The sequence below is a fragment of the Dicentrarchus labrax genome, unplaced genomic scaffold (assembly GCF_905237075.1).
Source record: "Dicentrarchus labrax unplaced genomic scaffold, dlabrax2021, whole genome shotgun sequence".
Classification (NCBI taxonomy): domain Eukaryota; kingdom Metazoa; phylum Chordata; class Actinopteri; family Moronidae; genus Dicentrarchus; species Dicentrarchus labrax.
Window position 1 is genome coordinate 866584 of NW_026136717.1, and position 288358 is coordinate 1154941.

General features: G+C 40.3%; 15 protein-coding genes, 2 long non-coding RNA genes and 3 other non-coding genes across 26 annotated transcripts in view; 17 read left to right on the forward strand and 3 right to left on the reverse strand.

The window, feature by feature from the left end:
• The first annotated feature begins 12891 nt into the window (after positions 1 to 12891).
• On the forward strand, positions 12892 to 12973 carry trnas-uga (transfer RNA serine (anticodon UGA)). The gene has a single exon. It is a non-coding gene; the product is annotated as a tRNA-Ser (tRNA).
• A 5072-nt stretch (positions 12974 to 18045) lies between these two features.
• Positions 18046 to 18119, reverse strand: trnat-agu (transfer RNA threonine (anticodon AGU)). Its single transcript has one exon. It is a non-coding gene; the product is annotated as a tRNA-Thr (tRNA).
• A 26522-nt stretch (positions 18120 to 44641) lies between these two features.
• serpine1 (serpin peptidase inhibitor, clade E (nexin, plasminogen activator inhibitor type 1), member 1) lies at positions 44642 to 50747 on the forward strand. The gene is made up of 9 exons (XM_051375234.1): positions 44642 to 44786; positions 47302 to 47540; positions 48347 to 48571; positions 48704 to 48898; positions 48987 to 49185; positions 49325 to 49425; positions 49611 to 49697; positions 50016 to 50099; positions 50210 to 50747. The coding sequence occupies exons 2-9, from the start codon at positions 47303 to 47305 to the stop codon at positions 50254 to 50256; spliced, it is 1176 nt and encodes a 391-aa protein (XP_051231194.1). The 5' UTR covers positions 44642 to 44786; position 47302; the 3' UTR covers positions 50257 to 50747.
• Positions 50748 to 54487: 3740 nt separating this feature from the next.
• On the forward strand, positions 54488 to 73198 carry ap1s1 (adaptor related protein complex 1 subunit sigma 1). 2 transcript variants are annotated; one of them, XM_051375262.1, is made up of 5 exons: positions 54488 to 54648; positions 61711 to 61889; positions 65500 to 65608; positions 65718 to 65855; positions 67321 to 73198. In XM_051375262.1, exons 1-5 carry the CDS (start codon positions 54646 to 54648, stop codon positions 67366 to 67368), a joined length of 477 nt encoding a protein of 158 aa, XP_051231222.1. In that variant the 5' UTR covers positions 54488 to 54645; the 3' UTR covers positions 67369 to 73198. The 2 variants fall into 2 exon arrangements, with proteins under 2 accessions (XP_051231222.1, XP_051231221.1); XM_051375261.1 differs by lacking the exon at positions 54488 to 54648 and adding an exon at positions 56134 to 56160.
• On the forward strand, positions 56167 to 60400 carry LOC127349488 (uncharacterized). Its single transcript, XR_007880302.1, has 2 exons — positions 56167 to 58666; positions 60132 to 60400. It is a non-coding gene; the product is annotated as an uncharacterized LOC127349488 (long non-coding RNA).
• Positions 73199 to 76357: 3159 nt separating the features above from the next.
• vgf (VGF nerve growth factor inducible) lies at positions 76358 to 86246 on the forward strand. Of its 2 annotated transcripts, none has more exons than XM_051429595.1 (2): positions 76358 to 76660; positions 80183 to 86246. In XM_051429595.1, exon 2 carries the CDS (start codon positions 80233 to 80235, stop codon positions 82432 to 82434), a length of 2202 nt encoding a protein of 733 aa, XP_051285555.1. In that variant the 5' UTR covers positions 76358 to 76660; positions 80183 to 80232; the 3' UTR covers positions 82435 to 86246. The 2 variants fall into 2 exon arrangements, with proteins under 2 accessions (XP_051285555.1, XP_051285556.1); XM_051429596.1 differs by lacking the exon at positions 76358 to 76660 and adding an exon at positions 78421 to 80081.
• A 4355-nt stretch (positions 86247 to 90601) lies between these two features.
• On the forward strand, positions 90602 to 90683 carry trnal-aag (transfer RNA leucine (anticodon AAG)). The gene has a single exon. It is a non-coding gene; the product is annotated as a tRNA-Leu (tRNA).
• Positions 90684 to 91920: 1237 nt separating this feature from the next.
• Positions 91921 to 103129, forward strand: snapc2 (small nuclear RNA activating complex, polypeptide 2). Its single transcript, XM_051375221.1, has 6 exons — positions 91921 to 92313; positions 92943 to 93116; positions 95497 to 95629; positions 97785 to 98477; positions 99896 to 99984; positions 102405 to 103129. Exons 1-6 carry the CDS (start codon positions 92101 to 92103, stop codon positions 102732 to 102734), a joined length of 1632 nt encoding a protein of 543 aa, XP_051231181.1. The 5' UTR covers positions 91921 to 92100; the 3' UTR covers positions 102735 to 103129.
• Positions 103130 to 107676: 4547 nt separating this feature from the next.
• LOC127349585 (mucin-5AC-like) lies at positions 107677 to 113193 on the forward strand. Its single transcript, XM_051375449.1, has 4 exons — positions 107677 to 107684; positions 107781 to 107846; positions 111297 to 113133; positions 113175 to 113193. Exons 2-4 carry the CDS (start codon positions 107783 to 107785, stop codon positions 113191 to 113193), a joined length of 1920 nt encoding a protein of 639 aa, XP_051231409.1. The 5' UTR covers positions 107677 to 107684; positions 107781 to 107782.
• Positions 113194 to 114151: 958 nt separating this feature from the next.
• On the forward strand, positions 114152 to 115297 carry LOC127349586 (uncharacterized; the record flags this gene model as incomplete). The annotated part of the gene is made up of 2 exons (XM_051375450.1): positions 114152 to 114173; positions 114249 to 115297. Coding segments are annotated over exons 1-2 (1071 nt in total), but the record flags the coding sequence as incomplete, so codon positions are not given.
• Positions 115298 to 120257: 4960 nt separating this feature from the next.
• Positions 120258 to 127915, forward strand: LOC127349587 (mucin-2-like). The gene is made up of 2 exons (XM_051375452.1): positions 120258 to 127623; positions 127857 to 127915. The coding sequence occupies exons 1-2, from the start codon at positions 120258 to 120260 to the stop codon at positions 127913 to 127915; spliced, it is 7425 nt and encodes a 2474-aa protein (XP_051231412.1).
• A 177-nt stretch (positions 127916 to 128092) lies between these two features.
• On the forward strand, positions 128093 to 131109 carry LOC127349588 (mucin-5AC-like). Its single transcript, XM_051375453.1, has 2 exons — positions 128093 to 130951; positions 131078 to 131109. Exons 1-2 carry the CDS (start codon positions 128203 to 128205, stop codon positions 131107 to 131109), a joined length of 2781 nt encoding a protein of 926 aa, XP_051231413.1. The 5' UTR covers positions 128093 to 128202.
• Positions 131110 to 133077: 1968 nt separating this feature from the next.
• On the forward strand, positions 133078 to 146150 carry muc3a (mucin 3A, cell surface associated). Its single transcript, XM_051375454.1, has 12 exons — positions 133078 to 136682; positions 136763 to 136878; positions 137386 to 137450; positions 137650 to 137692; positions 137781 to 137833; positions 138982 to 139103; positions 139290 to 139349; positions 141428 to 141599; positions 143348 to 143509; positions 143645 to 143739; positions 144260 to 144483; positions 144572 to 146150. Exons 1-12 carry the CDS (start codon positions 134252 to 134254, stop codon positions 144614 to 144616), a joined length of 3588 nt encoding a protein of 1195 aa, XP_051231414.1. The 5' UTR covers positions 133078 to 134251; the 3' UTR covers positions 144617 to 146150.
• Positions 146151 to 158029: 11879 nt separating this feature from the next.
• ache (acetylcholinesterase) lies at positions 158030 to 200973 on the forward strand. Of its 2 annotated transcripts, none has more exons than XM_051375211.1 (9): positions 158030 to 158306; positions 179524 to 180043; positions 182184 to 182407; positions 182499 to 182759; positions 186836 to 187058; positions 187321 to 187566; positions 188026 to 188218; positions 189916 to 190094; positions 194587 to 200973. In XM_051375211.1, exons 2-9 carry the CDS (start codon positions 179611 to 179613, stop codon positions 194706 to 194708), a joined length of 1881 nt encoding a protein of 626 aa, XP_051231171.1. In that variant the 5' UTR covers positions 158030 to 158306; positions 179524 to 179610; the 3' UTR covers positions 194709 to 200973. The 2 variants fall into 2 exon arrangements, with proteins under 2 accessions (XP_051231171.1, XP_051231172.1); XM_051375212.1 differs by having other exon boundaries at positions 158031 to 158306; positions 188029 to 188218.
• Positions 200974 to 208964: 7991 nt separating this feature from the next.
• Positions 208965 to 218978, forward strand: si:dkey-6n21.12 (schwannomin-interacting protein 1). Of its 2 annotated transcripts, none has more exons than XM_051375250.1 (7): positions 208965 to 209431; positions 210990 to 211285; positions 212135 to 212259; positions 213656 to 213752; positions 213896 to 214021; positions 214117 to 214234; positions 215819 to 218978. In XM_051375250.1, exons 2-7 carry the CDS (start codon positions 211028 to 211030, stop codon positions 215917 to 215919), a joined length of 825 nt encoding a protein of 274 aa, XP_051231210.1. In that variant the 5' UTR covers positions 208965 to 209431; positions 210990 to 211027; the 3' UTR covers positions 215920 to 218978. The 2 variants fall into 2 exon arrangements, with proteins under 2 accessions (XP_051231210.1, XP_051231209.1); XM_051375249.1 differs by having other exon boundaries at positions 208969 to 209431; positions 211026 to 211285.
• A 717-nt stretch (positions 218979 to 219695) lies between these two features.
• Positions 219696 to 231826, forward strand: LOC127349458 (P2Y purinoceptor 3-like). The gene is made up of 2 exons (XM_051375229.1): positions 219696 to 220163; positions 224641 to 231826. The coding sequence occupies exon 2, from the start codon at positions 224810 to 224812 to the stop codon at positions 226235 to 226237; it is 1428 nt and encodes a 475-aa protein (XP_051231189.1). The 5' UTR covers positions 219696 to 220163; positions 224641 to 224809; the 3' UTR covers positions 226238 to 231826.
• A 1138-nt stretch (positions 231827 to 232964) lies between these two features.
• On the forward strand, positions 232965 to 244638 carry LOC127349489 (uncharacterized). The gene is made up of 3 exons (XR_007880303.1): positions 232965 to 233315; positions 241357 to 241388; positions 241716 to 244638. It is a non-coding gene; the product is annotated as an uncharacterized LOC127349489 (long non-coding RNA).
• An 8296-nt stretch (positions 244639 to 252934) lies between these two features.
• On the reverse strand, positions 252935 to 261225 carry LOC127349480 (chromatin complexes subunit BAP18). Of its 2 annotated transcripts, none has more exons than XM_051375259.1 (5): positions 260934 to 261225; positions 259669 to 259763; positions 259088 to 259329; positions 256306 to 256413; positions 252935 to 253911 (listed from the first exon to the last, which is right to left on the reverse strand). In XM_051375259.1, exons 1-5 carry the CDS (start codon positions 260952 to 260954, stop codon positions 253847 to 253849), a joined length of 531 nt encoding a protein of 176 aa, XP_051231219.1. In that variant the 5' UTR covers positions 260955 to 261225; the 3' UTR covers positions 252935 to 253846. The 2 variants fall into 2 exon arrangements, with proteins under 2 accessions (XP_051231219.1, XP_051231220.1); XM_051375260.1 differs by having other exon boundaries at positions 259088 to 259311; positions 260934 to 261224.
• A 3085-nt stretch (positions 261226 to 264310) lies between these two features.
• On the forward strand, positions 264311 to 270412 carry LOC127349483 (ribonuclease kappa-A-like). Its single transcript, XM_051375265.1, has 4 exons — positions 264311 to 264478; positions 265885 to 265961; positions 266118 to 266244; positions 269755 to 270412. Exons 1-4 carry the CDS (start codon positions 264404 to 264406, stop codon positions 269770 to 269772), a joined length of 297 nt encoding a protein of 98 aa, XP_051231225.1. The 5' UTR covers positions 264311 to 264403; the 3' UTR covers positions 269773 to 270412.
• Positions 270413 to 270866: 454 nt separating this feature from the next.
• The window catches only part of alox12 (arachidonate 12-lipoxygenase), a 22984-nt gene continuing 5492 nt past the window's right edge, over positions 270867 to 288358 (reverse strand). The window contains exons 2-16 of one of the 2 annotated variants that reach the window (XM_051375205.1): positions 288122 to 288358; positions 285123 to 285269; positions 284335 to 284536; positions 283222 to 283303; positions 282998 to 283120; positions 282730 to 282836; positions 279459 to 279631; positions 279170 to 279313; positions 278623 to 278826; positions 276352 to 276438; positions 275744 to 275913; positions 275009 to 275130; positions 273585 to 273685; positions 273305 to 273475; positions 270867 to 272697 (exon numbers count right to left, since the gene is read on the reverse strand). The exon at positions 288122 to 288358 is cut by the window's right edge and continues 89 nt beyond it. In XM_051375205.1, coding sequence (XP_051231165.1) covers positions 272518 to 272697; positions 273305 to 273475; positions 273585 to 273685; positions 275009 to 275130; positions 275744 to 275913; positions 276352 to 276438; positions 278623 to 278826; positions 279170 to 279313; positions 279459 to 279631; positions 282730 to 282836; positions 282998 to 283120; positions 283222 to 283303; positions 284335 to 284536; positions 285123 to 285269 — 2013 coding nt within the window. In that variant the 5' untranslated portion in view covers positions 288122 to 288358 and the 3' untranslated portion in view covers positions 270867 to 272517. The remainder of the gene's footprint in view (positions 272698 to 273304; positions 273476 to 273584; positions 273686 to 275008; positions 275131 to 275743; positions 275914 to 276351; positions 276439 to 278622; positions 278827 to 279169; positions 279314 to 279458; positions 279632 to 282729; positions 282837 to 282997; positions 283121 to 283221; positions 283304 to 284334; positions 284537 to 285122; positions 285270 to 288121) is intronic. The other variant, XM_051375204.1, reaches the window with a different exon arrangement.

Here is a 288358-nt window from a genome sequence, read left to right on the forward strand (position 1 = left end):
CAGCAGTTCACATGGTGGGTGGGGATGCCCATCAAACACTATATTACAAAAAAGAAGAAAAAAGAACTGTACTGTAAGACATTATACAGATTATTGTGTAATAAACAGAATACTTTGACCACATAGACACACCTTTTCTACATGTACTGCTTATTTACACATATGTCAAATGCAGAGGACACATTTGGTTTCCATGTTAATGCTGAGAAATTACAATAAATGCTAACGGCTGAAGCTTTTATACATTATATATTGTTGATAAACTTTGTTTTCCATAGCAACCAGACTGACTAAGCTTTCCATGACTAATTTGCCCTCTGGTTCACTCCATCAACAATGACTCTCACACTGTTGAACTTTACCTTTGAAATGAGAAATTAGAGACAAATGCTCTAATCTGATCGCCATAAAAGTTCCATTGTGTAACATGTAGGCCTCTATTGGCAGAGATGTAATATAATACTATGTTTTCATTAGTGTATAATCACCTGAACATAGGAATTGCTATATTTTTGTTACTCTAGAACAGTGGTTCAGTTCAAACCAATGTAGTTTTATTTGTATAGTGCCAATTCATAGCAAAAGTTATCTCAGGACACTTTTCAAATAGAGCAGGTCTAGACCGAACTCCTTATAATATTATTTACAGACACCCAACATTTCCCAACAAAAAAACTTCCTTTTAAGAGGCAGAAACCTCAGATAGTTGGGGTTAGAGAGAGAGAGATGGAGAGAGAGGCACAGGGGGTTAGAGGGGTAAAGAGAGAGGGAAAGAGACAGAGACAAAGGTCCACAGCAACAACAGTAGCAAAACTAGAGGAAGAGAGGAGCTCAATGCATCATGGGATGTCCTCCGGCAGTCTAGGCCTATAGCAGCATAACTAAGGGACTATTCAGGACTCACCTGAGCCTAAGTAACAAATGCATCTCTGTGATATGTCTTTGTGATTTGTATTTTCAAATCGCTCTGCTCTTTTTGTCTTGATTTGATTATTTCCTACTTGACCTGGACCAAGATGGATCCACTTGAAGGGGTGAGGGGAGGTGAAGATAGTCAGTACCACCTCCAGCAATAGGTAGCCCAACCCGTCAAATGTGCTGTTTGAAATTCACTTGCCACTAGAGCAAAACCAGTCATTTTAGCTAGCTAGCTAATAGTAAAACACACTTCAAACTGGACAGAAACTAAATCAAACTAACCAAAACCATCTTTATTAGTATAACACTTCTTTGGTCGAAATAAACCTTTCATTCACCAGCTTACATGAGAAAATAGCTGAGAAACGGCTACTATGGCTGCCGTTTCAAAACTTCAAACTGAGTTGTTGTCAGTGGCGCAAACAACTCAGTTTGTTATTCTACATGTCAAAAGTCTCCATAGACACAAACAGTAGTTTTACCTTGTATATAATATTCATTCAGAGCTTTTGTAAAATTTGCAATGCACTTTTGCAATTCAATTAACTTCACTGACAATTTTTATTTGTACTCTCAAAAAACAAAAAAATAACATACCTAGTAAAACGTACTTAATCAAGAATGTTTTACTTATTGATTGAATTTTGTGTTACACTTCAAATTTTCGATGTAATTAATTAATTCAACAAGTTAACTACAACCATTTTGAGATATTATTAACATTGTTACATAACAAGTGATATAAGATCAGTTTATACTGGTTTTCAGTTTTCCATTAGTTCTCTACATTACTAGTGCATGGGATTCGTCTTTGTGTCAATAAGAAACCCATGTGGGACTGTTTGGCATGAGACAGCAATAGAAAAAAATATTGCTGCCTTTACATGCAATATATGAAGTTTTATAACTAAGTTTGCGAACAAAGACCACGCCCTGAAATCCTCTAATTTCTGCTCAAAACTTACTTAAGCACACCTTATACGTTCACTCCCTCCTTGACTCATTTTTCACATCCCTCCCCCCAAACCCTTTCTTTTATTTCTCTCTCTCTTATCCAAATACAGGAACCACTGGGGCTCTTTACAAGAGATACGAAGAGACAGCTTCGTGTCTCGCAACTCACTCGGTTCCCTCTTAAATTGTGCCGAACCCCTCCATCCATTCATCGATCAGCCAACCGACCTTCATTCCTCGACCCTACCCTCATCCCTTGACCCTTACCCCTCATCCCTTCATCCCTCATCCCTCAGTATACCATATCTGTTCACATTCGTTCATTATGTGCTATAACCTTTTCATATTTCATACATTTGATTGCTTGGTCGTTGTTAGTGATATATTCATTTTGATAATTTTGTATGAGGAACAACAATTAGTGACCAGAAAATCAGCGAACTGAGAGAGAAGCAAGAAGAATACACCCAAGCTGCTGGACCTGAAGCCTGAACAAATGGCACACAAGGAGCACATGGTCCCTCATTGCTTGCTGAGCACCCACGCAATGACAATTTCAACCTCAACAACAAATCTACAAACTGGTATGCAGGTATGTACAGGTGTAAGGTTTGGAGTTTGTGTACTTTAAGAACATTGATTGTTGAGCAAGAGGTGACATTGCCCACAAGATCAAGGATGGTTGTGTTGAGTACAGGAAATAGTTTCAAGGGAGAGGAGGTTGTTTTAATTGAAATGTATATTGGTGGTGTCCTGTGACTATGATTAAGACAGGACTCAACAATCAGCTATCTTCAAGCTACCAACCAAAAGTATCTTTCTCTCTTTCTCGGCTGTGATTGTTTTTTGTTCAGGCCCGGTGGATTCTTACAGATGCCATTAGGAGCACTAGGAGGAGCCAGAGGAACAGTATTTATTATCCATCTCATATACTTCTGTCAGGATATAGTGAAAGTTTCAGCAAATATGACAAAAAGTTATTTTTACAAAAGTTACCTACTGCAGCTTTAACTAGTGATGGTAATTGCCTGTAACATCCGCAACTATTTTAGAGATGGCTCTGGTACAGAAATGAGGCACCAAAATTAGCGTTTTGATTCGGTGGCCCTACCCATAATTCATGACTGGCTGAAATGCATCCAGTTATACAGGGTTAGATAGAAGGACAGTGGAGCAACAATTTGTCGAACTTTTGAAGGGAGTGGGACTGTGTTACTATGCTGTATGATCATCTTGCTTGTCAGATCATCTGAAAGCTCCTTCATCTCCTTTGTCATTAGGGAGATGGGGCAAGACTGTGTCTGCTAATGTTTGAAGTGAGACTGTTTGAATGAGCATTTTAAAAATCCATCATGCTGAGACTACAAAGACACACAAAGACACAGAACTCTTGGAGAGAAATCATGGAATAAATAAATATAGAAATCAAGATACAGCATGCTAGATTTGACAAGCGTCTGCGTGGTCGCCATATTGGGGAGGTCAATATCTACTACTGCTCTACAAAACTGTCTGTAACTAATTTAATTCTGAATGGAATTTCATGAAAATTCGTTTGTTATAAACATGAAAACATTGAACATGATACTGATTACTTGGGAATTAATTCAGTCACTGGGGGCTGATCTGAACAGTTAAGAGTCACTGCTTAGAAAAAGGCTGCAGGAATGTGCAGCTTTTGAATGAACAAACAGACGAAATATTCAAAGCAGCCACTGATAACAAGAAATAGCAAGGCAGACCAGCACTTATACAGACTGAAAACAATGAATTCATGTGTACTAGTGTGTGAACTGGTGCAGTATTAACACATGGAATCTAACCCATGAAACTGGCAAGAAAAGCTGTGTGGGTATAATAATTCACCTGTGGAATTATACACCGATCAGCCATGGCATAATGAGCACTGAAATGACTGGCGAAGTGAATTCCATGGCCCACCTGTCAGTGGGTGGGCTATATTAGGCAGCAAGTGAACCTTTAGTCCTCAGAGTTGATGTGTTAGAAGCAGGAAAAATGGGCAGTGTAAAGATTTGGGTGACTTTGACAAGGGCCAAATTGTGATAGCTAGCTGGGTCACAGCATCTCCAAAACGGCAGCACTTGTCAGTACCTCTCAGTGGTCAGTACCTATCAAAAGTGGTTCAGGGAAGGAAAAGGGGTGAACCGGAGACAAGGTCATGGGTGGCAAAGGCTCAATGATGCACGTGGGGAGTGAAGGCTGGTCTATGTGGTCTGATCCAACAGACGAGCTACTGGAGCTCACATTGCTGAACCAGTTCATACTGGTTCTGACCAAAAGGTGTCAGAACACAGTACATCACAGTTTGTTGCATATGGATCTGCATTATGCAACATTATGACCACCAGGGTGACCAGGTGCCATTAAACCTGGGTCTGGGGCGCTTACCTGGGGACTAAGTAGAGAACAGCCAGTGTTTGATTATAGGGTGTGTATAAAGAACTTTCTCCGTCTGACCCACTGCAGGAATGTTTGACTTTCTTTAAGTCACATGGGTGTAATCCAAGTCACACTGTGTTCTTTCTTATGTTTGAACATGTATTAGTGCAAAAGGCTTGATTAGTGCTGGATCTTTTCTACAGTGAAGTACAGTACAGTGTTTAAAGCGGTTTTATAATTAGCTCAGAATAATACTGTGCATCATTTTAAAATGGCTACCATCACTTGAATAATAAATATTTAAGCAGCATGTAAAAAAACGTGCCATATAAAGCACCTTTAACCTCAGGTGTTCTGTAGGTGGTGACTCGACTTGGATCATAAAAAGATATCATCATTGAGTCAGTTATGTGCGTGTGGAAGTCCCGGACTCATAAAGATACGGAGACAGGGGGAAACTCCTCCAAAGTGAGGACATTCATATTGCTTCTCATTATGACAGAGTGAATTATATGTATTGCTGAGGGGTGTGGTTTATTGGACTGTAGCTGCAGTCCAGTGTCAATTTGAAGGACTGAGGTTTATTTTAAATGTGGGGTTTGAGTATTATGCTAAGGGAAGTAAAAGTTGGCACCAAATTATATTTTAAGGAATTGTGTGTCTGTGTCTCTCACACACACAGGTGCACTAATGATGACAGGCCAAGTAGCTAATATAGCAGCAGCAGCATAGAGTAGGGGTACAACCACTACTTGGCAACTGGGCTATTAAGACCAATGCATAGGATTTAGTTTTCCTGGGTCCAGACCTTTTAATTTGCCTAGTCCACCGAGGTGAGAACTCTTGTTCTTAGGCTAGGGGGTTCCCAACTTGGTGGTCAGGATGCCCACTGTCGCCTTTAATGGTAAATTCAATTTCTTTGTTTCAGCCACTACAGATGCCCAACCTGCCCCTTCCTAACACAAGATACCAGGTCCTTTTGTGTTTTTTAAATTGTGATGTCTAGACTCAACTTTGCACCCAAAAACAAGATCCTGCAGCATACCTCAGATGTAAAACACACCAATGGGGGGTCAGCGCTGATACCTGCAATAGACAAAAGGGTGTGAAAACTCTTCCTGGAGGGGCCGACCCCTGCAGCAGACAAAGGGATGTGAAAGAGGTGTTCCTCAGGTATAAATGTTTAGGTCTCCCCATGCTCGGGGTCTTTCTTCATCTTTGACCGTGTTGATTGACCTTTTCTTTGCAAAGAAAATAAAACCTTGTCGGCTGGCAGAAGTTTTCTATTTCATTCTTCACCAGCAGCAGAGAAATTTCCACAACACGCCAAAGCTTCACAGGGCCTTGCAAGGCCTTCTTGATTTCCAGGTGTTTAATAAAACTATACAAGGTAGGCCTATACACCTTTTAGCCATAACATTATGACCACTGAAAGGTGAGGTTAATAACACTGATTATCTGGTTATCATGGGACCTGTCAGGGGGTGTGATATATCAGGCAGCAAATGAACATTTTGTCCTCAAAGTTAATGTATTAGAAGCAGGAAAAATGGGCAAGTGTAAGGATTTGGGCAACTTTGACAAGGGCCAAATTGTGATGGCTAAACGATTGGGTCACAGCACTTTTATCTCTGCCTGCTTTTTAAAGGTACAGTGTGTAGGATATAGCAGCATCCAGCGGTGTAATTGCAGATTACAACTCCCTCGCTTCACCATCCCCCTCTACACACAAGGAGAGAAACTACGGTGGCCACGAACCACACTAAAAACGTGAAAGGCCTATTGTTGAGGAATCTCTGTATTTCAAAAACTCATTCCTCGCGCGTTCGTTTAATGAAGCGATAGGAGAAGGATTTTGGAGTATAAAAATCAGCTTTATTTTAACACCAGTATATTGTACAAAAGTAACAGAGCTCTGGGTTCAACTACGATTAACCTGACATGCACAAGGTCTGCCAGTTCACAAAGTCTGAGCAACCTCCTGTTCTGGTCCAACCCTGTGGTCTGGTCCTGGACCACAGGGTTGTTGTGGTGCCATGCCTCTTCCCCGCCCTCCTGCTCTAAACCATCCCCTTTCCATCTGTCGTGGAGGTTGAGCATACATGTGCTGCACGGGCGGGTACGCCGGCGCAGGGGGAGCCATCGGCTGCTGCTGTACCTGACCCTGCTGTAACATTTGAGTGTTTGATTTTGTTATTTTTTTCGCTTACGGCGCTCATTCTCTAGTTGTTAGGGTTAGAGTTATACATAAATCCTAGCCATTTGTTAGCTGGCTGAATTTATCCATCCATTTGTGGCCTCTCTGTGGGGGCTGGCATTTTCTCTAAAATGCTATTCATGTCTGTGAATGACAATGGTTGATACACTATATTTCCATTGCTCTTGGTGATGAGTGACATTGCAAGTGATGGCAGTTGCACTACGCTTCCCTTTTTTTGACCAATTTTAACATGTTGGGATGGGTGCTTTTGTGTATGTGAGCGTGTGTTGTGTATCAAAGCCGACAGTATGGGTGATGGACCCCTATCGTATTCCTGTGAAGATGATATATCTTGCTCTGGCTGGTTGTGGTATATGACTAGCTGCCCTGACATCTGTGCCTCACATACTTGCTGGTATTGTTCATATTCCCCCTCTCCATATGTGCTCTCCTCCTCATCTGTTTCGCACCCACCCTTGCCACTCTCTCCTATTCTCCTGTCTATCTTTGCCTGGAATGGTCCTGCTGGGCTCCCTGTCTGATTTTTCTCACCCCCTCTGCGCTGCTTTTGCTCCCTGTGCTGCTCTGCGTAAGTCCTCACAGTACTTCTCCTATCTTCCTCTCTCTCACTCCCCCCCTTCTGGTGTTCCAGCTTCTCTGTAGGGAATGTATCCTCTATAACTGACACTGGGCATCTTATTATTGTGCCTTGAAAAGCACAATACTATTATCCCTCATACTTATTATTATTCTTCCGTACGTTTTTCGGCGCGCTTCTCCTCCCGCAGTTTTGGTCGCACATACACAAAAAAGGTATCAAAACGTTCGGCTCGGCCGGGAATGGTGTGCTATGACTTTTCTAAGCGTTTCGCCAAACAGTTTGCCGATAAATTGGCAAAAACCGGTCCAAAAAATTAATGGGTGTGTATTGCGAGAATGTTCAACCGCTAGAGTGTGTGACATCATCGCTAGAGTGTGGGGAGAGAGAAAAATTTGTTGAAAAATAAATTTGTAAACTCCTCTCAAGGCCACAAATGTCACTCTACAGAAATAATTTGTAGATAGAAACGTAGGTAAATTTGTTGGGGTTGCAGTGATACCACTGCTGAAGCTGTGAGACAAATAGTTTTGGTGGGAGACGCACTGATGCGCCAGCAACACCCTCTCACGGCCCCATCTACTCCCATGTTAAAATGTAGAGGACAAATCTTGAAAGGAGCTTGTTGAACCTCTCCTTTCTCAATCTCCCGAGGTCACATTTTTTAACTTTAGCCACTGAAACTCGGCAGTCCTATAGTCAACAAGATGACGACACTCACGGCCTTTTCGGTTTTCATTTCGGTCGTTCCTGGCCATGGGTTCGAGGGGATTCATTTTAAATGTTTCTGTCTCTCTCAAGAGTCTCAAGTGCTGTGGCCTCCCCTGGTTGCCACGACAACCAAAGCCTGCCTCTCTCTCACACACACACACATACACGCACACACATAGCTAGCTACAGAGGCTGACAAGGCATTAATAAGATAGCGCTAGCTAGCTGGCTAGCTAAAGATAATTAGAAGGTGGCTAACAAGCAAACAATTTAAAGCTGAATGATTTTAATATTAACACAAAATAAGTGCAATGTAGCTTAAATATTTTACCCTACAATGAGCTGTTCCTTAATTTACATTAGCACTCCTTCAGGAGCATAATACAATTAAACACACTAACCAAAGCTAGCGCTTAGCTAGCGATTAGCAGTTAGCTAGCGATTAGCGCACGGCTAGCGATTAGCGGTTAGCTGGCGATTAGCGGTTAGCTAGCGATTAGCGCACGGCTAGCGATTAGCGGTTAGTTAGCGATTAGCGGTTAGCTAGCGATTAGCGCGTAGCTAAGCGCTAGCTTTGGTTAATGTGTTTATGTGTGCTAGCTCTAGCTAGTTAGCTAAAGAGAATTACATGGTATTAATATGCTAGTGCTAGCATGCTAGAGAGCAAGACATGGTATTAACATATGGGCCAGAGCAAGGCACAATCAAAAATTCTTTAGGAATTTTCTAGTTTCTTCCTGTTCTTCAACCTTGTCTGCCCCTTTATTAGCTCCTGTAACTCCTCAAATTGTTCTGTTGTCCCTTCAAAGATGTTCCCCTCTAAATCTAATTGGCCTGAATTAATTTTGATTACTGGAGCCTGTATTGCTCCTGGACGGGTGTCTGTGTACGGCGGAGAGGCCATGGCATAAGGAGGGTTGTCGAGGTATGGGTATAAGGGCCATGGTCCCGGCTCCATAGGTGGAGCAGTCTTGGTCACAGTCGTGGTCACAGTCTTTGTCCGTGCTCCTATTGCTGCGCAGGCTAATGATATTGCGTGTACTGAAGCTCTCTTTCTGTCTATCTCCTCTGAAGTCTTCTTCCACTTTATCTTGGCCAGCCCTCTAGTGTCATGCTTTTCTAGCCCGTCTATTACAGTCTTCTCTGCGGCAGCTAAATATGGCAACAATTTCACCCTCTTCATGTTATCAGGTACATGTCCCTGCTCCTGGAGCCAAGTCCATGTATCATCATGTACTTTCATCATTTTATCTTGTTCATCTTTAGGAAATCCGCTAGTCATTTGCTCCCCGACTACTTCCCACTGCTCACCCACTGTGCTTACTGAAGCCTCCCCATTCTCCCTCTTTATTAAATTCCTTTTCCATTTTTAAAAACACAACCTGTAAAACGTGCTACAACACACTGATTGTAAAATCTTTAAAACACATACAGGGTTGGTGTGAATGACTCAGAGGTCAGTATTGTACAACTAATGCCCAGTGAGACAAGCTTCTAGGCTGAAATAATCTTTTCAGTCCGGTCTCACTCTGGGGGTCCTCTCCCAGGCTTTGTACACACTTTTTAGACACACTCCCTATATCAACCCAACCCCCCACAGGCAGAAGTCGGACGAGAGGAGTCTCACCAAAATATCCAACAACTGAAAAGCCACCCACACAATCCCCGATATGCCTTTTTAACAGAGTCACATTAAGAAACGCTCAGCTGTCATGTTCACATGTTTGCACAAGCAATATATCTGATGAACTCAGGTTAATCTGTACCGCCGACGCTAATTTTTCGCTAGGACAGATTGTTGACTTTTGTGCCGACTCTCACGGATTACAGGAGTTTCCCCCTATTGGCAAGTACCCAGTTTTCCCTACTGGCGTCCCCCACTTCTGGTACGTACCGGAACCAGACTCCTGGGGTGTCTCCGAAAGACCCCTTTTACCTTTGTCACACCCTCGGGTTAGCCTACTACTGCGCTTTCAAGAGTAGGTTCCCATTTTTGGCTTCCTCCTTAGTGGAGTATCCCTATGGTTGTACAGTACACTGGTTTAGACGATACTAGGACGGGAGACTTACAAGTGACTTCAAACTAATTTTGAGTGATCAATAGCCGTACTTTGTCCTAACAGGCGTCTGCTCACCTTGTTTTTGGAGGCGCCCCTTAAGTTTGCAGTCACTCGTATCTGCCCTTCCGTTGTTCTGTGAAGAAAAGTATGACTCCTCACTTCTCCGTCTCCATCACGTCGGGGTCACCAAATTGTTGAGGAATCTCTGTATTTCAAAAACTCATTCCTTGCGCGTTTGTTTAATGAAGCGATAGGAGAAGGATTTTGGAGTATAAAAATCAGCTTTATTTTAACACCAGTATATTGTACAAAAGTAACAGAGCTCTGGGTTCAACTACGATTAACCTAACATGCACAAGGTCTGCCAGTTCACGAAGTCTGAGCAACCTCTTGTTCCTAACATCAGTTCTTATATTTTTGAAGATAACACACATAGCACAAGATGGTATAATCTCCACCCCTTGTCCCCTTGGTATCTGGACTCCACGGATGGTGTTGATGGGGTCGCCACAACCTGGAACTCATCGAAGGGGGAAAACTGCCTCTTTTTCTGACATTCCATGACCTGTTACCTCAACCCATGCACATATCATTTAAACCTATGTATACAGTTCGTACTCTCTCTTCCAGATATGGAGTTATTCCGTCATGTGCTCCATCATTGTTTTTACGAGCTCATGATACTGACCTCGGAGGCCGTGTTTACCGCTATCTCTCCCAAAGAATGTCATGTTATATCTGTAACTACCTACACTCTTCTCCCTTATACTGTGTCTGCTATTCATATTCATTAGTAAGTTACAATTCTATAACACATCATACAAACATCTAATATTCATTACTTTATTTCTGTTATTAGTATTCCCTTAACAGCCCTTTATCAATGTAAGCATAATCAATGTAAGCACAAGTAAACATATTTCTATTCTAGTTAATAATCATACAGGTAAATATATAGAGTATAAATCGAAGAATATCGCAACACTATCCAGCGCCAGTGTTTGGTTTGTCTGTTCTGGGCTACTGTAGAAACATGGCAGTGGAACCATGAAAGGTGACCCGTGGTGTCTGTAGATATTAACAGCTCATTCTAAGGTAAACAAAACACAAGGATTCTTATTTTCAGGTGATTATACACTAATGAAAATATATACGTATAAATATTATATATATTGCATTTCTGCCAATAGATCCTCCTAGATGTAACACACCGGAACTTTCAAATCATAACACGACTGGGAAAACAAACTGAAGACGTATATTATGTCAAGCTGTGTGTCCAAACTGTGCACTGAGTTGTATTTAGTATTGGCAGGTCTATGTCGCCCTCTACTGGACAATACTGAAATGCAATACACCTCTAGACTTTGCTTTCTGTGTTGAAATATTTGAAATTTGATTTTCAATGTGGCATGGAAAATTCATGTCAAGAAATAACAATTCATGACAAATGTGTCATTTTACATGTTTTTCATTTAAATGACAGCAGCTGTTCAGTGAGATAAGATGAAGATCTGTGGATTAGATAAGTGGGATAGAAAGATGTTGAGTGATGGTAAATCAGTTAGATTATGATTAGTGGGTTCAGTGGGTTGAAAAGCAGCTGCTGGATAAAGTAGAAGCAAGCAGGTCCTTGATGTCTGACCTTCTAATCTTAGTGTGTGTGAAGAGGCAATGGATAAATTGAGCAGGTGACAAGGGGGGAGGTCCCCAGGAGGGGATTGAGCAGCTGGATATAGTAGAAATTTCTAGGTCACACTAATAGAAAAGTTAATTTAACTCAAAAAACTGTTGACACTGATTACATCACAATTTTGTAATTTTAAAAATCATTCTTGTTCAAGTAGCTTTAGTAATGGTAAGTGGCATTGGATTTGGTTTGTACTGTGCAAAAATACCTAGTAAATATTCCCTAATCAGGAATGTTTCTGTAACATACAAAACTAACTTGGTGTCACTGAAAAATACTAGTAAAAGCTACTTAATCAAGAATCTATTAAAATATTATTGATTGTTTTCAGTGGATGCTTTGAGTAATGAAGTGAATGTTGCTCTCTTATATTTTGCTTTTGTTGTGCAACACTCCTGAAGCGAAAAGAGGAAACTGTCAGAAATAAGATCTATCTTCCTAGTTCCTCTCAGTGCATGTGCTGCAGCATTCTGAATCAATTAGAGAGCAGTGGTGTCTCATTTGTGAATTAAACAATATCTTTTTTTCTGTCTTTTTAAAAAAAAAGTTAGTACAAGACAGAATAATAGTATGATCATGTAACAATCCAGAAATTTCTTTTGGAAGTTCTATATGAATAAAACGTTCAATAAAGATGTGTAATAGTGTTTGGTGTTTTTACGTAATTTAAGGTTTTTATACCACGCATAATGTAAAATTATGGTTAAATTTGAGCATAATTACACTTAATAATTTAAGTGATATCTATATCACTATATCATAGGTCAAAACATTGCTAGATACGGCTGCATTATAAAATCGAAAAGTGGCACTAAATGAAAGCCGTTTGGCAGCCTAGAAAACCACCTGAGCTGGGTAAAATAATCTGGTTCAATAAAGAGAGCGCACAACTCATTGATATGAGTTGTTCTCTACAGTAGTGATCTACTGTAGAGAACATAGCAGGCTGATGTTGAAACAAAATATTACAGGAAGTGTTAGAGCATCTCCACAACTGCAGGTCTTGTGGGGTGTTTCCGGTCTGCAGTGGTCAGTACCTACCTGATTCAAGGAAGAAAAAACGGTGAACCGGAGACAGGGTATGGGGGGGCCAAGGCTCGTTGATGCACGTGTGAAGGCTGGCCCGTGTGGTCCGATCCAACAGACGAGTTCCTGTAGCTGAATAAATTATTGATAGAAAGATGTCAGGACACTCTGAGCATCTCAGTCAATTTTTCCTCATACCACTTGAGGGAGTTGCATACCACCAGTTGTACACGTAGCTTACTATAGTTTGAGAACCATTGCGCTGATTAAAATCTCGTCACATACATATTTATCATCATTATGATGACACAGAGGGCACATTTGGGAGACTTTGGCTGCGATGGCCGAGTGGTTAAGGCGTTGGACTTGAAATCCAATGGGATCTTCCCGCGCAGGTTCGAACCCTGCTCGCAGCGATATTTTTTCTTTTTATGATTGTATCTGACCCGTATATTTGTAAAGACACTAAAACGGAAGTGACTTATATAAGCAATAGAAATAAAGACAGGAAAGTAATTTCCTGCGTTAAGTGTAATATAACTGAAGCCCAAAAGTACGGAAGCCCTAAAGGGCCATGCATTCATAGATTTTATTTCCTCCGTTTTCCAGTGATAAGTTGAGTTAATTTTCTCGAGATAATGACTGTGATATGGTAACTGCAGTCAAACCAGACGTTACTCCGATCTCCGTGGTGAATAAAAAACATACTTAATATCAAGCATTTCTACTGCACTGATGTGGAGAAATTCAATAATAAAAGTCCCATATTTATACCTCCAGATTCCATATTTTCTCATATTTGAGCTACTGTAAAAACACACTCTCAATAATTCCTGGCTATGGATGGTATATTTGACTTCTGCACATCTAATACTACAAGCATACTTAATATCAAGCATTTCTACTGCAACCAAAATATTTTGAAAACCGGAAGTGAATACGCTGTAAATTTAAGTGCGGCTGATTTGACCTCGGAGATCGGAGTAACGGCTGGCTTGACCGCAGTTATCATATCACAGTCGTTATCTCGAGATCTCTAATTAATTATATCGTTATCTCGGGAAAACAAAGTTTCGTTATCTCAAGATCTCGAGAAAATTAACTCGTTAATAAAATGTATGAATGCATGGCCCTTTAGGGCTTCCGTAGGGTATAATACAATGACCTAGCATTATATATTAAACAGCCGGTTTTGCTAAAGTCATGCCTAAGATTGCATTGTCCATTGTAAGAGTCCTCGTTCTTGTCAGTTGTGTCCAAGTGTGAACCTATCGTGACGTCACCCATTGGTTTGTAGAGAACTGTTTTGAAGCCTCAAGTTCCCAATACTATCCAGCTGCAGCCCCAGAGCAGAAGCCCCTGATGTGACACAAGCCCCTGGCATGACAGAAGTGACGTAGCATTTACGTAGCATACCGGAAGTTACTTTTTTCCGGAAGTGGCCTCTTTTTTCAAATTAAAATTAAAAACACTATTTCCCATTGTGATGAATGGTATAGTAAAACTGACAAGAGTAATTTCAGCGTGGTCTTTAAACTACCATTACCTCAAACATCTTAATCTTTCCTGTGTTCCTGTAGTCTGTGTACAGAGATGGATATTATAGCCTACACGTTTTCCTTTTATTACATAGATAACAAAAAAGTGTGTTCATTAGATCAGGTTTAGTCTACTTTTTAAAGATCTAGAAGATCATCAAGGGAACTGCACATCAGAGAATCAAATGAAGGAATTTTGTGTTAAATAAATTTACCCACCAGACATTGACCAAACAGAAATTTTGAGTCTAATTTCTCATGAAAATACAGATTTATAGGGAAAAAAGTCACAAATGGACCTGCATGCCCATGTATATCATTTCTATATATATATATATAAAAAGAAATGATAATATAAATAATGAAAGAACCAATTGTTTGGTCTATGCTATAAAACCCTCACTGACTCAGTCGAATGTGTCATTTCTCACAAAAATCCACATGCTGTGTAAGAACTGATCCCCCCTAAGAAAAATAAAACTATTTGAGACCAGAACTGCTCATCTTTATTAAATATCTATCGTTAAAAGGTACAGTAAGAACTTGCATTTAGCAACAACAACTAAAATTTACAATCACTTCAGAAATGTTTCTGATTGGAGGGCTTTTCTCATTTTTATTTCAAAGTCCTGAAGCCTTTTGGTGGCCTCTGTACTCAGATTTTTCTGGAGGCAGATTTGAAAGAGGTCCAACTCACTGTCAAAAGGAAGAAAATAGAGTCAATAAGCAAATAGTATATTCAATTACTATACACTTCATTATATATGTAAACATATATGTTTAATATCGTCAAACCTCTCTTGTCTTTATCTTTCATTGAAGCATTTTATTAGATAGTACAAGGGTTAAAGTGAAATCCGACAAGGCTGGCTTGTCTTTTCATCATTGTGGTGCTCGGGGTTTTCATTAGCGCTGGCAATTACAATAAGCCTTTAGCGGCCGACAAAAAAATCTCAATGCAGGAAAAACCCTTACACATCTCACAGGTTGCAAAAAACCTTTATCAAATGTTATCAAACTAGCAGAATGCTAGTTAGCTCGTAGTTAGCTAGGCAACATTATCGACGTAGCAAAGCTTACCTTGTTTTTAAATGTCGCCATTATTTGGCACGGAGTATTAGAGTGACAGCAGAGAATGTCTAATAAGGGGAGAAGTTCCACTCTCGGTCTACTTCCGGGTTCTGAACTGTTGCAGTTCCCCTCTGGCTCCATATGAGGGCGCTCACAGGATGAGTGCAGAATGAATGGCGGTCTATGGGGCTATACCCCTCAAAATCCACTTTTCTCAGGATATAATTTTTTGTCTAGTAATTTGAATGTTGCATTCGAAAGGGGATGCAAAGAAATTACACATTGCTGGGTGTTAGATTTTTTAGAGTCACTTATTTGCTTTAAAAAGTCTTTTAAAATGTCAATGACGTCATACACATCGTACGGCCAGAGATACTGCTTTACGGCAAGTCTCGAGTCACTTTGTGCTTCCGTGCTCGGCACTTCCTTTTCTCTCGAGGCATCGACAACACAGACATAACGATAGGCAAATAAAAGTACCAGCAACCCAAAAAAAAGTTGCTGTGTTAAAAAAAAAGAACTTGGGCGAAAAAATCCGCCTTAACATTCTGGTCCCGCTTCGGATGCCACGATGCCGTCAAGCGGGATCTCTGGTCGTAATCAGTCCTTCACTGACTAATCAGCGTTCATTAGCAGAATGCTAGCGTGTTATGGGCAACAACAACTCAACCTGTAAGAAATCGAAAGGACATAAGTACTCTTTCATTCAACTTTCAACCTATAACCCATGTTGAACTTGTAAAAACTACAATCAAATCTGAGATTTCTCAACGACAATCAGGTGAAAGAGACAAATTTAGCCGTCTAGCTCCATCTGCTCCCATTCATTCTGCACTCATGGGCGATTGCCCCCAGCGGAACTCTGGTGGAACTGCAACCAAAATTCGGTACAATGGGACTAGAGGGTGGACAGGCTCTCCGTAGACGGGCTCGTCTACGGAGAGCCTGGCCACTCTCTATTAAGTCCCTTTGAATTTTGGAAGAAAAGGAAGAAAAGGACTCGAGGCTTGCCGTAAAGCAGTATCTCTGGCCATACGATGTGTGTGACATAATTGACATTTTAGACATTTTGAGGGGTATAGCTCCATAGAGCTCCATTCATTCTGCACTCATCCTGTGAGCGCCCTCATATGGAACTAGAGGGGAACTGCAACAGTTCAGAACCCGGAAGTATACCGAAAGTGGAACTTCTCTCCTTATTAGCAGAGCCCGTCTATGGAGAGCCTGTCCACTCTCTATTAAGTCCCATTGTACCGAATTTTGGTTGCAGTTCCACCAGAGTTCCGCTGGGGGCGATCGCCCATGAGTGCAGAATGAATGGGAGCAGATGGAGCTAGACGGCTAAATTTGTCTCTTTCACCTGATTGTCGTTGAGAAATCTCAGATTTGATTGTAGTTTTTGCAAGTTCAACATGGGTTATAGGTTGAAAGTTGAATGAAAGAGTACTTATGTCCTTTCGATTTCTTACAGGTTGAGTTGTTGTTGCCCATAACACGCTAGCATTCTGCTAATGAACGCTGATTGGTCAGTGAAGGACTGATTACGACCAGAGATCCCGCTTGACGGCATCGTGGCATCCGAAGCGGGACCTGAATGTTAAGGCGGATTTTTTTTTTTAACACAGCAACTTTTATTTGGGTTTCTGGTACTTTTATCTGCCTATCGTTATGTCTGTGTTGTCGATGCCTCGAGAGAAAAGGAAGTGCCGAGCGCGGAAGCACAAAGTGACTCGAGACTTGTCGTAAAGCAGTATCTCTGGCCGTATGATGTGTATGACGTCATTGACATTTTAAAAGACTTTTTAAAGCAAATAAGTGACTCTAAAAAATCTAACACCCAGCAATGTGTCATTTCTTTGCATCCCCTTTCGAATGCAACATTCAAATTACTAGACAAAAAATTATATCCTGAGAAAAGTGGATTTTGAGGGGTATAGCCCCACAGACTGCCATTCATTCTGCACTCATCCTGTGAGCGCCCTCATATGGAGCCAGAGGGGAACTGCAACAGTTCAGAACCCGGAAGTAGACAGAGAGTGGAACTTCTCCCCTTATTAGACATTCTCTGAAAAAACGTAATTTCTGGTATTCTACGTCACTTCCACCATGCCACGGGCACTGAACGGAGCCTGCGCGAGCCAGCGGACGTGACGTACTACAAGTTGCTCTACGCTTATTGGCTGCGCAGTTTTCACTCGTCCGGAGACGGAAATGGCGGCTCGCCTGGTCACATACGATCTCGTATTACATGTTAACAATAGACTAATATATGTTTATGACACGATTTTAAGCGAGAAATAGGCAACACTGTAATAGAATCTGATGTGATCAGCGCTGCCTAGTTTGACAGTTTGATCTGAGTTTCGTGTGCTGCGGTAGACGGAATAAAAAGGTTGCCCCGCCCAAAAGCACACGTTGCTTTATCGTCTATTTTAAATTAAATTAGACTATAATTGATTTAATGAACATAATACTTTATTGAAGAAGATGTTAAACTAGCGACCGAGACTCGAAACTCATCAGGAAACTGAGCTCATAAAAGAAGCGTCAAGTCGGCTCATTCTCCGGGTTGGCTTCACTTTTCAGACCCGGAAGCTCTGTCCATCATTATATATACAGTCAATGGTTGTGTCTAAACACAGAGAGGCAGGCGAAAAACAAACAGAGACACTGCTGAAAAAGTTAATACTGGTTCTGATAGAAAGCTGTCAGAGCTCAGTTTATCACAGTGTGTGGCGTATGGGTCTACATAATGTTATGGCCAGGCTCGTGCGCGAATTGACGTATCACGGCACTTAACTAACTAAACGCAAACAGGGAAGGTACCATTGACCGTATCTATAAGGTACCGATATGTGACCTCTTCCTTCAATTACAAAAGGCACCGCTGGGATTCGAACCCAGGATCTCCTGTTTACTAGACAGGCGCTTTAACCAACTAAGCCACGGCGCCATCCGCTGACGATTTTGGACATAATTATTTATATATGAATGCTAGATGAATAGACAACACTTTACATAGTAAGTTGTAGATTTAGTTGTATATAATTATTTCAAAACCCTGGTTAGCACATCACAGCAAACAACTTGAAATAGATGGAATTGAGCTGACTGTCTCACAGTGGAAGTTCTGTAATAATTTAAAGGAACCACACAGCGACGCTAAGAAGCAGGACTCATACTGAAAAACAAAAGGAATTATTATTCCAGGTAGGCTATTTGTAACAGTGTTATATCCTCTGTCAATTAAATGATTATGTGGTATGTATACTATGTATTAACAATGATTTACATCTGGAATAATACAACTGGAATAAAATAGGTCAATTGGTCCCTGGCCCATTTTTACTTTTTAATATGTTGTTAATCACAGAGTTGCATAACTGTAGCATAAGTTGCATAATGTAAAAGAAAAACAAACAAAAAAAAAAACCTAATAATGTCTTTATATAGAGATCCAGCTAAGTCTCGAAAACAAAAATGCACTTCTGTGTCTGATATTTCTCTCTGTCTCTTATGCATAGGGCTACAGATTGGAATGGTCATACAGTCACTACATTGAGTTACAAGTGGTCAAAATATACTAAATTTAGAACATTTCTTATTGTTCTATAAATAGAACACACGCACACACACTTATTTTCTCCCATGTGTTCATTTTCCATGAGTCATTTCCTGTTACTAATAATCTCAACCACCAGGCCACCTCAGCTTCTTCCTCTCTATCCACACACACCATCTCTCTCTTATTGGTACACTCTCTGTTTGGAATTCATGCTGTGTTCACTCTCTGTTAGTGTCAAAGTCTGCACAGACATGAAAAATGCCAACTCAGCCTGACTCAACTTTATTATTCAATTCAATTCAATTCAATTTTATTTGTATAATGCCAATTCATACCAGAAGTTATATCAGGACACTTTTCAAATAGACCGAACTCCTTATAAAATGATTTACAGAGACCCAACAGTACAACCATGAGCAAGCATTTGGTGACGACAGCAAGGAAAAAATTAAGTTAATAAAGAAAGAAAATCTATATGATATAGTAAGTGAGTTGTAATATAGTAGCCCCTCTAAAAAAAGAAGACATTAAAACATAGGAGGCTAGCAACATGGTACACCCACCAAACCTTAAAGCAAAAAGTGTAAAAATTTGAAAGGAAATGGCATTCTACCAAGCTGAAAGAATCCCATTTAATCTGGCAAAATAGTCTTATAGAAAGGCTCTCCTTAATGCCAGAGCAGAATATTATTCAACATTCTTATTGTAGGTGATTTTAATATTCATGTGGATGTTGACAATGACAGCCTTAGTAATGCATTTATATCATTAATAGACTCAATTGGCTTCTGTCAGAGTGTAAATAAACCAACTCATTGTTTTAATCACACTCTTGACCTTGTTTTATCATATGGCATTGATATTGAACATTTAATAGTCTTCCCACATAATCCTTTCCTATCTGACCATTATGTAATAACTTTTGAATTTCTATTATTAGATTATAAGCCATTAGGCAAAACTTCCTACAGCAGATGTCTATCTGACAGTGCTGTAGCTAAATTTAAGGAGGAGATTCCTTCAGTGTTTAATTCAATGCCATGTCTGAATTTAACAGAGTCCTATAATGACTTTAGTCCCTCTGAAATTGATAATCTTGTCGATAGTGCTACAGGCTCACTACGATCAACATTAGACTCTATCGCTCCTATAAAAAGGAAATTATTAAAACATAGGAGACTAGCACCTTGGTATAACCACCAAACCCACCAGTTAAAACAAATAGCTAGAAAATCTGAAAGGAAATGGCGCTCTTCCAAATTATCAGAATATCGCTCAATTTGGCAAGATAATCTTAAAATGTATAGAAAGGCCCTCCGTAATGCCAGAGGAGCCTATTACTCAGCACTAATAGAAGAAAATAAGAACAACCCTAGGTTCCTCTTCAGCACTGTAGCCAGGCTGACAGAGAGTCACAGCTCTATTGAGCCACATATCCCCATAAACTTAAGTAGCAATGACTTCATGAGCTTCTTCTATAATAAAATTATTACTATTAGAGAAAAAATTAATCACCAACTGCCATCAACAGTTATCAATGGCTCTCCAAGTTCAGGGACTTCTGTCAATGTAAACTTAGATATATATTTAGACTGTTTTCCTGCTATCGATCTTCATCAGTTAACTTCAATCATTTCTTCATCGAAGCCATCAACCTGTCTATTAGACCCGATCCCAACTAGGCTGCTTAAAGAAGTTGTTCCCTTAATTGGCACTTCTTTACTGGATATGATTAATCTTTCTTTATTATCAGGATATGTACTACAGTCCTTTAAAGTAGCTGTTATTAAACCCCTTCTTAAAAAGTCCACTCTTGACCCAGGGGTTCTGGAGAAAGTAGTCGCCAAAGAGTTGTGTGACTTTCTACATAACAATAGTTTATTTGAGGATTTTCAGTCAGGATTTAGAGTTCATCATAGCACAGAGACAGCTCTGGTTAAAGTTAATAATGACCTTCTGACTGCTTCTGACAATGGACTTGTCTCTGTACTTGTATTATTAGATCTTAGTGCTGTATTTGACACCATTGACCATAATATTCTTTTGGGGAGACTTGAGCATCAAATTGGCATTAAAGGAACCGCACTAAGCTGGTTTAAGTCATATTTATCAGATCGCTCGCAGTTTGTACATGTTAACGATGAATCTTCAATAAATACTACAGTTAGTCATGGAGTTCCACAAGGTTCTGTACTTGGACCAATACTATTTCACTTTATATATGCTCCCTTTAGGCAACATTATTAGGAATCACTCCATTAACTTTCACTGTTATGCAGATGATACGCAGTTATATCTATCAATCAAACCCAATGAAATTAATCAATTATGTAAATTACAAACATGTCTTACAGACAATTTTCTGATGTTAAACTCAGAAAAAAACGAAATTCTTGTTCTTGGCCCCAAAAACCTTAGAGACTCATTGTTTAAAGATATAGTCACTCTAGATGGCATTAACTTGGCCTCTAGCACCACTGTCAGGAATCTTGGAGTTATCTTTGATCAGGATTTGTCATTTAACTCCCACATAAAGCAGACCTCTAGGACCGCCTTCTTTCATTTACGTAATATTAGAAAAATTAGACACATCCTATCACAGACAGATGCAGAAAAACTAATCCATGCATTTGTTACTTCAAGGCTGGATTACTGCAACTCTTTATTATCAGGTTGCCCCAATAAGTCCATTAAAACGCTCCAATTAATTCAGAACGCTGCAGCACGAGTACTGACAGGAACTAGAAAAAGAGATCACATCTCTCCTGTACTAGCTTCTCTGCATTGGCTCCCTGTAAAATGTAGAATTGAATTTAAAATCCTCCTCCTCACCTATAAAGCTCTTCATGGTCAGGCCCCTTCATATCTTAAACAGCTCATAGTACCCTATTACCCCACTAGAACACTACGTTCTCTGAATGGTGGGCTACTTGTGGTTCCTATAGTCTCTAAAAGTAGAACAGGAGCCAGAGCCTTCAGTTACCAAGCTCCTCTCCTATGGAACCAGCTTCCAGTTGTGGTTCGGGAGGCAGACACCCTCACCACATTCAAGAGTAGGCTTAAGACATTCCTCTTTGATAAAGCTTATAGTTAGGGCTGGATCAGGTGAGTCCTGAACCATCCCTTAGTTATGCTGCTATAGGCCTAGACTATCGGGGGATTTCCCATGGTGCACTGAGCTCCTCCCTTCCTCTCTCTTTATGCACTCATTCATGTCCCATTAATGCATGTTACTAACTTCACTTCTTCCCCGGAGTTCTTGTGCTTTCTCGTCTCGCAGGTTCTCATGGATCCTGGTGGAGCCTCCTGCCATGGTCCTGCTTGACTGCCATTGCCAATACTGTTGTTGCTGTGCACCTGTCTGTCTGTCTGTCTCTCGCTCTCTCTCTCTCTCTGCCTCTCTCTCTGCCTCCTCTCCTCTCTCTCTCTCTCTCTCTCTCTCTCTCTCTCTCTCTCTCTCTCTCACCCCAACTGGTCGAGACAGACGACCACCCACCTAGAGCCGGAGGATCTGTCCTAGGTTTCTGCCTTTTAACAGGCAGTTTTTCCTTGCCCTTGTCGCCAAGTGCTTGCTCATGGTGGTACTGTTGGGTCTCTGTAATTAATGTTAAAGAGTTCGGTCTAGACCTGCTCTATTTGAAAAGTGTCCTGAGATAACTTCTGTTATGAATTGGCGCTATACAAATAAAATTGAATTGAATTGAATTGAATTCTATCATATGGCATTGATATTGAACATTTATTAGTCTTCCCACATAATCCTTTTTTATCTGACCATTATTTAATAACTTTTAAATTCCTATTACTAGATTACAAGCCATTAGGCAAAACTTCTTACAGCAAATGTCTATCTGACAGTAGGTAAATTTAAGGAGGAGATTCTCTCAATGTTTAATTCAATGCCATGTCTGAATATAACAGAGGACTCCTATAATAAACTTAGTCCCTCCCAAAATTGATAACTCGTTGATAGTGCTGCAGGCTCACTGCGAACAACACTAGATTCTATTGCCCCTATAAAGAGGAAAATATTAAAACATAGGAGACTAGCACCGTGGTTCAACCACCAATTGCCAATCGCCAATTAAAACAATCTGAAAGGAAATGGCGTTCTTCCAAACTATTAGAATGACGTTCCGTCTGGCATGATAGTATTAAATTAAAAAAGGCCCTCCGTAATGCCAGAGCAGCTTATTATTCAACACTGATAGAAGAAAATAAGAACAACCCCAGGTTCTGCTCCAGCACTGTAGCCAGGCTGACAGAGAGTCATTGAGCCATGTATTCCTATAACCCTGAGTAGCAATGACTTAATTAGCTTCTTTAATGATAAAATTATTACTATTAGAGAAATAAATGAATCAACTACTGTCCTGAACAGGTACCGGTGTCTCTCTTCAAACACAGGATTCTTAACAACTGTAAACCCAGACATACACTAACCAGCCATAACATTATAGCCACCTGGGTACCCTGGTGGTTATAACGTTATGCAGCCCCATACACAACATACTGCGATGCACTGTGTGTTCTGACACCTTTCTATCAGAAACAGCATTAACTTTTTCACTGCTTCACCACTTTTCCTTTCTTGGACCGCTTTTGATAGGTGACCACTGCCGACTGGTAACAACCCACAAGAGCTGCAGTTTTTGGAGATGCTCTGACCCAGTCATAACCGTCACAATGTAGCCCTTGGCAAAGTCGCTCAAATCCTCACGCTGCCCGTTTTTCCTGCTTCTGACACATCAGCTTTGAGGATAAAATGTTTACTTGCTGCCTAATATATCCCACCCACTGCCATTATACCGAGATAATCAGTGTTATTCACTTCACCTGTCAGTGCTTAGAATGTTATGGCTGATCGGTGTATATTAAGACAGCTTTTCCGCAATCAATCTTCATCAATTAACTTTAATAATTTCTTCATCTAAACTAGGCCGTTTAAAGAAGTCTCTAAAGTAGAACGGGAGCCAGAGTCTTCAGTTACCAAGCTCCAGTTTAGGTTTGGGAGGCAGACACCTTCTCAACATTTAAGACATTGCTCTGTGAAAGTTTCTCATTATAATGATTTACAGAATTCCCTTTTTTCCCCATCACATTGGCAGAAATGGGCTTCCATATTTTTGGAAAAATAGGCCTATTTGTGGAAGAAAATATGTAATATTTGAGTTACATAAAAGCTTTGTATTTGTTTTCTTCCTAATTGTCCTTGAAATAGTGGTCAAGAACCCCCCCACCCCCAACACAAAATGGTTTGGCCACTGATCAAAATGTAATGTTGTCATTTGATTTGAAGTTCAGTAGGCTCAAAATATCCGGTCAGCACAAGTTCGGTGCTCAGAAAAGGAAAGAAAAGAGAAGAAGAAAATAGAGGCCTTAGAGATTTTCTAAACAAATATTTTAAAAAAGGTGGTGACGGTGAAGCTAGTGATGGCAGTGTGACACTGAAGCTTCGATGCGTGCTTCGAACCCTGAACTACAATTCCATAGAACCACTGCTTCAAAGCTTGCTTTGGTCCGAAAAAAATCACGTGACAAATGACGTCCGAAGCAGCAACTGTTTCGTTGCCTGAATGAATCAGCTGCCTGGTTCGTGGTCCAATCAGGTGATTCACTGCCCCGATTCCGACAGGTGACAGGTTGAAACAGTTTTGAATTTGAGCGCCATTAACACTTTATAAACGCTCTAAACAATGCACAATTTGTGGGTTGTTATCATAGTTGCAGAGTTATTGCGTTTGTATTGATTAATTGCGTTTGTATTGATTCATTGCGTTTGTATTGATTCATTGCGTTTGTATTGATTCATTGCGTTTGTATTGATTCATTATGTTTGTATTGATTCATGACTGTTCCCAATCCCCTCCTGTCATAGTTACACAAGCACACCCCAACCTATACAATATTTCCCCAGCATTCTCTCCTCAATAACATAATACACACATTCATCAATCTTTATTTGTAAATAGAACATGATATAGATACAAATTTTTAAAGCAAATACACTTTCAATCCAAGGGTGATCAAAGCAAACATGCTTCAGAACAAAAGGTGTTTTCTACAAAAACACTGCTCGCTAGATGTGTGCGTGTGCATGCATGCGAGTATGTAATTAAAAGCCTCATGTCCATCAACTAGCCTTCCTAATTTGGCTGCAGCCTTGCACTTTGCCAGTAGAGGTCACTGTAACTGAAGCTTCAAGTAGTGAACCCATTTTTGAAACAATTGGCTCAAGTGGTTCAGTGCTTCACAAAAGCTTCATTTGCCCATCACTAGGTGAAGCTGGAACTAGTAAAGTCAACGTAGAGCAAGGTAAGAAACAGCGCAGCCAACGTTTACCAGCTTTGTAACTAGATTGCCATTGCCAATACTGTTGTTGCTGTGCACCTGTCTGTCTGTCTCTCGCTCTCTCTCTCTCTCTGCCCTCTCTCTCTCTCTCTCTCTCTCTCTCTCTCTCTCTCTCTCACCCCAACTGGTCGAGACAGACGACCACCCACCTAGATCCGGAGGATCTGTCCTAGGTTTCTGCCTTTTAACAGGCAGTTTTTCCTTGCCCTTGTCGCCAAGGTCTTGCTCATGGTGGTACTGTTGGGTCTCTGTAAATAATGTTATAAAGAGTTCGGTCTAGACCTGCTCTATTTGAAAAGTGTCCTGAGATAACTTCTGTTATGAATTGGCGCTATACAAATAAAACTGAATGAAATTGAATTGAATTGTAACGTAACCTAACAGGCCAGCTCTAATGTTAACGTCCATTAGCTTGTATAAAAGCCTGACACAACACGTTATCTTTGACAGAAACAGTTGAGTTTGGTAGCTCCGTCAGAGAGGATGAGACAGAGAGGAGAGAGATCCAGCTGCAGGCAGGTGACAGAAAGAGTGATGCGGGAGGGGCCCGCTGCCCCGCAAATGGAGGGACAGAGTCAGGCTACCGGTGAGAGAGAGAGAGAGAGAGAGAGAGAGAGAGAGAGAGAGAGAGAGTCACAGTGATGCGGGAGGGGCCCGCTGCCCCGTCGGAGAGTCTGAGCAGGATGAATCAGAGACTGATCACACACTTAATTTCAGCGATCCTGCATTATGGCCAACTAATAATAATAATAATAATAATACATTTTATTTATAAGCGCTTTTCTAAATACTCAAAGACACTTGACATAAAAACATAAAAGCAGCAAAACAACATCAAATAGTAAAACATTAAAAACACATCAGACTAAGCTAAACATTAAAAGCAATTTTAAAAAGGTGTGTTTTTGTCAGTGATTTGAATGTTGGAAGGTCGGTACAGTCACGGATGTGTTTATGACTAGAATGACCGACTCTAATAGAGTGAACCTTGTACGTGTGATGGCAAAATGAACGCCTTTCTCAGAGAGGGCAAAGGAATTGCCAGCAGATGCAGAGGGCAGGGAATTCCCAAACTATTTGACATATTCCACATCCCACAATGGAAGGGAAAAAATCGATAGGGACTGGATATTATATAGCAGCTCAAAAAAGGCCTTATTTTGCCAATCATGCTTGCTGTTCTCCTTTGAAGTAGAGAAAAAGTCAACTAGTGCACTAAATTCCACAGATGGGATGAAAATATCGAATATAAAATAGAGAGGAAGAGCAGAGGAGAGGAGAGGAACAGGAGAGGAAGAGCAGTGGAGAGGAAGAGCAGGGAAAAGGAGAGATCTGGGCGCGGGGGGGCCCATCTAAGATTAGTCCTGGGCCCAGGCAAGACTGTCAGCTGTCCTGTCTCTGACAATACACTGGCTGGGCTTGATTAACACATTCCCTACAACCAGCAGGATCTGTGCTCCATTTATAAGAAACAACTCTGTTTCTCTCTCTGTTATTGTCATAAAGCTCTCACTTTACTGGAAGTGTGTGGTGTTTATTGAGCTCAACTGTGAATTGAGCAAATGGAAGAAGGTGCTCAGGGGTCTTGACTTGTACTGACAACAGTAAAGGATTGAACCTTCAACCACGAGGTTGAAGGGGGATGTTTGTCCTCATGCAGTGAATCAGAGTCTTTGCCCTTGTAGTTTTTTGTTTTTAAAGTGACCTCATGTATGAAGATGGAAAAAATAGCCATTTCCTCTTCCACAATGAACAAGTTCAGGTTAAAATTAAAATTAAGCATAGGGTCCTGTTCAAACATGAAAAAAATATTGTCTCTTGGTATTTAGGAAATCTACCAACTGATACATGTGACAACAGGGCCTCAGCCAGGAGCCCAAGTGTGATCTTATCGTGACATCGGCCATTCGTTTGTGGAGTAGGACCATTTTGAAGCCTCGAGTTTGCCGTTATGGTCGTCGCCATGACAGTTTGTTGGAGCCAGTGGAGGTGACGTTGAGCTGCTCTCACTGGCTGTGCAGTTTTTGACTAGAACATGGCAGAAAACAACAATGCTCAACAATGGTTGTTTTAGAAGGTTTCTTTTTTTGTTTTCTGCCAGAGATAAAGTTTCGTAGAAAAAAACTGTCACTGTTTTATTTAGTCATTTATGTATTTAAGGAAACTCATCTTTAAATTAAAGCTGCAAGAAGAAATGGTACGGCTTACTTCCTGTTTCCAGTAGTTGGCGCTATGAATATGACTGAATATTGACGTGTGTTAAAAAATACAGACAACACAACCTCTGTCCTCATTAGTAGCCACAGCCCTGTCTAACAGCTTGAGTCAGACTTGTGTCTCTACTAGCCACTGGCAAGAATCAGAAAATCTTATCAAGGTTCTAGGAGATGAGGGTGCATAACACTGTACATATAAACACTGACTCACAGGCCCTCATGGGTTGTGCAAAAATGTCCAAAAGAGACAGTGACTCACTCTCCTCTGCAGGTAGGAAGTGAGGGGTGGGGTTGAGGTAAGTCAGAACTTGATGTGCAAATAGCAACAACTGAAAAGAAGAATTGAAAATAGAGAGCAACAAAGCGTTTAGAGAGGAATGTACTGTTATTGTGTGTTGGGTTGAGTGCTGCCAAACCTGCACTCTGACCAACAATCAATACTGTGCCTGAACCACTGACAGTATAATGGATGCAGCTTCTGGGTCTATAAAGTGAAACTGACACAGAAGGGTCTAAAACATGCATTCTATGTAATGGCCAACAGGGAGTAGCTCTATTGGCTGCAATAAAAGGCCAATAGCATGAATCAAGATTTTTTGCCTAAAATCATTTCAGACACATATTTTATTGTATTGTTCATCTGTAATATGATAATGTGTGTGAACTGGTGAGCCACCATTGTTTCCTGCTATTGACGATCAAAGCTGTGCAGACAATAAGCACAGCTCAACTTGCAGTATGTCACCTCCGCTGGCTGTATAAAAACAACATGGCGTCAACCATAATGCCAAACTCGAGGCTTTGAAATAGTACTCCTATTGTGAAATCATCTGTGGGTTATAACATGCTGCTCAAGCTACGCCTCCCATGTAGAAGCTGTGTATGCTATACTATACTAACATGATAATAATGTTACATACTTAATGGTTATCATTTTAATGTAGCATGTTAGCCAACATTTTCTAGGCTGTATTTGGTCAAAGTATTGGACCTGCCACTCAGAGAGGCCATGCCCTTAACTATGCATAACTTTAAACCTTTTCATCATTTAAATGGGTGATTTATATAAAAATTCAGCCCTGACACTAAGAGACTGACAGCAGCTGATCATAGCTGGTGACTACCACTTTCTGCTACACTGAGCAGTCTATGGAGTCTGTTGTGAGCAATAGCAATATTTTGACTGTTATCAAAGAAACAAAACAAAACCTCTATCTCTGAAGGATATCCTTCCCATAACTAACTTGGTGAAATAAGGGTTTATTTCAACCAAGGCAGAGTTGGTGATTGTTGAAACAGTGCAAAGACTAACAAAGATGGCGTTTGGTGAGTTTTATTTTGTTTCTGTCCAGTTTAAAAGGATGATACATCGTGATGTTGTTAGACCACTTAGGCAGGAGGATTGTGATGGATCTTTGGCTGTAGAAAGTTTGTGACTTTGACACCAGGGACCACTGTTTGCATCTCATCTCCAGTCAACACTGGTTTATAACACTGATGCTTTTTCTGAGTTGGAGTTGCCTAAACCTAAACCAGACACAACCATGAAGGCATCAGATCAGAAAATACTTATATGCATCCTTTTTGCAATATGCCATTTATAAGAGATTTGGAAGACACTGACCTTGTGACAAGGGCACCACCCTTTGGTCAAGCTACAGCTGAATAATTTAGAGGCCAAGAAACTAACTAACTATTCAATGAAACTTCTTTAACTTATTTTTGTGTTACATCATCTGAAGAACCAATCCAGAGTCCAGAGCTCAGAAAGGCAAATGTTAGTAGTCTAAAATTCAATTCAATTCAATTCAATTCAATTTTATTTGTATAGCGCCAGTTCATAACAGAAGTTATCTCAGGAAACGTTTCAAATAGATCAGGTCTAGACCGAACTCGTCATAACATTTACAGAGACCCAACAGTACCACCATGAGCAAGCACTTGACGACGGGGGCAAGGAAAAACTTCCTGTTAAAAGGCAGAAACCTAGGACAGACCCTTCGGCTCTAGGTGGGTGGTCTTCTGCCTCGACCAGTTGGGGTGAGAGAGAGAGAGCGAGAGAGAGAGAGAGAGAGAGAGATATTAGCAATGGCAGTCAAGCATGACCATGGCAGGAGGCACCACCAGGATCCAAGAGAACCTGCGAGACGAGAAAGCACAAGAACTCCGGGGAAGAAGTATAGTTAGTAACATACATTAATGGGACATGAAAGAGTGCAGAAAGAGAGAGAGAGGAAGAGAGGAGCTCAGTGCACCATGGGAAATCACCAGATAGTCTAGGCCTACAGCAGCATAACTAAGGGATGGTTCAGGACTCACCTGATCCAGCCCTAACTATAAGCTTTATTAAAGAGGAATGTCTTAAGCCTACTCTTGAATGTGGAGAGGGTGTCTGTCTCCCGAACCACAACTGGAAGCTGGTTCCACAGGAGAGGAGCTTGGTAACTGAATGCTCTTGCTCCTGTTCTACTTTTAGAGACTATAGGAACCACAAGTAGCCCTGCATTCAGAGAACGCAGTGTTCTAGAGGGGTAATAGGGTACTATGAGCTCTTTAAGATATGAAGGGGCCTGATCATGAAGAGCTTTGTAGGTGAGTAGGAGGATTTTAAATTCTATTCTAAATTTTACAGGGAGCCAGTGCAGAGAAGCTAATACAGGAGAGATGTGATCTCTTTTCCTAGTTCCTGTCAGTACTCGTGCTGCAGCGTTTTGAAATAATTGGAGCGTCTTAGCGGACTTATTGGGGCAGCCTGATAATAAAGAGTTGCAGTAATCCAGCCTAGGAGTAACAAATGCATGGATTAGTTTTTCTGCATCTGTCTGTGACAGGATGTGTCTAATTTTTGTAATATTACGTAAATGAAAGAAGGCAGTCCTAGAGGTCTGCTTTATGTGGGAATTAAATGACAAATCCTGATCAAAGATAACTCCAAGATTCCTGACAGTGGTACTAGAGGCCAAGGTAATGCCATCTAGAGTAACTATATCTTTAGACAGTGAGTCTCTGAGGTTTTTGGGTCCAAGTACAAGAATTTCGTTTTTTTCTGAGTTTAACATCAGAAAATTGCAGCTCATCCAGGATTTTATGTCCTTAAGACATGTTTGTAATTTAGATAATTGATTAATTTCATCGAGCTTGATCGATAGATATAACTGCGTATCATCTGCATAGCAATGAAAGTTAATGGAGTGATTCCTAATAATGTTGCCTAAAGGGAGCATATATAAAGTGAAAGTGTATTGGTCCAAGTACAGAACCTTGTGGAACTCCATGACTAACTGTGGTATTTATGGAAGATTCATCGTTAACATATACAAACTGTGAACAATCTGATAAGTATGACTTAAACCAGCTTAGTGCGGTTCCTTTGATGCCAATTTCATGATCAAGTCTCTGTAAAAGAATATTATGGTCAGTGGTGTCAAATGCAGCACTAAGATCGAATAATACAAGTACAGAGACAAGTCCATTATCAGAAGCAATCAAAAGGTCATTATTTACTTTAACCAGAGCTGTCTCTAAATCCTGACTGAAAATCCTCAAATAAACTATTGTTATGTAAAAAGTCACACAACTCTTTGGCGACTACTTTCTCCAGAATCTTAGAGAGGAAGGGGAGATTAGAAATCGGTCTATAGTTTTCTAAAACCCCTGGGTCAAGAGTGGGCTTTTTAAGAAGGGGTTTAATTACAGCTACATTAAAGGACTGTGGTACATATCCTGACAATAAGGAAAGATTAATCATATCTAGTAAAGAAGTGCCAATTAAGGGTACGACTTCTTTAAGCAGCCTAGTTGGGATGGGGTCTAACAGACAGGTTGATGGCTTCGATGTAGAAATTATTGAAGTTAACTGATTAAGATTGATAGCAGAAAAACATTCCAAATATATATCTGAGTTTACATTAGTTAGTAAGTTCCTGAACTTGGAGAGCAAGTGATACCTGTTGATGGCATTTGGTGACTAATTTTCTTAGAAATAATTTTATTATAAAAGAAGCTCATGAAGTCAATGCTACTTAAGTTTATGGGGATATGTGGCTCAATAGAGCTGTGACTCTCTGTCAGCCTGGCTACAGTGCTGAAGAGGAACCTAGGGTTGTTCTTATTTTCTTCTATTGGTGCTGAATAATAGGCTCCTCTGGCGTTACAGAGGGCCTTTCTATAAGTTTTAAGATTATCATGCCAAATTGAGCGATATTCTAAAAATTTAGAAGAGCGCCATATCCTTTCTGACTTCCTTGTTTTTTGCTTTAATTGCAGGTTTGGTGGTTACTACGGTGCTAGTCTCCTATGTTTTAATATTTTCCTTTTTATAGGAGCGATAGAGTCTAATGTTGATTGTAGTGAGCCTGCAGCACTATCAACAAGATTATCAATTTCGGAGGGATTAAAGTTATTATAGGACTGTGTTATATTCAGACATGGCATTGAATTAAACACTGAAGGAATCTCCTCCTTATATTTAGCTACAGCACTGTCAGATAGACATCTGCTGTAGGAAGTTTTGCCTAATGGCTTATAATCTAATAATAGAAATTCAAAAGTTATTACATAATGGTCAGATAGAAAAGGATTATGTGGGAAGACTATTAAATGTTCAATATCAATGCCATATGATAGAACAAGGTCAAGAGTGTGATTAAAACAATGAGTTGGTTTATTTACACTCTGAAAGAAGCCAATTAAGTCTATTAATGATATAAATGCGTTACTAAGGCTGTCATTGTCAACATCCACATGAATATTAAAATCACCTACAATAATTACTTTATCTGATTTAAGGACTAAACTTGATAAAAACTCTGAGAATTCAGATATAAAATCAGAGTACGGTCCAGGAGCGCAGTACACTATAACAAACAGAACTGGCTGCAGTGTTTTCCAGTTTGAGTGAGAAAGACTAAGAACAAGGCTTTCAAATGAATTATAATTTAGTTTTGGTTTAGGGTCCATTAAAACGCTCGAATCATATATGGCTGCTACTCCACCTCCTTCGGCCAGTGCCTCGAGGAATGTGAGTATTAATATAACTGGGGGGTGGATTCATTTAGGCTAACATACTCCTTGTGAGACAACCAGGTCTCAGTAAGACAAAGTAAATTAATATCATAATCTGATATTAATTCATTAACTAGAACAGCTTTAGAGGACAGAGACCTGATATTTAACAGTCCACATTTCATTCTTTTATTTTGTGCTACTGAGGAGTTGGTTTTGATTTTTATTAGGTTTTTATGTTTAACTCTTGTTTTTATTTCTTTAAATAATTTAGGTGGTCGGGGGACAGACACAGGCTCTATGGGGTTTTGGGTGGGTGACTGTTCTAAAGAAAGCGCAGAGAAGTGTGTAAGACAGCAGCTCTGCTTCCTGGTCCCAACTCTGGACTGTCAGGTTTTAGAAATAAACTTGGCCATATTCCTAGATAAGAGAGCCACTCCATCCAACGTGGGATGGATGCCGTCTCTCCTAATTAGACCAGGTTTTCCCCAAAAAGGTTTATCTATGAAGCCCACATCGTTTTCTGGACACCGAGGTGGAATGACGACATGCGGCTATACATGTCATCACTGGTCACATTGGGCAGGGGTCCAGAGTAAACTACGGAGTCCGAGATTGTTTTTGCATAATTACACACCGACTCCACATTATTCTTAGTGACCTCCGATTGGCGTAATCAGGTGTCATTACCGCCGAACAACAATCTTATTATATTCATGTTTACCTTTAGCCAGCAGTTTTAAATAGGATTCAATATCGCCCGCTCTGGCCCCAGGAATACATTTAACTGTGGCCGCTGGCTTCGCTAACTTCACGTTTCTGACTATCGAGCTGCCAATAATCAGAGTTGTTTCCTCAGCGGGTGTGTCGCTGAGTGGGGAAAATGTATTGGAAAGGTGAATCGGTTGGTGGTGGACTGGGGGCTTCAGCGGTTTATCCTTCCTCCGTTCAGTCACCTACTCTCCCTTACTTCCCGGCTGCTCGGGATCTACCGGGGGACGGCTAACAGAAGCTACCTTTGGTAAAAGAGATCAAATGAAATGTATGCTTTTATAACTTATCTTTTGATATACATGGGTAATTCCAATTGTCAATGCCTCTACATCTCTTTTCTGTGATGCTGTCCAAGGAAACACTGCCAAGTCGAGACCCATGCCAGTTTTGGCATCTTGTACACTGGCATCTTGTGTTCAGAGCGTGTTATTTACAGTGTTGGAGAGCAGGTATGTGAAGTGTTCCAGACTCTTTGTGTTTGTGTGTGTTGTGGTTTTGGGAAGGCTCAGCAAGAACTGATCAAGTTATGTAACTGTGCATTTCCAGGTGTTTCATTAATGCAAGTGTCTTCATGAATGCAGTGTTTTAATCTTCTGTCTGTACATTTGGTCTCATTCACAATAACTTCACCCACTTAGTCACTCTAACCACATGCAGGTTAACACAGGCCAAACAGTAGAGTTTTCCATTCCTTTCCCCTTTTCACTCCTACTGTGTGGTTTACCACAAGAGATCATACTGTACATCCTGTTTCTTACACACTGAACTTTTTCAGCATGATTATGCTCAGAGCAATGGAAAGATTATATAACAAAGTCAGGTAAGATTGTAAGGTGTGTGGGAGACGAGTGTGTGTGTGGGAGACGATTTTCTGAATAAAAGAAAATATTGAACATCATTGTTTTACAATTCCTGCCACTTAACTTTTATTTTGGACAAAGTAAAATAAAATGGAGGATGGAGATTAAATGAGATTTTTAAGCTATCCATTTTATGCCAGTTGATAATGTTATATAGTTACAATTAAAATTGGAATTTCAATCTGTGCTCTTAGTCTTCAGTGCCATTTTCATGAATGAACTTCCTCGCCTATGGGGGAGGTTGTGTAGCCTCATATTGTATTATCGGGGTGTTAATTAAGCAAATTTTAAATTCTCACGAATGCACGCTTCATTATGCACAGGTGGCATTCATAATTTTTACGCAAGGTATTTACACAGAAATCTTAGGAATGTTTGCTGAACCTGGTGTAGCACACTTGTACGAGTCCACCATACAATAAAAGGAAGAGAAAGTTAAGAATATGAAAATGTTATTGCATAAGGCCCATTGTTTCATCATGAATATTTAGATCATGAACAAAAAATCTTGGGACCCATATATAGCACCCGCTGACAACAATGAAAACAATGAATTGTTGTAGGGCAGTATTATTTTGGTTATGACATAAATCTAATCTAATGTCATTTTCTAATGTCAGGTAACCCATTCCTACAGTTGAAATGACCCACCACTGACAACATGGATTGAAGTGGAGAAGAAGGGATTGGTGCAACTCTCTCAGTTATCCACATCCACTTTACACTGAATGAAAGCAGTACACAAAAAAGTGGAAATCAGGATTCACAAATAGGCCAAGAGCAACCATATGTCATTGGAAGTATGCCTAACTATGGTAATGCTGCTGTAATATGAGCAGTATACATTGCTATGGTTATGGTTATACATAAAAGGAGTACAAGTTCTTTTTCGTTTTTTTGATGGGGCTGAACATGAGGCAAAGGTAGTTGACAAGTACCACACGAATCTTACCGTCAGGAAGGGAGGAATGGTCATCATGCCTCAGTACCCATGGTTGGGGGCATCCACAGACAGCATACTGACATGCGACTGCCATGAGATGGGTGTGTTAGAGGTAAAGGCACCAGCAGCTTTCAGAGTAGCACTTTGATGGCAAAAAGTAAACAGAACAGCACATTTAGTCTCCCAGAGGTGGAAGGTAAACTTTCACTGCAGAAGTTAGTAGTGCTATCATGTGCACCCTTTTCTAACCCAACGGAACAATTGAGGGGGCTAAATTTGCTCAGCTTCACACATTTTAGTTCCAATTGTGCTTTAAAGTATAGTGTTTTCCGATTCCTTTCCATACCAATAACTTTAGTAAGTACTACTTACTTATTATATACTTCTTCCACCACTAACTGGCACTGGCAGTGGCACTATATATCATGTATAATTCATGTCTCTCTTCAAGATGAGAAAGGAAGGTTACTATCCAGGAAAAAAACCCAATAACCAATGCTTTTTGACATGTTGACTACTCTCAGGTCTTCATCTCATCACCAACTTTAAACAACCTGGCTCTCCCGCTTTGATATCCCTCCCTCTTATGCCAATCACAAAGGATGGGGACTGTAACCAATCATGTGTAGTAATACAATGACGACTGGGTCCGCCCACTTACTGCCAAAAGGAAAAACCACTTGTGATCGAGCAGGTTAAAGTTTTGCGATCAGCAGAGCAAGTGTTTGTACTTCTGATTCTGCGTGCACTCATAGTTTTCTTCTCACAGGCCACCGTATTGCTCTCGTGATCAAAGAAAAAAAGTAAAATGTGCGCTCAACTCCATAAATCCTGATTATATTTGCGCTAGCGCGAGATCTTGCGTTTTTTGGCCGTGATATGCCGCCAAAATAATTTTTTTTAAAATGTATTACTGTCAAATCAGAATTCTGTCGGAAAGTCTTGCCACACAGTGGGCTGTTGAGGTTTACTCAGCAGCATGAATAATGGAGTGCAAGAATTACATAAGTGCCCATGTAATTCTTGGTCATGGAAATTGCCGCTTATCAAGAATGAGTGTGTCCTTTTGATACATTCTTTTAGCGTGAAATGATGCATTTACCAGTTACAGCAGCAACCTTTCCCTTCTTGTCTGTGTTGTCATCAGCAACACATCCTCTACTTTTATTTCCCTTTCTCCTTTATAGAGAAATACTCTTCGTGATGACTGTGCTCCTTTGAAGACACAGGAATCACAGGAATCCCTTGACCTTTGACCTCTGGATATTTGAATTAGAATGAGTTCTGTGGGTGCCTTTACAAACATGATTATGCTTTCCCATGCAGTAAATGTGTTAGTGTTGCCTATTTAATTATGTCTGCATACTGGGTTCTATTAACAGTATTGGAATTGCATAAACTGGGTATAACTGGAAAGCTGAAACGCTTGTGGATTCAATGAACTGCATTCATGTGTGATGACGTCATTCCCCATACTAGCCATTTTTGTAGTGAGACCATTTTTGTACAAAATGAGCTATAGGGAGCTGTAATGATGATGACAGCCTCATTAAATTATACAACAACAAACTACAGACCAAGAGCATTCAGAGGATGGATGGCTTTCCTAGATATATTAATGCCACTGATTTCTCTCCATTTTAAACCATAAGCCAGCCAGAGATTGAAAAGAAGTTGACATAAATAAGTCCACTAGCATATTCCATCATCCAAAGTTAGGTGCCTCACACCTTTCTGATCGGTCCATCATTGTTTGTATTTCACACTACATTGTTTTATCCTCTGCATTTGAATGTCATGCTTTCATACTTTTCGTTTTTGGACATCCGTTCAGCTGCCAAATCATAGTCTGAAGATTAGGTGAAAACATCATACAGTATATTTAGAAAAAAGTGATGGTAGCATGAACAGAGATTATAAGGGTTGAATCCCTTGGAACTTGCAATACAGACCACCTCAGTTCCATTTAATCTGTCTTGTTTTTGCAAACATTCCACAGTCCTAAAAATGTGAGACAAATAAGATAAAAAAAAATTCTCAGTCATTGCTGGGGAGTCAGGAAGTGTGACTAGCCTTGATTCACTTCCTGTTTTTAACGAAGGTTGTTCCCGTACAGGCCCCGTTTTGGGAGGGGGGGCATACAGAATTGTACAAACACCTCTCTTGCAGAAACTAGCACCTTGCACATCAGAGCATCTTAAACACTTTCTGGGGCTTCAAACTGTGGAGGAACGTCACTGCAATGTACAATGTAAATGTACTGTATTAAGTGTTTACTCCTGTTGTTATGTCGCAGTGTCCATATGTGTTTTTCTCTGTTCTTCGTATCTATGTATGCATGTATAGACTGCGGTGACAAATTTCCTGTGAAGGACAATAAAGTATATATTAAAAACAGATGCAAGCAACAGTCAATTTTTTATTTTGGATTTTAAGAAAATAAAATCAAGTCATGCAAACCAAACAACAAAATGTGTTGTTTCTTTTTGCTTTTTGTGTTTTCTGGTCTACCATCTCTATCAGCAGGAGCTTCCCAAACAGTTACAATATTTTTGCAATAGCAATCCATACGGTTTCCTTATCTGCCAGCACTATGGTTACAGTTTGGTAAGGCACAAAAACTACTTGGCAGGCTTGGAGAGTAATGGATTACATGTAACCAAGTGATGTAATCTGGATATTAAAAAAGGTACTGTATTCTGTGGCAGTCGCAGATTTTTTTTTTTTATCAGATTACAGTTACATTAAGTAAAAATAGATATTATTTATAATAATAATCAACTTGTTTTTTACAGCACAGTTACAAAGTGCCTTACATGGCTGGAACCAGGAATAAAAACAATACAGGAGGCAAATCACACAAAATAAAATTAGACAGGTAAAATCATATAGAACTGAGGTAGAATAAAAACAATACAACACCAATTGCTAATAATATGATTTTCAATTGAATTCAATTCAATTCAATTTTATTTGTATAGCGTCAATTCATAACAGAAGTTTTTTCAGGACACTTTTCCCACTAGAGCAGGTCTAGACCGAACTCTTTAAAACATAATGAAAACAGTTTTAATAATAAAATAGATGAGACATAGACAGATTTATGAGGGTTCGTACAAGCCATTCATTCTGGCCCTCTCAACAACATACATTCTCCTTTCACATACCTATGTTTTCACTCTCACAAACATGCATATATGTATGTAAGTAGATTGATTTTAAATCTAAGATATAAAATGTATGTATGTGAGAATAAGGTATATGTTTAGAAAAGTTAGATCCCAACCCTAACCGAACCCTAAGAGTTAGAATGTATATATGAGAGTAGAGAATACCAATATGTATGTAAGTATGCGTAAATATATGTAAGGAAGAGTGAAAATGGATGTATTTATTGAAAAGTAACATGCATTTTGTGTGATCAGATGACAAGTGGACATCATTAAATACAGTGTAAACGACCACCAATACACATCGTGATCCAATTACTCAAACCACTTGCTGAGGTGGTCACGCTTATACTTCCTGGTCCACACTGCAGGGCCACCTACTCAATGCATGTCCTGTAAGTACACACAAGACACACTGTCTGATTGGTTCACTGTAATGCAAATGATGTGCTTGGGCTCTTTTACCTGCCAAGATGAGCAGCAGTTTGTGAACACAATGTTTGTTTAAACTGATTTCACCATTGAACCAACACAATATTGTCAGACGCCCTTAAAAAAATCCCACAATTTTGAGAGTTATTGAGCGAGGAGAAACAAAATCCATGGCACATTTTTCATTATTTTGTGGCATCTGGTAAATTCTACAAATGTTATACATTAATTGACTTATTATTTTCAAGACCACTATTGAGACTGCGAAATGATGATAGACTCACTCAGACATCTGGCTAAATGCACCTCAAATTGTCTACGAACATCTAGAGCAGGGGCACAATTTAGACGTCTTCATAAGACCACTTATGAGCATCAATGAATGTTCATAAGGCTAGATTTCAGATGTTAGAGACCTCTTCTAAACAGTCTTTTTTTTAAGACTTCTGAAAGTCAGCGGGCCTTCATGACAAGAACATTGAAGTTTAAAAGCCTGGTCAAGTCCTCTTCAGAACAAAAATGACCCTTCATAACATGACAGAAACTGTGAACATCAATCTGGGCCATACAAGCTATAACTCATTCTGGCCCTCTCACACACATATTCTTCTTTCACATAGAGTATAAACATACATCTCCACGTCACAAGTGGACAGCTTTATGTACGTCAGCTCACACCTGGCATTAGAATGCGTCTCCACATCCATTTCATTTCCTCGCTCAATAGACAGTATAGGGCCAGGGTCAGCAATGTCCATTATTACTGTCCTTTTGGCTGCTCAATACAAAGATTCATCCATTGGTTCCTTTATCAAAATATGGCTGGACCAAGAAGTCTCTGTTCTCTGTTCTCTATTCCTATCCCATTTTATCCTGTGTTCTCTGAAATTTGAAAAACTGCAAACAGGACTTTGCTGTTTGTCGTCTGATGATGTGGTCTGATGATCGAACCTGTAGTTTCCATGTCTCTTGAAACAATAATAGTAAGCTAGAAGAAACTAAAGCAACAAAAGATTTTGTTGCTGATACAAATCAAAACTCACCAGTTCAGACTGGTCTGATGAGACACTAATCACATGTTAAGTCTTTTTCTGTTTTACTGTATAGTGTGTTTTTCAGGTGTATCCTTATGGTTGGAAATTACACAGAAAACCACTTCTGGGCAGTAAAGCCTTAATAGGTGCATTAGTTTATTACAGGAGAAAGGACACACTTACCAATTTTGTGGAGAACAACAGAAAAGTGATATAACTAGCAGTGTAAGTAATTACTGCTGGCAGGGAGTCAAGTAAGTAAAGTAATGACATTAAACATTTTGAGTAGCTAGCCCAACACTGCAACATAACTCAAATATAGAAACATAGAAACCATTCAAATTTGCAATGTCATTCTGTCCAGTGCCAGTCAGCTAGGGGGAACAGGGAAGAAGAAAAAACATGGTTGCTAAGAATTTATAAGTAGTTGGCCTTTTGCGAGAGGTATTCCTCTACTAACCTTATGCAAGAGTATGCAAGAATAATTACGTACATCAGCACATTTGGTTCAGCACATGTTTTCTCATCACGTGAAATCAATCTGCAAAGGTATCTACAGTACATAAAAGCTAAATACAGGATTAGATGTCCTGTTTCTATGAACGTGCAAAAATACTCTGAAGCAAGTTTTCCAGCATTGGCAAAAAGCAAAGACTGGAAGCAGAATGACCATTACTAGCAATATTTTTGAGAGCTATTTTCAAGTCTGTTGGGGTATAAGTTAAAGACAAATCTCATCTTATTAGATACACGCCCAAGTCAAGTCTGGAGTCCATTCATTAAAAAAAGAACAACAAACAAAAGAGAAAACTGTTAAAAAAAACCTCATAATTTCATTAAAATTTAGTGAAGACTCAAACTTTTAAGGTCAAAACAAAAAAAGACTTTGAGTCTTAAAAACATACAGTTCTGCTTCTCTACAATACCACTCTCTCTCCCCCACTTCCTGTCTGTCTCTGTCCCTCAATCGTATCTAAATCTTGAAAAAAAGAACGTAAAGAAGTAAACCTCCACAATTACATATTTGTGGCTGGTGCACAGACCTGGCATGTTCCTCTTAAATTTTTAAACATTTCAATCTGGGGCTTGCCACCTTTGCCCTGGCCCATTTCCGACCCTCAAAATTATTATTCTTTTTTGTTGAATCTTAACAATTTAAACTACCACTTTATACACAATAAAAATAAAAATACAATTCCATTCAAAACATTTTTATTTGTTTCAGGTAAAAATGAATGGCCAAGGTCAAAGGTGCCTGCAAAGGGTTAATAAAAATAGAGCAGGTTTCAGGAATTCAGTTGTTGTTTGGCTGGGAAATACAGAGATGATAGAAATGTATTGAATGCTGTTTGAAGTTAGTAATGTAAATATTATTAGACTATTGTGTTATGTTGTAGTACTTGTAGTGGCCCTCCTATCTGATGACATTACCACCAGTGGCCAAGAAGAAGTGTACATGAGAAATGGACTGTACTTATATCGTACTTCTAGTTGGAAGACTAGAAAGTCTGCTGTCTGGTTTACAAGGTGGGCTTTCTAGTCTTCCTCTGACTAGAAAGGCGGACCACTGAAAGCACTTTTACACTACACATTGACCCATTCACACACATTCATACAGAGGCTCATCATAAACAGAAACTACGTAATTCATTCACATACCAATGCACAGCATTAGGAGCAATTTAGGGTTTAGTGTCAGTGCAGCAGGAGCAGCCAGGGATTGAACCACCAACCTTGTGGTTGGTGGATGGCCCGCTCTACCTCCTGAGCCACAGGCCCCATCATCACTGTCGTCACATGTAGCTTTTCCTGCCTTCATAGAAAAAGGCTGTCAGTGTGAAGTTAGTTCTAGATTGTATGTATGTGTGTTTGATCTCCTGTGTTGTCTTGGCAACAGTTGATTTGATGTTACTGCAGCCCCCACTGAGAACTGGGTGGGTGGTACAAGCCAAATTTCCCTTCACAACCATATGTGGAATGTACCAAAACCTCAGGGGTGGTGGGGGTTAGCCAAGTCACTTTTAAAGATGTTCTGTATATTTTAGGCGACACTGAGTAAACAAACAGCATGACTCGTACAGTAACAACAAAAAAGCCTTGAAACAAAAGTCTCCATAAATAACTCATGAGGTCACTGTCCCATCACTCACAGCTATTACTCTCTTCTCATTTGTGTGGCTGCATTTGTTCACACTGACATTTCAAGTTATTAGTGGTTACTGCAGCTTCTTAAGCTTTACAATAAAATATTTGTATTATGTGATTTAACAAGGCAATTAAAGTGCAACAACACTAAAACACAGCCAGCAAGACAGAACTAAAACCAGACAATTACAAAGACAGTGTAAATGGGCCTATAAATATTCCCCAGAGACACAGTTGTCTTAGCATGAAGAAAGATAAAAGGCAGAAGACAATAAGATCAGGACTTTGGTCCCTTTTAGATGTTTTTTTTTTTTTTTAAAAGACCTTTTTTATTCTTTTCTCCTTTTCTTATTTTTTTTTTAAAACTGCTTACCTTTTTTTGTTTCTAAGCTGTAGCACTTTGAGATCTTTTGATGAAAAGGGCATTATTAAAAAAATGTTATTATTATTATTAGGACAGCCTGGTCCCTAAACCTTGTCATCTGAGTTCATAGCATGGGTTTGTCCTTTTCTATGGTATTATAGTAAGACAGCAGGTGTGTCACCCTGAACACAGGAAGTCTGTTAGGTCTTTTTGAAGCATACTGAAGCCTTCAGACCAGTGGTTCACAAAATCTTTCCTTAAGTGACCCCTTTTGTATCATTGAGTAAACTGATGACCCCTGACCAAGTGACACATTTTATGGACATTTCTATGTGTTATGTTCAATGTATAACAATAACAACTGCAGGAAGTTTGTGTTAAGTAAGTCATTTGGATGATTTTTAAGCAGATTATTTCTTCTTAACCTCTAAGAAAATAAAGAAAACGAAAGGAAAGAGAGGCCTCATTCCAGATAAAGTTGGAGAAACTGTGTTAATTCCCATTCTGTGTTCTGTCTACCAGATGCTTGGTGAGTAGTGGGATAAGGAATGCTGGAACCCATTACCAAATATGGTGTTTCAATGTGTCAGCCCCCCAAAATGAGAGTCATCAGAGTGATTGTATAAAAGCTTGATTCCTGGTAAAAATAAATAAAGGAACAATAAAATATAAAAAGATTATCTTCTTGTGAGCATCACAGTGTGTAAACTGTCAATTTCAGTACACACGTAATGCTCAGTACATTTCCTGGCAGACTGAGCTATTTCGTGTGTAAAAGTGGCCTTGAGGGTGACCCTGAACAGAGGGGCAGGGGATTACCAAACACATAGGGATTTATCCACTGGGGATCACAATGTTGGTCAACAAGTGGGTGTTGTAGAGTAGTAGTGGCAGAGATTAGATTAGAGAGATCTAATGTAATTGCTTCCTTCCAGATACTGATTCCGATACCTGAACTTTACGTATGGGTTTGTATTGGTTGGGTTTAGGCATGAAGAGTGAGATTGGTTAAGGTAAGAATGTTATATTGTTAACGAACAAGGTGTTTAATTCCAGTAATTTACTTTTAACTAGGTAATCCCTTAGGTTTTTGTTCCTCATGTAGGCTGAGATTATTTTATAATCCTTGTGCATGTTTGTGTTTTGTATTTTCCTTCCTGATTTGCCTGAGGAAGGAACTGGAGTATCCCCTCGTTTTTAATGCCTTAAAGAGGATCTTAGTAGCCTCTTCAAAGTCTGTTATTTGTGTGCTGATTCTGTTGAATCTGAGTAGTTGAGATTTAATTATTTCTTTAAATGTGTGTTTGGGTGGAGGCTGTTTTTGTGTAGTAGTGCATGTGTGTTGGTGTCTTTTGAATAAACTTTAGTGTCTAATGTGTGTTTGAGTGAATGTAGGTCCTTTGTAGGTGGTGGTGTCCAAAAAGTCTATGTGTCTGTTATGTGTGGTGTATTTAACTGTGATTGAACTATGGTGAGTGTTTAGTATCTCTATAAATTGGTGGAATTCTCTAGGCTATGTGTCCATGTTCCCCATATATCATTATCTGTAGTAATGAGTCGGATGTTTTGGGCACTTCTCAAAAACAGTTTCCTCTCAGTGTGCCATGTAAATGTTGGCATAGGCTGAGGCAAATGTTTTGCCCATGGTCGTGCCTTTAATCTGTAAATAGAACTCCTTGTTAAACTCAAAGGATTTGATTTCTAGGAGTTACAAAAGTATTGTGTCTGGCCTGGTCGTTTTGACGGCCTGCAATCCTGTTCTAGTTTCTATGTTGGTGTATATACTATCTATATCGATGGGGAATAAAATGGCTCCCTCCGTCACCCTGGTGTTTTTTATTTTGTGTGTGAAATCATATGTTTCCTTGATGTAGGATTAGGCTTGGGGTTAAGAATATCAGGGCAAGCCAATCAGAGTCAGAGTAAGATGGATCATGACTTTGGGCTGATAAATTATGTGATATCGGATCAATGCATAGACTGGTTCACTTCATTTTAGGATGTATCGGAACAACTGTAGTGGGTAGTCGTACATAGTATCCACTGGGTACTTATTTATTTTTGGGGATTTGTAAACAAGATAACATACTTGTAAATGTGCATTAACTTTGTAAAATCTATGTTTCTTAAAACATGACATATTGGTCCTGTTTTACCAGTTGATGGGAAACAGTAAATCCTTGATTCAGGTTTGGTGTCCTCTGCACTTTAAATATGGAAAAGTTCCACTGTCAAAATATCTTTATCTTGAACAGAGTGAACCGAAGGCAAACATTGGAATAATATTGTCATGACTAAAAAACAAAACATTCTCCTCTGAGGACACTGTCATTCCTGTGCATGCCAGAGTGATGTGTGTCCATGTGTGTCCGGTGTGTGTGTGTGTGTGTGTGTGTGTGTGTGTGTGTGTGTGTGTGTGTGTGTTTAGGTATCTTTGAATGAGACAGGGAAAATACTTAAGTGACTTTCCATATGCTCTGTCATGCTTAGGGAAAAGGAGACAGACAGACAGGGTTAGAGAGGGGTGGGGGTGGATGTGTGTGTTCATGAAAGGAAGCCTGTCCAGACAGTGTCAGATGACATCATAGTCTCTAATAACTTCTGTCTGTGTGCGTAGGTGGGGGGTGGGGCTTCAGACCATGCAGCTCTACACTATAAAAAGATGGAAGCTCATTCAGACATTCAGACTCAAGCAGCAGCAGTGAAAGAGACTGACACAACAGAGACCAACTGCAGAACATCTGACACACTTCAATCAGAAGGTAAGGACTACAACTGGACTAAACATTTAGAGCTTTAGAAATTGGAATTATGACTCTAATATAAAAATACTGTCAGACTTTATTGGCATTAGAGTGCAATAACAGAATCAAATCTTCTACTTCTTCTTCAACAAAGTCAAGTTTCTTTCTTCTTGAATTTTATGTTATAGAAAAGTATTACTCTCAGTAATATGATTTATCAAAAACACAACATGGTTATCTAAACATATGCAAATGAGAGTGCCAAATAGGAACAGAGTTAGCATTAATTAATGGCTATAGCTAGGATTTAAGATATATAGCGGTCATGTCTCCCTGATTTACTAAAAATGCCCATTATTTCTACTAAGGTGGAGTAGGTGCCTATGATTTAGAATGTGTTTTATACTAGATTTAATACTAGCAGTGGTGTAAAGTAACTAATATTAACTAAAGTAAACGCAAGTTTTAGGTTATATAGTTGTTGGTTATTTTATATATTTTTTTAAGTTCACCTCCAGTCAAAAATCTGTTTTTCTACAGTGTGATGTATGTGCAGAGTTTGACACAAGTAGGATGTGATGTAGAAACTTGAAGCCACCAGTGCACATACACTGAGAATGGGCAGATAAGTAGGAGACGTCTTGTGCCCGCAGGAAATGAATAACATTTGCAAATTCATAGATGCTAGAATTTTTAATGAGGAGTAGATGACTTCTTTAGGATTTGAATGCAGAAATTTCAGGATATTTTTTCAAAAAAACACATCAGTCACACATTATTGTTTCAAGCAGACTATTTGTATGTATGTCTGAATTCATGTTTGGAGGATTCCATAGATTAAACTAACCAACAACAGGATATAAAGCAGTTACATATAACTCAGACACAGGAGACACAACCATCAGGATACAATCAATGTCAGTATAACAAGACAAGACAGTTTTATTTTAATGATTTTCTGTCAGATCAATTTGATTAAACACATAGAAATCAGTGTTGTGTAAACAGAGGCTAAATGTTATTTAACACTATTAAGTACAAAGTGTAGATACGTTGAACACTGGGTATAGTCATTATTATACAAATATAGGATTTATTACATCACTTAAGACTAGATTTATTCATCTGAAGAAGTCACACAGGTCTTCTCTGTGGTGATCAGCGAAGCATGTTTGTTCAGAGCTGGAAGGGATTGCTTATGCAAACAGAGGCTGAGGTCACAGAACTGACCTGGGACCCAGAGCCAGGTCTATGATGCTGCTGCAGCTATGGAGGGCTGTTGTACCTAGAGTGTGTGCACTATTGATGTCTGTTATGGAAAACCAATATGACTGACGCACACAGTGTTTCCAGTTAGCACACTGGTTCGAATATATACACATCCAGAGTGAGTCATACACACCGGCTACATTCTCACAGAATTTAAAGGGTTAGTCAGATTGGATCCTATATTAGAAACTAAGCATCTACATTTTTGGGAGGATGGAGTGGTTAATATTTAAAGTAAGACCTGGGCAGATGAAGGAATTATATAATAGAAGTGCAGCTCAGAGGAGTAGTAGATGGAACAGACTGAATGTTCAACTGAGGGATTAAATCAGCAATGGTTCACAACCTTTTTGACTTATGACCTATTAGAATATAGCAGCGATACCTTGTCACTGTTGCATACGACCAGTTTAACCACAAAGTAATTTTCCTGTTTCCTGTTACTATTTTTTATCTTAATTTTATTTTATTTTTGTTCAAACTTACACACTACATACCTTTCGCATAAAACTTGTTGGTGTTTTCTTGTAATTCAAATTATATATAAAGAAAGAAAAAATAGAAAACTTTGATTTTTTTAACTTTCACAGTCATGCCACTGAATCATTTCCTGTATCACTGAGTTTTCGTGCAATTTCACTTCTGGAAGCTAAAATATCCTTGGCTTTTTTCCTAACAGCCGATGTTTTATTGAAAACATCTGAGAGCTGTTAGAATTTCCCAAGTGTTGAGCAATACATTATACTCCTTGTTCCTTCTTAATAAGAAACAGAAACAAGGCACAATGTTGGGTGCATTGCTCCTAGCAGAAGCTGACGTCTTCTTTTCTGCATCTCAGAAAAACATATCAGGCAACATTTTGTCCTGATCCAACATAGTTTGCTCTCTTTTGTATGGAAGCCCACTGCCACCACTGGAAAAAAAATCTCATAATTATAAGATAAAAAGTCTAAATGAATTTAATTTAATTTAAAAAATCAAAATTATGACAGTTTGAAAGTCAAAACTTAAGAGAATAATTTGCCTAATTATGACTTTTTATCTGGTTTAAATGGCCTTCCTGACTTTTGGGATAAGGTGCTTTAAGTGTGCATTCAGTACAGCAAAAGGTGTTTGAGAAAACACTGTTTTGTTTCTTTCAATAAAATATAAAGAAAAGAAAAGGTTTTACTTTCAGGTGCCAATTCAAGTGTACTTGCTGCGCTAATCGGACCTTAAACTAACCACAATCAAACTTACACCTGTTCTCTTCTCTTGTTTCCAGGATGCTTTGCCTGTACATTTTCCTGTTGGGGACTCTGAGCAGAGTGGGGCTGGGCTCTCTACAGGATGATCAGACTGACTTTGGCCTGAAGGTCTTCTTGCAGCTGGCTCAGAACTCTGAAGGCAAGAATGTAGCCATGTCCCCGTATGGTGTGGCCTCTGTCCTGTCCATGGCTCAGCTTGGCGCTGCTGGAAACACCCGCAGGGCCTTCACTACTGCTATGGGCTTTTCTCTGCAAGGTGAGTGATACATACTGTAGAACAAAAAAATATTTTAGGGTTAACAATAACAATGCGCAGGGTGAAAATAGAAAAATGAAATATAATTAAGCATACCTCTATATCAAATACAATGCAACACAAAATCCTATGCAGCCATATATTAAACATGTATTCACTCAGGTCGGACTATCCATATAATAATGCCTTCTACAGGCCTTAAATGCATTCATTACAAAGTTATAAATAAAAGAAAAACACATGTTAATACAGTATAATCATGTTATACACACAACCACTTAAATCAAGTTGGTAATAATAATAATATATATTTTTTTATAATAATAAAAAACAATACTCTTTATTAAGTGATTGATATGGAAGTACTGAAAGGCAAGTGAAATAAATGTTCTTGTGATAATTTTTCAAATGTGAAAACAGTTAAATTTTTCAAGATAGAATTTCTCAATTTAAAATATGTCATGATAATTTTTCTAAGTTCAAAATATTTTTTCCACCTGCCTTCTTCATTTTACCTTACCTTTACATTATTAAGATGTATACAAATAGTCAGCTTAGAATAATAAAAAGACAATTTTGAGGGGGACTCAATATACAATATACAAATACAATACATAAGGGCTCACAAAATTCATGACAATGTTTACAAGATAAAGAAAGACTTCAAGCTTTCAAGGCAGTTTGTGAATGTGATGACAGAGGAAAAATCAATGGACTTATGGACAAAAAGATCTGTGAATTTGGTAGAATGGAGTATATTAGGAAGGTGCATTAGTGTAACAAGGGTTATTTCACCACTCCGGCAGAGCGAGGGATGTCTCGGCAACAGCGTAACCTGCAGCGCGACCTGTCCAGTGAGGAGGGGGTGGAGACAGCCAGCGGGGTTATGGTTGAGAGGAAAATGAGCCTGGAGAAGGGATACCGCCGGGCCCTGGCCAAGGCCTTCCAGACCCACCCTCACCAGGTGGACTTCACCAAGCCAGACCAGGCAGTCAGCATCATCAATGCATGGGTCTCAGACCACACTGCAGGTATTTACATCAGCCCGCTAATAACAGTCATCTGCAGGTTCTCCAAAGAACTCGTCTGCCACCACCATCAGCTTTGTTTTAAGTGGACTGCTTCCATCTTTTAAATCCTCTTTGTTGTGTTTTCCTCTGTAGGTGCCATCCCTGAGTTCCTGGCACCTGGATCTCTGACTGATGAGACCCGCCTGGTCCTGCTTAATGCTCTTCACTTCCAGGCTCTCTGGAAGGTTCCCTTTGATCCCAAACTGACACAAGAGAGGATGTTCCACTCTGCCAATGGCAGCACTGTGCCCGTGCATATGATGAGACTCACAAACCGCTTCAACTATGGTAAGTTTGACACATTGACCCTACAGTGCATGTCTTTATCTCTGTTTGACACCAGATATACATCCATCTCCTTCTCCTCAATCCTCAGGCGAGTTTGTGACTGCTGATGGAGTGGACTATGATGTTATTGAGGTCCCATACGAGGGTGACTCACTGAGCATGCTCCTGGTGTCACCCTTTGAGTCTGATGTTCCACTGAGCACGCTCAGTGCGGATCTGAACAGCCAGAAGATTCAGCAGTGGAGAACGCAGCTGAAGAATGTCAGGAGACAGCTAGCCATTCCTAGGTGAGGGTTACACAGTATGTGGGTTATTATATAAATAAGTCATTAAATTATTTTTAAAATAACTTCTCATAGACACAGTTGTTTGTTTCATATTGATTTGCACGTGGCAAACAGCCTTTAACAATGTGTGTTTTTGCAGGTTCACTCTGAACTCTGAGGTGAATTTAAAGACTCCTCTGCTTAACATGGGTCTGGGAGACATGTTCAACCTTGCTACTGCTGACTTCACGCGCATTACATGTAAGTTAACCTCCTGTAGTAAGTCTCAATCAATCTTTCCCTATTTGTACCCAGGGCTTCTTATTCTAATCTCTTTCTTTTTGCTTTAGTTCTAATATTTTCCATTCCTCACACCCATGTAACAACCGGTATCTGTGCATTCAGATTAACTGTGTATCTCATCTGTGTGTGTTTCTGTACTCCAGCTGATGAGAGGCTGTGTGTGTCGAAGGTTCTGCAGAGAGTGAAGATCGAGGTGAATGAGCGAGGAACCAAGGGAGCAGCAGCCACAGGTAAGCTCAATTGCAAATGTCTCAGAGGAACCAGATTTTTTTCACAGACTATCTGTTGCATGTACTACGGTCAGGATATTGTGAAAGTTTTAATAAATATGACAAAAGTTTTTAGTTTTTTTTTAAATGACCTGCTACAGCTTTAAGGCGGTGAAAATCGTCTAGTTTATGGCCCTGTCTTGTAAAGGGCCCTGTGTTAAATGTAGTTTTAAAACTTCTATTCCAGATAATATTATAATATTGTGGTACAATTATAAAATAAAATTACATGAAGGGAGTCCACAGATGCTGAAATCTTCTATTTGTTCCCTCTGTTAGCTGCTGTTATGTTTTCTCGTATGGCCGTGGAGGAGATTACTCTGGACCGACCCTTCCTCTTCCTCATCCAGCACAAACACACAGGTAAACACTCTTATTACATTTTCATCTGAAATCTCATTTTACAGTGCCATTCAGCTGAGCCGTCCAGGGGGAGTGAGTGGTGTGTCTAATGTTTTCCTTCCTGTGTCCAGGTGCTATTCTGTTCATGGGTCAGCTCAACGAGCCTCAACAACAATAAGCCACTCTGAATACCTGCCTTCATTCCACTGTGTCTGACTACTGCTGCTTGTGATGGCCACACACGATGACCACACCTGTCTTCTTTAGACCAATTCACTGAAAATGTTTATTTATAATTTGCTTAACAGAACAAGACCTGGGCAAAGTAACACACAGATTTAACAGGACAGACCTTGGGAACATGATTGTCTCACATATTCTTCGAAAAGAGTATATATGTTTGCTGTTAATTTATTTCTCTGAATATTTGTGGTTGATAAGAAAGAAAGAAATATGAAGGAAAGTTCATTAATGAAGCAGTTTACTGTTGCACTTCATCAATAGAGATGTTGCTGCAGACAGACTGATGGCTCTACAAGTACCAAGAAAAGATGTGTTTTTATTTTTTTTTACAATTTCGATAATAATGTCTATTTTTGTTGTTGCCTTGTGAAGTTACATTTGTATTTTGCTGTATTTCTATTTATTAAAGTACTATGTTTTTACAAATCTACAGTCTCTGTGATTACTAAGATTTCAAGACTGACCTCTGGTGTCCAAACTATGGAAGCCCATTTCGGCCAATGTGACGGGGAAAAAAAGGATTTTTCAAGTTATTATAAAAGAGAAACTTTCTCAGAATAATGAGATACTTTCTCAATATTTTGACTTAATATCTCATTATTTTTGACTTAGTATCTCATTATTTTGGAGGATGCAACCGGCTGTGGCTCAGAGGCAGAGCAGGTCATCCACTAGTCGGAAGGTTGTCCCTGGCTCCTCTCGGCACATGTCGAGGTATCCTTGAGCAAGATACTGAACCCCACATTGCTCCCGATGCTGTGCATCGGTGTGTGAATATGTATGAATGTGTTAGTTTCTGTTCGACTTTGCCATCTGTGTGCGAAAGGGTGAATGTGACACGTAGTGTAAAAGCGCTTCGAGTGGTGTAAAGACTAGAAAGGAACTATACAAGTACAGGTCCATTTACCATTTACCAAATGTTGGATGGCTGGGATCATAGCCGACAGAGAAACTGTGCCTCAATTGATGGGACTGGTGTTACAATATACCCACTTTCCAAAGTGGATATTCTCAGTACCGTAATCTAATGTGGACATCCATTGTTTTTGGTCACAGTGTCTTTAAAATAACCTTTCAGAATCAGAATCAGATTTATTGCCAGGTAGGTTTTTACACATACGAGGAATTTGTCTTGGTGCAATGGTGCATGAAATATACAATCACACAAAAATATACAAATCACACAAAAATCACACAAGAATAAAAGAATAAAAATACTTTTAAAATATAAATAAATAAAGATCAGAAAGATTAAAAAAACTGTACAGAAAACAGGAGTGCATTAATGTAATGTACAGGGTGGGTAAGAGTCAGTGTTAGTGGGGGTTCCAGGCCTTGTTAATGAGGCCACCTGCAGATGGAAAGAAACTGTTCTTGCGGTGTGAGGTTTTGGTCCTGATGGACCCTCTCCTGCCAGAGGGAAGGGTAACTTTCAAAGAATTTGTGTCCAGGGTGGGAGGGGTCAGCCACAATCTTGCCTGCACACCTCAGGGTCCTAGAGGCATACAGGTCCTGGTAGAATGGAAGATTGCAGCCGATCACCTTCTCAGCGGATCGAATGATACGCTGCAGTCTGCCCTTGTCCTTGGCAGTGGCAGCAGTGTACCAGATGGTGATGGAAGAGGTGAGGATGGACTTGATGATGGCGGTGTAGAAGTGCACCATCATCGTCTTTGGCAGGTTGAACTTCCTCAGCTGCCGCAGGAAGTACGTCCTCGGCTGGACTTTCTTGGTGAGGGAGCTGATGTTCAGCTCCCGCTTGACGTCCTGGGTAATGATGGTACCCAGGAAGCGGAAGGACTCTACAGAGTCAACTGGGGAGTCACACATGATGATGGGGGTGGGTGGGGTTGGGATCTTTCTGAAGTCCACAACCATCTCCACTGTTTTCAGAGCGTTTACCTCCAGGTTGTTCTGGCTGCACCAGGTCACCAGATAGTCAATCTCCCATCTGTAGGCGGACTCATCTCCACCAGAGATGAGCCCAATGAGGGTGGTGTCATCCGCGAACTTCAGGAGCCTGACGGACTGGTGACTGGAGGTGAAGCTGTTGGTGTACAGGGAGAAGAGCAGAGGAGAAAGAACTCAGCCTTGGGGGGATCTGGTGCAGATGGTCTGAGAGACAGAGAAATTTTTCCCCAGCTTCACGTGCTGTTTCCTGTCAGACAGGAAGTCTGTGATCCACCTGCAGGTGGAGTCAGGCACAGTGAGCTGGGAGAGCTTGTCCTGTAACAGAGCTGGGATGATGGTGTTGAAAGCAGAACTGAAGTCCACAAACAGGATCCTGGCATAGGTTCCTGGGAAGTCCAGATGCTGGAGGGTAAAGTGCAGGGCCATGTTTACTGCATCGTCTACAGACCTGTTGGCTCTGTAGGCGAACTGCAGGGGGTCCAGGAGTGGGTCCGTTATGGCTTTGAGGTGGGAAAGCACACAGTTGGTTTTTTGGGGACAGGGATGATGGTGGACATGCAATAATACGAGGGTCATTGTTGGTTTTGTATGCTTCCAGCCATATAATTTTTCTTGAGAAGCCATCTATGCTACCACTGATGTTTATATGTACACATACAAGAAAGCTCAACAAAAGAAACATAAACTACTATGTACAGATATTTATATAAACATAAACAACAACAATAACATTGTAGACAGTAAGACAATGAAACAATAGTGCAGTGGATGCTTTTTGTAGGTATTTTTATACACATGAGGTAGGTGGATATGACACTATATATATCCAATCCAATCCAATCCAACTTTATTTGTTAAGCACTTTAAAAACAACCAAAGTTGACCAAAGTGCTGTACAGGAGAATAAATAAGACATCATAAATGTAAACAGTGATGATGATGATGATGATGAAGACCACTGTGAGGAATATAGACAGTGATGGCGACAACACTCGAAAGTTCCCGTGGCAGATAACACGGACGAAGTCCGATGGCGACGAGCTTGATGTCCGGGCTGCAGACGCTCTTTCACACAGACGTGCCCGGCGTTACACCACCTGTTGTTTATGAGCACGGATAGTCCCCCTCCTTTCTTCATGCCGGTCGCGGTGGTGTCCCTGACGGCTCGAACCGTCTGGAAGCCAGGAATGGTGACGTTGGAGTCCGGTATCTGCTCGATGATTGCAGGGATGAAGAGTTTAAAGCTCCTCTTCTTCATCCTCCGTTTAACCCCCGCTCTGCAGCCTCACCGTCTCCTCAGCTCCTCCAGTATGGAGGGTCTCTCTCCGGTCAGGATGCTAGGGGGCCTCAGGGCGATCATCTGATCACGGGTGTAAACAATGCGACTCCCCGTCGCCATGGAGACCAGCATAAACAAAAAATCAAAAGTGCTCAAAAACGCCAAAAAAGTATTTAGGCGACATGAACAAAGTAGTAAGAAAGTAAGAAAGTAAGAAAAGAGTTCAAAATAGCAAAAACACACTGAAAACACACTAAAACTACAACAATGAAAAGGAGCTGCCATGACAGGCTGCCGTTGTCGCTGGCGCCATTCCATGGAGATGATGATATACAATATGAACAGCATGCTTACATGTGTTTGTAGTGATGAAATTTAAAAAGAATTTTAGCAATAATTTACAGGTGCAATGAATGTTAGAGTCACAGGGTTATTGTACAGGGATTGTTCCTATTTCCATTTCTATCCTAGTTCCTATTATTAGCATGCATATAAGAGGCATATTGGCTCTTTGTTAGTCATTATAAAGTCTTGCTCATTACTGATAGGCTTTGCTCAGTATGGGCCAAAGTCACAAGACTTTGTACTATAAAACCTGTTTTCAACATGAATTGATTATTTTTATTATTATTATCACAGTTTAAGTTTAAAGTCTTGCTTAGTTATGGAAAAAGCTCACTTTACATATGTAGTGTTACATAAAAATAGACCTTATTTATTAAGTGGTATTAAAGCTGCTGTAACTTTGTAGGTAGGCTATATGAAACTTTTATTAAAAAGTTGTAAGGAAAACAACGAAAGTCAAGTGACTAGATTAAGCCTAAAAATCATTTTTCAATTAATTTGATAGATTTTCATTAAATACGTAACTCGGGCATTCCAGAATTAACCAACTGACAAAAATCAGCCGTTACCTGACAGGCAAAACTCAGGGCAGATTATTAGGTGTTGTGCGCATGCTCACCAGAGGCGGAACTGCTCAGTGTAGCAGGGAATGGGTTCAGTGTATAGTACAGTGTCAGACAGACATGGGCTCTCAACGTTAGCTGGGGTGTGTTCGTTTACCTTGGACCGGACAGTGTAGACGTAGAGTTCGTTTGTAACGTCGCAGTATCTTAAAAAAATCCGACCAGAATGGTAAGTTACCGCTTCTCTTTCGCAAAAAAATAAATAAAAAAACAGGAGCTATGTGCCAAGCTAATGCTAGCAAGGTGTATGGTTTCAGGAAGTGTCCACCTGCGCTTCCTTCACCTGGTTGCCTGTAAGCTAACAGGCCGAATGACAGCAGGTGTAAAATAATCCTGTGTGTGTCACTGAAGGCCATCCAGTCAGCGTATTGCCCGTGTAATGTTCGCAGTGGCATCAAGTTTTGTTAAAACTCAGCCTGACAGGCAGTGATCATTTAAGATTTGAGAAATTGCCGAGCTCCCGCAGGTAATGAGTGCAGCCCCAGGTGTTACTCAGTATCAATAGAGGAGGTGGCAGTTGGATGGCTATTATTCAGCTGCCTTTTTTAACTGCCTACCAACCTACAGCTTGTAATATATTGTTAGGATTATAAGATTATAATGCACAGGAGGGATTCACCGATACTGATTATTAGTAATCGAGTGAAGTAATTGCTGATGTTTGGAACCGATGTACATTATTGAAAAAAGCTGCAATTTGTTTGATAAAGGTAAAATGTGTGACAAACAGCATTATAATGAAGTACTGTAAGAGACGCCCTGGTCTACAGATCAGATGTAAGAAAATATGTTTGTTTGGTACAGACCCCAAAATATTTCATTGTTTTTTTCCGTAAAAAATGTTGAGATTCAAAAATGATCATCACACACACACACCAAAAACACAAGAACACCTCTGTCTCTCTTTCTGTACACACATCGGCGTGCCTCGCCCTACCTCATCTGTTTCTTTCTCTCTGAAAGTCTGTTGACTTTCCCAGCACTTTTAGCTGTGTGTTCTATAAAAAAAAGTTCAGGAATCAGTTTCTGTCTCAGAACATCTCTATATAGTATTAAAGCTGCTGGAAGTAACTTTTATAAAAATAACTTTTTGTCATATTTACTGATGACTTACTGCCTCCAACTCCAAGGATCTTAATATCTTTCTTGGCTCTGATTGGTTGTTGTTGTTCACGCCCGGTAGATTCTTGCAAATGCCACTAGGAGCACTAGTAGGAGCCAGAGGAACCCGATTTGAGTGTCTCATGTTCTGCTGACAGTATATAGTGAACATTTCAGCAAATACGAACAAACATTATTTTGTATTATTTTTAGGTTACCTACTGCAGCTTTAATGCCCATGTTGTCAGAATCACACATTCAGCTATCACATATAGCTGTCTGCATACTTTTGGCTTTGTAATGTATCTTTATAGCCTGTTCTGTGGTACAAAGTCAAAACGGTAAAAAAACGGACTGTTAAACCAGTAGCTTTGGTTAGTCAGTTATACCACACTAAAGTTTTTTGCTCTAAACAAATAGACACGTTTTAAAACAGCCCCTCAGACAATATTTATATTTATATACTACATCCAAGTATCCTGTTGCTGCAAAACAAACAGGAACCACACCTCCCACACTGTCTCTTTGTCACATAGAGCAAAGCGAGCACAGGACTGATAGCAGGCAGATGCAAGTAAAGGTAACTAGTAGTTGGCAGATATGTGTATTGTTGTGAGTTTTATTAAACTGCAGTTATCCCACTGCTGTCACCGCGGTAAATGTCAATATTCATGGTTGCCTCAAGCATTTTCCTGTGAATAATATATCACACTAAACTTTATGTCAGATCAGATCATTTGTAATGAGCAGGTATTGGGTTTATCTTACTCAGCTATACTCAACAATGGGCTATAAAATAGAAAATCATGCGTTTATGTTATGTTTTTGATGCCAATGTATGGGAGACTCGATGTGTTGCAACATCCTGCAAGACAACAGTCATGTGATTAACGAAGACAGTCAAAGGTGTCATAGGCTGGTTTTCTGGAGGTTACTAGCTTGTCTGCTTGGACCGCAAAAGAAGGGAAACTGTGAAGATGTGCATAACACAGCTGTCCCTGAAAAAATATGAAGAGGAGATACTACAGGTGAATAAACAGGGTAAACGTTTAACTAATGGATATAAAACTTCCCCTGTTGATTACTTGATTTTAAGGTCCAGTGTGTAACATTTAGGAGGTTCTATTGTCAGAAATGGAATACAATAATCAAAGATATGTTTTAATTGGTGTATAATCACCTGAAAATAAGAATTCCCTTTTAATTTTTTTATATCTAAAGAGCAGATGCTGACAGATGCCACTATATCCTACATACTGTTCCTTTTAACGTTTCCTGTAATTCTGTGGGGTCTGTGTTTTTATTTTTTAAATACTCTTTATTGAGTTTAAACAAAAAAGCACAATACACAGTACCCTCTATCCCAGAGAGCAATACAGCGTAACCCAAAAAAGGAAAAAGAAATGTAAAAAATAGAGAAATAATTGAATAAGATTAAATAATGATGATGATAATAATAATAATAATAATAATAATAATAATATATTTATATGTTTGTGTTAAGAATATATGTTAATTAATTATATAAAATTAAATAAAGTTTTGTTTACAGTCCACTATATGTATGTGAGTTTTAGGGTAACCTAGAGGCCATATCATGTGGTGTGTCCCATAAATGGGCTTATGAGACAGGTCTTCCACTGCCCCTTAGAAGTCAGTTTTACAGGTCTGCAGGTAAACAATGTAGAATCTAGCGTGAATTCTGTGTTTAAATATGCAAATGATGCATCTAATTAAATATGCACTAATTTGCATACATTTCCAGAACAGAAATCAGAACATTGGATAAAGCCAAACTTAGTTATGTTTTTCATTTTGCTGACATAGAGGGGATTTTGGATAGACAAAGTGTAGTAAAATTGCGTTGTCTTTCTACTAGAATGAAAGAAGACATGTTATGAAAGTAAAGTAGTCCAATATCTCAAAATTTACCAGTTCATGAAACAACTATATTTTTGACTGTAGTGTCTCGTATTTAAGCTTTCTACAGCAAAGACAACCTGCTGTTAATCAACCTGTGAGAGAAACAGACTTGATTAATTTGTTGAATAATCATGCAAACATAACTTCCACAAAATCTAATTTTCAAAACCACATAAAAGATTTTCAGTGTGTTACAGTTATGTTATCATAACATTTTCCTCAGGTCCTTGGGTCTTTTCCAATTTCCAACTTCCAATAATAATTTCCTACTGAAATATGTCAGTTGAAACGTTTTGTTTTTTTCAGATAAAATCTCATAAAATACAGTCAACAGTGGTCAGTCAGTAGTCAACATGCATTCGATTAGCTCAGTAAGGGTAGTGCTGGCTCAGTTACCCCCACTGGTCATGTGACCCTTGTCTTGCAGGTTCCAGTGGTTCGTTGAGTCTCCCATGACAATATTGGACCAGGACTAAGCATTGACTGACCCTACAATTCGTAAATGACAATGACTAGAGATTAAAAATCTTTCAAAAGAAGCCACATTAAAGGGGACCTATTATGCACAACCAACTTTTTAATCGTTTGATTATGTACATTTGGGAATCTGGAGGGCCTATCAGCAGGCAAAGTGTGAAAAAAGATGACTCAGTCATGTTTTTGTGGGCTGCCACAGTCAAAATACAGGAGATAAAGCACTGAATTTCAGATTTTCACTATTTTTGACGTCCTTTCTGGGGGTTCATTAGCATATTCCAACCTTTCACCTGCATGTTGCCACCCACCTCAGTTTACTTCCTTGTTGACTAGTGGAGCTCCACCATTGTCACTATAAAAGAGCAAGCTAGCAGAGAACAAGCAAGCGAGCCCAGCCAGCAGCCTGCCAGCCTAATGTCTGGGCAAAGGCTTCAGCAGGCAAACTGTTCAGTCATTGGCTGCACAGCCCAACGCAAATCTCTACATATGTATGAGCACAGTGGATCTATTTTTATTTTTGATGGCAATGTCCAGCTAGAGTCGGAAAACCTGACTGTGTGTGTGTGAACCTTCGTGTCGGACTGTTTTCACAACCTCGGTCAGTACAACACTGGACTGGCTGAAAGACTGTTCCTGAAAGAGGGATTGTACCAACTGTCTGTGGAGAGACGGCAGAGGAAGTAACTGTAAGTATTTTTAAGAATTTATGCTTTGTTTTTCGTTGTTTGTGTAAAGCTAGCACAGTGACGCTAACGTAGTTATTGTTTGTTAAATATTTGTTAAATGTGTGCAAGATGAACATGAAACTTATAAGGCCAGCTGGTGCAGATGTCTCCATATTTTTCCCTTCTGCTGATATTTTTATAGAGATTCACACAAAGTTTATGCCGTGAATTACCAAGCTTCGTGCAGGAGGGACTCTGTAACTGTTGTGGGTTTTGTGACCGGGGGAAATTGGCTTTATGTTCGTCTGTACTTTGTTAAACGTGCTCAGTCAGTAATATGTTTGTGTCGCTGTTAGAGCAGAAAACCTCCGAGCTAACAAACTGTAGCCGCTCATCAGCTGTTAGCTCGTTGAGCTGCACTAGAACAGGGAAGATAACGTCAGTTAGGTTTAATTGTCTTTAACCTGGTGACTTACATATCTGCTGGGTAGCTCAGTATCTGTTCACCATGTGGATTAGTACAGCAGTGATCAGAAGACACCGTACTTGTACCATGTATAAATTCAGCAGCGGAGGTCATTTGTTTGGTAGCATTGTAGCTTTGATTAGCACACAGCAGCTCTGTGATTTCACTGTGTTACTATAGTAACTGAGTCTGTCGGACTTTATGTTGTAATACGAGGGGCAGTGTGATCGATAACCCTCGTTAGAAACTACCAAAATACAGGGAGTGAGTTATGGTGATTCTTTTCTGTTTGTGTAACTTGCTAACGTGCTAACCAGCTGGGGCTAGCTTCATGTTTTCCAGAGCCATACTTCTAGTCGGCTCCTGTGTGTGTGTGTGTGTGTGTGTGTGTGTGTGTGTGTGTGTGTGTGTGTTTTATGGTGTGTACATTAACTTGATCTACGTGCACCGGAGTTAACAATAGAGCTACTGTGAGAGAGAAATAGTCAAACTGCAGGGATTCATTAGTTGTGTGTGATACTGGTGTAACTTCGATGCTCTCTAGGCTGTTTTGTGGAGTCAAACCGCGACTAATAAAAGTTTTCTGATCCATATATTTAGCGTTACTGCAGTACTGGTATTACTGTCAATGTAAGTGCAGGTCCGGTGTAACATCTCATACTCATCATCTCCTATTGTATAATAAACAATAAACAACACAGAGGCTCACTGTTAAATGTCTGTTATTGCCCCGGGATGTCACAACATCAGCTACGGTCAGTAAATGTCCTGTGTGTGTGTATCTGCTGCCATTAGCTAGACATTTGTGTTGGTAACCTCAGACTGTTGTCAACAACACATCACTACAGTTAGCTGCAACAAGGAACCCACCAGAGACACTGCTTTATTGTTTTATTTTATAACTTAGGACTACTTTGAGCCACAATGAGCTGTTGTACTTGTATGTTAATATTACTGTATTATATTGTACAGTATTATATGCTGTCTTACAAGTAACACTGTATCTGCCATGTTTTACAGGTGACCTGATGAAGCTCAGGTGTTCCTGGACCCGATCAGAGGACAGAGACAGCTGCAGCATCAGGACAGTCTGGGTATCCAAAGGAAGACGCTTCAAGATGAACACTGACTGCAGAGCTCCATTACCAGCTCACACTTCAGTATACTAGAAACTATATACCTTGATGGAGGACACAATCTGCACAGTTTACATAAAAGTTTAGCTTTGTTACTGTAATATGTAACTGGAATATGAATGAAACATAAATAAAGTGTTTCATTTTTAAGAAGAGTTTTGGTCATTTTTAGATTCAGTAAGAAGTGTGGTTTTAGATCAATAACATGTTATTTCACAGAGGTTTTATGAAGATTTCCTGCATGTAGAAGAGTTGAAAACCTGGTTCGTGTAACATCTATCAATATGAAAATGTGAAATTTAAACCTGTAGTAAATGACTGTAAGCAATACATTACTGTCTCACATTCAAACTTTATTATGGTGACAGATAAATCATTGTACTATTACTCTGATTACTTTGGTACATTTACTGGCTGTTTCTTCACTAGAAGCAACTGCTTGACTAATGTTGTTAATATTATGTGATATATAATATGTTTAACTTCACTGGGCTCTGTAGACTGTAGGTCACTGCTGTACCTGTAAAGACGAGCATAAAACAGTGTTCTCATAGTTGATTCAATTCAATTAAATTTTATTTGTATAGCGCCAAGTCATAATAGAAGTTATCTCAGGACACTTTTCAAATAGAGTAGGTCTAGACTGAACTCTTTAAAACATTATTTACAGAGACCCAACACTACCAGAGATGCACAGCAACAACAGTATTGGCAATAGCAATCTAGCAGGACCATGGCATTTTCAAGCCCCACCTGCCCCCATTGCCCCAACACAATGCTAATGAAATACGCAACAAGCTTAAAATGTTCCAATTTATTGAAGTAACAAGTAGTATCAGTATAGTAACAAGTTGTATCTAAATACAATTCCTGTTACACTTGGTGTGCTCCCAATGGCATTTGCAAGAATCCACCGGGCCTGAACAAAAACAATCAAGAGCTGAAAAAATATGAAGACGCTTGAAGATAGATGATTGATGAGTCTCATTCCAATCCCAAAGCGTCTGTATTTAACACCATGGGAATGAGACTCAACAATCAACTATCTTCCTTGGCTCTGATTAGTTTTTCCGTTGAGGCCCTATGAATTCTCACAAATGCCATTAGGAGCACTAAGAGAAGCCAGAGGAACCTGATCTTTCACAGATTATCTGTCTCGTGTTCGACTGTCAGGATATAGTGAAAGTTGACAACAATGACCTACGGCAGCTGTAATATATAAAAAATTTTTTGTACTGCAGCTTCTTTATTAGCGACAAAGTGATCAGAAATAATTATTGATGTAGTATATTTGTATATACAAATTCATATTATTGTTTGAAATTACTTTAATTAACCAATAATACTGATTTTTCAGTTATTGGCAGATTCATCAATATTCTTAAATCCTTCTGTCATGAATGCTTTCCTGTCTCTGTTCTTTTTCCTTGTTTTGAATTGTTTTCATCCCTGTCTGTGTGTAGATGCGCTTCATGCTGCTGTTCAGCCGGCAGGGGAAGCTGCGGCTGCAGAAGTGGTACACAGCCACAGCGGAGCGCGACAAGAAGAAGATGGTCAGAGAGCTGATGCAGATAGTTCTTGCCCGCAAACCAAAGATGTGCAGCTTCCTAGAATGGAGGGACCTCAAGATTGTCTATAAAAGGTAGAAACAGTAAATCATTACAGTGTTTCCTCTAGGAACAAGTTTATTTACCGTTTTAATGTTTCCAGATGTTTGATATCAGGACGTTGAGCTGAGAACTGACACCGCGGTGACGTTTTTGGTGGAGCTGTTATATAATAGTCGACTTGGAAGAAGCGAACGTTTTGACAATAAGCTCCATCAACACAACAGTATGTAGAGTTAAACTGGACAGCCCCAATAACCTCTGAATAGTTCTACTTGTTGTTAAATTGCAATGTGAGCGGCAGCCAATGGGGGTGCATTATGTCGGCAGGATCATTTAAAAGACAACCGTGACTACATTGTGCGTCTGCCCCATTTCTAATACCGTGGCGGCAGAAATTTAACAGCGGCGGGCCGCCGCTCCAAAATCAACTTAGAGGAAACACTGCATTAACTGTTATAACTCATTTATGCTGGGTCGCTGGAAGTGTCTTCCTAAAGTGTCAGTGATTCTTTAATTAGATACCTATTTAATATAATTTTCACTTGAGTTTTCAGCATTTGGCCAAAAATGTATGTTTTTCCTGGAAATCTTTGTATTTTAGTCCCTCACTCAGGCCGCCTAAGTAAACCTAGGTGCATATTTTTGTTTTATTTTGTTCAATGTATGAGACTTCAAAGCAAGTTTACCAGATGCAAAGTGGAACCGACTTGCAGTGATCTTTTCAGCATCGAATCTATGCTTTCCAGAGCTGGGGGCAAATTCTCATATCTACATGCATACAGCATCAAATTTTTAGTTGTGGATGATAACTACATGCCACAGTGATGTTAATTGTACGTGCAATAAACACTTTAACTTTCTAGAAGATAAATTTTCTGTAAAATAAAATGGATTCTACTACATTTGAAGTACAGCCATATGACATTTTGTAGGCAAGTGCTGTCCTGTATTGTCAAGAAAAACTCCTGGAAAGGTCCTGGAAAATGATTTTATAAAAAGAATGGGACCCCTGAAATGTTATTAGATCTATGAACTCAAAGTTGGAAATATATGTAAACTGGTTAAATTGTTTTACATTTGTTCAAACTGAACATTTGCTTGTAGATTGTACAGTTTATTTGTGAACATCATGAATCATCTAATAATAATAATAATAATAATGATAATAATACATTTAATTTGTTGAGCGCATATACATTTTAAAGGTCCAGTGTGTAACATTAAGGAGGATCTATTGGCAGAAATGGAATTTAATATTCATAGGTGTGTTTTTATTGGTGTATAATCACCTGAAAATAAGTATCGTTATTTCTGATAACTTAGAATGAGCTCTTTTAATCCACAGAGGGAGTGGGTCCTTTTCACTGGAGGCCGCCATATTGAGCTGCCATGTTTCTACAGTTGCCCAGAACGGACAAACCGAAGACCTGTTCTAGATCAGTCAGAGCCAAGAAAGATATAAAGAGGCTTTGGGTTGGTGAAAATAGTTGTTTTTTGAGTCTCATTCCCAGAATGTCTGTATTTAATACCCTGTTAATGAGACTCAACAATCAACCATCTTGGCTGTGATTGGTTGTTTTCGTTCAGGCCCGGTAGATTCTTGCAAATGCCATTAGGAGCACTAGGAGGAGCCAGAAGAACCTGATTTCTGCACAGATTATCTCTCATGTACTACTGTCAGGATATAGTGAATGCTTCAGCTAATATGACAAAAGTTATTTTTTATAAAAATGACCTAATTGCAGCTTTAATGTCAGGCAAGAAGTCCTTAGCCAAGTCAAGTATATCTGTATTTTGAGTTCTAATTGTTTTTTTATTTATTTATATGGTTTTGATTTTAAATGTAACTGATTCCCAGATAGCAATAAAAAGTCTTCAATTTGACTTCAGTAAAGCAGCAGATTCTCTGGTTATAGTGTGTCTACTGTTTACTTTTGTACACCTCCCACAGAGCGATAAAAGTTCATGTCTGTTTGTATGTGGGCTGAGCAGCATTATATTTTAGGTGGGTGGAAAGGGTCAGACCCAGCATTCCACTCTCATTGACACACACACATACACAGAGCAGTGTGTGTCAGAGCTCATTACTGTGAGCAGAATGCAGATGTGGACAAACAAAACAAAGGAGAACCTATCAGCAAATGCCTGTGTGTGGGCAGGTGGATGGGTGATGAGTTCAGTGCAAAGGGATTTCCTGCAGTGGAAATGGACTGAGGGAACACTGCAACAGCTCTGCAGTCAGAAAACTATTGTTAAAGCTTGTTTTTTTTTTTTTAATGAAATGTGGACTAAGTTTAAGTGTAAACAGCTGGAACATTAGTCCATTAATCAATCAACACAGAATGAATCGGCCGCTATTTTTATAATTTATTAATCATCTTTAAGTTATTTTTCACTTCAACAAACCTCTTTCAGATGTGAGAATAAGCTGCATTTCTTGGTGAGTTAGTAAACGTACTATGTTTGGATGGTTGATTTGACAAAACGAGACATTTGATGAAGCCACTTGGGTGAGAGCCCAAGGTAGCTTGTGTCAATTGGAGACTGGACCTTACATGAACAATTGAAGGAATGAGCGACAATTGGTTTTCCTGCACCAATATTTAGGAGATTTAAGTTATCATCAAAACAAAGATGTTAGAAAAGAACACAAAGACACAATGATGGGTCTTATCATGTCCTTGGTATTTCAGTGAAGTCTCAACATCCCGCTGTTTAGTTGAACATAAAGTGTAGTTATAAATTGAATGAAACAAAGGTTCATGCATATAATGGCCTCTTGAACTGGTTATGTATAGTTTTATAATGACCAGGTCAAATAGTCATGTAAGTTCTTAAAAATGTCCATTACCAGTTTTAACAGAGTGAGTTTTGAGTCTGCACACAGACATGTAGAGTTTCTCCTGTCCTGATGTCAATGCGGAGCCAGGTAAAGCAAGCAGTTGTGATTTTGCTGAGCATTAGCTGGGCACCCCTCCAGAGGGAGTAGCAAGCCTGTGTGTAGTGGACAAGCTGGGGTGTAGGCTTTGACCGTGTCCTGATATAGGATGGGTCTGAATCATTTGCAACACGGTATGCAAACTCCAGCATCTTGAATTGGATTTGAGCAGCCACCAGTAGCCAGTGCAGGGGGAGTAACATAGTTACTTTATATAATGGTGAAGTTCAAGTAGACAAAATGTCAACTGATAGTTTACAGAATTAAGCTATTTCAGTATTTCAGAGTACTATTTATGTTAACGTCAAAGTGGGAAAATGAGTCCGCAGATAAAGCTGTAGGTTTGGTGTGTCAACAGAAACAGAAAAAGACTGTTTTGTGATGCAATCTGGGTAATTTAGTAATTGTTAGTTGGGGAGGTAAAAGCTCTTGGTCTAAACAGTCCAACAGAAGTACAGGTAAATGTCACTCAGCAGCGTCCAACAGTAAGGTCCATTAGCTGGGTTCCTTTTCCTTGGAGCCAGCATGTAGTGGCAGTTGAAGGAACTGCAATTGAACACTTTAACTTTGTGGACAGTGGTATTTACTTCATATATAAATGTTTTCACTTTGTTTTCAACACCTCAGAGAATAATTTAATATTTCAGGTATTTATACCATATTTTCTGTTAATTGTGTATGCGATTGTGTGTGTATTCATGCAGGTATGCCAGCCTATATTTCTGTTGTGCAATTGAAGAGCAGGACAATGAGCTGATCACACTGGAAGTCATCCACCGCTTCGTAGAGCTGCTGGATAAGTACTTTGGCAGTGTAAGTCTCTGTTGTTGATTTCACACCACTAAACTTAAGGTTTCAGAGTGAAGTGAGCATGTAAAAACTTCCACTGCTGTAGAAAGCACTGACTTGTTTGTTTGTGCAGGTGTGTGAGCTGGACATCATCTTTAACTTTGAGAAGGCCTACTTCATTCTAGATGAGTTCCTGATGGGAGGAGAGATTCAGGACACGTCTAAGAAGAGCGTTCTCAAAGCCATTGAACAAGCAGACCTGCTGCAGGAGGTAACCTGGGCTTCACCCACTACCTCCACCAAGGAGGGTTGGGTTTTCCATCCTGTTTATCTATCAGTTAGCAGGTCCTAACTAAAATGGATCATATTTCCGTGAAATCAAGTAGAAAGTTCTGCCATGGGCCTTTGGGAGACACCTGCTTTTGCAGACCTTTGTCCTGCTGGTGATTATCAAACTGACAGTGCCAGTGAGGTCTGTCTCTTCTCAAAAACTTTAACCATTATTAATTGTTCAAACTAACACAAATGCAACCAGCATTAGGCTATCCAAAAGTACACTGTGCCTGCACTTACAGTGTAATTAGCTCACCATTCATTTCTTTGAGAAATGTTTCACTGAAAGTCTACTGATGTTACTGGAGTCGTCCAGTAAAATGCACTGCCCTGCCAGCTAATATTTACTGCAGATGTGAACTAAAGTTTAAAACAAATACCAAGTAGAACCTTTCCTGGGGCCCAGGAACCATTTTAGGATTTCAGGAACCTGCATAAATTTAGCACCATTGCACCTGGGCCTCAAAAACTGTGCCTTTGTATTATTATATTCTTATGCCTAAGAATTAAAGTTTGTGTAACTGATTTTTATGTTACTGACACAGCTTTATTCCCAAGTATCATCATTACGTGTAGCAGACATTTCTTGTAATTTTAGTGACAGATAGTCAGGGTTCCCACACTTCCTGGAAAATCAGGAAGTTTAGAGACTAGTTTTGTGGTCATGTAAACGGCTGGAAAATTATTAAATTTACCAAATATCCTGGAATTTTTTGTATTTTAGCCCCTCACTCAGATCGCCTTTATAAACATATGCATATTTTGTTTGAAACTCAACTGTTGGTAGGATAAAAAGTATGACACTTCAAACAGGTTTACCAGATGCAAAGTGGAACTCACTTTCTATGATAAAAACTTAAATTGTTATTGTTTTGATATTACAATGTGATTCATGATTAATTGGAATGATAATTTTTACTGTAAAAAAACCCAAAAACTTTAAAAAACCAAATAAACATGTTTTCTTACATCTTGAGAACAAGATTTGCTGAGGAGGGCGTCTTTACAGCTCTACAGCACTTCATTATAATCCTGTTTTTTACCTTTATCAAAGAACTGCAGCTTCTGCAATTTAGATATCGTCATATTGCGGTTTTTATAAAATGCAGATTAATTGTACAGCCCTAGTTACGATAACGTACTAAATCCGAAATAAGTAACCATCAAACATTTGTCAACTTGGCAATCAGAGTCACAGTACAGTAAATACAAAGAACAACGTGTTCTTTTCTCATGTGTGAAAATTGCACCTCAAACATCTGACTGTAGTTACTCTGAGTGTACCTCTGAGAGCTGGCTGCTCCATTACATTTTGATGTGTATATTGGGTTTTTTTCATTGTTTTTTTCTTTTAGGTGTCACTGACTTCTTTATTCTAACCATCTCTGTGTTTCCTATTATAGGAGGACGAGTCACCCAGGAGTGTGTTGGAAGAGATGGGCTTGGCGTAGTACACAGTAGTGCTATGAGAGACTATAGATACCAAGGCAGAGGGCTGGACGTGAGGGGGGCGGGACAGAATCTGGGACTGACTGTGCTCAGACTGACAGCGTTGGTTCTGTGTGTCTGTGGCTCTGGGGATGTACAGTGTTTAACTGGGGGAAAGACATTCAGTTAAAAATGGAAGATCCTTGCATTGGCCCTTTAGCTTTGTGTGTGTGTGTGTGTGTGTGTGTGTGTGTGTGTGTGTGTGTGTGTGTGTGTGTGTGTGTGTGTGTGTGTGTGTGTGTGTGTGTGTGTGTGTGTGTGTGTGTGTGTGTGTGTGTGTGTGTGTGTGTGTTCTCTGAGCATAGGGTATAGGAAATGGGATACCTTTTAAACTTGCGTGTGTCTGCAGGGGGGTTGTGTGTTGAGATTTTTAAAGGGGGGAGTCTTTGCTTATCTTTGTTGTCTTTGCTTTGCTTATCAGAGTGGATACTGGCGTTAGAGTCAAAGTGAGTCAGCCTGGCAGTTTGACGCTAGAGTTGGTTGTGAAGGTTTGTCAGGTACTGAATGTGGACAGAGACTTGGTCAGATATTTGGGTATATTTAAAAAAAAATCCCTGATATTTTTCTGTATTGTTTTTTGTATTTTCAACAATTCTCGTGAAAAGACAAAAACTAATCATGTGTTAGTCCATCTCTCAAAGTTTGTGATTTCCCTGTCTTCCTTCCCTCATAAATATTTTGAAATAGCTCACAATTATATAGTTTAATTTTTTTAAAAAGCCTCAGTTATTTCCTAAAACAGCTGGACATGAGATTTGATGACAATCAGAAAAATATAGAATACCACCAGACCTTTAAAGTCAAATTCTGTGTTCTGTTTTTTCGTAGCATTAGCCATTATTCCTGTTGGTTATGTATGTGATTATAACAAGGAAAAATGAACACGCCTTCCTCCACTGAAGTGTGTTATTATCAATATCAGGACACACATGAGGGCCATTCTCACACATTTCTAGTCATGGCAGCAAAAACTGTATTACTACTAACTAACTAAAAGCAGCTATTTTTCACAGCAGTTCACAACATTTTCTACCTAAAATATGGTCCACTTTCACCAAAATCACTGACATAGTTGGTGTGTGGCTACTGCCATAAAGCATTACATGTCCCAGCCCAGAGCCAATAGTTACATAGTGTGAAACATTTGTAGTGGGTAGTGGGTAGGGTCATAACTACGGTATAAGAAAACACGATTTTGCTTTGTTTTTAGGCCTCCACTCTCTAGATGTTCCACTTAAACTACATCTACATAATGACTCTGTCAGTCTATTATTCCACTTATTTGAATTACATTTGATGATTTAAGAACTGGAGTTGGAACTTGAAATTCTTCTGCTGGGACTACAAACAGGTACTACATGTTGAAACTGCCTTGGAATTTCAAGGCATTTAGAATAAACTGAATTTTAGACAAGTATATCTTACGGACCCATACATGTTTTATCTATTATTTTTTGATGTGTGGTTGTTACTGATGGCAGTGATCTAATTTGATGTAAAATGCAACCTTAGGCTGCTAGAGTATTGGAAGTCAGTAAAGGTAAAGATATATAATATAAATGGTCACTTTGGTTACAGTGTCATTTCATTTCTTAAACAGTAACTAACTGCAACTAGTTTTGAATGTATTCTTTAGGGCGCAGCAGTTTACCAGGGTCATGGTGGGTCCATACCTCAGGTTTGGTCAGGGTTTCGTTTGTTACCTAGTTTAAAATAAAAGACTAAGATCAACATACAATATTAACATGGTTTCCTTACTATATCCTGACAGTAGTACACAAGACAGATAATCTGTTCCTGGTTCCTCTTGCTCCTCCTAGTGTTCCCAATGGTATTTCCAGGAATCCATCGGGCCTGACCGAAAACAACCAATCAGAGCCAAGAAAGTTAGAAAGGGGCTTTGGGCTTGTAGCTTTGAAGATCTCATTCCCAGCATCAATATTTGATCAACTAGCTTTCTTGGCTCTGATTGGTTGTTTTGGTTCAGGCCAAGTGGATTCTTGCAAATACCATTAGGAACACTAGGAGGCGCAAAAGGAACCTGATCATCTGTCCCATGTACTACTATGAGGATATAGGAAAAGTTTCTGCAAATATGACTAAAAGTTACCTCCTGCAGCTTTAATGAAGTGGAAAGTTGTTTTCTGTCTCAACTTGCCTTCCCGATCAGCTTGTAATAAGACAAATAATTTAGTGTTATTGAATGGGCAAGTTTCTGGGAAACGTATGTGTGGTCCTAAAAATGCACAAACATTGTATCTTTATACTCACACATTGGGTTAGGGTTTTTTAATTAAAGGTCCAGTGTGTAACATCTTTTGGCCAAAATGGAAAATAATATTCATAGGTATGTTTTCATTAGTGTATAATCACCTGAAAATGTTTTTGTTACCTTAGAATTAGATGTTTTTATCTATTTGAGTGGGCCCTGTTCTAAGGAGGCCACCATGTTGAATCGCCATGTTTCTACCACTCACTGACTCTAGATACATCCTATATGTTTGGAGGGTGATTCGAGGGGGCTGCATTGTGCAACTTCACCTCTAGATGCCACTAAATCCTACACACTGGTTCATTAAACTGGACTTTCAAGCCTACCTATTTTGCAAACCTATTTTATTTTTGTACTTCTTACTGGAATTCCTGATCCAGAGCTAATAAGTTGACAAACTCAAACTATTGTTTTGGTATGAATAAAGGTTACCTGGGAGATTCAAGAAACAATCACAACCCAACTTTACTCACACATGTACTAGACTGAGCCGATAATACAAAGTAAATATGTAAACACCTCTGGTATAGTGTAACATTATTGTGTATACTGCTGTGTTCTTGCATGACATGTTTACGTCATAAAAAGCTGTGGGCTGGGATGAGTATACTATAATTCAGGGTGTGTAAAAGCTCTTAATTAATTTCCACTGTCTTTAAATTAGTATGTCTGTAATTATAGTTTTCATAAAATAATAGCCGATTATTTGTTAAGATGTGATCATGCTGTAGGATTTTCTATGAACTGCCCATAGACTGTTGATTCAAACTAGGCTATATCTACAAAATCTTTGACTTGACATCACTATTGACAGTGTGGGGTATCAGGGCTTTCATAAAATTCTTCCATCTAAAATAGGACCGGGTGATATGGTATCTTAGGTAGAATGTATGAATTGCTCATTTCACATAGTTGAACAGATATTTTTGGAAAGTTGTTTCTTTTAAGCAATCTCACAATATTACTTCCAGATCTTGATCTTGATTCAGTCGCAGATGGGGGTTTTGTTACATTTTTCAAACCATGGAAAAGCATGTTTGTATTGCCTCATATTTTATGTATGTTTTTCATTATAATGGGATATCATTTGTATAATGTCCTCTGAGGAGTTCTGGACAAACACTAATTTCTAATAGGAAAATAATTTTCTTTTTTTTTCTTCTCTCATCACATTCCTTTCTTACACAACCTTTCTAATCTATGAAATACATGGGTGTGGTTGTTGGACATTGATGGATGGTAGTGGATGTGGGCAAGGTAAAGATTCAAAGTTGGACACTATTGTCTACAGAAGAGGTGTAGTTTTAGCTAGACTGTTTTTCTTCAATTCTGGGCCTTGCTGACATGAGATTATGCTTAAAACTTTTACACTATTTGAGCAGCTAGTTTTATGGGTTCTTTCAAAATGACCCTGGAAAAGGGCACGCACTAAAACAAAATACCTGGATTGATAAGTAAAAGAGAAAAAAGGTGAGCCTGGTCGGAGTTAGGCATCCAAGCAAAGACGGATGAAGAGAGTAGAGTCTAGGTTGTGAAGAGAAAGAAAGACAACAGTGGAGCAAGAAGGGTCCAGGCATTCTGTCACCCAGGCACTGTAGCTTGGCATCCAAGATGAGACAATTGGGGTAAGGGTGGTGGTCAGACAGAGATGGTTACACATCTGCAAGGTGCAATTCTGCCCATGACCAGTGCTTGCAATATTTCCGGATCTGACGTAAGGTCAGCTTTAGACCCTGAACAAATCACAACAGAATATTTTGCAGAGAAACTAACAGACTAGCATCTGATCAGTCTTCTGTCTGCTTGACTATTTTTTGCTTTAAAATCTGTAAAATGTTTGGCTCTGGCCACATCGCCTTTGCTCCTGACAAACCATTAGAGACAATGTACCCATCAGCCAAGTTCTTCCTCAGTTCTGTCAGAAATGAATGGAATGTAACCTGCTGATCACGACCATGATCACCTAACCCCAAGAAAAGGTAGAGGTCATTGTCAGGAACAGGCTGCAGGACATTCAGTCTGAAGCTGTCTAAAGAAGGGCCAAATGGCACTGCAGGTCTGTTGTCTGTACACAGCAATGACTAATCCTTTGTTTTACCTTGCTGAACTCTGAATGTTAGTTCGTGTTCTAAGAGTAAGGGCTCACTGTGTGATCTGATTGTTTTCTACATTGTTAGAGATAGATTGTACTGTATCAGCATGTATTGGAGCAAATGAAAAAGAATGGGGAAAGAGAAGCTGAGAATATGTTGAGGTATGATCTGCTGAAAGCTGCTGCAAAAAAATGGCATCAGATTGCTGCTCATGCATGCGCTGTATGTGGAACAGCGTTGGGGACAAATTATTTGAGTTCTGAGATTACATTCGATATATTTTATGTCTTATCCTTCAGACTTCTAGCAAAATTTAAAATATTTTGATTCGAATCTCAGAGGTTGAATATATTTTGTTCCTGTGGCCCCAAAAGCCTAGTATGCTTTCAACAAACTAGTTCTTACTAAGTGTTGTCCAACCATTTCTAAAAGCAAACCGTTTTTTTTAGCTGGAAGGCAGGGTGAAAAGCTTGTTGTCATTGCAAAATTCCACTGGACATGGCTTTATGATGTGGTGTCTGCATTGTGGTTTGGCTGCCATCCGCAAGTCTTCAGATCCCACCAAGAGTGCTTAAGAAGTGGAGCGTCATCAGAGCATCTTGTCTGCCCAGCAGTCTTGACCTCTGACTGATTGACTTCTGGCCTGGTTCCACAGGTTGTGATGTTTTTTTTTTTTTTTTTTTTTTAAGTTGACCTCCTTGCTGCATCCCCCAATCCAAGAAGTTAGCTTCTATTGCATACTGCTATTTGAAGTCATGATTCAATAACTCTTTGAAGGCATTTGTGGTGTTCTGCACACATAAAATGCAAAAGGTACAAACCCTGCCTTCTTTCAGTTACAATAATTGGATAGAGACCACTGATTTTGCTTTCAGAAAAAGGGATCCAGAGGTTCCCACAAGCAACTTGTTTGAAGCATACTGAGGCCTTGATCTTCTTCACAATCCTCTGTACATGCGAGCATGCACCCACTTGAAGATATTTAGTGGACTCTTGCAGCCAAAGCTATTTTGCTTCTGAAGGTTTTAACCCTCTGCTGCCACTTTTCTCCTTCAAAGGGATATTATTTTAATAGTGTGTTGAATGATATTTTTCTTCTCCACTCGGGGAGATTTTATTTAATACCTAGTTTGAACTTCAATCAACTCATCATATGCAATGTCTTATCAATTAGGTGAATGGCTTGTCCATAAATTAATCCATGTGAAAAGAGAATTAAGTTTTTGATTTTAAATATTTTGTTGTAAGTCATTTGGTTCCTTCAAAGAGAAGAGAGGATGAGACCATGCATGGTTGAAAGAGCTGCAAAGGGGCTCTAGTGTCTGAAAGCAGAAGCTCCATTAATCTGTGTAATGTTTTACAGCAAAGGCTAAAGGGCCTCAATGTGTGAATGTAATTTTATAAAGTAATAAAGCATTTTAAGCGGAATTGAATGGTGTGTCCCTGATGTTTTGTATCTGTGCTTGTCTAAAAGTGGGACTACTCTTCCTACAAGTAAAACTGCAGTATGTGCAACAAATCAGAAGGAATTTCACAGACAAATACAGCGCTTGGAAAAACGGATATTCCAGAACTCTAAATAATGCTTGGTAAATGTTTTTGTACAGAAATTAATGGGTGCTGCAAACACATTTATGTTGACTTGTGGGACAACTTCCTTGGAAAGTACTGTTCATTTCCACTTTCCCACCAACACTCAATACTGGTTTAACACTGATTTTTCAAGTTTATCCAAGTATTTGTGCCTAAATTAACCAAACTTTAACCATAACAGTGGCAGATAAGAGTGTTAGGATAAACCGCCATATGAATACATTTTCTAAAGTGTGAAGCATTGATAGAATGAGTCTAAGCCAGTTGGCGGTTCGGACCCCTACTAGGGGTCACCAAAGCTTCACAGGGAGACGTGATGTGATCTTAAGAAAAACTTGAATGGCCATAATAATGAATTGTCACTGGAGACAAGAGTGATGTTGTGAGACTCCTGAAGTGTTGTAATTTGTGAGCACTACACATATGCACGGTAGTATATTGTTTATTTTTACATTTTGTATTGTCACTAAACAAAGACAAATTAAGATATGGGATTAAATGGGTTTTTGTTTTGCATATAATGGATAAAGGTGAACCAAGTTAATAAACTGTAGGAGGGTTGACGAGGGATGTAGGGTAAGGGTTAGGGGTTGAGGGATGATGGGATATGAAAGGGTTTGGGGGAGGGGGATGTGAAAACTGAGTCAAAAAGTGAGTGATAGTTTGTTTATAGTGGCTACTGGTAGTTTGGGCCCAGTTTTGTTATATTGTTTTCATTTTATTTGGCACAGCCTTGCCGTCCAATCCTCCCTCACACGTTTGAGAACGTTTGTGTTTATGAATAGTAATTTGTAAATAAATCACCTTAATTATATACTTTACTTTGCAATTTCTTTGGTTTTCTTATTTTCCTTTTGGCGAAGAGCAAATGGTCTTTTTTCTTTTTTGAAATCTCCTTTTACAATACTCATTTATGCAGGAATAAGACTCATGTGTAGGATTTTTGTGGTGAAGTTGCAGATTGCATGTAACTGAACACAGCTCACCTTCCAAGCATGTAGGAGAAGATACAGTGGAAGTCGAAGTTTCCTTAAGCAAGATACTGAGCCCCAAATAGCTCCCAATGTATCACTGTGTGAATTTGTATAAATTAATTTCTTTCTGTTCGTCGTGCATGCGTTGTAAAGTGCTTTGACTGGTCCATCAACCTGATTAGCTAAATAAGGGCTTTTCACTCGACCAAGAGATCTTCATTGGCTGGCTAGAAAAGGCACATGTGAAACCAGGAGGGTAACTAATTTCTAATACATTTCAGTAATATCTTACAGTTCCCCCCACAAAAACAATTAGTTAAAACTTTACTTTTGCTGGCAAATTTACTTTTGTTGAAATCAAACAACCCAATCACATCCTTGGATTCCTTTTTGTAATTGTGGAGGAAACTAGCTTGGAAGATGGAAATGCATATTCAGCAGTTAGCAAATATTCACATTACTTTTTTTACTGATTTTAACAAACAAAACTGGATTTTAATCATCGTAAGTCTGAATTTTGGGAAGAAGGGACACAATTACCAATTTTGTGGGGAGTAGCAGAAAAGTAATATAACTAGTAGTGTCAGTAATTACGCAGATTGCATGTAACTGAGCACAGCTCACCTTCCAAGCATGTAGGAGAAACTACAGTGGCCAAAAAAGTCCCTACATAGAGTCAGTGTTTGGTTTGTCCATTCTTGGCTACTTTAGAAACATGGCGTAGTTCACCAGATGAAGACCCACTTCCTCTATAGATAAGCTCATTCTAAGCTAAAACACGACAATACTTATACTCAGATGATTATACACTAATTAAAACATGCCTATGCATATTATATTCCATTTCTGACAATAGATCCTCCTAAATGTTACACACTGGACCTTTAACATTCAATTAAATTCAATTCAATTCAATTAAATTCAATTCAATTTTATTTGTATAGCGCCAATTCATAACAGAAGTTATCTCAGGACACTTTTCAAATAGAGCAGGTCTAGACCGAACTCTTTATAACATTATTTACAGAGACCCAACAGTACCACCATGAGCAAGCACTTGGCGACAAGGGCAAGGAAAAACTGCCTGTTAAAAGGCAGAAACCTAGGACAGATCCTCCGGCTCTAGGTGGGTGGTCGTCTGTCTCGACCAGTTGGGGTGAGAGAGAGAGAGAGAGAGAGAGAGAGAGAGAGAGAGAGAGCGAGAGACAGACAGACAGGTGCACAGCAACAACAGTATTGGCAATGGCAATCTAGCAGGACCATGGCAGGAGGCTCCACCAGGATCGACAAGAACCTGCGATCATGTAACTTTTTAAACCTCCATTTTTAAAAGTTCCTTCTTGACCTTGAGTAAATACTGCTTCAGTGTATGAACTTTAGACTGTAGAGGAGCTCCATCTCTGATAATCTCTTATAATATATCTGACCGTAATTGGGTGAATTCATAATCAGCCCCAGTGAGGACCGCCTTCCCAACATGAATGAATTATTATTTATTCTAGTTGTTTTCGTTCAGGCCTGTTGGATTCTTAGAAATGTCATTAGGAGCACAAGTAGGAGCCAGAGGAACCAGATTTTTTCACATGTTCTTGTGTTCTACTCAGGATATAGTGAAAGTTTCAGCAAATATAAGAAAATGTTGTTTTGTTTTGTTTTTTAAATGACCTACCTACTTTAATGTCTAAATTTGACAGTCAGGGTGGTAAGGCATTTTTTCGGGGTGGCAGCACCCTATGCCACCCCTCTAGATCCGCCCCTGGAATGAGGAACTACATAAATGAGTCCCTGATGAAACTTACTTTGCACCTCCTCCTCTACTGTGGGCCCCAGAGAGGCTAGACATCGCCAAAAATTGCGAATTCATTCAGCAGCTTCTGTTCATTCAGCAGCTCGAGCACTGCAGCTAATTGGTTCCATCAAACAGGGGGTTGGTGGGTGCGGGGGAGAGGTTGGGATGGGGGGTTTTGCAGAAAAATCTTATGAATGAAACCCAGTCTAGTGACGTCAATGGGGACCGCTTGACGCAGGTGTCACGTGGGTCCTGGGAGGGCGGAGGTATAAGAGAGCCGCAGCCGCCTAAAAACAGACCGAGCCAAAGAGCGGAATCCCGGGAGAGGAGCGCAGGAGGAGACGGCAATAAACAACAATAACAGTGACGACATTTAAAATTAGAAAACAACTTTCACAACAATAACAACAGCTACCGCACAGTGCAACGCAGGCAGTGGGGTCTGTGCATGAAAGCAGAAGTCCCAGCTGCTTTGAGTGTGACGTGACAAGGAGTGGAAGCTGGAATCCCCCCGCTGCTCCACCTGAACTGCAAGTAAGTGTCAACTTATTTATTATTTTATATGTATTATTTTCTCTGCTGAAAAAAGCCTGAAAATCTTTTGAGAATGGATGATTATTGACACTAGAATTTTTTTTGAAAAATAATATCGATCACTCTGAAGCCAAAAACCAAAGCTCCTCTTTTTCTTCTTTTTTTATTTTCAGTGTGCAGAGTGCTTCACATCAACAAAATATATCAAAAATGTGCAAAAGTGGATAATTATTTCTGTTGTTTGTCAGTTTGGAGCAGGGTTGATAGCTCAATATGAGCCTCTCCCTACCTTAAATTTCATTTAAATGTATGAGAAATATACACTTTTATATTTTATTGATCATATACATTTGGAGCCAATGGTTCGTAGATATGTGGGCGGTTTTTAAATGTGTATTATGTTGTTGTGATGTTCGGCCCCTGTGGGATAATGTATTGTTAATAGGACTGCCATATTTCTTTGTTTATGGTCAAACAGAGGTGGCTTATCATCATCATCATCATCATCATCATCATCATCATCATCATCAACATCATCATCATCTTCACATTTAGCGTCATTTCCATCACTATGACTCACTTTTGCCAAAAAAAAAAAGGCAGGCAGCTTTGTGTGCGTTAAGGTGCGGTGATGTTGTTCTTACAGTGAAAATGTGAAAATGATGCCACAGAGACAGTGACAGTCTTTTGTCGTGTCTAAAATGTCTGCATAACACTGACGTCCATGTTTGCTGAGGGTTCACAGTTTGAGTGTGTAGGCTGCGGGGAGGTTACTCATGTTGACAGAAGTCTGGAGGTGGCTTTATGCTGACAGGTTGCTCTTTCGTCTTGCCTCTCAGAAGCGGATTATTAATCCGCTTTGCTGCTATAAACCCTGGTGGAATCTGCTCAGACCTGGTTAGAATGAGACCTATACAACCAAGCTGATTTGTTTGGTTGATGTGGAGGATAAGATCCATCACATTAGATCCTGCTGCGTGTTTGCACTTTATGCATCCCCTGTAATCCATTCACCTCCACTGCAGAATATGCCCAGATCAACCAGTCTGTTATTGGCTCTTGAAATTGCGTTTCTTTCATAAATGAACTTGTTTCTGAGATTTTAATTAAAAAAGTCTTTAGAAACACCTAATTTCAAAATTATCTCTAAAATGTCTACCACACACATTGTATCCTACTATTATATAATCAGGATCTCACCCTATGACAGATCTTTCTGTCTTGTCTCTATAAGAGAAGATTTTTATGGCGCTATAATAGAGAAAAGTACCCCGGACGTTTTTTGCAGTGAATAGTGTGGCGTGATCCCTTGCAGCGCGGCTGTAGTTCATAAAAAGACGAGCGATGTGAGCGACCTGGAGCAACACTGTGATCTTTTAAACCCGTTTGTGCACTTTACAGAAATCCAACACTGGAGAGTGGACAGAAATGGCAAGAAGCAATGGCAGTACATGTGCTGTAATGTTGGCTGCTGTAGCAGTCACTGCACTTGTTGCACTTCAACGCTGTGTCGATTTCAGCACCAAGGACAGCGGCGGGTCCCTCCACCCTCCAGCAGCATGAGGAGCCTCAGATGAGTGATAGTACTCTATCAGGAAAACAACCTGTGTTGCAGTGGCGCTTACTCCTGCTGCTCTTGGAGGGCCACACCTTTGCATGTATTCATCTCTCCTACTCTGCTCATGCCTGCTGCTGTGGCTTAGGAGGTAGAGGTGGAGGTGCCGCACCATGTCGAAGTGTCCTTGAGCGAGATACTGAGCCCCAAATAGCTCCCAATGTATCACGTTCGTCGTGCATGTTAACTGGTCCATCTACCTGATTATCTAAATTAGGGCTTTTCACTCGACCAAGAGATCTTCATTGGCTGGCTAGAAAAGGCACATGTGAAACCAGGAGGGTAACTCATTTCTCATACATTTCAGTAATAATATTACAGTTCCCCCCACAAAAACAATTAGTTAAAACTTTACTTTTGTTAGCAACCTTACTTTTGTTGAAATCCAACAATCCAATCACATCCTTGGATTCAATTTTGTAATTGTGGAGGAAACTAGTTTGGAAGATGAAAACGCACATTCAGCAGCTAGAAATATTACTTTTTTTTTTTTTTTACTGATTTGAACAAACAAAACTGGATTTTAATCATCATAAGTCTGAATTTTGGGAAGAAGGAACACAATTACCAGTAATATAACTAGTAGTGTAACTAATTACGGTTAGCAGGGAGTAATGAGTAATAAAATTACTTTTGAAAAAGTAATGAGTAATGAATTATAAATAAAAAACATTGTGTAACAAGCCCAACTTTAGTTAATGATTACTTAATCAAAACAAGTGAGGGACAAGTGAGGGACAACTTGATAATTATAGTATTAATAAGTACTTATTACTCATAATGATGAGTTACTAGAGAACAGACTAGGAGAGCCTATATTAATGAGTCATTAGGTAATGATTAGTCAATGAATGTCTGTGAAACTATCATACTGACCACTTTCTTCATAAGTTGTTCCTTTTTAACTCTGAACCAGCTGCTGAGCTGCACATAAAGGGATACACAATACTGAGTAATTAGACTACTAAGTTTCCTCATTATCTTACGATAACTTACTCTTTTTGTGGCCCCTGAAGTCATTTACTCCAGAATTATGAATATGCAAATTATGTATTTCTAAGGTTTTCCTGTCTCCTACCTCACTGTAACGTCCATTCTCAGTGGATGTGTGCTGGTGTTCTTCTGGTTTCTACATCACACTGTTGAAGTTGCATACTGGACCAGGTAAATTAACAGATACATAGATGGCTAGATGCCACTAAATCCTACACATTGGAGCTTCAATCAGCAGTACACTCATTTTTACTGAATAAAATACAGTCTAAAACAGGATCCAGCATGTTAATAGAGCAGGCTTCTGTAAAGATGTGGACACATCAGTTACTGGTTTCCCATTGTTTGGCCAGCCCCATTTCTTCCAGACCCGATGTTAGCATGGAGCAGCCATAAATCCAAGCTGGGCCAGCATGGTTCCTATCCGGCCAGTCAATTTGAACAATTTTGGCTTAGTCCCTCAAAATTAAATCCAATCAGACATCATTCAATGATGGGTTCAGCAACAAAGCAGAATTTTTTTTAGCAAGTTTTCAAATGCGCAGCCATTTCCAAGCAAATGTCCATAAGTTGATGATGTTGGACAATATTATGTCTATATGTTGTGACCACATCCAACCATTTCACTTACAATAAATATCAAATTAATTAAATAAATAATAAATGAATTTCCATATTCCATTGATATTTAGCACTTGTGCATTTCAATATTTTTTTTATTTTCATATTATGTTTAGACATGCCATGACACTCATCTATTCACCACCCTGACCTCCTATTTCCTGCAATGGCACTGAGAAGTAACACCTTGAGGTGCAGAATCATCTAATAAGGATACAATTTCTATGATACTGTGCTATGAAGTCAGAGATATTAAAACTGAAGATGCGTGTCTGTGTTTTTCTCTCCTCTAGGCATTTCTGATCCCATTCACTGCTCATAGCAGGGCCTGTTCTGAGTGGCCATGATTGGGTACCATGATGCCTCAAGTGCCCTTATCCTTCTGGTTCTCCTGACAGGGGCTTCCTTCCTCCATCTATCCACCCCCAATCCGATCAACACCCCTGAAGATGTCAATAAACCACACAGAGATACTCCTCCTGGGGTGATGGTGTCAGGGGATGGGCAAAGGATGGATGAGGAGAGACGATCTTTACGAAAAGAAGAGGCAGAGGAAGAAGAGGAGCTTTTTAAAGATGTGGATCCCAAAACACTAGCATCAGTTTTACTGGAGGCCCTGAATCGCTCACAAGTAGAGAGAAGGAGGGAGGGAGAGGAACACAATGGCATGGAAGAAGGGATGAAGGCTGAGACAGGGGAGGTTAAAAAAGAAGAGACGTACAGAGAAGTGAGAATTATGGAGGGAGCAGACCGAGACAGAGATGGACGACAGGAGTTAGAGCTGCTGATGGCTGCACAGGGGAAGGAGCGGGAGAGACAGGAGGAAGAAGAGAGGAAGAAAGCTCAGGAAGAAGAGGAAAGGTTGACAGAGAAGGTGACCAGTCGTACCACAAGTCAGACAGTCCAGGTCCAAACAGCGCAGCAGCCCGCTAGTCCTGAAGGAGGAGAGGAGAATGGGCAGGGTGCTTCCCCCCAGCAGGGACCAAACAGCAATGAGGAGGAGGAGCAGCTCAGCCCCGAGGAGCTAAAGAGCCTTGAGACCATGATGAAGGAGTTTCCTCGTTTGAACACAGCCACTAAGAGGGAAGGAGATTCAGAGCAAAACCAGAGAGAGAGCAGAGGTTACAGCAGCTACAATGACATTATACCCATCAACAAAGGCAGCAACCTTGTCATTTCTAAGAAGAAACTGAAATGGCAAGAGGAGACACAGAAAGCCCTGAACACTCCAACATTCAGGGGCGGCAATTTTATGACCGACTTTGAGGACAGTAATTATGCTGGCAGTAATGCCGCACAGTCCCAGCCTCGAGCAGAGCAGGAGGTAATGGAAGATGATAAACCAGAAGAGGAGGATGACGAAGACGAGGAGGTGTTGAGTCCTGAGGAGGAGGAGGCTCGGGCTAAAGCAGAGCAGGAGGAGATGAGGAGGCAGGCAGCCGAGGCACAGAGAGCAAAGATGGAGGAGGAGAAGTTGGCCGACATTGCCTCAGACATGCTGCTGCGCTACATGGTCAAACAGAATAACGGGAACAAGAAGTACGGCTCATCTCTGTCCAACGCCGTGGAGGACAAGAGGTCCGATGAGGAACAGGAGGTGACAGAGGAGGATGATATTGATCCCCAGACCATCGACAAGCTGATTGAGATCTCCAGCAAGCTCCACCTCCCTGCAGACGACGTGGTAGATATAATCAGTGATGTGGAGAAGAAGAAGAAGAAAGACGTGCCGCCTGAGATGACGTCTCATTGGCAACAACCTCTAACACCGCTGTCTTCTTCATTCTCATCCCCCAATGGTTTCCCAGCATCGCAGGTTTCAACCAATCAAAATAGCTTCCCCATATCTAAACAACCGTCTCCAGCTGTCAATCTCCTTAAAACATGGTTCCAGGAGAAATCTCCAACAAAATCGCAGGATCTCTGGAGGAAACTTGGGAAGCCTCTGCTGGCCAATCAAAAGGTCTGGCCCAAACCTCAGAAGCCTCTGTCAATCAAACAGGAACTCTGGCTCAAATCCCCCAAGTCTGTCTGGACTGGCAATCCTTTTTACCCCTACACATATCCATCTTACTACCAGAGGAGGCCCTATCCAGGCTACCACCCAATCTATTTTCCTCCTCCCCAGCGACACAGACCCCGTTACTACATGCCCAAACCCACTCACACCCTGAACAACTTCCTGGGAAATTCAGTGGATGACCCCTACACTTTGCCTCTCAGACGCCGTTACCATAGCTGGGTCCAGCCCCGGCTGAGAAAAACCCCTCCAGGACTCCAGCAGAAGCCTTACTACACAAGCTACCCTGTTCCGCTGTACCCACAGACATTTCAGCCAGTACCCATCCCCAAACCACGTTTTCCTGTCCGAATGCCTGTGATCCCTCCTCAACAGAAGCAGTATTATAACACAGCCCTAGCACCTGCAGTGACGAGAAATGAAGATTATTATGTGGCTGGAAAGCAGCCAGACAGTAGTAAACGTGACGATCTTGAGAAATACATACAGCAGATGCTCATGAAGGGACCACAAATATTGGACTGAAAGGGAGATGAAAGGAGAGCAAAAATAGAGGAAATGGCAAAGAGGAGAGATGAGCAGAAGGAGTGTATTTCTTTATGATTTTGTTTTGCTGGTATTTGGTTTTGTTTTACGTATGTTCTGTTCTCCTATTTTGATTGGTAGTGATTTGGACATAACAGAGGACTTTTTTTCCAGAGGTAGTCTGGATAAAATGGAACTTTGGAGGAAAGATACACATCTACAGTCCTGCAGAGGTGGGAAATCAGGATGAATGCGGTCTTTTGGAAAGCAGAACGCAGCAAAGATTTGTATCATGCTAGAACTTTTCATCCAAACTCCTGACACAAGAACATTCTCCATTTGGACATTTTACAATGCCAACAAAGGATGACGCTTAAATATGTTGTTACCTGTATCTTTAAAAGTCTCCTTCAGAATCAGAGTGACAATCGGATGGATTGTAGGCAGTGATGGATGCTGGAAAACATTTGATGGCTGATGGAAGTTTTCTGTCTAAACACAAAAAGAACATTTGTGTAATTATCTCGGGCAGGAAAAGTTTAATACTATTTCATGAACATAATCTCTCAGAAGTGACATACACTATATGGCCAAAAGTATGTGGACCCCCAAACATTCCAGCCATATGTGATAGTTAATCTTGTGATTCCAACCCATGGGCATTAATGTGCTGCTGTAACAGCTTCCACTCTTCTAGTTTCCACCAAATGTTAGAATCTGGCAGCAGGGATGATCTCCCATTCGACACAAGAGCATTAGTGAGGTCCAACACTAATGGTGGCTCACAGTTGGCATTCCAGTTAATGACAAAGGTGATAAGGTTTAGGTCAGGGTTGTGTGCAGTTCTTCCGCACCAAACTGGGAAAACCATTTCTTTATAAAGCTGTGTTTGTGCACAGGGGCATTGTCACGTTGAAACAGGAAAGGGCCAAACACAAACTAGCCAAACAGGAAAAAACAATCCCAGACCCCAGGGTGTCCACATACTTTTGGCCACATAGTCTTAAAGATGAAATCAAGATCATCATCTGGGAATAGCTCCATGCCGAAAGCATTTGCTAGACTTATCTCATCTTTTAAAATGAATACATTTTTATTCAAATGTGTCATTATTGTGATATTTGTTTTTTTTAAAAATCAGTTTTTCAGCAGAGCAGCACATTATCATTATGTATACTCACACATACCCACCAAAGCTCTTTATAATAAAATATAATGCACCAAAAAGCCTATTTCATAACAGAGCTGTGGAAGCCACACCAACACTGCTATAATGGCTTGGATGACTCATCCTTTTGCATAACTTCAATTACCTTGTTGCTATGGTGCCAAACCCTGGCCAAACTCTATATGGCATTCTTTTACAGTTGATGCCTTTAGAGAAGGATGCAATGGTGGAGGCATACTGTTCTTTTACTAAACACATTTATTTTAGAGGACAAGGATGGTGTTATTCTATTTTGTTTTTAAAACAAATTCCATGAAAAGACCAAACCATAGTTGTTTTTTTTTTTGTATCAAACATTACTCAAATGGGAGGAAAGCCCTGCATCCTACTGCCTTCCTGTCTTTTGTAATCTCAGTGTGATTAATTCAAATGGTGTCAAATTTAACACATTCATTTAGATTAATTTTAAAAATAGCATGTAAAAAAATTGAAATTACACCTATAATTCAAACTTTTATAGCCACATTTTAGACTTGTAACTAGACTTCAGAAAGAGAAAATGAAAATTAAATTTTGAATTAACACAATTTATTGATTTTTTAATGCCACCTTTAGTTATTTTTATTTATTACTTTCTATTTCTATTCAATGTGCAACAATAATTTCAAGAGTTCAAATATCTCATTTGGGGGCTTTTACAAGAAAATATTCATATGATTGTCCACCCCAAGACCTGCCCCTGGATTAATTGTACCAGTGACTTACTTCCAAGGTATGAATGATGTTGCACTCAATAAGAGGGATTAAAGCTGCAGTAGGTTATAAAAAAAATATATATATATTTTCATATTCGCTGAAACTTTCACTATATCCTGACAGTAGTATATTAGACAGATACTCTGTATAAAAATCAGGTTCTTCTGGCTCCTCCTAGTGCTCCTAATGGTATTTGTAAGAATCCACTAGGCCTGAATGAAAACAACCAATCACAGCCAAGAAAGATATAGAAACTCTTTGGGTGGGAGGCTTTATTATTAAATGTTTTGGTAGGGGCTTTTTTTGCCTTCATTGATTAGACAGCTCAAGATAGATAGACAGGACAGGGAGAGAGAGAGAGAGGGGATGATGCACAGCAAAGGGTCACAGGTCAGACTTAAACCCATGGCTGCAAGACTCAGCCTTCGTATGTGAGACAGGCAGATTAATCCATTTTTGGTATAGCTCTGCACATTAGATATGTGTATTTGTGATATAGAAGATCACCAACCATATCCTTTAAAAATATTCTCCATGGTTTCGTGCCCCTAAATTAGCATGACTTCACTCTTCAACATTTATTTTTCATTCATCATTATCAAATCAGAGTCTATTTTGAAAGTTGTTCCCATGACCTAAATGTTGCACAACCATCAGTCTAACATTTTATACATTTGTAGGTGAGAAGTTGTTTCCAAACTCTGAGTAGAAATCTGCTGCCTTTACATGTCAGCGTGACATCCCTACCATTACATTATGTTTTTTTCCTTTTGTACCATTTGATATTATCCAAGGCTGTAATCACTTCTGTAATGGAAGCCAGTGGGATGATGGGAATGATTCTCTGGAACTGGTTTCATTAGAGATGGGAACAATTTGCTCATATTCAGGTGAATCTAAGTTTGACTCACAATTTTAAAAACACGATGAAGGTATTTTCACTGCTTGGATTGGTTGACAGTGCTATAAAAATGATTGTAAAAAAAATGTTTAACTGCAAAAAAAAGGATTGAACTGCTGAGTTTTCCTTTCTTTACTTAAATGGCTACTGATAATCAGTAATCAATAAACACTTCTTTTTCTCTCTTTTACCCCTCAAATATGTCACTGGTAACCAGAGCAGATGTTGCTCTTTGGTTGGTCTGTATTGTTGACCTTTGTGGTCGTCTGTCTCTCAGCATCTTTGTTGCCAAGCTGGCAAAAGAATCCTGGCATCAATGGGCGCCTGGTTAGCTCAGTTGGTAGGGCTGGCGACCCACATACGGACTTGCTGCAGTGGCCTGGGACCTACAGCCCTTTGCTCCGTGTCATCACCTCTCTCTCCTCCCACCTTTCCTGTCTCTATAAAAAAACTTAAAGCCAAAAAAATAACAAAAGAAATAAATAAAGAATCCTGGCATCGACAATCTCATAATGAAATTATGATCAACATGCGGTCATTAGTCAAAAAAGAGAGTGAATGGAATGGAGGGTTAATTTGTAATGATTTATTGTTTTTTTTAATGAGATTATGAAAGAAGTTACAGATTAAGAAAGAGAATGGGAGAAAAAGAAGCAGCTGAGATATGACAGACCAGAGGTGAGGGTACAGTGTGTCTGCACGTTTATGTATACTTGCATCTAAAAATTGCTTCTTTGAAGACGTACAAGCATCAATTTAAAAAGTATAAAAAAATTAAAGATGACAGAAACAATGACGTTGTTGTACCTTAAAATCATTGTTTGAGTCATGTATGCGGCCAGTGTTGTCCATGGTCTTTCTAGATGTATCTTGTTGTAATCATCGTAATAAACATGCGTTTGCTGGATGTAAATATGCACATGTCAATGACTACTTTTGCTATACATAAAGAAACAAATAAAGTCAACTATTTTTATTACGAAAGTGCTTCATTGTGGACAGAGAAAATTTTTATGTGAGTGTGAATGGAGACAGCAAAGGTCTTGGAGAGCCATCTCATTGACACTCAGGTGTTCATATAATGTATATGAGTATGTGTGATATAACTCACCAGTTGAGGTAGAGGTGAGATTTAACGGAAGATACAGGAGCGATATCTTCCATTAAAGTGAATACACACCATTCAAATCAGAGATGTTGAGTTTCTCAGCAGTTGTGTGCCTGGTAGACATATCACAACATTAATAGAGATTAAAATGATCAACAACAGTGTTTTCAACAGTCTTTCTGTATTGAATTCCATGAACACCTGACTGACTGAGATTTCCAGGTACTGTGAGATAGTTATACAGGACTGTGACATGATGTTCCTGCCCAAAGTAGTTCGTATTGATAAAACTAATGGATGGATAGATAGATGGATGGATGGATTGATGGGTGGTTTTTGAAGCATTCACTATGTGGTTCCAAATCTTTTTCCTTAAGGGACCCCTTTTGTATCATAATGCCAAAAGTCAGTCATGGTAGAAGCAAAATATTAAGGAAAAAGGACAAAATACATAAGTCAACAACATTGTGCAGGCAAGACATCCCTTACACTCAAGAAATCCTTGCGACCCCCTGGAGTCAAGATCCCCAGGTTGGGAATCAGTGCACCATGTGTGTGAAAGAGAAAGACATTACGAATCATCATTAAGAAGATGAATATCCACAGCAAATCTCATTGAAATTCGAATTAATAATTCTTTAGAGAGTTGTCATGGACATAATTGTTGGTTGGGGAGAAGGAGCTGTGAGCAGCACAAACAGAATTCCATTCAGCTACACTGCTCTCCATATGTTTGTATTTTATTTTTTTTAAATGAACAAACATGATGTCAATGTTACTGTCACAAGATTGAGGCAAATAACTGCCTCAATTATAGTCTGGTATATTCTAAAAACTACACTTTCCTTCTGATAATAAGTCATGATAAATAAATCAAATCTAGTGTTACGAATGATAATCCTATGTGATCCCTGTAGTCCTTTGAGAGAGTAATTAAAGGTGGGAGGCAACAGAAGACAGGATTTAGCTTGCTGTGATACATCGTGCTGCTCAGGGTGGGGGTGTTCAGCAGGGTGATTAGAGGTTAGAGCAATCATGGAGGAGATGCTGGTTGTGGGCTGCAGGGACCAGGAACCACAAATGCATGTCCATGTCAAGGTTTGAGAAGCCTTCAGCCTTCTGATGACTATGGACAAGGATTTCCACAGGCTGTCAAATGATGTTGTGACAGAGACAGATGGGATGAAATGGGACAGGCATTAGTAAATGAGACAGTCAAAGCATGACTGGAGGTAAGGCTGAGACATAAGGTTAAAATTAGTTTGAGGCTGCACTGAAATAGAATCAAATGAAAGGCTGCTGATAAAAATAAAAGAGAAAGAGAAAGTGGAGGAACAGAGGAGACAGAGGGTGTGCTAAATGAAAAGGTAAAAAGTAACACAGGGCAGGGAGGAGGGAGGGAGGACTGGAGTGGTTGATGGTTGCAGCTCTGCCAATGGAGAGGTGCAGTGATTCATGATGTCACGTGGTGAAGACTGGGTGAGTCATCCACCAACATCATCATCATGCAGCCACTGCAGAGCACCCAAAACACACACACACACACACACACACACACACACACACACACACAAAAGTGCACACATTAGACATATGTATGCATACAGTAGCTGCTGGCAACAATGAACAGAAATGCTTACATTACACAAAACTCATGGTTATCTCTTGCTCACACACATACATATATATAATAGACCATCTCCAAGTAGTAAAGGGCCAGTGTGTAACATTTGAGAGGATCTATTTGCAGGAATGAAATATAATATTCATAGCTATGTTTTCATGAGTGTATAATCACCTAAAAATAAGAATCATGTTTTCGTTACCTTAGAATGAGACGTTTTTATCTACAGTACTGTCTATCATGTTGAACCGAAATGTTTCTTCCGAATGTCTCTTTTCCCCATCAAAGTGACAATATTGTTCACATCCTTCTACACCATCCCTTAAATCACCAAGCATTATTATGGAAGCCCATTTTTGCCATTGTGACGGGGGTCATGGTCATGTTATATAAATGAAAAATACAGTCCTAGAGGTTTTCTTTATGTGGGTGTTAAAGGACATGTCCTGATCAAAGATAACTCCAAGATTCCTAAAGGTGGTGCTCAAGGCCAAGGTAATACCATCTAGAGTAATTATACCTTTAGACAGTGAGTTTCTGAGGAGTTTGGGGCCAAGTACAAGAACTTCAGTTTTGTCTGAGTTTAACATCAGAAAATTGCACATCATCCAGGACTTTATGTCCTTAAGTCATTCTTGTAATTTAGCTAATTGATTAATTTAATCACTTAATTGATATGACTGGGTATCACCTACATAACAGTGAAAAGTAATGTAGTGATTCCTAATAATTTTGCTCTTGGGAAGCATATATAAGGTAAATAGAATTGGTCCAAGAACAGGACATTGTGGTACTCCATGACTAAGTTTAGTGTACATGGAGGATTCATAGTTAACATGTACAAATTGAGATCGATCTGATAAATAGGACTTAAACCAGCTTAATCTGGTTCCTCTAATATCAATTACATGCTCATGTCTCTGTAATAGAATATGATGGTCAATGGTGTCAAATGCAGCACTAAGATCTAACAAGACAAGTACAGACAAAAGTCATTAGTAACTTTGACCAGTTCTGTCTGTCCGTCGCCAAGTGCTTGCTCATGTTTGGTCTCTGTAAATAATGTTATAAAGAGTTTGGTCTAGACCTGCTCTATTTGAAAAGTGTCTTGAGATAACTTCTGTTATGAATTGGCGCTATACAAAAAAAACTGAATTGAATTGTCTCAGTGCTATAATGAACTCTAAATCCTGACTGAAAATCCTCAAATAAGCTGTTGTTATGTAGGAAGTCGCTGCAATGATAACCAAATTTTATTTAGATTTTTATTGTATTTACTGTATGCAAAACCAAAATGTCAAACTCCGGCCACATGACCCAAGAAATGTACTGATATAAACTACTAGCTAATGTTGGAGTGAGATTCTCTGCCAGGACCTGCGCTGGACTTATAAAGAACTTTTCATCCAGAAAGACAAGGAAGGTGGTGTATAGGGTGCTGTATAAGAGGCAACGGTGATGCCATTGCAAACTGCATCTTCTACAAAGAAATGTATGTGTAAGTGTAACAGACCTTTGTTTTTTGTCAAAGAGTAGTCTCTCTCAGTTTATGTGTTCAGGTAGGAAAGAAAGAGCATGTTAAGTAAAGCCATTTCTGTGGGCAGGCCTGGCTGGAAGACCTGGCTGGAAGACCTGCTGTGGGATGTGGCTGACCAGTTTGATTCACGATGGCAAGTAAAAAAAATTAAAAAAATTAAAAAAGTCATTAATTACAGAAGCGTATTGAATTCACTTGAGAAAAAAAAAAAAAAAACTATTTTTATTTTTTGGGGTTTTTTTTGTTTTTCTGAGTAATTTTTTTCTTAATTATCGAGATACTTCGAACTCCTGCCAGAACCTCCAACCTGCAAGTGACTCCCATGGACCTATGGTGACTCCTGCCCTCACATACATGCCCTATCTTCAACTATCTACCGTACCGGGTCAATTTTGCTATGTATATATTGCTATGTCTAGCAGACCTGAATGGGCTTTCCTTCTGAACAACCGCAAAGTCCTCAGGTTCCTGCGTAGAGTCGACAAACTAATGATAATACCGTCTATATGACTTAAAGACAGGACTATCTCCCAGTGTCTTAAACCCAGATCAAAAACTTGACTGAACTAAACAAGCCGGTTATGTTTGTTTTCATTAAATCGGGCTCTCAATAAAGGAATGAATGCGTCTATAGTTTCAAATGCTCTCTAAACTCAGAAAAAAAATTTCTACGAAAAACCAACCATAAAAAAAAATTACTCTGAAAAACAGAAAAAAAAATACTCCGAAAAACCAACCAAAAAATAAATTACTCAGAAAAACACAAATAATTACTCCGAAAAACCAACCAAAAAATAAATTTTCAAGTGAATGCAATGCGCTTCCGTAAATTTATCCTGTTTAACTACCACCTATCATTTATTTATTTGTTTATCTTGGAATCTATTTATTCTTTTGATTATTCATTTTTGTATTTATTTATTTACATTTATGGGTCCTGGAAACCTAACCAGTAATAACGGTACTACTGTTGTCATTATGTAAAGATTTGGTTAGGCCTGTAGTCCAGTATTAACAACAAATAGAATGAATGGACAACAACACTTACTACATCTTGGACGACTCGGATCAATGGTAGCGTGGCCGAGCGGTCTAAGGCGCTGGATTAAGGCTCCAGTCTCTTCGGGGGCGTGGGTTCGAATCCCACCGCTGCCATAATTTCTATTTTAAGAAGTAAAGTTGTTTAACTTTTGATTTATTCTCGTGTTTACAAAAACTACATCAACGGCATACCGAGTTTGAAAGCTTTTAAAATAGATTATTGTGTCATGGAACGTGTAAGAATGCTTCCTTAAGCATTACAGGCAGTATTTATTTAGGTCGATTTCAGTAACCCGGAAGTAGTTAGGCTCCTTGCCTTCAAATTAAAGCGAGAAAGACACACTTGGATCGTCTGTGCACTTTCTAGTTTGTGGGGGCTTTTAAATGATATAAGGTGTGTGCGTGTTTGTGTGTGTGTTGACAAGATGCTCCGTACTTGGACCACAGGCCAGAAATGATGGAGCCTAATTATAGATTCAATTATGGTGTTTTATAGTGGATAATGGTTAATGGATGGTGCATTAATGCAATAATTATCATTAAGATAAGATATACCTTTATGAATCCCCCATAGGAGAAATTCAAATTACACACAGCAGCACTGGGGAATAAAGTGCAATAAAAAGAGTACAGTGTACATACAATCGTATCACAAATTCGAATATTACAAAATATAATCTAAGTATGTTTAAAACTAAACTGTACATGTGCAATTTAAGAAAAATAATATAAGTTTGGTTGAATTAAAAGCAGTCCTGGTCAGAGGGGGCTGGAGGTACTGGGAGCAGTGGCGTTGTGGAGTCTGATGGCTGATGGTACAAACGAGCCTCCAAACCGCTTCGAGGCTCGGGGCTGGGTCAGTCTGTAGCTGAACGTGCTCCTGAGCTGCCTGAGCTTTGTGTAGAGAGGATGAGAGGGGTTGTCCAACATACATAATACAGAATTGTATAAAAGGTTCCCTAAACAGGAAATAATCTGATCAAAATCCATTCAAATCACTCCTTTTATACATACTTTTTGCACCTACTGTTCTCTTTTTTGGTTAATTGTACAGTTTGGAATATAATATGGAATATCCATCAAATGTCCGTCACTAAGTCTGCGTCATCAGTTAACTATGGAAGCCCATTTTCGCCAATATGATGGGAAAAAAAGATTATGTAAAAAAAAATATACTCAATCCTTATTTTGAGAAACTAAGTATTTTTGCTAAGTCAATATTTTGAGAAGGTTTACAGAATCCTTTTTTCCGTCACATTGGCGAAAATAGGCTGGTTGGGAACCACCGTGGTAAAATGTATGCAAGTTAGCGAGACAACGCTTATTATTCTGAAAATATTGCACCGGAAGTCGCATCGATGTTTTCATTACGGCGGAATTGTGAGGCAGGCACATAGTTTACATTCAGGTTAACGTTAAAATTATGTTTATGTCAGGTGAATTAAGTTAACAGACACATCTCTCCGAACTCTTTCAAGTCGAGTCTGCTCGTTCAGCTCGGTCTGAAGTAGCTGAGCATTGGTGAGTCGAGATGAAGCCGCCCCCTCGTACACGAACTAAACCGAATCGCAGTCTGAAACATGAGTCGGTACCGCGGCGTTCACGTAAACCGGCTTTTAAGTGGCAGCGAGTGGAACAGAGGAAGCTACTGAATGCCCTGAGAAGACTCGGCAGGACCGGAGGCACCCTGGACATGGACTATGCTTCCCTGAGGAAATATGTGTTTACTCGGTCCATTTCAGAGGTAACCGTTCCAGTAGTAACGTCAGTCTGTTCTCATAGATTTGGAGGGACATTACAGACCAACTGCAGTTTCACCAGGATGAATATCACTTTATTGTTCCATATATATTTTGACTAAACAAACTTTACTGATTGGTAGTTTTCCTAAAGGGACATCTCTGCTACGAGAACATTAGATAGACTGTATTGATCCCACACTGGGGTAATTCACTTGCTGCAGCCGCTCCGGATACAACACAAGAGATTAAAAAAAAAACACATTAAAGCTGCAGCATTTAGCTTTTTTTTAGATTATCTGTCTCATGAAATACTGTCAGGATATAGAGGAAGTTTCAGCAAATATGACAAAAAATGACCTACTGAAGCTTTAACTGGCAAAATATAAAAGAATGCTTAAATTACCTTTATGATTTCTCAGAGATATCATCTTCACATCTTCTTTGCCCAGCCTACAGTCCAAAACCCAGATGTGTTTCCAGTCCGGGACCAGATTGGCAATCAACCAATCGATTAATATGAATATGAATATGAATATGAAAATGAACATTTCGTTAGCACCTAGGTCAAACCCTGATTTGGGTAGCTTTATGTATTTATAAAGGCGTGTGGACGTTCCCTTTCTACTGTTAGGTTCAGTCTTTGGTGGAATCTCTGAAGAACAAAGTGATCTCATGTGCCAGCTTCGCACTGAGGCAGAAGAGATGTGAGGAGGAGAAGGTCAGAAAGCCCATCGAGGTGTGGACACACATTGCTTCTACTGTGGCTGGAGCCCATGAAGAAGCCATTTGCACCGCCTTCTCCCAGGTACGGCAAGCCAGATACTGATAAATCAGGGTGGGTTAGGTTGTTCTTATTAGGGACTGAGCCAGCGACCGCTGGAGGTCCCTATTGTTTTTGCTAGAATTCTTCTTACGTATTATTAGGGATCACGCACTGACCACTGCAAGGCCCAATTGTTTCCCTAGGAATTATTAGGTTAAAGTCAGTCATTTTGAATTCCGTGCTCATTTTCTGTGATTTTTCGCCTTGTATTTGAACAAACGGGGGAACAAACAAAGGGAATTTATCGGATCAACTTCAAATTTAATCAGTGCAATCTAAAGACATTCATGATTAAAAGTTGTGCTTTTACGCCTGTGGCGTTGACGTAATGCTATCACTATGCTATCACTATGTCTGAATATTGTCATGTAGACGTGTTCAGGGTGGGACTCTTATCAAACACGTGAAGTTTCGTTGAGATTGGATTATGTACGCTGAAGTTATGAGGACGTGTTCAGGGTGGGACTGTACACTGAAGATATGAGTACTGTCCGTTTGATGGCCAATCGGTGGAATTCGACACGTCGTCACGGGCACACGGTTAAACATACAGTCACAAATAGCACAACTTTTGATAACCAATGTGTGTAGATTGAAGTGATCGAATTTGAAGTCAATCTGATAAAATCTGTAGGAGGAGTTAGTTAAAACAGAAGCCCTTAAATGCCGGAAATAGCATCACAGTTTGACATTCGATTCAACCTGGCCAACTTTCAGGGCACGCCACGGACACGCCCTTCAACGTACAAGCACAAATAGCACAACTTTTAATCAGGACCATTTTTTGACTGGACTGACCAATTTTCAAGTAGATCCGATAAATTCCCTAGGAGGAGTTGGTTCAAATAGAACGCGAAAAATTCACAGAAAATGCACACGGAATTCACTATGGCCAACTTTGAGGGAACGCCACGGATACACCCTTCAATGTACATGCACAAATATTTAATCAGAACCATTTTTTGACTGTACTCACAAATTTTGAAGCATATCCGATAAAGGAGGAGTTCGTTCAAATACAACTCGGTAAGTTCGCCGAAAGTGAAAATGAAAATCAAAATGGCCGAACTGTGGGGTTTTGGGTATGGGTTCAAGAGGCTTTTTTTGTATGTCCCGGCATGTTACATGTACCTACCGAGTTTTCGTACATATCGGTGAAACGTGGCGCCGGGGCTGCTGTTTTTTTATCCTGTAGGGGTCGCTACAAACACGACGAACACGATTTTTGGTATGTGAGCTTCAGACACCACTCTACACGTGCCCTGTGAATTTCATATTCATAACTATTACGGTCTCTGCACAGTTATTTACCATGCCACCAGAGCGCCACCCAGTGGCCTGATTTTTTTTCCCTTTTTAGGTGAGCCTCTGGGAGCCATGGGCAAGCATCCTACCAAGTTTCATTTTAATCACACGTGCCGTTGCAGAGATATAAACTTCTTCATTTTAAAAAGCGCCATCTAGTGGTGATGGTCTGAAATTGTGCACGGTGCCTAAGGAAGACATGAGGAACTATGGACCCAAGTTTGATGTCAATCGGACATACCAATGTTGAGAAATGGTCCTCTTCCTTTTTTTGACGAAAAATGTAGAGGAAGTCTTAATTTTATAGTGGGCTTATTTTTTGAAATTTCAAAAATGTTCAAATTACTTTTTTTGCCAGGGCGGTCCCCAGGTGCTAGGTGAAAAATTTCGTGCGAATCGGACAATGCGCGTAGGAGGACCACGAAAAAGTACTTTAAGGACATTTCGCGCTCTAACGAAAAAAAATTATAGGCAGAAGTGGGCGGGGCCTATATGGAGAGATTCAGCTCCATTCACCGAACGTGTGGATATAAGTTTTTTTTGAATGTGCGACAAAATATGCAAAAGTTATTAACTAACCAAAAATATGTTCAGGGGGGCAAAAACACGAGCAAAGGCGCTAAAAATAATAGGTAAGAATAATAATAAGAAGAAACATAGCAAATACAATAGGGACCTCCAGCGGTCCCTGTCTCGGTCCCTAAAAAAACACACACACACAAACATAGGCTCACCATTGTTGAAGTTGTGTACTACACACTAGTTCTCATGGATGAATATCATAACTGTAAATGCTAGAGGGCTGTCGCTTTTTATTTCTTTTGTGTTTTGTTTGTTATGCTGAAGGCAAAAGAATAAAAAAAATCTAAAAATCATTCAACTCTCTGTTGACTGTGAATTTCATTTTTAGCTGTAACTTTCAAAAATACCAAGCCATAAAATTTTACAATGAGGCAAACATGTATCCACTGTACCAACTTGGTTGTGGAATCATTCGCACCACCTTGAATCTCTGATCTCCCTCCTCCCACAATCCTCCTCTCCTTGTGTTTCTTAGATGCTGATAGTCTCGTCCACAGAGCCGTGCACCCTGAGGAACTGTGACCCTCCACAGGACCACAGACCACCCACAGACAGGCCTGTTGGTCGCACCGTGCCTTTGAGACCAATGCCTTGTTCACCAGTCCAAGGTATGGACCTGCAGTTCCTCTGTGTTATCAGATTTACTAAAATTTGATTTTGAATAATTTCCAACTGATAAAACAGAGCCTCCTCCCTGAACGCAGCTATTTTAATTCAATATAATGTTATGCCTTTTAAGAGGCAGAAACCTCGGACAGACCCCGGCTCTAGGTGAATGGCCATCTGCCTCAACCAGTTGGGGGGGGGGAGAGAGAGAGAGAGCAGACAGAGACAAAAGAAACAACAACTATACTAGTGATGATGATGATGATGGTGACAATAACAATGACAATAGCCACAACGATGGGGAAGCAGAGCCTCCAGATGCCACGCCACGTCAAGTCATGTGACGTCACCCCACGCCCAAACCCTCATCGCCGGAACCCGAGGGATACTGCTCTACATTGTCACGCGTTTCAGACACCGTGCAAAAGACTTTGCATTCATAGCGAGGCTCTTCACTGCGAACCTTGGAAATTCAGCGCATTCAACATTCAACATTCAACATTTTCTAACTGTACTGACCTATTTTGAAGTAGATCCGATAAATTCCCTAGGAGGAGTTTGTTCAAATACAAGGCGAAAAATTCACTGAAAATGACCACGGAATTTAAAATGGCCAACTTTGACGGAAAGACACGGACACGCCCTTCAACGTGTGTGTGTGTGTATATATATATATATATATATATATATATATATATATACGCTTCTTCATTATAAAGATCGCCACCTTGTGGCTGTGTGGATAACCTGAAATTGTGCATGATGCCTAAGGAAGACATGGGAAGACTATGGACCCAAGCCTGGTGTCAATTGGACATACCAATGTGGATAAATGCTCCACTTCCTGTTTTGACCATAATGTACAGGAATTTTGCTAATTTTATATTGTGCTTATTTTTTGAAATATCAAAATACTTTAAATTACTTTTTTTTCCAGGTGACAAGTTTCGTGCGAATCGGACAAAAGTGCATGGATGGAACATGAAAACATAGTTTATGGACAAAAAAATTCTAGGTGGAAATGGGCGTGGCCTATATGGGGAGATGCAGCTCCATTCACCGAACGTGTGGATATAATGTTTTTGAATGTGAGACAAACGATGCAGGAGTTATTAGCCTAAACCTACTTTTCTTAATAGTAGCAGCACCTAGTGGCCGACCTGAAAGCGACACATAGAATATCTAAGTTACACCAGGCCTGACCACTTTGCCAAATAAAATTGCACTTTCATATATGTTCAGGGGGGCAAATTAGCAGTCAAAAAGTCCTACAAATAATAATAATAATAATTTAGCAATTACAATAGGGACCTCCAGCAGTCGCTGGCTCGGTCCCTTATAATAATACGGTAATATCAGTAGTATTATAGTATTAGCAGTGGGAGTCAAGCAGGACCATGGCAGCAGTCACCGCCAGGATCCATGAGAATCTGTGAGATGAGAAAGCACAAAAATGGAAGTAGTGAAGTTAGTAACATGCATTAATGGGGCATTAATGTGTGCAGATAGAGAGGAAGAGAGGAGCTCAGTGCGTCATGGGAAATCCCCTGGCAGTCTAGGCCTATAGCAGCATAACTAAGGGATGGTTCAGGACTCACCTGATCCAGCCCTAACTATAAGCTTTATCAAAGAGGAATGTCTTAAGCCTACTCTTGAATGTGGTGAGGGTGTCTGCCTCCCGAACCACAACTGGAAGCTGGTTCCACAGGAGAGGAGCTTGGTAACTGAAGGCTCTGGCTCCTGTTCTACTTTTAGAGACTATAGGAACCACAAGTAGCCCAGCATTCAGAGAACGTAGTGTTCTAGTGGGGTAATAGGGTACTTTGAGCTCTTTAAGATATGAAGGGGCCTGATTCGTGTTGGCAATGAAATATTTACCATGCTCCTCAGTAATTTAACTCATTGTTTTGAATGGCTTTTTAACCTTTGGGAAGTTGCGGGTTCAAAGATGAGATAAATTGGAGTAAAACAATGTGCTCCTTTTTATCAGAAAAAAGTCATACTTCAGTCAAGTCTGACTTCTCTGATGTCCATTGGAAATGTCTCTAAAATTGTGTCTCTTTTGTGGTCTTTCATGTTTCTTTGAAGTAATTTTGTGTCTCTTTTGTGGAGTTTTATGTTTCTTTATAGTCATTTTGTATCTTTTTTCCACATTAGGTGATCGTCCTGGCATCAACATAGTCCATCCTTTCCAGGTATTTAAGACTCCAGCACCGACCTTTGGCCCAGTGGTTAGACAACCAAACAGTGCGATCCTTCCACCCCAGCAAAAGCATTCTACCACAGCTGGAACCTCACCTGCTGTCTCCTCCACCCCTCAGTCTGCTGCCACCTCCTGCCAGCCAGGTGCAGCAAAAATACCAGTTGCGCCTTCTACATCCCAACAACCTGCCTCACAGACTGCGACCCCGGTTTCAGGACAAGCCACATCCAGTTCTAGTTCTGCAGCAGCGGTAAAGACTGCGAGTGTTGGCAGCTCTGTAATCCAGACTACACAGCAGCCCTTAGAGCAACACCCCACCACCATCTCTACCACATCTATTTCAAATTCCACTTCATACAGTCCTCACTTGCCATTCTGCTCCTCTGCCACCAGTCTCACTCGAGTAACTGCACCATCCATTGCCTTTTCCAGTTTAGCTACTAACGGCTGCTCCTCCAGCTGCTCCGTTCCCCCCCTATCCACATCCGCTGCAGCATTTCATGCCAAGTTTGGTCGCACCAGCAAACACGCCACAAAAGACAGTCCCAGGATGTACGGCCTCAAATGTGTAGTGGACTTTGAGAGGATCTATCGCTACCTGAGTGCCATACACAATCCAAATGAGGAGTGTCATCTCACCCCCATGGGTGAGTTGTAGATTTCAAGATTGATGTCATCTGAAAGTGTACTTTAATGTTTACGTCATGACAGATATTTAGACAGGTCCTCTGCAGCGGCAGTCGCGTTTAACATACAACATCCTTTAAACGCGTGGCGTCCCGTGTGGTGCAATTTCAAACCTTCGCCATGAAAGACGCATTAATTATAACTTCTGCGTACATGATCCGACTGCAACGAAACTTCACTTGTCTGATAAGAGTCCCGCCCTGAACACGTCTATGTGATAATATTCAGTAATAGTGAGAGCGCCACCTAGTGGCAACAGGAAGTATCACGTTTTATACTTTCATGTTCTACTCCTAGCAGGATGATAAGACCGAGAAATGTACTTATAAAATGCAAAACACATTGTTGATGATATGTGATGACTGCGGTGAGGGGGCGTGTCTTTGGCGTGGCGGGAAATTTTTATGTACCGCCACAAAACACGAATTTGCTATAACTTGAGTGTACATTGTCCAATCGGCTCCAAACTTCACATGTCTGATAAGAGTCCCGCCCTGAACGCATAGTGATAGCGCCATCTAGTGGCAACAGGAAGTTAGTGTTGCGTGGGGTTTCGTGCGAATCGGACAAAAGTGCATGGATGGAACATGAAAACATAGTTTATGGACAAAAAAATTCTAGGCTGAAATGGGCGTGGCCTATATGGGGAGATGCAGCTCCATTCACCGAACGTGTGGATATAATGTTTTTGAATGTGAGACAAACGATGCAGGAGTTATTAGCCTAAACCTACTTTTCTTAATAGTAGCAGCACCTAGTGGCCGACCTGAAAGCGACACATAGAATATCTAAGTTACACCAGGCCTGACCACTTTGCCAAATAAAATTGCACTTTCATATATGTTCAGGGGGGCAAATTAGCAGTCAAAAAGTCCTACAAATAATAATAACTTTAGCAATTACAATAGGGACCTCCAGCAGTCGCTGGCTCGGTCCCTTATAATAATACGGTAATATCAGTAGTATTATAGTATTAGCAGTGGGAGTCAAGCAGGACCATGGCAGCAGTCACCGCCAGGATCCATGAGAATCTGTGAGATGAGAAAGCACAAAAATGGAAGTAGTGAAGTTAGTAACATGCATTAATGGGGCATTAATGTGTGCAGATAGAGAGGAAGAGAGGAGCTCAGTGCGTCAGTGCGCCGATTTACGTGACATTTTCGCGTTGTGGTCCGCGCTTGTTACGTCGGCGCGTGGCCGCAGCACACCCCGACAGCTCGTGACGCGGTCGCCGCACACCCCGACGCGCGCCGCGTGCGAGATCCCGTCCAACGCTGCTTGCAGCTTTAATTGATTATGTTTTTCTTAGAAGCAACTTAAACTTCATGAGACAATTCCTCTACAACTCCATATACTAATATTGTCTTGTGTCCTGCAGAGAGTGCTATTGTGTTGGATCTGTTGATGTCTCTCCCAGAGGAACTTCCCAAGCTGGACTGCAATAAACTGCACAAACATCTGATCCAGGTACAACTGACTGCAAACTACTTGGTTCCTCACTGGCTACAGTAAAGCTAGTACAGAGTTAAAAGATGTGATTTTTTTCTGTATTTTTGCTTTGGAAATGAGGTTGGGCCCTTATCTTTACTACTTCCATGTGCTGACGACTATTCTATTGGCCTCTGGTCAGCCAAATCCACGTAAGATGTGTCTTGGAAAGTTTACATGCTCAGTAAATGTGTGTTCAAATCAGTTTAAACGTACAATATGTAATTTCTGCTGTTATGGGATCTCTCACTTCAAAACAATAACAAAAGATGAAGTTTGATGATTTGGTGAAGTAGCATGGAATCATTGAAGTTGGGGAGCCCAACTATCCACAGAAATGAATGGATGATCAAAACCAGTAAAAACATTGAATAGGGCAGTTCCCCCTCAAAAACCACTGTTTCTCCTACAGAGAAGGGCTGCTTGTTTTTCTGATAACTTAAGATCCAGACGTCCAATGACTAAAATCCTTCATCCGGTTCTAATAAAAGAGTTAGAAACCACCAAGATCTAAACAGTGGATGGTAAAAATGTGACTTCAAACTGGATAAAAAGTCAATGTATGATTCTGGCAGACAAACAGTGCTGAAGCATGCACAAAGGGGATATGACACCATTGACAAGTGAGCGATGAAATGCACCTGAATTAAATGTACATTTGGGATAATGTAAGTACACAACTCAACAATATATATAATATAGGTCTATTGTTTATAGACAGTTGCAACAGTGCAGAATGTTATAGCTTTAATATTATAGAAGGGAAATGATAAATAATCTGCTTTACTTCCACTCCACACTGTGTTCTGTGGCAGACTGCTGTCCCAGTCCAGCTCAACCAACAGACTCAAAAACTCTTTCGTCCCCCTGGCCATCAAACTGTACAACAGCTCTCAGTAAAGGCAGGGAGGACAATAGACAATAGACAATTTCTACCTCCATTTGCACTGTTTACTGTTTGCACTGTTTACTGTAGTGTGTAGTTTACTGTTATTTTTATGTATATATATGTGTGTGTATATATATATATATATATATATATATATATATATATATATATATATATAAATATTTTATCTTTTATTTTATTTTTTATTTTATTCTTAGGGTTAGTGTTTCTAATTTTAGTTTAATGTATGTTTAATGTATTTAATGTATGTTTTGTATTTTGTATGCTACTGGATACTTGAATTTCCCTTAGATAGATAGATATTTTAATTATCCCATCTATCTATCTATCTGTCTACTCAATACCAGCACAACTCTCACACTCTCAGACCTCCACCAAGGAGGCAGCTCACTGAGATTGTTGAATAAAATCTGTAAGTCAGGGAGTGTAATTGCAGAAATAGTCATGACTGGCCGGAAATACTCATCAACTTTTACAAGTTCTGATGCTTACGTTTTCCAGTCGTGGAAACACCTGGAATATCCTGGAAATAATCTACATTGTCTCAGAAAGTTTTTGTTGAGTTTTAGCCCCTCACTCACATCACCTACATAACCCAACGTGTATATTTAGTTTGCAACGAGGACAAGCTGCATGGCGTGACACTTCAAACTGGGTTCACCACATAGAAATTGAGAAACATTTTCAATTTGAGCCATGTCCTTCAATCTAGCTGTTCACACTAGACACTGAGTGGAACGGACTTGCTGAAATCTTTTCAGCATCATAATTAATCCGTTACACTTCATCATGATTCCCACATCATTCAAGAAAAAATCCTGGGAAAAGTCCTAGAAAGTTCCTGGAATATAATTCTTTAAAGAGGGGAGCCCTGTATTGTGCATGTGACACTTGGTTAAAACTACAGTTCACAGAATTCTGGGGCAGCAAAGCAAATCGTTGTTGTTTCAGTAAAGAAGTCCATCATTCTTTGAGCAACCATGATCTGACATAATGCTGCACACGGCATGAGTCTGTGCAGCGAAAGTAACAGTTGTTGGTTAACGTTACTTTGCTGAGATGTTGAAGATAGAGCTTGCTAAATACAGTGGCATATTCCATGGATCTAACTGCACGGAATTAGACACGTCGAGGCTTCCAGCACCTTAGCAAATACTCCGGGTGGACGAGAGGACAACATTTACTTACACACTGAGTAGTCTTTATTTATCAACCATCCTTAACAAGCACTGAGTATTATGTCTGGCTGTGGTACAGGAACAAGGCAAACAAAAAGACCCAAAGTCTAGGTACAGTATGTATAGTTATTGTTGTGGCCAGCTAGTTACACCATCCTGTGAGGTGAGTTGAATCCAGCCTTTCCTGGAAGCAGTATGTACCACTACAGACCTGGTACATACCAAGCTTGCCAAAGTATTGGTCCAAAAACGTTTTTTTTTGCAGCTTTAGCTATGAATCAGCCTTACAGCTCTCATTTTCATGTCTTCAGGTGCACCAATGTCTCTCATCCCCTGCTGACTCCAAGACTGCAAGAAACATGTTAAAAGACCTGAAGGATGGACTCTGTGATCAGACAGGGGCACTGATCGGTCGAGACAGCGACACAAAAAACAGTCAGCAGAACACCACTCTGACCACTGACAGTAGTGAGGTCACAGAAAGCGGAGGGAAGAAGCTGCAGCCAAACAAGGCTGAGAGCCAATCATCAAGGAATAGTAACACATCCAGCCAATCAGTGGGAGATGCAGACATGATGGGATTGTGCCCTCCCTTGCTCAACCCTTTTATGGTGCCCATGAAACTGTTGAAGCTCAGATAAGACACAGAGTTCAACATTGATAAAACAAATGTGCAATGGTTTGTAAAACGTCTCAATCCTGATTGTGTTATCTCACAGTAGAGATACTGTATGTGTATTTATTTTACTGGGAAACAGAAACCTACGGGACATCTACACAGTGTAATCTCACAGTAGGGATACTGTAGAGATCATTCATTATAACTACTTTATATACTAAACAAAGATACTTTTACGGGTAAAAAGAACTTGCAGCTGTGGTTGCCAGAACTTTACAATAATAAATACGGTAAAGGGATACAATTACGGTGCGGTACTGTTGAGTTTTAATCCATATTTTACTTAGAAATAAAAGTTTTTACCATCTAAAGAAACGGTTTTGCCATATCAAATAAAAAACATGAATGCTACGACAATGGTTTTCTGTGCAATTTACTGTCATATAAAAAGACAATTCAATTGAAATCAGGACAGTGGTCGAATGAGAACAAATCATTTCAAAAGGCTTGTTCCACACCCACCGGCTGTGTACTTGTATTGTTGTACTTTTTTATTTAAGTTAAGGTTATTTTTTTAGTTTACTTAATTAAATCATGAAAAGTATTTTATGTGATTAAATGGCTATCTTTCAGGATTAAGTAATTCTGTTTGGCCAACTGAATTAGTGTAATGTTACAACTGTAAAATGAGTTGGACCAACCATATTAAATTCAAGTCAGATTTAAGCTTAGTAATTTAAATCAGTCTTACTAAATCAAGTTGACTAATTTCAAGTTAGTTAAGTTTAACCAACATAATAGCTTAATGCACTAAGAAAACCATTTAATCCTGTAAAATACATCACATGATTTAAATAACTTAAGAGTTAATTGTTTGAGTGTACGTTGGGGGAATTTTGACCTTACCTCAGTAGTCCTGCCTCACTCACTCTCAAAATCCTGGCTACAGCCACTGAACGTAACTGTCAGTAAAATATAGCGGTAGTGGTTTAGATCTTTCAAAATCACAAATTCTGAAAATCACATTTAACATATTTATTTGGGTGTGAAAACTGAACTTAAAACTTAAAACAAATTAACATGAAGTAGTGTTCACCTCATTTCAAGGTTACACTTTAAAACAGCTATATTACTGTGTAGGTCAAGTGCTCTGTTTATGACTGGGGAGTGTAAAATGTAAATATTGGAGGAGTATATTGTAATATTTGTCAGGCTTTATTGTAGTGTCTGTTAAGATGAAAGTGAACCCACCTTTTTATGACAGTATGAGAGCTATTTCTTCTTTCTCCTCGCTCACCCTTACCTTATTACACATGATTTTGTGATGGCTCTGCTATAAACCTTTGACCCCTCCAGCAGAGAAATGTAAGTGGTGACTTGTGGATTCTATTATAATTAACCATTAGCCCTGCCCATTATTGCTGCAGTTATTATATCTAAGCACTGATAAGTTGTATCACATCTGAAGCCATTGTAAAATTCTGAAAAAGATACTTTTGATAACTGAGAAACAAGCACTCATACCATTTACCTGTGACATAACCACCACTTAGCAGGATTCAATTTAATTTAAGAAATAAAGTGTTAGAAACTGAAATTATCTTTAGACATTTGCTTTATAATGTACCACAATAATATAATGTTTTTACTTTGTTTTTCATTTTGTGAACTAAAAACATATACAAGACAAACATTCCCAAGCCTGGCAATTTTAACAATAGTCACAGTAAATAATATATATATATATATATATATATTTTTTTTTTTTTTACTAAAGTAAAACATTTAAAAAAAGGGAGAAATATGTAAATTAGATGCACACACACAAAATAAACTACAAAAAAAATAAAAAATAGGGGGGGGTGTGTCTCCAGATTCTCCAGTTAAAAGTTAAAAATTAGGAGGCCGATGGCAGAGTGGGGGTGATCTCAGCAGCACTAAGTCTGTAATTACCACAGTCCAACTGATCTTTACCTTTCTTTGGGATTAAAGAAATTGAGGCTTGACGGACAGAGAGGGGCAAGAGTCCACTTTTAAGAGCATCATTAAACATGTCAACCATAGGTCCTGCCAGGATGTTGTGTGTGGCTTTGAAGAATTCAACCGAAAAACCATCTGGGCCTGGAGCTTTGCCAGATTGCATAGACTGAAGGGCGCAGGAAATTTCCCCAGCGATGAGGGGCAGGTCAAGCTGAGCCTTACACTCAGGAGAAATGGTGGGTATTTCTTTTTTTTTTTCAATTATCTTTTTATTTATTTTTAACATTTCAGTAACATAACGGACAGAAGAGGAAAAATGAATAAAATAAAATTATATATATATATATATATATATATATATAATAACAATAATAAAAAATAATACAGCAAATTAAATCAAATCAGTCCATGGTCACAGATCACAGTTCATCCTTTGTGTATGTTATGTAAACATGCCAAACCCTATTATGATACGGTAGTGTCAGAGGTCCATAAGCGGTTCCCATATCCTTCGGAAGGCATCCCCCTTATTCTTTAGGGTGTATGTGCGTTGTTCCAGTCTTAAAGTTTCATTTAGGATTTGTTTAAACAAATTAAATGATGGAGGTCTTTGTTGATTCCAATTGAGCAAGATGCATTTCTTTGCTATATAGGACATTATGATAATCCTTTTCCTGCATGTGGTGTCCAGTGTCTTGTCCAATTCCGTACCAAAGAGGTACCATGTTGGTGTAATGTCCAGTGGGTTTCCACAATCTTAACAGTTAGATCAATTCGTTGTTCATTAGCTGTTACATCTCGTTTAATTTTACCTAAATTATTCTCCATCACCAAGATAGAGTTCGCCAGCTCCCCCAGTTGGTTATTTATTCCGTCCAGCTTCGAGCTGAACTCGGAGCGGAGTGATTTAAGCTCATTTAGCACGTCGGCTACATTAGCCATGCTACTAGCTTCGGCACTCTCGACCGGAGATGATGTCTTCGCGCTTCGTGAGCTTGTTTTGCGAGCGCTCGAGAAGATGTCACACTCCTTTGCTACTGGGGGTTTAGGCATCATTTGTATTATGTAGTTGACCAGGTTTGCAAAGTTCTGGGGCTGTTTTGTGTGCGAGGTTGTAGGGAGCCGTCACACTATGCTGCCACCTGGTGGGTATTTCTATATCACCTAAAAACGAATCCAGTGCCTGTGCGTCCGCACTTGAACCTGATTGATAAAGGAGGGAGTAGCAGTCTGAGAAGCAGCAGATGTCACCAAGAGGGGAATGTATTTGGGAGATTACATTTTGGGCCCTCTGTAGCCTTAGCTGTAGGGCCAGTAGTTTACTGGGTTTATCTCCAAATTCAAAATAACTCTGTCGTGATTTTCGAAGTGATTGGACTGCTTGATTGGTAGATAGCAAGTTGAACTCGGTCTGTAAAACAAGCCTTTTCTTGTATAATTCAGGATCAGGAGAATCTGCATATTTCTTGTCTAAGTCGAGAATGTCCGAGGAGAGATTCAGCAATTTGACCTCTGTTGTTTCGCAATGTAGGAAGCGTGGGAGATAATCTCACCACGGATATATGCTTTAAGGCGTAGGGTATAAGAAACGTCATGCATCCACAACACCAATTAAATCTGTCTCTACACCACCTTCTGGACACCCCATGAATATTTCTCTAGATCCAAAGGTCATCAACCAGGAGTGACTGAACTACTGGAGAAAGATCAAGGGTGTCATTCACATGTGACACCATAGACTATCTCTGAACAGAGACAAATACTGTATTGTCTGTATAGTTGTGTTCTCATGGACAACCAAGGAAATATGTAGGGACTTGGGATCACTTGACTTGTGTCAACTTAGGATAGAATGCCCTCTAAAGAATCGCCAGGTTGTCAATGATCTTCATCACATGGTATCTTGGCCTTTGGTAATATGCCAGTGATGTTGCCATAGCAACGTAAACAATAAGAAATACAATGAGATACAATTTTCCTTTTGAAAATTAAACTTTGGTCTCAAAAAAACAGAAACAGATAAAAAAACAGATATCTTTATCCACACACACACACACACACACACACACGCACACACACAGTGTGTGTATATATATATATATATATATATATATATATATATATATATGGCATACAGTAAGTGAGTGCTGAGGATGAATTTAGCAGCCTGACAGCCAGAGAAAAAGTTGCTGAAATCTGGTGATACAGCAGACAAAAAACAACCACGGAACAATGAACACAAAACATAAAATAGGACGTCAGGCTGATTGTAAATGCTGTTAAGCTTCCCGAGAAGTCCTCTTCCTCACTTCCAAGAAAGTCACCAAGAAAGCTTACTGACCAAAGGCCAACTTTCTGAACTGCAGCACCCAGTCACACCGAGCAGAGGCTCTAGTCATACTGGCGCTGCCACTGCAAGGATAGGTCAGCATGAGGAGGGGGTGCAAGATTTTGAATAATTTTATTATTATAATTATATAATCAGGCATGCATTTGAATAGTATGTTAATAACTTTTTCCACTGCCTCCAAGTGGTAAAAAAAATAGCTATTGATATATATAATACATTTTTTTCAAGGTCATCCACTAATCAGAAGGTTGGCGGTTAGATCCCCGGCTGCTCCTACTGCATGTCGAAATGTCCTTGAGCAAGATACTGAACCCCATATTGCTCCCAATGCTGTGCCATCACTGTATGAATGTGTGTGAATGGGTGAATGTAACATGCAGTGTAAAGCATGCAGCGACTAGAACGCCGCTAGATACTGTAAGTACAGTACGATTTACAGTGACGCGGCTACCATCCTTCCCAGTGGCTGAATTGGAATTCCTTATCAGTGCATAAAAGGTTATAAAAAAGGCAAGGGGAGAATCATTATGATAGGTGTGTGTGTGTAATAAAAGTGTCATGTGGTCTCATATAATGCATCTCTCTCTTTTCTCAGTTCTATTTTCTGTGACCATTCTCTACAACTTGTCACGGATACATTTAGTAAGAGCTAATCAGCCACTTCACAGAGTATATGCAGTGACTGGCACACTCGTGGTCTTTTCACATTTTTATTTAAGCCTTTTATCTAATTCACAGTCATGGCGTTTTCTTCACATTTCCTGATTATCTGGGCTCTACTCCTCTGCTTATGTTCTGCTGATGGTAAGATCCATAAGAATTTTCCTCCAATAAACATTTTGCCATTCTTCTCTGAAGAAATGGGGCTACATCAATATCTTTTATGTTGCCGTGCTCACTACAAAGGATGTCACTGACGGTGTAAAATTTAATTAATAATCTTTATGATGGATTTTCCCATTAATTCAATTGAATTCAATTTTATTTGTATAGCGCCAATTCATAACAGAAGTTATCTCAGGACACTTTTCAAATAGAGCAGGTCTAGACCGAACTCTTTATAACATTATTTACAGAGACCCAACAGTACCACCATGAGCAAGCACTTGGCGACAAGGGCAAGGAAAAACTGCCTGTTAAAAGGCAGAAACCAAGGACAGATCCTTCGGCTCTAGGTGGGTGGTCGTCTGTCTCGACCAGTTGGGGTGAGAGAGAGAGACATACAGACAGACAGGTGCACAGCAACAACAGTATTGGCAATGGCAATCTAGCAGGACCATGGCAGGAGGCTCCACCAGGATCAATAAGAACCTGCGACCTGATTAATGGTTGTTGCAGCCTTGCATGTGTTAGTAGACTGGCTAGCTTTACTGACATTTAGCGACTTCAAAGACCATTTAGAGCTCTGCTACACTCTAACACTAACCCTAACCCTAAAAACAAATTTATTGGTTCAACAACAAATAATTAACACAGCAGTTTGCTTTGTCTTTTTGAGTTATGACAACCTCTAATGAAATTGTTTAACAGATGTACCATGAGTTTGAGGAATCAGCTTTTCCTCTACAGTCAAAGTTATTTCAATTACCACTTGCTTAGTAATTGGTAACATAAACACAAGTTTTTGGCTTGATTAGGCTTTTCATTGTGTCAGCACAACTCATCTAAATGAATAAATTAGAACATTTATCTTACAACCATGCATTTAATTAAGTGGTGGTAATAGGTCTACTGAATTACTTTTTTAGGGTTAGGAATTTTTTAAATTTCGATTAGGATTTTCCTGAAACCCACACTTGTGGTCAAGTAACTTAATCTGGAGTCATTCTAAATGTAGTTTTACATGGTTGTAAATGGTATAATCTCCTGCTCACCATTTTACCTATTTTTTATTTTTTTAATCTCTTCTGTCATCTCATAGTCTATTAATTAAGTTTGTATATTTTGGTTTTACCAGAAGTATTGTAGATGGATGCATTTGCTGCCTGGATTATGCTCATTGGTAATGGTTTTTCTAGTCCAAAAGGGGTTTTTGTACCAACCAGGAATGAAGGGCTGGACTGTAACACCTGAGACTGGGGTTTGCTTCCTGTATGTGGTTGTGTAACATGATTCTCTGAGCTTCACAAACACAAATGAGCACTGGGATCAGTTAATAAATCCCAATGAGGTTTCATGGAGAGAACTATGTAATTCATTATACATACAGACAGGTGAATAAAAGGAAAAACCAACATAAAGTGTCTAAGCAAGGTGCTGGGCCACCATGTGCCGCTAGAACATACTCAATGGGCGTTGACATTGAGTCTACAGTCTCTGGAACTGAAGGGATGGAGCAACATGCTTCCAGATGATATTCCTTATTTGGTATTTTTATTGATGGTGGTGGAGAGTGCAGCTAATACATCAGTCCAAAGTCTCCCATCCGTAGCATATGATTCAATCAATGTTATACTCATCGAACCATTCAGTGAGCCCTTGCGCCCAATGAATAGGGCCATGTCATCCTGAAAGAGACCACTCCCATCAGGATAGAATTTTGTTTCATAGGATAGAGCTGAACAACTTTGTATTGATTTACAGTGACTCTTCCCTCTAAGGGGACAAGTGGACCCAAACCATGTCAGCAAAATTCCCCCACAGCCTAACAGAGCCACTGGATTTCCTCAATGTAAGGGTCAAGCATACGGCCTGTACTCTTCTCTTGGTATTTGCCACATATGCACTCTTCCACTTGTCGAGAATATATGAATGATGACTCATCTGACCATATTACGTTTTCCACATCTCTGTAGACCAGAGCATATGATTTCACTAATGAAGTCTCAAATGTATATTTAAGCAATAGCTCACAACATACAGTATGTTAAGCTAAGGGGTGTGGTCCAGCCTGAAGTGAAGCAGAGCCACCGTGGGGGTTCAAGTTGACCCTAAATCTTTCCATTTTGTAACAGTTTTGTAGCAGTTTGTAACAGTTTTTAGGAGTTTGTAGCAGTTTATTGCTGTTTTGTTGCAGTTTGTAGCAGTTTTGTAGCAGTTTATTAAAGTTGTGTAGCAGTGTGTAGCAGTTTATAGTAGTTTTGTAGCAGTTTTGTAACAGTGTGTAAGTATGTAGCAGTTTGTGGTCGTTTTTGTAGCAGTATGTAAAAGTTTTGTATCAGTTTATAGCTGTTTATAGCAGTTTTATAACAGTGTCTAGGTTATATGTGGTCTGTTATCTAAATTGGTATGGTGCAACTACTGGCCATTCGTCAGTTCATAGTAACTATCTCTATTGGTACTTTAAAAATAACTATTTCATCTACTTTTCTTCAGAGAAATGATTGGCTTCTGAGATATAGGTCTACTGTGTGTATATACCGATCAGCCATAACATTATCACCACATGCCTAATAAATGTAGATGGTGCCAAAACAGCCCTGACTGTCGAGGACTCCACTAGACCTCTGAAGGTGTGCTGTGGTATCTGGCACCAACACGTTAGCAGCAGGTCCTTTAAGCCCTGTAAGTTGTGGGGTGGGACCTCCAGGGATTTGGTCTTGTTTGTCCAGCACATCCCACAGATGCTCAACTGGCTTGAGATCTGGGGAATTTGGAGGCCAAGTCAACACCTTGAACTCGTTGTTGTGTTCCTCAAAACTTACTGAACCATTTTTGCTTTGTGGCATGGCGCATTATCCTGATGAAAGAAGTCACTTCCATCAGGGAATACTGTTTCCATGAAAGAGTGTATATGATCTGCAACAATGCTTAGGTAATGCGTGTTAAAGTAACATCCACATGAATGGCAGGACCCAAGGTTTTCCAGCAGAACATCAGCCAAAGCATCACACTGCATCCACTGGCTTGCCTTCTTCCCAACTTTCTGCACGTGATATTTTTTTTCCCAGCATGGCAAAGTCATGACCTGTCCTACTCTGCCTCTGATTTGCTTACTCTGACATAGTAACCCTAACCCTAACCAATCTCTTTCTTCATGCCTAAACCTAACCAACTAAACCAATGAAGGCAACAGGTTCAGGCCAGTCACGGGTAGAGAAGGTGGGTCATCACTTTGCCAAGTCTCCCTGTACCAATTCAATGGTAATAAATTTCTCGTTAGAGGATGCTGCACATCTCCTTAATCCACAGATGTGTTCTAACCCTCAAACTAAAGGTCCATATCAGATATCTCAACCTTGTAAAAAAAACGTCTGTACCAAACATTTAGACAGTTTTAATACCTTTGATCCTTGTTTCCCTTTGTATTTCCAGAATATTTCTCAGTCCCTGATCAACAATGGTCCAAACTTAGGCTGATAACAAATCCCACTTCAAAACTAACGGAGGACCCCACTCCAGCTAACAAGACAAAAGCTTGGCTTAAAGCACTGACAGTAGAACTTGAACCAACCAGTCTGACAAACACAATAACAACCAATTCCACTGCGGCAATAACTTCTGATCCTGTTGGGAAAATCTCTGTATCTGAACCAACTGCTCAGACCAACATATTAAAATCACGGACTGCAGGGACCACATCACCAATTCCAACGACAGTTCCTACAAGAACAATGACGTCTGAAACTTCGGAGACCACATCAAGACATGAAACAACAAATCCCATTGAAACGATTACATCTGCGACTGCTGATGCAACCTCAGTATCTGAAACAACCAGTGCAACTCATTCAGCAACATCTCAACCAGTACAGACCAAATCAGCACCTGAACCAACCAATCTGACTGGCACAGTAACTTCTGAGCCTATTAAGAACACAACAGCATATCAACCAACCAATCTGACTAACACAATAACTTCTGAAACTGTTGAGACAACCTCTGTTTTTGATCCAACTGCTCACACTGAAACATTGACATCACAACCTGCACAGTCCATTTCACATTCTAAGCCTACAAGTCCTGCAGACATAGTAACATCTGAGTCTGCTGGTAACACCCCACTATCTGAATCAAAAAGACCTACTCATTCATTGACATCTGAGCCTGTAGAGACTACGTCAGAACCTCAACCAACCACTACCACTGACACAGTAACTTCTGAGACTGTTGCGACAACCTCGATATCTGAACCAACTACTCAGACTGATACAGTAACTTCTGAGACTGTTGCGACCACCTCAGTGTCCGAACCAACTACTCCGACTGACACATTAACATCACATCCTGCAGAAACCACATCAACACCTGGAACTAAATGTCCCACTGACACAGTAACTTCTGAGCCTGTAGAGACCACATCAGCACCTCAACCAACTAATCCCACTGACAAAATAACTTCTGAGACTGTTGAGACAACCTCTGTAACTAAACCAACTGCTCACACTGACACATTGACATCACTTCCTGAAAAAAACACACCAATACCTGGAACTGTAGACACAACATCAGCACCTCAACAAACCAATCCCACTGACAAACTAAGCTCTGAGACTGTTGAGACAAGCTCGGTATCTGAACCAACTAGTCAGACTGACACATTAACATCACAACATTCAGAGACCACATCAGCACCTGGAACTACAGGTCCCACTGACACTGTATCTTCTGAGCCTGTCGAGACCACATCAGCACCTCAACCAACTAATCCCACTGACAAAGCAACTTCTGAGACTGTTGACACAACCTCGGTAACTAAACCAACTAATCCCACTGACAAAGTAACTTCTGAGACTGTTGGGACAACCTCGGTATCTGAACCAACTACTCACACTGACACATTGACATCACAACCTGTGGAGACAATTTCCTCACCTCAGCCTACGAGTCCTACAGACATATTAACATCCGAGCCTGCTGGTACCACCCTACTGTCTGAATCATCGAGTCCAACCCATTCATTGACATCTGAGCCTATAGAGACTACGTCGGCACCTCAGCCAACCATTCCCACTGTCACAGTAACTTCTGAGACTGTAGAGAAAACCTCTGTATCTGAACAAACTGCTTACACTGACACATTGATATCGAAACCTGCAGAGACCGTTTCCCCACCTCAGCCTACGAGTCCTACAGAAATTGTCACGTCTGAATCAACAAGTCCAACCCATTCATTGACATCTGAGCCTATAGAGACCACATCAGCACCTCAGCCAACCATTCCCACTATCACAGTAACTTCTGAGACTGTAGAGAAAACCTCGGTATCTGAACCAACTGCTCACACTGACACATTGACATCACAACCTGTGGAGACCATTTCCCCACCTCAGCCTACGAGTCCTACAGACATACTAACATCCGTGCCTGCTGCTACCACCCCACTATCTGAATCAACCAGTCCAACCCATTCATTGACATCTGAGCCTATAGAGACTACGTCAGCACCTCAGCCAACAATTCCCACTGACAAAGTAACTTCTGAGACTGTTGGGACAACCTCGGTATCTGAACCAACTGCTCCCACTGACACATTGACATCACAACCTGCAGAGACCATTTCCCCACCTCAGCCTACGAGTCCTACAGAAATTGTCACGTCTGAATCAACAAGTCCAACCCATTCATTGACATCTGAGCCTATAGAGACCACATCAGCACCTCAGCCAACCATTCCCACTATCACAGTAACTTCTGAGACTGTAGAGAAAACCTCGGTATCTGAACCAACTGCTCACACTGACACATTGACATCACAACCTGCAGAGACCATTTCCCCACCTCAGCCTACGAGTCCTACAGAAATTGTCACGTCTCAATCAACAAGTCCAACCCATTCATTGACATCTGAGCCTATAGAGACTACGTCAGCACCACAGCCAAGCATTCCCACTGACACAGTAACTTCTGAGACTGTTGGGACAACCCCGGTATCTGAACCAACTGCTCACACTGACACATTGACATCACAACCTGTGGAGACAATTTCCTCACCTCAGCCTACGAGTCCTACAGACATAGTAACATCTGAATCAACAAGTCCAACCCATTCATTGACATCTGAGCCTATAGAGACTACGTCAGCACCACAGCCAACCATTCCCACTGACACAGTAACTTCTGAGACTGTTGAGACAACCTCGGTATCTGAACCAACTTCTCCCACTGACACATTGACATCGCAACCTGCAGAGACCATTTCCCCACCTCAGCCTACGAGTCCTACAGAAATGGTCACGTCCAAATCAACACGTCCAACCCATTCATTGACATCTGAGCCTATAGAGACTACGTCAGCACCTCAGCCAAGCATTCCCACTGACAAAGTAACTTCTGAGACTGTTGGGACAACCTCGGTGTCTAAACCAACTAGTCAGACTGACACATTAACATCACAACATTCAGAGACCACATCAGCACCTGGAACTACAGGTCCCACTGACACTGTAACTTCTGAGCCTGTCGAGACCACATCAGCACCTCAACCAACTAATCCCACCGACAAAGCAACTTCTGAGACTTTGGACACAACCTCGGTAACTAAACCAACTAATCCCACTGACAAAGCAACTTCTGAGACTGTTGACACAACCTCGGTAACTAAACCAACTAATCCCACTGACAAAGTAACTTCTGAGAATGTTCAGACAACCTCGGTATCTGAACCAACTGCTCACACTGACACGTTGACATCACAACCTACAGAGACCATTTCCCCACCTCAGCCTACGAGTCCTACAGATATAGTAACATCCGTTCCTGCTGCTACCACCCCACTATCTGAATCAACCAGTCCAACCCATTCATTGACATCTGAGCCTATAGAGACTACTTCAGCACCTCAGCCAACAATTCCCACTGACAAAGTAACTTCTGAGACTACTGGGAAAACCTCAGTGTCTGAACCAACTAGTAAGACTGGCACATTAACATCACATCCTGCAGAAACCACACTGACACCTGAAACTGCAGGTCCCACTGACACAGCAACTTCTGACACTGTAGAGACAACCTCGATATCTGAACCAACTAGTCAGACTGACACATTAACGTCACATCCTGCAGAAACCACATCAGCACCTGCAACTACAGGTCCCACTGACACAGCAACTTCTGAGCCTGTAGAGACCACATCAGCATCTCAACTAACTCATCCCACTGATAAAGTAACTTCTTGGACTGTTGAGACAACCTCTGTATCTGAACCAACTCCTCACACTGGCACATTGACATCACAACATTCAGAGACCACATCAGCACCTGGAACTACAGGTCCCACTGACACTGTAACTTCTGAGCCTGTCGAGACCACATCAGCACCTCAACCAACTAATCCCACTGACAAAGCAACTTCTGAGACTGTTGACACAACCTCGGTAACTAAACAAACTAATCCCACTGACAAAGTAACTTCTGAGAATGTTGAGACAACCTCGGTATCTGAACTAACTGCTCACACTGACACGTTGACATCACAACCTACAGAGACCATTTCCCCACCTCAGCCTACGAGTCCTACAGACATAGTAACATCCGTTCCTGCTGCTACCACCCCACTATCTGAATCAACCAGTCCAACCCATTCATTGACATCTGAGCCTATAGAGACTACGTCAGCACCTCAGCCAACAATTCCCACTGACAAAGTAACTTCTGAGACTGTTGGGACAACCTCGGTATCTGAACCAATTGCTCCCACTAACACATTGACATCACAACCTGCAGAGTCCATTTCCCCACCTCAGCCTACGAGTTCTACAGAAATGGTCACGTCCGAATCAACAAGTCCAACCCATTCATTGACATCTGAGCCTATAGAGACTACGTCAGCACCTCAGCCAAGCATTCCCACTGTCACAGTAACTACTGAGACTGTTGGGACAACCTCGGTGTCTGAACCAACTAGTCAGCCTGACACATTAACATCACATCCTGCAGAAACTACATCAACACCTGGAACTAAAGGTCCCACTGACACAGTAACTTCTGAGCCTGTAGAGACCACATCAGCACCTCAACCACCTAATCCCACTGACAAAATAACTTCTGAGACTGTTGAGACAACCTCTGTAACTAAACCAACTGCTCACACTGACACATTGACATCACTTCCTGAAAAACACACCAATACCTGGAACTGTAGACACAACATCAGCACCTCAACAAACCAATCCCACTGACAAACTAAGCTCTGAGACTGTTGAGACAAGCTCGGTATCTGAACCAACTAGTCAGACTGACACATTAACATCACAACATTCAGAGACCACATCAGCACCTGGAACTACAGGTCCCACTGACACTGTATCTTCTGAGCCTGTTGAGACCACATCAGCACCTCAACCAACTAATCCCACTGACAAAGCAACTTCTGAGACTGTTGACACAACCTCGGTAACTAAACCAACTAATCCCACTGACAAAGTAACTTCTGAGACTGTTGGGACAACCTCGGTATCTGAACCAACTACTCACACTGACACATTGACATCACAACCTGTGGAGACAATTTCCTCACCTCAGCCTACGAGTCCTACAGACATATTAACATCCGAGCCTGCTGGTACCACCCTACTGTCTGAATCATCGAGTCCAACCCATTCATTGACATCTGAGCCTATAGAGACTACGTCGGCACCTCAGCCAACCATTCCCACTGTCACAGTAACTTCTGAGACTGTAGAGAAAACCTCTGTATCTGAACAAACTGCTTACACTGACACATTGATATCGAAACCTGCAGAGACCGTTTCCCCACCTCAGCCTACGAGTCCTACAGAAATTGTCACTCGGCGTCTGAATCAACAAGTCCAACCCATTCATTGACATCTGAGCCTATAGAGACCACATCAGCACCTCAGCCAACCATTCCCACTATCACAGTAACTTCTGAGACTGTAGAGAAAACCTCGGTATCTGAACCAACTGCTCACACTGACACATTGACATCACAACCTGCGGAGACCATTTCCCCACCTCAGCCTACGAGTCCTACAGACATACTAACATCCGTGCCTGCTGCTACCACCCCACTATCTGAATCAACCAGTCCAACCCATTCATTGACATCTGAGCCTATAGAGACTACGTCAGCACCTCAGCCAACAATTCCCACTGACAAAGTAACTTCTGAGACTGTTGGGACAACCTCGGTATCTGAACCAACTGCTCCCACTGACACATTGACATCACAACCTGCAGAGACCATTTCCCCACCTCAGCCTACGAGTCCTACAGAAATTGTCACGGATCTGAATCAACAAGTCCAACCCATTCATTGACATCTGAGCCTATAGAGACTACATCAGCACCTCAGCCAACCATTCCCACTGTCACAGTAACTTCTGAGACTGTAGAGAAAACCTCGGTATCTGAACCAACTGCTCACACTGACACATTGACATCACAACCTGCAGAGACCATTTCCCCACCTCAGCCTACGAGTCCTACAGAAATTGTCACGTCTCAATCAACAAGTCCAACCCATTCATTGACATCTGAGCCTATAGAGACTACGTCAGCACCACAGCCAACAATTCCCACTGACAAAGTAACTTCTGAGACTGTTGGGACAACCTCGGTATCTGAACCAATTGCTCCCACTGACACATTGACATCACAACCTGCAGAGTCCATTTCCCCACCTCAGCCTACGAGTTCTACAGAAATGGTCACGTCCGAATCAACAAGTCCAACCCATTCATTGACATCTGAGCCTATAGAGACGACGTCAGCACCTCAGCCAAGCATTCCCACTGTCACAGTAACTACTGAGACTGTTGGGACAACCTCGGTGTCTGAACCAACTAGTCAGCCTGACACATTAACATCACATCCTGCAGAAACTATATCAACACCTGGAACTACAGGTCCCACTGACACAGCAACTTCTGAGCCTGTAGAGACCACATCAGCACCTCAACCACCTAATCCCACTGACAAAGTAACTTCTCAGACTGTTGAGACAACCTCGGTATCTGAACCAACTCCTCACACTGGCACATTGACATCACAACATTCAGAGACCACATCAGCACCTGGAACTACAGGTCCCACTGACACTGTAACTTCTGAGCCTGTTGAGAGCACATTAGCACCTCAACCAACTAATCCCACTGACAAAGCAACTTCTGAAACTGTTGACACAACCTCGGTAACTAAACCAACTAATCCCACTGACAAAGTAACTTCTGAGAATGTTGAGACAACCTCGGTATCTGAACCAACTGCTCACACTGACACGTTGACATCACAACCTACAGAGACCATTTCCCCACCTCAGCCTACGAGTCCTACAGACATAGTAACATCCGTGCCTGCTGCTACCACCCCACTATCTGAATCAACCAGTCCAACCCATTCATTGACATCTGAGCCTATAGAGACTACGTCAGCACCTCAGCCAACAATTCCCACTGACAAAGTAACTTCTGAGACTGTTGGGACAACCTCGGTATCTGAACCAACTACTCACACTGACACATTGACATCACAACCTGTGGAGACAATTTCCTCACCTCAGCCTACGAGTCCTACAGACATAGTAACATACGAGCCTGCTGGTACCACCCTACTGTCTGAATCATCGAGTCCAACCCATTCACTGACATCTGAGCCTGTAGAGACTGCGTCGGCACCTCAGCCAACCATTCCCACTGTCACAGTAACTTCTGAGACTGTAGAGAAAACCTCTGTATCTGAACAAACTTCTTACACTGACACATTGATATCGAAACCTGCAGAGACCGTTTCCCCACCTCAGCCTACGAGTCCTACAGAAATTGTCACGTCTGAATCAACAAGTCCAACCCATTCATTGACATCTGAGCCTATAGAGACCACATCAGCACCTCAGCCAACCATTCCCACTGTCACAGTAACTTCTGAGACTGTAGAGAAAACCTCGGTATCTGAACCAACTGCTCACACTGACACGTTGACATCACAACCTACAGAGACCATTTCCACCTCAGCCTACGAGTCCTACAGACATATTTACATACGTGCCTGCTGCTACCACCCCACTATCTGAATCAACCAGTCCAACCCATTCATTGACACTGAGCCTATGAGACTATGTCAGCACCTCAGCCAACAATTCCCACTGACAAAGTAACTTCTGAGACTGTTGGGACAACCCCGGTATCTGAACCAACTGCTCACACTGACACATTGACATCACAACCTGTGGAGACAATTTCCTCACCTCAGCCTACGAGTCCTACAGATATAGTAACATCCGTTCCTGCTGCTACCACCCCACTATCTGAATCAACCAGTCCAACCCATTCATTGACATCTGAGCCTATAGAGACTACTTCAGCACCTCAGCCAACAATTCCCACTGACAAAGTAACTTCTGAGACTACTGGGAAAACCTCAGTGTCTGAACCAACTAGTAAGACTGGCACATTAACATCACATCCTGCAGAAACCACACTGACACCTGAAACTGCAGGTCCCACTGACACAGCAACTTCTGACACTGTAGAGACAACCTCGATATCTGAACCAACTAGTCAGACTGACACATTAACGTCACATCCTGCAGAAACCACATCAGCACCTGCAACTACAGGTCCCACTGACACAGCAACTTCTGAGCCTGTAGAGACCACATCAGCATCTCAACTAACTCATCCCACTGATAAAGTAACTTCTTGGACTGTTGAGACAACCTCTGTCTCTGAACCAACTCCTCACACTGGCACATTGACATCACAACATTCAGAGACCACATCAGCACCTGGAACTACAGGTCCCACTGACACTGTATCTTCTGAGCCTGTCGAGACCACATCAGCACCTCAACCAACTAATCCCACTGACAAAGCAACTTCTGAGACTGTTGACACAACCTCGGTAACTAAACCAACTAATCCCACTGACAAAGTAACTTCTGAGAATGTTGAGACAACCTCGGTATCTGAACCAACTGCTCACACTGACACGTTGACATCACAACCTACAGAGACCATTTCCCCACCTCAGCCTACGAGTCCTACAGACATAGTAACATCCGTGCCTGCTGCTACCACCCCACTATCTGAATCAACCAGTCCAACCCATTCATTGACATCTGAGCCTATAGAGACCACATCAGCACCTCAGCCAACCATTCCCACTGTCACAGTAACTTCTGAGACTGTAGAGAAAACCTCGGTATCTGAACCAACTGCTCACACTGACACGTTGACATCACAACCTACAGAGACCATTTCCCTACCTCAGCCTACGAGTCCTACAGACATAGTAACATCCGTGCCTGCTGCTACCACCCCACTATCTGAATCGACCAGTCCAACCCATTCATTGACATCTGAGCCTATAGAGACTATGTCAGCACCTCAGCCAACAATTCCCACTGACAAAGTAACTCCTGAGACTGTTGGGACAACCCCGGTATCTGAACCAACTGCTCACACTGACACATTGACATCACAACCTGTGGAGACAATTTCCTCACCTCAGCCTACGAGTCCTACAGACATAGTAACATCTGAATCAACAAGTCCAACCCATTCATTGACATCTGAGCCTATAGAGACTACGTCAGCACCACAGCCAACCATTCCCACTGACACAGTAACTTCTGAGACTGTTGAGACAACCTCGGTATCTGAACCAACTTCTCCCACTGACACATTGACATCGCAACCTGCAGAGACCATTTCCCCACCTCAGCCTACGAGTCCTACAGAAATGGTCACGTCCAAATCAACAAGTCCAACCCATTCATTGACATCTGAGCCTATAGAGACTACGTCAGCACCTCAGCCAAGCATTCCCACTGACAAAGTAACTTCTGAGACTGTTGGGACAACCTCGGTGTCTGAACCAACTAGTCAGACTGACACATTAACATCACAACATTCAGAGACCACATCAGCACCTGGAACTACAGGTCCCACTGACACTGTAACTTCTGAGCCTGTCGAGACCACATCAGCACCTCAACCAACTAATCCCACCGACAAAGCAACTTCTGAGACTTTGGACACAACCTCGGTAACTAAACCAACTAATCCCACTGACGAAGCAACTTCTGAGACTGTTGACACAACCTCGGTAACTAAACCAACTAATCCCACTGACAAAGTAACTTCTGAGAATGTTCAGACAACCTCGGTATCTGAACCAACTGCTCACACTGACACGTTGACATCACAACCTACAGAGACCATTTCCCCACCTCAGCCTACGAGTCCTACAGATATAGTAACATCCGTTCCTGCTGCTACCACCCCACTATCTGAATCAACCAGTCCAACCCATTCATTGACATCTGAGCCTATAGAGACTACTTCAGCACCTCAGCCAACAATTCCCACTGACAAAGTAACTTCTGAGACTACTGGGAAAACCTCAGTGTCTGAACCAACTAGTAAGACTGGCACATTAACATCACATCCTGCAGAAACCACACTGACACCTGAAACTGCAGGTCCCACTGACACAGCAACTTCTGACACTGTAGAGACAACCTCGATATCTGAACCAACTAGTCAGACTGACACATCAACGTCACATCCTGCAGAAACCACATCAGCACCTGCAACTACAGGTCCCACTGACACAGCAACTTCTGAGCCTGTAGAGACCACATCAGCATCTCAACTAACTCATCCCACTGATAAAGTAACTTCTTGGACTGTTGAGACAACCTCTGTCTCTGAACCAACTCCTCACACTGGCACATTGACATCACAACATTCAGAGACCACATCAGCACCTGGAACTACAGGTCCCACTGACACTGTATCTTCTGAGCCTGTCGAGACCACATCAGCACCTCAACCAACTAATCCCACTGACAAAGCAACTTCTGAGACTGTTGACACAACCTCGGTAACTAAACCAACTAATCCCACTGACAAAGTAACTTCTGAGAATGTTGAGACAACCTCGGTATCTGAACCAACTGCTCACACTGACACGTTGACATCACAACCTACAGAGACCATTTCCCCACCTCAGCCTACGAGTCCTACAGACATAGTAACATCCGTGCCTGCTGCTACCACCCCACTATCTGAATCAACCAGTCCAACCCATTCATTGACATCTGAGCCTATAGAGACCACATCAGCACCTCAGCCAACCATTCCCACTGTCACAGTAACTTCTGAGACTGTAGAGAAAACCTCGGTATCTGAACCAACTGCTCACACTGACACGTTGACATCACAACCTACAGAGACCATTTCCCTACCTCAGCCTACGAGTCCTACAGACATAGTAACATCCGTGCCTGCTGCTACCACCCCACTATCTGAATCGACCAGTCCAACCCATTCATTGACATCTGAGCCTATAGAGACTATGTCAGCACCTCAGCCAACAATTCCCACTGACAAAGTAACTTCTGAGACTGTTGGGACAACCCCGGTATCTGAACCAACTGCTCACACTGACACATTGACATCACAACCTGTGGAGACAATTTCCTCACCTCAGCCTACGAGTCCTACAGACATAGTAACATCTGAATCAACAAGTCCAACCCATTCATTGACATCTGAGCCTATAGAGACTACGTCAGCACCACAGCCAACCATTCCCACTGACACAGTAACTTCTGAGACTGTTGAGACAACCTCGGTATCTGAACCAACTTCTCCCACTGACACATTGACATCGCAACCTGCAGAGACCATTTCCCCACCTCAGCCTACGAGTCCTACAGAAATGGTCACGTCCAAATCAACAAGTCCAACCCATTCATTGACATCTGAGCCTATAGAGACTACGTCAGCACCTCAGCCAAGCATTCCCACTGACAAAGTAACTTCTGAGACTGTTGGGACAACCTCGGTGTCTGAACCAACTAGTCAGACTGACACATTAACATCACAACATTCAGAGACCACATCAGCACCTGGAACTACAGGTCCCACTGACACTGTAACTTCTGAGCCTGTCGAGACCACATCAGCACCTCAACCAACTAATCCCACCGACAAAGCAACTTCTGAGACTTTGGACACAACCTCGGTAACTAAACCAACTAATCCCACTGACGAAGCAACTTCTGAGACTGTTGACACAACCTCGGTAACTAAACCAACTAATCCCACTGACAAAGTAACTTCTGAGAATGTTCAGACAACCTCGGTATCTGAACCAACTGCTCACACTGACACGTTGACATCACAACCTACAGAGACCATTTCCCCACCTCAGCCTACGAGTCCTACAGATATAGTAACATCCGTTCCTGCTGCTACCACCCCACTATCTGAATCAACCAGTCCAACCCATTCATTGACATCTGAGCCTATAGAGACTACTTCAGCACCTCAGCCAACAATTCCCACTGACAAAGTAACTTCTGAGACTACTGGGAAAACCTCAGTGTCTGAACCAACTAGTAAGACTGGCACATTAACATCACATCCTGCAGAAACCACACTGACACCTGAAACTGCAGGTCCCACTGACACAGCAACTTCTGACACTGTAGAGACAACCTCGATATCTGAACCAACTAGTCAGACTGACACATTAACGTCACATCCTGCAGAAACCACATCAGCACCTGCAACTACAGGTCCCACTGACACAGCAACTTCTGAGCCTGTAGAGACCACATCAGCATCTCAACTAACTCATCCCACTGATAAAGTAACTTCTTGGACTGTTGAGACAACCTCTGTATCTGAACCAACTCCTCACACTGGCACATTGACATCACAACATTCAGAGACCACATCAGCACCTGGAACTACAGGTCCCACTGACACTGTATCTTCTGAGCCTGTCGAGACCACATCAGCACCTCAACCAACTAATCCCACTGACAAAGCAACTTCTGAGACTGTTGACACAACCTCGGTAACTAAACCAACTAATCCCACTGACAAAGTAACTTCTGAGAATGTTGAGACAACCTCGGTATCTGAACCAACTGCTCACACTGACACGTTGACATCACAACCTACAGAGACCATTTCCCCACCTCAGCCTACGAGTCCTACAGACATAGTAACATCCGTGCCTGCTGCTACCACCCCACTATCTGAATCAACCAGTCCAACCCATTCATTGACATCTGAGCCTATAGAGACCACATCAGCACCTCAGCCAACCATTCCCACTGTCACAGTAACTTCTGAGACTGTAGAGAAAACCTCGGTATCTGAACCAACTGCTCACACTGACACGTTGACATCACAACCTACAGAGACCATTTCCCTACCTCAGCCTACGAGTCCTACAGACATAGTAACATCCGTGCCTGCTGCTACCACCCCACTATCTGAATCGACCAGTCCAACCCATTCATTGACATCTGAGCCTATAGAGACTATGTCAGCACCTCAGCCAACAATTCCCACTGACAAAGTAACTCCTGAGACTGTTGGGACAACCCCGGTATCTGAACCAACTGCTCACACTGACACATTGACATCACAACCTGTGGAGACAATTTCCTCACCTCAGCCTACGAGTCCTACAGACATAGTAACATCTGAATCAACAAGTCCAACCCATTCATTGACATCTGAGCCTATAGAGACTACGTCAGCACCACAGCCAACCATTCCCACTGACACAGTAACTTCTGAGACTGTTGAGACAACCTCGGTATCTGAACCAACTTCTCCCACTGACACATTGACATCGCAACCTGCAGAGACCATTTCCCCACCTCAGCCTACGAGTCCTACAGAAATGGTCACGTCCAAATCAACAAGTCCAACCCATTCATTGACATCTGAGCCTATAGAGACTACGTCAGCACCTCAGCCAAGCATTCCCACTGACAAAGTAACTTCTGAGACTGTTGGGACAACCTCGGTGTCTGAACCAACTAGTCAGACTGACACATTAACATCACAACATTCAGAGACCACATCAGCACCTGGAACTACAGGTCCCACTGACACTGTAACTTCTGAGCCTGTCGAGACCACATCAGCACCTCAACCAACTAATCCCACCGACAAAGCAACTTCTGAGACTTTGGACACAACCTCGGTAACTAAACCAACTAATCCCACTGACGAAGCAACTTCTGAGACTGTTGACACAACCTCGGTAACTAAACCAACTAATCCCACTGACAAAGTAACTTCTGAGAATGTTCAGACAACCTCGGTATCTGAACCAACTGCTCACACTGACACGTTGACATCACAACCTACAGAGACCATTTCCCCACCTCAGCCTACGAGTCCTACAGATATAGTAACATCCGTTCCTGCTGCTACCACCCCACTATCTGAATCAACCAGTCCAACCCATTCATTGACATCTGAGCCTATAGAGACTACTTCAGCACCTCAGCCAACAATTCCCACTGACAAAGTAACTTCTGAGACTACTGGGAAAACCTCAGTGTCTGAACCAACTAGTAAGACTGGCACATTAACATCACATCCTGCAGAAACCACACTGACACCTGAAACTGCAGGTCCCACTGACACAGCAACTTCTGACACTGTAGAGACAACCTCGATATCTGAACCAACTAGTCAGACTGACACATTAACGTCACATCCTGCAGAAACCACATCAGCACCTGCAACTACAGGTCCCACTGACACAGCAACTTCTGAGCCTGTAGAGACCACATCAGCATCTCAACTAACTCATCCCACTGATAAAGTAACTTCTTGGACTGTTGAGACAACCTCTGTATCTGAACCAACTCCTCACACTGGCACATTGACATCACAACATTCAGAGACCACATCAGCACCTGGAACTACAGGTCCCACTGACACTGTATCTTCTGAGCCTGTCGAGACCACATCAGCACCTCAACCAACTAATCCCACTGACAAAGCAACTTCTGAGACTGTTGACACAACCTCGGTAACTAAACCAACTAATCCCACTGACAAAGTAACTTCTGAGAATGTTGAGACAACCTCGGTATCTGAACCAACTGCTCACACTGACACGTTGACATCACAACCTACAGAGACCATTTCCCCACCTCAGCCTACGAGTCCTACAGACATAGTAACATCCGTGCCTGCTGCTACCACCCCACTATCTGAATCAACCAGTCCAACCCATTCATTGACATCTGAGCCTATAGAGACCACATCAGCACCTCAGCCAACCATTCCCACTGTCACAGTAACTTCTGAGACTGTAGAGAAAACCTCGGTATCTGAACCAACTGCTCACACTGACACGTTGACATCACAACCTACAGAGACCATTTCCCTACCTCAGCCTACGAGTCCTACAGACATAGTAACATCCGTGCCTGCTGCTACCACCCCACTATCTGAATCGACCAGTCCAACCCATTCATTGACATCTGAGCCTATAGAGACTATGTCAGCACCTCAGCCAACAATTCCCACTGACAAAGTAACTTCTGAGACTGTTGGGACAACCCCGGTATCTGAACCAACTGCTCACACTGACACATTGACATCACAACCTGTGGAGACAATTTCCTCACCTCAGCCTACGAGTCCTACAGACATAGTAACATCTGAATCAACAAGTCCAACCCATTCATTGACATCTGAGCCTATAGAGACTACGTCAGCACCACAGCCAACCATTCCCACTGACACAGTAACTTCTGAGACTGTTGAGACAACCTCGGTATCTGAACCAACTTCTCCCACTGACACATTGACATCGCAACCTGCAGAGACCATTTCCCCACCTCAGCCTACGAGTCCTACAGAAATGGTCACGTCCAAATCAACAAGTCCAACCCATTCATTGACATCTGAGCCTATAGAGACTACGTCAGCACCTCAGCCAAGCATTCCCACTGACAAAGTAACTTCTGAGACTGTTGGGACAACCTCGGTGTCTGAACCAACTAGTCAGACTGACACATTAACATCACAACATTCAGAGACCACATCAGCACCTGGAACTACAGGTCCCACTGACACTGTAACTTCTGAGCCTGTCGAGACCACATCAGCACCTCAACCAACTAATCCCACCGACAAAGCAACTTCTGAGACTTTGGACACAACCTCGGTAACTAAACCAACTAATCCCACTGACGAAGCAACTTCTGAGACTGTTGACACAACCTCGGTAACTAAACCAACTAATCCCACTGACAAAGTAACTTCTGAGAATGTTCAGACAACCTCGGTATCTGAACCAACTGCTCACACTGACACGTTGACATCACAACCTACAGAGACCATTTCCCCACCTCAGCCTACGAGTCCTACAGATATAGTAACATCCGTTCCTGCTGCTACCACCCCACTATCTGAATCAACCAGTCCAACCCATTCATTGACATCTGAGCCTATAGAGACTACTTCAGCACCTCAGCCAACAATTCCCACTGACAAAGTAACTTCTGAGACTACTGGGAAAACCTCAGTGTCTGAACCAACTAGTAAGACTGGCACATTAACATCACATCCTGCAGAAACCACACTGACACCTGAAACTGCAGGTCCCACTGACACAGCAACTTCTGACACTGTAGAGACAACCTCGATATCTGAACCAACTAGTCAGACTGACACATTAACGTCACATCCTGCAGAAACCACATCAGCACCTGCAACTACAGGTCCCACTGACACAGCAACTTCTGAGCCTGTAGAGACCACATCAGCATCTCAACTAACTCATCCCACTGATAAAGTAACTTCTCGGACTGTTGAGACAACCTCTGTATCTGAACCAACTCCTCACACTGGCACATTGACATCACAACATTCAGAGACCACATCAGCACCTGGAACTACAGGTCCCACTGACACTGTATCTTCTGAGCCTGTCGAGACCACATCAGCACCTCAACCAACTAATCCCACTGACAAAGCAACTTCTGAGACTGTTGACACAACCTCGGTAACTAAACCAACTAATCCCACTGACAAAGTAACTTCTGAGAATGTTGAGACAACCTCGGTATCTGAACCAACTGCTCACACTGACACGTTGACATCACAACCTACAGAGACCATTTCCCCACCTCAGCCTACGAGTCCTACAGACATAGTAACATCCGTGCCTGCTGCTACCACCCCACTATCTGAATCAACCAGTCCAACCCATTCATTGACATCTGAGCCTATAGAGACCACATCAGCACCTCAGCCAACCATTCCCACTGTCACAGTAACTTCTGAGACTGTAGAGAAAACCTCGGTATCTGAACCAACTGCTCACACTGACACGTTGACATCACAACCTACAGAGACCATTTCCCCTACCTCAGCCTACGAGTCCTACAGACATAGTAACATCCGTGCCTGCTGCTACCACCCCACTATCTGAATCGACCAGTCCAACCCATTCATTGACATCTGAGCCTATAGAGACTATGTCAGCACCTCAGCCAACAATTCCCACTGACAAAGTAACTTCTGAGACTGTTGGGACAACCCCGGTATCTGAACCAACTGCTCACACTGACACATTGACATCACAACCTGTGGAGACAATTTCCTCACCTCAGCCTACGAGTCCTACAGAAATGGTCACGTCCGAATCAACAAGTCCAACCCATTCATTGACATCTGAGCCTATAGAGACTACGTCAGCACCTCAGCCAAGCATTCCCACTGACAAAGTAACTACTGAGACTGTTGGGACGACCTCGGTGTCTGAACCAACTAGTCAGACTGATACATTAACATCACATCCTGCAGAAACTATATCAACACCTGGAACTACAGGTCCCACTGACACAGCAACTTCTGAGCCTGTAGAGACCACATCAGCACCTCAACCAACTAATCCCACTGACAAAGTAACTTCTCAGACTGTTGAGACAACCTCGGTATCTGAACCAACTTCTCACACTGGCACATTGACATCACAACATTCAGAGACCACATCAGCACCTGGAACTACAGGTCCCACTGACACTGTAACTTCTGAGCCTGTCGAGACCACATTAGCACCTCAACCAACTAATCCCACTGACAAAGCAACTTCTGAAACTGTTGACACAACCTCGGTAACTAAACCAACTAATCCCACTGACAAAGTAACTTCTGAGAATGTTGAGACAACCTCGGTATCTGAACCAACTGCTCACACTGACACGTTGACATCACAACCTACAGAGACCATTTCCCCACCTCAGCCTACGAGTCCTACAGACATAGTAACATCCGTTCCTGCTGCTACCACCCCACTATCTGAATCAACCAGTCCAACCCATTCATTGACATCTGAGCCTATAGAGACTACTTCAGCACCTCAGCCAAGCATTCCCACTGATAAAGTAACTACTGAGACTGTTGGGACGACCTCGGTGTCTGAACCAACTAGTCAGACTGATACATTAACATCACATCCTGCAGAAACTATATCAACACCTGGAACTACAGGTCCCACTGACACAGCAACTTCTGAGCCTGTAGAGACCACATCAGCACCTCAACCAACTAATCCCACTGACAAAGTAACTTCTCAGACTGTTGAGACAACCTCGGTATCTGAACCAACTCCTCACACTGGCACATTGACATCACAACATTCAGAGACCACATCAGCACCTGGAACTACAGGTCCCACTGACACTGTAACTTCTGAGCCTGTCGAGACCACATTAGCACCTCAACCAACTAATCCCACTGACAAAGCAACTTCTGAAACTGTTGACACAACCTCGGTAACTAAACCAACTAATCCCACTGACAAAGTAACTTCTGAGAATGTTGAGACAACCTCGGTATCTGAACCAACTGCTCACACTGACACGTTGACATCACAACCTACAGAGACCATTTCCCCACCTCAGCCTACGAGTCCTACAGACATAGTAACATCCGTGCCTGCTGCTACCACCCCACTATCTGAATCAACCAGTCCAACCCATTCATTGACATCTGAGCCTATAGAGACTACGTCAGCAACTCAGCCAACAATTCCCACTGACAAAGTAACTTCTGAGACTGTTGGGACAACCCCGGTATCTGAACCAACTGCTCACACTGACACATTGACATCACAACCTGTGGAGACAATTTCCTCACCTCAGCCTACGAGTCCTACAGACATAGTAACATCTGAGCCTGCTGGTACCACCCTACTGTCTGAATCATCAAGTCCAACCCATTCATTGACATCTGAGCCTATAGAGACTACGTTGGCACCTCAGCAAACCATTCCCACTGTCACAGTAACTTCTGAGACTGTAGAGAAAACCTCTGTATCTGAACAAACTGCTTACACTGACACATTGATATCGAAACCTGCAGAGACCGTTTCCCCACCTCAGCCTACGAGTCCTACAGAAATTGTCACGTCTGAATCAACAAGTCCAACCCATTCATTGACATCTGAGCCTATAGAGACTACGTCAGCACCACAGCCAACCATTCCCACTGACACAGTAACTTCTGAGACTGTTGAGACAACCTCGGTATCTGAACCAACTTCTCCCACTGACACACTGACATCGCAACCTGCAGAGACCATTTCCCCACCTCAGCCTACGAGTCCTACAGAAATGGTCACGTCTCAATCAACAAGTCCAACCCATTCATTGACATCTGAGCCTATAGAGACTACGTCAGCACCTCAGCCAAGCATTCCCACTGACAAAGTAACTTCTGAGACTGTTGGGACAACCTCGGTGTCTGAACCAACTAGTCAGACTGACACATTAACATCACAACATTCAGAGACCACATCAGCACCTGGAACTACAGGTCCCACTGACACTGTAACTTCTGAGCCTGTCAAGACCACATCAGCACCTCAACCAACTAATCCCACCGACAAAGCAACTTCTGAGACTGTGGACACAACCTCGGTAACTAAACCAACTAATCCCACTGACGAAGCAACTTCTGAGACTGTTGACACAACCTCGGTAACTAAACCAACTAATCCCACTGACAAAGTAACTTCTGAGAATGTTGAGACAACCTCGGTATCTGAACCAACTGCTCACACTGACACGTTGACATCACAACCTACAGAGACCATTTCCCCACCTCAGCCTACGAGTCCTACAGACATAGTAACATCCGTGCCTGCTGCTACCACCCCACTATCTGAATCAACCAGTCCAACCCATTCATTGACATCTGAGCCTATAGAGACTACGTCAGCACCTCAGCCAACCATTCCCACTGACAAAGTAACTACTGAGACTGTTGGGACAACCTCGGTATCTGAACCAACTGCTCACACTGACACATTGACATCACAACCTGTAGAGACAATTTCCTCACCTGCAGACTACGAGTCCTACAGACATAGTAACATCTGAGCCTGCTGGTACCACCCTACTGTCTGAATCATCAGTCCAACCCATTCATTGACATCTGAGCCTATAGAGACTACGTCGGCACCTCAGCCAACCATTCCCACTGACACAGTAACTTCTGAGACTGTAGAGACAACCTCTGTATCTGAACAAACTGCTTACACTGACACATTGATATCGAAACCTGCAGAGACCGTTTCCCCACCTCAGCCTACGAGTCCTGCAGAAATTGTCACGTCTGAATCAACATTAGCCCTCCAACCCATCTCATTGACAATCTGAGCCTATAGAGACCACATCAGCACCTCAGCCAACCATTCCCACTGACACAGTAACTTCTGAGACTGTTGAGAAAACCTCGGTATCTGAACCAACTGCTCACACTGACACATTGACATCACAACCTGTGGAGACCATTTCCTCACCTCAGCCTACGAGTCCTACAGAAATGGTCACGTCCTCTTTACCCCCCTCGAATCAACAAGTCCAACCCATTCATTGACATCTGAGCCTATAGAGACTACGTCAGCACCTCAGCCAAGCATTCCCACTGACAAAGTAACTTCTGAGACTGTTGGGACAACCTCGGTGTCTGAACCAACTAGTCAGACTGACACATTAACATCACAACATTCAGAGACCACATCAGCACCTGGAACTACAGGTCCCACTGACACTGTAACTTCTGAGCCTGTCGAGACCACATCAGCACCTCAACCAACTAATCCCACCGACAAAGCAACTTCTGAGACTTTGGACACAACCTCGGTAACTAAACCAACTAATCCCACTGACGAAGCAACTTCTGAGACTGTTGACACAACCTCGGTAACTAAACCAACTAATCCCACTGACAAAGTAACTTCTGAGAATGTAGAGACAACCTCGGTATCTGAACCAACTGCTCACACTGACACGTTGACATCACAACCTGCAGAGACCGATTTCCCCACCTCAGCCTACGAGTCCTACAGATATAGTAACATCCGTTCCTGCTGCTACACCCCACTATCTGAATCAACCAGTCCAACCCATTCATTGACATCTGAGCCTATAGAGACTACTTCAGCACCTCAGCCAAGCATTCCCACTGATCAAAGTAACTACTGAGACTGTTGGGACGACCTCGGTGTCTGAACCAACTAGTCAGACTGATACATTAACATCACATCCTGCGGAAACTATATCAACACCTGGACCTACAGGTCCCACTGACACACAAGCCAACCCTTCTGAGCCTGTAGAGACCACGTCAGCACCTCAACCAACTAATCCCACTGACAAAGTAACTTCTCAGACTGTTGAGACAACCTCGGTATCTGAACCAACTCCTCACACTGGCACATTGACATCACAACATTCAGAGACCACATCAGCACCTGGAACTACAGGTCCCACTGACACTGTAACTTCTGAGCCTGTCGAGACCACATTAGCCTCACCAACTAATCCCACCAAAAAATTTTCAACCTCGTAACCAAACCAACTAATCCCACTGACAAAGCAACTTCTGAAACTGTTGACACAACCTCGGTAACTAAACCAACTAATCCCACTGACAAAGTAACTTCTGAGAATGTTGAGACAACCTCGGTATCTGAACCAACTGCTCACACTGACACGTTGACATCACAACCTACAGAGACCATTTCCCCACCTCAGCCTACGAGTCCTACAGACATAGTAACATCCGTGCCTGCTGCTACCACCCCACTATCTGAATCAACCAGTCCAACCCATTCATTGACATCTGAGCCTATAGAGACTACTTCAGCACCTCAGCCAAGCATTCCCACTGACAAAGTAACTACTGAGACTGTTGGGAAACCTCGCTATTTAAAAAACCCACACACAAAAAAAAAAAAAAAAATTGGAAATTACGACCTACATGGTGTCCGAATCAGTGAACCATTCATTGAATCTGAGCCTATAGAGAACCTCCCCAAACAAACAACTAGTCAGACTGACTGACACATTAACATCACATCCTGCAGAAACTATATCAACACCTGGAACTACAGGTCCCACTGACACAGCAACTTCTGAGCCTGTAGAGACCACATCAGCACCTCAACCAACTAATCCCACTGACAAAGTAACTTCTCAGACTGTTGAGACAACCTCGGTATCTGAACCAACTCCTCACACTGGCACATTGACATCACAACATTCAGAGACCACATCAGCACCTGGAACTACAGGTCCCACTGACACTGTAACTTCTGAGCCTGTCGAGACCACATTAGCACCTCAACCAACTAATCCCACTGACAAAGCAACTTCTGAAACTGTTGACACAACCTCGGTAACTAAACCAACTAATCCCACTGACAAAGTAACTTCTGAGAATGTTGAGACAACCTCGGTATCTGAACCAACTGCTCACACTGACACGTTGACATCACAACCTACAGAGACCATTTCCCCACCTCAGCCTACGAGTCCTACAGACATAGTAACATCCGTGCCTGCTGCTACCACCCCACTATCTGAATCAACCAGTCCAACCCATTCATTGACATCTGAGCCTATAGAGACTACGTCAGCAACTCAGCCAACAATTCCCACTGACAAAGTAACTTCTGAGACTGTTGGGACAACCCCGGTATCTGAACCAACTGCTCACACTGACACATTGACATCACAACCTGTGGAGACAATTTCCTCACCTCAGCCTACGAGTCCTACAGACATAGTAACATACGAGCCTGCTGGTACCACCCTACTGTCTGAATCATCGAGTCCAACCCATTCATTGACATCTGAGCCTATAGAGACTACGTCGGCACCTCAGCCAACCATTCCCACTGTCACAGTAACTTCTGAGACTGTAGAGAAAACCTCTGTATCTGAACAAACTGCTTACACTGACACATTGATATCGAAACCTGCAGAGACCGTTTCCCCACCTCAGCCTACGAGTCCTGCAGAAATTGTCACGTCTGAATCAACAAGTCCAACCCATTCATTGACATCTGAGCCTATAGAGACCACATCAGCACCTCAGCCAACCATTCCCACTGTCACAGTAACTTCTGAGACTGTAGAGAAAACCTCGGTATCTGAACCAACTGCTCACACTGACACATTGACATCACAACCTGTGGAGACAATTTCCTCACCTCAGCCTACGAGTCCTACAGAAATGGTCACGTCCGAATCAACAAGTCCAACCCATTCATTGACATCTGAGCCTATAGAGACTACGTCAGCACCTCAGCCAAGCATTCCCACTGACAAAGTAACTTCTGAGACTGTTGGGACAACCTCGGTGTCTGAACCAACTAGTCAGACTGACACATTAACATCACAACATTCAGAGACCACATCAGCACCTGGAACTACAGGTCCCACTGACACTGTAACTTCTGAGCCTGTCGAGACCACATCAGCACCTCAACCAACTAATCCCACCGACAAAGCAACTTCTGAGACTTTGGACACAACCTCGGTAACTAAACCAACTAATCCCACTGACGAAGCAACTTCTGAGACTGTTGACACAACCTTGGTAACTAAACCAACTAATCCCACTGACAAAGTAACTTCTGAGAATGTTGAGACAACCTCGGTATCTGAACCAACTGCTCACACTGACACGTTGACATCACAACCTACAGAGACCATTTCCCCACCTCAGCCTACGAGTCCTACAGACATAGTAACATCCGTGCCTGCTGCTACCACCCCACTATCTGAATCAACCAGTCCAACCCATTCATTGACATCTGAGCCTATAGAGACTACGTCAGCACCACAGCCAACCATTCCCACTGACACAGTAACTTCTGAGACTGTTGAGACAACCTCGGTATCTGAACCAACTTCTCCCACTGACACATTGACATCGCAACCTGCAGAGACCATTTCCCCACCTCAGCCTACGACTCCTACAGAAATGGTCACGTCCAAATCAACAAGTCCAACCCATTCATTGACATCTGAGCCCATAGAGACTACGTCAGCACCACAGCCAACCATTCCCACTGACACAGTAACTTCTGAGACTGTTGAGACAACCTCGGTATCTGAACCAACTTCTCCCACTGACACATTGACATCGCAACCTACAGAGACCATTTCCCCACCTCAGCCTACGAGTCCTACAGACATAGTAACATCCGTGCCTGCTGCTACCACCCCACTATCTGAATCAACCAGTCCAACCCATTCATTGACATCTGAGCCTATAGAGACTACGTCAGCACCTCAACCAACTAATCCCACTGACAAAGTAACTTCCGAGACTGTAGTGACAACCTCTTTATCTGAACCAACTGCTTACACTGACACATTGATCTCAAAGCCTGCAGAGACCGTTTCCCCACCTCAGCCTACGAGTCCTACAGAAATGGTCACGTCCGAATCAACAAGTCCAACCCATTCATTGACATCTGAGCCTTTAGAGACTACGTCAGCACCTCAGCCAACCATTCCCACTGACAAAGTAACTTCTGAGACTGTTGGGACAACCTCGGTATCTGAACCAACTGCTCACACTGACACATTGACATCACAACCTGTGGAGACCATTTCCTCACCTCAGCCTACGAGTACTACAGACATAGTAACATCCGAGCCTGCTGGTACCACCCCACTGTCTGAATCAACGAGTCCAACCCATTCATTTACATCGGAGCCTATACAGACTACGTCAGCACCTCAGCCAACCATTCCCACTGATACAGTTACTTCTGAGATTGTAGAGACAACCCCGGTATCTGAACCAACTCGTCAGACTGACACATTAACGTCACATCCTTCAGAAACCACATCAAAACCTGGAACTACAGGTCCCACTGCCACAGCAACTTCTGAGCCTGTAGAGACCACATCAGCACCTCAACCAACTAATCCCACTGACGAAGTAACTTCTGAGACTGTTGAGACAACCTCGGTATCTGAACCAACTAGTCAGACTGACACATTAACATCACATCCTGCAGAAACCACATCAAGACCTGGAACAACAGGTCCCACTGACACAGCAACTTCTGAGTTTGTAGAGACCACATCAGCATCTCAACCAACTCATCCCACTGACAAAGCAACTTCTGAGCCTGTAGAGACCGCATCAGCACCTCAACCAACTAGTCAGACTGACACAGTAACTTTTGAGACTGTTGAGACAACCTCATTATCTGAACTAACTGGTCACACTGACACACTGACTTCACAACCTGCGGAGACCATTTCACCATCTCAGCCTACACGTCCTACAGATATAGTAACATCTGAGCCTTCTGGTACCACCCCACTATCAGAATCCACCAGTCCAACCTATTCGGTAACATCTGAGCCCGTAGAGACCACGTCAGCAACTCAACCAACCAATCCTACTGACAAATTAACATCTGATCCTCCAACCACACCGTCAGCCCAACCACCAACCGATCCAACAACCAGACCACCAACAACATCACCCCCCACTCCAACAATTCAAGCAACTACTCGACCAGTCACAACAGTAAAGCCTTTAAACTGTCAAAATGGTGGATTTAATAATGGATTCAACTGCACATGTCTTGTTGGATTCAGCGGACATGTTTGCGAATTCATTGAAACTGTTGAGCCAGGTACTTACATCATCTTGCGACGTCTTTTTTAAGTGTAATTTCAGCATATTTTCCAATATGTTTGTGTATTCTCTTTTCAGATTCTTTCAACAGGTCAGTTATTGTTAATGTGGTGATCAATGAGAAATTTTATGACAATTATGAAGACAAAGACTCATCTGAATACAAGGAGTTTGTAGGAACTTTCACCAACCGGGTAAATATATTTATATATATATATATATATATATATATATAGATGTGTTTGTGTTTGTGTGCGTGTGTGTGTGTGTGTCCTGCTGTTTTACAGCAGTGTAGGTTCTGGACATATCCAGACAATTATTCCAAGATAAAGTAACCTGTATACCATCTTTTTGTTGAATGTTACAGTATGTTGTAAAGTTGGTGACTTTATGCTTGTTATGTGCTTATTGGAGAAAAAGACAGACAAACCTGCAGTCTTGTAATGAACTGGGTTCAATCATATTCCCTATTATACTGTGCTAAGGATGCACATTTTGTTCATGACTAACAGACATGAATAAATCATGCAGCCAAAAACATTCTATCCAGATTACATATCCATAGCTACATGTGGAAAAAATAACATGTATAGTAAAGAATAGTACAAAAATTCAGATTTTAGTGATAATATTAGTGATTGTTATTGTTTCATATGACGAACTACCAAAACATTATTAATATTATGTTGTTACTATTTCAGATGGTAAAGTATTACTTGGAAAAGAAGATAGAAAACTTTAAAGAAGTAGTGGTAACTCGTGTCAGGTATTGTACTTTCATATTTTCAGAAACAAAACCATTGTCATTGTATTTTGCTTTACATTGTATTAAACACAAATGGTCGCCCCAGAAGACATAGATTCAAAATACATTTTTTAACGAAATGTTTTAGTTTCAATATAACAGTGTTGTTAAATTGCCAAGCATGTTTTATGATATTTTCTCTCTTGCTCTTTTTTATTAGCCGCGCTGTGGTCAGATTGTCAGCACTGATGAACATTGTGGAAGTAAAGCAATTCAACCACCTTTGCAGTAAGATTTTGAGTCAGAGATCATATATATAAATGCTAGCCATTCATTGTTTTATCATTTTAGAGATTATCAGCTGAAGCCATGGATTTCTACAGCATGACGCCAAGAGCAGAAGGGTAATTAGACATCTTTAATGTTCTTACACTAATAACGTCCAATTAAACATCATCCACAATATCAACATATATTAGGAAATGGGTAGATAGAAGCAATTTGTGGGAAGATTATCTATTAAAAGAAAAAAAGGAAAAATTAAATAATAACAGCACTCTTCTGATTATTTGTAATAAAGCAGTGTTTGCCTGTATTTATAGGTGATTTCATTGTTTTTACATGTGTAAAATACCTTGAATTAACCATTAAAAAGCCTCCCAAAAAAAAAGCAAAAAAAAAAGGGTGCAATGTCATCACACTTTGGAGAAAAGGTTACTATAATATATATAGTTATACTTTTGTAAAAGTAAAAAAATATATATATATATATTATAATTATTATTGTTATTATTACTAAATATAATATTCTGGCAGCTGGAGCACCAACAAAAAACTGTAAAATAATAATAATAATGTTAAATTAAAGATATTTACATGAACAATGATATTACCTATAAATAAAGGTGAACACTGCAATAATACAAATAATCAGGCTTAAATTAACAGAAGAATGCTGTTATTATTAGATTTTTCTTATCTTAACCTGAAATCTGAAAGTTATAGCTGTAGTAAAGTCACCTGTATTTTGACAGTTTACCAATGCTTATACACTGAAAAAAACATGATTCAACATTTCTGTTGTTAAAACTTCCATAATTATAAGATATCTGATAAATCCATGTAAAAGTACAGAACAAATACTTATTTTTACTGTTTTTACATAATTTTAAAAATGTATTATTGTATTAAACTTGAATTTAACAGTTTAATCTATTAAATAAATAGTTAATATCTTGTCTTTTTATTTGAATTTTTTTCTAAATAAGCAGTAATTGCTTATTACATATTACATACATTACAGTTTACAGGCAATTTTAATTTTGTAATTTTGGTAACATTTCCATGTATTTAAAAAAAATACAGAACAAATCATTGTAAAATAAACGTGAAAAAACTGTAGATTTACAGATGATTATTATTTTTTTTACAGTGCAGGTGTATTCACCAATATTTACTAAAGTAAATCACCTCACCAACATCACACATTTTAAATTGCAAAATCATGCCTTTAACTGTACTAACATGTCGTATGAAATTCTTTCTGCCTCAGCGTTAGTGTCACACATGATGTGGTTTTGGTGATTCCAAACAATGTTAACTCTAATCAGCTATATATGAACGACTTTGAGGCAGTTGAAAAGGCTGTTGACGAGCTTGCTAACTGCACAGGAGGTAAGACAGAAAAACTAAACATACATAATCATATATAGTATGACAAACCATGAGTTTCATTAGCAACTTAATGTTACCACTTCTGCTTCAAACATTTTCCCTTTTCCTCTGATGAAAAGCATGTTTTGCATACCACAAAATACATTACAATACAATACAATTAGTTTTTGTCTTCTGAATTTTCAGACTGTTTTTATGAAATCACAGTTCGACCCATTGTCAATACAACAGAGGCAGATTTGGGATGTAAGTATTACTCCACGTTGTGTGTGTGTGTGTGTGTGTGTGTGTGTGTGTTTGTGTGTGTGTATGTGTATGTGTATGTGTGTGTGTGTGTGTGTGTGTGTGTGTGTGTGTGTGTGTGTGCACTGGTTTGGCCGAAAAAACCTTTGTTTCATTGAGTTAGATGCAAAAATATCAGTATAAAGGGCTACAGTAAGCTAACATGAATCCTTGTTAAACCAGAAAGAGCCGTAATATCATTACTATATATTATATATTTCACATATAGTGAAAGTTTCAGCAAATAAGACAAAAAATTATTTTTATAAAAAAGTTACCTACTGCAGCTTGTGGTGTGTTTATGTATAAGACAATGCCACCCCAGTCATGAAAGTCTGGACACGCCCCTGCCCTGTACTTTAGCAACTGAGAGTAAAGACATATTCGGTGTAGGTTGTCTCCTAATCGGAAGGTTGTTAGTTCAATCCCCGGCTCCTCCTGCCACATGTCGAAGTATCGTTGAGCAAGATACTGAATCCTAAATTGCTCTCTATGGAGAGAATTTTTTCCTTTATTATTTAATCAAATAGAATAGATTTAAAACCAAAAAAGAGATTTGAGAGCAAAAAAGAGTAAGTGGCAACGTTTCCCATATGTAATGAATTTTGCTATATATCGTTGGCTACAGCCTGCTACATTCACCACCACCACCACAACAACAACAACAACAACAACAACACAAGTAATGAATTATAATGCCCTGCTGCTGCAAGCACACTGATTAGCAGCAACATGGTTGTCTCTGCTAGTCACGGCCTGAGCAGAGTAGCCTAATGAGTGAGTGAATTACAACAAACACACGTGGGGAATAATTACAATCACAGGACATGTCTTTTGGTCTGATTATACAGATCAGTGGTGCTGAAATTTGTGTTTCTCTTCTATAGCCTACACATTGTACATCTCTGAGGTCAAAAGCATCATTCAGCTGCTCCTGTATAGACCAGTAATGCTGGCTGGTTAGAAATATGTGTGTGAATTTGTTAAATTATTCGCCACGTGTGTTTGTTGACATTAGAACAGCTGTAGCGAGAACGGGAGCCGGGAGGAGTAGCGGCAGCCCGCTACACAGTGGAAACTGGCACCGCGTTCAGCGGTAGTTTAGTAATCCACGGTAGTACTGTTTTGTAGGACCTGTGACGTTTTGGCACCGCGAGTATCATGCAACACTAAATGTTTAAATCACAGCCCTACGTTGTATACGCCTCCCTGTAATTCACTCACTCATTAGGCTACTCTGCTCAGGCCGTGACTAGCAGAGACAACCATGTTGCTGCTAATCAGTGTGCTTGCAGCAGCAGGGCATTATAATTCATTACTTGTATTGTTGTTGTTGTTGTTGTTGAATGTACGGCAGGCTGTAGCCAACAATATATAGCACAATTCATTACTTATGGGAAACGTTTCAAGAGCAACAGGCTTACCTCCAAGCAGCACAGCACAAGGGAGAAGTGGGTGTAATGCGGAAGACGTAGCCAGGTCAAACCAACCAATAGAAACTCTTCTCTCATCCACCAGCGTAGGCCCCCCTCCCCATCAAGTGCAGTTGAATTCGCAAGCAAAACTTTATAACTTGCAAGCAAAGAGGACTGATTTGCAAACAAAACTTTATAACTCGCAAGCAAAGACGACTGATTTATAAGCAAAATGGTCGTATGTTTTTACTTACAAACATTAGTTTTGATTGAAGTTGAAGAAATATGTTCTCTCATATTTTTTTTAAATTGCAACCTGCTCTGTTTCGATCTCAAAAAAAATTTACTTACTCTTTTTTGCTCTCAAATCTCTTTTTTGGTTTCAAATCTATTCTATTTGATTGAATAATAAAGGAACAAAATTATCTCCATAGCTCTCAATGTCGAAGTATCCTTGAGCAAGATACTGAACCCCAAATTGCATTAGTTTCTGTTGGATGAGCTTTGCCATCACTGTGTGAATATGTGTGAAAGAGTGAATGTGGCTAGAATGAAGACTAGAAAGGCGCTATACAAGTACAGGTCCATTTACCATTTACCATTTAATGTCTTTGTTTCTATCACCAGCTGTATGTAGTAGCTCTGTGGACAATCCAGATGTTGCTGAATACTACGAAGCTGTGCCTGTTGATGGAGTGATCAAATGTGTGACTGTGTGTAACCGTCTACATCCACATCCTAAAACATGCTACAATAATGGAACCTGTAATGTGTACATGAGCATTGGACCTCTTTGCAAGTAAGTTGATCGTGCTCTCAGTTGGATGTTTATAAAAACTTTTATGAACTTTTTTGTATAATAAACAGATTTTTTTTTCAATTCCCTGCACCCACCCACTTTATATCTAGTCCTGCAAAGACATGACCAAACGTATCTTTTGTATATTGCTCCAACTAGATCTTCACTGCAGTGGTGGGAATAGTACTAATATATTATTTGCTGAAACTTTCACTATATACTGAGTTGTACATAAGACAGATAATCTGTGAAAAAATGTGCTTCCTCTGGCTCCTAAGTCTAATGGAATCTGCTACGCTTGAAAACAACCAATCAGAGCCAAGATAGATAGTTGATGTTCATTGCTCATTCCCAGATTGTACAGAAATACTGATGAAATGAGACTCAGTAATTAACTATCTTCAAGCCACTAACACAAAACATCTTTCTATCTTTCTCAGCTCTCATTGGTTGTTTTTGTTCAGGCCTGGCAGAAATTTAACAGATTATCTGTCTCATGTACTACTGTCAGGATATAGTGAAGTTGTATACCTAGTGCAGCTTTGAGTAAAAGTACAGAAGTATTAGCATCAACCACAATACACCAAAAGTAACAGTAGTTATTATGCAGAATGGGCTGTTTTAGAATAATGTATATTATATATGTGGATTATAAATAAAGGTACATCATGTGTAAGGATCACTTTAATGTTGCATCTGGTAAAGGTGGGCCTGATTTCAATGACTTTACTGCTGGGTAACTTTATATTACATCTGATAATACATCATATGGAATGGAAGCATTAGAATCTTACTTTAACTGGAAATAAAAACTATTAGCTATAAAAATACCACTGTAACTTTAACCATTTGCAAAACTGTAAAATGTCACTTGTCAGACAACTTCTCCTGTGGTCCAACATAGGCCCAGAATCAATCAGCTGTGGTCATACAGTGGGCTGAGATATGGCTATGTTATGGGCCATATGTGGCTACCAGATCCAGGCCACATAATTCATTGCTGTATTTGGGCCGAGTCTACGGGCCTGACCAATTTTGCTACCTCTTATATATTCAAAGAGATAGATATTACCAAAAATTTGCAAAATGATGAATCAATGCATACAACTAAGTATATAGTAATCTTATCACCTTAACCTCTTCCGTTTTAAATTATAGTTAACTACATACAATGAACTACAAGTAACTAAACAAATTTAATAAAATTACTAAATCTGCAGTAGATCATTTTTAGATCCGATTATAGTCACATTTGCAGAAACTTTCACTGTATCACGAGAGTAGACCACGAGACAGAAAATCTATGAAAAAATCTGATTTCTCTGGCTCCTCCTAGTGCTCCTAACTCCTAACTTACTGGGCATGAATGAAAACAACCAATCAGAGCCAATAAAAATAGTTTATCTTTGAGTCTCATTTCCAGGCTGGTTCATTACACTTGGGACTCTGAATGAGACTCAATAATCACCTATCCTCAAGCCCCTTTATATCTTTCCCAGCTGTTAGGAGCACTAGAACAAGCCAGAGGAACTTGATTTTCCCTTAGAATATTTTTAGAAAATGTATGATGTACGACTGTTAGGATATAATGAAAGTTTCAGCAAACATTACAAAAAGTTATTTTTATAAAACTTACGGCAGCTTTAATTGTCTTTAAATATTTTTAATAAAAGTTTCTTTGTGGTGCCTTATCGGACTAGCATAGTTGTTCGCTGTAGTTAAACTGTGTTCTTCCTTCTCTGTTTCAGGTGTCAAAATGTGAATTCCACATGGTACCTGAGTGATGACTGTAGCTTCCCAATACAGAGGATTGCTTTCTACGCAGGGTTAAGTGTAACCCTTGCTTTTCTGTTAGTGTCTGTGGGAGCCTTGACTGCATACATTCTTATCAACAAACACAAGCAAACACAGTAAGTACGCTGTCAGTACTGGCTGTCAGTACTTTGACAACTTTAAGGACAAAATGTTCACTTGTTGCCTAATATATCCCATCCACTGACAGGTGCCTTGATAAAAAAGCTAATCTGTTTCCTTTGTGTCTGCAGGAGAAGAAACATTAAAGAGGTGACGGTGAATGATTGGCTGAATGAGGACTTTAACTGGTCCAGATCCAGCAACCCAAGTGACAGATATCATGCTGGTAAGTTTGTTTTATAAAAACACACACCACTGCCTCTCTCCTACTGCAGATGTTACCTATTCATCAGTCAATTATTCCAATTGTATTTTTTGTTCTATATGTAACTTTAAGAAAGCTGTTGTTATTAGTGACACCAGTGGTCTGCAGCAAACTGCAATCAGCATCCCAATGCTTGCAATCTGTACGCAGTTTGTAGGCTGTAGGTTCTGTGGCAATGATTTTCTAGGCTGAACAACTAGCAACCTAAGCAAATAAAGACAACACTGAAGTACCAAAACTACAGTCACTCTAGCAGCCACTTGAGGCTTGCTCCTGCAGTGAGTCAATCTCCATATGGGGCTAAATAGTGAGTCTAAAAAGACATAAAATGACAGCAGTCATTCAACGTGCTAGCTGCCCCAAAATCTTAATTTATGTATAGATCTGTGTTGATCATCCTGGTATCCTTTTACAAGCACAAACTGAAATTTATTATGGTGGAATGTGTGTAAATGTCCCATAAATCCTCACTGTTTTCTAGGAGATTTCAGAAACCCTTCATACACAGAAGAAGAATCTGCTGTCGGAGAAGAGTGCACTGATAACAGACAACCTGTACCTTTCTACCAGCTGACTCGAGAATCGAGCCCATCAGCAAGCATGCACTCTCATTCACGAACAGCACACAGACACGATTCTCTACTTTCGGATGCTCGAAACTTGCAGTCTGCCAGTTGGCCTCAACCAGATATATCCGAACAGCCAGTCAGTCCACATTTATAGAAACACTGAAGAGTTTTGTTTTTGTTTTCCAAATTTCAATCATTCTTTCTCTATTTCTTTCTTCCCACAGATGAGGATAGGCAGGCCTCGGATAAGGACTTCTTGGGATGCCTGAGCTGTGTACTGAAAATTGACAGTCTCAACTGTTGATAATGATGACTTTCTTTGACCTATTTTCGCTGCCTCATATAAGCAACTAAATCTTTATAACATTGTTCAATTTATTTATTGATTTCTTTACTGCAAGCCAAGGTGTTAATATATATTTAATATTTCTGATTCTATTGAAAAGGCCTGTTATAAATGCTTCCTTTATGAAGTTTCTATTCTGCATCTCTGTTGAGGCTGCTCTCGGAGATGTACTGATCCATCTCGGTGCTTGTTTGTGAGCCTGTAGTAAGTGGTGATGTTGTATTATAAAAAATACAAACATGAGGGGCACAGAGTTTCAAGGTCCAGTGTGAAGGGTTTAGTGGCATGGTGTAGTTCCATATTACGACCCGCTCGCCTCACGCTCCAGTTCCAAGCATGGGGCATAAATCGTCAGAACACCTGTTCCTATAAATAAAATAAAAAGTAAATAAAAAAATAATAAAATAAATAATAACAAGTAAAAGTAAGGATAACACAACAATTCTTATTTTCAGGTCATTATACACTAATGAAAACATACCTATTAAAATTCTATTCCATTTCTGACAATAGATGCTCCTAAATGTTACACACTGGACCTTTAAGAGAGACCTCTCAGCTATTAAATCAGCCTACAATGACCCATCATCAACTTTATTAAATTATGTTTCTCCATCTGGCAGTTTTTCCTTGCCCCCGTCGCCAAGTGCTTGCCCATGGTGGTACTGTTGGGTCTCTGTAAATGTTTAAGGAGTTCGGTCTAGACCTGCTCTATTTGAAAAGTGTCCTGAGATAACTTCTGTTATGAATTGGCGCGATACAAATAAAATTGAATTGAATTGAATTGAATCTGCTCCCTAGGTAGTGGGCCATTATTAAAGTGACTGAATCACTGGGACACAAACAATTCAGTGACCTACAGCTGATAATGATGTCATGCCATGTCAACAACACACATACCATCAGTGTAAAATGACATTAAAAACCTACTATCAGTATAAGTTGAGACCAGTCAGAGAGATATTGCCAGTGAGAATTAGTAAAGCAGTTCACTACCGTTTAAACTAAGGACCAGTTTTCTATATGAATGCTTTGAGCTTTCATATAGAGTAAGCGAAGACGTTTGTCATTCAGTGATGATAAGAAGATCAAAAGCAGAAGGAGATTAGAGGCAGAAGACGCAGTGTGGGATACTCAGGATGGAAGATGTTGTAATTTTGCACTATTACTGTTGTTGTGGGCTTAAATGCTTTGGATGCACTTTATGTAAATAAAAAGTTCCAGTTTAATGAAGCATGTCACATATTGTGTGTACTTTCAGTGTGAAGCCACTGAGGGTCACTGTAGTCTTGTTTTAATGGAGCTTCCTATCACTGCACTGAAGGGATAAACTTGGGATAAAAAATGTTTAACCACACTTTTGCAATTGTTTATTTAAATTTGAACTAAAATATAATGTTATATTAACTGTACTTACTACATATTTGAATAAAATTCTATATTGAACAATTTAAAAAGGGTTAATCTGTGAATGTTTAATTATTAAAGGGGACCTATTATGCTCATCTATATGCTCTATAGGTTTTAGGGGTTGTGAGGGCCTGAGGAGATTGAATGTTCAAGTGGTCATTGAGGAGGTTCTGTAATACTAGTAGACTAGTAGTCATTTTAGAGGTTCTACTGGACAGCAAGGAGGTTTTAGTGGTCAGTGAAAAGGTCCTAGAGTTCCTTTAGGAGGTTCTATTGGTTATTGAAAGGGTTCAAGGCCATTGATAATGTTCTTGAGGTTATTTAGGAGGTTCTAGTGGCCATTGATAATGTTTTAGAGGTTCTTTAGGAGGTTGATTAGAGGGTCCATTGGCCACTTGGGAGGTTCTACAGGTCATCTTGACAGGTAATGTTTCAGAAGGTTTCTAGTGGGCTTTTAAGGGTCCTGCTTCATGTTACTTTAGTACATGAGCTGAAACATGCCTTCATGTACATGCAATGGTCCTTTAGGTAGAACAAGCCACTCACTGTATGTAATGAAATACGGTATACTCAAGTAAAGATACATTCGAAAGCTGGCATCAGTAAACTAAACTGTGAGAAAGTAAGTGCTTTGAGTCTTGCACAATGCTATAAATGTGTGGGAATCTGTGTGGGAATATTTCCAGTGTGAATAGTTGTAAAGATGCACTCAGATGTTGTCCATCCACATGGCTGAAGAACTATAATAAAGAGATTCTAAAACACTTTGAATGGAGGGGGAGAAAAAAACTGTCCATTTCTCTCTGGTGGTTTGAATGGGTGTTAAAAATGTCTGTGTGACTGAAAGGCACATTTGTGATGTTGATATATTTAGCACATTAATTTATTAACTAGAACACTGCGTTCTCTGAATGCAGGGCTACTTGTGGTTCCTATAGTCTCTAAAAGTAGAACAGGAGCCAGAGCCTTCAGTTACCAAGCTCCTCTCCTGTGGAACCAGCTTCCAGTTGTGGTTCAGGAGGCAGACACCCTCTCCACATTCAAGAGTAGGCTTAAGACATTCCTCTTTGATAAAGCTTATAGGTAGGGCTGGATCAGGTGAGTCCTGAACCATCCCTTAGTTATGCTGCTATAGGCCTAGACTATCGGGGGATTTCTCATGGTCCAGTGAGCTCCTCTCTTCCGCTCTCTCTCTTTCTGCACTCTTTTATGTCCCATTAATGCATGTTACTAACTTCACTTCTTCCCCGGAGTTCTTGTGCTTTCTCGTCTTGCAGGTTCTCATGGATCCTGGTGGTGCCTCCTGCCATGGTCCTGCTTGACTGCCATTGCTAATATCACTGATAATACTGTTATTATTATTATTATTAATATTATTATTACTACAGTTACTATAATTATTATTGTCACTGCTCATTGTCCCCTATCGTCGCTGTTGTCGTCGTCATCATCTACTGTTAGCGTGGTTGTTGCTACTGTTGTGGTTGCTGTGCAACTGTCTGTCTATCTGTCTATCTGTCTATCTGTCTGTCTCTCTCTCTCTCTCTCTCTCTCTCTCTCTCTCTCTCTCTCACCCCAACTGGTCGAGGTAGAAGACCACCCACCTAGAGCCGAAGGGTCTGTCCTAGGTTTCTGCCTTTTAACAGGCAGTTTTTCCTTGCCCCCGTCGCCAAGTGCTTGCTCATGGTGGTACTGTTGGGTCTCTGTAAATGTTATAACGAGTTCGGTCTAGACCTGCTCTATTTGATTAGCGTCCTGAGATAACTTCTGTTATGAATTGGCGCTATACAAATAAAATTGAATTGAATTGAATTGAAATTGAATTGAAATATGACCGGTATGTTTTTGTTGTCCAGTGTTATATTAAAGGTTGTCCTATACAGGTAGTTCAATATTGCTGGCAGTGCAAAGAATTATGGAACAAATTTTGTATTGCATTAATAACTTATTCTATATACAGATTGAGTCTATGTACACTATATACAACATGCTTAGACTTTTATTTGGCAGTAAAAGGATGCACATTCTATTCTAAAATGTTTTCAGGGCTGTCTTCTAGAGGGGGAAAGATGAAACAGGTTATATGGGGTCTGATTTTAAGCTCTTCTGCATTTCCTTGTGGGGTGTGATGCCTAAATATAAACTAAATAAGAAAATGGTGATTGAGACTAAAGGTAAATGTATGACAAACCCTGGTAATGTGCATAAAGTGTATGTACAGAGTGTCTTAGTAAGCAGTGAGTGATGGACAGAGAAAAAACTAATTACACAGCAGATATGGGAGGCAGGGAAAGAGGGAGAGGAGGTAGGGAGGGAGGGAGAGATTGATGTGTTATGCCCAGTCAGTGTTGCTGCAGTAGCAATTAGATAATAGGTCTGGATCAGCAGCACACAGCCTGCTCAATACCATTAGAGATTAGACTGAGAAAGCTGTTTCACTGCGTGGTCATAGACCAGTTCATGAGCACTTGGACTTTCTGGATCTCATCTGTACACCCGTCTAACCCCATAGGCCTAGAAGTGTTAGACCAGGACATACCATTAGTGACATTGGTTGTTTTGGGACTGGCGTGTTCTCAGACATTCTCACCCAGGCGACACAAAAAAGCAATTTTCAAGCAATGCTTAATGCACTATTTTGCAAAAGGTGAAAAGTTATAGATAAATTATGAAGTCATACAGAATGCTTGCATTGCATGGGCCATTACTTTAGCATTTGTTTTGGTAAGTGAAATGTGTCAAAATTAAAATAAGAGGAAATTCAATCCCATGAAGAATCTAGTGTTCCAACCCCAAACCTGTCTGGTTCCCCAGAAGCACTAACTCAACGGATCACTTCTTGTGATCCACTACCATCTGGAGGTTCAGCAGCCTCCCTTCTTTTCAAAAACTGATTTGCAAGCACTGCTTACATGCAGATTGTGGCATCACCTTTCACAAATGAAAGCTGCTGCAGTCCTGCATAGGTTGTCAATTTGGCACTTGCTTTGCAGCATGTTTATTGCTTCGAGTGTCAAACTGAATCAAAATTGCAGATTTGGTGAAACATAGCTCAAGGTTGATTACACCCCAACTTAATTTCCAGCAGCATTATCCAAGTGATACCCATTGGTGTGAAAATATCATCTTCTTCATGTTCATCATCGTCAGTCACTACTATTAGTGTAGTTGTTGCTACCGTTGTTGCTGTGCTCCTCTGTCTGTCTGTCTGTCTGTTTCTCTCTCTCTCTCTCTCTCTCTCTCTCTCTCTCTCTCTCTCTCTCTCTCATCCCAACTGGTCGAGGCAGACGACCACCCACCTAGAGCCGAGGGGTCTGTCCTAGGTTTCTGCCTCTTAAAAGGCAGTTTTTCCTTGCCCTCATTGCCAAGTGCTTGCTCATGGTGGTACTGTTGGGTCTCTGTAAATAATGTTATAAGGAGTTCGGTCTAGACCTGCTCTATTTGAAAAGTGTCCTGAGATAACTTCTGTTATGAATTGAATTGTGAAAGCTGGGCAGAGTGAGTGGCCAGCAAGGCCCCATCTCTGTGGGTATGTAGCTTTTCATACCTGCCTCCAACACTGCTCTACCCGCATCTGATATTTGACTCTTTCATGTCTCTTTCAAGGGGCTTCTCGATCTGTTCTGTTCTCAGCAATTCTCAGTAAGCTCATACATGAACACATAGTCCATGCATCCTGCTGCTGCATACTTGTCATCATGGTGGTACATGCCTCATTAAAGCTGCTGTGCACCTCCTACTGGATTAGCTGGCATCTGTTTGGGCTCTGGGTCTTGTTGTAGCGAATGGTAGAGAAGCTGCCTTGCACACACAACGTATTGCTGCCACCACCTTCAGAACTGTATGCATCAGCTGAGATTCAATAGAATATAATCATTGTTTTGTAATGTGGTTTCAATTTATGTGAATTGCTTTTCCTCTTAAAAGGAAAGGCTGGTATAGCTAATGGAATGGCTAATTTAAGTAGCTAATGTAAAATAGTTGCATATCAGCATAATCTATAGGGGTCCTTCAACATCTGCAAAAAACTGTGGTAGCCAGCGTGCTCTTTTATGCTGTAGTTTGCTGGGGAGGAAGCAGCAAGAGGAGAGATGCCGGTCGACTGGACAGACTGGTGAGGAGGGCTGGCTCAGTGGTGGGCACAGAGTTGGACACTGTGGTGACAGTGGCAGAGAGAAGGACCCTGGACAAACTGCTGTCCATACTGGACAACGCCCACCACCCTCTGCACAACACCTTCACCAGGCAGAGGAGTGTGTTCAGTGACAGACTGCTGTCCCAGTCCAGCTCCACCAACAGACTCAAAAACTCTTTCGTCCCCCTGGCCATCAAACTGTACAACAGCTCTCAGTAAAAGCAGGGAGGACAATAGATAATAGATAATATACAATGGACAGTTTCTACCTGTAATGGCACATCCATTTGCACTGTTTTACTTCCATTTGCACTCCACTCCATTTGCACTGTTTACTGATTGCACTGTTTACTGTAAGCTACTGTTAATTTTATATTTTATATATATAATACTTCATATTTTGTCTTTTATTTTATTTTTAATTCTATTCTTACGTTTAGGGTTTTTAATTTTAGTTTAATGTATGTTTAATGTATGTTTTGTATCTTGTATGCTACTAGATACTTGAATTCCCCTCGGGATAAATAAAGTATCTATCTATCTATCTATCTATCTATCTATCTATCTATCTATCTATCTATCTATCTGTCTGTCTGTCTGTCTGTCTGTCTGTCTGTCTGTCTGTCTGTCTGTCTGTCTGTCTGTCTATCTATCTATCTATCTATCTATTCTATCTATCTATCTATCTATCTATCTATCTGGTGTTCTATCAAGACATAACTAATGATCTTGTGCGGGAAGGTACACATACACAGCATGTTTATAGAGAGCCTGGTCACTAAGGTTGATATGATTTTAAAATGTAATGCTGGATTGATTATTCAGACTCTGTTTAATGACAGTGACAGCACCTTGTTAGCTGAAAGCTTCAAATTTCACAGGTGAGGTATTTACTGTTGTATTTTAAATCGTAGTAGTCCAAAAAGTCCAAGTGTGATGCAAGGCAGGGGCATCCAACTAGGTATCTGTAACCTAAGCTAAGTTGGCTGTGGCTTAGCTGAGCAGTGTGGGTCTGGTGTTGGTTTCTTCGTGGTGTTGGCAGATGGGGTGGTTTGTAAATGGCAAGCTAGTTAATAGCATGAATTCAATGGTAGTAAGTAAAACATTGAAATACTGCAGATAGTAAAGCTATTCTAAATATGATTGTAATTTCATTCTAGAGCATGTCACCTTTGGCCAGTGTCCAGGATGATTCTCGGTTGCGCTTATGGACTGTGTACGCAGCAGCAGTAGTACTGCTATTGCATACAAAAATCCACACATTCCATGAAATTTACTAGCATGGAATGGTCTATTTAATCAAAATCAGAGGAATACAATACACAGATCAAGTTGTTACACTACCATCAACAGACAGGTAAATGTATGGTTAAGCCATTTAGCAGATGGATGGATTGTTGTGTGCATCAGGGTTGATGACAGTGAACAGTGTCTGCACTTTTAAGGCCAACCATATTGATTATGTAATATACAACCAGCGGTGCTGCAATGACTCCCTCTTATTTCTCTGAGAGCTGTTTGCCATTATGCTGAGACAGACACTGTAATCAAGAGAGAAATAGAGGGAGAGAGGGAGAGAGGGAGAGAGGGATGGGGATAAAGAAGAGAAGGACAGAATGAGATTAATTCCACAATGGAGGAGGAACTGGTTGCAAATTCATCTATGTGTGTGTGTGTGTGTGTGTGTGTGTGTGTGTGTGTTATAATATTAAATCTTTCTCCTGTTGGCTCCAGTTTTAACACAACCTTAATAAGAGAAGAGAAGGTATTCAGTGAAGTCATTTGCTGCATATGTCCAGTGAGTAAAAGCCAATCCGAATTGTGTGTTTTCTGTTGTTTTTTATGCATTTCAGTGCACACTCTTTGTGTCAGCAATTCATAAAGTCAATTAATAATTTAGTAATTTGCAGTGTTACTGTAATTCCCCTCCTTTTTGTAGTAAATATACATAACATACATAACTAATAGCTTTTTCATATTAAATAACCTTCCAGTTGGGTAGGAAAAACCGCCAGATAACTCGTGAAAAGTGCAAAAGGCCCTATCTAGAGGGCTAATGTAGAAAAATGGTAGTTCAACATAGCGGACTCTGTAAAAGAAGACCCATAAACTGTTCATTCTAATGTAACAAAAACATAATAATTCTCATTTTCAAAAAACACACATTTGAGTAGTATATTCCATTTCTGACAATAAATCCTGCTAAATGTTACGCATTGGACCTTTAAATGGGCTTTTCACTTTTGACTTGTGTTAAAATAGTGGGCAACTGCAGAGGATAGCAGCGAAATGCAGCCTATTCCCTAGATTTACATATAAAAGATAGTATGGTAGAAAATTGTATTTACGTTAAGGGTAAAAGGGAATCCAAGCTTGGGAAATCTTTGTCTGGATGTTGGGAACCCAGGACTGGGTCTTGGGTTGATAGCTGGGAACCTGGAAGTGGGGCGTAGGCTGGAATTTTGGAACCTAGGGCAGGGTCTTGGGTTGATAACTAGAAACCTGGGGCTGGATCTTGGGTTGACAGGGAACCTGGCAGTGGGGCGTAGGCTGGAATTTGGGAACCTCGAGCTGGGGCTTGGGCTGGAAGCTGGGAACCTGGGGCTGTTGCATAGGCTGGACGTTGGGAGCCTGGAGCTGGGCGTAAACTGGGAGTAGGGAATCTTGGGCTGGGGTTTGGGCTGGAAGTTGGGCAACCAGGGGATCAGTCATAAACTGGAAGCTGGTAACCTGGGGCTGGTGCATAGGCTGGATGTTAGAAACCTGGGAGTTGGGTTGATAGCTGGGAACCTCTTGGGTTGACAGGGACTAGGGATGGGAAGTTTCTGCCTTTTAACAGGCAGTTTTTCCTTGCCCTTGTCGCCAAGTGCTTGCTCATGGTGGTACTGTTGGGTCTCTGTAATTAATGTTAAAGAGTTCGGTCTAGACCTGCTCTATTTGAAAAGTGTCCTGAGATAACTTCTGTTATGAATTGGCGCTATACAAATAAAATTGAATTGAATTGAATTGAATTGAATTGAGAACCGGTTCTTCTTCAGAACCGGTGTCCAGTGAATCGATTCCTTGGAACCATTAGCATGCCTGCTTAATGACTCCGCTTATCGGTTCCGCTCGTTGCAAATGCGTCATGATGTCACACACGCGCTGCGTTGTTTTGGTTCAGAACGCAGCAAACATGGCGTTGAGGCAGAAGCGCTCTAAAGTTATATTTCACGCGAAAGGACATCAATACGGTCACTTGCAACACTTGTAAAGTTTCCATTTCGTCAGTGGGGGGAACTACCTCCAATATGCTGAAACATTTGGCCACACAGCATGCAATTCATTTGCAGGGCTGTCGCGTGTTTGATACACTACTACTTAGCGAAACAAGTGAGTCAAGCAGCAGCGGAGCTAACTGGACGCCATCTGTTATTAATGCCGAAGGTAACTTTTAACTCTCCAGGCAGGACAGGCCCTGTCTACAACAGTTTTTTAATGCGGTAAAACAGAATGCTTAGAATGCCCTGATTGCTCTTGTCCCATTTAGTTCTGGTTCCTGAACCAGTTCCTTTTTAAGGTTTCCACCAGTGTTGAACGGAACCATTGTAATCAGATGCATCATCAACAGAGGGCGCTACACAATGCACAACAATCTGTAGAACATGACACCCCCACTTGGTTCCCAAGGAAAACCTGCTCATCTTTGACTCCAGCTGGGAATTCATTCATTCAGTTCATTTTTGAACAAAAGCTTAGATAGTTCAAAACAAGGTGCTTGAATTGGAACAGAGCCAGTTCCCTGTTGGTGGTTAAGGCCTAACTGGGAACTTAATCGAAAGATTGCTACAGAATTTGCTGAACACTTTCATTTCACTTTGGGATTATCACTTTTGATTTTATTGACCTTGTGGCCATCTGATAGCAGAACTGTCAATATTAAGTTTGTTCTGTTAAACACTTTCACATGGAGTAGATCAGCTATCGTGGCATCCAGGTGACGCTAGTATGGCATTAAAAGGCAAATGGACCTGTACTTGTATAGCGCCTTTCTAGTCTTCCGGCCTTCCAACTACATGAGACATTCACTCAGTGATGGCAGAGTCCATCGAAGAGAAACTAACATTTATACACATTCACGGCATCGGGAACAATTTGGGGTTTAGTATCTTGCTCAAGGACACTTCGACATGTGGCACCAGGAGCCGGGGATCGAACCTACAACCTTCTGATTAAGGAACGACCCGCTCTGCCTCTGAGCCACAGCTGCCATCAGACTTTTAGTCCTGTGCATTTGTGTATCGGAACAAAGTAATATATTTACATATGGCTTACAAATTAAGAATATGTGAAAGGGAACTGAAATTGAGGGAGAGAAAAAGAAGAGCCAGTGGGACGTTATGACAGAATAAATATTTATGGAAGAGCTGCTGTCAACTGCTGGCGGCTTTGATATTTATGGCTGTCTGTCCCTGGATGGTGATGTCATCAACTAAAGAACAAAAACAATGAAAAAGTGAGGTAGATGATATGGGTAGATCTTCCCATTTGATTTTGCATCTGACAGTGAAGGGTGTGGTTCAAATACAGGATTATTTATAAGGGAATTATAGAAAATGAGTGTACAACAGTGTGATATGTGATATATGATATTGGCACTTACCCAGGACAGCCCACCCACCTGATTTTATGTCTCATAAAGACGAGAGAAAATATTGGATCCCCTACAACTGCATGACAGAATGAGGTGTGTGTGTGTGTGTGTGTGTGTGTTTGCGTGTGCATGTGCGTGTTTTAATGTACCCTGAGGAGAGGTGGGACAGGTCAGATTCAAGGCACTTAGGTTGATTAAAAATCTCTCTGCTGCAGTACCTTCTCTCCTCCATGCCTTTTCTCCCCTCCTCTACTCATTTACCCTTTCCTATCCTCTTCTCTCCCCTCTTCTCTTCATAGAATGCTGCAATACGACAACCCTGTCAACCAAAGGCAAGAGGAGAATTGCGAGACTCCTTCAAGCACACAGGGAAGGCCACATATGAAGCATTACTTGAGTTTCATGCTGGAGATATCAACCATTGTAATGTCCTCATTGCAGTGGGTTTTACTAATTTCTATTTGTGGGTTCTAATTTGCAGACCTTTCTGTCAAACTAGCCAAAGAATCTTACTCATAGAGTCAGTCACAGAGATAAACTCATATAGGCCTTTTACACCAACATGGCACCAGTTCCTTTCCACTTGTGGTGTTTTCACAGAGACAGTTATGTGGGCGTTCTTTTTTTTTTTCTGAGTAGGGCGGGTCTTTGCAAAATGCCAGTGAGAAAAAAATCAAGCATTATGCGGGTGTTTAGGGGTGTGTGCCTAGACTAACCAGGAGGTGTCAGCACAGGTTTACCCTACTATTTAATGCCAAAATGGCAGCTGATTAAAAAGGTATATTGGCAGAAATAGAATATAATATTAATAGATATGTTTTCAGTAGTGTATAATCACCTGAAAAAGTCCACCATGTTGAACCACTATGTTTCTACAGTAGCCCACAACAGACAAATCAAACACTGGCTCTACATTGGGCATTTTGCATTCTTTGCAGACACCATAGTTTCTTCTACTTAAGCATTTAGTGTGATGAGTTTGGGTTGGGCTCTAGAATAAATATTTAGCTGACAAATCATCTACATGTGAATCCATGCCATAATACTGTAATAGATAGTGATATTTCCCAGGTAATGGAACTTCGGTCCAGTCAGAGAGACTAAGGGGAAATTTTAATAATAGGAGTTAAAAATTAAATTAATTAAAAATGTTATTTAATTTTTTGTCAATAAATGAAAGCTATTTTAAAATCCAAAAAGATACTGGGCTTCTGAGAATACATTTGTGGGCGGGGCCAGCAGGAAAAACACTCCTGTGCATATTCAGTGCGCCACATACCAAGGAAGTAACGCTAGGAGCTCTTTTGGCATAAGCGCCATTCAAGCAATTTGTCCGGTATCTAGTTCTTATAATACATCTTTTGTTTTAAGGAACCTGGGAAATGAGTCTTATTTCTTATCTAAAGAGAAAAATAATCTTGTCAAACATGTTTTGCATCAGAAAAGTAATCTGGTTCTAAGAATATAAAATACAATACATCTAACTTTGTCTTATTAAGATATTAAAGTCATTTATTTGTATGATGTATGAAAAAAAAAAACTTTTTTAGTTTAAAAAAGTCAATCTTTTCATAGCTTGAAATAAGCACAACTTGCTTACATTTTTGGCATTTTTTCTAGTTTCAAGGCCCACTGCAGTCTTTCAGTGGCTAGATTTGTATTCTAGTTTTAAGAATTCTAGCGAAGCAAAATTTGTTAACCCTATTGGCAGATTTTTGGTTAATAAAAGAAAATCTTCTAGAAGGGCTGTTTTTGCAGTGCACACACACAAAACATTTGCACTATTCTGAGCGTGTGGCTTGTGGGATAGTTTACAAAACAGTTGTGGTCTCCACTGCCAATAAAAGCCAACAGTTGTCCCTTTGCAAGCCTGCAGCAGACAGGCTGCATGACTGTGTGTGTGTGTGTGTGTGTGTGTGTGTGTGTGTGTGTGTGTGTGTGTGTGTGTGTGTGTGTGTTGGGGTGTCTGCAGTGCCTTAAAATGTCTAAAATCCAATAAAATGTATTAATAGATCTTAGGAAACATCTGTATCGGGGTGGTGAGAATTGATGCGATGGCCAGATCTGCTTATAAAACATATAGAGATGAGAGGACAAAGAGAGAGAGTGGAGTTGAGGCTGCAGTCCGAGGCTGAGATGAACACAAACACACCCTCATGCGGTCAGTGCATCTGTTGCTAGGGAAAATAAAAAGATGAAAAACTGTATTGCAGTCAAATTCCTGAGAACAAGACAGAAGGTAAAAAGGCATTTGTATTTTGTCAAACACACCTTGAGAAAATAACCTTAATAAAGTCATAGTGACGTCATCAAGATTATCACGTTTTGGGACTGGAGACTATAAATTTATTACAGAAAAAAACAGGGGGCATGGAGTTTGAAAGGCAGGTAGCCTATTTACCAGGCAGAGAGGGTCTAAAAAAAGACAATTCAATTGCATTATGGGAAATGTAGAATCCAGTGTTTTTGGAACTTAACAAGGGGCTAAAAAGTCTATCCAGGTCTCTGCTGTTTCAATCTCAACCATTCTTGTTTGAATCTGTCCTTTGTGAGGCCTTCCAACTGTATGGAAGTGCAGTGCTAAATTGTTGTCGGATATGGTGGCATCTAGTGACATTTTGAATTAGATTACAGTTGAGCCTTCCAAGTGTGTCTGAGAAACCACGGTGGTCGATATCTACAACCACTGTTTGGTTTGTCTGTTCTGGGCTACAGTAGAAACATGGCTGTTTAATATCACCTGGAAATGCTGTGTTGCATGCACACCACAGCATTTTCAGGTAATATACTAATGACTGATTATACACTAGGGAGATCTATTGTCAGAAATGGAATATAATATGCATAAATATGTTTTCATCAATGTATACTCACCAAAGACTGTATAATTACGTCACTATAAGACGTTATCTTTATCTGCCCCTGCCATTGCCTAGTCATTATTTGTAATATGTAACATTAATTTACAACTACTAAACACATAGTAACACGCTGTGGTTTTCTTTTCTTTTCTTGTCTTTTACAGTCAGTAAAAGCACTAGCAGTCAGAATCCTGCCTTGGGGGAAATGTTACACTACAGAATCACAGCCATTACTGTCCCTACTGTCTGACAGGAGACTCCAACCAGGTTATCGCGAGAGCAGCTATCCGTATGTTTACAAGCAGTATTTATTAGCAGCAGTCTCCCCCTACCGTCACTGATTTACGGTCCGGCCGAGCGAATGTTCAGAAAACGCGCTGCTGCTGGGAGGAGACATTACCGACATTTCGTCTTTGACAGCACGGCTGGTGGCACCTTTCTTTCGGGACACATTTTCATTCGCCCACAAACGCCCAGTCTTGTGTCCTTATTTGCTGCCCAAGAGGAAGAGCGGGGAAGGGAAGAAATAAGCTAGCAGGTCGTCGGCTCGGGTTTGCTCCGCAGGGGTAGCCAGGTAAGACAGAAACCGACCCTTGACTGGCAGCTAATGTTAGTCGATAACCCGTCTGACAGCTGCTATGAAATGACATTATTTGTATTACACCATAAAATCATAGTCCGATAAATTTCAGCAGTCGGTCTGTATTTGCTTGCCATCCGTTCTGTACCCCGCGAGAGCTGCATGTAGCTCGTGCAGTTTTAACGCTATTGTGAAGGACTGATGCGGTCCCCAACGGTAGCCATGGTTACTAGCCATTTCTCCGGGTCCACAGAACCAGTACCAGGTCAGACGGGCAGAACTATTAATGCTCTTACTGCCAGCAAGCTTGTAGGAATAAGCAGGTATTGAAAATGAGAAATGTGAAATTGTACGCAGCGTGGTTTTCGCCTGTTTGCTCTGCGGTGGGGGATCGAACAGGACAGTGTTAGCTGGAGGAGACAGTGTGGAGATCGATGTGCTACGCGCCTCAGTGGCGAGACGCATGTGGCTGCTTACTGTGTGCTGTCGGTGTCTTCTTTCGTTACACATGTTCAGTTTGTGTGTCTCTGCGGAGAGCTCACGCTGAACCTTTCCTGTAGATAAATCAGCATGCTGCTGATGTAAACCATTTTGTATTATATTTCTAACAATGCATTTATAAATGGTTCATATTGTCTCTCAACATCAGTAGCTGCTATTACTGAATTATATTAATTGCACATTACTATTATAGCAATAGTAGCAATGTATGATATCCAATAGCAGTAATGTTGAGTGATAATGTAATTTATTTTCTGGCAGAGGCATTTGTATTAGGGATGGACTTTTTTTCAGAGCCATTACAGATACCAGTTATTAGTAATCAAGGAAACCATGAACCAATATTTGGAAATGATATACATTTGCAGTAAAAATAAGAATCTTAACCAGTGGTGGAATGTAATTTACACTAAAGTACATTTACTGAAGCACTGTACAAAAGTAAAATTTTTATGTATTTCCATGTTATGCTACTTTATACTTTTACTTCACTACATTTATTTGATATCTTTAGTTGCTAGTTACTTTGCTCTTAAGGCCTTTCCGCACTTTTACTTTTGGTAGGTGCATTTTAATATGGGGTCTCATGGAGACTGACTCACTTCTGGAGCCAGCCTCAAGTGGTCATTAGAGGAACAGCAGTTTTTGGCACTTCCATTTTGGCTTCATTTACAGAAGCTGCTTCAGCCACAGAGGTTACTGCTTCAGTTAAAACATGTTTGTCCAGGTGACTCACCTATGCTTGTGCATTCTCAGGTGCCTGATGACGTTTAATGTGGTTGATCCTGAATCTTATATTTTGATACCGCACACGGGGCATTTGGTGATTCTTTTGTTTGGTGACTTGTGTGAAGTAAATGGCACAGTATGTGCAGGTGTGCTTGCCATAGTGTTGTTTCTGCAGCAGCTTTATAGTCATCTGTGGACCTGTGCACCACATGTGTGGGGCTATGCATGATAATAAAGGAGGAATGACATTCAGTTCGTTGGGCATTTTCTTAATGTTAACTAAAGAATAAAATAAATATAGTTTACAAGTCCCAAATCTTAAGTCAGTGTCGAGTCTCATGTCTATTTAGGACGATTCTCTTAAGTGTGAGTCCAAGTTGCAAGCTTGAGTCCCCATCTCCGGTATGTCAACCTATAGTAGTACACTGCGACAACAGTGATCTCATTAGAGAATCTGTGTTCTCTCATGTTACATATTCTGTTCAACCTCTCAGACACTCAAACACCTCTGTGTGTGGTGGCAGATCAGATCTCCACCTGTGTTGCATATTGCATAACAGTAGGTGCTTTCAGGGTTGGCTGGAGTCAGTGGATAGAGGAGCCGATAGAAGCTACTTGATGATATGTTAGTGTTTGATACAAAAGGTTCTATCTCTCCTCCCTCTCTGCTGCCGCACTTCACTGTAACCTGAATTATATGCTTCTGGAAGTCATAACAGTAAATGCAGTTTTGGCAGCTGGCAGTGCACATTCTTCACCTGCTTTTTCAAAGTGTAATCAATGCTGCGAGTTTTACTCATTTATTAAAAGTTGTATTCGTATGCAATTTCTGTACGAGAAATATATCTATAAGTGATGTCTGACTGACATTTTTGGTCTCTAGGGAGTAGTTCTTCTTGGGTTCTGTGTTACGCTGCTTTGCTAGTTTGGTAAACTTAAAGGATTAAATGATACAGCTGGTGTGAAATTTATTAGTCCATCTTTCAATACTTTTTGACTTTCATACCCAGTCTGTGACAGCTCACTGGTTCCTGCTGTAGATGTGAATCTTTACAGGAGTCATATTATGCCCATTTTCAGGTTCATAATTGTATTTTGTGGCTCAATACAATATGTTTAGATGTTTTAATGTTCAAAAAACACATTATTTTTCTCGCACTGCCTATAGTGCAGGTGCTCTTTTCAGCCTCTGTCTAAAACGCTCCGTTTTAGCTCCTGTCTCTTTAAGGCCCCCGTCCTGGAAAGCCCAGTCTGCTCTGATTGGTCAGCATTATGATGTGGATGACGCTCTGGCCCCTCCCACTTCCGCCTCAGCGTTGCCGGTGTTTAGGCAGGTAGCTCCTCACTGTTACTGAGTTTAGCTGCATTTCTACCGTCAATATTATTTCAATAACTGCTACTAAACCAAAAACTTCACCAGCGGACATGTTAGAGCGGGAGTCTGACCTGAAATCACAGAGAAATGAACAACATCAACAATCAGGATTACAGCTTTCTGTGACGTGTTCCTCAGGTAAATACTGCTAACGCTATTAATCTCTCTCTATCACATGATGTTAGGTTAGTATTTGTACCTTAACTATCAAAACCAACACTGTGTTTTATGCTCGTCTTTACAGGTACAGCAGTGAGCAGTGACCTACAAGCTATAGAGCCCAGTGAAGTTAAACATAATTATTGTGAGGAGCTAAAGAGGTAACGTGTCAGCATGTGCATGTAGCATAGTATATAATGTAAACTGTAATTACCCGGATGTGGGGATGTTACCATACGAAACAGATGACAATTGTTTCTAGTGAAGAACCAGACAGAAATTGTACCAAAGTAATCAGAGTACTAGTATAATGATTACGGTAACCTCCTATCTGTTATATTCTTATCCTATACACATTAGTTTACTGAGACCATGCAAACTTAACATAATGAGGAAGAAACCTGCCAGGAATACTTTATCCTGTACAACATGTCAGCATAACTGAAGGAATTACTCATTTAATAATGTAACTTGCTTATGTAGTCGAAAAACTGCTAAGTAACTAACTGTGGACAGTACTGTGTGCATATTTCATAGTAAGCCTGATATTTTAACAATATTACCACAGTTATCCTTCACATATTTCTAAAAGCTACAATTATGTTTTAACCTCTTTCAAAATACTGTGTATATATATACTGAATATTGTATCATTTATATTACTGTATCATTTATATTATGTTATGATGTCATTTATCTGTCACCATAATAAAGATTGAATGTGAGACAGAAATGTATTTTGTATTTTAAACATCGTCATTTACTACAGGTTTAAATTTCACATTTTCATATTGATAGATAGATGTTACACGAACCAGGTTTTCAACTCTTCTACATGCAGGAAATCTTCATAAAACCTTTGTGAAATAACATGTTATTTATATAAAACCACATTTATTACTGAATTTAAAAATGACCAAAACTCTAATTAAAAATAAAACACTTTATTCATGTTTCATTCATATTCCAGTTATACAGAAATATAAATTGTGTGCATGTTGCAAGTAACAAAGCTAAACTTTTATGTAAACTGTGCAGATTGTGTCCTCCATCAAGGTATATAGTTTCTAGTATACTGAAGTGTGAACTGGTAATGGAGCTCTGCAGTCAGTGTTCATCTTGAAGCGTCTTCCTTTGGATACCCAGACTGTCCTGATGCTGCAGCTGTCTCTGTCCTCTGATCGGTCCAGGAACACCTGAGCTTCATCAGGTCATTTAGATCACCTGTAAAACATGGCAGATTCACTGATATAATACAGTATAATATAATACAGTACAAGTACAACTCCAGAATAACAAAGCTAGAGCTAGCTGGTTAGCACATCGGCAGAAAATTACACAAGAAGCATCATGACTTAGTAATACTCCTCAGTAATCTATTACTGTAACTGCATTAACGCTAATGTTTTATATTAGTCACGGTTTTACTTCACAAACAGCAGAGAGCCACTACAGCTTCTCAGTGCTAATCAAAGTTACACAGCCTTAATAAACAAATAAATTCCTGCAGTTTGAACATTTCTGCTTTACACATAGCTCTGTCTTTACCTCCGGTGCTCGTCCATCACGTGAAAACACACACACCTGAATGGAGAATAAGGCCTTCAGCTAGCTGCCTGAGCTAACGTTAACACATCAGTAGAAAGTTACACAAAAATTAACATGAAAGACAACAACCAGCCTCCAACCTACTACTCGTGGTATTTTTAGCTTCTTAACGGTCACACAGCTTCTGATTGTCCCTCATATTACAACAGAAAGTCTGACATCAGCCCAGCCTGTGTGACTACAATGTTAGCCACATTAGCTGCATAGCATGTTAATGCCAAGTCCAGCAGGCTAACCTACACAATCAACAGTAAAACAACATTAAATAGAGAAAAACTTACAGCTTCCAAGTGTGAAGTTGGGTGACAGACGGTCCGTATCGGTCCATGAGCTGGTACTAATTTGAGAAAGCAGTTGCAGTCCTTATGGGAAAATTTTAGTCACATTTAAAAAATAAAGTATGTATCTTCCTCTGATGATGGGAGGACATGCAAACTTCTGTGCTGGGAAGGTGGTGGTATGCAAATGACTCTGTCTGTTACGTAACAAGAGGGGCAGAATCTGAACGCAGCGTTTGAGCTGAGGTCTTCTGACATGGCCCGCCCACTAAAAAAGGACTGAGTTTATTTTTTTCACAGTTTCTGTGTTGGTAGGCCACCCAAATACCCAAATATGTGTGTACAAACATATACAAAAAAAGTGCATTTTGCATAATATGTCCTCTTTAAGGCTTACTAATGTATAGTTCAATTTAAAAAAGGGCTTTCCTAAAACTGCTGGCCACTGTAGTTTTTAGCAAACATTACTCAAACAGGAGGAAATAGTGCAGGTGAGGACTATTTTCAGCAGTAGATTAATCCACATTTCATACTGTCAGTAGGATGGTTTATGTGGGATACAGTCAAACTAAACAACAATGGCTCTTTGATGTGTTTTACTTACTAGTGCTGTCAGTTAAACGCGTTATTAACGGCGTTAACGCAACAAATTTTAAGGTTGTGAATTTTTTTATCGTGAGATTAACGTTCTTTTTGGCCTAGCACACTTTGTAGTTTTTTTCACACGCTGTTGCAACAACTAGTAACGTTAGAAAAACTACAACACCACACCGGATCTAGCTAGACTGGAAACAAAACAACAGGCATGCCACACACACTTGTTTAGGAGTAGTAGAGGTTATGTTTTGAGTGGATGACGAGCGCGAGACGCCGAAATGGATGCCAATAATATTCTGAATGGAAAGTTTACTTTTAAAAAGTTGCCAAATGGTTCCATTGACAAGACCAAAGTGATCTGTGTGTTTTGTCGTTGTGAACTGAGCTATCATCACAGCACGTCCAGTCTGAAATACCACTTTATGGCCAAGTGCACAGCTGATGCGAATTCTCCGCCCCCTCATCAAAGCCAGGCGACAAAGGATGATTTTTCAATAGAAACAACATTTGCACAAAGCAAGCCAATCCACTTTTCCATGTTGATAAGAGCATTAAAATGAGAAAAAATAATAGGACAAAAAGAAATCAAGGGACATTTAGAATAGATAAAAATGTGCAATTAATTGCGATTTATTGCGAGTTAACTATGACATTAATGCGATTAATCACGATTAAATATTTTAATTGTTTCACAGCACTAGTTTTACTAGTTTTAGCTACCCCAAAGGAGCAAATAAAATATTTTTGTTGTTGTGGCTACATAAATACAAGGGCCCATAATTGCTGAAGTTACACTAAATTAAAATCACCATATCATCCAAATTGTATTACTTTTTGATACGTTTTGCATTGCATTTCGCAAGATATTCTATGTGCTAGGCTGTCTGTGGTGGAAACAACCACATGTTGACCCAAGGTTCTGGCAGAGGCTTTCTCAAGAGTTATTGCAAACCGGGGTGGAAGGGTCAATCATGGTCTAAATTATATGACATGTGTTAAGCTTTGTCAAGCTATACCAGGCTGTAGCTACACAGACAATATTGTTTGAAGGACCAATTTTTTATTAATTCTATAAATAATTTTAGGGGATCACCTGCCTTATCCTGGTCATTGGAATGAATAAATATTCCCTAATGCGTGACCAACTAACTATAACCCTCTTTATGTTTTTTTTTTATTAATGTAATCTCAATCTGTTTATAAAAAACTTCAGATCTGCAGGCCTGTAGGGAGGCTTACCCCATTTCAGTCACCCTCCCCAATACATTTTATTATTTATTGTATCATCTGATATGAAATATTGAATTCTGCTGCCCATTTTACACAGTGTGCACCACATTTAGGATTTAGAAACAAGATGAGAATAAGATGTCAGAGTGAAGTTGTGGCTGTCATTTATTGTTTATTTACATTTTGTATTGTATTTATTTATCAATACTTAGCTCACTACTAAGTTTGTGGAAGATCATGAAGTAAGTAAGTATTTTTGGGTTATCATTACAGTCTTGTGGACCCAAACTAGTACCATATAAAAACTTGGCATTACTATTTTACATATGCGTTTTATATTGTTTGCACAATACACTGTACTGCTACAGGGGCAGGTTTGATGTGCAGCTTGACTTGTAACCTGCACAGTCTGTGGGTGGGTTAAGTGTCAGGACAGAAAGCAGTGAACATTTTTTTGGAGTGAGCAGGAGAAATACTCTCTTTATACTGTAGCTGTTTGGGCTGATTCTCCACATTTATATTCCGATGATCTGAAGCTGGCGGGGACTTTAAATCATGAAAGGAAGGAATTCTTCTCTAGCTCCATGTTTCTCTCATTGTCAACAAATCCATGTGCAAAGCTAAACACATAATGAACGTATATATGAACAAGTATTGTGTCAAAGCCTGTTATATCTTATGTGTCTGTGCCATAGAGCAGTGGCTCCCAAACTTTTAAGGGGCGCCTTTTCACATTGAGGCATCATTGAGGAAACTGGTGACCCCTGACTATTTGAGATATTTTATGGATGTTTCATATTATATTCAAAACTGTACAATGAACCCAAATGGTGAACTCAGTAACTCAGTCAGAAAGTGTTGATAGATGGACTAACAGGTTTTTTGCTTTTCTTGGAAGTTGTTGACAATAAGAAAATAAATATGTGATGCCAGACATAAGCTGTAATGGTCCAGTGTGTAACATTTAAAAGGATCTATTGGCAGAAATGGAATATAATATTCACAGGTATGTTTTCATTAATGTATAATCACCTGAATTTAGGAATTGCTAGGTTTTTCTTACCTTAGAATGAGATGTTTTTATCTACAGACGCCACGAGTTGTCTTCCTTGGAGTCCACCATGTTGGACCGCCATGTTTCTACAATAGCCCAGAACGGACAAACCAAACACTGGCTCCAGATAGGGCCTTTCCCATTTTTCACAAGTTTTACAGCCATTGTAGTTTCTCCTACAGTTGAAAGGCTGAGCTGTATTGCAACCTGCAACTTCACTGCTAGATGTTGCTGAATCCTACACACTGGTCCTTTAAGTGAAGCCATTGTTAACATTGGACGAAACAGTGTGTTCCAGTCTGATGAGAAGATGGTAACACATTAAACTGCTTTGATGAGACTTCATGGCCTTAAAGGGACATTAAGGGAATCAGTTACCACAGTAGTAAGACAGAGACCTGTATCAGATTTAGTAATATAATGTTATGTTCTGTCAAGCACCTTGAAAATGTTGCCCCTTTCACTCGACATTCAGAAGTATAGGATGAATCCTCTGAAAGTGCATGAAAACAGGGTCCCCCGCAGCCTCTAAAAACCCCAAATAGTAGGACTATATGTGAGTGTTCATTTATGATGGGTAATTTTGGTCTTTTAGAAGTTTGTTTTGTTTGCTCTCATATTATGGTCTGTTCTAGCCTATCCTGTTCTTAGCCCTACTTATATATATTCCTATCACTGCGTGTGTATTTGTGCGTGTGTGTGTGTGTGTGTGTGTGTGTGTGTGTGAGTGTTTATGTCCTGTAATCGCAGTGTTGTGTGAAACATTAGATGACCAAACTGCAATATGGAAAATTCCAGTGGTTCCCCTGCTGCCAGTCTGTCTGTCTGTCTGTCACAGAGCTAAGATGCTTCACTGGTACTAGGTACTGTATATGTTAGACTCTGTTAGCTCTGGTTCGGACTGTTCAGACTGTTTTTGCACATGTTACTTATGGTCCCATTTAGTGTGAAATAGACCATAAAGCAGAGTATGCTTTACGGCTTGGCTACCTTGTGACAAGTCTGAGCAAGCCCATCCAGCTCAACGCACGCAGCTAAGATCAAATAATCAAACTAGGCAGTGCTGATCAGATATGAATCCAGATTACGTTACTGCGTTGCCCATTTCTCTCCTCAAATCTTTTCACAAACATATTTTAGTGTTGTTACTGTTTATCTGGAATACAAGATTGCGTGTGACCAGGCGAGCCGCCATTGTTTCCTGCTATGGACGAGTTGAAACCAAGAGCAGCCAGTGAGAGCAGCTCAACTCGCAGTACGTCAACACTGTTGGCCCCCAAGAGAACCAACATGGCTGTTGGAGGACTCTGTGCACTGCATAATGACCACCAGGATGGTGTTGTTGTTTTTGCCTGTTCTCCTGCATTCTCTAGTCTTTCCCCCATATCTGTACAGAAGAGTGCCACAGTCACTAATAATCTTATCACCTAAGCCTTTTAACTCTCCTATTTTGTTGTTGGAGTTTTGCCTTGTAGCTTCTTTTGTCTTTTTCATGTGATTTGAACATTGTTTCTATATATAGGTATTATCTCACCACACACTTCTTAAGTGGATCTCTAATGAATCTCCACCTTGCTGATCAAAGATATGTGCTGTATTGTTTTTTATGAAATCCACACATTGACAGATTTTCAGTATACTATTTATAGAAAATGTCAGCATTTCAAATTCATTGATAAATATATAGTAGCATAGTGTCTTCAATACACTGATACTGACTTCTCTGTCCAGTGTTTTATATTGAGAGACACATGACTTGCACCCGCCCTCAGTGAAACCAATCCTCTTGTGAACTTCATACGCAAATTCCTCAGTCTAATTTGAGAAGTGACACACTTTCTCCCACAGTCCCAGGCCCCTTCACTGTCTCCCCCGCCCTCCACTCTTATTTCCTCACCCACTAGAACTCCTCTTCCCACCTCTTGTATTCATCTATTCCTCTTTCCCTCCTGTTTTCTCCTCTTTTCACCTTCAGAAGTTATCACGTTAATGTACAGCTAGTGCAATGTTGCACCAAAAGGAATAATTCACAGGTTTCCCATGCATCCTGGGAAATCTGGAAAACCTGGAAATTAAGAGACTAGTTTTCCAGTCATGCAAGTACCTGGACATTGATTAAAATGGCCAAGGATCCTGAAAAATATTAACTGTACTTTAGCCCTGCTCACTGTTAGCTGTCAACATCTGTACCCTAAAGCTTCTCACTATTTGGCATAAATTACCTTCTTACTTCCAACAAACCACACTAAAGCTCTCAAAGAAGAGGGCTGAGCATCTGTGGGCAGTTTTGATACCATCCTCTTTCACCCTCTCATACATGAGATCCTCCCCTGATTTTCAGCTCTCCTCTATTGTGATAGCGTTAGTAAGAACACAATACATGGACCCAGTGTGGGGGAAGTCATTTGTGGTAGGACTTGTCTACATTCATCTTATCTACAAACATTCCATTTAATGGCATGGATAACACTTTTGTCTGATGTCTTGTTAAGGCAGGGCTGCCTAAAGTGGGGTCTGCAGGCCAAAGGTGGACCACCATAACATTAAGTTTGGCCCGCCGGGTTGTTTGTTGCAAAATAATTAATTAATCAATGTTTACAGAATTTTATGATGTAGAAATGCACTTTAAATATGTATAATCCCTAACTATTTATTATTTTTCATAATCTGTACAGGAAGTCAGTCAATTAAGGGAACTTGGAAAATCTAGTACCAGTTAGCATCTTAACAATGCTTTTGGCGTATATGGTACAATATTAAGTTTTGATTTGGGCTCTCCAAGGCAAAAAGTTTGGTCAGCCCTGGGTTAAGGCTGATTAAATGACATAATATCCTGGAAATCATCTACGTTGTCCTGGAAAATTTTTATTGTATTTTAGCGGGTGCTGTGGCCAAATGAACAAAACAGTTAGAGGAAAGCCACAGTCAATAGATCTTTTTCACAGTAGCTGTTTTGACATGAAATACTAAACACAGAAAGGTCTATTGGGAAAGCTTTCAAGAGCAAGTGCTGTCCTGTATTGTCAAGACAAACTACTGGAAAATGTCCTGAAAATGTCCTGGAAAATCATTTTGTGAACAGAGTGGTACCAGAGGTGTTACCACTGCTACTAAGGTTTTGTTCCATTCATGTCAAACAGAGTCAGGGTGCTGTTATTGTGCATGTTGGTTCACTGGAAAGGCTCTGCTATACTAAATGGAAAACCTTAACACCTGTGTTTATCCTACTATTTCATGTCAGAATGGCTGCTGTGAAAAATATCTGTTAAACTGAGTGTCGTCCACAGAAGCAATAACAGGGATCAATGACCGAGTCACTGTCTTTGGTTGGTTGGTTGCTGCCTGTTGCGTCATAAACAAATCAGAACTCCAAACATTCCCCAACGTAAACAGGCTTTTACAAAGATATCAAAATCAGTGGTGGTTCATTTCAGTGCAATGTTCTATTTACACAGTTCTCCATATCAAATAAAACAATTAAGTATTGGTTGAAAACTGTATCCCTGTTGTGTTATCCATGGTCCACTAATTTTAGCTTCATTTAGAGGTTCCTGAGATGCAAGGTCACATTTGTTTGGCACCAAACTCCTGCTAGGTCCTGCCAAACTATTTACATAAAAAAAACTAAAAACTGTAGTAAATCCTAAGAACTCTCTAGAAATGGCTCCAACACCTACAATCTTGAGTTGACTGTGTAGTTTTGTAGTTGAACAAGAACACAGTGGTGGGTCCTCTCTGGTGAATCTATCAAATTAATATTTTAGGCTTATCGCCGTAATAGTTCTGAATCAGTACCTCCAGTATTTGGATTACGTAGCTGTTGAATCATAAGGTGTGAAATACTAGACTACAGCTGATATTTCAGTGTGTCAGATACATTTGATATCTTCAGCAGCTCATCATATTTTCAGTTCAGAGCCACAGGTAAAAACTATTTCTGCCTTGTCAGCCATTAAATGCTGATTACAAAACAATGTTGAATCTTTGAGTTATTAACATTTAGTTACTTAAACATTAAAACCGAGTTACTGCAAGAAGCTTGTGTAAAAAGAACAATATAGATGAATTTTGAGCACACTATTTCCTATTTAGAGAACTTTTTATACAGTTATCAGTCTGTATTATGTATTTTTTATATGTTTTATGCATAATTTTACATGCCTTAAAATTAAAAAAATATTTATTTGTGGAGAAACTTACATGTGTGTATTATGTCCTTATTGACATAAGTGTAAACATTTATATTTGTGTAGGTGATCTAGGCAGCTTAGAACTTCCGCAAGCTTGCGACTTAGTGGGCTTTAAGAGGTTTTATACATCCAAAGAACTTCTATATAATCCATATCCAGCCTCTAGTTAAGACCTTCCTTTATTTGTCCAAATGTATAGCCACACCAGGCTAGTAGAGTGGACCTGACTTTAATAGTTGTTCATCTGTGAGCCTGGGGGAAGGTATCAACTATTTTAAAGTCAAAAGGCTCAACCTAGTGAAGTCACGAGCCACTGGTGTTAAAGTCTAAGTCAGGTTGCAAGTCTTCCTTGATTTTGTCAAGTCGAGTCTAAAGTCATCACACTTGTGACCTCAGTCTGACTCGAGTCCAAGACATGTGACCCAAGTCCACACCTCTAATGAGTTGCTTCAGCATACAAGCTTTTTGATGATTTTCCATTGAAAAGCTTTTCATGAGGGACAGGAGCAGTTACCATTCATAAGGCAAAGGAGAACAAATAAGAAGAAAGAGTCTGTTGGGTAAACATAAGAACAGGAACACCCTGCAGCACTGTCACTTCCCCCATAGTGCAATGCATATGATCACAGCCCTCCATGTTCCCCACAGCTCAAGTGTGCTATACTGAGCCAGTGGAAAAGGGCATCTAAGTCCACATTCCCAGACCTTTATGTTGTTCCAGTGTTACAGCAGACATTTCTCCTCTATCAGTGCTTATATCACAGTTTATGTTTTAACATGATACTGATTTTAGGTATACTATAGTATTGTTTTGTATAGTAGTTTACTGCATGCATATTCAGTATAAGTGCCCATCTTACGTAGACTCACATAAAACCATATTTACCATGTTGTAGTGGTGCAGTGGTGTAGGAATCACAATATATCATATTGTGATATTTTGTCTTGTTTTATTGTATCAATTCTCAAAAACACAACCCCCAACCGCTACATGGCAGTTTTGTAAACAGTACACGATATTATCGTGTATCATGATAAAAACGCATATGTTTATCATGGTGAATTTCCAATATTGTGATAATCATGAATCGGGATAATTGTGAATATCCTTGACAGCATAGAGTCCTTTATTGTTTTCCTGATTTATTTGGAACAAGGGAGAAAGGGGGAATCCCGCATCTTTCCAGTCATTCTAACCTGTCACCATTGCCGAAGGCTTGACCTGCCTGTTGTATCCCCACAAAAAAAAGATAAACTAGATGTGTGGAAATAGTATATATTTGATGATTGAGGCCTATCTGTGATGCAATAAATGTATTTACTTCCAGTATGTTTTAGTGCCATTTTGAAAATATGAGATGTATTGCAATTATTTTACCCAAGATAATTGTGCCTCCAAATGTTCATATTGTCCCATGCCTACCGAGGGCTATGATGTTGGATGTTGCAGCTACTGTGGTAAATGCAAATGCAAACAAAAATAAAAATTTTTTGCAATATGTCGCCTTGCTTACAGTATCTCAATATATCACAATATACTGAATAGTAACTCCTGTATCAGGTAGGGCTGTAACGGTTCTGAAACCGAGACCGAAATGGCGACACAAAAGTCCACGGTCTCGTGTTGCGGATCCAAGAGACAGAACCGCGACACACTCGCTCCCTGGACCGTTGAGCTCTCACTAAGACAGTGTAACTGCGGTGGTGGCGGCGGCCCGCGGGGTGGTAGCGGTGTACGCCTATATCGTATTTGTATTGACAGTAGGTTATTCTAGGTCATTTTCCACCTTATTTTACTGTTTATTTACTACTTTAATCTGCTCCCTTTCTCTTCACCCCACACTCACACACAGCACACACACCTAGCCTGGACCTCACGGCAAACACGCCCGCTTGCTCTGCCTCTTTCTGTCTCTCTCTCTCCCTGTGTGTGTCTCTAATGACTTTCTCCATCAACAGTAAGTTTCATAAACTCACCCGTGATCCAGTTTTCAAGTACGCCACATGTGGGTCCAAACCATAAGTGAGTGACATCTGCAGTGGTGTGTTCACTGACGGTCCGTAATGTAAGAGTTCTGCTGTATCCGCTGAACGTAATATCAGATAACATCTCTCTCTCTCTCTGTTTCTCAGCAAAATGGGGAAACAGGGAAAACCGCGGTATGAACCGAACCGTGGCTCAAAAATCGAGGTCTGAACCGAACCGTGGATTTGGTGAATCGTTACACCCCTAGTATCGGGATACATATTGTAGCATAGAACATAAAGATTTTATGTCACTAGTGCTGGCATGTCCTTTCAAAATGTCCCAGTTAATGACCATTGTATTTAGCCACTGTTTCCAGGTATTATGACTCATTCCTGCAGCACTCTAAAGGTCTACATTTGATGGGCTATTTTATATAGATTGACCAAAAAATCAGTTGGCTGATTGGGCCGATCATATGGCATTTTGAGATAATTGGCATCTGTTGATTCTTGTGCTTACGAGGCCAATAAATAGACGATGTCTTCAGACACAGTTTTGGGAAGGTGGAGCCCTGTACTATAACTGTCAGGTATCCTGTTCTAAACGTTTGCCTTCATTTGCTCACTCATCATTGTCTTTTCTACATGTTTCTGCTAGATGACAGCAAATCTTATCCTAAACCATTACTGGCTTGTGTTAAATATATATGATGTTATAATAATGTTGCTGAATGACATCACTTCTGACGAGCTCTCCTTTAAATACCAGTGACCTTCTGAAATCTACAGCATAACCCCAAGTATTTTTTTGTTTTATTAATTAATAAAAATTCCATCTAAAACAGCATGTTACTGGCTGACCATGTATATTATACTGTAATATACAGGGAATAATGATTTGTCCTTGTTTTGATATCATTATATACCGGCCATCAGTCTCCCTGCCATTGAAAAACCCATATCGGTTGACCACCACTATGTCTTTCATGAGCGCTTCATCCGGGTCCACCTCTACCTTGCTGCAGCAGACACACTGTCATACCCTCATTTTGCGTTTGCTTATAAATGTGCAACAATGCTTGGAGACAGTTGATAGTTGTGTCACACCTGTCAGGTCGAAGGCTGCTGTTTATGTTTTGCAATGTATGGTTTCCATAGTGACAGGATTAGCTTGGAGGTGCTGTAAGGGATAGGGGGCAGCTGTATGTGTGTGTGTGTGTGTGTGTGTGTGTGTGTGTGTAGATGCTATTTTTTAACCCCCCCACCCCCAGTATAGAGAATCTATTTTGGTGATGTCACCTTTCTCTGTCCCTCACACACTTTTAAACAAACAGGGGTGAAAATATTGTCAATGGGCTTTTTTCCAACAATGAGAGTGTGACCTAAAGAGCTAAAAACATTAATTATCTTTCTCCTTGTCTTTATACAGACCTCCCAAATGCTAATGTAAAAGAACAGGCCTGGCCACTTATTGTCTTACCTAAACAAATGTCTCACAATATTAAAGTTACTGTCACACAGCTAACATAATCCAGCTGATAAATATATTCAAACATGTTTGTGTGGTTTACTGAAGACCAGTGCTGATTTTTTTTGTGCAGCTTCTGATGATATTTCAGTTTGAGATGATACCAAAAACGAACTGCAGATGGTTCATTTAATAATTAATAATTAAATTCAATCAGCATTGACCTCGCAAATTTAATTTATGGTGGTAAAACCCATGTTGTCATGAGGAGTACTCAGCTTATGAAAACTGTTGTGTAATACCTTTGTGGCTATGGCGGCGCAGTGAAGTAACCCTTGTGATGTCACAGTGACATAATCAAGGTTACCACAGTTTAGAAAGCCTGTGTTAAAAACTGGATGTGTGTAGTTTGAAAGATATGGGCATTTACCAGACATGTATATATATAGTATATTTATTTAGAAAAAGCCACTGCAGATGAATTGTATCCTCTTGAGTTATTAATTAGGGAATGTTTGGGAATATATAGGATTAGTTGAAAGCATAATGCTCAACAGCATTGATATCAGTCCCTAGTTGAGCCCAGGAGGAAACTGAAGCCCACAGCTGTTTCTTTAATTACTTTTTCATAGGTACATGGACAGCAGAGTACAGTTTCCTCCTGGGCTCAACAACCCAAGGACTGATATCTACATTGATTTGTCCTCCTGAGAGTAGTTCTGAAACAATTGGTTGATTAATTGTCCAGGCAGCTGACGGAAAAATAATCAACAAACAAATTCAGAACCAACAAAAGGCAAGAACCTAAATCTTATTTTTCTATGTACTAATTTGCAACTCACAACTGGAGAAAAGAACAGTGTTTTTCTGTTGGTTTAAGTTCTTGCTTAACTTTGTCCGTTTTGCATTAAACTTTCTTTTTCCACATTCTGTCAGAGACACAGTTGTTGATTCTGTTCACCAATGTGAATCACTATTTTAAGCCTTGGACACACTACATGACTTTCCAAGTTGTGAGATCGCTGTACAGTTTACATCATGCAACTATCAGTCTTGTAATCGGGGATCTTGAAGTTGTGGTTTTCACACTACATGACTGATCAGCCGGGGTCACACACTACAAAATCTGGATACCGAACAAGATACCGAACCCCAAATTGCTCCTGATGCTGTGTCATCGCTGTATGAATGAGTTTCCGTTTTATGGACAATGGTCTCTCTTGTCTCCAAACTGTTTCATCAGGAGTCATTAATAACACCACTATTCAAAATCAGGCACAAAGGGCAACCTCTTATACAGCATAAAGAACCTACATACATCCATACAACAAGCTAATAATAAGCCTGAGCAGCCAGTGTCATTAATCAATACACACATTATTAAATGGAAAAATGGAAATAAAAAATTGGTCACAACTTACTTACTATGAGAAGATGCATATCTGGCATATGTCAACATATGTGTGCCACATTAATCCATCAAACGGTGTGGCGTTTCAATCAATCAATCAATCAATCAATCAATTCAGTTAATTGTCCTCCAAGGGGCAAATTCATGTCCACATCACTTCACTATACCAACACCATACACTCAACAAAGAAACACGCCATCCACAATTAACAAATCCACAAAGAAAAATAATAATGTATAAAATAAATAATACATGACAGGTTACACACTCAGTGCGCCCCTTTGTTTAGAGCAGCAATAGCTGCAGGGATCAGGCTTTTTCCGTAGTGATCTCTCTTGCATCTCAGTGTTCGATACCTCCACCTAGAAGGCAGTGGGGTGAGATATTTATTGAGTGGGTGTGTAATGTCCAGTTCTATTGTGGTTGCAATGCGTGAGATGGCCCTGTTGTTTAGTTCTGTGAGATTGGGTGTGGGGAGTCTGATTATCTTGGTGTGGTATTTACTAGGGTTTTACTCTGGTGCCTTTTTATAGTGCCCCTCATGACCACACACCTGTCTCAGCCTTTGTTGCTGAGCACTGAGGCTTTAGATGTGTGTCTGCATGCCTTCACAGTGGAAACTTGACAATAGTGATCTTTGCAATTGAAGAGTTCATTCAGTCCTGTGAAAGTCATCACAGGACAGTCATCAAGTATAATACATAAATTAAGCCTTTTGGAGCATTTAGAGATTAAAATGCAACAAGAAAGCAACACCTTGTTTAATAAACACATAAGTTATTACAGTTTTACATATATTTTACATATATATATATATATATATATAGCTTGTGGCTTTTTGCCTTAGATAGGGACAGCTGAAGAGCGACAGGAAAGGGAGAGGAAAAAAAGGGGATGACAGGGCCACAAGGTTGGATTTGAAACCATGGCCGCTGCAGCAAGGACTCAGCTTGGTACATGGGGCACCAGCTCTACAAGGTGAGCTATCAGGGAGCCTCCATTTATAAATCACAATGTAAGAAATGAATAAAGTTAGCATATTCCTAGATTCTGGAATTTTAACATATTATCTGCACTTTAAAAACAAATATCTTGGCTCAACAAAAAAAAAACACTTTATGTCTATCATTTTGAGTTGTGAAAACATAGAATGAAATTATGTTCAACCAATGAACTATATTAAGTAAGGTGAATTAGCTTTTCCTCTAAACTGTTTATTTTTTTATTAACTTTTTTATTGATTCCATTCAGCATTTTCCCATTAGCATTTAACATCCCACCCATATGTTTTCCATGTATACAGAGCATATTCATAATTCACAGTTAAACACAAAACTCAGTAGACTCGAAATGAGTACATTTTTCACTTCAATACACATTTCCATTCCCCTCTTGTAAAGACCTTTCTCTCCTGGTGAAGGATAATGCCGAACACAATCTTATGAACATTGAACAGTCAAAATTTGTAGCAAGAACCAAGGGGATCCATAAGATACATTGTTTTTACCAAATAAAGTCTGTTCCCAATGGTGTTACAAAATCAACCCAGTTATTCCAGAAATTCTTAAATTTATCTGATCCTAGTTTAACTAATCTAAGTCAACTTTTCCATCCTGTAAATGTTGTGCATTACTTCGACCCAATCCTCCATTTTAGGTACCTCCGTTTTCAGCCACTTCCTGGTGATGGGTTTTTTGCTTGCCACTAACATTATTCAGAATAAATATTTGTCCCCTGAATTTGTTATTCTCTGTTTCCCTTTTCCAAAGTACAAATCAAAAAATTTAAATTGAAGTTCCACTTTCAAAATCTTTTCCATGCATTTCTTTAATTCGAGCCAGTAAGGTATAATAAAGGGGCATTCCCAAAAGATATGAAAATTATTATCTTTGCATGTTGTCTTCCATTGTTGTTCATTGATCTCTTCCCATTCCTCCTTTGACAACATCTTTCCCACCTCCTTCTACCATAAACTGTTTTTAAGTTGATTACTCATAAAATTAAGTTGTTGCAAATAATTTCCCCACATTATTTAAAAGGCATTTTAAGTGTCATGTACTTAATAACTTTGAAATGGTTTTTAAGTTGACACACATTTTTAAATTTTGTTTATGTAAGAAATTAATTCATTCGATAACAAAACTATTTTGCAATTAACTGTTTTTATTTTGAACTGCAGTTTCACAGTGTTTGAACACACAAATTTAAATTGTCCCATACATGGCCCCCAATCTTCTCAAGGTCCTGCAGTCTTTTTTACACATTATAGGAAAGACCTTTTAGATAAATTTTACAAAAACTGTACCAGCAGCAGATTGTCACTATCAATGTACATTTAGGTTCCAATAGCTCAGATTCCCATCAGCAAAGCCCAACACCGTGGTATATCCTTTCCCTCCAGGATTTTGGTTCCTTTGACCATGATGGTTGCTGTCATATGGTCAGATTCTGGGGTGTACTGGTCACCGATGGTGGCAGTTCTCATCAGCTGTCTATCGAGGCCTGCCTCAAACGCTTCTGTGCTCTTGTATTGGAAATTAAAAGAAAAAATACATTGATTTATTAATACATTGAAATTGTTTTCCCATGCCATTGCTGTCAACACCTATCTGAACAGACCATTGTTATGATATTACAGATTGGGGTGTGGCCAGAAGTGTAATATACTTAAATCTTTAATGGACAAGGAGCAGGTTTCTGCCCTGTGTATTTATACTGCCCAATGTGGATTTCATTTTCTTTCAAGATGTTGAATTACTTACTCTAAACTCCTTGAAAACGGTCCTCTTCCTTCTCTCCAAGGCAGTGGATAGCTATGTCTCTGTGTACTTCAATTGTTTTGGGCTATTAAAAAAAGGAAAAAAGTATCAAAAGAAAGTAACTAACCAAATATAATTTGAATTGGTAACTGTCAACAAAGATTAGCCTAATAATTTCCATACCTCAAGAAGCATGTCTTTTATACATTATGTCTGGTTGTCACTCCTGTAGCTCCTGTCCTTGATGAGACTACATCCATCATTTTTGATGTGCAATGGTCAAGTCTGGCCATTTTCTCTGGAATTCTTTATTTATCTGTAGATGGAAACGGAAGAATTCAAAATTTTGTTCCAAGTAGTCGCTCTCCTAAGGGGCAACTTGGAAACAAAGATCAGGCAAGATGGGCCAGTCAAGTACCCTGCTAAATTATTAATATGAGAAGGGCTAAACTACGCTGCTAAATATGATTAGCCAAGTACAGGTCCATTTACCATATACCATCTTTCCTTTCTGCCAGGTTTGATCGCACGCTTGCAGTGACCTTTGGTCCAGCAGGTGTGGTTGTCTGGACAGGAGATGCTGTGAGCAGTGATCGTCTCAATGTCCGTTGCACTTAATCCTATCCCTGGACTATGCAATCAAAGCAGTCTGGCTTGCTGTCTACATGATGTTGCCACACCTCAGTTTAGTGGCCTTTACAGAGCCTTTAATGCAGGAGCTGTACAATCTATACATATTTAAGAACAGGAGCCAATTGGTGATTAGTATCAAACCATAATGCCTGATACTAATCACAGCATCTCTATTGGCAAGATCAGTGTTGCAACTACAGACAGTTACCAAATCACCAGATCTGTAGGTTTAGTTGGATCCATGTCATGTTATCTGATGGAAAACTGTATCCTGCAGAATTGCTCAACAAACAGCAGTGACTCGTAAACAGACACAGAATCAGCAAAATGTTTGATTCCAGTGTGTCACTGACATGTTCATCTGTGCTGCTGAGCAGCACAACTGACAGTCAGACTCTACACTCTACTGTCCACTGATAACCTGCACCAGGGTGTGTAGACATCCTGAACAGGTTGTTGTCGCTGTTGTTTAAATGTATGATTCTGTGTAAATGATTGTTAAAAACCATTAAAATGAATTTATCATGTGTTGAGAATTGTATATATATATATATATATATATATATATATATATATATATATATAGAACTGCAACTATTAGACTGTTAATTGATTAGTTGATCGAAAGAAAATTGGTTGCCAGTTATATTGATAATCGATTAATCATTTCTGTCATTTGTCAAGGAAAATTGTCAAACATTTGGTGGTTCCATCTTTTTTAGTGTGAGTATTTGTTGTTTTCATTGTCATATATGGCAAACTGACATTATTATGAAGGATAAAACCTACAAAATTAAAAATAAATAAATTAAGTAATGATTAAATAATTAAATATGCCATTAAATGAACCAAAAATAATATTAACCCACAATGCCCTCCCCCTTCTATTTGATTGGCCAAAGAACTTTGGGCAGCAGAGCAAAATCTGTGCACATTCATACCCCTAATGGAAACCACTTCCCCTCTGCCACCTTCCTCTCATTTAAATGACTTGAGTTACTGCACAGCGCTAAGATGTGTCACCTATATTGCACATGTAAAAACTGAACCTATACTTTGGATTTGAGCTCTCTGCCTGTCTGAATGAATCTTTGATCTACCTTGATGCTACTTCCAGACTTCCTACTTCCTCTGTCCTCTCATCTCTTTCTTCATCTGATTTCTCCCTCCTTCTTCAGTCTGCTCTTCATCACTCTCCTTTACTGTAATTACATTTCTCTCTCTCTCTCTCTCTCTCTCTCTCTCTGTAGAGCTAAGGGGAAGCAGAGCAGACCCTGCCCATTCGAGAGGGAATCACGACCACTGCTCCAGCCACACAGATCATTTTTGCCTCCATCATGCAAACCTCCATCCTTCTCCTCCTTTCCTCAGTCCTTCTCCTGTCTCTCCTCATCCCCACATGCTCTTCCCAGAGCGAAGCAGACCTCATTGTTCAGACACGAACTGGTCGAGTCAGTGGCATCCGCATGCCGGTGCCAGACCGCAGCTACGTCACTGCTTTCCTGGGCATCCCTTTTGCCGAGCCACCAGTAGGGAAGCGGCGTTTCCGTCGTGCTGAGCCCAAGCGTCCGTGGACAGGGGTGTATGAGGCCCACTTCTACCCCAACGCCTGCTACCAGTTTGTGGACACATCGTTCCCTGGTTTCCAGGGCAGCGAGATGTGGAATCCCAACAGAGAGATGAGTGAAGACTGCCTGTACCTCAATGTGTGGGTGCCCTCCTCAGCCAGACCCCACAATCTCACTGTCATGGTGTGGATCTACGGCGGAGGTACTTGGTCACGACTTACTCAGAATGAGTCCAAATATAAATACATTAGACATGACTCATTCTTCCAGCGAGGACATTGGGTCGGTAATGCATTGGAAACAGAAACTAAGCCCCTTTTAAGAAGAGCTATGATTCTCTGCCAAACCCAATTGCAGCAGTTTTGGGCCTGAACCTGACCCGAACCCAGCAGGCCGTGTCTGCCAGTGATTGGGGTCGGGTTGGGTTCATTTCGGAATGGGACTGAATTAGATTTCTTTTTGAATATATATTTAATATTTTATTAACAATACATGCAACTGTAATTAATGGGTGACTTTGTTATTTAGTTTTGATAATAATTTGCACTATATTATTAGTTTACTTTAGCTTGTAATAAATGTTAAATTACTAATTCTATTTTCAGCAGAAATTCAGGGTTGGTTCAGGCTGGCACAGAATTTTTCCAGGGTCAGGCCTGATTTTTTCGGTCCTACTTTTAAGAGGGTTAAAGCTACTTTTATAAAAGTACATTAATATGTGAAAAAATTTGGTTCTTCTGGCTCTGATTGTTTCGTTCAGGCCTGGTGGGTTCTTGCAAATGCCATTAAGAGCACTTCTCACAGATTATCTGTCTCGTGCTACTGTCAGGATATAGTGAAAGTTTCAGCAAATATGACAATAAGTTATTTTTATAAAAATTACCTACTGCAGCTTTAACAATATCCAGCTAATCATTCCTATAGGTATTAAGAAATAACACTTTATAATGTGTAATATGTATAATTGTGTTAATGGTTGTTAATGTGGTAGCCATGTACCAAGAGGGCTGCCACCTTTTATTTGAAATTCACGTTCACTACTGTCTGAACATGAGTAACAACTACGTGTATGTTCTGTATTCACCTGTTTCAGTTCAAAATTCACAGTGTATATGCACCATTCTTCTTTTTCAATAGAAGACGTCTTTTTGATATGCAACTACCATGTCCACTCCTTCACTCTTTGTAGGTAGACAATCCGGAAGTAGTCATTTTCACTTCAGAAAGCATTGAATCACAGGGAATCAGTCACAGTGCCTTAGATTGAATTTACACTAGACATGGCTGCCCAGTTTTGGAGCACAAGAAAGAAATTTGATAAGGCAACCCAGACTATGACAGTGTCTCTTAAGGCCTTTGCATTTTTCATATGAGCTTTTTTTATCCGTCATCTGATAAAAAGTCATTTTGCCTTGAAACCTTGCACAGTCGATGTGCTTTCACAAGTGTTTATTGTGAAATTCACAATACGAGACATCAGGCAGTGAGGATGACCAAGCTGTGCACCTGTCTGTCTGTCTGTCGCTCTCTCTCTCTCTCTCTCTCTCTCTCTCTCTCTCTCTCTCTCTCTCTCTCTCTCTCTCACCCCAACTGGTCGAGACAGACGACCACCCACCTAGAGCCGGAGGATCTGTCCTAGGTTTCTGCCTTTTAACAGGCAGTTTTACCTTGCCCTTGTCGCCAAGTGCTTGCTCATGGTGGTACTGTTGGGTCTCTGTAATTAATGTTAAAGAGTTCGGTCTACACCTGCTCTGTTTGAAAAGTGTCCTGAGATAACTTCTGTTATGAATTGGCGCTATACAAATAAAATTGAATTGAATTGAATTGAATGTCAAGAACAAGGAGAGTTACAACCGGTGATAAAGGAGCTTTCTGCTCTTCTCTGTCTCTTTCTCCTTTCGCCTATCTTTTCCCTTGCTTCTCTCCGCTGGAGGTTCCTACGCAAGCTGTCGCCACTCTTTGCCTGCAGCTTTCATTTGACACCATAGCTACAAGGGCCTGTGCTGTCCTCAGCCTCTATTTCTTTTGACAGCTGCGGGAAAATCGCAGAAAATCAGTTCTTAAATCTTTATTGACAGACAAAGGTCCAGAGTCAGTGATTGACACAACGTGAGGTCATAATACATTTTCAGATGAAAAATATGGATTTGGTGTACTTTAGTCTGATACCTTTTCAACTGTTTCCTTACCTACTGGAGAGTATGCATGACTCTCATTAAACATTTCAAACTGTATCCTTAAATTACTGTGGACATTTAATTTTAGATGGCAAAGCTTCTATCTGTTGTTGGAGATTATGATACAATTGGTTAATATAATGCTATGATATTCAACATTTCTAGGGTTCTACAGTGGTTCTTCTTCTCTGGATGTATATGATGGCCGTTACCTAGCTCACACTGAGACAGTCATTGTAGTTTCCATGAACTACCGGATCGGTGCCTTCGGCTTCCTCGCTCTGCATGGCTCCTCTGAGGCTCCTGGCAATGTGGGTCTGCTGGACCAGAGAATGGCGCTGCAGTGGGTCCAAGACAACATCCATTTCTTTGGTGGAAACCCCAAACAGGTTAGTGTCTCCCTTTTTTTTGTTTATCCCGCTGTTTTAACGCTAATTGGGGTCCTGATCTCTCTATTTGCTCTCTTAATACTTAAAACAGGTGACAATATTTGGTGAGAGTGCAGGTGCCGCTTCAGTAGGATTCCACCTCTTGTCTCCAGACAGCCGGCCTACCTTCACCAGGGCCATCCTTCAGAGCGGGGTCCCGAACTGTCCCTGGGCCTCTGTCAGCCCCACTGAGGCCCGCAAACGGGCCATGCTGCTGGGCAAACTGCTTGGCTGCAACGGAGGCAATGACACCGAGATGGTGGACTGTCTGCGCAGTAAAACTCCACAGGAGCTCATCGACCAGGAGTGGCAGGTAATTCAGAGTCAGTGGGCGGCAGTAGCTCAGTGTGTAAGGACTTGGCTTGGGAACCGGAGGGTTGCCGGTTCAAGTCCCACAGACCACAATATGGAGTGTGGACTGGTAGCTGGAGAGGTGCCAGTTTCACCTCCTGTGCACTGCTGAGGTAACCCCAAGAAACTGCTCATGGGGCGCTGTTAACGTTGCAGCCCCATCACTCTCCCTGTTGTGTGTGTAAAAAAAAGGGGATCTCCTAAGGGGATTAATAAAGTATATCTTCTTCTTCTTCTAAACAGTCAGAGGAGTTCATTCCATTTTAGGCCTTGACATACGGGCAGTTTCAGAAGGGAATGCAGTTGGTCACTTCCGCAAACAATTAGCTGAGAACATATTTTAACAAGACCCATAGTCAGTGTTTTTATATTTTTTAACCACACTGTAAAGAAAACGTAGAAATTCAACTCAACTGTCATCATATTGTTAATCATAATTAATTAACTGTTTGTTTCTAGTTGAGTTTTTCTAAAGAAGAAAAGTAAACTATCTCAACGAGAGATTATAGCAGAGGTTAATTTCAAATCTTTGAGTTAGGGCTGGGCGATAAATCGATTAATTCGAATTCGTAGTTAAACACGATTTATTTTTAGTTAAAATCGTTTTTCTCTTGAACTTCCACAACACCAGCGCTCCCTTTGGGCTCCCGTAGGTCAGAGTGCGCTGACCCCTCCCCCCACCTCTCCACAGATAAACACAACACGGCGGCAAGCCAGGATGAGCTCGTCCCCAAAAAAGGCACAGTGTCGTCGGTTGTTTGGAACTGGTTTGGTTTTGTGGCGTCCGACAGCGAACAAACCACGACCCACTGCAAAGTTTGTTTGAAAGCTGTTGCAACCAAAGGTAGCAGTACGACCAATTTATTCCAGCACCTCAAGCAGAGGCATGCAGCCGAGTAGGAGAAATGTAAATCGGAGATTTTACTTTTAAGCCATATCGCCCAGCCCTACTTTGAGTTGAACTTAAAAGACAGTTGGCTTGAGTTTTCTTTTTTTTACATGCAAGTAGATGGTTAATTGTCTGTACTTTCACTCATCGAATAGAAACTAACGCATTCATACACATTCACAGCAATTCGGGGTTCAGTATCTTGCTCAAGGATGCTTCATGTGGCGGGAGGGGCTGGGGATCGAACCAACAACCTTCCAATTTGTGGACAACCCGCTCTGCCTCTGAACTACAGCTGCTGCTTGCTTTAGTTTGACCAGTGGCAATCAAAATAGAATTCAGACTTCACCTGTTAAAAATATATCAGTGAGCCACACTGCAGTGCTGTTTCTTCATTACTATCAATATTGATTCAATAAACTAGTGCAGTGTAGATTAATCCACAGGTGGTCCCAACAAATGCACATTTCCTGTCTCAGTAATGTTTGTTAAAAACTACAGTCTCCAGGAAATTACTGAGCCTTTGTAAAAAATAAAACTATATACAGTGGCAAGAAAAAGTATGTGAACCTTTTGGGATTTCATGGTTTTCTGAATAAATTTGTCATAAAATGTGATCTGATCTTCATCTAAGTCAAGGGTATTGACAAACATAATGTGTCTAAAAATAATAACACAAAAAAATTCTGATCTTTCATGTCTTTACTGAACACACATATTCAACATTCAAAATGGCAGTGGAAAAAGTAAGTGAACCCTTAGAATTAATAACTGGTTGACCCCTCATTGGCAGCAATAACCTCAACCAGGCGCTTCCTGTAGCTGTGGATCAGACCTGCACATCGTTGAGGAGGAATTTTAGCCCATTCTTCCTGGCAGAACTGCTTTAGCTCTGTCATATTCTTTGGACGTCTCATGTGTATGGCCCTCTTCAAGTCAATCTATAGCATCTCTATTGGCTCTGACTTGGCCACTCCAAAAGGCGGATTTTGTTTTTCTGAAGCCATTCTGTTGTGGACTTGTGTTTTGTCGTTGTCCTGTTGCATCACCCACCTTCTACACAGTTTCATCTGACGTACAGACATTCTCACATTATCCTTAAGAATTGTCTGATATAGTTGGGAATTCATCTTCCCCTCAATGATTCCAAGCTGGCCAGGCCCTGATGCAGCAAAGCAGGCCCAAATCATGATGTTTCCTCCACCATACTTTACGGTTGGGATGATGTTTTCATGATGATATGCCGTGCCCTTTTTACGCCAGATGTAGTGCTGTGTGTTTTTTCCAAATAGTTCAATCTTAGTTTCATCAGTCCACAAAACATTTTGCCAATACCGCTGTGGAGTGTCAGTGTGCTCTTTTGCAAACTTCAGGCGTGCAGCAATGTTCTTTTTAGTAAGCAGTGGCTTCCTTCGTGGTGTCCTGCTGTGGATACCCTGCTTGTTCAGTGTTTTACGTATTGTAGACTCATGAACAGAGATGTTAGCAAGTTCCAATGATGCCTTCAAATCTTTGGCTGTCATTCGGGGTTGTTTCTTTATCTCATTGATGAGTCTTCGTTGTGCTCTTGGTGTCATTTTGACTGGGTGCCCACTTCTTGGTAGGGTAGCAACAGTCCCAAAGTGTCTCCATTTGTAGATTCTTTGCCTAACTGTAGACTGGTGAATTTCTAAAGTCTTTGAAATAACTTTGTAACCCTGGCCAGCTTTATGTAATTCAACAATTCTTGATCGTAGATCCTCTGAAAGCTCTTTTTGGCGAGGCATGGCTCACTCCATGGAATGGCGCCGCCAGCAGCCTGTCATGGCAGCTCCTATCATTGTTGTAGTTTTAGTGTGTTTTCAGTGTGTTTTTAGCCTGTGTTTTTTTTCTATTTTTAACTGTTTTCTTACTTTATTACTACTTTGTTCACGTCGCCTAAATACTTTTTTGGCTTTTTTGAGCACTTTTAATGTTTTGTTTGCACGGGTCTCCATGGCGACGGGGAGTCGCATTGTTTACACCCGCGACCAGATTATCGCCCTGAGGCACCCGAGCATCTTGACTGGAGAGAGACCCTCCATACTGAGGAGGAGCTGAGGAGGAGATGGCGAGGCTGCAGAGTGGGGGTTAAACGGAGGATGAAGAAGAGGATGTTTAAACTCTTCATCCCTGCAGTCATCACTGGAAACAAACGTGGCTACACGAGCAGATACTGGACTCCAACGTCACCATTCCCGACTTCCAGATGGTTCGAGCTGAGGGACACCATCGCGACCGGCAAGAAGAAAGGAGGGGGACTTGCCGTGCTCATAAACAACAGGTGGTGTAACCCCGGGCACGTCTGTGTAAAAGAGCGTGTCTGCAGCCTGGACATCGAGCTTGTTGCTGTCGGACTTTGTCCATGTTATCTGTCACAGGAACTTTCCAGTGTTATCGCCATCACTGTCTATATTCCTCTGTCTGGGAAAGCAGAAGCAGCGTGTGACGCCATCCACACTGTGACTGCAGGACTACAAACGAAACACCCAGAGGCCTTAATCATCATCATCACGTGGGATGATGCTGAACATCATAACATCATCTTTTGCATGGATTACATTAATAATTAACTTTTATTTGCTTTTTGTTCGTGGGGCTTTTGTTGCACTTGCAGTGGCGTTGTGAGTGGGCAGCTCTCTCTGTCTCGCCTCTGACCTGCAAACACACATCATAGCGACAGAGACACGAGAGAGATTTGATGTAGGAACACTGTGCACAAAAGGTTTTGACATGTTCTTCCTGTGGCTTTTAATGCTGACTAGAATACATATAGGCGTTTTTTACATTCAAGTGCAATGCAAATGCAGTACAAATCCAAAGCGTTTACTTTCAATTCTTGCCAGTCACTATACAAGTCCAAAGCAGTCCAGCATTTTCATGCATGGGCGTTGTATCATATGACATGATTTAAGACCCTTTGCACGTTCCAGATGTGCTGTGGTGCAAGTGAAATGGAGTGCTAGCCTGGATATAGGAGTTTTTTGGGTGTAGTTTTGCAAGTTTTTTTTCCATTTGATTACATTGACATTTGCCATTGTCAGTAATGTTGCATATGGTCTGTTATATGTGTGCATGTCACTCAGCTAAACTCAATTCTACATTTGAGCTTGTCTTCCTGTTCTGAGCAGGTCCTGCCATGGTCAGCCCTCTTCCGATTTTCATTTGTCCCTGTCGTGGATGGCGATGTTCTGCCCGACACTCCAGAGGCCATGCTCAACTCAGGCAACTTCAAAGATACTCAGATCCTGCTCGGGGTCAACCAGGACGAAGGCTCATACTTCCTGCTGTATGGAGCGCCGGGCTTCAGCAAGGACAATGACAGCCTCATCTCCAGAGAGGACTTCTTGGAAGGTGAAGCTCACTCAGCTGGAAAGAACAGATCGATACAAAAGAATACTGTAAAATTCTGTTCAAGAAAAGTAATAGATATGACCAGCGTTAGATGAAACATATGGTCACCATGAAACCAAAGTGATGCAATAGTTTATAAACTGTTTATGTCAATGTGAAATTAAAGCTTAATGTGAATAATCAGAGAGAGTCACCACTATCAAATTTAACCCAAACAAATGTTATCAAAATCACCTAAAAACTTTAAACTTCACTGTTCCAGGTGTCAAGCTGAGTGTACCACATGCTAACGATATTGGCCTGGAGGCAGTTGTACTGCAGTATACTGACTGGATGGATGAGAATAACGGAGTGAAGAACCGCGATGCCATGGACGACATTGTGGGCGACCATAACGTCATCTGCCCGCTGGCTCACTTTGCTCGCTCCTATGCCCAGCACAGCGCCCTCAAGGCTAACATGGGTGGAGGCAGCTCTGGGGCAACAAACAGTGGAGGAAACTCACAGGGTAAGATAACCTCATTTAGAAGTTAAAACAAAGACGGATATTAACATTAAATACTTAAACTGCCTGTCGTAAATGCCCAGTACACTTGGCAGAACTGCTTCTTGTTCAACCTACTGCGAAATACAATCATGCACGCACAGGGCTTGTAGACATGCAAATGTGGACAGATGGTATGGGTGGCCACGTAACGATGCCGTAGGAACAGTTAGGGTTACCTTGCTTGAGGGCGGCTACCAGTCCACAGTCCATACTGTGGATCGTGCTGGACTTGAATCGACGACCCTCTGGTTCCCAAGCCAAATCACATTGTTTTACAGCATCAAAGATGGTCTATGAGAGTTTTTTAAAGTCAGCGCGAGTGTCTCGTACACAAATTGTACCAGCGTCTGAGTGCTGATGTCAGACCATTGCTGTAGACAAAAATTAACCACTGGTGCTTTTCTTATGCTGCTCCTAAAGCAGGGGCCTACCTCTACCTATTCGACCACCGAGCATCCAACCTGGCCTGGCCGGAGTGGATGGGTGTGATCCACGGCTATGAGATCGAGTTTGTCTTCGGCCTGCCGCTGGAGAAGAGACTCAACTACACCCTGGAGGAGGAGAAACTTAGCCGACGCATGATGAGATACTGGGCTAACTTTGCACGAACTGGGTGAGGCATCACAGACTGAAAAGATTGAATCTGCTATGTACTTATTAGCTATAATGAGCCACAGAGAGAGTAGAGTATACCAGAGAGGAAAGACCAGTCCATTTTGATTAAGTTGCTTAGCTGCAGAGTAGATAAGGTGGTCAGTTACAGTCCAGACCAGAATTGCAAAGCACTATCCAAAGCAAACCTCCTTCCATGCAAACATTTTCACTGTTTAGTTGTGGAAGCAGCAACCCAAGTCCAAGTAGTCTAAATAATTATTTTCTTCAGTCAAATCATCAAGTTACTTATGGGGAATTTATGGCATTCACAGCTGTGATGGGAACGCCATGGGATTGGTCGGTCAGTCGGTCGGTCGGCCTGTCAGTCGGTCAGTCAGTCAGTCCACTACTTTGGTCTAAACTGAAATATCTCAGAAATACCTTGCACTCCACGCAACTCGGGGTTTGCTGCAGCCGCGTCACGTGATTGGACCACGTACACTGAAGTTGTGAGGACGTGTTCAGGGTGGGACTGTTACAGAGTATGTTAAGTTTAGTGGACATTGGACATTGTACACTGAAGTTATGAGTACTATCTGTTTTATGGCCAATCGGCGGAATTCGATACGTCGTCATGGGCACGCAGTTCGACGTATAGTCACAAATAGCACAACTTTTAATCAGCAATGTTTTTGACTGAACTGATCAATTTTGAAATAGATCCGATAAATTCCCTAGTAGGAGTTCGTTCAAATACAAGGCGAAACATTTGCCGAAAGTGAAAATGAAGAGGCCAAGAGGCTTTTCTGTAAATCTCGGCACGTTACATGTGCCTACCAAGTTTCATACATATCGGTGAAACGTGGCACCGGGTCTGCTTTGTTGAAATACTGTAGGGGGCGCTACAAACATGATTTTTGGTGTGGAGCTACAGGCACCAGTCTACACGTGCCCTGTGAATTTTATATTCATAACTATTACGGTCTCCGCACAGTACCACTTTGTTATTTAAACTGCCACCAGAGCGCCACCTAGTGGCAGATTGTTGACACATTTTTTAGCGAGCCTCAGGGAGCCATGCACAATCATCATTCGTGCCCATGTCTATAATGTGATGTTTGGATTCTTAATATAACTGTGTCTTACTCTATTGACTCTTGAACGAGTCAACAAGTGAACTTGAGTGTAGAGATAATATTTAAAATCATGTTTTATTGTTTTAACCTATTAATAACTGATGACTATAGTATGTTAAGGAAAACCCTTAGAGATGGAAGCAAAGAAACTGCTGTTTTTATTTCACATATTTATCATGCCTTAATTGGTAGACAAGGTTGATTTTATTTTAAAACTAAAATACGTTTAAAATTATTTTATTACTCATTTTATCCCATTACTATACATCATAAAATGTATCTTAGGTCTGCACAATACAAATATTAGACAAAGAATATTTTTTCTTGACGTATCTATAACAGTCCAGAATATGTGTTTTAAAATTAAAAAATCTGAAATTCCTAATTTATTGATTGAAAAAGCTACCACTAGTGACGATTGACTAAAAGAAGGCTCATACTTTGACCGATGTGAAAAATTTCAGTGGATTTATGAAAAAAAATCATGGATTAGCTCAGTTAGAACTTTAAGTGCTGTGAAGGAAATTATAAAATTCAACTGTGTGCCTCTTTTACCTCCCCTCGTCCACCTCCCTTTCAGAAATCCCAATGTGAACCATGACGGGATGGTTGAAAGCAAGAGGCGCTGGCCTCTGTTCACTATCAGCGAGCAGAAACATGTTGGACTCAACACTGAACCATTGAAGATCCACAAAGGTCTGAGGAACCAGATGTGTGCTTTCTGGAACCGCTTCTTGCCACGCCTCCTCAACATCACTGGTAATCACTACTTCCAAATATTGCTTCTACTCAACACATGACATCTGTAGTGAAAAAAAAATACATGTCATGCTAGTTTGTCAAGAATTGGGTAAATAACGCTCCAAGGTTAGGCTAAATTTTGGTGATGGAAAGACTGGCAAGGCCATTTTTTAAGGGATTCCTTAACCTCTGATATAAGATATCTGAATCTGGATTAAATGGGTTCTATGGGCACCCATGAGTCTCCCCTTTGCAGAGACTTTCTGCAAATCTCATTCAGTGTTTTTTGCGTGCAGTATAAATACAAACTGTTATTTGTGAAACTGAAACTGTACAACCACAAACTACTGACTAAGGGCATCCAGAGGATGGATGCCTATCCTAGCTCTATTGAAGCCACTGACCATATTTTAGTTGTACAAAAACTGTAGGCTAGGCTGAGATTGAAAGGAAGTTGATATGAAAAAGTAATAGTTATTAGGTATTACCCAAACCCTCAGGTGTTACCACGAAAACAGAGTTCTGGCTTCTGAAAAAATTTAAAACACATGAAAATATAAATAAAACACAAATGAATGGTCTTTTTTTCTTTGACAAGTGACCATGGTATAAGTGGGATTATGCCTCTTCAAGGTGTCCATTATCAGGAGTTAATGTGAGTAGTCCATTAATTCCTAATAATGTACTCCTCGTCAGGGCTTTATTCCTTACATAGTCTCCTGGTGGCTTGTGCTCCACCAGTTACACCAGAAATAAAAACACTGCAGTAGTGCAAACAAGCTTACATACATTGCTCAACAAAGTCCAAAAAAACAAGGAAAGGGAGAAAGCTGCTGCCACAGGCTGCCTACGTAAAATGCTTCAATTCAATTCAATTCAATTTTATTTGTATTGCGCCAATTCATAACAGAAGTTATCTCAGGACACTTTTCAAATAGAGCAGGTCTAGACCGAACTCTTTGTAACATTATTTACAGAGACCCAACAGTACCACCATGAGCAAGCACTTGGTGACAAGGGCAAGGAAAAACTGCCTGTTAAAAGGCAGAAACCTAGGACAGATTCTTCAGCTCTAGGTGGGTGGTCGTCTGTCTCGACCAGTTGGGGTGAGAGAGAGAGAGAGAGAGAGAGACATACAGACAGACAGAGAGAGACAGAGAGAGAGAGAGAGAGAGACAGAGAGAGACAGACAGGTGTACAGTAACAACAGTATTGGCAATGGCAATCTAGCAGGACCATGACAGGAGGCTCCACCAGGATCGATAAGAACCTGCGAGACGAGAAAGCACAAGAACTCCGGGGAAGAAGTGAAGTTAGTAACATGCATTAATGGGACATGAATGAGTGCAGAAAGAGAGAGGAAGAGAGGAGCTCAGTGCATCATGGGAAATCCCCCGGTAGTCTAGGCCTATAGCAGCATAACTAAGGGATGGTTCAGGACTCACCTGATCCAGCCCTAACTATAAGCTTTATCAAAGAGGAATGTCTTAAGCCTACTCTTGAATGTGGTGAGGGTGTCTGCCTCCCGAACCACAACTGGAAGCTGGTTCCACAGGAGAGGAGCTTGGTAACTGAAGGCTCTGGCTCCTGTTCTATTTTTAGAGACTATAGGAACCACAAGTAGCCCAGCATTCAGAGAACGTAGTGTTCTAGAGAGGTAATAGGGTACTATGAGCTCTTTAAGATATGAAGGGGCCTGACCATGAAGAGCTTTATAGGTGAGGAGGAGGATTTTAAATTCTATTCTAAATTTTACAGGGAGCCAGTGCAGAGAAGCTAGTACAGGAGAGATGTGATCTCTTTTTCTAGTTCCTGTCAGTACTCGTGCTGCAGCGTTCTGAATTAATTGGAGCGTTTTAATGGACTTATTGGGGCAACCTGATAATAAAGAGTTGCAGTAATCCAGTCTTGAAGTAACAAATGAATGGATTAGTTTTTCTGCATCTGTCTGTGATAGGATGTGTCTACTTTTTGTAATATTACGTAAATGAAAGAAGGCAGTCCTGGAGGTCTGCTTCATGTGGGAGTTAAAAGACAAATCCTGATCAAAGATAACTCCAAGATTCCTGACAGTGGTGCTAGAGGCCAAGGTAATGCCATCTAGAGTAACTATATCTTTAGACAGTGAGTGTTTAAGGTTTTTGGGGCCAAGAACAAGAATTTAGTTTTTTTCTGAGTTTAACATCAGAAAATTGCAGCTCATCCAGGATTTTATGTCCTTAAGACATGTTTGTAATTTAGATAATTGATTAATTTCATCGGGCTTGATCGATAGATATAACTGCGTATCATCTGCATAACAGTGAAAGTTAATGGAGTGATTCCTAATAATGTTGCCTAAAGGGAGCATATACAAAGTAAATACTATTGGTCCAAGTACAGAACCTTGTGGAACTCCATGACTAACTGTAGTATTTATTGAAGATTCATCGTTAACATGTACAAACTGCGAACAAGTCTCTGTAAAAGAATATCATGGTCAATGGTGTCAAATGCAGCACTAAGATCTAATAATACAAGTACAGAGACAAGTCCGTTGTCAGAAGCAATCAAAAGATCATTATTAACTTTAACCAGAGCTTTCTCTGTGCTGTGATGAACTCTAAATCCTGACTGAAAATCCTCAAATAAACTATTGTTATGTAGAAAGTCACACAACTCTTTGGCGACTACTTTCTCCAGAATCTTAGAGAGGAAAGGGAGGTTAGAGGTTGGTCTATAGTTGGCTAAAACCCCTGGGTCAAGAGTGGGCTTTTTAAGAAGGGGTTTAATTACAGCTACTTTAAAGGACTGTGGTACATATCCTGATAATAAAGAAAGATTAATCATATCCAGTAAAGAAGTGCCAATTAAGGGAACAACTTCTTTAAGCAGCCTAGTTGGGATCAGGTCTAACAGACAGGTTGATGGCTTTGATGAAGAAATTATTGAAGTTAACTGATGAAGATCGATAGCAGAAAAACAGTCTAAATATATATATATGTTTACATTAGTAAAAGTCTCTGAACTTGGAGAGCCACTGATAACTGTTGATGGCAGTTGGTGATTAATTTTCTCTAATAGTAATAATTTTATTTTAGAAGAAGCTCATGAAGTCATTGCTACTTAAGTTTATGGGGATATGTGGCTCAATAGAGCTGTGACTCTCTGTCAGCCTGGCTACAGTGCTGAAGAGGAACCTAGGGTTATTCCTATTTTCTTCTATTAGTGCTGAATAATAGGCTCCTCTGGCATTACGGAGGGCCTTTCTAGAAGTTTTAAGATTATCATGCCAAATTGAGCGATATTTTGATAATTTGGAAGAGCGCCATTTCCTTTCAGATTTCCTAGCTATTTGTTTTAACTGGCGGGTTTGGTGTTTAAACCAAGGTGCTAGTCTCCTATGTTTTAATAATTTCCTTGTTATAGGAGTGATAGAGTCTAATGTTGATCGTAGTGAGCTGTAGCACTATCGACAAGATTATCAATTTCAGAGGGACTAAAGTCGTTATAGGACTCTGTTAAATTCAGACATGGCATTGAATTAAACACTGAAGGAATCTCCTCCTTAAATTTAGCTACAGCACTGTTCTGCTGTAGGAAGTTTTGCCTAATGGCTTATAATCTAATAATATAAATTCAAAAGTTATTAAATAATGGTCAGATAGGAAAGGATTATGTGGGAAGACTATTAAATGTTCAATATCAATGCCATATGATAGAACAAGGTCAAGAGTGTGATTAAAACAATGAGTTGGTTTATTTACACTCTGACAGAAGTGATATAAATGCGTTACTAAGGCTGTCATTGTTAACATCCACATGAATATTAAAATCACCTACAATAATTACTTTATATGATTTAAGGACTAAACTTGATAAAAACTCTGAGAATTCAGATATAAAATCAGAGTACGGTCCAGGAGCGCGGTACACTATAACAAATAGAACTGGCTGCAGTGTTTTCCAGTTTGGGTGAAAAAGACTAAGAACAAGGCTTTCAAATGAATTATAATTTAGTTTTGGTATAGGGTCAATTAAAATGCTCGAATCATATATGGCTGCTACTCCACCTCCTCGGCCAGTGCCTCGAGGAATGTGAGTATTAATATGACTGGGGGGTGGATTCATTTAGGCTAACATACTCCTTGTGGGACAACCAGGTCTCAGTAAGACAAATTAAATCAATATCATAATCTGATATTAATTCATTCACTAAAACAGCTTTAGAGGACAGAGACCTGATATTTAACAGTCCACATTTCATTCTTTTATTTTGTGCTACTGAGGAGTTAGTTTGAATTTTTATTAGGTTTTTATGTTGAACTCCTCTTGTTTTTATTTCTTTAAGTAATTTAGGTGGTCAGACTGGCTCATATTATACAGGATCCGTCTTGAGGTTGGCATCCAATCAGAAGATAAATGACAACCTGTGACAGCATTAGTGCAAAGCTCTACAACAACTCCAGTATGCAGTAATGGCTTAACTGCTAACCACTTTGTTCCCCTGTGTCTCTGTGTTTCTTCTCAGACAACATAGATGAGGCAGAGCGTCAGTGGAAGGTGGAGTTCCACCGTTGGTCCTCCTACATGATGCACTGGAAGAGCCAGTTTGACCACTACAGCAAGCAGGAGCGCTGCACTGACCTCTGAGAGCCTCAGCAGAGAGAGGAGAGAATGATGGGGAGGGGGGAGGCAGAGAGAACAAGCTATGGCCATTTCCCTCCATAGCCCCTCAGTGAAGTCTAACTTCATTCAACTTTTTTTGTTATGTTTTCTGTTTTACTACACACACACAAACAGGTACTGTTGATCTTTATTTATATTATTTATACTATTTATTTATCTGTCGTTTTTCTCAATGTGTGTCTCTGTGGAAATTTAGGGCTATGGAGGGAACATGTCATCAGTATGGAGGAATATTAGAAATGTCAAAGATGTGTCATTACCTCGGGTGTATGTGTGTGTGCGTGCGTGCGTTTGTATGTGGCTTGAAAGCCCACTGTTTAACTCAAATCTCGACAGGCCCATAACACTGCACCACTACCACTGCTAGTTTACTGTTTACTCACTGTTTGTGTTGATCTCATAAACTCATCTTTTGTTTTCTGAGGATTCCTTTTTTCCAACATATCAGGGTTTTGGTTTTTTTTTTGGACTCAACAACACTGTTTATTTCTGTCGAAGCCTTTAAGTCTTGTTCGTTGCTACTTTTATGACCACTATTCCCATCGCCGGTCGTGTTCTGCTTAACTTTGCCCCGTGTGTTTCTCACGTGGTAAAGCCAAATCCAAGTTGGGTTTTTTTGTAAAAATGCTCCATGTAAACATTAGACTACCTAGATTTTCCTTTGTGGTTTATAAGTTCGATCCTTCCATCAGCCCAACTGATTGGTGCCTAATTTAGATTACATTGCAAAATAAAATCAGCTTGAAAAATATCTACTGATACTGTGAAAAAAAACAAAAAACAAACTTCATTGTAAAAGATTGTAAAATAGTGTAGAAGACACTACACAACTCATATATCTTAGCATCGTACATGAAGGTAAAATGGAGTCAGAAACAGCGCCACCCCCAAGTTAAAGTGATGCTGTGTAACTTGTGTAACAGCGGTCTCTGTGGCCACAAGACAATGGTACATTTTCAACAGTAGTACAACTGAGAAGTGTCATAAAGTCAGTGAAATGACAATGCCTTTTAAGTAGGGCTGCAGCTAGCAATTATTTTAATTATCAAATAAACTGCAGATTATTGAAATGATACATTGATTATTTAGTTCATATGATATTAGAAAACAGTGAAATACCTATCACAGTATCCTAGAGTACAAGGTTTTGGATTACCAGTCCAAATCTGCAAAATATTAAATTTGCTTTAAGAAAAGCAAATTCTCACATTTCAGATTCTTCACGCATCAAGTTTTGGTAGTTTTGCTTCAATAGGGACTTAATTGATGACTAATGTACTGGTTCTCAAAATATTGTACAAGCTCCCTCTATCATTTTTACAATGACATAAATTAATTTAATAAATGTAACATATGATGCTATCCAAATACTACAACATTTTAAATTAAAATACTTAAAGTATGAGATCGCGGAAATGTAATTTTAACATGCGTTTTGCATTTCCTGTAATATTTTGTTTCAGTATCAGCCTGCTACATAGTCACATTTATGCTTTGCAAAGCCTGGCTAACAACAGTCAACAATAAATAATCTCTTTTATGAAACCTGCCTCCTGCATGTACTGTCTGAATAGCTGAATAGAGTGGGCCTAGCCTGCTGTATTTTAACCTCGGTCATAATGGTGGCACTTGTATATTTCCTGAGGTGGTATGTGCTGTAAAAAGTTTGAGAAACAATCAATATTTGTATATATCAATATTGATATACATCCTAAATGTGCTAACATTAGCTATGATAAGCTTATGGTCATGGCAGACCAAGAAAGATTGTAGCAGCAGAGTGTATTCAATTGAGCAAGGTTGTAAGAGGATGATTATGTTATTTCTTTTTAAAAAATGGTCTCACTTTAAGGCCACAATATGTAGGATTTTAAAAATGTCTTATCTTGGTGCATTTCAGTGGAAGTAAGGAATCAGTTCATTTCAATACACCCATTATAATATAATAATATCCACCTTTGTGCTACTGCACTCTACTGTATAATAGTATATACTAGGGATAAACAGATTATCTGACCTGATATTCAGCATTTTTCTGTCACTATTGTTTTAAGTGATTGCTGATTAATTAATTTGAAATTGAGATACTTTGATCTGCCACTCTGCTGAAACTTTCACTATATCCTGACAGTAGAACATGAGACAGATAATCTGTTTAACAATCAGGTTCCTCTGGCTCCTCCTAGTGCTCCTAATGGCATTTACAAGAATCATACACAGCTGAACGAAAACAGCCAGAGCTGAGAAAGCTATATAAACATATTGGTCAAAGTATTAGTATATATTTGTATTACATTTTGACATATTCTTACATTGCAGTGATTGAGTGGCCAGTGGGAGCAACTTTGTCCTTCAAAAACCCATATTGACTGTTCTAGCAAACAGGAAACATCAACATTATCGATGTCTATGTCTGTGCATTTGTGTGTGTGTGTGTGCGTGTGCGTGTGTGTCTGTGTGCTGGTTTCATGCACAGCTGTGATGTATTTCTGTGACACCCCTCCCTCTCTGTTCATTCCAGTCCTGACTGCTTTATCTCTCTGTCCTGTCATCTTTTCACTTCTTTTCGCTCTTCTTATCCTTCCACTTCGCCTCATTTTTATTCCTTACAGTTCCCCTCTCCGTTCCTTTCTTTTCCTTCTTTCTATTTTTCCACCAACTGCCTTCCCTCATATCTAAGTCATCCTCCCATCTCCCTTCCATCTCCCCTGTCCTCTCTTACTTCTGTATCCGTTCCTTTTTCTTCCATCACGGCCCTGTTGTCCGGCCCCTCACCCAGCTTTCCATCTTCCTCTCTACTGCGGCTGTCATTTTTGTCTTCATCTCTAATCAACCTCCACCCACCCTCCTGTCTTTCCTACTCTCTCACTCCCTACTCTCCCTTCTTTCTCTCACTCTTATATCAGACTCCTCTACCCCCCTCTCATTTCTCTTCCTCCTTCCACCTCATCTAACTTCTCTTCATCATCTCCCTCATCTCTCTTCCCTTCCTCATCCATCTCTCAGCTGCATCACTCTTCCCCTTCCTCCCCCCTCCGCCTCACGCTTATCATCCCCTGCCCCCTCCCCCATCTCTCTCTCTCTCTCCGTCCTCCTGCTTTCTTGTTAGTCTAATGGAAGCAGAGTAATTCACTTAGCGGCAGGATAATGTGACAGAGTGCTGGCTCAGCCCTTGGCCTGCCAGCCAACAGGACACGATGGATTGATGGATGGATAGATGGATGGATGGAAAATGGAGGTGGAAAGGTAGAGCGATTAGGCAAGGAGAAAGGGGCAGGGAAGGAGGAGAGAGAGGGGACGAGAGATGACAAGGCAGAAGGAGAGGTGGAGATGTGATGGATATATGAAAAGACAGTCAGAGAAATACATCATTACATAACTCTAGTCATTATAAACACTGTGTGTGTGTGTGTGTGTGTGTGAGAGAGAGAGAGAGAGAGAGAGCGCTCCAGCATAACGTAACAAATGATTCAGATGTAATAAAAAGTTGGTAGAGATACACTAATTACCAGCTTATTTAATAATAAACTATGATATTCTCCCCAGATTTAGGTTTCAGGGCCGAACAAGGCTTTTACGGGGCCCCTCCCAGGATATCACCTCAAAATAAATGTACACATGGTTACATAGTTTGATTGTGAAGTGGTGTTGGAAGATAGCACTAGTTAGTGGCTTAAGTAGTAACACAACAAACCAACAGACAGTTCTATTTTGTACCCAAAGAAACAGCTAAAGCAGGGTTATTCAACTGGCAGACCCTGCCACATATTTCAAAATGTGTATATTTACAGTATTACAAACTGGGTGTCTGTGGCGGAATTCTTATAAAGATGCAGTTTTAAGTTACTGCTAATGCAAACCGAACATTTCCTACTGCTGCAGATTCAAGTTAAAAACATTTAACCAGCAAGTTCACTTTTATTATGAAGTAGCTGTCACAGGAAATGCAATATGTTTGTCACTAAGCTTGACACTGATTTTTGGCTTTCTTTAACAGCAGATCAGTTTAAAATACTGCAGGGAGTAAATAAATAAGTAGGAGCAGCCCAATGAGCTTCAGGTTGGTTAGAAAAACATTTAAAAAAGTCCATCCCCCACAGTGTCTGCTCAGAATAATTCTGGCCTTTGGGCAAATGTAGTTGGAGACCCGTGGGTTAAAGGTCCTATACACATAAAGATGTATTATTCATATATTTTATTTACATAGATAACCTTTTTGTCAACTTATTTATTTTTGTTTTGAATTTACAGTGAAAACTTTTATTTAACAGCAGTCACTCACATTTGCAGATATAAAACTGTACGGAAAATACCTACATTTTGCCAAAAGTTAAACAAACTCACTTATAATTTCCTCATTTCAGGGCCCCAAGTGGCCTATTACTGTACTGATGCTGTTAGGCTGATTTTGATTCTACTACAAAGCCCTGAAAGTCCTGAAAGATGATATCTTATGTGCACTAGATAATTACTCAGTGCAGACAAATATACTGTGTACAAGTTCATATCTTGTTCGATCCATATGTTTTAAGTTATAAAGATAGTGAGTCTCAGAAGTTATTAGCTGGTCTGCAATACATATGGACCTTATTTTCCACAAGATAATAACTGCGCAAATGTTCCATATGTTGTGTTGTTTTGTGGGAACAAGATTATTCACATCACAAGTTTTGGGAACAAGATCGATACAGTGTGTGCAAAAGTTATCCATATGTTGTAGGCACTAAAAAAAGTATTTAAGGTCCCCTCCAGTCAGAAATCTGTTTTTTTCTCGTGCTACAGTGTGCTGTTTGAATGATGTCTGTGCAGAGTTTGACACTAGAAGGATGTTTTCACATTGATCTATGAAAGTGGAAAGTTTCTCTAGGCTCATTGTAAATCTTAAGATTCTTCTTACAAATTTGAGAGGACAGGGCCTACAAGCATGATTTGTGACATAACAAATAGTTAGGAAGTCAAACCTGGTCCCCAGTATGCAACTTCTACTATTGTGATGTACAAACCTAAAGCCACCAGTGCACATACACTGAAAATGTACTTTACAGTGAAGTAGGAGACATCTTTCATATTCAAAGATTTTGGAATTTCTAATTAGGTAAAAGTAGTGGATTACTCTTTAAGGAAATCTTAAGGATTTTAATCCTTTTTTTTTTTTTTTTTAGAAAAAAACAAAGCAAACTATTTGTATTATGTCCACATACATGGAGGGGGTCTTTAACAATAATGAATTAATAACACTAGTGCATTCTAGATAAATAATCTTTCAGGACTGTTGCCTCTTTTAAAAAAAAAATCACATTTGTAATTTATCATTTGCTGAACAGGACTCTTTACCTTGGCTGCCATCTCACTCCATCTGAGTGTGTGTGTGTGTGTGTGTGTGTGTGTGTGTGTGTGTGTGTGTGTGTGTGTGTGTGTGTGTGTGTGTGTGTGTAAGTAACGTAACCACTGTACCTGTCTGTCAACCTCTTCGCTGGGACAACTGTCAGCCATTTGGAGCGCTGATTTCAGCTCCCTCCCAGTTTTCAAAATAAAATGGCGAAGTGTCTCTGTCGGCATGTGAAGCTCCTATTTATGGACCGGAGTAGTGTAGTCTAGCTTTAAAAAGAACTAAATATGAATAAAGGATTGTACCTGATGTCTAAAATACCAGTGAAGAATGCATGTGTGACTGGCTGTGTGAGTGACAGCTCCTCCAGCTCCTCTCATCCAATGGGAGACCCCGCTTAAGCCCCACCTCCTTTCTTTGCCCTCCTATCAGATCCTTATGCATGTCCTTAAGTCCACCCGTCCCCAGTATATCCTACAAAACTTGGACTGTTATTTTCTGTAAAATTTGTACTTTTGAACAAAACTATTATCAAGTGATATATCTCTAATGTTAGGTACGTTTAATGTTAGCAATAACGTCAGTAAAGGAATATATTTGATATTTAAATGCAGTGAAAATATAACGTGATAAAACAACAATGATGATGGATAGAGGTTGTGTTTTAAAAGCAATATTATTCTTTAGTATGAACTAAAAATGAGTGCCATATGTATTTATTCTTGTATTTTCTGTTTGTTTGACTTTGTTTCAGTCCTCTGCCTCATTGTTGTTTGTTCCAGTCACTAGTACTGTAAGTGTTAAAGGCTTCTGTAGCTTCCCAGTATGTCTCTGTGTATCATGAATGCTGACTTGGTTAAGCTATAGCAACAGAAATAAAGACATCCTGCTGCTTCTGTCCACCTCAAGCTTTTATTGAGTCTCAGCACGCCACGTCAGCTGTTGGATCCAGACCACGATACAAACACTCCAAGGTTCATGGTGCAAGAGTTTTACCCTTTGAATCAAGGTTGAAAGGCTCAACTTTTATGTATAGCTCATGTATTATGGAAAATGAAAACATTTATATCCAGGAGCAGATTTAGATGGGTGGTATGGCTAAAAATTGCCTGGCCACCCCAGGTGTCAAGTGCTGTCAAATTTAACACATTAATTTATATAAATTTTTCAAATAATGTGTTAAAGAACTGAAATTTACACAAGGAATTTAATGATACTATGGACACATTTTAAAATGTATGAAAATTTGAAAATTTGGAAAATTCTAATGCCACCTTCCTAGAATAAATATCAGGAAAATTAATCTCTGACCAATCTTCACAGCAAATAATGTGCTCAAAATTCAACAAATGTACTACACTGAGTTAGGGAAATAAGCTTTTCCCTTACAATCAAAGAGGATTAGTTAGAATTTAATTAGGCTACTCATAAAAATGAACTTCCAACTAGTTTTTCCACATTATTTATGTAAACACGACTCTTCGAAATAATGTTTGCGACTTAAAATATTTATCCAAATCAATACATTTTAAGTTTTATCTTGTAAACATGCATTTATTTAAGTGGTGACAATATGTCCACTGAATTATCTTTTAGAGTGCATCATTATACTGTTTATGGTCATCATTGAATTGTAATCATTGTTTGAAATGTGGTCATTTTATCACAATAAAAACAAAAAAAATTTGAATGACATTAAATGCAAATGACATAGCACTGAATATCTGAAATTATACATTTTATCTACTTAAAATACTATGTCTCACTGACTGCTAATAATAGAGTCTGACTGTGCTTCACTGTGGATGCTCATTCCCACTATAAAAAGAAAAAAGAAAAAGGAAAAAAACAACAGTACTACAACTACATGACTATTTTTATTTTTGTCATAATGAACTGGTTTTGAAGCTCCTGAGGGACTCACTGATAATGGTGTTATGCTGTCACCTAGTGTCCTTTCTGCGTACCTAGCAACTGAACAGATCATTTTGCTCACTGCCATTTGTTATTAGGTATTGGTTGTGTTAGTTTTGTTTTGTAGTTGTTACATCAATATAAATATTATGGCTTATCAAAATCCTATTTAAGACATTTTAAGGTCTAAATTTTAGATTTTATACTTTTTGAGACCCCAAAGACAACCTGCAGAGAAGAATTTTATAAGACGATCAAGTTTTTTATATGTAAAACCTTAATCTACAAAGCTATAACTGCAACTTTTACTACAGTGTAAAGAGTAAAAAGTACAATAGTTTCTCCTGTAATAGTAGTAGAAGTATAAAGTGAATGCAATGAAAACACTAAAGTACAAATACCTCACAATTGTGCTAAAGTACAGTATTTTATTAGTAATACCACTGTTTGGTTTGTCCGTTCTGGACTGTAAAATCACCATTTTACAGCCCAGAACGGTGTCAACATGGCAAAGGAGGACTCGGCCCCTCTGTAGATGAAAACAGTTAATTCTAAGGTAATAAAAACACAGGATTTCTATTTTCAGGTGATTATACATGACTCAAAACTATGATTATTATATTCCATTCCACAAGTATTCAAGAAGAACATTCAATGTAAATAGAATTAGCAGTTTTGCATATTCAGATTAAGCATTTACGGTTCAACAAATTAAATAACACAGAATGTCTTTTGTAATTATTGATAATTTATTGTGTTGAAAGCCATTCTTGTTGTTTTTGTTTGTGTGACACAATGGCATAACATTAGACTGACCCATACACTGTATAAATAAAAACTGACATAGTTAGTTAGGTTTCTGAAGAGCCGTTGGAAAGTTCAGTGTGGTCGACTCTGGCCTTCCCCATCTTGGCAGTGCTGACTCTGCTGGCTCTAAGTAATCCAAATATGGGCAAAGAGGTGGAGCTTGGGTGGAACTGAGGTGGGCTGAATGAAGTCTAGTTACTGACAACAACCGCCTGTGATGGCAACTACCTGTCATTAAAAGCGACCACAACCTTATTTATGCATAACTTTAAACGTTAATATAATTTAAACAGGTGAGTTATATAAAAGGAACGGAGGTTGCCTCTTGGATTAACCCCATTCCCCTTTCAAGATCTATAGAGCAGATTAATTGCATTGGTTATCATAAAAACATATATTTCAAATACAATGCAACTATAATAGAATTAGACATATGTGCTACTGTCAACTGTAACAAATCTGTTCCAACTCTCTGACCTGCTGTCAGTCATAATGCTCTGCAGGATCTGATTATTTCAGTCCATTGAGGATTTTGCAGGATTTGTTGCAGCTTAAAAATCAATGATTTCACAGCAGTTACAATGCACGTTGCAATGTTTGAGTAGGGCGTGTATTGTGTACTGACAAGAATCTGTCAATACGATACATATCACGATATACAGGGATTATGATTCAGTATATTGCTATATATTGCAATACTGAGAGCGAGGTGATATATTGCTGTAGCACGTCGAGCTACAGACGGGGTCCCCTCAGCACACAAACAACCACACTCCGTCGATGAATACACCACTTTTATTCAGCGTACTGCTCACACGGCACACAAAGTCTAGCTCGGTCGCCTCTGGCTCTCAGTGGCACTCCCAGTAGCGTCTCTCTGGCCCAGCACACTACTGCAAGAATAAGGGTAGAGTCATCAGGTAATCAAGGGCAGGTGAGGTAATCAACTCACCTGGTGCCGCTCTCCCAAGCCTTCCCCACACCTCTCCCTCCTGCAGCTGAGCGCAAACCACACCCACCTCCACATACCCCCACCGCCCGACTTAGGCCGGGGAGCCATCCGGCCCAACCTACTCCCCCCCTTCCGAGTGAGGTCGGTCAGGGGGCTGGTCAAGTCCGCAAAGTGCGGAATGAACCGCCAGTAATAACCCGCCAGCCCCAAGAACCGCCTCACCTCCTTTTTGGTCTTGGGCCGTGGGCTGGCTGCAATTGCTGCTGTCTTGTCTACTTGCGGACGCACCTGCCCACTGCCCAAGTGGTACCCCAAATACCGTACCTCCCTCCGTCCAATGGCACACTTCTTCAGGTTGGCCGTGAGCCCCGCCTGCCTCAGTGACTCGAGCACCGCCACCACACTCTGCACATGCTCCCGCCAGCTGTTACTATGGATGATATCATCATCCAAGTAGGCGGCAGCATACGCAGAGTGCGGCCGCAGGACCCGGTCCATGAGACGCTGGAAACTGGCTGGGGCACCAAACAACCCAAAGGGAAGTGTGACAAATTGGTACAAACCGTACGGAGTGGAGAAGCCCGTTTTTTCCTTAGACTCTGGAGACAAGGGAATCTGCCAATAGCCCTTGGTTAAATCCAGTGTCGTGAAAAAGCGAGCAGTGCCTAACCGATCCAGGAGCTCGTCAACCCGAGGCATCGGATAAGCATCAAACCGTGACACATCATTCACCTTGCGATAGTCCACACAGAACCGAATAGACCCATCCTTCTTAAGTACCAGAACAATGGGGCTACACCAGGCACTGTTGGACTCTTCTATTACCCCCATCTCCAGCATGGCCTTCAAGTCCTTCTGAACCACCTTTCTTTTGTGTTCAGGTAACCGATAGGGCTGTGACGCTGTTGACGCTCCTGGGCCCTGAGCAAATTCTCCCGTGACAACTGACCCAATGTGTGGAGTTTTGCTCTCAGGTCCAGGACGTACTGAACCTCATTTTTACTTGGGCTCGGACCTTCCTCCCAGCTTTCTTTAACAAGGTCCAGAACCCCCCTGTGGTGTCCTGCCAAACAGCAGTTCAAAAGGAGAAAATCCCGTTGAGGCCTGGGGCACCTCGCGCACTGCAAACAACAGAGGATCTAGCCACCTATCCCAATTACGGCCGTCATCGTGCACAAACTTACGGATCATGGACTTCAAGGTTTTGTTCAGACGCTCGACAAGGCTGTCGGTCTGAGGGTGGTACACACTAGTCCGAATTGACCTGATGCCCAACAACCCATAAAGTTCCCGAGTGTGCGTGACATAAACGAGGTGCCCTGGTCTGTTAGGATTTCTTTTGGGATCCCAACTCGGGAGATGACCTGGAACAGTGCCTGTGCCACGCCCTTTGCAGAGATTGTGCGCAGAGGCACTTCTGGATATCGAGTTGCATAATCCACTAGGACTAATACAAAACGATATCCACGTGCGCTCCGGTGAAACGGCCTGATGAGGTCCATGCCAATACGCTCAAATGGAACCTCCACGAGTGGTAATGGGCGCAAAGGCGCTCTCGGGATGGCCGGTTGGTTAACCAACTGACATTCAGAGCAAGACGCACACCAGCGGCTTACATCTGCCCTAATGCCAGGCCAATAGAATCGGGCCATTATCCGGTTAAGTGTTTTCTCATACCCCATGTGCCCCGCCATTGGGTTATAATGAGCCGCCTGGAAAACTGTTTCCCGGCGGCTGTCCGGTACCAACAACTGGGTGATTTCCTCTGCTGTCTGAGTGTCACGACTCACTCTGTATAGCCTGTCCCTAACCAATGCGAAATGCGGATATGTCTGCACCGCGTCAGGGCGCACTAGCTGACCATCAATTTGTATCACTTGGTCAAAGGCAAAGCGCAGAGTACTGTCACGAGACTGCTCGAGTGGAAAATCTTCCGTGGAGCGCCACATGGGAACCTGTGGAGCCTCTGGCGGAGGCACCACAGGTCCCCCCTCCCCCTCTGCAGTGTCGGACAACCTCGTGTCACCACTGAGCACGGCGCACATATCCCACAACCCTACCGGTCGTGAACGCACCCCCGCACACTGCCCCACTAATCGATTAAACCCGGTCCAATCCGTGCCCAAAACCAGGGGGTGCGTCAGGCGGGAACTAACCGCGGCCTTAACAGTATGCTTTTTACCCTTATATCTAATTTCCACGGGCACAACCACGTATCTGTGAATATCCCCATGTACGCATCTAATGTCCACCCACGATGCCTCTACCAAAGTCCCGGGTCGAACCAGGTTCTGATGAATTATAGACTGCGTGCAGCCCGAATCCACCATTGCCCGATGTATACCCCCTTGAATCCTTACCGGGACGCTGTATGTCCCTCCTGGACCGGGGGAGGGTGTTGGTGGGCCGGCAACCCGGATCACCTGACCGACCTCCATGAGAGGGCACTACCTGCGGAAATGTCCGGGCTGCCCGCATCGCCAACACTCCTGCCCTGACGCCTGAGGAACCCTCTGTGGGTCGAGAGCGGCACCCGTAGCGGCTGGACCCTGGGGAGGAGAGAGAGCAGAGGGTTGGTTAGTGCGCGGCGGAGGGAGAGGCCGGGCAACAGTTTCCAGACGGGCGGTAAGTGGGGGTCTTCTGCGAGGCGCGGGCACGGGTCGGGTGGGTGCAGAGGGCCGCCTCTCCAGAGCTCGGTCCCCACTGTGGACGGCCAGGTGATCCTCGGCGAGGGTGATGGCGGCCTCCAAATCCACCGGACGGTGGCACTGCACCCACTCCGCGGTCCCGGTCGGGAGCCCCTCCACAAACTGTTCCAGCACAACCTGCTCCAGCATCTGCCTCTCTCCGACGGTTCCCCCCGGCTGCAGCCACCTGGTGGCAGTGTCCTTCAGCTGCTGCGCATAGACAAAAGGACGGTCGGAGGGTCCCAAGGTGGCAGACCGGAACCGGCGGCGGTGATCCTCAGGGGAAAAACCCATCCTGTCCAGGATGGCTCTTTTGATGTTTCGGAACTCCCCCCGAGAAGAAGCTGGCAGGCCGAGCGCTGCAGTCTGGGACTACGATACTGCTTCCCCTGACAGCAGGGGAAGCAGGCGCACGGCCCACTCCGCCGCCGGCCAGCCACACGCCTCCGCCGTGGCCTCGAACATTTCGAGGAAGGTTTGGGGGTCATCCGCCGCTGTCATCCGGTGCATGGTGATACCGGAGAAGGAGGAGGGTGGAGGAGATGGTGCCTGAGCCCCCGACCGGGCCAGCAGCCCCTCGAGCAGCTGGTTCTGCTTCCCCGCCTGGTTCTGGAGTGCCTCCAGATGCCGCCTGTTAATCACCGTTTGCTGGCTGTGTACTGCTGTGATCTGCCCCAGCATCTCCCCCAGCAGTGAGACTAGCTGTGAGGGCTGCTCCATAGGCGGCTGCGGTGTCGGCTGCGGAGTTGGCTGCTGTGGAGGCCGCTGTATAGGCGGTTGTGGATCAGACATTGCTGTGTGCCGGTTCCTGTTCAGGCGCCAGGGTAGCACGTCGAGCTACAGATGGGGTCCCCTCAGCACACAAACAACCACACTCCGTCGATGAATACACCACTTTTATTCAGCGTACTGCTCACACGGCACACAAAGTCTAGCTCGGTCGCCTCTGGCTCTCAGTGGCACTCCCGGTAGCGTCTCTCTGGCCCAGCACACTACTGCAAGAATAAGGGTAGAGTCATCAGGTAATCAAGGGCAGGTGAGGTAATCAACTCACCTGGTGCCGCTCTCCCAAGCCTTCCCCACACCTCTCCCTCCTGCAGCTGAGCGCAAACCACACCCACCTCCACAATTGCGATTAAAACAAATACATTTCATGAAAACATAAATAAGTCATAGTATAAAGATCATACCATCATATGAATAAAATCGGACTAAAAATATCGACTTTTTCATGCAATGAGAACAGTGGGATTTGCAACATCATAGTCCTCATTTTACATTTGCAACACTACCATCTAGTGGTTAGGAGTCTTAACACAAAAATAGATAGTGCTTTTGTGAATTGCGATATGATATTTAATTAGGGCCTGAGCACTGACCGTGCAAAGGCCCTATTGTAATTAAAGGAATTCTTTTTCTTTTTCCTTTTTTTTTTCCTCCCAAACAAACGCATATTTGGAGGCTTTCCCATGCTCGAAAACTCAATGAAACACGGCGCACGTCAGTCGTGGCAAATAACATCATATTTTTATACTTTATACATTTACTATGTGCATGGCAAAATGTCCCCTCAGGGACCCATAAACTTTACCCCTTTCACCGATATGCATAGAAATCGGCACACACGTAGATCTTATCCAGAAGAACAAAAAATTCAGTGGGCGCCATATCCTAAACCTAACAGGAAGTCGTCCATTTTGGATTTAGTGGCCGTTTCTGGCGATTTGCACACGTTATATTTGAACATATTTATTGGATCGACTTCAGATGGACACAGCCATCTAAAGACATTCACGATTAAAAGTTGTGCTATTTACGATATTCCGTCAAACAGCGTGCTGTGGCGTGGCATGGAATTTCAACGACTCGCCATGAAAGAGGGATTTGTCATAACTTCAGCGTACATGATCCAATCTCAATGAAACTTTACATGTTTGATAAGAGCCCTGAACACGTCTACATGACAATATTCAGATATAGTGATAGAGCCACCTACTGCCAACAGGAAGTAAGCGCTGCTTGGCGATTTTGATCTGATTTATGTGAAAATTTCATGTTGTGGTCCACATGTGCTACGCTGGCACATGACGCGGCCGCAGCACACCCCAAGTTGCGTGGAGTGCGATGGCCCGTTCACTACAACAATTAGTGAAACTCAAAGGAAACTACAATGATTGGTCAGATTTGCAGAAATGTTGCTGCAATTGGACAAAATTGCAAGGCCGTGCCGGACTCACAGGGACTGGTTGAATTAATTGTTGCAATTGCAACTTCTTGGAGGAACTGATATTTGCATAGTGGTGATTTATGTACTGCAAGCAGATGTGATAAATACACTAATACAACTATGAATTTATCACAAACACCTCAGGTCAGATAGTAGACTTATACAACCACTAGGGGACGATCAGGTATCTTTCTCAGCTCTGATTGGTTGTTTTCATCAGGGCCGATGGATTCTTGCAAATATCATTAGGAGCACTAGGAGGAGCCAGAGGAACCTGCTTCATTCACAGATTATCAGTCTCATGTACTGCTGTCAGGATGAAGTGAAAGTTTCAGAAAATCTTTTTTTTTAATAATTGTATCGGACCCTCCCAACCCTGGCTATCAAGAAGGCCTTTATTTTGAAGGCAGCGACAGGAAGTTGTTTTCTTCTTTGCCAACTTGTTCCTCCGCGTGAAATTCCTCAAGTTCGAGTCTTTTGTTCCTGTGTTTGGACCGACAGCGAGTGGATATGTGGTAAAAAGGATAAAGCCGCAGAGACACGGTGTAAGTAAGAGTGCAGACTGAGACGAATGAGATTGTAACGGCTCTTGCGGACGGTTTCTCCGCTTCGTTTGTCCGTTTAAGGGAGTGAAACTCCTGATGGGAAGGCAGGGAAGGGGGAAGATAACGAGGAGGAGCTGAGGAAGGAGCTGAGGTAACCGGGCTATGTGGCAAAACTCTGCGCTACTTCTCTGACAACAAGAGCTGTACGGATACTTTTGAGAAAGCGGTAAGTCTCATCTTGAACCACTAATAACAGCTTGGTGAGATAGACTGTGTATGTGTTTGACACTTCCGCCAAATATTCCAGGTAGAAAGTTCGAAAACACGCTGCTCTGCCCAGAGTTTACACAGGGCCGTAGCGAGGATTTCAAAAGTACTGAGGGCAGGAGTCCCCCAGCCACCACCACTAACAGAGAAAAGTTTCCAGTCTCTCTTTGTAGCATTTGGTTATTTCATCATTTGTTCTTTAACTGGTATATGTAGAGCTGGATAGTGTTCCAGTGTGTAAGATTTAGGGGCGGTATATTGCCAGAAATGGAATGTAGTAAGTAGTATAGGTATGCATGCCTGGAATTAGTCATTTCAGGGCAAGGCTGCTTTGGCCTTTTTATAAATACAAACACAAAGGTTTTTGGGCACCAGTGCCAAAACTACTACATAGTATAAAGGAGAAAGCCAGTACGAAAGTAATTGTGGGATTTTCCCAGCCCATATGAGTCTGATATGCCAAACGTACGTACAGCACACAACACTTAACAAAAATACAAAAAAATAGCGTGGATTTGTCATTCTCTCACAGAAGATATAGTTTTTATATAGTAATTTTTTCACTCTTTGTTTACACACACAAACGCCTGAAATACAGTCATCGACACACAGGGCTTATAGGCATGCAAATGTGTAGAGGGGTGGGGTGCCATGTAACGCTGCTCCGGGGGCATTTAGGGGTTTGGTGCCTTGCTCAAGGGCATCTTGGCAGTGCACAGGAGGTGAAACTGACACCTCTCCAGCTTCCAGTCCACACTCCATACTCCATAAGCCAAGTCCCTGCAGACTGAGCTACTGCTGGAAGTTTACTCGGAAAGTTGTTTTGGACAACGATAAGTAAATTCACGCAAGCTGTAATTTTTTTTTTTTTTGGAGTGATGAGTTGTGTTTATTGGTGTATGTGTCATATCATTGGCAAATGATTTTTAACACATCCTGAATTGAGTTTGAGTTTTTCCGTATGGAGTCAAATCAGGTGGAACTGCAACAGGAGTCACGGTCAGGATGAAAGTAACACATGTTTCTTTCTCTCCTACAGTAACAATGATTGCTATCGCCCCTGATGCGGCTGTTTTTCTTGATATTTGTCATGCAGGTCATAGTGACCTCTTCACACTGGAATCTGATATTGGCCACATTAAAAATATAATGTGAACAGCCAAACACAAAAAATCTGATCTGAGCAATTAGTCAGAATTAAGCGCTGATGCATGCAGTGTGAACGTAGCCTAAATAACTCTAGTTAACCAAACTAGATTTTTCCCTACCGAGGCTTTGCTGTAGTTCAGCATCTTCAGTATGAAGTCATTGGTAAATTACAAAGCTATGCTTTCAGTGTAGCCTCCCCAACACTGCATATCTATCTATATCTATATTGATTTTACTTTTTGTTATTTTATTTTGTCATTAAAATAATGTGTAGCTGCCTGGATTGGAAATAGTAATACACAAACAGGGGCTATTAAGTCATTTTTTATTTGCTATAATTACAACATTTTACGTGTTGTATACATAAGGTTTTACCCCGTGTCCTGCTGCTTCCGACCCTGTAGAGATGGAAGGAGAGAAGGAGAGACAGAGGCAGCAACGAGAGGAGAAGGAGAGTAACGAGGCAGAAGATGGCAGGAGGAGCGAAGATGATGCCGACAACGAAGAGGAGGATGATGAAGGTTCAGAGGGTGCGGCGCTAGTGTGGCAGGAAGGCTACGGTGAGGACAATCTGGGCCTTCCCATCATGCACTGGGAGGCGCTGAGCCTGCGCATTGCTGAGCTGGAGAAGCAAGAAGAGGAGAAGAAGGAGAAGAAAGCAAAGGTCAGAGGTCACAGTCTGGGAGAGGGGAGTGTCATGTTTAGTCCTCAGCTGGAACCCTTTGGTTTTTAATCCATGTTGAACCCCCGCGTTTCTACGGTAGCCCAGAATGAAAACAACTAATCAGAGCCGAGGAAGATAGAAGATGCTTTGGTTTGGAGGCAGATCTGTGTCATATATAGTGAAATATGGATATAACTTTAAATTTGGACTTGACATCAAAACTGTAATTTGATTAAAATAAAATTGACATTTATTATCTATATCTATTATCTTATTAATAAATGTTTTATAAATTGTATTACAAATGTCATTTATACTGCAGTAAGGTGACTGAGTGAACTAATCTTCATCCTTTGGGGTCATTCTGGATTCTCCATCAAAATACGCTTGTAGAAGTGTGTGTACACTTTAACAAACACTGAGGCAATGAAGCACATTACAAACTGTGAGCAGCTCATAGTCACTCCTCTAGAGTTCTGACTTATTTTTTGGAATTGTCTTACTTTTAGTCTGAGGATAAATTGTGAATACTGTTGGTGAAAAAGAAATCCTAAAAAGATAGATCAACAGTACAGTATGCACGGTAGCTCACCTGGTTTATATCACACTGAGACCAACCCAGTGGCGTGGCTCCAACTATCATTAGTTTGTTATCAGTAACAATATGACGCTGTGTCTCCTCAACAGAAAGCTACACTAAGCTTAGCTAATGAAGGTCAACAGGCAGTAAAGAAATTACAGAAGCAAATTGCAGTCACACCAATGAAAAAAACAATATTTATACTACTGTGTGTGTGTGTGTGTGTGTGTGTGTTGCTCATTTATAAACATGCCTGCTGTGTGTTTCAGAGCGGAGTCTCTCTGGAGCGAGGCAGAGCTCCAGTGAGCTGGATGGAGGACAGGGGGAGGAGGGCCGAGAGCTGGGAAGACGGAGATGACGCCTGCAACAGCCACGTGCTGGCTCTCACCTCCCGGTACACACATACATACACACACACACACACACACACACACACACACACACACGCCTCCCACTTCTTATGAGACCGCTATTACTCATGAGCATGGTGTTGTGTGTGATGTCATTTGGATTTGATGTGTCTCGTCCGTAAATCAGGAAGAACATCAAGAAAACCTAAATGTAGAAGAACAGGACTAACAGACTGTTGTAGTCCTGTTGTAGATTGGTGGCAGTCCCTGCAAGCTGCAGTTTACATAAAGCCCCACAATATGAAAGTATTGAATGATATACAATTTATGGGTGGAGTCTCAATTTCCCTTGATAGTCTAAAGCCTGAGGTGGAGTGAGTAACTAAATACGGTTTAAGTCAGAAGTAGCCGTACTTAATATTTTGTAGCATTGCCTTTAAAATGTTTAACTTGATTTCAAATATTTCAAGTAGCCTTCCACAAGCTTCTCACAATAAGTTACTAGAAATTTGGCCCATTCCTCCTGACAGAACTGGTCCCACAGAGTCAGGGTTATAGGCCTCCCTGATGCTCTCACACGCTTTTCCAATTCCAAGCTTTCACTTCCTGTCTTTCACTGCAGTAAGGACTTCGCAGGGGCATGTAAATACTGTTGTCGCTGTTTCCTCCAGCATCTTCACAAGGTGTGATTCTGCGATTGGTTTTCACTTAAGTACATCCATCTCTAGACTGCTGCATTGTCCCCATGTCTTTAGACTTGTGTAATTACAGATACAGATTAACCTTCATGCGGTTGGATATTGGTAATGGTAAATGGTAAATGGACCTGTACTTGTATAGTGCCTTTCTAGTCTTCTGACCACTCAAAGCGCTTTTACACTACGTGCCACATTCATCCTTTCACACACATTCACTCAGTGATGGCAAAGTCCATTGAACAGAAACTAACGCATTCATACACATTCGCACACCGATGCCTCTGAACCACAGCCGCCACCAAGGATGAACCAAATTTTTTAGGCTGATTTCCATAATATAAGTAAAGAGGCACTGGGTTTGAATATATCCACAGGCAGAGCGGGTCGTCCCCTAATCAGAAGGTTGTTGGATCGATCCCTGGCTCCTCGTGCCACATGTCGAAGTATCCTTGAGCAAGATACTGAACCTCCAATTGCTCCTGATGCCGTGCATCGGTGTGTGAATGTGTATCAATGTGTTAGTTTCCACTGGATGGGCTTCACCATCACTGTGTAAATGTGTGTGAAAGGGTGAATGTGGCACGTTGTGTAAAAGAGCTTTGAGTGGTCGGAAGACTAGAAAGGTGCTATACAAGTACAGGTCCATATACCATTTTAACACCACACACCCTTCCATCAGTCAGACATGTTCTAGTATAAAGCCACTACATGGAGTCTGTCTGACTATGTCTGTGTCCTCCAGCCTGCAGACACAGATGAATCTCCAGCTCTGTTTCATCAACAACAGCGAAAGTGAGGAGGAAGAGGAGGAGGGAGAGAAGGAGAGCAGCAACACACGAGTAAATACAACTAACACAAGTTCCTGACAGAGTGCTACAGTTTAGATGAGAGAAGCTCAAACATAGTTATGTCTGGTGTAACTGAAGGATTGCAGCAGTAAAATCTTAATTTTCTTCTTTGCTGTCCATCCCTGGTGATGAAGAGAGGGACTGTTCAGGTCCATAACAATCCTCAACCTCCTGCCAAGCCAGAGAAATCTAAATCCAGAGGCTTCAGGAACACTCTGAGGAACCTTCGAGACCGACTGAGAACAGACCACAAAACTCTGGTGAGAGTTCCACATTGAACCCTGTGGATGGGATTTTTGTTTTACTCCAAAATACAGTTTATCACAGTTCTCCTCCTCTCCTCCTCTCCTCTCAGACTGCAGTCTGTAGTGATCATGTAGTCCAGAGAAGACATTTGGAGCGCAGTGATTTACAAAACTTCAGTATTAAGGACCTGAACGCCCTTTCCACATCTCTCAGCAAGGCCATACAAGGTACCCACCTGCTCACAGTAATTACACTGTGTGTAGTTGAAACATTATTAAAGTCTTATTATTATTATTATTATTATTATTATTATTATTATGGAAGCGGAGTGCTGTTCTCTTTACTGTGTTTACAGTAAAACCAGGCAGCAAGGGAGGGACTTATTAATTAGTGTTTACAGCTTCCAAAAGTTGTTGTTCAGTTTAAGTGTATGTTATATTCAGAATATTTCTTCCACTTTACCTCGCTCCACTTTACTCTTTTCACACACACGCACACACACCTATTCTGGTCTCTCTCACTGGTACCCCGCCTCTCTCTGTTTCTCTCTTTCTCTCTCTGTTTATGACTGTATTGACTTTCTTCAGCAGTAACTTTTATAAAGTCAGTCAAAAAAACCCTCATGTTTGGGACTTTTTTCACCTGCAATTCGGTTTTAACAACAGCAGGCGAGGTGTGTGTAAAGGAGGCTTGTTGTTAATGATACGGTACTGTAGACAAACAAGAACCATAACATTTTCAAAACCTTGGCATACACTTGGTACAGAAGTATTGGTTGACATATGAGTTAAAAACACATTCATTTAAATTTAATTAATTTAACTGCAACTCTGAACATAATGAACAAATTGGACGTTTTGTAATCATCCTCGTTGGTGACAGCATTGGCTGCAGGCATTCCCGTGTTCAGTACGTCTGTCTGTATGTCCATCTGTCCCATTCTTGTGAGCGTGATGTATCTTGAATTTGGCACAAACATCCACTAGGATGAACTGATCAGATTTTGGTGGTCAAAGGTCACAATGACCTGCATAAAACATGTTTTTGTCCATAACTTAAGAATTGATGCTGTAATTATGACAAAATGTCACACAGATGTGAAATGAGATACAACCATGAACTGATGACATTTTTTACTCAGAAGGGTCAACTTCACTTTAACATCATAATGTGTTGGAAGAAACACTTTTTTGCCCATTATTCAACACCATACCTCAGAAACAGAAGGGAGATTGTGACCATATTTCACAGTTGGTTGGACACTAAACTGGTAACATTTTTGACTCAAAGGTCACTGACCACAAAATGGGTGTTTAACCATAATTTAAGAATGAATGGTGGATATGAGATTTCACACACAATAAGATGCACAGTACAGGCTTTAATCTTTTCATCTCATCCATTCTGCCTTTCACTGCCTCATTCTGAATTTCACCTGACTGCAAACAGTAGTGTAGTGCTGAGCAAATGGTGATCCTGTGAGTGAGTTTCACCTGCAGCTGATAGAGAAGATTCACATCTAAAATGCCAGGAGAAAACAAGCACCACATTTAATATAGCTAAACTATATAAGAATCCATCTTAACATAGTTATCAATTAGGTGTGTGTGTGTGTGTGTGTGTGTGTGTGTGTGTGTAATCATTTTTTTGATAGATATGGAGAATAACTTCCATTTATTTATTTCTATATAATAAATTCACCAAATATATTATGAGTCTGGACAGACATGGATGTAAACTGGCTGGCTAGGCATACAACCATGGGGCAGTAATTCTAAATTTAAAACTTATTTTTCATCTATTCACATCAGACCTGAGCTCAGAGCTGGTGGGTCGCCTGCAGGTCCGAGACCAGCTGAGAACGGAGCAGGATGCCATGCTGCTGGAGGTCCAGGATCTGACCTCACTGTGAACCTGCCCATCACTCTCAGCTGAGGTTTACCTGTCGGAGCAGTCAAGAGGGGGTTATGTCATACAAACTTTTTAACGGTTTTTTTTACCAAACGGTGCCACAGCGGCCTCAGCACACATCTCAGTCAGTCCCTCCTGCTGTCAGTCTGACCAGCCAGTCACTGTGAAGAGTGTCACTCCCTAAAAGGACTTGGACACTCAGTTACAGAGTATTTTTTTATTTTATTTTATTTTAGTTGTTATCTGTGTTGTGTATTTATAAGGGAAACTTTGTCTTGGTAAAGGACATCATCAGTGCTTTTAAACTCGCATGTCACATGAGGACAATATTGTGTCTTTTAGAGGGCCAAAGTGTACATCTGTAAATTGAGGGTTATGTTTTGTCAACCCTGCAATACTCATGTTGCCACACATGTTGTGTTTAGCATCTCTTCTAAAGGCTTCATATGCAATGTAAAAGGGACCCTGTTAGGAAGCTGCTAATTCTGCCAATGGAACAATCTGTCTTTTTTCTACTTTGTTTAGTATAGTCATGTTCTCTGGTCTTCGTGCTTTTTTTTTTGTATATGTAAGGGAAGATATTTTTTATTTTTAGATTCAATCAATTAGATTTTTTTTTTAGTCTTGGCACATGTTTTTGATAGTGTTCATTTAACGAACACTACAAAAAGAATGTTTACTTTTTATCTTCATAAATTCAGTCTAATGTACATTTCCACAGCACACTTCTCATATTTTGGAATCTTGCAAATGCCATTAGAAGCACTAAATGGAGCCAGAGGAACCTGGTCTGTCTCATGTACTACTGTCAGGATACAGTGAAAGCTTCAGCAAATGTGACAAAAAAATATTTTTGATAAAATCATACTTACTGCACCTTTAACAAAATTCTACTCTTCTTTTTCAGTTTGCTGTCAGTAAAACTCAACACTTTCTGCGTGTTTCATAATAAAAGCCTTTCACTTTCACTCACTCCTATTAAGCTGTCTTTGGGTGTGTTAAGTTTCATTCACAGCAGCTTAAAAAATGGAAAAGTAGAAGCTATTGACGCTACCTGGCATTTATTAGAGACAGCCAATTCCCTGAACACCAGCTTTGATTTCTGAATTAACAGCACACATAGATACCAATGTTTTGGACCAAGTGGCATGAATTTTAAGTCAAGTCTTTTCTAAGGGTCTTAATGCAAGTGGGTCGGGCTCTAACAGCAGTGAGTGGACACTACAGTACACTCCAAGTTAGTGTTCTTGAGACAGATATCTGTCCAAATTCCTCTCTCATTAGTGGTCAGTGTTGACATTGTTATAATTTAAGCAGTCTTTACCTAACCAAAAGATGTACTCTTTAATGTTGTTATTGCTAGGGTTGAGCGAGTAGCCGGTACAGAGATCATACTTTTTACAAGTATCAAGAGTAAAATGTGTCAGTATGCGTACTTATAAATGTAGCAACTTTCATTAAAAAACGTATTCTGTAAATTGTTCTCTTAATCTAAAACATTCCTCTGTAGTTCAGTTCTGTAAATAGTTTCCTAATAAATATAATTATTGGTTGCTTTTATTCAGTGGATTCTTGCAAATGCCATTAGGAGCACTAGGAGGAGCCAAAGGAACCTTTTTTTTTTCAGACTATCTGTCTCATGTACTACTGTCAGGATATAGTAAAAAAAATATATGACTAAAAGTTGTTTTTATAAAAGTTACTTACTGCAGCTACTCACTAAGAAAAAACAATGGGTAAAATGCTTCTTGGCATTTTCTATTTCCTTAGGCAACAATAACAACAATCAATGTTTAGGTTTTTTTAAAGACCTGACTTTTTTTTTTTAAATATATAAGCCTCTACCAATGAGTTGAGGAGTCGCCTCAATGTTAAAAGTAAGTGAGTATGAAAAGTCATAGTTACAGTAACTTTTTTGGAAATTATACAATGGAACAACATCAAATATATGATATAAATAATAATATAAGTAGTAGTAACAGATAATAATTTAATCAACAGTTCATCATACAAATTAGTATTTTTTATGACTTGTTTTTTAAAAGTAGCATATAGGGAACTAGATCTAAATTTCCTCCTACAGCCGTATGTTGCAAATGACAATAAAATAACCTTGAATCCTTGAATATTGACAACAGTGGATGTTCATAAATCTTTTTGTTTAATAAAAATTCCACCATCTCTCTCCATGTTTGCATGTCCACAAGCCCTGCCTGTGTTTGATTGTGCATTTGTGTGTGTATAAAAGTGTGTGTATAAAAGTGAAAAAAATTATTTGTCCAATAGGGGATTAATAAAGTAAATCTTAAATCTTATCTTAATGGACAATTCAGCTGTTTGGTTGAGCATGTTTTAATAAAAGTAAAAAATCTAACTTGATGAATGATTTCAGCAGATATATGATGGAATAACATTAAATGTGTTGTTTTACCAACAGTGAATGATCAGAAGTTTTAAATTTTGTAGCAAATTGTAAATCAATATTTTCCGCTTAATCCCACCCACTTTTGCTTTAAGCACCACCCTTTATGAGTACGGCTATGAAAACAGATAATTTAGTTAGTTTAACAGATACAGATATTGGTGTACTCGCTCATCCCTAATTACTGCACCCAATAGTGCCTCAACTTTCCTCATATGATCAGCACTCTGCCAATCATACAAGTACTGCTCATGGTCTCAACATGTTTCCTTTTTTTCAACCTGAGTGTGGACTGTTATCCAAGAGTAAACAGCTGCGTTCCAAGAACCAAATTAGCTGGAAGAGAATTAACAGGATTAAACATCATGTTAATCTGGATTAGTTAAAGTATATGTACAATAATGCTATCCTGTTAAACTCTTTGTTTTATTTACAAAGGAATGTAAAGAAGTCAATCATTAATCATTTAGACTTAGTTGTTGTTAATGTTGTATTCATCTATGTATTAAACTATAGATCAATTTGAGATTGATTGCATGCTCCAGTACTGTGCTTTTAATTCTGTTGGTGGGTGGAGCATTTTGTTTACATTTGGTAAGAGGTTGTGTCTTTAAATGAATAAAGTGTTATGCCAGTCAGTGGTACAGTGCAGTCTTTACATTGAGCTGGTTGGTGGGTTTGTGTTGGTCAGTTGATGAATAAATTGTCACCTGTCACTTCATGTGGATATTAGAACATACATTTTCTCATTGTGTGTTAGCTGGGCTACGAGCTGAAAACTTCACTGATGTTAATTAATGTTGAGTTGTGATTAAGGTTAAAGACTATCAGTATATCAGGATCATATCACTCGCCAAGGGTGCAGTGACAAACATTGCTGTGCCATTCAGCAGCCACAGAGCTTGAACCTGTGCTTGGTTTACGTCATTTTTATAATTTTGAAAAGGTCTTTGTGCATGCCACCACCGCCACACAACCCCAGCAGAAATTGGGGATTTTGTCTCAGAGCTAGAAAGTAGAAAAAAGGCCTGATACAGCTACTGTATACGTTTTATAAAAACTACCTATTGCAGCTTTAAGGAGGGGCTTTGTGTCAGAATGAGGGACATAGCTTGAAAACTGCTGTCTAAATGAAAAAACAAACTGGCAGTTTGACAGAATAATATATACTAAAGGACCACTAACTATTTTTTTACTAGAATGAACCTTCATGCTCATAAACAGTGCGGTTTGGGTGGAAAGTTGGGGGTTTGGGGTTGTTATTGGGCACCACAAAAAAACCAGGGAGTGTATAAGTGATGATCATTGTTAGTGTACAGGGACTGAAAACAGTCAAACTACATCAGATGTACATAAATGTGCATGAACTGGTGGGATCCATTCATCTGTCTGTGTGTTCTCAGAGTGCCTGCAAAACATCCAGCTCAGCTCAACAGGTGAGAAGAGAGGGAGTCACACACACACACACACATACACACACACACAAAGCTGAAGCAGGGAAGAAGAATTGGATGACACACAGTGAGAGACAGAGGGAGGGACTGAATTACCATAGAAACTGCTCAGACTGTTTAGAGAAGCAGCAGAAAAAGGTGAAAGCTGAAGTGGTCCAACTGTCAAGGTCAGCGGTCACCCAAACTGCTACCACACTGATCGCTGCTTACCACCGATGTTTGCTGAACTTTTTAAATAACAAGGAAAAGCTGTGTTTTGAAGCTGCTGACATATCAAAGTAAAAGGATGTTTTTGTATTTCTTGTGATTATTCTGACGGGCAGCAGATAGAACAGGAGCCATATGGAGTAAAAGTCATTTGTGTCGCAGGTAAGATCTTTGTCTAACAGCAGATTGTAGTGATGCAGGTATTTATGAGATTCCCTCTACACAAACACTAAACTCCTAATGCATTTCTCAAGTGCTTATTTTTGGCCTAGAGTGTGTGTAAAGCAATAAAATGGTTGCTTTTTAAACATCAATTTAAGGATTATTCCTGTAACTAACATTAAGAACATTAAAAACTTGGCATGGAACATTTCTAAATGAGACTGAATATGAATTCAGAGGCAGGTGATATATCAGGCTGCTGTTTGTGTATCCTTGGTTTTCTCAGAAGCTATTAGCTGCTCCTGGAAAACAACCTCTTCCTATTTCCATCCAGTCCAGGATCTTTAACTAAACAGTAATTATGACATTGATTTAGTCAAAACTAGTTGTATGTATGTCCTTAAAAATATTAAATTCACTTTTACAAATATCAGGCCCAGAAATTAAGAATTTAAGACTTAATTTTAAATAATGAGATTCTATCTTATTTGATATATTTCCTTTTGGTCACAAGAAGTGCATTTCTTCAGCAGTAGAAGGGTGTGATCACCTACAAAATCCAAGCTAATCTCATCCTAAACTCTATGTTGAACCTCATATACTTTCTGTATACTGACCAACCTATCATACTGAACTGCATCTAACAATGATTGAGATAAATTATGTCTTATATATAGACTGTGCAAGTTTCAGCACCATAAGCAAAAGTAATGTAGGCAGCCATTGACTTCCATTTATTTCTATATAGTATAAAGAGTCTTGAAACATACTCAGAGTGAACATCAGAACATGTAAGACTATCCTTGCAAATTTAATTCAACCAAACATGGGCCAGTAGTATTTGCACATTGTCACTACATTTCTGCTGCTTGACTTCAGGGAGTGAGGATCATCTTGAGATTAACATTAGCCACAGAGAAGGTGCAGATTTTGCAATCAGTACTGGCTTACAGTATGGTGGGCTACATGGTTATGCATTTTGAATGACGTATTCCTCATTGCTTCCATCCACTCATGAAAACTGGACTATATGTCATGCTTTCGCCATCCTAGGGGGGGAAATTGCAGCTCACAATAGTGAATGATGTACAATTGGATTTGGAAGTGGTAATACCCAATGCTGAGTTAAAAATATATACTCCTTTGTACAATAGCATGTTTTCTTAAGCATCATGTACATGCCAAAACCCAATTCCTCAGCTAGATTAATCCAGGAGAAAGCCCATGCATGTATAGATGTCATGTATAGATGTAAGCAGGTTTCTAATCTGCTTTTGCATGTGAGCGCATCCATGACAAAGACTTTACATGGGAAAATCTCACTGTGACAACAGAGCAGTAAGGTGAAGGGATAGATCATTAAACATAGTGATGTATGTTTGTGTTCATTGACATTCACGCTGTAATTGAAAAACTGCCAGATTTTTATATTGTATAAAAATTAATGGAAACCAATTTGCTAGGAAGAAAAAATGTTACTTCAATTTGTAAATTGCTGCACAGGGTTATTATTAAAGGGGTTATTACACCACTGTATGCAAATGATTGTCTGAATGGTTTACCACATTAATAGGAGGTTATTTCATTAACCATTAACAGTCAAATACACCACAAAGCTGGTCTAAAATGTCATACTTTTTTTAGCTCTGAGACAGAATCATTCAGCTTCAGCACATTGATAGACTACTGCATGTAAGACTGCTGTAGGATCATGTTTAGGTTATAGGATGTAGACCTTTTACATGTTGTTAGGGTGTGTGTTGCACTGTTAATATGTCATGTTACTGGTTGACACATTACCCTTATTTACATGAACTCTATAGGGAAGTGGTATAACTCGCAGATGGCTCACACAGTTGCACCTGCCTGTGTGCTAATCAAAATATGCAAGGGTAACAGCTGATGGAGGGGTTTTCACCTGCACTGTAAAATCTGACAACACATCTTAATAATAGAAGTAAGTTAACGTAACTTAATCCTCCAAAAAAATCACTTGTTTTGAGTGCACTTACATTTGTTCAGTATTTTAAGTACAGGCTATATATTCCAGTTTGTTCCACTGACTCATTTTCTCTAAGTAGACTTAATATAATTTTTAAAATGTAAGCAAGTTCCTCCCATCAAGTTTTACTGAGTGAGAGCCAAATAAATTCTGTTAAGTTAAAAAGTATAGATCTGAATAGATTTTTAATCTGTATGTGACATAAAAATAGATTCAGTTTTATGATTGTGAAGACAGCATGAGAAGTTACAGTCAGACTATATAAGCAAGACCAATGTACCAATAAGGGGTGCATGGAGACACCTACGGGAAGTGTGGTTACTTATTGCTGAGTTAATGGGGTGAGAAGAAGAACTGAATCAGCAGCATACCCTTGTACACAGGAAGGCAAACAAGCACTAAGAATCAGCAGCATACAACAGGAGGTCAAACAGATTGTGCAAAGGCCCCAGTCAACAGTCAGAGAGGAGGGGGAGGTGGGGTGGTGGCCAGCACTACCTCTTTCCATTCCTCCCCCTCAATATGAGCCAAATGTTCAAGAGCAGAAAAGCTATACATAAGGTGACCAGGTGCCTTGTCCCATGCCCACATATTGAGACAATGTCATGTGATTGGCTTTAGTTTTCAAAAGTCAAATCATTGCAGGACGGACACTGTTCTAAAATCAGTTTTTTTTTATCCAGTGGTTGTCAGGGTGCCATGGGGAGGTTTGGCTCCTCTTATTAAGACACGAGCTGCCCTGAAAACCTGTTTTTTTTAATTTTGGGGGGTCTATCAAATATGTTATTCCTAGTTTTCTGCATCTTTGTCATAGTTCATGTGGAAAATTAGGCTACTATTGATGTATTATTCATACAAGAGGGGGATTCATCAGTGATCATTATTTTCACTTTTATAAAGTGAATTACCATTCACACATTCTTCATTACCAAGTGTGGCAGGCAGTGCAATATCATAAACTTCACTCATTTTAACTCAAAGGGCTAGGTATGTTAGGTTTGATATTTGACCCTTGATTTTTAAATACCAGATGTGCTGACATAAAGCAAGTAGGCCGTTGTAGCTATGAATGTAGAAGAGCCACAGTCAGTCCTCTCCTTGAACAAGCGCACACACCCCTGGATGAAAAAGTGAGCTCCCCCAAAAGCCTCTTGGTATAGTTCACACACTGATGGCTATGAGGAAATTAGGGACAGCAAAATCTAGCTAAAACTCTGGGGAACAACTATAAGCTGGTGGAAGGCAACTGTCGCTAGTTTATCGCATAAAACTGGCTTCAGATCTTTAGCTAAATTTTATGGTTACTGTATTTACTTAGTGTGGGAGTTGGGAAAGTTGTATTCACATGCTAAAGGCCTAGCCTGCAGCCTGACCAACACTAACCTGTCCACACAAATACGCCTCACCCAATACGATGTTGTTTCGAAAAAAATCTCTGTAAACACGGCGTCGTTTCCAGAAATATCTGCGTCCACACGGATTCACTGAAACGACCCAAAACGCTGTAGTACATATGCCAGGCCTGTATGTGGTGCTGTGACGCCGCCACACCAATACACTAAAACTGGAAGAGAAGCCATGAAGCATGCGCTGTCTACAAACAAGTAAATGGTAAATGGACCTGTACTTGTATAGCGCCTTTCTAGTCTTCCGACCACTCAAAGCGCTTTTACACTACGTGCCACATTCACCCTTTTACACACATTCACTCAGTGACGGCAAAGCCCATCTAACATTAACTAACATACATACTCACACACCGATGCGCAGCATCGGGAGCAATTTGGGGTTCAACATCTTGCTCAGGGATACTCCGACATGTGGCACCAGGAGCCGAGGATTGAACCCTCAACCTTCCGATTAAGGAACGACCTGCTCTGCCTCTGAGCCACAGCCGCCCCAAGTAGTAGTAGTCCACCATTGTTGTTGTTGTTATGACGCATCTAGCGGCAGTGGCTGAGGTTAAAGGCTAGAGAGGCGGGGCTAATCCGTTTTTGCCGTCCAGATGACTCCGGGCAATCCAGCGTTTTCGGATTTTCCCACTCTGGGACCCGTTTCCAAAAAATACAGTTTTCACACCCCGAAAACGCCATATCCGTCTGGACGCGAGGCCGATACGATAAAGTATTTATCCAGATTCTAAAAAAACATATTCGTGGACGGCATACTAGGTCCCACATTTGATTTGATTTGATTTTAGGTATGTTTTCATTTGTGTATAATCACGTGAAAATAAGAATTGGGTTTTTGTTACCTAGAATGAGCCGTTTTTATCTACAGGAGTGTGTGCTCTTGTACAGAGTCCACCGTGTTGAACCGCCATCTTTCTACAGTAGCCCAGAACAAACAAACCTGGCTCTAGATCCAGGAAAATACTACTGATTTTACTGTTAAGCTGAGATATAGTCTATCAGATGAAGTGAAATCCTAAATGACCCCAGATTGATGACGATGAATTTGTCTCTTTCTCAATAGGTGAATACCTGAAGTCATCTTAAAATCTACTGCACAGGATCATACAAATTTACCATTGAATGGTACGGAGACCAAGGATGACAGAGAAGAAGCTTGACAGAATCCCAAACGTACAAGCCACAGCCTTATTCAATTTCTCCCTCACATGAAAATCACTTAATCCTTCACAATGTCATCCAGAGGTGGAGTTCCTCCCAACATCAGTGCCTCAGTACTCCAAGACTTCCTCACCTCCTTTTCGCCTTCTCCCTCAACCAGCCCTCCATCTCCATCTTGCAGCATAGACGAGTCTTACAAGTACATCTTCCTCCCCATCTGTTACTCTTTCACGTTCATATTCAGCATTTCCCTTAACTCTGTCATCCTCTACCGTTCCTTCCGCCGCACCAAGCGCTGGAATGCCTCGCTGATCTACATGGTCAACCTGGCCTCTACAGACTTCATGTACGGCCTGTCGCTGCCATTCCTTGTGGCGAGTTACATCATGCGTGATCGCTGGGTCTTCGGGGACTTCATGTGCCGCCTGGTCCGTTTTCTCTTCTATTTTAACCTCTACTGCTCCATCTTCTTCCTCACTTGTATCTCTGTCCACAGATACCTCGGTATCTGCCACCCAATGAAAGTCATCACACTGGAGACCAAGAAGGCTGTCAAGTGCACTTGTGTTGTGGTTTGGATTGTAGTGTTTGCTCTGACCTGCCCCATCTTCCGGTTTGCTCAGACTGGTCACGTGACAAGATTGGCAGGGCTTAGCGGCAATGCAAGCAGTATTGACAATCCAAGCCATGAGATATCATTGATAAATGGTAATGCCAGCTATGGTAACTTGGAAGGGGTCATTGAGGAGTACCAGAACTGTTGGGACGATGCCATAGATAAGGAGTTTCCTGATTACATACCCTATGGCATCATACTCCATCTGCTGGGCTTTTTTGTGCCTTTTTCCATTATTGCTTGGTGTTACTCTCACGTTGTTCTAACCATATTTAGGACTCTGCATTCACAGCCCTCGTCCCGGAGAGTACATAGAGAGGGAGGGCGTGAAGGAATAGAGAGAAGTAGCCCTGGAATAGTTGGAAGAGGAAGAAGAGGAAGCAATGGAATGTTGAGGGTACTGGGAAGAGATGAAGGGACTTCCATTTTCCTTGGCGCCCACTCACCTTATGCCAATCGCAGACGTAAGTCTATCAAGACCATCATCACCATCACCCTTCTCTTTGCTCTGTGTTTCTTTCCCTTCCATGTTACTAGAACCATCTTTCTCCTGCTGAAAGTGACCAAGGGAGTCCCCTGTCACACCATGACCATGGTCTCCATGTGCTATAAGATCACAAGGCCTTTAGCATCATTCAATGCATGGCTCAACGCTCTCCTTTATTTCCTGACTAAAGACAAAGGGGGAGCTCACTGCTGCCAGGCGGTAAACACCACCACCCAACAACACGGTGGGTTTCTATTGCCACTGAGGATGATGGGAAAAGGAGAGGATGCAGAGGAGGGAGGGTTGGAAGACGGAATTGACAATAAGGAGGAGAAAGCATTTCACAACAGTCTGTCATATATGAACAGAGCAAAAGTTAGATATATAGTTGAATGAATGTTTTCATGAGGAATGAGAGAATGAATTTTAGATGCACTGTAGCTTGTCTTTTACTGGAAAACAAAATATTATATAATGAGCACTGTAGGAAAAGTAATGATTAAAGAAGACCCACCAAGAATCTTAATATGACTTTTATTTCTAATTGTATGTACCTATTTCTGGTCTGCTACAAGTTATACTTTGAAAGTTACCTAGAGAGTAAATGCAATATGAATACATATGTGACACCACATTATTGTGATAATCTGTTATTTTGTTTCACAGGGTGTGTATTTATAATGTCTGACAAGATACACTGGGATCACTGATTTCCTTTTATGTCTGGGGTATGCTTGGAACAAGGTCATCCAACCACATCTTAAGGAAAAAGTGTTTTACCTGTTCCGAACAGCTGTACTTGAGAAGCCTGTGGTCACAAAGAGGGGCGAGACCATCGAGATATAGGCTAAAAGATAGACATAACGTCTCAACTTCCCCCCACTGTACAAAAATTAAGCTAAAATATAGCAGATTAGTCTCTGCCCTTCCTTGCCATTCAGTCTGCGCAGTAGTGACCGGGGTTAGCGCCACAGAATCTAAGTCCCGCCTGGTCGACTCAATTGCAAGCAGCACTCAACTGTCAATCATAATGGAGTTAGTTTCCACTGTTGGGGCCTAGTCAGACATACGCAAAATCAACATTGGCAAATATTTTCCTCCTGTTCACTTCCATTCTATGCAAGCAAACAGGCGAAAAAGTTTGTGTAGAGCTCAATTCTGGCAAATTTTAACCGGCAAAGTTGCAGCCTCAACCAATAGCAATGTGGCTGACCCCTAAACTGACCTTACCACAGTATGAAGCCTTTTGCTGTGATTTAATTGCAATAAACGCATCAAAGAATGCCAAAATAACTCGATCATGATTCCAATTTGTAAATTGTATTCATTCATACTTTGTTTAAAATGCTTGTTTTCTAAATGAAGTTTGGATTGATCAGGGCTATATGCTAAAATTGGTTTACAATTAAGTGAAGCTAATAGTTGGAGTCAAGTCAGCAGTCAATAGATGCATATTTTCATCACTTACCAGGTAGTCCAGCTTCATTGCCTACTTTTACCCAGTCAATCTCCTTTTCAATGCAAATTCATATCCATTTCCATCTTTGTGAAAAATTAACTTTCTTTGTGAATCGTGTGTGATGCCGTCAGTGAATCCATGTCCATCTATCAATGACTATTTACTGTAAACAGATAAAATTATTATTATATATATATTATTGTTGGACCAGCCAAACACAGAGATTTCCTCTGAGATGTTTCTTTAAAGCCCCTACAAGGAACTTTTATTTTGTGTTGATTCTGGCAGCCCCTGTGAACAACAGTGTTTTTTCTTCCGCCTTGTTTCATTGATTTCAAGGGGAATCTGACCAAATCCAACCCAGGCAGACATTAAGAATAACCATATAGAAATAGCCAATCTTCTCATTGATGGTCTTGTTTGTATACATAGGTCATATACAGGCATCAATATTAAACTGAAAATGTTGACATAACCAGTTAAAAACTCCTTGTAGTAGGTTTATGATATGACCTGATGATTATGGTATGGACATTTCAATTCAATTTAAATTCAATTCAATTTTATTTGTATAGCGCCAAATCATAACAGAATCTCAGGACACTTTTCAAAATTGAGCAGGTCTAGACCGTACTCCTTATAAAATTACTCACAGAGACCCAACAGTTCCCACCATGAGCAAGAACTTGGCGACAGCGGCAAGGAAAAACTTCCTTAAAGAGGCAGAAACCTCAGACAGACCCCGGCTCTAGTTGGGTGGCCGTCTACCTCAACCATTTGAAACACATACTTAAAAGGAAGTGCATTTTATCCTGTGCAGTGATTATATCATAATGGACACAAAACGGCACATCTGAGATGTTAAAGATGGACATCGCGTCTCCACTTCCTCCCACAAAAATGAAGCCAAAATATCCCAGATATGGCAGCTGCCATCTTTCACCACTCGGAATATCAAAGTCCAACTCATACACCCAGCTAACTCAATCGCTAGCAGGGCTCAGCTGTCAATCATGACATGAAACCCCTTTTTTTATAAATAAGCAATGTCTAGCTGGGTTAGGTTACTGATCCACTTGGACGGGGAAGACAGAAGAAGGATGACAGCTGATTGATCAAGATTAATTTATCAAGGTATCGCAAGGTAACGCTCCGGTTCAGGCATTGTGGCAACATAATTATTAGAAATGTGTATAAAACAAAGTTTTGTTAAATATGAAATGAATGCATTCAAATACAGGTCAAATTGCACTGACATCAACTGAATCTTTTGTGTTATATACCCCAAAAAGAGGCAGGACCGTGACATTATGCTATGTACCTAGATGTACCAGTCTGGTCCATCATTTGTTTACAATCTTGTTCCTGTAAGTCTCTAGTACCTCCTTTCTAATGACATCACACAGACTGTGAAAGAAGGAAACCTATGACTGGTCAGGGACCAATGTATAGTCTGTCATGTGTCTCGGTCAAGGCATGGCAACAATTTATGAGTAGCCTAATCTGAAATAATGACCTTAACCATTGACATATATAAAGATGGATGACATGAGAACTCTCCAAAGGTGAAGCCAAAACATCTATGGTGGCTAATTGCAATATAGGTCATGAAAGCCCATTGCCTCCATGTTGCCTGTTGCCTCCAAGTTCACGTTAAACACATTTTTCCCAAAGACTGTTTCTGATATTTTATTCAGTTTAGTTTTATTTGTATAGTACCAAATCACACCAGAAATTATCTCACCTTTCAAATAAAGCATGTCTAGACTGTTCTTTTAAAATCATTGACAGAGACAGTTCCCACCATAATGATTGACAGCTGAGCCCTACTCACGATGGAGTTGGACAGACGTGGGGGCAGGAATCCATCTTCACTTCTTCTTTGCAGGCTCTGTGTGGCATAAGATGGCAACAACCATATCCAAGAAATTTTGGCTTAATTTTTGAAAAGTGGAATGAAGTGGAGACGCGATGCCCATCTTTTATATGTTGATGAATATACAAAAATATTGTGTAGTCTGGACCCAGCATTAGACATGTTCAAATGACACTTTGTATAAACTAGTGTATTTGAAGCATATTGAACCCTACTGTCAACTCTGCAACGTAGCCAGTATTCATCATTTTCTTTTTGCAATTTTGCAATTTTTAGGAACTGTTAGGCATTGTCCTTCTCAGATTGGATCTTGGATATTTTGCCGACTAACTCGCTAACAGGCAAGAGAAATGTGATTGCTGAGTGTTTTGTCTTAATGGCCTGGCACTCAGAGGATATTTTTGTTGGTCGCCAACAACCAGCTTTGGACCACTGTGAAGTTGGACCATATTATTGGCCCCTATATATCGGCATGTACAGTTGTACATGTAGTACCATTCTACCTTGCAAAAGGCTTCTAGTTCTCAATATTCCTGGGCTGATTGCATGAACAGCTCTTTGAAGATCTACCCACATATTTTCAGTGATGTTTAAGTCAGGGGACTGTCAGGGTCATTTCCAAACTTTTGCTTACAACTGTATGTTGTCCGATATGCACTGATAACTGAAAACTGTTTTTTCCAGTATATAATGCAAAAAATATATAAACGTGTAATTTACAATACTGTGGCAAGCAGCACAGAGTAAGAGAGAAGAAGCAGGTCTCAGCAACATCAACTAGAATTCACTGATAATGTATATGTTCAATTATTGAGATTATTTAGCTGAAATATTCTTTGAGTTGTTTGTTAGAGAAAGCAGCCTTAATAATAATACATTTAATTTATAGAGCGCTTTTCAAGAAACTCAAAGAAACTTCACATGAGTTTAAAGGAAAAGAAAAAGCTAAGAAAAACACACTAAGAAATTATAGCTATATCTATAATATCTATAACTGTGTTTTTGATGAGAGATTTGGGACCGATAATGATTATTTCAGATCTGTCACACTTGAGTTTGAGGAAGTTGGCATGCATCCATGATTTGATTTCAGTGAGGCAGTGTGTCAGAGTGGAGTGGGTTGTGGGTGTTACAGATATAGTGGAGATGTAGAGCTGGACATCATCGGCATAACAGTGGAAGCGGAGACCGTGGCGGCGTATGAGGTTACCAAGCTGGAGAATGTACAGGATGAACAGGAGAGGACCAAGCACTGAACCCTGGGGGACGCCTTGGGACAGGGGAGCAGTGGAGGAGGTGCAGTTGTTGATATTGATGAACTGTTTGTGAGATATGACCTTAGCCAGGAGAGGGCAGCACCAGTGATGTTGAGGGAGGACTGAAGGCAGGAGAGAAGAATGGTGTGGTTGATGGTGTCAAAAGCTGCAGTGAGGTCCAGGAGGATGAGAATGTTGAGGTGACCAGAGTCTGAGGAGAGCAGGAGGTCGTTGGTGACTTCAAGGAGGGCTGTTTTTGTGCTGTGTTGTGAGCGGAATCCGGATTGAAACGGTTCAAACAGGTCATTGGAGACAAGTTGGCTTTAAATTGGGAGGCAACAAGACGTTCCAGTATTTTTGACAGAAAGGAAAGATTGGAGATGGGGCAGAAATTGCTCATGGTGTCGGGATTAAGACCAGGTTTTTAGACTTCTGAGTACCTTTGCAGAGTCATATTGGTGCAAAATCCACATAGAAAAAAAGTATTGATTTGCATTCCAGGTCATAATTCACTATATATTGGTAATCAATTCTCCTATAAAATCATTATTGGTGTCAAATATCCCATATGGGTCGGGCTCTACTGTGCCAAAATAGCAGCAAACACCAAGTCACCAAACTACTTGATCTGGATGCCTGAGGAAACCTACATGAGGATGGGAAGTGCAAGGGAGCAATTCAGAACCCAGAGGTACATATTACTGAACAAAAAGGTCCTTCAGGAACTTTCTAGCTTGTTCTCTGCACACACTACCAGCTGTTACACAATCCTCACTATGCATGTACATGCTGAAGATCATTATTCTCTTACTGGAACCAATTACATCATTGGTGAATTCCAAATTAGTCACTGTGTTCTTTTTGGTTGTTCCTAATCTCTGCACCATCTGGTGGTAGTATCAGAAAAATCATTGTGGCAGACTGCATCTGATGACTGCACTGACCAACATGGCTTTCTGAGGATTTTAAAAACAGAAAACCAGATTTCATAGGATTTTAATTTTGTATAGGATCACAAAAAACAACTGCCTCAAAATGTATCAGAAACTGCTGACAGAACAACACGTCCTTAAGTGTAGCCTTATTGACAGACTGCTAGATAGTGACCAAGATTATAATAAAATAGTTACATTCTGTATTCTGTAAATTGTTATACTTGCATAGTGAACCTTGTACAACCTGCTGTGGCAGTACTGCAGTGGTGGAGGAAGTATTCAGATATTTTACTTAAGTAGTAATACCACACTGTAAAAATACTTAAGTAAAAGTCCTGCATTGAAAATGTTACTTAAGTAAAATATAATCAAGAAACAGTACACTAATACATTTTTTTATTTCCATCTGTCTGCTAAAACTGGCTTCCCATTCACAGTGAATAAATATTGTGATCATGATTGCGTTTGTTGCTTTCTTTTTCTTCTTCTGTGAGGTTTTACAGCAAACTGTAAATAATCAAAAAATTACTATTTATTTAAAGAACCTTTTCTTTTTTCACATAAAAAGACAAAATACAATCCCATTATTAGATAGGACAGCTGAAGATCGACAGGAAAGTAAGTAGAGAGACAGGGGATGATACACAGCAAAGGACCACAGGTCAGACCCGAACCCTTGGTCGCTGCAACAAGGAATCAGCCTCTGTACATTTGGTGTCAGTTCACCAGGTGAGCAATCCAGGCAACCCACAATTTCTTTTACAGTGCAATCAACGATCAAGATAGAGTTCCATCATCATGGTTATGGTTCTTATCAGCTTTCTTCAGGCTCTGCTTGATAACTGTGTCGCGCAATGGCTGCAATTAATAAAAAACTGATGCTGTGTGGCAGAAACACTGCAGTTTTACCATCAATTCTGTGACATTTCATGAGTTACACAACCTTAGGGGCATGTTTAACTATTTAGTTGTTACTCAAAGTTAAGTTGTAACTTATCTCCCTGGTGCAGCAGTTTTTATTTTTGTAATTCATAAATCACAGCTTAGTAATTAGTATGTTATAACTAGGCTAAGTTTGAACTTGCACACAGCTGCTGCAACAGATCAGATAACTTCTCAAATATACACACACACAAATGGGTGAGAAAAGGGTTAAATCTCTTTTGATATGTAGGCTACTACTACAAATATATTTAAATTCTTCTATAGTCATGCACATACTGCTGTGTAAAGTCACACTGACAAATAAAGATAGGAAAAATGTATACAGTATGTGCACACCATTGACAGTATATATAAAGTGTGTGCATGCACACACACACACATACACACACACACAGACACAGACACACACACAGACACACACACACACACACACACACACACACACACACACACACACACACACAGACAGACAGACAGCACCACACACACACACACACACACACACACACACACACACACACACACACACACACACACACACACACAGGCCCTGCAGGGGGAGACACTGCCTTCCTCTCGCTCACACCGGTTAGAAATTCAAAACACAACCGCCTCGCACAATTTCCCGTCGTGCACCGCGGCACAGAAAAGCCTCTGACGGTTATTTTAATTTTAAATAAAAAATAAATAAAAATCACAGGAGCGATATTATTCAAAAGCAACCGCGGCGGTCGGTCGTGCTGGTCGACAGGCACATTTTGGTACGGGTGGAATAATGCTGCGGCTGCGTTTGATTTTCTATTTATTTTTTGTGTGTGACGGCGGTGTGCTTGGAGCTGAGGAGCGGAGCGGGTTGGCGCCACTTTCAAATCCTCCACTGACACAGAATGATCCCGGCTTCAAATACATGTACACACCACTTCATTTCTACTTTTAATTATTACTGTAAAACAAGGAATATCCTAACACTTTTTCTCTCTTGGACAATGTTTTTCTGCGGAAGGTAAGAAAATAAAATTTAACATATTTTTAAATTATATTTGAGATGCATAGTTTTTTTAAATGTTTTTATTAATATGTGTGGTTGGGTAATATACTTTTTCGCTAGTTGTAGTTTTTGGGAAGGGAAGCGAAGTGAATTTACTGTGTAGTAAAGCCGTTGTGTAGCGTCCTGCTTTGTAATGAACGACTGTTTGACAAAGGAACTGTGTGCAGCTTTTTTTTTAATGGGACACAGCCTTTGTCTCAGACAGCTGCTGCTTTTCTACACAGAGACAGCTCGGTTAAAACCCGTTTCTCTATACAGGCTAACGGTAACATTTTAGGAATTGTTTTATATTTCTGTACAAAAGAGTTTTAAGAGCCGAGGAAGCGGACACTCCCCCCCCGTCACAGCCCCCTCCCCAAAGACCCCAGCCCACTCTGTCTATCCCCTTTGACTATATACACTTTCCTATTACACTTTAGCCGTGTTAAAACCGCTAACAGCTAACTTGTTTTTGGGGCTGGACTTTAAGGCAATGCTAGCTTAAAGCGGTTCAGCTCACGTACGAAAAAAAAGGAGGAAAATCCGCTGACTCAGAATGACTGATGGGAATTATGGTTCATTTTAGTGAACCAGTTATTTTGGTTCAGCTCAGGTAAGAGTCGGCTCTTTCGGCTCCCACATGGATCTTCATTTAGTAGCACTTTTGGTTTTGACAATTCAGCCAAATTTAGCAATTTTTGACCTATAAATGGTGTAAATGCTCATATATCACTTAAATTATTGTATGTAATCATACTAAACATTATAGTTTCCTAAATACCATAAATTCACATTATAGTTGGTATAAAAAAACATCAAACACTATTATACATGTGTATTTTTATTTACATATATATATTATTTTTATTTTTACTATATTTATACTGAACTATGTCAATTTGGTATACATTTTTTTATTTATTTATTTATTTTAAATGTGTGGGTCTTAATGGTATTAGCAAAATTTCTGGATCATATGTAACAAATGTGTTATAGAATCATCCTAATCTGTACAAAAACAAAAGAAGGAAAAGAAATCAACCTAAAGGAGCCGGCTCTTTGAGCCGACTAGTTCAGCAACAACACATCACTAGTTGTCTTTCATCCTGCCAGTACACTGTTAACACACTGTCTACATTTATCCACGGCTCCTGAGACATAATGTTACAAGTTAATTACTTTTAAATGTCACAAATAAGGCACTTTCTTTATTAGTATATTATTGATTGTCACATTATCAATATAACTTAAGTGTTAAGAGTTGATTCTCAGCTGTGAATACCAGTAAAACAGTTAATAATATATAATGAGCCATGTACAAAACTGATGTTCAATTTTCCAGCGAAATGTTAAATAGTAACAGCAGGATTTAACTTTACTGTCACTTAGCAGAAGAATGGCTAGTCTAACCATGTACAGTGCAGACAGTTCTCACATATGGATTAAATAGGAAAATAGTGGTCCTATTTGAGGGGACTTGAAAGCATTAAGAAGTCCACATATTCCTTCATCTACCTCCCACTGCTCAGCAGTAATAACTAGTAATGTGCACTCTCACTATTGGATAAACTGTACAAGTACCATCTCAGCCCTACATTGGAATTGAGATCATTCTGTCTGCCTAGATGAAATGTTTAAATTATGAGTTTGGATTTATTTATTGTGAATTATCTAAGGAAATGTAGAGTAATTCAATAGAACTGTGTCTTATTATAATGTCCTGTATCTCTGAGAACTTATTCTGAGATAAATACAGTTGAATATTACTAAAACAGGTACTCCCGTAAAAGTAAAGTGAAATGTCTTTTCAGGGGCTGCACCTGTTGATTAACTTGCTATATTGATTACTTAATTTTATAGATTTCATCAATAAAAATAATTAGAAATGGCCATCACAAGTTATACTAGCTAAAAGTGATGCCTTCGAATATTTCAAACAGTCAGAAAAAAGAGAAACTCATCACATTGAAAAACTGTGACTAGACAGTTTTTACTCGACAGTATCAAAATTGTCATCATCCATTTCCTGACTAACTGATTATTTATTTCAGTGCTACAAACCTCAAAGAGGTGGTAAAGAGTGGGTTGTAAAATGAATGAACAAGGACTGAGGATTCTCCCAGTTCTTTCACTAGATTCAATCAGCACTCAATATGAGACTATAGAGAGCTGAGAGTGAAATGTAACATTCAAATAGTCCAGAGACTTCCTCCAACTCTCATTCCAAATATGAAATTGCTTTTTATCACTAAAATATATTAATCAACTTAAATGTGCCACAGCTTTACCCACATGTTAGCTTGTAAACTATATATAACTCAGAGCTATTAGAAAACAAATGTACCTGTCTTTTTTATTTTATAAGGAAGAAATCTTCTAAGCAGTTTTGACCTAGATTTTTGGTTGAATTATTTAGTTTATGAAATGCCAGAAAATAGTGAAAAATTCTCATCTCAGTCTCCCACAGCCCAAGGTGACATATTCGGTCTTCACATTTCAACCTGACAGTTTTTGCTTGGTAAATGACTTAAACAGTTTAATGATTTAATTATTGTTAAACGATTTCTTTTAATCTTTATTCGAACTGAGCGGTTGAAATTCCTCTCAAAACTAGAGCTAGGCATTGATATTGAAAGTCTTTAGTGGCAGATTGTGATTATTAATACTGATGAAAATGATCCATTCAATTCAGTTCAATTTTATTTGTATAGCGCCAATTCATAACAGAAGTTATCTCAGGACAATCCATATAAACCTTATTTCTTTTTCACTTAAGAGAACTGGCCCAATTTCTCAACTGCATCAGTTTTTAATATTGTCTAAAACCATTGGACTAGAGCAGCAGCAATTAGTCGTTATTCAAATAGTTGTCAATTATTAAATGATTCCACAACTAATAGATTCAACGTTTTGAGTAATTTCTTAAGATAAAATGTCCAAATTCTCTAAATTCAGCTTCTCAAATGTGAATATTTTCTACTTTCTTTAGTTCTCTGTGACAGTAAACTGAATATCTTTGGGTTGCGGAGACAAAACAAGACTTTGAGGATGCCACCTTGGGCTGTGTGAAACCATTTTCTGACATTTTATGGTCCAAATAACTAATGGATTAATGGTTCTCAAAAGGTTTTGAGGTTCCACATTACTAACATTACTGGGTTCGTCTGGAGCCTGATGGTCATTATTACACACTGTATCAGTGAGGTGATTTCTAGTGAATGAATAGCAGTGCTCTGCATTGTGGGGCTTCACTGTGTTAACTGGTGGTAAACTGCAAGAACGTTCAGTCTGCTTGAAGATTTGTTACAAGTCAGAATTTAACCAGCACAGTGAGAGCAGAGCCTTTAGAACTTTTTTTAATGTACACTACGTTTTCTTGTTCTGTGTGTGTGTGTGTGTGTGTGTGTGTGTGTGTGCGTGCATGTGTGCGCGTGTGTGTGCGCATGCACGCGTAACAGAACGGGGTGGGCAGGGCCTCGGCGTCCTCTTGGTAAAGCAGTGTGGTTTGTGAGCAGCACTTTCAGCAGATTGGGCTTGCCTCCTTCCCCTTTTCCTCTCATGACCAAATTACATGTGAAAATACAGGAGAGGCAGTCGAACTGAGCATCAGCAATTAACAGCATATTTCTGCATTTCTGCTCAGCCCTTTCCTTCTGTGTCTCTGTCTATAAAAGTCGACCTCTTGCACTCACCTCCCTCATGTTTTTGTTGTGGTTTATGGTTTTTATTTTTCAACTTTACCTTTGAAAGCAGACTTCTTAAACTGTGTGTATGGAAGCGTAGAGAGCTTCCTCCCAGAGCCACACTTTCTTCATTTTACCCTCCTCCCTCTCCTCCCTCCCCGTCCCTCAGTCTTTTTCTTTCAGTCTGACAGCCGAGCAGCTTGGCAGGCTTACAGCTCAGTGCTCCGCGCAGCACATCGGCCCCCCTTCCACAAATTAATTTTTTAGTTGCGAACGGCAGCTACGTCAGACCACTCCTTTCACACCTGTCTCACACATACCCGCACGGGTGACCTGATTTTTTTTCAGATTTTTCAGCACCCCCAGAAATGTTGATTTGTATTGTAGAAAGTGATGGCCAGGGAAAAAGGCTACAGCCTTGTAGGTTTGTATGCCTACTGAGCCTCCTCACTGTCTCAGTGTGCGTAGCGAGGCAGCAGGCAGCACTGAGGACTGGGAGACACACTCATAGCTAGGAGGTGAAGGGCCAGGAAGGAAGGATGAAGGGGAGGACAGTCAGCTTTTGGGGGGCCAGTTTTTGGGACGGGGACCAGAACCCAAACCCCCCAACCCCCCCAACCCCCCCTGACACTCCCCCTCTTACTACCAACAGAAGCAGGAGCAACCAGAAACCCCTAACAGGCCTTTTTTTCTGCTCTCTCCCTGTCACTATAGTAGACTGAGTATATTCCCATTGATTGTGTTTGTGTGGAGTGTGTGTGTGTGTGTGTGTGTGTGTGTGTGTATATATATATATATGTGTGTGTGTTGTAGTGACTTTTAGGCCTGCCGTTTTTCCTGTTTTCATTTTTATTTGAAAATTTTTGACACTGTAGCTGAAATGCTGTGTTTTTATTATTCATATTTGATTATTTTTTTTAAGACTAATTATAACTGTGGACTAGGCCTATGGTGAGAGCATCCACACAGACTGAGGGGAGAGGAAGTATGATTACTCTGATGACTAGCAGTGTTGTTAGTTAGTCAGTAGTTAGGACTAGTTAGTCCTCCCATCATTTGGGTTATGATCTGAGCAGCAGACGGTAAGTGAATCTTTTTCTTTCTCTCTCTGAAGTGTTTAAAATGGCCTCTGTTGCTGTGAATGGAGGGAGCTGCAGGCCACAGAGTAGCTTTTCTCAGCTCTGTGTTGCTTCTCTCTCTTTCCTTTCCCTCCACCACAATTTTAGTTGCACTCTTTTTTCCCCTCTCACCCCTCCTGTCTACCTCTTTCTCTTTTTCATGTTTTTTTTTTTTTCTTTTTTCTTTGAATGAGGCTGGGAGTTTGGGTCTGATTCTAATGCTTGTCTGCTCTCCCTGCATGACCTCTTGTTTCAAATGCAGTCACCTACCATCAGCAGAGATCCTTCTCACTGACTGTGTGCTCGTATGGCTCTATAAGGCTTCATGTGAGCAGTCCTGAAGGCTCAGCATGTGTTACACTTCTTTTTCCACTTGACATGTTTGTATGTGTTTCAAACACTGACCTCACTTTTTAAATTCCTTGTCTAATTTTTTTTAAGCGTATTTGTTTCTATAATATTTAAGTTGTGACAGAGCATTTGATATCTATGAGAATTTTTATCATTAAAACCATCTCTTATGAAAGTAAAAGTATAAAGTCGGGTGTGGTACTTACAGGCCATGATTCTCTCCCCTCTCTGCCCTCAAACTTTATTTCAGCTGTAGAGATAGAAAGTGACAGCACAAATGTTAGTTTGCAGTTACACCATATATACTGTATATATTGTATTTTAGTGCAGAAACAATAGTCACTTATTCGATTGGTAAGTTGACAGAACATCAGGATAATTGTGATAATAATTGTGATCCTTTTTAGGCAAAAATAACAGAAATGATCAGGCTCCAGCTTTTCAAATGTGATGATTTGCTACTTTTACCTGTTTTATTTCCTTAATCTTAATATGTTTTGGTTGGTTGGATAATACAGACATTTGAAAACATTACATTGGACTTTGGGAATCTACAATGTGAATTTCTTAAAATTTTAGAGACCAAACAATTTAATCAAAGAAAAAAACGTGCCCGATTAATTGTAAACATTCGTTAGTTGCAGTTTAATAGAGCACAACTCAAAGTTTGCAGCTACATCCTATTAACAGTCTAATAGTTTAATACTGGGATGAATTTAACATGAATGGATTGTCCATCAACAGAAAATAACAATTGACAACAATTTTGATAATCAGTAACTCATTGAAGTCATTTATCAAGCAAAAGTGAGGATTTTTCTCTATTTTCTGACAGTTTGTAAAATAAATGATTAGCAATGATTTAGGGCTGCACAATTAATTGAAATATTATGGAAATTACAGTATGGCCACTGCAACATCCAAATGGCAGAAGCTGCAGTTGAAGAAGGTAAAATGTTTGACAAACAGCATTATGATGAAGTTCTACAGAGATGTCCTGACCTATAAATCTTGTTCTCCAGATGTTTGTTTGGTACAGACCCCAACAAAATTGCCATCATCATAATTTTTATAGGAATTTATTTTCTTTGTTTTTGTGAAAATTTAATTTGTGATGCAAAAATGATCATTTCCACTAATCATGAATCATATTGCAATTGTAGCATCTGTCAATATCATTGCAATATGTTTTTTTTTACCATATCATGCAGCCCTACAATGATTGTTAGTTGTAGCTGTACTGTAGGTGTAACTTTGTACTAGCAGATTTTCAAAAACTACAAGGTATCATAGCTGTCTCAGAAGATATCACAGTTTCCCAGTATACGGTATCACACAATCATCATTATTATTTTTTAAACAAACTATTTAGTAGATATTCACAAAATATCACGTTTTATATATATTTTTTATTTTTATAATTTTTTTAATACATCAGAATTCAGTAATTTTTTAAAATAAGACTAATAAAGTAGATCTCAATACTGTAGATCAGCAAATGTACACGTCAGTTTTCATACCATGGTTTACCACTGGAACCATACTTTGTGGTAGTGCTGTCTGTAGTTTTTAGTAGCGATGTCTGAGACATACATTTGTCAAGCATATAAATATATGAATAAAACAAACGTGCAATTTTGTCAACCATCAAATTTGGGCTGCACGATATGGTAAAAAAAAAATAATAATATTGCTATTATTTTGACAGATATTACAATTGCGATATGATTCAAGATTAGTGGGAATTATTATTTTGCCTCAGTTTCCATTTTCACTGAAAAAAAATCCCATAGGATCATGATAATGCAACATCTGTTGGGGTCTGTACCAAACAAACATGTTTTCTTACATCTGGAGAACAACTGTAGGTTAGGGCATCTCTGCAGCACTACAGTACTTCATTATAATGCTGTTTGTCGCACGTTTAACCTTTTTTATTGAAAATTCTATCTGCGACTTGCATATTGCACTTGGCCATTTTACAATTTCGATAATATTTCAAGTAATTGTGCAGTCCACATCATAAATACAGAGGTGTCTATCTCTTTAAACTCAGATTTTCTAGGCAGATTGTTGATACAACTGGAATAGACTGACTGTCTGGTATTTAATTCACTAAATTAGGCAAACAGACTGGATATTTTATTCATTAACAATTTCTCGGTTGATTTTCCAGAAAATATACCATGTCATATAAAATGATCCAGATTTTGACCCATATGGCCTAGCACTAACTGTTAATTATACGGTATATTGTACATAACCACAATATACAGTTGTATAAAACAGTTGTGTTCTTCTTGTTTGCACACTTTAATGACAGTGAAAATCAACTCGCAATACTACTGATTTTAATACTAGATGTAGTCTCTGAGTCTGTGCTCTGACATTGTTCCTATTAGAACCCTCTATAGAGGATCATCCTGCTCACATGGCTCAGGTCTGGTTGCTTTGGCTGCTCTCCTTTGTTTATGTGGCATTAATATGACTGCTTTGGATATGGAAGCAGTTAGCTTCACAACTAACAACAACAACAACAACACAAGGCTCTTATTGCTATTTCTTAAAATATAGGGTATACAGGGTGTTCACTGTGTGGGTTTGCTTTTTGTTGTTTTTTTTTGTTTTGTTTTTTTTCAACATACGTTCTTGAATCAAATCTAACACAAGCAGGTTAGAGTCACTACTTCAGTCTGAAATGTTGGATCCTTCTCGTGTGTAGGGATGGAGAGCCTTGAGCTGTGTTAGTTTTAACAGTGCTGCATGTGGCACAAGTCTTGATTATTTACCAAGGGCCACATCAGCAACACATGACCCGCACACAGCCCCCACCCCCTCCCATTAACTCATCTTTTCCTTTTCCAGTGTTTAATGTGCAACCCTCTGCAGGCCTGCAGGTAAGATGCTGATCACACCTTCCCTCTGGATCTTTCTTCCTAAAACTCCATCTGCTGCACTTTTTATTTCAGCCCCTTTCACCTGCCTCATTTTGGATTATTTAAATAGCAGTAATGTTGATATTCTTTACCAGCTTTTGACAGCAGAAGTTTTATTCTTGTATGGACAGTAGACACTAAAGCAGGGATGCCCAATACTGAAACTTAATGGTGGGTCACACGCTGAATGCAAATGCCTATTATACTGTATTCTTTTCTTGTTTGTTTTTGTTTTTGTTTTTGTTTTATTTATTTATTTATTTATTTTGGGTCTTTCTACACCTGAAGACAGACAGAAAATGGGAGAGAAAGAGGGGGGATGACATGCAGCAAAGGGCCACAGAATAGAATCAAACCCAGGCTGCTGCAGAAAGGACTCAGCCTTAGCACAAGGTGTGTGAGCTCTAGCAGGTGAGCTACCAGGGCGCCCCTCATATAGAATTATTAAGATGAAAAGTTCCTGACTGACCTCCTGTTATTATGAAAAATAATTTAATAATCCCAGATCTTTCACATTTAAAGAACATTTAGTAGAGCTGCACAATGAATCAAAATATTATAGAAATCGCAATATGGCCATGTGCATATTGCACAAAATTGGACTTTGTTTGATAAAGGTAAAATGTGACAAACAGCATTATAATGGTACTGTAGTTCTGCAGAGATGCCCTGGTCTACAAATCTTGTTCTCCAGATTAAAATCAGTTTGGTACAGACCCCAACAAATGTCACATCATGATTTCAATGGTTTATTCAGTGAAAATTCAATTTATGATGAAAAAATTCTCACACTAATCATAAATCATATTGTTCTTGTCAAAATAATTGCAATCTTATGTTTTTACCATATCATACAGCCTTAACTTTTAGTGCAAAAAATAATACAACATAAACAGCCATTTATATTATAACCTTAACTCGGGCCATCTTTGGCCCATAGGCCGCACTTTAGGCCACCCTGCACTAGACTTTTGGAAATAAACAGAATTAAGTCACATCAGATTGGAACTGATGTAAGAATATTGTAATAAACACAATTGTTAAAAAAAAAAAAAAGGCTCTCTCAAGTAATCTTTTCAATGTCAGGTCCTCAATAATTAAGAAAAAGCTGCTGGTGAGTTTTTTCACTAATGGAGCTGTTTCTAAAATGATCAGATTTTTATTTTATGTATATTTTTCATGTATCACTCTTCCTGTCCATTCCCTCAGTGGGCAGACTGAGGCAGATCATTGTACTAGTCTCAAGTCACTTGAATTTTTGTGAGAAGCTGATGTGTGTTGTTAACTAGTCAAATTATCTCACCATTGGCTGATTTAAAAAACATGTATTTTATAAAAAATATCTCCCTGTACCGTTACATCAGTCTTGCACTTGTTCCTGTCTGTGCTCTTTATTTTTGTGAAGACTACCCTGTGGTGTAGTGATATTTTAAATGTTAAATTTGGTGGTACTCTGTTTAACTTTTTTGTCAGTGTTAATAAGAGTATCTTCAGAAAAGTAACACCGTTGTAATATGTAATGGAGGCAGGTTAGTAATACACCTACTAAGCACCACTAAGTGAGGAACAAAGACAAAAGGAGAGAAAGTGAGAATCCAACAGATTTTATTTGTTTTTTCTGCAATTCAATCAATCAAACTTTACTTGTATACCACCGTTTATACAGTTTAGTGCAGTTCAAAGGGCTTCACAGATAACTGACATGATGATAACAAGACAGAATGGAATAAAAACTGAATTGGTAAATTTAAAAATAGAAAACAATCATAGAAATAACAATAAAATACAATAAACAGCTATACTTAAAGCAGATAAGCAGTGTTTCTCATCCTCTTTTTTACTTCTTCCTCTTCCTCCATTTTGTCCCCTTCAACCATTTTGTTTCCTTCACAGAACATTCAAAACAACTTTGTGTCAATCTCCTTGAGAGTAATTTGATTAAGACTGTTACACTTTGGGCTAAAAGCAGACCCTTTTTTTGAAGCAATGTGCAACTATTATGCTTGTATTATACATTTATAGTTAGACATTACAGCATGTTTTATGTCAATTAAACAGATTAGTATTTTCCTAAGTTAAGATGGGAAATAAAAGAAAGGAACAAAAACCATGAGATGAATCTTTCCTGTTACCCCAGAGCGTTTGCGTCTGAGGCAGTAAATCTGATGGACTCATGGTCTCGGTGTGTCCGGGGTGCGCTCTAGCAGCACATCATGTTTTGCAGATATGTGCTGAATCACTCCAAATCATTATGTGCTGCCACCGTGAGCCCTGGAATTTCCAGAAACACTGGGACCAGCTCCCAGTCAGACTTCACACATCTTCCCCCGCAGGAACTTCTTAAAGGTCAGAGGTGATGTGTGTGTGTGTGTGTGTGTGTGTGTGTGTGTGTGTGTGTGTGTGTGTGTGTGTGTGTGTCCGTGTGTGTGTGTGTCCGTGTGTGTGTGTGTCCGTGTGTGTGTGTGTGTGTGTGTGTGTGTGTGTGTGTGTGTGTGTGTGTGTGCGTGCGTGGGTTTTGTGTGTGTGTGTGTGTGTGGGTTTTGTGTGTCCTTGGACACGTCACTTCAGTGTTCAGGCTTGGGTGTGGAACATCAGGACTCTTTATATCATCCACATTCTCTGTGACAAGGTGGGTTTATTTAGTTCTTCTCAGTAAAAATGAATACACTGTTGAACTTTTGTGTTTTATTGTTAGTCTATGCTAGTGGTTCTGACATATTTTATAGATATTTCATATTTTATATATATAAATATATATATATATGTATGTATGTATATGTATGTATTAATAATTTTTGTCATATATACTAGGCTTCTTTTCTGACAAATTCAGTGCTTTCCTGTCCCTAAAGTTTGTGTAAAATGAGTAATTTGGAGGACTTTTTGAGCAGATTATTTCCTGTAAATATTAAGATGTTACTTTATTAATCTAGCACAGCAGCAGAGGGGAATGTGGTGCAAAGAGTAAGAAAATAGAATAGAATAAAATAGATTAGAAACCAACTAATACACTATTTACAATAAAACAGAATAGAATATCATACTAACTGAATCAGAGACAAGTTTTCCTGATATTTCTAGGAACTTTTATATTATTATACAATTTGGCCTGTATTATGTTTTTTTATTTTTAACACATAATTTGCTTATTTTTTGACAAATTCATTGTTTCCTTCTCACAGATCTTTATGAGTTATTTTAACTGCATATTTTTGTAATGCAGGATGAGGCTGTTTATCAGAGAGTGAAGGCTCTGTGAATATAACTTGTGCTTAGGTCTTCTAAGTTTAGATCGTGCAAATTTAGTTTTTTAGTGTTTTTCATAGAAATGAATGAAATGCTGACATAGGCCTACTGTTTATATTTTATAGGATTTTTTGACACCATTTAAAATCAAGAAGGCCTCACAACCCCCTGTGAAGCTATTGGTGTATACTGGTGTGTGGTATCAGTTTGTGTAAAAACTGAACAAACAAGATGTTCTGTCAGTGGGTTCAGATCACTCCACCAGCGCCCAGTTATAGGAGTATTTCTATAAATGAGTGTCATAATGTATTATAAAACAGAAGAAGATCAATTACTGCACCAGTATCAAGAAAGTAAAACTGGATCTGTGAAAATTCTTAAAATAGAACATTTGTATTGGAAACGATCTGTTGTTTTAAGAAAATTAGGTTGATGGAAAGAGAAAATTGACTGAACGACTCATTGGGGTGAAATCTGTTAGAGTTATGACAGGGTTCTGAGTTGTGTAATTAGTTACTGGAGTAAAATGCCACTTACTGTTCTCCTGTATAACTTCTGTTATAAATTAGCGCTATACAAATAAAATTAATTTAATTTAATTTAAAGTAAAACTTCTGCAGCATATATCTGGCATTCTGAATGAAACCTGTGAATCATATTTTTAAAAAAGGCTTTGCACAGTGTAATTGATTTGTTTTAAAGATATTTTTGTTTTTTTTATCCCTTTATGTTTGATAGGAAGGGGGAATATAGACAGGAAAGGGGGAAAAGTGCGAGGGGGGGAGGGGCCACTGCAATGAGAACTGCATGGGGTGCGCCAGGTGAGTTACTGTGTGCCCCTAGAATGTAATTTATACTCTGCTCTGATTGGCTCTTTATTGTATGCAGCATACAGGTGGTTTTGATGGTGAATGAATTAATTAATCCTTCCATCAGTTTTAATCTTCAGAGGTCTTCACCACATGAACACTCACATTAGTAACTTGTTGTCTTGAATTGCTTACGCTGTGGTCTTGCAATAATAATTTGCACACAGTACAGTTTAAGGAATATGGATCATTAAACAATGTTTTTGTCTTTGACAGCCACTATTAAAATAATGGAGCAAAGTATATACACCTATGTCCAAAATCAAATATAAACTGCGCAGCAAGAGCAGGGTAGTGTTCCTGCAACTATGTCCAATGTAGCATCACAACTGTATATAAAAAAAGTAGTGTTAGGGCAGGGGTCTCAAACCTAAACTGTCACTGGTGCCACTGCTGGTATTGTTATCTCATAGGAGGGCCACTTCACAGGTCAAGTCCTTCAAGAAAGTGAAACATTCTGAATATATTTTCATTATTAACATCTTACCTTTTCAATTATTTAAAATGATTTTAGAATTGTGTTTTTTTTTTAACTGTTTATGAAGGGGTAGTTTAAATTGAAATGAAACAACTAGAAAAATATCTCTGCATGATATTTTCGACATTATGTTGCAGGGAGGGGGATTTTGAGATCACTGATTATTTGGGACAGCGGTTGTGATTGCATGACAATTTTTATTCAGATTTATATTCATGTGTCTAGTTGCCATCAGTGGAGTTTCTCTGTAACTACTCTTACTCTGGTGCAGATGCAGACACAACAGTGCTTTATAAGCAGTTAAACACCACTCTGACCCCAAGAGTGTAGTCACTGAAGGAGTGTTGGCAGAGCATGTTTAACAACCTGTGCTACATTGGGTTGTTTTTGTTTGTTTGTTTCAGCAGCTGCATGTGTCAGCCTGAAAGATGTTGTGTAACTGGCTGTCCCCCTTCAGGCGTTACCAGAAGTATTAGAAATGCACCCAAATATGTACAATTTAACATCTATCCACATGTAACATTTCTACAGAAACAGTCAGTTATGGCTCAAATAAATGAGAATATGTTAGTACATGATGAATGATCCAGACTAAATACTGAAAACCACTGCAGCCCTGCTGTAGGTTACATGTGAAAGAGTACTTTCTGTGTGTGGACATCCACTTTGTATCTGTGATCATATGATTTTAGTTTAGTGGAGTCTTCAGCACACGCAGCAGTTTGTTGAAATGGATATGACACATTTCTGTATCAAATATACGGTTATACATAAACATGATACTCTACAACAATTTAAATCCATTTCTCATAAGAGAATGAATAAGGTTTTTAACCTAAAGCTTAAGCTGCAGTAGGTCACTTTTATAAAAATAAATTTTTTTTAAATATTTGCTGAAGCTTTCACTATATCCTGACAGTAGAACATGAGACAGATAATCTGAAAAAAGCAGGTTTCTGACTAAAACACTGTTCTCTGAATGCAGGGCTACTTGTGGTTCCTATAGTCTCAAAAAGTGTTTCCCATGATGCACTGAGCTCCTCTCTTCCTCTCTCTCTCTTTCTGCACTCATTCATGTCCCATTAATGCATGTTACTAACTTAACTCCAAACAAGCGTTTGGAATTTAAAATAATAATAGTAACAATAAAGGAAAACAATATTTACAACAAATTAATTATAATCTATACTGTTGGTAATACTGTAACTATGATTGACTCAATCACAGTTACCATCAATCAATCTCAGTCAATAAGTAATTAATTACAATCAATTAAAACAGTAATAAAGTAAAAGGCTACAGTTAAAACAAGTAGTCTGTTGTCAATATAACAGTAATAACAAATTATTAAATTTATATAATATTAAAATTAAATAGATAGATAAAACTGTAAACGTGTGTGTGTGCGTGTGTATTAAAGAACAACTAAAACAATCAATTATTTTATACATTTATCTGAGTATCCACTGGTTGTCCTCAGTTTGTGGCATGAGGAGACATATTTTGCTGCAATAATTTGACTTTTTGGCATTTCTCCCAGTAAATAGGAGAGTTCCTGTGTGTCTGCTAATAATTCGAATTCGGGGTATATTTGGGAAATGTTTGTGAATTGTTTTTCTCTTAAAGTTTTGAATTTAGGGCATGAGGTTAGAAAATGCAGCTCTGTCTCTACCTGTCCTCTGTCACACTGGGAGCAGAGTCTCTCCTCTTCTGGTAGCCAGTTCTGTCTGTGGCGACCCTTTTCTATGGCCAGGCTGTGTTCACTCAGTCTGTACATTGTCAACATTGTTCTTAATTTAGGACATTTTATTGTGGTCAGGTAATTTGCCAGTTTGAATTCTCTTTTTAGGGTCAGATAACATTGTAGCATTGTATTGTACTCTCTCTTCTCTCTCTCTCTCTCTCTCTCTCTCTCTCTCTCTCTCTCTCTCTCTCTCTCTCTCGCTCGCTCACACACACCCAGGCAGTTTTTCCTTGCCCTTGTCTCCAAGGTCTTGCTCATGGTGGTACTGTTGGGTCTCTGTAATTAATGTTATAAAGAGTTCGGTCTAGACCTGCTCTATTTGAAAAGTGTCCTGAGATAACTTCTGTTATGAATTGGCGCTATACAAATAAAATTGAATTGAACTGAATAGTGCTCCTAATGGTATTTGTGAGAATCCATCAGGCCTGGATGAAAGCAACCAATCAGAACAAAGAAAGATAGTTGATTGGTGAGTCCCAATCCCCAGGGTGACACTTTGGGAGCCTGGGAATCACATGGTCGCTCAGTTGGTAGAGCACACGCCCCAACGTAGTCCTTACCCCTGCGGCCCGTTGATGCTATCTCTTCCTTCCTGTCTATCTTTATCTGTCAAAATAAAGGCATAAAACTATCTTCAAGCCTCCAACCCAAAGCGTTTTTATATCTTTCTCAGCTCCAATTGGTTGTTTTCATTCAGCAGTACCAGGAGGAGCCAGAGGAACTAGATTTTTTCCGCAGATTATCTGTCTCATGTTCTTTGTCAGAAATTCACGCTGTTGTTACAAAGAACAATCACATCACAAAGGATATGATTTGTGGACAAAATAAGATGTTTACAGATAACATGGTCAACCGTTTTTGTAGTCGCACTGAGCTCACCTTGTTAAACAACAGGGAAAGTACGTCTGGAGATTATTTGATTCTGTGTGTGTGTATGTTAAGGCAGTGTGTCAGGCCGTAGCAGCACATCATTACTGGTAGTTCTCTGTGCATTGCCAGTATGATATGTGCTGCTTCCGCCAGACACACACCATCTCCCTCCAACAAATAAGGAAATCAATTTGTACCTGTTACACCTATGAAAACATTTATGTACAGTATAATTTAATAAATGTTACCTATGAGTTTAACATATTTGGATATGAAGGCTAATAGATATGTTTGGTTTATTAATAAAAGGCCAATATTTGAGAAACAAAATGTCTCCTTTCCTCTTTATACTAAACTAACAAAGGCGGAGATGCAGAGCCAGTGGGGGCCAGCTGCCAAAGACACTTTTGTTTTATTTCACTCAAGGATTAGGAACAGAGAGCATCACAAACTAGTTACAAATACTGTTACACTCCAAAAACAGACTGTACAGATTAAAATCAAGCAACTCAAATTGGATCATGGAGGAGAAGACTTCATTTTAAATTTTAAAAAAGGCTGAATATGATTGTGCTGTATACATTACTGCTGAACATTTTACAAGGCATACCATAGTATTCGACATTATTTAGACATTTTACTACCTTGCACAACTTGAGCATGATGTGCAGTGATAAATATGAATATTATTTGAAATGGTCATTTGAACATGCTGAGGTTCACAAATATTGAGCAAGTACACCATTATCTGTATGGTCAACTAGCTAAATCTGTTTTCATAGCCATGCTAGAAGTGGGTGGGGCTTAAACTGGAAGTGGGCAGGACTAACAGGAAGTTGTTCATTGAAGCCTGAAGTTGATATTTATCTAAAACTATTTACTGAACAGATTCTGGAATGAGCAGATAAAGGGCTGTAGATCAGCTTCTTTTGAGGGGAAAATTGGAAATCATGTACACAAAGAAGACTTTTATTTCTTCAAATCAGACACTACCTGCAGACACATGTAGACTGGAAGCAGATTTGTGAACTACCATCCAATTTAGAATGCTTTCCATGTTAACTGTGAATGGAGTGATAAATAAGAACCTGAATGAATGAGAAATTAATGGTGTTATCACCAACATGATGAAAAAGACATGTTTAGATTGACACAAGTTAACAAGTAGTCCTACGTGGAGGGAGTCCGAGTGGAAAACCAGAATTAGAGTTTTTCAGACTCTCCTTATGTTGATGAGATTCAGCAGCACCTCAGAATTCTGCTGGAGAGAACACGGTGAGGTTGGTGATCATACCCACATTTTCTTGGATTGTCCCAAACTATAGCAACACTGGAGAGATATTCAGGCAGATATCAAGAAAATCATGGGGGTCCACCTTCCTTGGGAACTGGCATTCTGTATACTGGAAGAGACCCCAGAGAATATAGATACCAAAGACCAGGTGTATCTACTTGGGATGTTGCTGCTGATGGCAAAGAAGATGATTACAGTGTTACGGAAGAATGTAAAGCCTCCTGCTGTCTAACAGTAAACGGTTAAAAGAGGTTAAAAAGTGTACCTTTGATGTTTTCAACACTGAGTGGACACTGGTAATACACTGCAAAAAAGGAATCTCAAAAAAGTAAAAAAGCATGGTTTCTGGGAAATTTGTCTTATTGTCTAAAAAGAAAAATAATTTTGTCAAGCATGTGCATTTGCATTAGAAAAATTATCTCTCGTCTCGCAGGTTCTCATGGATCCTGGTGGTGCCTCCGCCATAGTCCTGCTTGACTGCCATTACTAATATCACTGATATTATTGTTATTATTATTATTACTACAGATACTATTATTACCATAATCACTGCTCATTGTCCTCCATCGTTGTTGTTGTTGTCGTCGTCATCATCTTCTTGATGTTCATCAACATCATCATCAGTCACTACTATTAGTGTAGTTGTTGCTACTGTTGTTGCTGTGCACCTTTGTCTCTGTCTCTGTCCTTCTGTCATTACCTCTGTTCTCTCTCTTTCTTTCAGTCTCTCTCTGTCTTGCTGTCTCTCTCTCTCACCCCAACTGGTCGAGGCAGACGACCACCCACCTAGAGCCGGGGTCTGTCAGAGGTTTCTGGCTCTTAAAAGGACTTGCCACCGTCACCAAGTGCTTGCTCATGGTGGTACTGTTGGGTCTCTGTCAATATTGTTATAAGGAGTTCGGTCTAGACTTGCCCTATTTGAAAATTGTCCTGAGATAACTTAAGGGGGGGCTGTGGTGCAGAGGCAGAGCGGGTCGATTAGTGTCTGTTGGATGGGCTTTGCCATCACTGTGTGAATTTTTTAAAATCATACAGACTTAATAGCGTTCTTTTCGTACAAATGTAGTGTTTTCTTATCCCTGCTTGGCCATTGTACTATCAGACAATTTACTTTATTTATACTTTATTCAAACAGTTTATTTTACATTTAGAATACTTCACAAAAGTGAACCGGTGAAAGTTTTAGCAAATATGACAAAAAATTTATTTTCTAAATAAAAATTACCTAATGCAGGCATGTTACAGAGTAATCCATCCAAATCACTTCTTTTACACAAAAGTCTTGCAGTTCACTATTTGGATTCATACTGTTTTGAATACAATATGAAATATCTCACTTAGTCAGGGGTCATTAGTTTACTTTAATGATAGAAAATTCGCGCTATACAAATAAAAAATTGAAATAGAAAAGGGGCCACTTAAGGAAAAAGGTTGGAAACCAATGCTTTAGTCATTCTCATGATGACTTGACAACAGTAACACCACACACAATAATGGATTGCCAACTCAAGCAAGTTTAAAATGTGTTGACTTTCATACTTTACTGATGTGACTAAAGGTTAAAAATCATATTAGAGAATATAAAACTTACAGGATGCTAGAAAGTTGGACTGCTGTAATGTCAAATATACACAATTTTGTTAAATGCATCAATTGAGAGCCAAGTTTGTATATGCAATACTGACTGAAGAAACAAGCCAATCACTTTATGGCAATTTAACTTTCATAATTACATTTTATATGCACAGCTGGTATAAATATGGGTTATTGCTCATAGACCTCCACATGTAAATATAGTCAGATAAGACCAGAGCAATGTTAAATTTGACTTCATTATCAGACTGATATGATACACAACCAGTGTTCCCATTATGAATATTGGTTGACTAGTTACATGGTTCCTCCTTAAGTGCAGAAGAAGTAATGTTTATAACATTTTAAGACTATTTTGGTTCCTTATACAGTTAGTGATAAATAAATTACAGTCGTTATCACACTAGGTTTTTTTTTAAAGGGATAGTGTGGCATTTTGGGAAATATACTTATTTGCTGAGAGTATGCAGAGAAGATGGATATCAATTGCATGTCTGTGTGTCAAGTACAAAGCCGGAGTCAAGAAGTGGTTGGGTGGGAAAACAGCCAACCAGGCTGTATCCAGTTCAAAAACACACCCAGTAACACTAATACAACCCACAAACTGTTTATCCGTCTGCCCAGAATGTCTGTGCAGCATTTTGACAACAAGACTCCTGGAAATCACTGCTGCAATTTGCCAAAAATAGTCCCAGCACACGTTTTCTCTCTGAAACAACAAATTCTTACACTGGAAAGAGGAATACCATGTTAATCTGTGAGCTTTAGGTGTTAGATGTGTTTTTGAACTTTGGACAGAAAAAGGCTAGCTGTTTACCCTTGCAGTCTTTATGCTAAGCTAATCTAACTGCCTCTGTACTTCAAGCATAGACATGAGAACTGATATTGGTATTCTCATATAACTCTCAGAAAGAAAGTGAATAAGCCTATTTTCCAAAACTTCCATTGGACAGTCACTTGAAGTACATTTACAGCCGTTTGTAAAAGAAAGTGGAGACGTCACCTGCCAATTATCAGTCAATAGCTAAATTCAATTGCAATAGCTGGTTTCACCCACTAGAGGGTGGTCGCAATTCATTTGAGGGCAGCTGAGGCGCAAAGGCAGAGCGGGTCGTCCCCTAATCGGAAGGTTGTTGGCTCCTCCTGCCACATGTAGACGAGGTATCCTTGAGCAAGATACTGAACACCAAATTGCTTCTGATGCTGTTCATCGGTGTGTGAATGTGTATGATTGTTAGTTTCTGTTCGATGGACTTTGCCATCACTGTGTGAATGTGTGTGAAAGGGTGAATGTGGCACGTAGTGTAAAAGCGCTTCGAGTGGTCGGAAGACTAGAAAGGTGCTATACAAGTACAGAGCCATTTACCATCTGTATAGCAAAATATGTAGAAAGGTTTTCTGCTGAAAATTCCGTTTGGGGTTTTCCATACTTTATTTTAATTTGAATGTATTTATACCATTTTGATACCTCAGTCCGAAAGAATTTCACCACAATACATTTTATCTCACAAAAGTGAAATAATTATGTTGTTATCTCAAGACCCCACCCCTTAAAAAGTATTTGCAACTAATCTTACTGTTTATTGTTTAGTTGTCTGCATAACTGGAATGAAAAGAGTTGAGTGTATGATCCCATCTGACTGTGTAGCCTCTAACACACGTTGTCGTTTACTATACAGTTAACAGGAGGGGAGAAGTTGAGACAATTCACATTGAAAATATCCTGGATTCAATCACTCGGACATGAATCCAAAACTGTTCTAAATACTGTAATAAGTACTCTTATACAAACTGAGGCTTGTGTTAGCATCTGATACAATAATTTTCTAAATGTGGCAAGACAATCTTGAACATGAAATACAATCAAATATTACTGTTGAGACAAATATCTGTTTTCTAATCTCTGTGCTTTTGCAGTACAGGTGCATCTGACTGTGGAAGCTCTTGAAGGAAAACCCAAAAGAAACACAATCTCAGAAGAGCTGCCTCACCGCATTGAGTCTGTCTTGTAAATCTTTTGGACATTCCTACAAATACACATCCATGAGGAGGAGAAGAAATGTTCTGAAGTTAAAATGTCTTGAAGTGAAAAAAATAGTACAGTACAAGAAAACTTTATATGGCTCTTTTAAGTTTCTGACAGTGGCAACCAGTCTCACAGAAGTGTGATGCGTTGGTGTCCTCCATAACACAACACAGTACTCACATAGTTAGCTAGCTAATGTGTGCGGTCAGCATCTTTCACCAAGGAGGAGTTCAGTTTATCACAACTTATTTTCATAGTTTTGTCCATTATTTCTATGAAGTCCAACAGGAAGTGAGAGGTCAACGGGAGAGCAGAGGAAGGTCACCAGGATTCATTATGAGGCTCGAGTCCAGGTTCAGGTTATCTATGGAGACACAAACCCCCCCCCAGCATTTTTACATTATTGTTGACAAACTCCATGAAAACACCAAATCTGACAATGTAACACTTGACTACTGATGTCCATCTTTAAAAAATGTATCACAATATATAGTTATATGTTTTAAAAGGCTCAGTTATTTCATTAAACAGCTGGTCATTGTAGTTTTTATCAAATGATACTCTCAGATTCAGACTTCAGATGATGTTTATTCAGTAAATTCTGGTCCCATTTAGAGTGAAATAGACCATAAAGCAGGGTACACTTTAGGGCGGGGCTATTGACAGTGAGTCCATCCAGCTAAACGCACCAAACTCAGATAAACTGTCAAATTGGTGCTGATCAGATATGAAGCTAGATTCTGTTACTGCATTGACTATTTTCTCTCTTTTTTCTTCTCTTTTTCGTTTTACAAACATATTTTAGTGTACTGTTTATCTTGAATACAAGATTGTGTGTGACCAGGCAAGCCGCCATTGTTTCCTGTGACGGACGAGTCAAAACTGTGCAGCCAATGAGAGCAGATCAATTCTGCTGGCTCCATCTAACTGTCATGGCGACAACCATAATGCCAAACTTGAGGCTTCAACTGTGTGTATGTAAATCACGATTCATTCAAACTCATATAATAAATGATTTACAGAGACCAAACAGTTCCCACATCTAATAAAGTCCAAGGAAAGAATATGACACAATTATTAGGGACCGAGCCAGCGACCGGCAAGGTCCCTATTGTTTTTGCTCGATTTCTTACCTATTCTTATTATTATTTTTAGGCCACTTCGACTGCGTTTTTGCCCCCCTGAACATATACGAAAACTAAATTTTATTTGGCAAAGTTGTCAGGTCTGGTGAAAAATTTTATATTCTATGCGTCCCTTTCGGGTTGGCCACTAGGTGGGGCTACTATCATAAAAAATGCTTTTAGGCTAATAACTTCTGCATAGTTTGTCGCACAAAAAAAAACTCATATCAACGCATTCGGTGAATGGAGCTGAATCTCCCCATATAGACCATGCCCATTTCCGCCTATAATTTTTCTCCGGTAGAACGCGAAATGTCCATAAAATACTTTTCCATGTTCCCCCCATGCGCTTTGTCCGATTCGCACAAAATTTTTCACGTAGCATCTGAGGACTCTCATAATAAAAAAGTGATTAAAAGAATTTTACTAGGTGGTGCTCTTTTGGCATGATAAAGCACTGTGCGGAGACCGTAATAGTTATGAATATGAAATTCACAGGGCACGTGTAGAGTAGTGCCTGAAGCTCACATACCAAAAATCGTGTTTGTCATGTGTGTAGCGCGCCCTACAGGATAAAAAAACAGCAGTCCCGGCGCCACGTTTCACCGATATGTAAGAAACTCGGTAGGCACGTGTAACATGCCGGGACGTACAAAAAAGCCTTTTGGACCCATACCCGAAACCCCACAGGAAGTCGGCCATTGTGATTTAGAGTTTCATTTCGGCGAACTTTTCGCGTTGTATTTGAACGAACTCCTCCTAGGGAATTTATCAGATCTGCTTCAAAATTTGTGAGTACAGTCAAAAAATGGTTCTGATTAAAAGTTGTGCTATTTGTGCATGTACGTTGAAGGGAGTGTCCGTGGCGTGCCCTCAAAGTTGGCCATAGTGAATTCCATGCGCATTTTCTGTGAATTTTTCGCGTTGTATTTGAACGAACTCCTCCTAGGGAATTTATTGTATCTGCTTCAAAATTGGTCAGTACATTAAAAAAAATGGTGCTGATTAAAAGTTGTGCTATTTGTGACGGCACGTTAAAGGGCGTGTCCGTGGCGTGCCCTCAAAGTTGGCCAGGTTTAATCAAATGTCAAACTGTGATTCCATTTCCGGCATTTAAGGGCTTCTGTTTTAACTAACTCCTCCTACAGATTTTATCAGATTGACTTCAAATTCGATCACTTCAATCTACACACATTGGTTATCAAAAGTTGTGCTATTTGTGACTGTACGTTCAACCACGTGCCCGTGACGACATGTCGAATTCAACCGATTGACCATCAAACAGATATTACTCATATCTTCAGTGTACAGTCCCACCCTGAACACGTCCTCATAACTTCAGCGTACATGATCCAATCTCAATGAAACTTCACGTGTTTGATAACAGTCCCACCCTGAACACGTCTACATGACAATATTCAGACATAGTGATCACGCCACCTACTGGCAACAGGAAGTAAGCGCTGCGTGTCCATTTTGAGCTGATTTACGTGACATTTTCACGTTGTGGTCCGCACTTGACACGATGGCACGTGAAAAGTTCTCCCCCTCCCTCTGCTGCTCCACGGTAAGTTCTGTTCTGTGTCTAAAAATCACTGCCCAAAAGCACACAAGCAGTTGTTTATGAACTTCACCTTGATCAAAGTTGTTGAGTTTTTTAGAGTTGGATCCTTCACCCAGTCCCTCGATGTCCACAAGATCACTGTTGACATCTGAGTCATTTAGAGCACTGAGGGTCACATCTACACACACACACACACACACACACACACACACCAAAAGGATGAAAATGTGTAGAAAAGGGGTATTTCAAATATTATAAACAACATATGGTAACTTTTTTTCCTTCCCAATACCAATTCCTGAACTTTGTGTATAGGCCACATCTGATTGATATGCATTACTAAAAAACACACATTATTATGTTTAAACAAGCGAATACTTCTAAAAGGTTTCTCACTATTTTTAAGAAATCATTTTCCAGCAGTTTTCTTGACAATAGTCAAATTATTTACCAGTAACTTTCCACTGCGTCTCCAGCAACACTTTACTACAGTTTTCCTCTGACTGTTACATTAACTTGGCCACAGCCCATAAGTAACAGTTCAAACCAAGTAGATTTTTTTGGACAGTACAGATTATTTCCCCAGTAACTAGTAGTTCAACAAATTACTGTTGACAGGAAGCAAAGTAATAATATTACTTTTAAAAACACTAATGAGTAATAAAATAAAAAAAATTAAGTAACTAGCCCAACACTCCTTTTATAAGTGTAGTGAGTTTTTTCCACTATTGACTTTAAAAAAAAGATCTACTGGTTATTAGATAAAAGTGCTATAAGTTAATTGATTCCTTAATTGCTACTTCCTGGGGAGAAATGAGCTACTGTATCTATAAGCAGGAGATGAGGTTACTCCCAGGGTATTTTTTTTTTTGCCAGATGGTGAGCAGGCCACAGGGATTGTTAGCTGCCAGGGGCCCAAGTTTAAAAGGGGCATAGCCCAGAGCAGAGTTGATTTATCTGTTCTGAAGCCGCTAGTTATCGGTTTTCCCCATTTGTTTTCATTTTTATTGCAAATAAAGAAATTTGGACAGAGTGAACAGTTTAAAGGTCCCGTCCATCCTTCCTTCACTGCTCGACCAACCTTACAGTGCCCAAACTTTTGCACATGCCACAATGTTTTTATTTTTGCTCAATTTATAAAATAAAACAATGCATGAATGTTTGATGCAAATATTGTATTTTATGTTCCATAGCCTCAAGAGGCTGTTTTCAATTTCAATTTAAAAAAATCACCAAAATGTGTTATTTGTCAAGGGGTGGCCAAACTTTTGCATACAGCTGTATGTCTTAATGTCACTGTTTCTGTTGCTGTTTTGTAAATTATTTAGTTTTGTAAATATTCTTGTTATCCTCTTGTGTTAAAGAATAAATAAAGAACACATTTTAAAAAAGATTTCACATGCCAAAAAAAGGAAAGAAATTCACATATGTAAATAGGGATGCACCGATCCACATTTTTTCACTTCCGATCCGATCCCGATACCTGAATTTGGATATCGGCCGATAACGATACTATTCCGATACCAGAGCTCTGTTTTCTTTAATATTATTATTATCATTATTGTTGATTTTATATGAGATAATATGAATAAACTCCTCAACAGGCAAGTATGATATGTACGTATGTCTGCATGTATGTCCCAAAAGGCAACTTGAGGTAAGTATAAGGTCAGAAAAGGAAGTCAGAAAAACAGGAAATCCTGTTAACAGGAAAAATCCCATCCTGAAAACAAATATGCAACTGTAAGGGTTTCAAATTGATTGTCATGTCAATATTTATTAAATTCCCAAAATGTCAAATATTTGAGTCTTGAAATATAAGAAAAGTGCAATAAGTGTAAACATCTTACACACACACTATCAATAAAACAGTGTGCATCTGAACAACACAAATCAAGTACACTGGCTCTTGTAGTATCAATAAATCAAGGTTTTAAAATGTCAATTATCTGAAATATAAGAAAAGTGCAATAACTGTAAACATCTAACACACGCACGCACGCTCGCTCGCTCACTCGCACACACACACACACACACACTAATCCCTTTAGCTTTCCCGTTGTCTGCCTGGAGTTTAACTTGTTTTTGGAATGACTCCAGAAGTGATTCCTGACAGCTCACCTAAAAAATCCTCGTGCTGTTTCGTGTGGAGCTTTTTTTAAATGTTTGATTGCGTTCGTAGTGTTGTACGACGCGAGGGAGCTTCCACGTCTCTGAATTACGGCTTTGCAAACATTGCATTTTGCTGTCTTGCTCTGCGGTGTTTCCAGTGTAAAGTATTTCCACACAGCGAACATGTTGGCTAGCCACAATGCTGCTCAATGCTATCCTGCTAGCTGGCTGCAAACTGCAGAATGGATTTCCTGAGCGGGGGTGTGTCTCATAACTCTGTGTCTCATTGAGCCGCGCCTCCGTTCAGGAAATCCATTCCACAGTTTGCAGCCAGCGAGCAGACTGGCCGGCAGGAATCACTTGTGGAGTCATTTCAGCCGACAACGTTAAAGCGCAGACATGGCTCATGGATATCGGGAAATCTGCGCAGGTTGGATCGGGAAATTCCGATACGTGAATTACGCTGGTATTAGTCCCGATACCGATACGGGATAGGATCGGCCTCATCCCTATATGTAAATAATATGATGCTTGTGAAAATACTGATGCCTGATGGAGATGGAAACATTGTACAGCAACAGTCAATAAAACATATTGTGGGAGAGTAGTAGAAAGAGTGTGTGGATTCTCCCGTTTTTATTTACCCTGATATTTCCTGTTTGCTCCAGCACCTCTTGTGCATTCCTTTATTCTCAATAATTCACATTAAGGAAATTTAATTACACCTTTTCCTTACTCACCTGCAGTCTTCTGTTTCTTCAGGGGGGGGTGGCTGGAGGGGGAACCCTGTAGTCCTGACGCCACGACAACCTGAGCCGTGGGCACGGAGATTATAGTTGGAGTGCCCTGCGTTGCCATGGCTACGGGAGTGGCTTTCTTGGCGACCTTCTTAGAGCTGTCAGAGGTGGCGGGTAGAGCGCCGTCCTCGTATAGCTTCCTTTTCACCGTGCTCTTTGTCTGGCCGCTGGATGGAAGACGGGAACTATACTGACTTTAGTATTCATACCAGATTAGCAGCAGCATTCTTCTTTATGAATATGTTCAGATTCACAGCTAGGGTTTCTGCAGGTTTCAACAGGTTCTATTTAAGACTTTTTAGGACCATTATGAATACAATTTAAGACTTATTTTATGTCCATACTGTCAAAAAAGTACAATGATTCGTATCTCATTATCATGACCCATTTTGCCTGATGAAGGTCTAGGACCGAAATATTACTAATAAATGTTTTGCAAGTTAGACAGTGTGCAGGAATGTATCTTTTCTACTTTTTCAATACAGATTCTTCCCAAAAACACATTTAAAAGGTTGAAATGTTACCCTGCAGGACTAGAGTCTGCCACTGGGTGAAGCTGCATGGTGAGCTCTCCTAGTTTGGTGAAGGCAGCACCAGCCGCAGAGAAGATCTCACCAACCTGTGGAACACAAGCATCAGGACAGTTTTGCATCCACACAGACTGTCTGGGGAGAAATTAAGGACCAAAATAATAATTGGAAATGTAGTTCCCTGCATATGTATCATTCAACAGGGGATGGACATAATCACATTAACAGTGCACAATGTAAAAGACAATGTGAGAGAATGACAACCACGGAACAACGAGTACTCTTGTTAGATGTTTGCATTCTTGTTGCATTTTAATTCTGCCAGGGGAGACGGCAGAGCAAAGATCTTTTGTTTATTCTATTTAAGGCATGGAATTAAATTACAGCCTCATCTCAGTGGCCTGCACTTTCACTGGATCTTGTTATAGTTAACAATTTTGAGCTGATAAAAAAAACGTAATGTTAATGTTTTTCCTACCCTCTGCCATTAGGTTGCTACCTATACCGAGAACAAACGGACTGTATTTAGAACAAAATTATTTCTGCGTAATGATTTGGCTCTAACTTGCCTCAGTGAGAATCTTGGTCAACTTTCTCCTTTCCTGCATTTAAATATGCCATGTGCTAGCTAGCTATAGATTGATGTAGAATAGCTAGCGTTTAGCTTAATATAACATTAGCTAACTTCAGATGTGAATATACACTGTATGTCGCACCTATCTCTTAACCATCTTCAATATTTTGTTTCAACATAGACAAGCCTAGCCCCTAGCATATATAGGAAAGTTAACCAGGTACCTAAGGGGGCGGGGCTTAGGAAGGGTATGTTCCATTTAGTGTAGCACAGCCTTTCCAGTGAGCTATGCTCAAAAGCAATACCCTGACCTCGTTTGACCTGAGTGGAACGGAACCTTAATTAGTGTCATTGGTAACACCTGTTTACCTGCTAGTCCATGTCAAAATGATCTACTGTGACCACAAACTTTAAAACTATTTAAGTTAGAGTTGAGGACTAATTCAGGGTAAAGAAATTACCAAATAGAATCAGTTGTTGGGTAGCATATTTTCTCAAACAACTGGTCTAAACCTTTCCTGAATCCATCTCTCAGTAACGTTACGTTCCCGCGAGCAGCAGCGGGAAACCCACTGAGGGACTCGGTGCGTTTGTGTATAAGTAATAGTACACCGTTCAGAACGGGCTAACTTCACTCTGTGGCGACAAACTTAATTTGACTGGTTCATGTGGAACAATAACTTACTTTAGTGGAGGCTGAGGTCATTTTGCTGGTCTCTGTAGTACCATAGACTATCCACCGTCTATGAGTAGGACCCAATGATGCCTTCAAGCGGACGGCACAACTGCTAAGATGCTAGCTAACAGTGTAGCTAGGTAGCACGTATGTGCTGTAGCAGAGCGGCTAGAAACCTGCTTTTCCGCCGCTTTCAGCGTCGGTGCCTAGGCATTTAAACAGACGGATGCATAGCGCTATTGAAGCTGTATCTACAGTGAGTTACATTACCACCGGGGACAGACAGGTCCTACACATCCATGGTAAGCGCTTGCACTGAATACAACGAGATGGCTGGTGCTGCATTCACAGTCTCCTCGTTATTTTCACGTTTAGTAATATTTTTCCCCGTGTTTGAGAGATTACAATAGAATGAATGGATTATGAGGCGCTGGGGTTTCGTATTTCAATTTAGACCCTAATATTTGTAAACGTATGAGAATAAAGACGAACAGAACAGTGTTTTCCTTTTGCATGAACTATTATGAAAACCATAAATGGTCGATTGAATTATGCGTGAAGTTTAATGAATTAAGTGATGAATATCACTTAATGTAAAATATCAGATAGATGAAAACAGTACTGATTACTTGGAAGCCTATCATGCTTAAACGCCGCATGACGTGCTATTTCGCTGCGTTCAGGTCCTGTCGGATATATAACAATCTTCAGCCCACAAAGACAACAAATGGTAAATTAATTGTTTCTTTAATTTGTCTTACTTACTGAGTTAAAAACAAGCTGCAACCCCCTAGTCCAGTAAGGTTATTAAGGTTATAAGTAGTTTCAATGCATGCAATGCAAATCGGAGGCTGTGTTGTCATTTTATAGTACACTCTTTCACCATCTTGGGATTTTCCTTTTGACTACACCCTCACAGAATAAAAGATAAAAGAAGACATGGAACAATAGAAACATGTAATACCATGTACAAGCACAGAAATATGAGGCAGAGAGAGACAGAGGCACAGTAACAACTAACAATATCAACTATGATAGTAGAAATATGACTAATAAAAATAGCAACAACTAAGGAAATCCTACTTAGAATTCAACCTTCTCATGTAAAGAGCTGTACCCACAAACTTCCACGCTGGTAGACCATGTTAATTTGTCTTTGCCACATTATGTTAAATAAATACATGAAGCACTACAGTACGTATGTGGTTAGATACTTTGTGGTCCCACCGTGACCTTCCAGAATAACTTCAGTGCTCCTTGTTATAGATTATCCAAATGTGGATGGATGGACAGCATTCTTTCAAAAGATATTCCCTGATTTGGTGTTTTCATGGTGATGGAGAGCGTCACATGTTTGGAGACTTCTTTTGATAAAAGAAAATTGGCCCTTGGTGGAATCTACAAATGTTTTTTAAAAGCTTCCGTGCTTTGCAATCCCTTAAATGCTACACCTCAGAACACAGCGAGGCCTGTTCCATTTCTCCATGCAGCCTTTTTCTCTCTTTTCTTTTACCTCAGTAATTAAGAATGTGAGGGACCAAGCAGTTAGGCAAAAGGAGTCACAAGAGAATTTCCAAAAAGAGTTTTTATTTTAACAAAAACAAAAATCATTACAACAAAAGATAAAGTTTGGGCCCTTAAAAGAGGTCAAACAAACCAAACTTAAGCTCTGAACATAACCAACTCAAAAATACAACTGACCTACCATAAGACAAACAAATGGGACTTACATACTGGCTGATCAGACCAGGTTTGACACACAGGGGGAGACTAACACTAATACATAAACTACAAATAACAAAAACAAACAACTAAACACTTATTCCAAAAGAAATATAATCATAATTAACATTAACTGAATAAACATACTTAATATAATATAAATCAAATCTCAAAATATCTTGGGAGAAAATAAAGCTACTCCCCCAGACATAACAATTAGTGGTAGTGTCCAATTTGGCTACCTCCCCTATAAAGCTGCTCTTGTTCAAAGCACCACCCCTTTGGCCCAGCAGACTGTATGTATCCCCTTCAGGGTATGGAATCCACCACTGGTAAGCTCAAAAAAGAACAATCAGAAAAACAATCCAAAAACTACTAATTGTCAACTAAATAAAGTATATGTAAAACAAACCCAAGTGTCCTGTATGTTATTTAAACTAAATAAATGTTTGCAACAAAATGTATAATGTGTCTGAAAAAGTATATAAACCAATCTTAAGGAAAAACAGCCTGAACTAAGGAAAGTGTAAGTGTATGAGGTTACCGCTTTTAAGATGGCTGTGGCCATCAAAAAGAATAACTAATGAAAGAATTAATTTTTCATTTTGTATGTAACGTAGTGGCACGTCATGCTGTGACCATTCCTATTGTTTTAAACTGCAATCAGTAGGAGGTCAGTGGGAAAACCTGCTCACGTCTCCCACACATGGCAACAAACTGTTGACTGAATGGCTGTGTGCACTGCTGCTGACAGCTGTATCAAAATAAAACCCAGTATTAACACTTAAACAATCTATTTGTTACAGGAGCTGTACACTTTGTGTCTTGTTTCACTTTCTAACTAATTGCTACAAATATATATGAGAAAAGTAGTTACTGAGTTAGTTTACTACTTTTGCTATTTATGTGGTGTAACTACAAGGTTAGCAACAGGGCTACTCTGGAACAATGCATGGACACTACCTTCCTAAATCTATAAAAATAGGTTTTGTCATTATTGCTGGAATGACCTACTACAGCTTTAACATCAATCATGCCAGGAGTCAGCATAAATAAATAGAAAGTGACTTAAGTGAAAATGTTAAATTGGGGGCACAGTCTCACAGTTAATGTCTTTTCCATTTCTTTCTTGAAAACCTTAAAGTGAGGTTTTAGTTTTGTAAATGTACATTTTTATTATGAACTCTACAAAACAAACAATGAGATTGATTAAAAAAATACTCGTTTTCATATAGTATTGGTTCTTAAAAACCACATTTTCTAGTAGAAGCTCAAAGTTACAGATTATATTATCCAAGATAAAGGTTTTTTTTTCTTCCATTAACTTTATTAAGAAAATGGACATTCAACACATGAACTTCCAAACATTGTATACCAAACAATTAATTATATAATTTGCACTTACACTGTTTACTTCATAGAATTAAATGAATATTAAAATGAAAATAAGTTGTAAACTAGACTAACAGCATAGGCGTTCAATATGCTGATGCACACGTTTGCGAGAGTTTGCTTAAACATCACACTGTTGCTTTTAAGCACTGATAGTTGTCAGGTATAACCAATGGAAGCATTCTTATCTGATGCAGTTACTGCCAAATCAAATACAGTCCGTCCTGCAACTGTTTCCCGGAAACTTCCGGGGTTAATCACAGTCACCTGACTGAACCAGTGACAGAAGTTTGACCAGCGAGTGGTTTGAGGCCAGCACGAGCAGCTTCCTTCTTCTTCTTTCTCTAACAGAACAGACTGTAATAATGCGGGGCTTGATCTGTGGACCTAAACTGGCCGCGTGCGGGATGGTGTTGAGCACGTGGGGGGTTATAATGCTGGTGAGTGTGTCGTCATTTTCGATAGACCACAACATATAACACGACTCAGACCTGCTACGTCAGCCTTGAACCGCGTCCAAAGAAGACAACAGTTTGCCTTGGAATGAGTTTTCAGTTCAATTTCTACTCTGGCTGATATAAATGTGATGACAAAATATCACTATAGAATGGAACAGGACTAGGCTGGATCCAAACAACCTCCTAAATGACCACAAAGTTGAATTACCTGTGCCCAAAACGCTAAAAGCTCAAAGTGAATTATTGTAGGGCTGTTGAATTAGACAAATAAAAGTTAGATTTATTACTAAATATTGGACCATTTCCTGTCTACTGTTCTATCCACTGTGTATTCTTCCCAGGGGTGTCCTTAGGCATCTGGGGGCCTGTTTCAAGAGCTAAATTACGACCCTTCTTTGCCCTTCTCTGCAACTACTACTGTGCATTGAAAATCACTGATGTGTAGTTATGTATGCTTAAACAATTCCCTCAAATTAAATTAGCGACCTCATTACTTCATGCTCAATTGTAATCTGAGCAAGAGCTGACAGACGCTCCTCACACAGGTCAAGTACAGTGATCGCTCAGGTCTCAGCCAAGTGGCGAGCGCCCACTAGTGTTGGTTGAAGTGGTGTCCAGTGTGTCATTTGATCTTTTTTATAAGAAGTAACCACAGTTTGTCAGTCGCTATATATTTTCAAACAGTGGGTCACTGATTCAATTCTTGACTGTCAGTCGGGGACCGTTTCAATGAAAAAGGGTGAAGCGTAGCTAAGGCCTCCTCTGGTTCTTCTTAAAGCTGCAGGAGGTAACTCTCATATAAGTAACTGAGCCAGAGGAAACAGTTCTTCTCCTTTTTTTCACAGACTATCTGTCTCATGTACTACTGTCAGGATGTAGTGGAAGTTTCAGCAAATATCAGTCCCTCCAGAAGAGTTTTTTTGTGATTGTTGTGGGCAAAAATCCTTGATTATGCGGCACGTTTTCTTAAAAAACTCGATGGAATATGCGGGGTATTATGCATTTTATGCGATGAAATCGCAAAAATTGCGGCTTCATCGCGGGGTTTGCAGCTTTTCGATGACGTTCACGTCGCGTAATTACGTCACTTCATAACGTTCCCATGGCAACAGGGGAAAATGGCTGCTCTTGTGTGAAGTAAACGCATCATTTTTCAACTTTCTGCTAAGATATATGTGACTTCTTTGCATATTTTGCGCGGAAATCGGAAATTTAGGCGGCGATAGTGCAGCGAATTTGAAAAAATGCGGCCCCCGCATAAATATGCGGACTTTGGCTGACAATGCATTGAATTATGCGATCGTATAATCGCGTTTTTCTGGAGGGACTGAAATATGACCTAACGTTAACTATGTATTTTAATGACAAGTCTCCCTCCTCTTCCCCAGGCCATGCTGGGAATTTTCTTCACCACACATTCAGCAGTGCTGATTGAGGACGTGCCCCTGACAGAGGAGGACATCCAGTAAGGCTTTCACTGTCTCACTTCACTGCAGATCTGTCTGTACAGCTCCACTGATGTTTCATACGTGTCAGATTCTGTTAGACCCAGAATATATCAGCTGATAAAAGCATACTGGAAATAAAGTGTTTCCATCAATGTTGTTATTTTCATCCTCAGGCAAAACAATATTCAGAGGATCTACGACCTGTACAACAAGGTGGGCTACAACTGCTTCATAGCTGCTGCTATCTATGTCCTGTTTGGAGCCCTCTCCTGCTGCCAGATGAGGCTCAACAAGCAGAAGGTGATTGCATTTATTTGGCTTTTTCCGGTTTAATGTTATTGACTTTTGCTGAATGGCTCAGACCACAGCGAATAATGGTAACCAGTGTATTATGATGCATATAGTATCACCAGTTTCTCACCAATACGCAGCCCTCTTTGGAACTACTTTCTTCTGCAGGAATAGTCTTTTAAATGTTCATTCTACCGCTACGGGTCTCTTAAATCAATACAATGAGAAAAGAGGAGGTTTGATGATGATGTGAAGCAGCGTGGGATCATGAGAGTTGTCTTCACCCCCATTGCCGTCATTGCAGTCAGCTTCTTCCAGTTAGGATTCCTTCAGTGTTCATGGTTCAGGAGGTTTCTACTGGGAGCCCGATTATCCACAGAGGTCTCCTCCTCTCCAAAACCATCAGACCCACTGATTCAAAACCGCTAAAAACACTGAATAAAGCAGTTCCACCTTAAAAATCACTGTTTCTCCCACGCTGTTGGACAGACAAAGGACGTCCCGGAGGGGCTGCGAGCCGAGCTGCTGCTAACGTTAGTTCAGCTTGTTTCTCTGATAACTTAAGATCCAGACGTCCGATGACTAAAATCTTCCACCTGGTTCAAATCTAGAGTTAAAAAGCACCAAGATCTAAACAGTGGATGGTAACAATGTGCTTCAAATTGGATAAAACGTTTCTGTCCAGTAGAAGTTTAGCCAGGTTCAACTCTAAGTGTTGTGCGGCAGGGGTGGATCTAGAGAAATAGTCATGGGGTGTCCAGAGTGTGCCATAAGAACTTTGACTCTTCCATATACAGCTTTATGCTTGACCTTAACTCATTAAGTCCTTAATTGACATATACAAAACATCCTGGTGTGGTGGTCATATGACAATCATGTGACAGTGACAGGAAGTATCCTCTCCAAAATGTTGGTAACTGGTAAACAGAAATGAAGGAAGTAGCTAAATTAAAAAAGCTTGTTTTTTGTTATTAAGGTAAGTTTAAACCCATTTAACAATTATAATGCTTTAATAGTGAGTCCTGTATTGCATTTAACCTGTTCTGACCATATTTCCTGAACAAAATAATATAAAACAATAAAAAATATATATACGTCGCAGCAGGCTTTTAACCTTTAAAGTCGTCATGCAAAACCTGATGTGACGTATTTGTCACAATAACAAAAAAGGTAATAGGCCGTTTGACGCACAGTAAATATTTGATTAACTTTTGATCACCAATGTGTCTAGATTGCAGTGATCGAATTTGAAGTCAATCCGATAAAATCTGTAGGAGGAGTTAGTTCAAATTAAAGCCTTGAAATGCCGGAAATGGCATCACAGCTTGACATTCGATTCAACCTGGCCAACTTTGACGGCACGCCACAGACACGCCCTTCAACATACAGTCACAAAAAGCACAACTTTTAATCAGCAACATTTTTTGATTGTACTGTCCAATTTTGAAGTAGATTTGATAAGTCCCCTATTTATCTTGCAATTTAATACTTGACTTCCAGCGGTTTCCTACAATACTCCCTAGGAAATATGGTTTGTAGATGTGGCTAGTGGGAGTGGAGGGGTGTTTGTGTTTTATCACTTTGAAAAAAAAAAAAGTACATTGTATGAACATTTCTTTATTTGTGATTAAAATTAAATAAAATGTCTGAGAGAAAAAAATAAGTACCCTATGAGGAGTTTGTTCAATACAAAGCGAAAAATTCACAGAAAATGACCACGGAATTCAAAATGGCCCACTTTGACGGAAAGCCACAGATATGCCCTTCAACGTACAGTCGCAAATAGCACAACTTTTAATTAGCAACATCTTTTGATTGTACTGTCCAATTTTGTAGTAGATTTGCTAAGTCCCCCTTGAGGAGTCTGTTCAAAAACAACGCAAAAAATGGCCACAGAATTCAAAATGGCCAACTTTGACGGCACGCCACAGACACGCTCTTCAACGTACAGTCACAAATAGCATGGCGTTTAATCAGCAACATTTTTTGATTGTACTGTCCAATTTTTAAGTAGATCTGATAAGTCCCCTATGAGGAGTTCATTCAAATACAAGGCGAAAATTTGCCTAAAGTGAAAATGACAAACAAAATGGCCGCCGAGAGTGAAAATCAAAATAGCCGACTTCCTGTTGAGGTCGTGGGTCCAAGAGGCTTTTTTTTTTAACTTCCTATATATGCCTGCCAATTTTCACTCATGTCCCCTAAACAGGACGACGGGGCTGGTTTTTTGAAAGTTTGTAGGGGGCGCTATCGAGCCATTTTGACACACCCACAGGCAACAGCCATATGAAATGTAAAATGCTGCCATGTGGGATGTGTGTGGCAAGTTTCATGAGGCGTTGAGCCTGTTTAGCCCGTGTAAAATGCGATCCAATGTCCTGCTAGGAGTAGAACATGAAAGAATAAGAATCACATAGAAGTGTTCAAGGTGGTCGAAATTGGACGCCACGTCCACGCTGTTCGACGGAATGTCGTAAATAATTAAATTTAAATTTTATTTGTATTGCGCCAATTCATAACAGAAGTTATCTCAGGACACTTTTCAAATAGAGCAGGTCTAGACCGAACTCTTTAAAACATTATTTACAGAGACCCAACAGTACCACCATGAGCAAGCACTTGGCGACAAGGGAAAGGAAAAACTGCCTGTTAAAAGGCAGAAACCTAGGACAGACCCTTCAGCTCTAGGTGGGTGGTCGTCTGTCTCGACCAGTTGGGGTGAAAGAGAGAGAGAGAGAGACGCACACACAATAGTGCTACTTATAATTATGAAGGTCTTTAGATGGCTGTGTCCAAGCGTTGAGACGATCGATAAAATGCCTGCATGCAATGCAACGGTGAAAATCGCCAGAAATTACCACAAAATCCGAAATGGCCGACCTCCTGTTGGGTTTGAAGTATGGGTCCAAGAGGCTTTTCTGCTTCTATTATCACGATACACATGCGTACCGGTTTTCGTACATGTCAGCCTTACAGGTCTTGGGGGCTGATTCGCGGGGGTGGGGCTCCACAATTTGGTGGCGCCCGTGCACAGGGACAATTGCATACTGTTAGTTTAGAAATTATTGAATTTTGTGCTAATTTCCATCATCATTCGAGCATGTTTAGGCCACCAAATATGCATTCACCCAGGAGTTAATAATAATTCCTAGGATTACAAGAGGGACCTCACAGTGTTTGACACTGGCTCGGTCTCTAATTATTTAAGTATTAATAAAATATTTATTTACCATAAACGCCCATTGTGACTTATATGTCACATCACAGATCTTGACTTTTTAAAAAAAAAAAAAAAAAACATCGTAAATGTGTTGTATGAGTTCCACTTCAAGGAGAAATGGGTCTGGGTTCTTATGGGTTAAGTGGTGGCAGAAATATTCACTGATTTAATCACAAACAATTGCATATATCAATATTTGCTTGAAAAGCCCCCAAATGAAGATATTTTTATACCAAATTTTAAAATAATGTTTACTACAGTCTTGAATCTGTACTTACGTACATGTTGTTGTTCTGCAGGAGTACCTGGTGCACTAGGCCCACTTGCTGGACTGAGGAGCTCCCAGCAGCAGCAGCAGCAGCAGCCTGACAGCAGTTGGATGTTGTTTGGATGTTCACCAGGTCTCTGATCACTAACATCTGTCTCAGGGTTTCAAATTCCCAAACAGGAGCTGCAGGAAGGAGACTTGTTGCTGTGTGAGAGCAAATCATTGCCCCTCGTGTAGTTCAGAAGAGATTAATTCTACCTCACAAGTGCTGAAATGATTTGATTGTGATAGTTAAAAACTACCCACTGGAACTCCAACTGTTATAATGGTTGTTAAATTATTTGGTCCTGACTTGCTCTTTCATACCTACTGTACAAGAATGTATCTCTGATTATTGCCTGTGTTTCAATTATTATTGTATTAGATTAAGGTATTCATTTCTTTCATCGTCTGTGTGTCTGTGCAGTGCCTCTAAGAAATTATATTTTCAACTTTGTCTTTAAAATAACACCACTAGCTTTGCTGCTGCTGATCAGTTATGGAATCCAGTGTGTCACTTTATCAGGCTCAGGTACTGCTCTTGCAAACATGCACACATCATTTCAGTCGAGACACACTCTAGTTTTGGACCAGTGTGATTCAACGTCTCTGCACTGTAGGTATTTCAAAATTAAAAAGTACTGACATAACTGAGTTAGCTTGATTACATTTTTACTTTGTCTGTCCTTGAAGCTGTGATGTTTGAATGATGTATGTGCAGAGTTTGATACTGGAAGGATGTCTTTTTCACATTCATCTGCTGCTCTCTGTTTCTCACTGAAAAATCTGATTTTAAGGGGCAGGAGCCTACAAGCATGATTTGTGACATCACAAATAGTTTGGAAGTCAGTTCTAGTCCAGTATCAACTTGTCCAGTGTGATGTAGAAACTTGAAGCAACCAGTCCACATCCACTGAGAATGGACTTTACAGTGAAGGAGGAGACATCTTGTGTCCAGCAGAAAAACTTTAGAAATGAACAACATTTGTTTATTTAGAGTTGTAGCCCCTTCAGACCCGCCTTATGTTCCAAGGTTGTGAAAAATATAATAATGACTTTTTCCCATCCTTAATGAAACCAGAAATGAGAATCAATAAAAACAAGTTTTTAATCAAAACCCTTTAATTGTTATTTTTCTTGTCCATTTCAATGGACACCGGGTCCAAACAATTCTTAAAATACCAACATCATATGACAACATCATACCTATTTTTTGTCTGTTAAATGTTGCAAAAAGTAAAAAAGAAGCCCCTGTCAAGTGACGTCCATTGCAATGGACACAGGGTCTGAAGGGGTTAATGAGGTACAAGGAGTAGATGGCTTTGTAAGGATTTGAGTGTGAAAATTATACTTTTCTTGCAAAGAAAAAACATCAGACACACATTATTGTTCCAAGCATACTACTTGTATTGTGTCTAAATAAATGTCTGGAGGGGATCTTTGCATTTCAAACCTGCAAAAGTGAAGCTTATTCACAGATCACCTTTCAGCTTTTTAATGTATCAAAATCTGTCCACAATTTAAGTTTCATAGTTAAGTGTTAAATATATATATACATGAAAATATGTTCAGAATGCACTGTAAAGTAAAGAAGCAACCCAAGTTTAGTTCAGACAACATTATGTTAACCCAACATACGTGCTAGGCCTTCATGGCTTTCATCAGTTGACTCTTCCTAAGTCCTGCCCCTTTTTGCTTTGCGCTCCAGTAAAAGTTGAGCAAGCCTCAGTCAGAACCTTGGTTTGCAAAATGCTAGCTAGCTTATCTACATCACTCGTTAGCTAGCTGGTGACATCTGGTGGGCGGCTGTGGCTCAGAGGCAGAGCGGGTCGTCCTCTAATTTGAAGGCTGTTGGTTCGATCCCCAGCTCCTCCTGCCACATGTTGAAGTATCCTTGAGCAAGATACTGAACCCGAATTGCTCCCGATGCATTGGTGTGTGAATGTGTATGAATGAGTTAGTTTCTGTTCGATGGGTTATCCCACCACTGAGTGAATGTGTGACGCATAGTGTAAAAGTGACTAGAAAGGTGCTATACAAGTACAGGTCCATTTACCATTACCATATGAAAGCTTATGTCAATCGCTAGTCCACTATTATTCAGAATATGACAATATTCCGCATTTAATAAATGTAAACAGCATATACTGTCACTGTCTCTGTTGTCAAGGGGAATGTACTGCTTGATCTCCAGCCTCTTGGTTGAAGACCACCTGTTTTTACGCTTTCAGAGACAAGCAATTCTATGTCTTAAGCTTGTAATTCAGTAAAAAACAATAAATAAACCTTAAATGTATTGGTTCCAATGCATGCACACTTTACACGACCATATTCAGTGAACACTGGTGTGGCTGTGATGCAGCCAAACTGCTCCTGGTGGACATTCCATTTAACCCCTAGACCACTAGTGCACCCCTGACTTTTGACATATTGATTTACTATCTCAAAACGATGACTTGGCATCGCATATGTTCAACTTACAGAGTCAAAATGTATAACTTACTAACATTGACTTAACATCTCATTTTTAATCATCCCCTACTTTTCGTTAAAAAAAAGTCCTACAAATCATAAATTGTCTCATGGATAACAACATTTTTCACATTACAAAAAGCTATTTTCTCTTACTTGGACTTTTTCATTTTTTTTTTACAAGATTATAATTTTGTTACACGATCAACAGAAAAAAAGTGAAATCTGGTAGGTATGCGCCATACTACCACGTAACCCATAGTGAATCCTGTAGTTAGGCTTTCTATATGGTGATGCTGTTCTCTATGCGGCTGGGCAGGAGGAAAAGGTACGGAAGCTCTAGTCCTTCATTCTGATTGAGGATATGGCCCTCAATGTCTTTCAGTTCTCTTCTGAACCTCTCGATCAACTCCAGGGCCTCGCCCTCAGTGAAGTGCTCCTGTGTGTATTGGCCCAAAGGAATCTAAGCAAAAGAAAACAGGAAGCTGCTGAGTAAAGAGGAACTAATGTGGCTGGTGTAATGTCAGATTGAGGCAACAGCTCCACAGATTAACTGGGACAACTGGAATGTTTCTGGCAAACATTACTGAAATAACTTGGAATAAAAATGAATCAGATATTATGTATCATCCTATATAAATAAAGCTTTTTCTATGAGATAAAATGGTACTGTCTTTTACTGTCACTGTCTTTTACTGCAGACATTTCTTACAGTCTAGTCCCTATGAAAACAGAAACAGTGTGTCCTATGGATTATCTAAAGTACAAACAGGAACCTTGTTCCTGGAAGGACACACCACTGGGGAATTGTTTTCAGTATATTTTTCAATACAGTGAGCACCAATCATAAAAGTCCATTCACCTCCATTGTTATGTAGTGGGGGCAGAAAGCTAAGATGTCTGAAAACTGGGACACATGAAATCTAACTGTCTGCTTTAAAAAATACTACTAGAGGGAAGTGAGATAATATCATTTTACTGCTATTTGGGTCAACCTGACTCAACCTGTTAGCTTCTTAAAATGAAAGTCCTCATTTGATGTATAATGAAGCAGACAGAGATGGACTCACTGCGTCTGGCTGTGCTCGTCCCAGATGCCATGTGATGGCCATCTGCAGACAGGACTGGCTGACATCAGGAAGTGTGGCCATGATCATCTCCATGGTAACAGCATCTTTGTCTGTTGGTGGGGGGTGTCTCATGGTGCAGGGGGTGTTGGGGACCCAGGCACACCAGTCAAACTGGACAAACACCAACAGAGAGAGAGTCTCGGTAGGATGTCAACTTGTGGCAGGCCTGAACTGACAACTGTAAAGGTCACAGTGTGTGTGTAGGTGTGTGTGTCAGCACCTGTCCGTTGTTGGTAGCTGCATGCTGGGCTGTACTGGTGAAGATTGCCACTGACACCAGGGTGGAGAGTTCCTCTCTGGTGTTGAGCTTACTGGGCAGACCTGAACACACATCCACCAGCAGGTATTACATACACAAATGTATCACTTCTTCTGCCTGTGATAGCACTTTATGTCAATAAACCCTCTAATGTAGGTCATTTAAATCTTTGTATTTTTTTAAAGTTGTCATATTAGTTGAAACTATATCCTGACAGTAGTACACGAGACTGTGAAAAAATCAATTTCTTCTGGCTCTTCCTAGTACTGCTAATGGTGCAAGAATCTACCTGAACGAAAACAACCAATCAGAGCCAAGAAATACACTTTGGGTTAGAGGCTTGAAGATGGTGAATGGTAAACAGACTGTACTTATACAGCGGCTTTCTAGTCTTTCGACCGCTCAATGCGCTGTACACTACATGCCACACTCACCCCATTCACACACATTCACACACTGACAGCAGTGGCTGCCATGCAAGGTGCCAACTGCTCACCAGAACAGAAACTAATCATTCATACACACTCATACATCGATACACAGCATCGGGAGCAATTTGCTCAAGGACACTTCGAAATGCATCTAACTGCCAACCTTCCGATAAGTGGACTCTACCTCTGAGCCACAGCCACCCAGAAGATAGTTGACTGTTGTGTCTCATGCCCTTTAATGTGTGTCATCCCCCTTCTCTCTCCCCCTTTCCTATCACTCTTTAGCTGTCATATCAATTAAAGGTAAGAAAAAAAACAACCAACTATCTTTCTTGGGTCTGTTGTTTTTGTTCAGGCCTGGTGGATTCTTGCAAATACCATTAGGAGTACTAGGAGGAGCCAGAGGAACCGGATTTTTCCACAGATAATCTGTCTCAAAATATTGCATTATTTAGGTGAATTGATATTTTCTTACACCTCTAGATCATCTGCTTGGGAGCAATGGGGTTTTCCAGTGAATTGCAGCAATTAGATGGAACAGTATGTGTCCAAACTGTTTAAGTCTAGTCACATAATGTCATGGCACCTAGAAATGTTACAATACAGGAGTGTATAGTTTGGAGCAATATTCACCTTTTTATTGATGAAGCGTGGCCTAAGAGCCACTATTGTCTTGGTTTTTGAAATTGAATGCAAATAATTGTAAAAGCATGGTAAACGAATAATCCCCACACATGCTATTCCTAATACATATTGAGACATCACTTTCGCATGCAGTTGTAAAGTACCTGGTAAAATAGTCCATATTAATATTTTCTCACATAACACAGATGCATAGTGGTCTGAATTTTAAACTGTAAAATAAAGGCTGAAGATATTTGTAAGAAAGAGCAGGTGTGCTTTTCACCTGGATGGTAAGTATTAGGGAAAACATGCAAGATATTAATAACTGACCAAAGTTGGGGAGCTCTGTGTAGCCTTCCTGTGTTATGTCTCTGATCCAGGCTTGGAGCTCTAGGTCCTCCTGCACATCATGGTCTGACTGGTAGTATAGGCTCACCATACCTGAGACAAAACTGAAGGAAAAGGGACAGTTAGGGTTAGGCACAAATACATTGGGGGCAATATTACAGAAACTTCCTGTCCTGCTGGTAGATAGCAAGTAGGTAATTTTTCTTGTCATATTTGCTGAAACTCTAATCTGTGAAAATATCAGGTTCCTCTGGCTCTTCCTAGTGCTCCTAATGGCATTTACAAGAATCCACCGGGCCTGAACAAAAACAACCAATCAGAGACAAGAAATATAGAAAGATACTTTGGTTTAGAGGCTTGAAGATAGTTGATTGTTGAGTCTAATTCCCAGGGTCCTAAAGTATCTGTATTTGACGCCCTGGGAATGAGACTCAACAGTCAACTAACTTTCTTGGCTCTGATTGGTAGTTCTTATTAAGGCCTGGTGAATGCTGTCAAACATAGACATATATACGTAGACACTGCATTGACCAGCAAGAGACTGGCCTGTAAACAAATACAAGGTAATACAAATAAAGGTTATAATGGTTTCAGCAAATATGACAAAACATTTTTTTTTTTGAGAAATGACCTACTGCAGCTTTAAATCTCTATCAGAGCTACGCCTGCACGGTTTTCCATTTCATTCAGAAATACCACATGGTGTTTGTGATGTACCTGTGTATTGTGTCCCATAGCATCAGACTGTGTTCTCTGTAGAAATATTTTGGGAGCTCATAAACTCCTCTGTCAGTGAAGTCATTGCGGGGCTGGAGGGAGCGGTAGGTCAGCACCTTGTACTCCCTTTGAGCCAGAATCAACAGGCCATCACCACCTGTAGACACAACCTACACACACACACACACACACACACACACACACACACACACACACACACACACACGACCATCACCATGATGATGAGCACCATCTATGGAGATATTTTAGTGCCAGCACAAATTGAATCAGAATGTAATAGTTTTGAATTTGAAATGTTAAAACTGATTATATAAAAATTAATCTTGTGATTTGAAATCGAATTTAACTCATATTGCTTCCAAATTCAGCTCAGAATTCAGTTTTCAAATTGAGTTTCCCGAACTAAATTTGGAACTCCACCAAAACAATAAAATAATAATAATAATAATAATAATAATAATAATAATAATAATAATCACAAATTGAAAGCAATACAATTATAAGTTAAAATAAGTTCAATTAAATTTTTAATTTTTAATTTGAAAATCTCAATTAAATGTACTGTTTCAGAGTGAACCAGAGTCTACCCGTTTGAAGATGCCATTAGGAGAGATGAGCTGAGTGCGTCCCCTACAGTTGATCTCTAGAGTATAGCGCAGATGAGGGGCCAGGAGCTAAAGCCGGAAGACACAAAAACTGTTCAGGCTGCAGCAAAACTGTTACCTACAGCTTGTCAAACTATCATCAAACCATAATACCATACATTATCAAATAAAAGCTAATTGATTCTTCCTAAACAGGGAAATATCCAGAGGGAGGCGGCCCCAAGTGCCACCCTATTATCCTTACCTTTACCACTCTGTACTGTCGTTCAGCCGTAGCAGGTTACATTTTAAAGCTAGAGTGAAGATACTGGTATCACATGAAACTAGATGATCTAACATATCCTTTGGCTAAATAACACTCCAAATTTAGGCAAAATGTTTGCGATGTTCCAAAGGATTCTGACCTCAAGGGTATCCACAAGTCTCCCCTTTACAGACATGTCCACTTTATGCTAGCTCCATGTTCCAATTTGTTTTATTTACATGTGGTATAAATGTGTTTTTTTCACCTAGTGTATTTGAATATTTCTGCGAACTGGGGCCCATAAACAGTATTAGAATTGCACAGGATGGTAATGACTGGAAAGCTGAGACACAGACTTCATGCCAAAAAAGTGGCTATATGTAGCATTTTGCTAACATTCACTTTCAAATATTACTAGCTAGCTAACAATTCATGTAGATTAGTTAGAAAACTGGTCACCTAACTATCTCGCTAATGATTAATGTAGTGTAGCTAACTAGTTAGATTAGCTTTAGCTAACATTAACTAACTTAAGTTGCTTTCTTGAATTTGTGGGTGTTTTCATTGATGAGCCTAGCACACAGCATAAATAAGTACAGGAAAGGAGAAAGTTGAAAAGGGCAGGACTTAGGAAGAGTCAGTTGTGGTCTACAAATGTTGATTAGACCTGTAATCTAAAAGGTCACATGGTAAATTCAGTATAGTGAAATAATTCCTCACCAATAATAACACCAGTACAACAAGTCATGTTGTAGTGAGTCATGCAGCATATGACCTTTTTTGACTAATGTTAAACTACTGTCAATTATTATTAATAATGACCTTTGTCCTTTGAGTCAAAAGTGTCATCAATTCATTGTCTGACCAATATGATCATTCATTCTTGAGTTATGGCTAAAAGCATGCTTTTTGAGGTCACATTGCCCCCAGCCAAAGCTATTTGATTTGAATGTGGCATAGAAAACATCAATAACATTGATAATTGACATTTTAAAGGTCCAGTGTGTAACATTTAGAAGCATATATCATCAGAAATGGAATATAATATTGACAAGTGTGTTTTCATTATTGTACAATCACCTGAAAAAGCAAATATGTTTTTGTTACCTTAGAATGAGCTGTTTTTATCTATGTTTTTATTGCCTCTTCTGGTGGAGTCTGCCATGTTGAACCAACATGTTTCTACAGTAGCCCTAAACGGACAAACCAAACACTTGCTCTAGATAGGGGCATTTGCGTTTTTAACACATTTCATGGTCACCATAGTTCCTCCTACACTTTTGGAAAGGGAGGGTGAAGTGAAGGAGTTACAATCTGTAACATTGCTGCTAGATGCCACTAAACCCTACACAGTGGACCATTAACACTTCATGCAGAAGTCTTGTAATGTGAATGTTCTGGACACTGTGGTTCTTGCATGATGGGTTTGTCTGAGCTACCCAGTCGCAGTTCGATGACTGCAGCTACTATAAAGACAGGAAGCTGTGTTCATCAGTATTGCAATGTGACAATCCAGCTCCTCCATCGTTGCAAGATTGTTAGACTCATTGTCTGTAAGTTAATATGTTCATTGATGATATATTATTGTAAAGAATAGCACATTTACAGAAAATTGTTTATTTTATTAATGACTGAAATGACATTCTTAAGCTAGTTTCCAACTTAAGTTAATATCCTATGCTAAATTTATACTTAGCTGTTAGCATACTTTAATTCTTTTTACTGCAATATTTTATATACTTACTATATTATATTTACCTTTTCATGCCTGTAATTCCAATATGTCATTTTGTGTTTGTTACAGTTTTACAAAAAGTTCAACTAAAGTAAGTATTCAAGTACACTTTATAAACGGTATCCTGGTGGAGCTATTTAAGTAGATGTTTAAGCTGACTGGATAGCTAGGCACAGGAACTTTAGGCGAGGCCACAACATCTGTGCAGGAAGTGAAACAGTAACTTAGCAGCAACAAAAAAAAAAGACTGTCAATAGCAACACTAATTGTTTACCTTATATATAGGGTGCACAGCAGGTAGCTGTCTCAGAGTAGCCACACAAAACACCTCTATGACCAGATGAGTCCTGAGCAGGTGAGACAGCAGCTGGAACACTTGGAACTCGGAGTGACGCACCCATATCTTAGCCAATAGCCAGGCCAGGGGCGGGTCTCTGGGAAGGAATATGGGTGTGTCGTGGTCCGGAGTCTGTTCAAGCTGAGGATAAGGAGGGAAACTAATACAGGCATTCCTGTTCCACTACATAAAGGGAACTTAACATATATGTATGTATATATATATATATATATATATATATATAGAACCTGTCAGACCATTAAGTTCAGTTCACTAGTTTTACAGGTTTTTAAAAAGTAATTACATTTAATGTTGTCAGATTTTTATTCAGTCTTCTAAGGTTTTTATGTATTTTCTTACATTCAATAGTTTCAGGTTTTCACTTAATATTCTCATATTTTTCAGTAATCTCAGGATGCATCATTGAAATGTTGAGTTCATTCAGAATTTCAGTGTAGGTCTCTGGGCATTATGGATAATATACCTGTATAGCAATAGGTATGAGTCCTTCATCTGGGTGTTGGTACAGGAGACAGAGCGGAGCAGCAATGTACTGAGGTTTACTCTTGATTGTGTTGGTGGGAATCCCATCCATGATGGCATAGTCTAACAAATAGATATTCCCTGCCTGGACAGGAGAGAAGCAGAAAATGAAGAAGAATGAGGACATGGAAGGAGTAGAGAGTACGAAAATAATTTTGAGAGAAGCTACAATCTGTGGCATCAAATTAAAGTCTGGAGATTGTATAGACAGATTTAGAGCATTTCTCCACCTTGAGTTCTTTGTCCAGGTTAGTCCTGGGAGCCATGGAGCTCTGCACCATGTCTGAGGTGACAGGGAAGTTTTCTGGCAGCTTGTTGCAGCTCTTGATCATCCTTGGGTTGGAGCCATTCATACACTGGTAGCCAAAGAACCGGTCTTCCTTCCAATGCTCCATACAGTACTCTGAGTCAAACACACACATACGAGTAAGCAACTTGTCACCAAATTTGGTTCAGAACACCCTGGGTGAAGCAAGAAAAAGTGACTTTTTTTAGATTTTTGATATTCCATACAGTTTTGCTATAGCTGGCCCTCAGTTTGCTGAGGCAGGGTTTATATAACAAACAAATGATAATAGCTTTGTGCTATTGCAAACCCATCTTTTTTTGTGTGGGCATGTTTCCGTTCAATTTAAAATATTTTTCGGTAAAAGTTACTTGCGGGCCTTGGCTAATTTCTCAGGGAAAAATGTGTGCCTTGAGGTTGTAACTATGATATGGCATGAGTATGGTATGGGTACTTTGGTTTCCGCTAAGTACTGTATAGAATAATGGGACTGGGAGGATGGTGTAGGATTAAGTTTATTAGACAAGTACATATACACCAACAAGACAGTGTACAAGCATTGTCACAAGATAGTTTGTTTTCATTCATAGGCTTCATTGTCTTTCCATCAATACCTGGTGGGCCGGCTCAAAATGCCCGGGCCGTTTTTTTGTCCCAGTCCAGCCCTGTTTGATAGGGGTTTATTGTGTTCATTGTGTGGCATTTTCATTTGAACATCAAAACCACATGGGAGGTGTACAGTAATTGCCCAAAGCTAACAAAGTAGTTATTATCTACAAAATACTTATTAATACTAGTGCAGTGCCCATAAGGGGGTGTAGCTGTTTGGAGTGTGTGCCAGTATGAAGCAGGCAATTGTTTGGCTCCCGGAAGTGCTGGTTCTTTTTGAAAACCAATTACGCGATCAACTTCACACTTGGTGGGTGTGTTGCTGAGGATCCAAAAGACTGCAGTGCTGAGTGTGAAGTCAATCAGATCAGGCACTGCACTAGTGTTAACAAAGATAATAACTATTTTGTCAGCTGTGAACAACTACAGTACACTTCCCATGAGGCTTTGATGCCCAAATGAAAAAACACAACTCAAGCGCTGTTGAGAGCATACCGAACCAACAGCCAACCAGAACAGAAACAGAACCAAAAACTGAAATTTTCTTGCCATTCTTCAGCAACAACCACTTTGTTCTCAAAGTTGTCCCACCAACTAGAAAACTAACCAGGTCCAAAACTGGCAATGCTGCAGGTGGGGACTGTGTCATAGGAGTGTCTGATTATGTAGCAGGGACCACAATCAGATGCCTCTGTTCCTCAATATAGTGGAAGAGTAACTGTACATTTATATGTAAACATATAGAAAGTCCTGTTAGCAAGGTTAGAATGAGCACTATTTTAGCCATGTCCACCATTGCACGAAATGTTGCCTCATGTAAAAAAAAAGATAGCTAAGGCCGGAAATATATTTATCTTTTAACCACACTTTCGCATTGCAGGCGTGTCGCATTAATTCCTGAGGACGTGCACAACCAACAGTCCAAATGGATGCAACAATGCATCATGTCCACACAAACACACAGTCAGAAGCAAAGCCTCCGAGATAACGGTGCACATTCTGACATCACAAGTCAAAAACGTTTTCCTCTCTACATGTCAACACTGAAAATGGTGTTTCTGAATATATTCACACTGGAAGGAGTTTTCCAAAAGGTCCTATGAGAGAAGGAATCAGGTAAACTTGTGTTCTCTTGTTTGATGTGCAGTTTGCAGCATCTCTCTCCACTCTGTCTCACTAACAGCTGGACAGTGCAACTCTTGGTCTATGTGTGTCTTCCTGGGCTGTTCTGTGACTTTATGCCTGACAAAGTCACAGAACAGTCAGAATGATATCTGATATATCTGATAAATGCCAACAGGAAACTTGAGCTCGGAAGAGAGAGTGATGTGTCAACCGCTCATATGCACAAAACAGAAATGAAACTTGCGCTTTCTAGCAGCAGCAACAGATGTGGGAACCAGTCCAGATAATACATGGGCATGATTGCACTCACAGACAAACATAATTAAAAAGACAATAATTATCTAGTCTGTCAATATATACAGCTCTGTAATGGGAGATGGAAAGCAATGGGTTGATATTATCTAGACATTTTTTTAATCTATTGATTAAAAATTTAATTCAAACATGGATTAGCTCTGCATACTGGACAATATGGATCCACATCTCTCAGTAAACAATAACCATCAAGTATTCAATCAAGCCATTGTATAAATAATATATTTATATTTGAAAATGTACAAAAGGAAAATGGGGGAGCCAGTCTGAATGCAGGTATTTTGAGACTTAAAGCTGCAGCCACAGTCTTTAGACTGACATTTACATTGTATGGCCAAAGCTATTTGTATAATATTGTATGTGGTACGAGAAATGTACGTATTATATAGGTCCCACACATGGGCTTTGCAGAATGCCTTAACCACACCTCCCAAAATCAAGACACGTAAGATATGTATCAAAATTGGTTTGCATGTGTATCCTGAACAGACAAACAAAAAGTCTCAGACTTTTCTCCAATTTCTTATGTATATTGTTAATAGTCACTTATTTTAAGATTATATAGAAAATATTCCTTTGAATATTGTTTATTTATACCTCTACATAGAGCTACTAATACTTAGACTGACAGATTTTGAAGGAGGGAGGATTGTACTGGGAGCATGGGGGTGTCTGGTGTGACTGTGGCAAAGGCAAATGGTTTACATGGCTTACGGGTCAGGTAGAAGGGAGGTTAGGACTGGCTCTGCAAAAGCAATTAATAATCCACAAATAAAAGGTCTATGAATGAATTTCATTATGTCAGGCTTCATCAAGGAATAGAGTGTTTGAACATGGCATGTGATGAATAGTGTCATCTTGAATGCCAGTGTGGCAACACTGACAAAAAGAGCATTTGTGGGTGGGGTGTGTACCCCTTTTTTTTGCGTGGGCCCCTGCCCCCAAAAATGTGTGTGTGCAAACCTATGAATATTACATTCCATTTCTGACAATCGATCCTCCTAAATCTACTCTCTCTCTCTCTCTCTCTCTCTCTCTCTCTCAATAAATGTTACACACTGGACCTTTAAAATGACGTGCTTTTTGTCTTTAATATCTGAATAATTTTTTTTTTATTGTGACATGAATTTAACTTGTGTGTACACAGTGTGTTTGTAATTACCCACCAGCTATGGGGCTTCGCAGCTTCCAGAAGATCCGTTTAAAATCGTCCAGGTCACTCCAGGACTTCCCAAACCTGATGGCCAGCTTCTTCAGAGACAACTCCAGCAAGCTGATGAGAAGGAAAGGTGCATGTGTACTTTGGGCCGTAAAAGCCAACCTCCACACGTTTATCCATCTATTCTAGTTTCAAGACTATGGTTGGGTATCAAGAAGCAATTTCAAATTGAATCTGTGTGTGAGTGTATGTGTTTGTGTGCGCATACCACTTACGCATAGTGTAATGAATGTTCAAAGTCACTCCTCTTCTCATTGTCAAAGCGGACGTCTTGGGGTAAATCTGCTTCTGTTGTAGCGTCGATACATCTGGGAATCCCTGGAGCCCACGTTACCCATCTGTAACACACATTATGACAAAAATATTTATACATAGAAATTTTTAACACAACCATTCTGATAAGTGAAGCTGTATATTTGTGTTGTTGTGTGTATTGGACCTGTAAGCCATCCGTCTCTCCTGCAGTTCTGTCTTCCTGTGTGCCAGCAGCTGAGGTAAGGAGTCATCCCTCAGTGTCTTCGCTACGCAGGCAGGTAGAGGAGAGAGACAGGAAAATGCGCCTTTAACACTTCACACCTACATGGGCTCAGGCCCATTACCCCAAGGTTTTGGGGAAGTCCCTACACATAACATTTGAACCGGGTGAAGGATTTTAGTCATCGGATGTCTGGATTTTAAGTTATCAGAGAAAGAATCTGAGCTAACGTTAGCAGCAGCTCGGCTCACAGCCCCACCAGCGTGGGAGAAACAGTGATTTTTAAGGTGGAACTGCTTTATTCTGTGTTTTAGTGGTTTCAATCAGCAGGTCCGTTTGTTTTGGAGAGGAGGAGGCCTCTGTGGATAATTGGGCTCCAGGCAGAAACCTTCTGAACGATGAACACTGACGGAATCTTAACTGCGAGAAGCTGACTGCAATGATGCAATGGTGGTGAAGACTACAACTCCCATGGTCCCCCGCTACTTCACCACATCATTAAAATGCCTCTTATTGTTTTGATGTGAGAGACTCCCTAGTTACATACTGTGTGTCAGGTGTATCTTGAGATAGCAAGAAGAGGTGAAGTGACCTTTCAACTTGGTGGTTGGATTTTTGTCTTGTGACTGCATTTACACCAAGTAAGACCACCTCGAGATCTGGTGTGGCCAATCTGATCGAATTCAGATCATACTGCTTTCTCCTGCATTTGCACCTGCACAAACTTGTAGTTTCCAGATGCTCATGCAAATGACATGTTACGTGCCAGGTATGAATGGGTAACAGAGGAGGAAATGGGCAGTGTTAAGCTCCGTTCAGTATCCTACAAGACTATAAAACAGCTGAAAGGATGATCAGTCCACACAGCAGGACTTAAATGTCACTGGCCTTGTGCCAGCATGAAAACAGAACCCAATGCTCGATACCTGAGATTTAATCTGCCCCTGACCAGGTCCACTGGATCAGTTTGGAGTTGGCTGCCTTGGGTTAGGTTGAGGGTTAGGCACCATGACAGTACCTACAGCTACAGCTTAGTAAATAGTATTAGGAATTGATTCTGCATGCCCAGAATCTTACCTGTTCCCTCTCTTATCTCCACCTTTATGTCTCCAATAAGCCAGCGGTAACAGGGGAAAGTCAGCACTTTGTCTTCAGCTGGGGGCTCCACTGTGACATAGCGACAGAACCAGTTATCTTCCACCCAGTACCTCTGTTTCTCCAGTCTGACCAGGAGCAGGGAGCCTAACGGTGAAGGACTGGTCACCTTGTACTGATCCACCTGATGGAGATCGAGGGTTAGAGAAAATGAGAAAAAAATCATTGCAAGCTTTAAAAGCAGTCATGCAAATATAAGACAAATATTACTGCATTCATACAGCTGGACTCACAAGACTACAAGATCATGTGAGAATCCATCTTGTAAGACTTCAATCAACCACTACAGAGGTACCGGACTAATCTGGTACTGGATGATCAGTCCACACAGCAGGATATGAATGTCACTGGCCTTGTGCCAGCATGAAAATAGAACCCAATGCTTGATACCTGGCTATTAAGAAAAATTCAAATGACATCCTGTTTTCCATTGATGCAGATGCTGCTCAGGATAACTAGTCTGCCACTGACCAGCTCCACTGTATCAGTTTGGAGTTGGTTGGACCATGAAAGTACCTTTACAGCTTACCATTCAGATCCAGAGGTAAAAGTCATTTCATGACTGCATACCTCTTCAGATGCAATATTCAAGATTGAACAAACAGTGAATTTTATTGCTTCATTCAGTCAGGTCAAAGGTTGGCTGTCAAACTATGTAGTTGTGTACACATATCAGTAAATGATCACATCATCATTTCACACACACTTACTGCTCCTCGACAGAAATCCAGTCCAGGGTTGTCCAGCAGGGTACGCTCACTCTCGCCTTTCTCTCCCACCAGGGTCACAAAGATGTAGTTGTTGGTGCCTGAATACTCTGATGTACCAGTTGCTACTGTTACAGTGTAGACTTCCATCTAAGGATATAAACACACACAGCATGCTGATAATAACCAAGGGTTCAACTGAAAACAAGGGTGCTTGAAGGCAGTTGTTCGTAGAGAGAGGCTGTTGATAGGTAACATTTTGTTGCATATAAGTTTTCATTGATCAGCACATCAGATCACAATTTTAAAGCCTATGTTTTACATTCTGTTATACTGTGGGGCCTGTCTCACAAAGGGAGCCCAGCATACACTGTATCCAGGGGCCCCAATTGACCCTTCCTAAGTCAAGCCCCTTTTTGCTGTGTGCTCCAATTACAGAATTTCTTTTCCCCAGGGTGGCAAAGTAATGACTACTACTTTGCCTCTGATTGGCTAATACTCATTGCCTTCATTGGTTTCGTTGGTTAGGTTTAGGCATGAGGAGTGAGGTTGGTTAGGGTTTTAGTAAAAATGTCAGATTCCAAGTAGTGGGTTCACCGGCCTCAACCCATTGCTAACAGGTGCATAAAATCAAGCCTACTGCCATGTGGGGGTTGCACTGACAAATGTTTGCAGTGTATTGGTCATACTGAAAAGCTCAGTATTTCAACATGGCCTGAATACATCCTGCCAACTGAATTTCCTGGTTAACATCCAATTACTGTACATTTATGACAGTGTGCTGCCAGCTTTGTGTCAACAGTTTCTGTTTGTTCAGCCTCATAAAGACATGGTTTTCTCAGTTTGGTTTGAAAGAACTTGACTGCACAAGCCCTGACCATAACCCCATCCAACACCTTTGGGATAAAGTGGAATGCCGAATGGGAGCCAGGCCTTATTACCCAGTGTTGACTGTTCTGGATAATTGGTCTTACCTAAACTTACCCAACCATCAATCAACAGCATTACTATTTAGATAATATGATCATATCATATACCCATACATTTTTCCAGTAAATGTTTAGGTGATAATAACCTTTAGTCAGAAACACCCCTCACAAACTTGTTTTTACAGTTATTGCGTGTAAGCTATTGACTTGTAAGGGGCGGTTATCCTTGAGCAAGATACTGAACCCCAAATTGCTCCCGATGCCGTGCATCACTGAGTGAATGTGTGTGAAAGGGTGAATGTGGCACGTAGTGTAAAAGTGCTTTGAGTGGTCGGAAGACTAGAAAGGCGCTATACAAGTACAGGTCCATTTACCATTTACCATTTACTTGTCCGGCCTTTCATAGGAGTCAAACTCTTCATCCAAAAATGAATAAACTGTTGTTCTGTGAGGGCACGGACATGCTGATATACTTATTTCCTGGTAATAATTTGAGTATCATTTCAAGGGTAACCAAATTTATAAACCGCACTGATGCAAATCAGTTGATGAAACAACAAATAAGTTGTTTGAAAGAGCAGGTGTGACGGCCCAGGCACAGTAGTTGTGGCAGGATGTGACTAAGACCTGCTGTTGGCATCGTATAGCACTTATAACAGCCCTTGCTATGATATATAGGTACATGATTAAATATCTTTAAATTGGATGGATAAATGTTTCTATCACCATCAGCCGGTCAGAGCTGTGTATCAATTTGACACTATGGGAGTTAATTTAGACAGGAAAAGCGGGGGGGGCTATTAGTAGATTTCCCAGCATGCATTGTTTAAAAGATAAAACTCTCCTGAGACGCTTATCTTTAGAGCTTGAAGCATGTATGGAACTCACTGCGTGGCATTTTGAGATAAGTCGTGGTTTTTGTTTTCACAGTGTTGGAAACATTGCAAACTACAATGAAGGTTAGCGTTGAATTCAGTCCCCTTAAACTTAAAATCTAATCAATTCAATGGGAGCAGTTTCACATATTGTCTAAGTAGCTGTAAAATGAGCAGGGGTAAGTTCTTTGTGTGAAATAAAGAACAAACTCTTTAAACTAAGAAAATGTAAATGGTGTAACAGTTGTTGGTTCAAGTTAATATCTTAAGTTTACTAAATGTTTTTTCAAATTCAGCTTACTTAATTTAGTTAACTATTTAACCTTTGTTAAACAGACCTGTTCAGTTCATATCTGTTTATTTCAGTTAATTTCCCTCTTATGTAAAATATTAAAACAATACAAAGACTTACAGTGTGTGATTGTGTAATTTGTTTGTTGGCCCTTGGCACTGTGCATTTGGAGCCCAAAGCTGTAACTTATATTAGTCCTGTATTGAGCTGACACAGTGGATTTACCAAATACAGTGATGTGTGTGTTTCCATTGCAGTGTAAGTTAAAGAACGGAGTGAGAGCACACAGATCCACTGAGCAGATTCCAACACTTCAGAGTCAGAGCTCTCTGCACAACCTGCTTATAGTCAGCATCAATGCAATCATGGTTGTCTGCATCTGAACAATATTATTAATATTTTTACACAGGTGACAACATGGCAGGTGCGAGGAATATTAGGATTCCAATACGCATCCAATAGTAAATGTATAGGACAAATATTGAATATTATGGTAAATGGACCTGTACTTGTATAGCGCCTTTCTAGTCTTCCGACCACTCAAGCGCTTTTACACACATTCACTCAGTGATGGCAAAGTCCATCGAACAGAAACTAACATTCATACACACTGATGCACGGCATCGGGAGCAATTTGGGGTTCAGCATCTTGCTCAAGGATACTCGACATGTGGCACCAGGGCCGGGATCGAACCCACAACCTTCCGATTGAGGAACGACCTGCTCTGCCTCTGAGCCACAGCCGCCCATATTATGAGTTTGAAGGCATATGTGAAAGCTTGGAAATGCTCAAAGTTGAATACTGCAATAAAATCTCATCCATATAAGCTGAACCTTAGTTAAGTTTTTCCTGTCAGTGAGAATTGTCCAAAGTAAAAGGCCAAGAAACCACAGAAAATCACTCACCTTAGTCCAGAATGGTGTTCACAGCTGAGTATCAGTTTCCCCCTCTTCTTTTCCTGTAGATTCTTTGGCTCTGTCTGTATTCTGACACTTCCCTCTTTTTTTCCTCTCCCCCTCCGTGTCCTACTTATTTTCCCTTTCCCTCTTTTAAAAGTTCAACAGTGACCTGGTCGATGAGACATTCCAGAATGCCTCTGTTCCTCTAGGGCCAGCTTCCGTCTTTTCAGAAGGACTTTCAAA

Bases quoted from the DNA above. Each gene is read 5' to 3' on its own strand.
- LOC127349588 (XM_051375453.1), top strand. From the start codon at position 128,203: ATGTCAGCACCTCAGCCAACAATTCCCACTGACAAAGTAACTTCTGAG. The intron at 130,952-131,077 runs CTCAGCCAACCA...CCTCACCTGCAG, and splicing joins TATAGAGACTACGTCAGCAC to ACTACGAGTCCTACAGACAT.
- LOC127349585 (XM_051375449.1), top strand. From the start codon at position 107,783: ATGGCGTTTTCTTCACATTTCCTGATTATCTGGGCTCTACTCCTCTGC. The intron at 107,847-111,296 runs GTAAGATCCATA...TTGTATTTCCAG, and splicing joins CTGCTTATGTTCTGCTGATG to AATATTTCTCAGTCCCTGAT.
- LOC127349480 (XM_051375259.1), bottom strand. From the start codon at position 260,954: ATGACCTCAGCCTCCACTAAA. The intron at 259,764-260,933 runs GTAAGTTATTGT...TGTGTTCCACAG, and splicing joins TGACCTCAGCCTCCACTAAA to GTTGGTGAGATCTTCTCTGC. The intron at 259,330-259,668 runs GTAACATTTCAA...AAGTCAGTATAG, and splicing joins GCAGACTCTAGTCCTGCAGG to TTCCCGTCTTCCATCCAGCG.
- LOC127349483 (XM_051375265.1), top strand. From the start codon at position 264,404: ATGCGGGGCTTGATCTGTGGACCTAAACTGGCCGCGTGCGGGATGGTG. The intron at 264,479-265,884 runs GTGAGTGTGTCG...CCTCTTCCCCAG, and splicing joins CGTGGGGGGTTATAATGCTG to GCCATGCTGGGAATTTTCTT. The intron at 265,962-266,117 runs GTAAGGCTTTCA...TTTCATCCTCAG, and splicing joins CTGACAGAGGAGGACATCCA to GCAAAACAATATTCAGAGGA.
- vgf (XM_051429595.1), top strand. From the start codon at position 80,233: ATGATTGGGTACCATGATGCCTCAAGTGCCCTTATCCTTCTGGTTCTC.
- LOC127349587 (XM_051375452.1), top strand. From the start codon at position 120,258: ATGTCAGCACCTCAGCCAACAATTCCCACTGACAAAGTAACTCCTGAG. The intron at 127,624-127,856 runs GTCCCACTGACA...TCCCCACCTCAG, and splicing joins ATCAGCACCTGGAACTACAG to CCTACGAGTCCTACAGACAT.
- si:dkey-6n21.12 (XM_051375250.1), top strand. From the start codon at position 211,028: ATGGAAGGAGAGAAGGAGAGACAGAGGCAGCAACGAGAGGAGAAGGAG. The intron at 211,286-212,134 runs GTCAGAGGTCAC...TGTGTGTTTCAG, and splicing joins AGAAGGAGAAGAAAGCAAAG to AGCGGAGTCTCTCTGGAGCG. The intron at 214,235-215,818 runs GTACCCACCTGC...TATTCACATCAG, and splicing joins TCTCAGCAAGGCCATACAAG to ACCTGAGCTCAGAGCTGGTG.
- ap1s1 (XM_051375261.1), top strand. The intron at 65,609-65,717 runs GTAAGTCTCTGT...TTGTTTGTGCAG, and splicing joins TGGATAAGTACTTTGGCAGT to GTGTGTGAGCTGGACATCAT. The intron at 65,856-67,320 runs GTAACCTGGGCT...TTCCTATTATAG, and splicing joins AAGCAGACCTGCTGCAGGAG to GAGGACGAGTCACCCAGGAG.
- snapc2 (XM_051375221.1), top strand. From the start codon at position 92,101: ATGAAGCCGCCCCCTCGTACACGAACTAAACCGAATCGCAGTCTGAAA. The intron at 95,630-97,784 runs GTATGGACCTGC...TTTCCACATTAG, and splicing joins GCCTTGTTCACCAGTCCAAG to GTGATCGTCCTGGCATCAAC. The intron at 98,478-99,895 runs GTGAGTTGTAGA...TGTGTCCTGCAG, and splicing joins GTGTCATCTCACCCCCATGG to AGAGTGCTATTGTGTTGGAT.
- LOC127349458 (XM_051375229.1), top strand. From the start codon at position 224,810: ATGTCATCCAGAGGTGGAGTTCCTCCCAACATCAGTGCCTCAGTACTC.
- ache (XM_051375211.1), top strand. From the start codon at position 179,611: ATGCAAACCTCCATCCTTCTCCTCCTTTCCTCAGTCCTTCTCCTGTCT. The intron at 182,760-186,835 runs GTAATTCAGAGT...TGTTCTGAGCAG, and splicing joins TCATCGACCAGGAGTGGCAG to GTCCTGCCATGGTCAGCCCT. The intron at 188,219-189,915 runs GTGAGGCATCAC...CCTCCCTTTCAG, and splicing joins GCTAACTTTGCACGAACTGG to AAATCCCAATGTGAACCATG.
- serpine1 (XM_051375234.1), top strand. From the start codon at position 47,303: ATGCTTTGCCTGTACATTTTCCTGTTGGGGACTCTGAGCAGAGTGGGG. The intron at 48,572-48,703 runs GTATTTACATCA...TTTCCTCTGTAG, and splicing joins GGTCTCAGACCACACTGCAG to GTGCCATCCCTGAGTTCCTG. The intron at 49,698-50,015 runs GTAAGCTCAATT...TCCCTCTGTTAG, and splicing joins CAAGGGAGCAGCAGCCACAG to CTGCTGTTATGTTTTCTCGT.
- muc3a (XM_051375454.1), top strand. From the start codon at position 134,252: ATGGTCACGTCCGAATCAACAAGTCCAACCCATTCATTGACATCTGAG. The intron at 136,879-137,385 runs GTAAATATATTT...TTACTATTTCAG, and splicing joins TAGGAACTTTCACCAACCGG to ATGGTAAAGTATTACTTGGA. The intron at 143,510-143,644 runs GTAAGTACGCTG...TTGTGTCTGCAG, and splicing joins AACAAACACAAGCAAACACA to GAGAAGAAACATTAAAGAGG.